The sequence below is a fragment of the Myotis daubentonii genome, chromosome 2 (genome assembly GCF_963259705.1).
Source record: "Myotis daubentonii chromosome 2, mMyoDau2.1, whole genome shotgun sequence".
In the NCBI taxonomy this organism is placed as follows: Eukaryota; Metazoa; Chordata; class Mammalia; order Chiroptera; family Vespertilionidae; genus Myotis; species Myotis daubentonii.
The window spans coordinates 70,820,291-71,071,932 of NC_081841.1; the positions used below are offsets into that span (position 1 = coordinate 70,820,291).

The window sequence follows — 251,642 nt, forward strand, 5'->3', positions numbered from 1 at the left end:
CACGGTGGAAGTAGAAAATGAGAATTGACTAGACCTGGTATTTGAGCCCAGCTAAAAGGTAATCTAATGACCATCTTATTTAACTGGGCTCAAAAGTGTATTAGAGAACATTGGTCATTACAGCCTGAGGATCCACAAGAGAAGGCGCCAGGAGAGGGAACGAATTCCCCATTGCTGAGCCACATCCCCAACTAGTCGGCACATTGAGAGCAGAAGTAAGAATAAACAGAGCGTGAGAGTGAAAAGGAAAGAAAGAGAGAAAGCAGTGTGGTTGGTTGAAGAACTGTGTGCAGACTACCTGCACTGGTGGACTTGCCCAGTCCTTCGTGTGCAGCAGGGCCGTTGCAGCCAAGCTAAAGCAGAAAATGGTGCTGTGAAGAAATCAAGTGGCGTGCCTCAAAGGAATTAGGGCTTCCAAGTGAAGGACTGAAGCCACATAGCAGGGCCCTCACTGCAAGTTTTGTGGGGTCTGGGGGCTGAGAATGCTGCCTTCCTGACCCTAGAGGGTGATATGCAACAGTCAGCAAGCCGTCCATGCTACACAGAGATCAGTCAACTCTCTTGCTCAGGACATAGGCTGGTAGAGTCAAGTGAACAACAAAGCATGTATCTATCTATATGAATCTACCTCATTCTTTTTTAAAAATATATATATATTTTATTGATTTTTTTACAGAGAGGAAGGGAGTTAGAAACATCGATGAGAGAGAAACATCGATCAGCTGCCTCCTGCACACTCCCCACTGGGGATGTGCCCGCAACCAAGGTACATGCCCTTGACCGGAATCGAACCTGGGACCCTTGAGTCCGTAGGCCGACGCTCTATCCACTGAGCCAAACCAGTCAGGGCTACCTCATTCTTTTTCTAGCCTTTTTATTTACTTTTTTATTGTTGACAGTATTACATATGTCTCCCATTTTCCCACCCTTTACCCCACCTCCACCCAGCCCCTACCCACCCCCCTGGGCCTTCACCACCCTATTGTCTGTGTTCATAGACTATGCATATAAGTATATAAGTTCTTTGGTTTACCTCTCCCAAGGTAATCTACAAATAAAGGAAAAAAGGTATGCCCAGCCAGCATGGCTCAGTGATTTAGTGTAGGCCTATGAACCAGGAGGTCACAGTTCGATTCCCAGTTGGGGCTTAATCCCCAGTGTGGGGCGTGTGGGAGGCAGCCAATCATTGATTAGCTCTCATCATTGATATTTCTATCTCTCCCTCTCCCTTCCTCTCTGAAATAAATAAAAATATTTTTAAAAGAAAAAAGGTATAATTATTTAAATATCAGAGAGAAAAAAAATGACAGAAGATAATCAATCAAGGACATCTAAATTCCATGTAATAAGAGTTCCAGAAACAGAGAAAAAGCAAAATCAAAAGAATGAAATAATAAAAGAAATTCTAGAATAAAATTTGTTAGAACTAAAAGCAGATAGATATCCTCAAATTAAAAATTCACACTGGGTATAGAGCAGGATAAATGAAATAACTCCCACACCTGGGCACATACAAAAGGTATCCAGTGGAACAAAGAAGTTACCTTAAAGGAAGCAAAAATCAGATTGGCATCACATTTCTCATCAGCCAAACTTATTGTTGCAAACTAGTGAAACAGTGCCTTCAAAGATAAAATGGGAAATTATTTTCGACTCAGAATTCTGTACTTAGCCAACTTTTCAATCAAAATGTGAAATTATAAAGACATTTTTATACAATCAGTAATTTTATTCCCTTTCTATAAAGAAAACAATTACTTGAAGATGCACTACAGTTAAATTGTAAAGGAAACACCCCCCAAAAAAGATGACATAATATACAAGAGTACCCAGAAGGCCCTCTGCGGCCGGCCTGGGACACATAGTGGCGTATGGAACAAGTAGTATAATTAAGAAACTGAATTATCTTAGGGATAAGGGTGTTTTTAAGAGGCATAAGTGCTTTCTGAAAAACACACACAACAATTAAAAACTCTAAGAAATAAAAAGACTATACAACAAATGTCTGGCCAAGGAAGAAGCATATTAAAAGGTCTTAGGCATCTGGGCAATAGGCATATGAGAAAAGAGAACTTACTAGGCTTTCATGCTCCAAACATCTTCCAAACAGTACAGATTTAGGGATTAAGATTCTATTATTTTTTTTAATTGAATCTTTATTGTTCAGATTATTACATTTGTTCCTCTTTTTTTCCCCCCCATCCTCCCAGCTCCCACCCCACCCTCCGCCCTCACTCCCCACCCACTGTCCTCATCCATAGGTGCACGATTATTGTCCAGTCTCTTTTTGCATCTCCCACACCCCTTTCCCCCCCCCAAGAATAGTCAGTCCATTCCCTTTCTATGTCCCTGATTCTATTATGATCACCAGATTATTTATTCACTTGATTCTTAGATTCACTTGTTGATAGATGCATATTTGTTGTTCATAATTGGTATCTTTACCTTTTTCTTCTTCCTCTTCTTAAAGGATACCTTTCAGCATTTCATATAATGCTGGTTTGGTGGTGATGAACTCCTTTAGCTTTTCCTTATCTGTGAAGCTCTTTATCTGACCTTCAATTCTGAATGATAGCTTTGCTGGATAAAGTAATCTTGGTTGTAGGTTCTTGGTATTCATCACTTTGAATATTTCTTGCCATTCCCTTCTGGCCTGCAAAGTTTCTGTTGAGAAATCAGCTGACAGTCGTATGGGTATTCCCTTGTAGGTAACTGGGTTTCTTTCTCTTGCTGCTTTTAAGATTCTCTCTTTGTCTTTTGCTCTTGGCATTTTAATTATGCTGTGTCTTGGTGTGGTCCTCTTTGGATTCCTTTTGTTTGGGGTTCTCTGCGCTTCCTGGACCTGTAGGTCTATTTCTTTCGCCAGGTGGGGGAAGTTTTCTGTCATTATTTCTTCAAATAGGTTTTCAATATCTTGGTCTCTCTCATCTTCTGGCACCCCTATAATTCTGATGTTGGTGCGCTTGAAGCTGTCCCAGAGGCTCCTTACACTATCTTCGTATTTTCGGATTCTTTTTTCATTTTGCTTTTCCGGTTGGGTGTTTTTTGCTTCTTCGCATTTCGAATCTTTGACTTGATTCTTGCACTCCTCTGGTCTGCTGTTGGGTGTCTGTATGATATTCTTTATTTCAGTCAGTGTATGCTTAATTTCTAGTTGGTTCTTTATCACAACATCAAGGGTCTCATTAGGTTTCTTGAGGATCTCACTACATTTATCGGCAGCTTCTAGACAGTTCTTAAGAGACCTTAAAAGTGTGGTTCTGAACTCAATATCCTCCATTGACAGTTTTGTCCTGTTTCTTTGTCTCCGCATTTTTTATACTTTCTTGGTACACCCCCAAGTGGTCTTTGTGCGCAGTCTTGTTGCCTTTAAGCCTTGATTGATGTCGGCAATACCGGGGGTGATTTGACCTCCGGGCTAACTGGCTATGAGAGTCAGCTGTGTCTGCAGTGGGAGAGCTTCTGTGCTGGATCTCTAGGGTGGTGCTAATCTAGCCTTTGCCTGAGGCTATCCGGCAAATGGTTCTGCGCTGGGCTTGGGCGGGGCGGGTCCCCGGGGATCTACAGGGCAGGCGGAGCGAGCAGTTATGGCTACTCTCAGTTCCTTCCCCAGGGGCTCTGCCTCTCAGAGTCCCAGCAATGGCTGCAAACCTCAGAGAGAAAGCTGCCTTCGAGTTCCGACCGAAGCCAGACAGTCCCGCTTCTCCCGTTTGAGACTTGGTCCCCAGAGACTCGCCCGGATCTGGAGCTCAGAGTCTGAAACTCCCTCCTGATTGAAAACAACAACCACGCCCTCCGCCGCCAGCCCGCTCCGCATGCACACTCCGCACCTGAGTATTTCACTTCAGCACTGCGCCTCCTCTGAGTCTGGGTATGATATTCTCTTTCCTCCTAGTTGTAGAATTTCCACTCAGCCAGCCTTTCTGTGGTTCTGGATGATGTCCGTTCTGTCCTTTAGTTATATCTCTGAAGTGGTTGTTCGAGGGCAGCAATCTCCGGCCTTAACCTATGCCGCCATCTTGATTTCTCAAGATTCTATTATTTTTAATCTATAGATTTTTACACATAGAAATATTTACACAATCATCACATTTTCAATGCTTCTTATTTAAATCCAATTTATAGAAATGGAAAACCTTAATTACAGCATGGAAGCCTTATTTATGAAATGGTTAATTCAAACGCTACAAAACTTAATCGTATGAGACAGTGATAAAGTTGGCAGATTTTGAAAAATAGAAGAGGAGAAGGACAGGGAGGAGGGGGACAAGTAAGCACACCAAAGTGTTCATTTTATTCAGCTGGAAGGAAAGGGAAGTGTCTAACATCCATCAGGAGTGAATAAATACAAACTTAACTAGAAAGCAAACAACTAAAGATTTAGGCATAATGTTTAACATTGTGGCAGTCATAATCAGAAAAGACAAGCCCTGAGATGGTCCAAAGTGATTTTGTCTGAGGCAGCAATTCTTCAAATATGGCCCAGGACCAATGTGAGTCCACAGATTCTTTTAGGGGACCCACAAGTTCAAAACTATCTATAATAACAAAAACATAATATGCTAATTAGACTGGACGACCTTCCAGACGACCTTCCGGATGAAACTGGGGCTTTGAGGGAAGCCCGAGTCCTGGGTGCCAGAGGGAAGCCGGTGTCGGCAGCCGGGGAAGGCAGGCCTACTCTTGCACGAATTTCATGCATCGGGCCTCTGGTGTTTATAATAATATCAAGATGTGACTTGCCTTTTACAGTCTCACATTTTCATTGTTGCACAGTGGAGTTTCCTAGAGGCGGCATGATACATAATATCACAACAGACTGAACACAGACGCAGAGATGAGAATCCCCCCATCTTGTATTAATCCAGACACCAAAAAGATTTACAAAAATACAAAACACTTTCACTCTTCTTGCTATCGTGGAAAATCTTTTTTCAATATTTTTCACTGAATGATGTTTTCAAATGTTAGCATGCAATGGGCTTATTATGGTTTTCAAGTAAATATTCTATAGTTTTCTCAGTTTGTTTCTAGTATAACTATTGATATGTTGGCAAAAGCTCTTTGGCATATTCAATTAACTTCTAAGAGTCTAAAAGGGTCCTGAGACCAAAAAAGGTTTTTCTGAGGGATAAGATGAGGGTGAGGAAAAGAAAATGTCCCATTTCCGTCCGTACATCTCTATACTGTTTTGCCTATTTGCATGCATATACATTACTGTTTTTATTGAGATATAATTGACATATAGTATTATGCTAGTTTCAGGTGCACAACATAATGATTCAATATATGGACATACTGAGGACTGATCACAATAAGTATAGTTACTTTTTAATAGCAATGTTTAATGCATACACAAATAAGACAGTGGTGTTTAGATAAGGGAGGCACAAACATAGCAGCTACTCACCAATGATGACTACAAAAGAACTAAAATTTTCAGAATGTGGAAGCAATTTTCCCACTAAAGATTACTAACGTTGAGATCAATGAACAGAGTTTACCTGCAGAAAGCCTTTAAGTGAACCCAAATAACTAATCTTCTTATAGGCGGTAGGCATATTTCCCGGCAGAGGAAAGAACTTGGCAACTCTGTGGGTTCCTTAGAGACTCCAGGATACAGTGCTCCTCAGAGTGTTAACCTGATACCCCCACGTGTTCAACAACATCTATTAAATATCATTTTTAATTTTTTTTACAGCATATTGATCAATGCCACATAAACACATATGCAGATAATAATGCTGTGTTTGTAATGCCAGTTTTCTTTCATGAAGGTCAAATTGCCTCACAAACATCACCTAAGTCTAATTTCTTATCCAAAAATTATTTTGCTCAGAGCCAGAATATACTTCTCACATGATTCTCTCTCTCTCTCTCTCTCTCTCTCTCTCTCTCTCTCTCTCTCTCTCTCTCATCTCTCTCTCTCTCTCAGGTTTAAATATAGTATTTCAGAGACTGTTCAAAACAATTCATGATTCTGTTGAAAATGTCAAAATTTCCTAAGTAAAATCTATTATACTATGCATTGCCAAAGTCAGGGAAGCCAATTAAACTGCAATTTTACTTTTGGCTTTAAGATGCCAGAAACTGTAGCCAAGATTATATTTCAGCAATCTAAATTAATTTAGGTTTAAGTGGTTGTTCAAATGGAAAGGAAAGAGGACAGTAATAGTGACTTTAGTGTGTTATCTTTGTAACCCGTATCAGGTTACAATTGTTTTTATATCATGTACGCACATTGTTTGTGCCATGGTATGGTCAAAAGACCATAGCCAAAAGGCAACAGTTGACAATGGGCATATTGAGAAATTATATAACCAACTTTGAATCATGAGATGTGTCTGCTCTTTTTCCAAAGACATGAAGGGATTGTTACATGGAAAGTTTGCTCTTCAGCTAATATTTGATATGAAGCTATCTTGGGACTGGACATGACTACTTAGTGGCTTGGAATAACTACCTAGAAACTTGGAATAACACACAGCGTTACTTGAAAACCTACTATGTGTTAGTCACTGTGTTAAGCATTTTATATTCATATCTCATAAGCCCTCACAATTATATAAAGGGCTATATTAAGGGACAGATAAGGCAGCTGATCAGAATGGGGTTTGCAGTCCAGTGAGGGAGAAAGCCATCCACACAAAACGTAGACTTATGAAGAAAAGGGCATGCGCTCTCCAAGTGCAGAGGAAGGCTTCATAGTGGATGTTTATGCAGGATCGCAAAGGCTGTATGGGATCTCTTCCTGTGAAGAATCTAGGGAAGGCCTGCAGAGCGAGAGCAGAGCACGATTAGCAGCATAGAGGAGAGGGGCACGGGGATGTCCCAGGACACAAGTGGTCTAACAGGGTTGCGTGCCTAAAGACTGAAAAGGCAAATGAGGCTACAAAGGTATTTTTGAGGCCCGATTTCAGGACAATTTCTATACCTTCATAACGAAATTAGAAATTTCTTCTGGAAAAGAAAAAAAAAGTAGTTTGTGCGAGAGGGAAATGAATTGATGACATCAGAAGCCAAGGTGGGGGGAAAAAAAGTCTAAACTGCAGGGTGACTGAGAAAAAGGTAAAGAGAATAATAGCATGACGACAGCTAGTGAGATGTGGGACTAGAAGAAGATAGCTCTTTAGATGACTAGAAACTAAAATGAGAAAAGCAGAAGAATGATATAATTGATTTGGTTTGAGACTAAATAATCTTGAGGTGCCTAAAGGAAAATCCATGCAAAGGTATCTAATAACTTGGCAATTCAGGCCTGGGAAATGGAAGAAAGGACAACTTACCGAGGCTTATGTTTTGGAATTATCATCAGCATGAAGATAGGTAGAAGAGGCTACTAGGTAGAATTTGAATGACAAGAGGACAGAGAGTAGAATTCTAGTGAACACCCATTTTTAAGGGGAAGGCCAAGGAAGAAGGGCTGGTTAAGGAAACAGGGTGGTAGACAGACATATATTTTTAATAGAAGGCAAGAAGAAGGAGCGTTCAAGAAGTAGTGAGGAATCAGTGCCATAGGCTCTTGGGAGATAAAGTAAACTGAGATGGAGAAGAGATTTAGAGCCAAGATGTCCCCAATAATCTGTATGCAGTTTCTTCTGCTCATTTTCATTTGCAAGCACCATCTGTTCTTCCTTGTTGCCTGTGGTATCATCAGAAGAGAGGTACAGTTTCACTGTTCAATAAACATGTGTTCATGTGGTGATGATGATGACATTGACTGTCTGCATAGGAAGCATTAAATCCAGGATCTGCTTCTGATTTAGATCTTAGGGGTTTAGGAAGAGATTCGTGTGGTGTGTTTTTTTTTTTCTCATTTGGGCCTTTGTTCCCATATAACTCACCATCAGATGTCTATTATAAGCAATTTGCAATTTCTCACCTGACCTTGGCATAAGTTAAAGCCAGAAGTAGATTATTTGTGCTTCTAACTTGAACAATATTTCCTTCATATAATAGAAGAGCTATATAGCGTGGGTTTGGTGTGTGTGTTTTTTTTTACTTTAAATCTAATCATTTATTCACCAACAAGCATTTATCAAGCACCTGGAGTGGATAAGGCTGTGGGCTGCAGTCATAAGCTGGACGAAGCTCCTGCCCACATGGAATTTACATTCTAGTGGCAGAGACAAATAAGTAAGGATTAATAAACACAGATGTGCAACCTCAGTCTCTATGTCATAAGTGTTTTAGTGAAAACAGTAAAGCAGATAGTATGGTCTGCAAGGCAAGGCCTCTCGGAGAAGACATTTGAGCTGAGGCTGGAATGAAGCGGGTGAAAAACCCAGTCTGAGATTTGGGGAGGAAGCATTCCTGGCAGAAGAAGAGCAAATGTAAAGTCTCTGAGGCTTAGCACAGGATCTTGGCACGTTCAAAGAATAGCAAGTGTATTTCCTTTGGATATATACCCAGAAATGAAATTACTGGATCATATGGTGGTTCTATTTTTAATTTTTTTGAAAACCTCCATATTGTTCTCCATAGTGGCTGCACCAATTTACATTCCCACCAACAGTACATAAGGTTTCCCTTTTCTCCACATCCTCACCAACACTTACCTCTTGTCTTATTGATCATAACAATTCTAATAGGTGTGAGGTGATACCTCATTGTGATTTTGATTTGCATTTTCCTAATGGTTAGTCATGTTGAGCACATTTTCATGTACCTGTTGGTAATTTACATGTCTTCTTTGGAAAAATATCTATTCAGATAGTTTGCCACTTTTAAATCAAGTTATTTGTTTTTTGCTGTTGAGTCAAATAGATTTCTTATATAATTTGGGTATTAGCCTTTTATCACATATGTTTTGCAAGTAATTTCTTCCATTCTATATGTGACTATAATTAATAATACTGTATTGTAAACTTAAAATTTGCTAAGAGAGTAGATCTTAAGTGTTCTCACCACACACACACTCACACACACACACACACACACACAATGGTAACTATGTGAGATGATGGATATGTTAACTAACGATTGTAGCAATCGTTTCACAATGTATACACATATTAATCATCACATGTAAACCTTAAAAATCATATGGTACAACCAACATATGTACAATTTTAATTTGTCGAAAAACAGCAAATTCTTTTGCAACCTCAAAGAGAAGTTGAGAAGAAGACATGCCGTCTTCTCGTTGGAACTTGCCATCACAAAGCACACCACTGGTACCACTTCCTCCAGCTTTGCTTTCATGTACTTTGCTAATTCCATTTCATCAAGATGTCCTATTCCTCAAATTTTCTTTCTCAATAGATATTCTGAAAAATGGAGATTCTTGGGGACCTCTCATGTCTAATTCATTTATCTCAATAATGTAAGAGAGAAAGATTCAGAATCCTTTCTTCTGGGCCCCACAAATACAGGATGGCTAGTTTGCTTTAGATTAAAAATCTGATGAAAAACTATTACCCTTTCCTGTGAAAGGATATGCCTGACAAAAGATGCCATTGGAAGGAGAGGCAATATTCATTTATTACTCTTTCAGACTCTCAGCCTAGTTTTACACAGCCCTGATGCCTAATTTCTCCCAGCACTGTGCATTTGGTAATAGATATTTAGCTACACACACTGTACATTCATGTCTGTCCAGAGAACAGCAAACGATTGATCACTTCAGGCTTCCTTCATGGCTCCATTTGAGAAACTGGTGACAGGTGGAATGAATAATTTAACGCATGTGATTAAGGCATAACTGCTAGAGAAAAAACTCCAGAAAATGTTCTAATTCTGAACAAAGATAATATGTGATTTACATTTCAAAGATAACTTGCTATATTTTGCTTATAACTGTAGGGAAGACTATCAGATTTTTTAAAAATTAATCTGCAAGCAAACTCTTAAGGACCATAATTAGGAAATAAAATTCACATTTCCCGTTTTGTTTTTTATCATTACCATCCAAAGAGAAAAACATAAATTTACTCTTCAAAAGGAAAAAGCAAATAACACTTGTTGTGCAGCTGTCAGATATGAGTTCTGGATAGACAACTGAATTGTTTATGTGGGAGAGTGCAGCTTGTAAATACTGCTAAAAGTTAACCCAGAGCTATTCCCTTATAGAAGATTGTCTATCTATTATCTATATATCTACCTATCTACCTATCATTCTACCTAACTATCTATTTCAGACTCAAGAAATAGATCTACAGATATAAACTGATGTCATGAAATAATTAAAATGCTTATTTTCCCATTGGAAAAACTCCTATCTAATAAAAGACAAAAAGGGTAATTGACCATACCTTCGCTATGCTTCCCACTGGCTAATCAGCAAGATATGCAAATCAACCGCCAACAAAGATGGCGACTGGCAGCCACGCAGCTGAAGCGAGTAGGAGGTTTGCTTGCTCCAGTGATGGAGGAAGCCAAGGTTCCCCGCCTGCCGCGGCCCTGCTCTAAGCTCCGAAAAAAACAAAGTTTCAATTATAGAAGCCAAACAAACCCCAGATACCTGCTTTCAGCAGGCCATGGCCACGGAGCCTGCTCTTAGCTCCAGTGACAGCAACAAAGTTTCAATTATAGAAGCTAAACAAACCCCAGATACCTGCTTTCATCAGGCCGTGGCTCCAGAGCTGCAGCGAGCAGGAGCCAGCTCTCAGCTCCAGTGACAGCAACAAAGTTTCAATTATAGAAGGTAAATAAATCCTAGAATAAAAAAGAAAAAAAGGAGAGGCTGGGAGCTTCAGTCGCCGGCCAGCCTGAAACCGGCCGTCAGCCCCTCACCCAGACTGGTCAGGCACCCCAGTGGGGACCCCCACCCTAAAGGGGGTATGGCCAGCCTGAAAACAGCCATCAGCCCCTCATCCAGGCTGGCCAGGCACCCCAATGGGGAACCCCACCCTGAAGGGTGTGTGACCAGCTGCAAACAGCCATCAGCCCCTCACCCAGGCTGGCCAGGCACCCAAGCGGGACCCCCACCCTGATCCGGGACACCCTTCAGGGCAAACCAGCCGGCCCCCACCCATGCACCAGGCCTCTATCCTATATAGTAAAAGGGTAATATGCAAACTGGCCCTAACAGCAGAAATACTGGGAATGACTGGTCACTATGACACACACTGACCACCAGGGGGCAGACGCTCAATGCAGGAGCTGCCCTCTGGTGGTCAGTGCACTCCCACATGGGGGAGCTCTGCTCAGCCACAAGCCAGGCTGATGATGCCGGTAGAGCAGTGGTGGTGGGAGCCTCTCCTGCCTCCTCAGCAGCGCTAAGGATGTCCAACTGCAGCTGAGGTCTGCTCCTCGCTGGCAAGTGGACATCCCCGAGGGCTGCCGGGCTGCCAGAGGGATGTCTGATTGCCATCTTAGGCCCAATCCCCCGGGGAGTAAGCCTAAGCCAGCAGGTGGTTATCCCCTGAGGGGTCCCAGGCTGCAAGAGGGCACAGGCCGGGCTGAGGGACCCCCCCGGAGTGCACAATTTTTGTGCACCAGGCCTCTAGTATAAATATAATATGAATATTAAAAATACTAAGTACACTAAATATAAAAATACTAAACTATTTTATGTACAATTAAATGATATTAAAATATAATTGTATATATATACAAACACATGCAAAGAGAATTAGAGAGAAAGAGATTGATTCTAGAAAGGATATACAAAGAAAAGGGTAATAGTTCTTCCTAGAAGTAGGATTTCACCTTTTACTAGACATAACATGTAGTTCTGCTCTTGGCTCTTTTTTTGATAAGGGTCTGCTCACTAGAAGATCATGGAGGGTATTCAAGGCCTTGATAATGTTGTACAGGAAGGCAAAACAACTAATGAATTACACAAGAAATAGAAAAACCAGGTACAAACAAATTCTGTCATTTATTATGGTCACCCATTGGCATCTTCTGCCATATAATATTAGAACATCCATTTCCGTAAGTTCCTAGGGAGAGGAACCAGCCAGACCTTCTATTTCCTCTTACTTCCTTCAGGAATGAAATGGGCATTCAACACATTGGTCATTCATTCCATGTCCCATTAGCAGGAATAAATGGACCAGTAAGGTGTGTCTATACAATGAAACTTTATTAGCTATAACTAGAGTGAGGTAATGTGCTTTTGTAACCTTGTTATGTTCAGTATTTTGACCCACTTTATTCCTCTAAGACCAAATTGATTCTTTTCAACACTTAAAGAAGGAAAGCCTTTCAGATACACTGTAAGAAAAGGACAGAATTTTTTCTAAAATTATTCCTTCAAGTTCAAAGTCTCCAGAATTCTGATTGGTGTATTTTGCCCCATATGTCTCACTAGAAAAAAAAGTAAAATATCCAGTATTTGGGGTAGTTCAAGCTCATTGGAGCTTTGGATTACATTTCATGGGAGGGAGCAGAGTCATCTATAAGAGAAAGCCAATACACATCAGGCCTGTTTTACAAACCAGAGCTCTGGGAAATAAAAAGGAGTGTTGACAAGAGATTTATTTTTCAGACATGTAAAACCTAAGTGTCTGATTCTGCAAAACCAGCACATTAAGAACTGTATAATCACTCTGCTCAAATCCACAGAGAGGTGGAAATATGTTTAATGACCTCTACAAGTAAATGTCTCTACATAAAAAATAAGCAACTGAAAAATAAACCATTAAAAAATATTTCTTGCCCTGGCTGGTGTGGCTCAGTTGGTTGGAGCATTGTCCTTCCTGTGCACCAGAAGGTCGTGGGTTTGTTCCTGGTCAGGGTACATACCTAGGTTGTAGGTTTGATCCCCAGTTGGGGCACGTATGGAACCAATTGAGGTAGCTCTTTCACAAAGTTGTTTCTCTTTCTGTCTTCCTCCCTCTCTAAAATCAATTAAAATAAAACACTAGTCCTCCCTTTTAAAAAAATTAAATAAATAAATTGAAAAGTTTAAAATAATAATATATTTTTAATAAAGTTCTTAGTTTTGCCCTGGCCAGTGTTGTCAGTGGTTAGAGAATCAGCCCACGCACCAAAGGGTTGCTGTTTGATTCCCATTCAAGGGCATGTACCTGGGTTACAGGTTCGGTCCCTGACCCCAGTCGGGGAGTATGAGGGAGGCAACCAACCACTTAATGTGTCTCTCTCACATCAATGTTTCTCTCTCTCTCTTTCACTCTCCCTCTTCCCTCCCACTCTCTCTAAAAATCAATAGAAAAATATTCTAAGGTGAGGATTAACACACAAAAAGTAAAATAAAGAAATAAGTCTCGGATGTGAGGGCGATCTGGCTGCGACATCTGTCACCCCATTGATCGCCAGGTTTGATTCGGCTGATCTGGCTGGCTAGGCGGGTGTCCCCCTCCTCCCTCACCGATCCATGTGCGTCCCTCCCGAAGCTGCGCGCTCGGTCGAAGAGGACGACCTTCCCCCCCGAGGAGAGGACCGGTCTTCGGTCAAGGGTATACGAGTAGCTGCGCTCCCCTGCTAGAACCTCCAAACAAGCTCTCAAGAAATAAGTCTCTTGGTCTATAAGTTCTTATGCCTTATTGAAGTAAAATTAAGGAAGCATATAGAAAGTTTTCAATAAATTCAGTATTTTGGGCAGTGAAATAAATTTTTAAAAAATTTAAGTCAGAAATATTCTTGTATCTATTAAAGTGATCAGTAATTAAACAATATTTCAAAGAATGATTTCAATCTAATGGTAATCCTAAAATACTGAAGACCTGCTCAGGATATGTATTTCATAATTATTGTTATGCTATTGGATTAGGTATTTTTCTGTAAATTTTAATGTTCACTGTTAATAATCATTAATATACACTAGGATGACTAACTGTTCCAGTTTGCAGAAAACTGTCCTGTGTCCCAGGAAACCCCTCATTCCCAAACAAACGGAGGTGACTGTCTACCAACAGCTAATCATAGAATCTCTATATGATCTCAACAATAATTTTTATAAGGCTGTATCAGAAAATCAGGTTAAACAAATATTTGGGGCCTCCATCCTTCTCATGGTAAATATATAGGCTATATCTGTGATTAGATAACAGAACTAATTTAGGTTGACAGGAGTTTAAGGTAAACTTGGAGAGTAAAGAAGATAATGCAGACAAAGGAAAATAAATTAATTTCCACAGTAACATTTTTTCCATCAGTATTCATAAACTATACTTTAAACTGAGAAAATGCTAGTCCCAGATTCTTTAGCACAGGAATCACTAGTCTTAATAATATGGAAAGAGCAATAAAATAATGGAAATTTCCATAGGAATATCAAATTTTCCTCAATCATATTGATTTATTGAAATGCTTAACAATGGACTGCTAAAATATATTCTTACCACGGATCAAGGTTATCCATTTTAAGTGAATTTGACAATAATAAACTGTTTAGTAGTTTTATGGTTAACATAGACAATAATTTCCAGAGAATTTTTGGACCTCCAACTAACAAGCATAGCCAATTTTTTGAGAAGTCTAAATAATGTGCAATTCCTTCAGTGCCTAATGCCAGTGAATCTATTATTTCTCAGTTTAAAGCCTTTGTTGTATCTGCTTTTCATTTAAGCTCAGGAGAAAACATTTTGTTTCTGGAATTGTTTCTTGGAAAAGGGAGTAAGTCATTCAATTCTTTACCAAAACCTAAGGGCTGTATTGCCTTCTCTTGCTGCAGCGCCCATACGTTGCTGCCTGAAAATACCCCACACATGTGGCCCTGTCATTTGGCAATAAGAACATCTGATCCAGCAGTGACGAAAGGTCTATGTTTGAAAGAAAGCAATCTAAGATAATTTCACTGCTAACACTTAACGAGGGTCCAAATACACTCGACAACACATCCAATATACAAAGTACACTCGCAGGGAGAAGACTCAGTACCACGGGACACGTTTCATCCAAGTACTTTTCAAAATGAGAAGCTTATGCCAGTGAAAGTAATGAACCCTTTCTTATATAGAACCAAAGGGAAATCAGGGGTTGACGTGAAGGACACTTACTCAAACGCTAAGCTGTTTTTGATTATCAATGTGTTGCTCATTCTAAGGCAAACAGACATGGCAAAACTTAGGAAGAAAAAGACTTCCAAACTTGAATTTGGTTTTTCCCAGCTAGATCATCCAAAACATTATTTGTTATGTGGGTTTTAACTAACTTTTCCTGCTTCTCTGGAGTTCTTTCTATCCTTTTTTCCAGATACTTGCTGAATGCATTTCCATATGACTATCTGGGACCCCCAGAAAACAGAATGGCTCTGGGAGCGAAAGAAGGATGAGCACACCAGTGTACCACCTTTCAACTTTCCTCATGCTCCAAAGGGTAGGAACATATGACCCAGTTTTATCATCTGTATTTAACATAAAGTCTGTGCCAAAGACTAACAATTGTAGGAAAATATATGATGTAAATACAGTCCATCTTCTGAACACCAAGTATTGACTTCCAGGAGTAGTGCTAATATTTTACATTACTTTACAAAGCACCCATATATATTATTTCATTTGATCATCACAGAATCCTTTGAAGTAAATGGAATAATATCATTACACTTATTTGATAAATGAGGCAAGTAAGGTTCATAGATCCCCTACTAGGGATACTTTTGGATACCTAATTCAACATTCATCCCACTACACATGCTACCTCTTTAACTAGAATAGGATGTATTTTCTGAGTGTTTGCCATTCACTAGGAATTGTGCCAGGAAGCTGTGAATACAGTGGTAAACAAAAAAAAATCTCAAATCCTGTCCTCAAACAAGTTTTAATTTAAATTATCATTTAAGGTAATTATCACCCCACAGCCATATCAGAATTACAACTAAACTACAAATCAGTCATCATGCAGAACTGCCTGAAATCTAGCTAAATGAAAAGTCCTTCAACTGAGGATTTAAAGATGAAGCCAAGACTGGTAAGAGGAGTAAAAATGTGGAATAGGCTGGTCTCACATCCACATGTAGCAGACAAAAATCAGGAGGGATATCTCGGCTGTGACAGTGTCCCCTGAGGAGCAAGGGGTCCCAATTGCACACTAATTTCCAAGTCCAGTGTTCCAGTACAGGGAAGAGAAGGCCCCATAATTTCCAGCTGTATAAATCAGCAGGGATTGGGGGTAACAGGAGGGCTGCTGAAGTTCCAGGTAGCTCCTCTTACAAACTTACTTGGACTCACCCCCTCTGAGTTCCAGTGCTGGGGCAGCAGATTGAAAGGCACCAGGGACATATAGGGAGGAACTGAATTTTCTGGCATCAGGGTGAGGGCTGGAGGGACAGCTTTCTGCCAGACCGAAGTGCTGGCAGAGACCATTGTTCCTTTTCTGAGAACCCCTCAAACACACACACACACACACACACACACACACACACACCCAGCAGGCAGGAATCATATCTCCATCAACCTGGTTCTCACTGTTCACCACAGCCCTGGTGATTCCCTGAGACTGTGCCCAACTTGTGGGCCCAACCCAAGTTGTTTCCAGTGGCTTTTCCATATGAAATACCTGTCTTGGCTCATGCTTCAGACTTTCTTAAAATCACTCAAACAAGCAGCCTTTGGTCTCAGTGTGCCCCATATCTCTTGCTAAGTAGCCCCAGGCCCAACACTAGCAGAAGCTGGTCTTAGTTCACAGCTTGGCCTCACCTGGACACCTCCAAGCCCAGCACAAGTAACTGCCATCTGCAGTTCACTTTGTACCTCATACCAGGTGGCTCTGGGCCAAGCACAGGCAGCAGCTGACCTTGGCCTGCACATCCTGGGAAGTCCCAGAGCCATCACACCCTGTGGACAGCTTCAATCCATGTTGAAGCATCACCCACAAGTGACATACTCATGGGGCAGACTCACCAGGCACCTGAGCCCTACTGAAGGAAGTCTTGCTCTATGAGGTGGGCTCCTGCACCGCTGATCCTCCATGGTGGTCAATGGTCATAGCCAGTCCTTGCAGCCAATCAGCCTGGGGATAAATCCCTCTCACTGATGTGTCAACAGCCATCAAGGCTTAACTTCAACAGAAAGATGTACACAGCCCAAACAGTGGGGGAAGCACATCTGGAATGGGCAGCATAGGTGATCAAGGAGGCTGTGCCACTGGATTCTATGGAACATCTATATATATAAAAGCCTAAACAACAGTTACGACTGGACGACCTGATGACCAGCCAGTAGCTATGATGCACACTGACCATCAGGGGGCAGATGCTCAAAGCAGGAGCTGCCCCCTGGTGGTCAGTGTGCTCCCACAGCCAACCTCCCATGGCTGGTCAACCTCCCATGGTTCCTCCCCATTACTGGTTGGCCTCAATCAGCCCCAATAAGCCCCAATCACTGACCAGGCCAAGGGACCTCATCCATGCATGAATTCATGCACTGGGCCTCTAGTATATACATGATGCCACTCTACCAATCAGCTCTGCCCAATACATAGAAACAAACACAGGGACAAAACAAAAAGAACAGAACAAAAGTTCAGGAAAAGAATTAAACAAAATAGAGACAAGCAATCTACTAGATGCACTCTACTGGTTATAAGGATGCTCAGTGAACATAGTGAGAACTTTAACAGCATAAAGACAATCAGTAAACTAGAGAAGGTGGAGAAAGGAAGGCAGCTCTCCTCCACACAGTCATTCATGAGTCAAAATGGCAGAAGGGCAGTCATCTTCAACAGGTGGCTCCTAGGGGTGCCCTGGACATTGGTGTCTAGTTGGCCGACTAAGGAAAAGAAAGAGTGGAGAAAAGCGAGTGGTTTCTATGGGTCTGGTTATCCATATATATTCCATTATCTGGTACTGTGTTTCATGCCAAACTTAACTTCAAGGGAGGTTGGAAAATGTAGACCAACTGTGCCCAGGATAAAAGGCAAACTGATTTTTCTCAACAACTAGCCATCACATCTGGCAACCAATTTCTAGTTGGGTAATCTAGAAGAAATTATTTCATATTCACTGTTGCCTCAGTAAAATGGAGATATTGTATTTCATTGCATCCAAAACACCTTCACTTTTTAAGCTGTGCTATTATTTTATGTGACACTAAAAAAAACCTGGCAATAAACTAGATATACACATACCATTAATTGCAAGAGATATCCTGATTTAGAGATGTTAAAATAGGGGGGAGGAGGAAAATGTGGGATTTAGAATTGATGAGATATAGTAATAGTACTTGCCTCCTTGGATTATTGGAAAATTAAAGCATTGTGCTCAATAATAGGTCACATTGCAAGATCACCACAGGGCACTAAGTTATCCATCAACTAAAAAAAAAAAGTCACGTGCTAACCCAAACTGTACAAAACCTGCATAAAAACAAATCCTGGTTTGGTAATACAGAGCAGGAATTGAGGCACTCTTGCCACTGGCAAGCAGAGTCACGACAGGTCAAACCCTGAGTGCCACCCACGCCTTCCCAATCTTTCTTATGATCATCACTCCCTACTGAACCACCCAGGCTCAAGGAGAACAGAAACCAGCAGACTGCAGCAGGCAGCAGTTCCTTTTCTTACAATGTTTATTGCAGGAATGTTCTCTTGTACAGATACAGATCTTTCAAAGTCCTAATTAGAATGGTGATGAGCTCCTCTACTTGATTATGCAATGAGGATATGTTTATACTTTGAGGCAGAATAATGTAATGGCTCAGAGAGGTTGCCTCTCAAGTGAAAGTACTCGAATTTAAATTGCAGATTATCCAAATTACCTAATTTCCCTGAATCCTCTGCTATCTTCATGCATGGAACTGGGATAATGATAAAACTCTTCTCTAGCCGTTAAATGAGATCATCTGCATGAAATCCTCAGTACTTACATAGTAAGGACTTAATAAACACAGCTGCTATTTGTACCTAGGCGTCCTGCCCTACCTTCCTGTGCCTTTAGCTCCTGTAGCTCCTTGGTTGTGAGTTATTATCCATCCAGAAATACACCGGTTTTGCAGGAGCCAGAGAAAGCTAGACCCTCTCCACAATCTTCCCCACTCCTCCCTGCACCCAGCAACTAGAACAATACTACTTCCTCTGTAGTACTGGGTCCACCAATCCTTTATCTATAGCCTTTGCCCAGAACTGCTGGAAAGAGATCCTATGTTCACCTATTTTGTCTCATCAGCATCCTAAAAAGTCATAACTATATTTTCTCATTTCTTGGACCAATGTAAAGACCTTAAAAATAACCACTAAGTAAAAAAAACAACAACAACAACAACAACAAAAAAAACAAAACAGCAACAACGACAAAAAACAAACACCCCAGGAATTACCAAACACTTGAATTTTTGTTTTCCAATTTAAAATAATTACTGATACCATTTATTAACCAAGAAGATGGATGATATAGATGTAGATGTAAATATAGATATAGATGATAGATATAGATATAGATACAGACTTCATAGACATACCAGTAGACATAGGCATAGACATAGACATAGATATAGACACAGATATATGCAGATATAATGTCAAGCAAAGTCACTACAAGGGTCCAAGTAGTCACTCAACCTAAAAAGAAAGTCATCCACCAACTAAAAGCATGCATATCTATGCACATTTTATGTCTAGAGTAATAATATACAATCTAGTGATCAGAAGATGGAATGTAGAAGGAACACATGGTAATGCAATTCTGTTGACCAATATTATTCATGTTGATCAAGAGGCACATCATTGCACAGAATATAGTTTAGCGAGATTAGGTCAGGATTCCCCAGGTAAATAAGTCCCATCCTATGATCGCTGATGATATGAACTATAAGTATTTTACTGACTAGTTTATTGGTGCTTTCATTAGTAACTAACCTCACAAGTGAACTAGTGAATTAACTAGTAAGTAACCTCACAAGTGAATTAACAAGTGAACCTCTTAATTCATCAAACTGCGAATCCTGCTTCAGGTAAAGGGAAATATCACCTGAAAATCAGAAGACCATTTCTAATTTAGATTCATTTTAATGGATTACTGTTTGATCTTATCTGGCACAACAAACAGAACGCTACAAATAGGCCAGGGAGCTATCTTCCCTCCACAGGGCAAATTCACAAATTAGTTGCTGCCAGTATTTCATTACTAGTGAACCTACCGCAAAAGAAATATTTCTTTAAAACACAGTACTGCTCTATTACAAACATTCTATCTCGATTTTTCTGATGATTAAAGGGGATTTTAATTATACAATCAATGAGGAAATAGATAGAAACCATCTGGACATTCCTCTGTTTTCTGCCAAAGAATTTTCTTTTGTTTTACATATCAATGACTTAAGCTAACAAAGGAATTTCAGTGCCAGTCATTTGTCCTTGGCAAGGCTGCATCTTTTTTATGTTATGAAAGATTTTTCAAATTTAACTGATTGAGAGTCAAATTATCCCACATGGTCAGCGAATTAACCTCAAGATTTTCCTACACATAAAACTAAGAACAAAGGGTATTTTTTAATTACTTGATCTTTAAAGCATACAAACTTTTAAATCATTTTGGGCTTCAATGTTTTTACTAATCAGGGTGGTCAAAACTGAAGAAGAAGAAAAAAACGCTTTCTCTTTTTTTGAGGTACTGATGGAAAATGCTTAACCAGTAAGGTGCTAAAAAAAAATACTATTGGTTTTGACTAAACTAAAAGAATGGATAAGATGGCATTAAAGAAACAAAGAAAGCCTTCCAGAAGTTATTTTGCTACAATGCTAGCCCACCAGTCTGAACAAAGGGAACCTTTAAGGAACTTGGGCAGAGAAGGATGCTAGGGAGAGCCTGCCTGAGAATCTAGCTCCAAGTGTGAGGAGCAAGAGTGAACTACCAGAGGGAAAAAATCACATACTAGGTCAGCAACCAATCTTCCCTTCGCCATTTGTCTGAGAACGGAAGAAAAAGTAGCATGTCGGCCATGGACCTTTGCCTAGGACTGTGCCACATTTCTCTGTTAAGCACCATGACTCTGACTTTGAAAGGTAGGTTTTGTTCCTTAAATCATTCTTTGTATGAAATGCACAAAATAGAAATAAGCTCCTTCCATGAAGGAAAAGAGGCAATAAGATTTTTGTAACATTCTACAGAGACATCTCTGTAATAAGCAGGCTTGGTTGATTTGATAGATGTGTATATAAAACCAGTAGTTTCCAGGACTTGGAAATTTAGTGGCCAAATAGCACTAAAGAATTATATTACCTTTTACGGTAGGGGGAAAGGTCACTGATATGAAACTTCGACTCGCACGAATATTTTCCTTTTTATTGAACTTCTTGGGAGGTACTGGTTAACAAAATTATACCGGTTTCAGGTATATTTGAGAGGTAATTTCCAGGATTGATACAAAATTTTTTTCAAAGGTATTTTAAAGATTTCAGTGGAAGTAAGGAAAGAACCAGAAATTGGTTTAAAATTCACTGAACTGTCAACAGCTCTGTAAAAAGGGAATTTAACCAAGAAACATTTTCCCCTTTAGCACTTCTTTCTAAAAGAAAAAACGATGATCTTTTTGGGCTAAGACCACTGGGAAAATTCAGAGGGGAAAAAAATCAAGGAGAGAAAATTACCTTTTATCTGGTATTAAATTGATATCATTTTACTACACTCATTTGTAAACAACAGCAACAACAAAAAATCTTGCCAAATTTTTTTTTTTGGTCAGATGAACTTTCTTTGATTATGCTGTTGCTTTCAAGAGGTGATTCTGCAAGTCATGACTATAAGGTAAGGGAAGACAGAATTTTAATGACTTAATATATGGGATCTAAGAAACTGATCCCAATCTAAAGATTTGTTTTTATTATATTGTAAGAATTTTTAAATAGATTCAAAATTAAATTAGTGAGCTCCTGATAAATATAATGAAATTATTTTGTCTTCACCTCAATATTTATAGATCTTTGATGATTTCCAGATTTTAAGTTGTATAGCTCCCTGCAAATTAAATACAGTGTATTAAAAGGGATGATATAGGTATTTTTAAATAAAATAAACACATTTCCAAAAAGTTATGTATTAAGGCATATTTTAGAGGTAGCTGCTGAAGGATATTAGAAACAGTGATTTTTGAAAATCATAAATAGAATAGAGGCGATGGGGCAAGGAAGGGCTGCAGCAATGTTGTGAGAAGAGCATGGCCTTTCGCCATAAACTGCTTTGCACTGGAAACCTAGCTCTGCCTCTTGCCACCTTAGGCAAGTTATTCTACAAATCTCAGTTTCCTACTTCTTAGGACTGTTTTGAGGGTTACATAAGAATATATGTGGGATACCTACCACCGTGCCAGGCACACAACACTCAGTACAGGCGAATGGTCCACCTCCTAAACTGAAGGACTGAGGTAGAAGGAAGCAATGAAGGAAAGGGATAGTGGAGATGCAAGCGGGTGATCACCTGGGACAACAGAGATGTGGTGGATGCTGTGCTGTGCCTACCACAGCCACTCTCCACAGCACCAATGGTGTTGCCTGCTGACAGCTCTCAGCTGAGTCCCCTTGAGAAACCGTCCCCCTGGCTACAGGTGTCTCTCCCAAAGTCATGCCCCGTCCCCAGAGGCAGCTGCCTTCAGTGACTGGAGGGAAAGGCATAGAAAGGCTTGGTTCAGGACAGTTCTGAAGTGGCATCTCACGTCAGAGGGCCAGGCGGGCTCTGGCTGATTTCCCAATTGCAAATCCCACTTCCAGTTTCGTGTGCCCTGAGACTTTGGGTTTTTTCTCCAAGGCAGCTTCTCAACCCCATAATCCCAGGTATTTAGCAGATGAATTATCTCTGTGTGTTCCTTCCTTTTCGTCTGCTCATCCTATTTTAAAGGCAAGCGGTATTTTATAATATAAAAATAAAATAAAAGGACATGAACTTTAGAGTCTGAGAACTGAATCTTAATCCCAGCCCTTCCATTTACTCTCTATGTGGTCTCAGAAGAATTGCTTAACCTCTCATGGTCTCTGTTTGTGAGGATGAAGTAATAATACATTGTGAACCTAAGTAATAACAGGCATCTCATATGCCCATAAGATAACCTATATAAAGCACGCAGCACAGTGGGCATTCCATATAGCCTCAACCACACATCCTCATTCTTTTCTAAAAAGCTCCCTGGTGGTACCCACTCACCCAACCACTCCATTGTCATCAAATCAAATTATAGCGAGTGAATAATTTGCCTTCCCAGACTGTCATGTCCCCTTTACAATGTGCTCATTCTCACAGTGCACATATGCGTTCCAAGGGCGATCCCCAGCCTCCCCTGGCTTTATCGGCATGCTTCTTAGCTGGGCCCCAGACATCACGTAAAACCATCTTGAATGGTTAGAACACCTAAGCCACACTCTTCTTTCCTGGGGAAATGAGGCCTCTCCGCTTTGTTTCTGCTCACCCCTGGTGCTCAGGACAAAGCATCCCACCATACCCTGGGACTTCAGGAGAACAGAAATGACTCCCACTCAGAAAAATTGTCTGGAGTCCTCTGAATTAAACTCTTAGAATTCCATGTTGGGGTTTAAACCTACAAACTCCGATTTCCAGCAAGGGGCACACCACCTCAGTTAACAATCACTGTTTGGGTAGGGAGATGTTTGCCCCACTTTATTTAGGACCTTCCATTATAATAATTAATATGCATTGAATACTACGTGCTAGACATTCTGCTAAGTGATGTACATGCATTGTGTTGTTAATCCTCATGAGAAACCTAGTTAGGTGTTATAATAATCCTGATTTTAGACAAGAAGAAAAGCAGTGTCACAGAAAGTGCCCTTCGCCCTGGTCCTCAGAGAAATGGAGAGTTGGGGCCACCCTAGTGGCTGACTCAACCAAATTGGACAGAGAGCTGAAAAATAGCTAGCAAGAGCCACCAATAAGAATAAGCCTATAAGAACAGGAGGGAGAAAAATATTTTTGTGTTTATGTACATCAACCTATATTTGTACTTCCCAACTATCTATTAAATAGTGTTCATTGTATTGTGAAGATTTTTTTTCTAGGAAAGAAACTGAATTTTTCCAACCCTGTGTCCTTTTTTAAGCAGAAGAAGAAAATGAAAAAGAGCTATATGTTTAGTCAATTGGGGTGTTCGATTTTGTTTAAAAGATAAAAATAAAAAATAAGAACTTTTAAGACAAAGCAACAGCAGGAAGTTAACTTACAGTGACAGAGCAATGAGCTCATGATGCCCAGATTGAGGGCCAAAATCCTGAAACCAGATAGTTTGCCTAATCCACTAAGCTTCATCATTTTAAACAAATTTATTCTGCTTGGACGTTATTTCCCCCCCCCCCCCCCTCTCTCTCACTCTAAACCTTTTATTATTGACTTGATTTTTCCTGGATCAAGTGAAGCCATTTGCTTGAATTGGTCATCTCCACTGACTGAAAACCAGACAATTTATGTTTCCCCAGAAATCATGTCATGAACAAGCAAAGCTAATTTAATTGAAGAAAATGAGATCTTGCATTCTTTGATGATTCAATGAAATTGAGTTGTTCATTTTCTCACTTTCCCACCCAGAACAATGCCATTAAGGCCATTTACCAAAGCCACTCTAAAATCAGATGTTAGATATTTTGCATATGTAGTAAGCTTAGCCTCTATCTGTGACACAAGGAGTACAGAAATATTGTTAGCCCCAAGTTCCTGGATCTGGAAGAATCCCAGAGTCTCTCTGCCTAGTTGGGCATAAGGGTTGGTGAGCTTCCACAGATGCACAATCATGGTAGCATGGAGGTGGTGAGGGATTTATCCCCCTACGCAGACTAAAAATTCACATCATAATAATTAATAATGTCCCACATCCTCCCGGAGACTCCTCTACTTCACAGCCCAAAGTTAGAAGCAGGTTTCTCCAAACGGTTCCTGGTTACAAGGGCAATTCTAGAGACCCTTAAACCAACAGGTAGTGACAAGAGGTGGCACTAGGCACCGTCCCTGAATTTTATCTTCCAAGATGACAGTCTTGAGTTTTCTCAACCAAAGCTTCTTGCAAGGGGATAGTGATCTGGCTGTGACATCAGTACTTCCCCTGAGCAGAAAGACTATTCTTCGAGGTGCTCCTGTGTTGGGTGCAGCCTCTTTTCTACCAGCCATTACTCTTCCCCACTTCTCAGTTTGACCCACAAAGACACCATGAGCCCAGCATCCAAAAGGGATATGCTTTAAGTTATTGGTCCTGCTATGTTGAAAAGTTTGCATTGACCAAGTCACACACTTTCAACCTGTTACCCTTATAACCAATATCATGAATCTGCCCCATAGTTCACTGACATTGATAGTTAGTCTGTGTTCATAGACCAGATAACTGTCCCACATGAAGATCTGGACTTGTTAACATGATTTTATAACTATGTGAGCTAGCCAGTAAAAGATATTTCCTACCTAATTTTAGCATATACCTATGTATGTGGCATTGTGGGTTTTTAAAAAATATTTGGGTTTGATATTTTCTGTCTTTACTTTCTCAATCCTAGACCAAGGTCAGCAAACTTTTTCTGTAAAAGGCTAGATCAGGGGTGGGCAAACTTTTTTTTTTTAATATATTTTATTGATTTTTTACAGAGAGGAAGGGAGAGAGATAGAGAGTTAGAAACATAGATGGGAGAGAAACATCGATCAGCCGCCTCCTGCACATCTCCTACTGGGGATGTGCACGTAACCCAGGTACATGCCCTTGACCAGAATCGAACCTGGGACCTTTCAGTCCGCAGGCCGACGCTCTATCCACTGAGCCAAACTGGTTTCGGCAGGGGTGGGCAAACTTTTTGACTCGAGGGCCACAATGGGTTCTTAAACTGGACCGGAGGGCCGGAACAAAAGCATGGATGGAGTGTTTGTGTGAACTAATATAAATTCAAAGTAAACATCATTACATGAAAGGGTACGATCTTTTTTTTTTTTTTTTAGTTTTATTCATTTCCAACGGGCCGGATCCGGCCCGCGGGCCGTAGTTTGCCCACGGCTGGGCTAGATAGTAACTAGTTTTGGCTTTGACGGCCATACAAGCTCTGTTACAACTACTAGCTCTGCCTTTGTAGCATGTGCACAACCCTAAGCAATATGTAAACAAATAAGCCTAACTGTGTGCTAATAAAATTTTATTAACAAAACAGGTGAGGGGCAGATTTGGCCATAGTTTGATGATCCTGATCTAGGCCAAAAGGTTGATGAGGGCAGAAAATCATCTCTTCTTGTATCCCTAGCACACAAGGATATTCAAATCTGGCTACTAAATGAATAAAAATAAATTTCAAAAGACCAAGAAACTATTCTGGATCAGTCATAATACCAAATATATAGTGTTTCACACCTGTCAATGTGGTACCAATTAACTTAGTTGAGAAGCATTTGCTGAATAATTGAAACTCAACTTTATTTCATACAAAAGATCAATCTCTGCCTTTTATTCTTGACGTGTCTACTGGGTTATCTTCTGGGCATTTATTCTTAGTTCAAAACATCATTAAATAATGCATTAAACTTAGGCTGTGGCCCTGCATATATTTGCTCCTTCAAAAAGGGCTCCAAGTGGAAACTAGGGTATTGAAGAGCTGTTTCTTTTTCACATGCTCCTGCTCACATGTTGTTTTCATTTTTTCAGTTTCATCAAGGCAGGTAGGCTGCCATCTGGTTGATTTTTGACAGCTCTCAGTAGTTTTAGCTGAAACTTTGGCAGCTTTTTGGTTTTCTTTAATGAAGGCAGCCAATGTTTTGACAAAATTCAATCCTTCATCCCTAGAGAAATTATTGCATTTTTAGAACTTGTTTTCAGACCAACTTTTCCCAGAAAGGATTCATATCTTCCCTTCTCTTTCAGGAATTCTCCCTTTGTGCAGTCAACTGTCACCGCTGATCGCTTACTGGCTCTAAAGGCGGTTTTTAACTTTCAGTATGAAATAAGTAACCTGACATTGTAAATAAGCCTCATAAAATGATAAGCATCATATTTTTAAAGGCATTTCACAATATCTGCTATCATAGATGCCCGGATGGCAAAATAAAGGAAATAAGAGTTATCATCATCAGAAATAAATGATTTCCCTCTGGTTAAATAGAGAAATGTCCATTTTAAAGTTTGTACCCACAATCTATATAGTTTTTTCCACCACTTAACTTTTCTGTGTGTTTTCTAGCTTTACTGGAGCATGATTAACAAATAAAAGTTGTAAATATTTAAGGTGAACAATGTGATGAGTTGACATAGAGATTGGGAAATTATTACCGCTATCAACCTCGTTGCTATGCCTCACCTCACAAATCCCCCTTTTTGTGGTGAGGACATAAGATCTACTCCCTTAGCAAATTTCGAGTATGTAATACCTGATTATTAACTATAATCACCATGCTGTACATTAACTCTCCAGAACTTATTCATCTTATGAATGAGAACGTATGCCTTTTGACCATTTCCTTCATGCCACCCCCCACCCTCAATCCCCAGCAACCGCTATTCTACTACTCTCTGTTCTATGAGTTTGCATGAGCAGAAGCCTATGTAGTTCTTTAACAACAAGAAGAAAATTTCAATATTCAGGTGAGAAAAAAGTGCACCTGACTTCCATTTCTTTCTCTTATGTGTCCTTTTTAAAAAGTACTACTCTAATGTCTCTTTTTCTTTAAAAAAAAAAAAAAAATTCATCTAGAGAGTTCAGAAATAAGTACTGGGAAAACTAGCATTGCCCTAAAAAAGAAATAAGTTGTAGCGACCTTATCCTACACTTGAACCCAGATATCCCAGGCTATTGAAATCACCCAGTCAGCTTGTAAAGCATTCTGAAAACTGGACCCCACTCAGGGTCAGGCTGAGGAATCTGTTGGCTTTGCCCGGGTCCTCTCCAGTGGCTCTGATGGAGTTTCAGATGGGAAATCCCTGTGACAGAAGACATTTCCCCAGCAAGATCTGCATCTGGTCAACGCTTAATGATGTTTGAAAGGCCCCAGATTCCTTTTCCCAACAGTGGGGAGATTTTCTTTTCACCCTTTTGATCGTCACTAAAAATTAGGTGCCAGCCACAAAATCTTATTTACTCTTGCTGTAAGCCCAGCATCTGTCTGAACAACCACAGACCCTCTTTCATTCTGTAGCTGTTCCAGTCTTTGAAAACAGGGGCTGATGTTCACACACGGAAGTGAACTTTTCATAAAGCCACAAAATAAAGTGACTGTTTCTAGTTCTGATGCAAGAAAAACCATGTGTCAACTTAAATATCTCCTACTTTGATTATACACATCAGTATGTGAAAATATTTACGAAACCTAAGTATGGAATTCAATGCAACATTGTGAAATTGCACCACACTTGTGAATTCTGACAGATGAGCACTAATGATTAAAAGGAAGCAAGCAACAACAAATATTTACTGAGTATTGTATGCGTTAGACAGTGAGGAGATGAACAAAAACTTGATGTAGTAATGATTGGTTTTTCTTTTCCGATTGCTGAGATTTTAAAGGTTTTTTATTGTTGCAGATTCAATAAAATTCTTAACCTGGGTTCCAGGTTGTATATAGCTGATCTTATATACCTGTGATAGTTCATTCAGGTTTCCAACAATGATAGATTTCTCTATAATAATTTCAGCGTGTGCTCTTGTTCTCCACAGGCTGCTAGGTTTGGCTGATGGGAGAGCTTATATACTAAGAGAGATCAGTTAGAAAGTTAATGTAACTTGAAACAATATCTCTCACTCTTCAACAGGCTCATCTCAAGGCAGTGGCAAGGTTTAGTGAGAAAGAATGAAAGCCCACCAGGCCTATTGAGACCTGGCTCAGGACTGGGTACTGCACTCTACCAGCCAAAGCAAGTTATAAGTCCAGCTCAGATTCAAGGAGTAGGGAAATGGACTATTAGTTAAGATGTGAACAATTTCAAAGTCATAGTAGAAATGGGTATGGAAATGGGATGGGTGGAGAACAGGGGTCATTTCTGCAATCGATGTCTCACAAATCAAAATCCAGATTTTCCTGACACAACCTGCTTCTGTTTCCTCACCGTAGAAAAAGAGAATCAGAGATCCATAACATTTGAGAGTTGAAAAGGATTGAGTGGTTATGCTCTCAACTCCTTTCACTTACCAGAATGGAACCTGAAGTACCAGAAGGTTCACTGACTCACTTCACATAGCTAAGTAGTTACAAAGCCAAGATAAAAAGGACAGGATTTCCACATTCTGGAGCTGTGCCCTTCAGTCATACCGTGCCCCCGGTCCTCCAGACTGTTCAGCCTCTTTTAGTATAATGTGCGTAATAACTTTTTGCTCAGGGTGCATTTTTAAAAAAACAGTATTTGAAAATTTGTAGTTTTTTAATGTAAATAATCAAATCTGCATTTGCAGAAAATATAAACACAAAGCAACTTTTTACAAATAACTCTTTCTAGTCATCATTTTGCAACATTATTTAGAAAGAAACATAAACATAATAGTGATTAAACACAGTGACTATAGGCTATTGAAGGAAAATTATATACATGGCTTGATTGTTACTTATAACTTTGAGTCAATGTCACTGAATTAATAATTCTTAAAAGAGTAGAACATAAGCCATTCTAATCACTTATTTAAGAAGGTTTCTAGAAATACTTTCTGACTCAAAAAAGGGTGCTTTCACACTATTTGATTTTTCCAGTTTTCTAGTCTATTTTGCTTTATTGGTAATTAAGAAACTCTTAATTAAGAGTGAAATGTAAGTTAATAGATGATGACAACTGTCAGCCTGATTTTGTTAAAAAAAATTTTTTATCTTTTTATTGATTTCAGAGAGGAAGTGAGAGGGGGAGAGAGATAGAGACATCAATGACGAGAAAGAATCATTGATTGGCTGCATTCTGCCTGCCCCACACTGGGAATCAGACCCGCAACCCAGGCATGTGCCCTTGATCAGAATCGAACTTGGGACCCTTCAGTCCACAGGCCAACGTTCTATCCACTGAGCCAAACCAGCTAGGGCTCAACCTGATTTTTCATGCATAGAAAATAACAAGAATAAAGAATTTTAGTTTTTTCTATTTGAAGTACATTTTACTATATTTCCTAATCAGCTTTTATTAACAGGGCTTGATGACAATGGAAAAAAAAAAAAACTACTCTACTAGCTTTTTTTCTAATTAAAAATGTGAAACTAACTACACTGTAAACTCAGGGAATTAAATTTAAATAAATTCTGGATCTTCCATAGAAAAGAATAACAAATCAATGATAAGTAAAAATGCTCTAAAGGTGATATTGACATGATATGGACCTGGAGAGTATTATGCTAAGAGAAATAAGCCAGTCAAGGAAAGACAAGTATCACATGATCTCACTCGTATATGGAATCTAATGAACAAAATAAACTGATGAACAAAATAGATCCAGAGACATAGAAGCTTGGAACAGATCATCGAATCTCAGAAGGAAGGTGGGGGTGGGTGGGTGGGTGGGTGGGTGGGTGGGAAGAGATCATACCGAAGAACTTGTATGCATATATGCATAACCTATGGACACAGACAATAGAGTGGTGAAGGCCTGTGTGGCAGGGGGTGAGGGGAGAGGGGACATATGTAATACTTCCAACAATAAAGATTAAAAATAAATAAAATAATCACAATAAAAAAATAAAGGTAATGTTAAAAGCAAGAAAGATAGAAAGTAAGAAAAAGAGAGAATGCATATAAACAGCATAATTCCAATTTATAAAACATCCTATCTAATAAAAGAGAAACATGGTAATTAGCCGTACCTCTGCTACCCTTCCCATTGGTTTAATCAGGGCAATATGCAAATTAACTGCCAGCCAAGATGGCGGCCGGCAGCCAGGCAGCTGAAGGGAATAGGAAGCTTGCTTGCTCCAGTGATGGAGGAAGCCAAGGTTCCCCACCTGCCGATGCCGGCCTCTGAGCTTCAACTCTAAGAAACAATGTTGCAAATATAGAAGCTAAACATTCCCCAGAAACCTGCTTTCAGCCAGCCGGGCTTCAGCCAGCAGGATCGCAACAGTGTTTCAATTATAGAACCCAAACAAACCCAGATCCCTGCTTTCAGCAGCCAAGGTCTCAGAGCTGGAGCCGAGCCGGCTCTCAGCTCCAGTGACAGCCATAGAAGGTAAATAAATCCTAGAATTTTAAAAAAAAGAAAAAAAGGAGAGGTTGGGAGCCTCAGTTGCCCACCAGCCTGAAAATAGCCATAATCCCCTCACCCAGACTGGTCAGGCACCCCAGTGGGACCCTCACCCTTAAGCAACAAGATGGCAGCTAATTTGCATACTGAAGGCGGGTGGCAGCGGGCAAGGCTGTCCGCGGTATCCAGGACCCGGATCTGTAACCCTGCCTGGTGGGGGGCAGTGCTTGAGGCTGTCCACGGGACCAAGACATGGATCTGTGACCCTGCCGGGCGGGGGGCAGTACTTGAGGCTGTCCACGTTCCGGACCCAGGTCTATGACCTGGCGGTTGGGAGGGAGTGCTTGAGGCTGTCCCTGGTCCTGGGACCCGGATCCGTGACCCTGCCGGGTGGGGGGCAGTGCTTGAGGCTGTCCACGGGACCAAGACATGGATCTGTGACCCTGCCGGGCGGGGGGCAGTACTTGAGGCTGTCCACGTTCCGGACCCAGGTCTATGACCTGGCGGGTGGGGGGGAGTGCTTGAGGCTGTCTGTGGTCCTGGGACCCGGATCTGTGACCCTGCCGGGCGGGGCGGCAGCTCACACAAGGGTGGATCAGCCGGGGTTGGGCAGGGCAGGATGCCTGGCTTCCACCCAGCCCCAGTCACTCTGGGCAGGTGAGCAGTGCAGAGAGCCTCTGGACAAGGGAGGCAGGCCGGCAGAGGTTGGCCTGTACTCCCCACATGGCGGTGGTGACAACTGTGAGCTGCCTAGCAGAGCCTGCAGGCTGAGCTGAAGTAGTGCCTGCAGGCCATCAGTGCCCAGGAGTGGCTTCGCAAGATCTACCTCTTGGCCCAGAAGGTGCAGGATCCCAGGGACAGCCACCGTGGCGGGCCAGACTGACGTCCTCCTGGCCGCACCACGGAGGTTTGCGGATCTGCAAAGCCAGAGGCCTCCGGTGTGCACAGCCCCCCCTGGCGTGCAAACATCCCCCAGCACACTGTCACCCTCCCACACCTGCAACAGTTGCAAACCAAGGCATGCACAAGTTCCCCCCACCTCTCCACCACACTTCCATCAACCCAGCATGCCTAACACCCCCACAGGATGTGCACACATCCCCTCTGATGCGCTCACGTCCTTTGGAGAGTGCCTGGGTGTTCTGGATGCTGATGTGGGCGCCTGTGAGATGACAGTGAGAGGGCGGAGTGGTGATGCCCTGTTCCCACGGAGGCCAGTGCAGCTACGAGATCACCTCTGGGGGGTAAATGCAGGTGCTGAGGCAGGAGCAGGTGCAGATAGACACACCTGGTGGGCATGGGCGGCCCTCGCTGAGGTGCCTTTGGTCAGCGTTCAAGATCAAGAACTCAGAGGCAGAGAGGAATTCTGTCCTCTCAGTGAAACAGTGGGATAGCTGGGGCGACTGTAGAGAAGGAATGTGCACTTTGGGTGCCAGCACCCATGAGCAAAGGCTGCCCTGACTGAGCCACGCTTGCTTGGGGCCTAGCGCACTCCTGCTGGGCAGCAGGTGACAGGACGTGCTTTTCCAAAGTAATGAGAGAAAACGTTGATTCTCCCATTGCCCACGAAGGTGGAAAGTGAAGTGGGGAGACATGTGGGGAGTGAGCGAGGTTCCCTGTCTGGGGGTTCCAAATCTGCTGTTGGTTTCTTTCACTGCTGACTAGAGATATACAGGGTGTCCCCCCAAAATGTATACACACTTTGAATACCTACCAATTCCAATGGTTTTAAGCATAAGAAAGAAACAACAATGGAGCTGTTATCTGTTAAAAGTGTGGGCACAAACAGGTAGTTGGACATTCCCTGAGGGGTCTCAGATTGGAGAGGGTGAAGGCCAGACTGAGGGGCCCCTTCCCCCACCCCCCTCACCCCAGTGCACGAATTTCGTGCACCGGGCTACTAGTATAAAATAAAAATACTGAAAATATCTATAACAAAATATGAACAGTATTTCTTCACCCAGTCCTTCATACACTCCTTTCACCCAGTTTCTTTCCTTGAGTGAAAGGACTATAAGATTGAATTAATTGATAATTTATGTTTTCCTTCTTTACTTATGTGTTTTTAAATCAAAATAAATAAAAATTATATTTTTTAAAAGATTATTAATTGAAAATTAAGAAAGAAAAGTAAGCCACAAGGTTAAAGTGATTACAAATATTTAAAATGCAATAAAACCTGTTAAAATAATATATGTGAGTAAAATAATTACTACACAAAAGATTTTAAATGAACATCATATATTTTACTGCTCCTGCATTCAAAATGAGTCATAAACCATAAAATTAGAATTCATGATTCAACAATCCCATTTCATAGATAAAAAGTTGATTCATTCTCAGAAAGATTAATTGAATAACTTACCCAATAATATACAGTCCACTTCAGAATCAAGACTCACAATCTGGCCATGTTCTTTCTATTTTATCATTCTGCTTCACTGTAAAGTTCTAAAAGAGAGAATAAAGTAAAATATTGTTAGTGAACATACAGTAAATATAATACCAGGTTTCTTTAATATGTGATTGTCTTGCTCACCTCTCATTTATAAATCCATCTCAAGAAAATGTAGTAGCTGTAGTAAAACATTCTTACTTTTCCAGATTTGCATATGGGAAAGATTTTTATATTTTTTTAAATGTCTCATTGTTTTATTATACTGACCTCATTTCAGACATTTTTGCTCCTAATGACAATCACAATTTGCTTCAGTAGTCTTAGATTAGAGGAGAGAGTAATACATAAAGATAAAAATTGAGACATCTATTCCTTACTTATTAGTAAATGAAAGATAGTAGCACTTTGAGAGACAAAGACTTAGTGAATTTCTAAGCCCTTGAGATAAAAAGATGCATATGACATGGGGCCTTTCAAAGAGCTTTTGGTAGAGTGAGAGAGAGAGATACAGGGTGGGGCAAAAGTAGGTTTAAGTTGTTCATATGGAAAATAATACAATAATTAATAACAAGAATAAACTCAGTGTTTCACACACAACTGTAAACCTACTTTTGCCCCACCCTATACAAGCAACTAAAAGCAATACAGGGTTGTAGTCACTATAGAAAATGTCTTTACAAGCTTACTAGATGGGTTAGTCATTTATACATTGGGGATATGAGGTAAAGCTGTTAGGAAGACCTTTCTTTATAAAGTCAAAGCTGAAGCTGAAAATTCTTCAATAAAGTTCAGGTTATTTAAACAACAAGCAGTCAAGTCAGATGACCTGACCATCCAAACTTCTGTACTGTTAAGAAAACAGCAAGAGTTATTTCATAGAAGAATGTTTGCCTCAAAAAAAACTTTCAATCATCTTATCTGATCTCCAAACTTTTGTAAACATAGATGCTTATAAATTGAAGAGAATGTGATCAGCCTTATATGAAGTATTACGGTGGGAACAAAAATTTATGAGTCATATTGTCAGCCTGCAAGGGACATGTAATATTATTATAGAGTCAATATCTGTTCACACAAAAATAGGATAATGTATTAATTAGAAAATTTTTAGCAGCTAAAACAAAAAATACCCCAAAATTCTGGTGGCCTCTCACAATAGAAGTCTATTTTGTGTTTAAGTAAAAGTCCATTGTGCATGTTCCTGGTGTGAGGTGGCTTTTCTCCCGGTGATGACTGTTGAAAGTTTAGCTAAGCTACTCCGTAACATTGCTTCCACAGCGCCCATTTTGTGGGGCTCACTGGCCTTCAGGGGCCTTGCACTGACACTGGTCTCTCTCTGTAGTCCATCTAATGGCCCAGAGAGTCGCAGTAAATGTTAGTTCCTGATAGGCTTCCCAAAACCATGCTGTGAAAACCATTCTCTGCCACTCTTTTGCTTTTATTGACGAATTGGGCTTTAGCCTGGGAACACCAAACATTCTACCCACAGACCCTAAAAAAGGCATGTGCCCCAAGTCCTGCTGCTCTCTGTACCTGAACCCTGCCTTGACCTCCCCAAAGGGCAATTGAGTGTGCCGTGGACCTTCTCCGGGACTTGTGAGTAATAAACTTCTCTAATTCTATTCTCCATGGTCTGTTGTTGAATCAGGCTCGCCATCTGACATCCCAGGGCTCTACTCAACAAATGTAAATTTAACAATGTTTCTGGAAGTCTGCAGTCCTCTGATGTCAGCTGCTGGATATGAAAGATTCCCAAAGAGAAGGCATGCCACTTCTTTCAGCCCCCCCCACCCCCAATTACAGTTTACATTCAGTATTATTATTCTGTATTGGTGTCCGGTGTACAGCATAGTGGTTAGACAATCATATGCTTTACAAAGTGGCCCCCCGATAATTCTAGAACCCACCTGGCCCCATACATAGTTAGTACAATATCACTGACTGTATTCCCTGTGCCGTAATTTACATCCCTGTAACTATTCTGTAACTTCTTAACCTCCTTAGCCCAGAAGTAAAGTCACATCTCCTATTATCCACTGGCAGAAACTAATGACATCGTCTCACCTGCACCTGGGAGGCTGGTGCAGCAGCTGCTTCCTAGCAACAACTCCACACTATGGAGGGTGGAGCTATAGTCTCTGATGGACAGCTACCCATTCCTGCCATAGATATTTTTTTTAGGGGGTGGGGGTCAGAGTGGAATTGACTTCTTTTTCTATCACATTAAAAAAATAATACCTAGTTGCAGATCTAATTGATGACCCTGAGTGTTAGAAAAACTTGGTCTTCACTAGTACCTCTCTTCAAATATTACATTTCCTACAAAGATATATATGCTTTTGAAACCAGAATCCCTCCTAGCCCAGAAATAATAAATTATTGTTACTTTTTTGTTGATGTTGTTAATCCTCACTCAAGGATATTTTTCCATTGATTTTTAGGGAAAGTGGAAGAGAGAGGGAAAGACAGAGAGAAACATCGATGTGAGAGAAATACATCAATTGGTTGCCTCCTGCGCGAGCCTTGACTAGGGCCTGGGCCAGGGAGGAGCCTACAGCCAAGGTACTTGCCCTTGACCCGAATCGAACCTGGGGCCCTTTAGTCCACAGGCTGATGCTCTATCCACTGAGCCAAACTGGCTAAGGCAATTATGGTTACATATTGTTTCTTAGAACTACTTCATAGTTGAAATCACCTTGTGTGAAACCATTTTGGCACAGGACCAAATTGACACCTTTTGGGGCTATTCACTCATTGAACAAACATTCAAAAAACATCTACCATGGCCAAGGACACACATTTACTCAGGAAACAAACACAAAAGATCTCCCAGGTCCTTAGAGGGAGGAGCTGAGCTCCATAATTAATGTAAACTGAGATTCTAGGGGGTAACTAAACAATCTGTTGCAGAATTTTAGATTTGAAGCTCAAACCCATAAAAGTTGTCTAGAATATCTAACATGGCCAAGCATAAGCTTTAGGGAGAAGAATGGCAGAGGGGGAGGTTGGTCTTAACAATGAAAGAGACAGACTTCACAGTTATTCCAGATGTAGATTTAATAAGATTCTATGAACAAAACAATGGCTCAAAGGTATCTATGATGGAAAACTTGGTGAGTGATGAAACTAGAGAAAACAAAATAGTTTGTAGAGAGGAAAAAAACCTTCATTGAGATGTGTTGAGGTTGAGATAACTGTAGCTACCCATATAAAAATTTAACATATATAAAGGAAGTTATCTACCCACAAGCAATTAAATGTATAATCTAAATTCATGTACTACTCTACTTTTCAAACTTGCTTTCTTAAATTGATGTGCAGGTGGAGAAAAGGGGAAAAAGACAAATGAAGGTAAATAATATCACTATGTCTTTATGATATTAGATTTGGCAAAACTCAATCCTCTTTTTCAGAGTTTCTAATTGTACTTTGTAAATCAAGCTAATGTTTTATAACAAAATCACCTGGCTTGGTCTTAGCACAAACATTTTTTAAAAATATATTTTTAAAATATATTTTTATTGATTTTAGAGAGGAAGGGAGAGGGAGAGAAAGATAGAAACATTAATGATAAGAGAGAATCATCAATTGGCTGCCTCCTGCATGCCCCACACTGGGAATACTAGTAGAGCCCACAACCCAGGCATGTGCCCTGACTGGGAATCGGACTGTGGCCTCCTGGTTCATAGGTCGATGCTCAACCACTGAGCCACACCAGTTGGGCCATTACACATTTTGATACACTTATCAAAAAGCATACTGTCTTATAAGGGTCACCTACTCTTTAAAATTAAGACGAACTGGGAGATCCAAGATGACGGCGAACTAGGTGGATGTTACATTTACCTTCTCTTAGGACCAAACTGGAATTACAAACAAAATACAGATCAACCTATGCCGGGGTTCAACCCCAGCAGGTCCAGGGGTTCCCAAAGGTGTGGACGGAGTCGGCGAAGAAGGAAGGACACGGAGACAGCGTTCAGTTGATCAGCAGCCTAGCCAGGATCTTGAGCCAAGTTCTGGTCTCGATCTCCAGAGAGGTCCTGGTGTTTATTGTCTTGTTACTTCCGTATTTATACCAGTTGATTTTAATCCTGTCAATTTCTATTACAAAGGCTAGGGCGTTTCTTATCTCCATTCCAGGGAGTAAAGATTATGTAGCTTAAGCATGATTGTTTGTAGTGATTAACTGCCCGCCTGGCACTTAGTTAAGGAGTTTCATCCCCTCCCTGACTTCAGGGAAAAATTCCTACCTGGGAAAACAACCTTTCTAGGAGAGGTGACCTTGGTTAAAACACACAGTGCTAAGGGGAGCAAACATATTAAGAACAGTATGCCATATATGCCAGGTCCCTTGAAACAGCAAGGATGGACCGGCTCCCGGCAAACCTAAATAACCCACTAAAGACTAGCTGAAGAGAAGTCTTATAACCAAGGATTTACAGGAGAGTCACTTGAGACTAGTAGAAAAGGTGAGATTTGAAAAGAGCTAGCCCTGCTCCCATGAGCTTGTGGCTGAGAGTCCAGAAGGATAGGAGGAAAAAGGAAAAAATAAACAAATAGGACTATATCAAACTAAAAGGTTTTTGCATGGAAAAGGAAAGCATCAACAAAATAAAAAGACACACCACTAAATGGGAGAACATATTCACCAATGATACATCTGTTAAGTGGTTAATATCTAAAATTTATAAAGAATTTCTACAACACAACACCAAAAAAACAAACAAAACAAAAAAATCCGCCGAAACCGGTTTGGCTCAGTGGATAGAGCATCGGCCTGCGGACTGAAGGGTCCCAGGTTCGATTCCGGTCAAGGGCATGTACCTGGGTTGCGGGCACATCCCCAGTAGGAGATGTGCAGGAGGCAGCTGATCGATGTTTCTCTCTCATCGATGTTTCTAACTCTCTATCTCTCTCCCTTCCTCTCTGTAAAAAATCAATAAAATATATTTTTAAAAAAATCCAATTAAAAAATGGCGAAGGACCTGAATAGACACTTCTCCCTCAGCCCAGCCTGCATCCTCTCCAATCCGGGACCCCTCGGAGGATGTCTGACTGCCGGTTTAGGCCAGATCCCAACTGGCCCCCTCTGCCAGCCTGGTCACCCCTAACTGCTGCCACCCGCTGGCCTGCTTGCCCCCAACTGCCCCCCTGCTGGCCTGGTTGCCCCCAACTGGCCCCCCTGCCAGCCTGGTCGCCCCACACAGCCTGCTGTTCAGTCATTTGGCCATTCCTCACTAACCCCTCTGCCAGCCTTGTCACCCCACACAGCCTGCTGTTCAGTTGTTACTGTGATGGCGTCCTGGACAATTTGCATATTCCTCTATTATTAGTATAGATGTTCAACATCACTAATGCAAATTAAAATCACCATAAGGTATCACCTTACACCTTTCAGAATGGCTATCATCAATAAATCAACAAACAACAAGTGTTGGGGAGGATGTGAAGAAAAGGCAACCCTTATACACTATCAGTAGGAATGAAGATTGGTGCAGCCACTGTGGAAAACAGTATAGATTTATCTCAAAATAATAAAATGGAACTGTCTTATGACCCATCAATTTCACTTCTGGGAATATATCTAAAGAAACCTGAAACATTGATTAGAAAAAATATATGCACCCCTATGTTCATTGCTAGCTTATTTCCAATAACCAAAATTTGGAAACAATTCAAGTGCCCATGAGTAGATGAGTAGATAAAAAAGCTTTGGTGCGTTTACATAATGAGATACTATGTGGCCATAAAAAAGAAAGAAATCTTATCTTCATGACAGCATGGATGAACCTGGAGAGATTATACTAAGTGAGATATGGCAGCCAGAGAAAGACAAATACCATATGATTTCATTTATATGTGGAATCTAATGAACAAAATAAGCTAACAAACAAAATAGAAACAGATTCATAGATACAGGGAACAGACTGACAGCTTAGAGAGGATGGTGGCTGGGAGGCTGGGTGGAAAACATGAAGGGATTAAGGGGGGAAAAAACCTTATAGACACAGACAATAGTATGGTGATTACCAGAGGGAAGGAGGGTAGGGAAGGTAGAAGAGGGAAAAGGGGGGAAAAATGGTGACAGAAAGAGACTTGACTTTGGGTGGTAACACCCAATTATACACCTGAAACCCATATAATTTTTATTAACCAATGTCATCCCAATAAATTCAATACAAATTTAAAAAATAAATAATAATTAATAAAATATAGTATCATAAACAAAACCAAACAAAGGTGCCAGTTGTAAGCAAACCTGGATTCATTAGGTATGAAGCTATAAATATGGTCGTTCTGCTCTATTTCATCTCCTGGAATTTACACTCTGACTTCAACTGTGCGTCGTTTTCATTTATTCAAACACACATGCCAGGATCAAACTTCAAGGTGAGGAGGGAAAAGCCTATATTTATGACATTTTAATGACCCTACTTTAAACTCTACTTAATTTAGGCAGCCGGGTTTGCCTTGTTTTATTCTGTAATCATGTAATCATTAACAATAGCAGTAAGCACCTGCACGGTGCTTACACCCTGTTAGGCACTGCCTTAAAGGTTTACACATATTAACTCATGAAACCTTCACAACAGCCCACAAGGGGAGGACTCTAATAATCAGCATGTTAAAGACAAAGAAACTAAGGCACAGAGAACTTAAGTAATTTGCAAAGGGTCCCACAGCTAGCAAGTGGCAGGGGTGGAATTTAAACCTGGGTGGTCTGGCTTTGGAACCTGTTCTCACAATTCTTAGGCTATATTGCTTGTCCACCTTAGAAATAGTATTTCACATTTGCTGTCCTTTGTACCTGAAGATTTGCTGGTACCCCTAGGGCAGTGGTGAGCAAACTCATTAGTCAACAGAGCCAAATATCAACAGTACAACAATTGAAATTTCTTTTGAGAGCCAAATTTTTTAAACTTAAACTATATAGGTAGGTACATTGTTATTAACTTAATTAGGGTACTCCTAAGGCTTAGGAAGAGCCACACTCAAGGGGCCAAAGAGACACATGTGGCTCGCGAGCCGCAGTTTGCTGACCACGGCCCTAGGGCATCACGTCCAAAACCCTTTTTTCACAGTGTATGTCAATCCAAACTACCCTGCCTACTACTCCAGATGCCAGCCAGCAGTCACCATGATCCCCTTCCTTTTCCCATCATCTAATTAAAAAATAGTGACTGCTGAGAGTTAATAGAACTCATCTCCTGGAGAGGAAGTGGAGAAGATAATGGACAGTAGGGAAGATTCCACCTCACAGCTGTTGCCTTCTTTCTTTCCTGTAGCGCTAAGGAGTTAATGACTGCCTGTCAGAGGAAGGAAAGAGGACGACTAAGGCAGGAGGGCCACGCAGGCACCATGCTGGCAGTTTCACACTGCAAGTACATAATTATCCCTTTTCACAGAGGGAAAGCTGGCTCAGAGAGGATACATAACTTGCCCAAGATAATGGGGTCAGCACCCAGGCCTGCTTGAACTCCAAAGCCCAGGCATGCTTTCCTCACTGAAGAAGCAAGCTCAGAAGGGAGAGGACAGTTCTGACATCTGTACATATCACCGATTCGTACCTTTTTTTCTGTAAAAAATGGCATAAAAAGCAATTTTAACATTGTTTCCTGATTGGTATTACTCCTATTTACTGTTCATTATTATAATTCCTAGCACGCAATATATTGAGAAGTGGCTTTATTAAGTAATCCCTAGGGAACATAAAGTAAGCAAAAAAGTAGGGTAGTTTCATTAACTGCTTACATTGACCTGAATTTGTGTTTTTCAGTTGTCTCTCAATGAGGACATATGTGTTTGATTGACAGATATTTTCATTTTAAATGGTCACTTAAAATTTAAACTAGCTATGCTATTGTCACAAGATTAATATATAATGAGAAAGAGTGGATACATTTCCTAAGAAAAAAAACAAGCAAGTGAAAAGCATCAATATTTAAATTTAACCAAAGGTCTGCATAGGGTTGTTGTGGAAATAAATAGACAATACATTTGAAGAGCATGGTGGGTTTTAAATAAGTGGTAGAGACTTTAGGAAAACGTTATAAAATTCAAATATAAAAAAACTCAAAACACTACTGATTGCCAAACTTATTGCTTTTAAAAGTGTTTTCATAATATTTTAACCCATTTCAATTATGTTTTAACTATTTCATGTCAATAGGAAACAAATAATACCTTTCCACTTATTTTTATACACACATACAAAAATTATTTTTTAAAGTTGCCTATATCTATAGAATAAGTGTTTTTTACTTGTGACTAGTATGCTAATTTACCCAGATTCTAAAAGTGATAGTAAAAAACTGGTCTTCTCAGAATAGTATGGCCTCACTTTCTACATTTTAAAAAAGTTTGCAGAGATTCCAAAAAGCATCCTTCTATTGTTTTTCCTATTCTCCAAGGATAAGAACCCTCAGAAAATGCTGGTTTTAAAAAGTAAATTTCGGAACATATTTGTAAGCAAAACTCATGCTTGTAATGCAACCATTAGAACTGTAAGCATTGCAGTGACCACACACATGCATCAAAACCATAGTGGTTTGTGGGCTGTCGAAAACGCTCTTGAAGAGAAGGGAATGAGATTCTGTTGCATTTGTGACCTCTAGAGGCCAACATGAACGTGATCTATTTTATTCAGTCAACGATGCCTCCAAGTGCAGTCTTCAGGAGTTTAAGATTTATAGGCTTTAGAAAATAGAGCAAATTCAAGGGAGGAGAGGTTTCATTTTAGGTGGATATGTTGCCTTGAACTAACAACCACAAACCACAAATTGAAGTTTAAATAATAATTTGAAAAAGCCTCAGACTCTTGGAGAACCTTCATGGAAAATGAAAACCTTGCCTACTTCGCAGTGGAGCTGTCCAAACTAATTACATATTGTGAGCAATCCTCATATTGAGGATGAACACAGTAAAATGTGTCCATGGGACCTTAGAGTCAAACCTTGATTCTAATGTTTGCTAGTTCTGTGTTCTGGAAAAATCATTAACCTCTCTGAGCTTCAATGTCCTCATTTGTAAGTTAAGCCGTCATAATAAAACCTACTTAACGGTGACTTATAGATTAAATGAGATAACATATACTCAGAATTATCTTGAAAACTGTCTAGTACTAAACCCGTAACAAATTTCATTATGATTACATCACCATTTGTTCAGATGCTTCCTGTTATCTCTAAATGATAATACATTTTCACCACAGTGATAAACCAAAATATTAGACAAGTAAAGACTTCTCTAAGATAAAAAGGTGTTTGAAGCAGAGCTGATTGCACTGTCCCCCTGAGTCTCAAAACTCTGAATAGAATCAAACGTGGAGCAGCAGTGAATCAGTTGCCCAATTAGATTTATTTACCTTTGTCTTAAAGATGGCAATTGAGAGATAACCTCTGGAATGTTAGGGCATTTCTTCACTTTTCAACATCTCCCCACAGACTCTGCTATTGTATTCCAGATCTTTCTTCAAGGGCCAAATTTCAACCTTCCTGTTGAAAAGTGTATTGTTGCATATTGGCATGTTTATACGGTCCACCTGTCATATAAGAAAGGTCAAATAGAAGATGGCTAAAGTGTTATTGCAAAGCTCACTTATCCCTTCTTTATTTCCATAAAGCATGGATATCTCTACTGTGAACCTCCTTCCATCCCACACAGCACTATAGGAGGAATTCACTTGACTAGTATAATTATGTAGTCTCTAACCTCAATGCTGCTCCTAAACCCTATTTATCAGATCTCGCTCATGCCTCACAATGATTTTTGTTAAATCTTCACTATTCACCTCAAACCTGCTCTGATAAAATCTCTTCTGCTATTTTCAACAAATAAATCTACTTCTATTTTCCAGAGAAAAATCAATGCCTTAGCACAGGAACTCATCAAACTTCTGATCATCTGCTTACAGGGGCATCTATAGCCACAGCCGTTGTTCCATCCGGCCCTCCTGCCTCAGTGAACTAGAGTCTCTCCTGTCTGATCTCCACATCATGCCCTGGCTCTGTCAGTCACACTTACGTTCAGCCTAAGTTCACCTGAAACTGAAGGAAAACACAAAATAATAGTGGCTTAAATAACATAGAAATTAAAAAAGATAATAATAATAACATGGAAATTTATTTCTTGTTTGCAAAAAGTAAGGCCTTACATAAGCAAATCAGGACTAATATAATCCCTCCACAATCATTAGCGATAGGGCTCCTTTTGACATGTTGTATCCATCATCCTCAACATATGGCTTCTGCCACATGGTCCAAGATAACCACTGGAGCTCCAGCCAATGTGTATGTCAACACACGATGCATCAACTTTCCTCCCACTGACCAGAATAGAATCCAATCACAAGGTCCACCTTGCTGCAAAGGACACTTAGAAAATGTATTCTTAACATGCAACATTATGAACCCAGCTAAAAATCAAGGGAGGCAGAGAGAGAAATAATGGATGTTAAGGGAGAAGTAACAGCCTCCCACCACAGTCTTATGCGGCCTTCTCATGATGCTCATTATGTCCACATTTCCTTTCCCTGTGTATTTTAATTTCCCCTCTCTAGTGAGTCTTTCCCTTAGCCATTCAAACACCTTCCTAAACTGTGTCTCTCTAACGTCTGCTCTGCTTCTCTCCTCTTCACCACCAATTTTTTAAAGATTTTCCACATTATCTTCCTTGCACATGCACTTCTCAGCCCACTGCAATCTGACTTCTGCCCCTGTTGTGCATTGAATTGTGTCCCCCAAAAAGATATGTTGAAATCCTAGCCCCCAGTACTTGTGACTATGATCTTATTTGGAAATAGGGTCTTTGCAGATGAACTCAAGTTAAGGTTGAGGTGAGGCCATACAGGATTAGGGTAGGCCCTAAATCCAATAACTGGTGTCCTTCTAAGAAGGCCATGTGGAGCCCCAGTGACAGTGAGACACACCCAGAGAACACCACATGAGGATGGGAGCAGGGATTAGAATGATGCAGCAATAAACCAAGGCACACCAAGGAGTGCTGGCAACCATCGAAAGCTAGGAAGAGGCAACGAAGGATCCTCTCCTCGAGTCTGCATGGCCTGCCGCTATCTCGATTTCAGACTTCTAGCTTCTAGGCTTCTGTTTGTTCCCTCCAGTGAGAGGATAAATATCTGTTGCTTTAAGCCATTAAATTTGTGGTACTTGGTTATGGCAGCCCTAGCAAACTAATGCAGCCCCAACCACTTGCCAATGTCACAGTGGTCTCTGTTGCTAAATCCAGAGGGCAATTTTCAAGACTCATTTATTTTTCTCTCAATATACAGCATTTGACAAAATTACTCCCTGCCATTAAAATCCTTTCGCCTTTGACTTTGGGGCACTACTCTTTACTGCTTTCCTTATGTTTCTCAAGCTACTCTATCTCAACTTTCCTTTCTAAACACCTTTGTTTCATGCTCTAAATATTCTTGTTACTTAGTTCAAATTTGATGTGTTAACTGAGCCAAAATATATTTAACTCCCCTCATTCTACTCCCAAATCCCCAGTGAAATGAGTAGAATAATATCACATTTAAAAATCTATCTAGGTCATTAATGTATTCAGCAAACATTAAGTGTTTATTTGGTTTCAAACACTGGGACAGTACTTGAGATACAGAGATGAACAAGTGAGACTCAGTACCTGACCTGATGGAGCTTCCATTCTTCCGGGAACATGATAACAAATAACCAAAGAAATACACGAGATGATTATAAGTATGATAACACATGGCATAAAAGAAACAAATGGGATGGTGAGATAGAACAGGAGTCAGCAAACTTTTTCTGTGAAAGGCAATACTGTGCAGGCCATATAGCCTCTGTTGCAATTTCTCAGTTCTGCTATTACAGCACAAAAACAGCCATAAGCAATACATCAATGAATGGGTATGGCTGTGTTCCAATAAAATGTTATTTTCAAAAACAGGCAGTGGGCCAGACTTAACCTGTGGAACATAGTTTGTCAACCCTTGAGAAAGAGAGAAATTGTGACAAATCATTTTAGATATAAAGGTCAACAAGGGGCCTCTTTAAAAAGGTGGCATTTGAACTGAGATTTGAAGGGGAGAAGGAGCCACACCTAATTCCCTCAGCCCACCAACCTTGGAACTAGCAATGACAACAACAACAAAAAATGTTTTATTTTTCTTTTGTTAGGATCTGAAAGATTTGAGTGACAATCCACATAATCCACAAAATTCTTAACTCCAGATGTTGGGGAAATATCACTCCCTGCATCCCCAGTGTGGGAACTTGCAAAACCAGAAAGATCACTCAACTTAAGATTGTGTTTAAGTTTTAAAGAAAGCTAGGGATCTAAAGTATTAGATAAAAATTTCTCCTTAAACAGACTTACTGAAAGAAATGGGAGAAAGCATTGCAAAATCTTTCATCTGTATTTCAAGCAAGAGTAAATATATACTGCATATCTGAATGAAAAATAATATAAAGTGTATAAATATCGTTTTATTCAAAATCATTATTGCCATAGCAGCATCAAATTTTATGATAGGTTACTATAGAAAATTGAATCAGTGAATTTGGGGTTTTTTAAAGATGCAAAAAATAACAGTTATGAAGATCATCCAAGAGATAGAATTTACTTATAAAATAGAACATATAAAGATAAAGCAATAAATTATTAGAAATCAAAATAAGTTTTTCTTTATCTGAGAATTTGTTCTTCAGCCTAAATGGATTAATTAATGCCAGGTCAAATTTATGTAGAAAGAAACAAATCTAGATATTTACTGATAAAATTATTGGATTTTAAGTCTTTAGGAAAAGAAAACTACCTACCAGAATGGGGCATGGGAGATGGAGAGAGAAGAGAAAATGCACAAAGACAAAAATGTTTAGAAACAGGTATCTCCTCTAGAACGCTAAATGCTTTAGATGGTTTTTAAAGACAACGATTGTGATTCAGGGATTCTGAATTCGTTCAAATTATCATTCACATCAAAGATCAAAAAAACCCTATGAAGATTCAGGAAGTACATCACTTCTTGAAATAATTACTCTCAGAAGTACTCCAACCAACTGAGACTTGAATCAAAGTATCCGAGGATGAAAAAAAAAGCCTAAGAAAGTGCATGAACAATTGTGACCGATTTTCATTTGTGGCCGCATTACCTCCCTTCCCACAAACTCTTCAGTAATGTAGCCTTGCTGCTTCCCAGGGAAGCAGTGCAACCTATCACTCCTTCCTTATGCATCTGGGCTTAAACCTGTGACTGCTTTGGCCAGCAGACTACTTCAAACATGACACTATGCTAGTTCCAGACACAGCCCTTTACCGGCCTGGCAGCTTCTGCTTCCTTCCTCTTAGCGCTCTAAGCTGCATGTAGGAAGAACCACCAATTCTGCTAGAGAGAGGGGGACATGCAGAGAATGAAGCACTTCTAGCCTGGTTGGGCCTCCCTATGACTCCATCCTCTCAACCTCTCTCTCACTATAAACACACAAGAGATCCCAAGTGAGAACCACCCATATGAGACCAGTCAACCAAAAAAAGCTTTGAGAGATAATAAGAAATTCATGCTTTTGTCAAGTACTAAAGTGGTTTGTTACATAGCAATTGATTTTGAAATAATTAATGTAGTGAAACATAATGTATTATCTAATCTACACTAATAAAAGAGAAAGATACAAATTGACTGTACCTTCACAACGCCCACCAGCCAATCAGGAGTGAGAATGCAAATTAACCCAACAAAGATGCCAGGTTAATTTGCATATGCAGGCACTGAGTGGCCAGGGATGGGCAGGATGCTTGCATCATCGCCATGGTGATGACACAGGCATTCCGCACTGCCCCAGCCGCTCCAGGCCTCTGGGCCATGTGGGAAGGAGGAAAAGGCGACTCCAGGATGGAGCTAAGGTGGTGCTGGCAGCCAGGAGAAGGAAGGCCCATTCTTGCACGAATCTTCCTGCATCGGGCCTCTAGTTGTTAATATTACCTTTGTTGTTAATAAAACTGTCCAATGTAAACAAAAATCTTAAAATACATGATATGATAAAGGACGCTAAAAATCCTATAAAATAAACAGGTAATATGCAAATTGGCCCTCACGCCATCACACAAGATGGCCACCCCCATGTGGTCAAAGATGGCAACCACAAGATGGCTGGCAGGGGAGGGCAGTTAGGGGCAACCTGACTGGCAGGTATGGCAGTTGGGGGTGACCAGGCCGGCAGGGGAGGGCAGTTAGGAGAAACCAGGCCAGCAGGGGAGGGCAGTTGGGGGTGACCAACCGGGCCTGCAGGAGAGGGGAGTTGGGGGCAACCAGGACGGCAGGGGAGTGTTTAGGGGGTGATCAGGCTGGCAAGCAGGTTAGCAGTTGGGAGCCAGCAGTCCTGGATTGTGAGAGGGATATTTGACTGCCAACAGTCAGACATCCCCCGAGGGGTCCCAGATTGGAAAGGGTGCAGGCTGGGCTGACGGACAACACCCCCCCCCTCCATTGCATGAATTTCATGCACCAGCCCTCTAGTATTTAATAAAAATATTCTGGTTCTAAAATTTCAGATTCTTTTGACAAAAAACTCAAAAGCGGGAAGAGGTAGAAAAGGGAATTGAAAGTATAATGCGTTTCTCAATTTACATGGAGGATAAGCATAGTTACTATTTCATTCTTGACATTGATAAAGAAATTAATATGCACTGTACTTTCAAAAGAAAAATGCAGGATGTCCCAAAATATGTATACACACTTTGAGTCATTATAAAGTCAATGTTTATTAACATACAGTTCATTTGCAAAATTGAAAAGAATCTCCAGAAATGAATATTATTTTTGTCAATGCCTGTTTTCAAAGTCATGACAGTTCTGGTCCAGGCACTGCTGCTAACACAAAGCAATGGAATTGCAAACATCAAGATTAATTTCGTCTGGTATCTGTGCACCCTCAATTCATTGACTCTTGCCAGTTTTGTACCATAAACTTTATCTTTTATGTGTCCCCCCCCCCCCAGTAGTTAGACACTGGCCTGAGCACCAAAGAGTCTCAGGTTCAATTCCCAGTTAAGGGCACATACCTGGGTTGCAGGTTCAATCCCTGGACTGTATTGGGGTGCATGTGGGAGGCAACCAATCATGTCTCTCCCACATTGATGTTTCTCTCTCTCTCCCCACCCCCACAATCTCAAATGGTGCATTTATTAGTAAAGAAATTGAAATCAATGGAACAATACTGAGGTCTCCTGGTTCCCCTGTACAAGATTTCCACTGGGGGAAATACCCAGCCACAAAATTGCTATAGCAATGGGTTTGTGCACATGCAATGTCCCTATTCCTAAACTGGTCTCCAGAATGGCTACCACCTTATTCTCCATCCAGCAGTAATGAGGGTTTTCTGATTCCCACAGCCTTGGCAGTACTTGATATTATCCAACTTTTTAATTGTTGCCATTCTCGTGTATAAAGTTTGAACTTGCAATTATCCAAGTTGAGCTTCTTTTCATATGTTCTTTAGTTATTTCACTTTTCCCCTTTTTGTGAATTGTCACTTTATTTTCTCTACTCATTCTTCCATTTGATTGCCTGGCTTCTTATTGTTGGTTTGCAGGATTTCCTTATATTTAATATTTTATTGGTTGTTCACATCTCAAGTACTTTCTCCCATGCTTTCTGTAGAAATCATTAATTTTGATGTCATCAGTTACACCATTTTTGATTTTTGTTTTCTTTATGAACTGGCTTCCCCTCTCCCGCCTCCAACTCATTTAATAAATCTTGCCCAACCAGTGTGTCTCAGTGGTTGAGCATCAACCCATTAACCAGGAGGTCACGGTTCAATTCCTGGTCAGGGCACATGCCCGGGTTGCAGGCTTAATCCCCAGTAGTGGTGTGCAGGAGGCAGCCAATCAATGATTCTCTCTCGTCATTGATGTTTCTATCTCTCCCCAATCCCTTTCTCTCTCTGAAATCAATAAAAAAAAAAATTTAAAGAAATTCTTCCCACTCTGTTGTTACAAAGACATTCTCCAACTTTACTGTATAACAGCTTTATAATTTTGTCTTTTATATCTCTATTCTAATGGGAAATTTTTTTAATACTTTGTGGTATGAATTTTGGCCCTATTTTTTCTCCAAATGTTTTGCCAATTTTCATAATTCTGTTTATTAAATAATGTACTGTTTCCTTAATGATCTACCAACAATTCACCAAGCTTCCATATACACATGGATTGGTCTTCAATTCCATTCTATGTGTAGTACCAGTATCACACAGAATTACTATATCTTGGTAACATATATTAATATCTGGTAAGATATTTCCCCATATTAATTCATTTTAAGAATTATTTTAGCTATGTGTGGATTTGTATGGGCCCATTTCACTTCTTTTCTATGTGTTTTTAATGTGTTTGTTATTTTTGTTTCTTTTAATTGAGGTATAATTGGCATATAAAATTTTATTATTTCAGGTGTACTACATGATTTGATATTTATTTATGTCTTTTATATTTTAACTACATTAAATTTGTTTTCATTTGGGAATAATTTACATCTTTACACTTTTAAATTTTCCATCCACAGTGTAGTATTTCTTTCTTCCTCGTCAAGTCTACTTTTATGTTCTTTAGTAATGTTTTAAAATATTCTCCATACTAATTTTTTCATTTTTAAGTCAGTTCCTAGAAACTTTCTTTCCTTTTGGCTATTTTACATATAATGTTATGGTTTATTACATTTTCTAACTGGCTATTGGTGTAAAAGAATTCTATTGATTTTTGCTTATTGATTTCTGCTCAAGCAACCATGCTGAACTCTTTAGCTTTGTTGATTCTCTTGGGTTTGCTGGTAAACAATTAAATCATCTACACATACTAACCATTTGTCTCTTCCCTTTAGTCTTATCCCTTATTTCTTTTAATTCTCATATGTCATTGGCCAGGACATCCAGTCCTTTGTTGAACAGAAAGGGTCATAGCAGGCATCCTTGTTCATTACTGACCTTAAAGATAAAGCTTCTAAAGTTACTCCATTAAGTGTGATGTTTGAACATTTTTACCAGATCTACCACTTAGACAATACAACCTCAAATGGTGTGTTTATTAATAAAGAAACTGAAACCCTCATTTTGAGAGACAGAATTTCTTGCCAATATAACACTAAGCTCCAAACTAAACTAAAAGTTTGAACATATTTTCCCAACTTAAAATAGCTTTAATTGTGCTTTTACCTCCCACATTTACTCATTTCCTTTTGCCAAATTTTGACCAGGGGAATAGAGTGTAACAGTATTTATCAGTAGCCATCTATAAATGAATTAAAATAATTTATGGTTTAAACTATAGATACTCAAGTTCCATACCACTGTATATGAGGTGTATAACCAGTGGAACTGTTTTTACCATCATATATTCAGTGTTTACATTCATATTTTCATGGAAGATCAGTGTTTGAATCCTATCTCTACCCAGGAACTAACTAACTATGTGACTGTAGGCAAGTTACTTAATCTCACTAAATTCACTTTCTCCTTCTGTAAAATGTGAATTATATACATGTCAGCTCCTAGGATTGTTGTCATAGGAATAATAATAATACTTAACTCATAAGAGTTTGGTGAGAACCTTATGTTCTAGTGATTACAACACTTACAGTGATGCCTAACATAAAGCTATTGCTATTATTGCACAAACATTTTATTTAAATTTCACAAAAAATCTATGAAGCAGATGGAGCCTATATGAATATGTACTTTTTTTTTACTTATTTTACAGATGAGGAAAGTGAAATTAATTATATAGACAGGGCTAAGATTCAGTGGGTATACAATGACATATTCTTATCAGATGTTAAAATTTTGAACTACTTCCATAAGGATTCATTGCCCAAGCACCCACTAATCCACCCCCAACCCTGATTCTTCAGCTTCTCCCCTGGGACCCATGTACCTCTCTGTGAGGCAGCAACTAAAAGGCTAACAGCTGGTTAGCAGAAGGGCTCGAAGACAGACTGGTTGATTACCACAAGTTCCAGATTATTAAATACTTTTAAATCATCTTTGTTTATTGTAAATGTCAAATCCAGGATTCATACCCAGGTCTTCATGACACTAAGTTTTAATTTACATAATGGACTAAATAAGCAGGAAAACAAAGGATCGTAGTTTCAATGTATAAGCTTCTCATAAGTTAAAAAAAAAGTAACAGAATCCAGAAGAAGAGACTATCAATAGCACCCTCCTACTGATAGAATTAAATAAACCAAATAATTTTTTAAATTGCAATATAGATAAGGCTGAACATGAATAAAAAATATGCATATGACATTTATTATAAGATTCCTTTATATTTTACAGCAAAATGAAATGTTTTACTTTTAATGTGACCACATTAAAATCTTCAAAATTATAGAAGAGAAAAAAATCAATTATACTTCTATTCCCTAGCACAACCATTCTGAATATCTTTCTAAAAAATAAATGTTTTATGATAAAATATGAATTTATTATTGCTTTTATAGTTCCTGTTATAGCAAAGCCTCAGAAACATCCTTGAAAGGTAGTCATGATCATAGTAACAGCCACCTGTTTAGTTGTACTTTTTAATTTTGAAAAGCATTGCATTTTTGGCATAAAATTAAGAGAAATTCTAGAATAGAAAAAAAGCTTCCAAGTCTAAAATTCCCAATATCAAATATTTTAAATATAAATTACCTGTAGAAGAAAATAGCTATAGTAAATTCAAAGACCCTGAGTTATTGCAAGACAACAGGCAGCACTGGCCAAACTCTTGTAGATTTGATGTCAATTTCACTAGGAACTATACCTTTGTATTATAGAAGTGGAATATCTCATTAAATAAAAATTCCTATTACATCATTTTAATAGAGTCTATAACAGGTAAATAAACAAAGATAATAAATATTATCTTTTATTATCTTTTATGAGCTTGAGCTTACCACCATTTTGAGTTCCAAAGTCTATGAGCTTGGAACTTATAAACTTGAATTCAGATATATTTTCCCGTTGTAATAATTTTCTATTTTGTTTTCTGTTTCCTGGCATATGTACCGTCTCCCACTTGAAATTATAAATCCTTTTAAATCTGGACCCACATCAAATTCCTGAATTTCCTCGTGGAATTTAGCACACTTTATTAGAGATGATATGCATCAACTACAAAATAAGTGAATAAATGAATTAATTCATAAACTAGCAAAAAAAATGATTAGTGATGATGAGTTTTCTTGGCCAGCCCTACTTGATTCTCCAATTAAATTCAATAAATATTTCTTAATCATCTACTCTGAGCCAGGCATTTTAACTTTATGAAAGTACAAGATCTACAATATAATACCAACTAATCTAATCAGAATTCACTATGGGTTTATTTTTTAATATATTTTGAGTTCCCACATCTTGGAACATCTTAAAAAAATCCTTGTTAATTCCTTATTTGATATTAATATTAATATTTCCATAAAAATAAGCAATTCTACACATCTCTGGAGCTACTCTTCAGAAAACACACACACACACACACACTCACCAAAAACTAAGATACCGAACAAAAAGGCACCTACTGGTTAATCATATCTAAATTTGACACTGATTAGTTTACCACTCAGGTTTTTATTTATTTGTCCATAACTCTCAATAAATAAAAAACAGTTTCCAATCATATCTAAAAATAGTGAGAAAACTCTTTCAAGAAATTTAAAGCCATCTTTCACGTGCTTCCAAAAAATAAATTTAAAATAGCAAGCATTTGTCAACCAACCCAACCAGGAGCTGTAACTATACCACAACACCACATTGTCAGCCATCTGAAATGCTGCTGACAAATCTCCCTTTAGAACAGGTTACAACGTCACCATTAGCAAGTCATCAATTAATCTGCTGAGAGTCATTTTCCATACAATTTCCTTTCTGAAGGCAGGAGGGTCACATAGTACCATTGTGTTAAACAGCTCTGAGAAATCTGAAAAATACTTAAAATGGAGAGTATGACATAGTGTATAATTTCCCACTTGCAGTTTTATACTATCAGACTAGCACACATGGTATTCTCATCATTAGCATCAGAAGTTCCATGGACGTATCATAAGTAATATAAACTTCTATGGTAGTAATTTGCTTACAGTCACATAAAGAAAAAAGAAATTTCATGGTAGCTGCCTAGTTCCAGGAGTCATTTATTCTTATTAGAAAACCAAAGTCAGCAATGACATGAGCAGAGCTGACAATTACTGCTTGGGAGAACTCAGAACTGGATGTCACTTGGCTGACTGTTAGTTGATATTTGGGTGGAAATTAGCCTGGACCTGGCTTATCCAAGGCATGAGTTTTGTCCAACTCAAGCCTAATTTTTAAGGTGATATGTAAAGGAAAACTCCCTACTTTCTCTAAAGGTTGAGGTATTTCTAAGCACAAGGTGGTTCGTTTGTGTGGAATTACAAGACTCTTTTAAAATCTTTATTTGGTGTTGTATGGATTTGAAATTTTCTTCTTGGCTCTCTAGTTCTATAATCTGTTTCCCGTGTAGCTTACCATGGCAAATTTTCTTATGAGAGAAGCTCAGTTTCATGAACTAACAAAGCTCAAGAATCAAGTTGAAGTCCAAAGTAAGCAGTCATCATAAAATAATATTGATTAATAGATCTCTAGTCATTTCAAAATTATCTGATACAATTTGTTAACCACTTTTATAATAGCCACCAGTTCACTAGTTGTATTCCTGGAAATATTATTAATGCAATTGTTCATGAAGTTTTTAAGAACCATAAACTGATTTTTATGCTAAAAAAAATAAATATTTAGCATAGTCATGTGGTACATAGAACTTCCAGATGGCTTTCAGAATAGCAATGCTACTGGTTTTCCTCTTACTTCACAGATTGCTCCTTGTCACTGTCCTTTGCTGGTTCTTCCTCAACCTCCTGGTCTCTTAACACTTAATTCAAGTGTTGCAGCACTCCGTCTTCAGACTTCTCTATATACATTGATCACGTCAACTTTCAGGGTTTTAAAGACCATCAAAATCTGAGGATGTCCAACTTTATATCACTAGTTCTAAACTCCAAAATCATATATGCAATGGCTTACTCAGCACCTCCATTTGGACATCTAATATACATCTTATGATTTACATGTCCAAAATTAAGTGTCTGATATCCTAACCTCCCCACCTCCCAACCTACTCCCCTCACAGTCTTCCCTATCTCGGTTAATAGCAACTTCTAGTTTTTCAGGCCAAAAGCCTTGGGGTTATCTTTGATTCTCCTCTTCCTCACATTCTACATCCAATTCATCAGAAATTCTTGTTGGCTTCACATTCACAATATAGCCAATGGAGCACTACTTGGCAATGAAAAAAGACACATGCATACACATGAATAGGAATACATTTTAAAATATTACTTTGAGCCAAAAAAATTAGTCACAAAAGAGTATATACAGTATAATTTCATTTATGTAAGTTCAAGAACTGACCAACCTAATTTATAGTAATAGAGGTTAACAGCCGTGGGCAAACTACGGCCCGCGGGCCGGATCTGGCCCATTTGAAATGAATACAACTAAAAAAAAAAAAAAAAAGACCGTACCCTTTTATGTAATGATGTTTACTTTGAATTTATATTAGTTCACACAAACACTCCATCCATGCTTTTGTTCCGGCCCTCCGGTCAGGTTTAAGAACCCATTGTGGCCCTCGAGTAAAAAAGTTTGCCCACCCCTGGAATAATCATTACCTCTGGGAAGTTGCTGAGGGTATTGACTGAAAAGGTACAAAGGAAAGTTAGGAGAATGAAAATGTTCTATAGTCTAATCTGGGTGGTGGTTATAAGGATGAATATACATGTGAAAATCCACCAAACTATTTCCTTAATATTTTTAATTTTATTGTATATAAGTCATACCTTGATCAAGTGTTCATATGTTTATAATATGTATTACTAGGGTCTTAAAAGAGTCAAAAGGTTGGAGTATTCATTTAAAAAAATTTTTGGAAAAGATTAAGGACGCTATCTCAATAAAAGCCAAAAACAGGGATGAGGTTATATAGGAATTCTGTCTATGAATTTGACTACTCTAGGTACCTTATGTAAGTGGAATCATGCAATATTTATTCTTTTGTGACTAGCTTTTCTCACTTAGTATAATGTGCTTAAGGTTAATCCATATTATAACATATTGAAGAATTTTCTTCCTTTTTAAGGCTGAATAGTATTCCATTGTATGTATATACCGCATTTTCTTTCTCCATTTAACCATCAAAGGATACTTGGATTGCTTCCACCTTTTAGCTATTGTGAATAATGCTGCTATAAACATGAGTGTATTTATAGTTGTTCCAGTCCCTGCCTTTATTTCTTTGGGGTATATACCCAAAAGTGGAATTTCTGGATCATATGGTAATTCTATGTTTAATTTTTTGAGGAACTGTCATGCTGTTTTGTAGGGCAGCTGTACCATTTTACATTCCCACCCACAATGCACAATTTCTCCATATTCATGCCAACAATTATTATTTCTGTGTGTTTTTTCTAATAATAGCCATCCTAACATGTAGTATCTCATTTTTATTTGCATTTCCCTAATGATTAGTGATTTTGAGTACCTTTTCGTGTGTTTTCCTGGCCATTTGCATATCTTGTTTGGAGAAATGTCAACTCAGGTCCTTTCCCACTCTTTTAATTGGTTCATTGCGTTGTTGTTGAGTTGTAGGAGTTCTTCAAATATTCTGGATTATCAGTCTCTTATCAGATATATGATTTGCAAATATTTTCTTTCATTCCATGAATTGCCTTTTCACTCTGTTGATAGTGTCCTTTGATGCACAAAAGCTTTTAATTTTAATAAAATCCAACTTACTATTTTTTCTTTTGTCTCCTGTGCCTTTGATGTTATATCTAAAAACTCGGTGCCAAATTCCATATCATGAGGTTTTTGCCCTGTGTTTTCTTCTAAGACTTTTATGTTTTTAGCAATTACGTTTAGGTGTGTGATCCATTTCAAGTTAATTTTTATGTATGGTGCAAGATAAGGGTCCAACTCTATCATTTTGCATGTGGATATCCAGTTTTCTCAGCACCGTTTGTTGAAAAGACTGTTCTTTTCCCATTGAATGGTCTTGGCGCTCTACTTAAGAGATTTTAATTAACTCACTTTATAATGAATTCTGCTATACATATTAAAAATAAAATTGCAATTTATTAATAATAAATTTGTTTCTTCCTTTGGGTACACCTCTGTGAACAGAGCAGAAAACCACTATACTTGCTGCTTCATTTCTAAATTTATTGGACTCACTTTTAAAATTATTTGACTTTAAATGGTGTAGCATTCTTCATTATATATCACCTATATCTAATAGGTATAGAAAACTTTTTAAAAACATAATAAAGCAGAACAAATACTTAAAGAAACATTCTTAAATTTAATACAGCAGAAATAAAATCTATCTGGAATAGGGAGAATAAAGAGTATTAAAAATCAATTTTTCTGAATTCTGAGATTAGACTGATTTTGTATTTTTCTTCTTAAATTTCCCTTGATACATCATTTGCCCCCATACTTTATCCTTATTATCCCCAGAGGTCTCATTAACTTTATCAATCAAAATTCAACACATTTCAGTCACTAAGTTATCTAAAGGGAAGTAGAGAACCTTATAGAACTCATAAAATAAAGCTATGGTGATGAAGCTAAACCCTCATTATTAGCAATTTTTAATTTCTATTCAATAGTTCCATGAGAGTGGTCAGAAATACAGATAAAAGTAACAATGGCAATAAAAATAGTAGTAGTAGGGGAAGCTAACATTCATTGAATGCTTACAATGTCTAAGAACTTAATATTAAATTTCATTTAGTCCACAAAATTACAGATAAGACATGTACCAGGAAGCTTCAACTTTACACCCCTAGGGAACCACTGGTCCATTCCCTGCAGATCACTAAGAAAAGAGGTTTGACCAAGGGGAAGATGGGATGCGCAGTGATGTTGGGGTGATGTAGAGAAGGTACTTGCCTGTCAGTCTAACCTAGGACCAAAGATGATTGGCTAGGGGCTGGAGTCACTGCAAGCATGCAAAATCTTGGGAGGGTAAAATGCCCAGACAACGAATTCTCTCTCTCTCTCTCTCTCTCTCTCTCTCTCTCTCTCTCTCTCCACTCACCCTTCTGTTTCTCTCTTGATCTGTGACCTGCACTTGTCGTGCACCTCCATAGCCATGTGGCCCTAGAAGCCTCACGGCCATGGCCATGTGGACCCTACCCACAATAGACTGCAGCTGGAACAGAAGCTAAGCTAGCCTGATGCTGGACTGGGATGTGCAAATATGGAACGGAGGCTCTGGGCAGGGTTTGGATCTGAGCCCTGCTGAAAACAAAAATGGTACTTTTCCCATATCAGGATGGAAAGAAACAGGACCTTGGAGATCCAGGGGTTTAATTCCACAGCAATACAGCTTTCCATGATACCTCATCCTCCCATGAGAGCCTCAGGGAATTCTTATTCGCCCAGCACCCCAAGAATCCCACTTCCACCAGCAAGTAGGGTCACAGAAAGCACCCCATGAATAACACCCTTACTAATTATGTCAATATTTCACAAGCTTTAATCCAGGTACACCTTTCACATGTTTGAGATATTTGTATACAATCTGTATTTCTGTATTATTAGTTTTTTATATTTTTCTCTAAAGTGAAATCTTCTTTTAAAAATGGGAACTTTCTTTTTAAAATTACCAAAAAAAAAAAAAAACCACAAAAAAACAAGAAAGATGTCTTTAATGCTTCATAAATACCTACTAAGATTCTAAGTATGAGACCTGCTCGCCTCTTTAAGAGAAATTCAAAGTGTTAGAAAGATGTTATATATGTCATTTATACCAAACTAAGACCTTCTTTTGAACTAATCAGAAGATATGAAAGAAAATTCAAAAGCAGTGATTTACCACTATCTGACTTAATGCTCTTTAAAGTCTGTAATCATGTCAAACAGACTAAGGAATCATTTACTGTTTGTTCATGATAACTGCCCCTTTTCTAGGGGAACCACACATTACTCTCCACTGGGCCTGGGTGTGCTACTATATCAGCAGCAAGTTAACGCTCCTACCAAACAAGTACACAAGGGCGATGTCTGCAACAGGAGGCTTCTCCCAATCCTCATGTTCACTACAAACAATAGTTAAGAAAAGAGTCTGGTGTAGTGAAGAGACACAATAACTTGCAACATCAATGATAAGAGATGGCAAATAGAGATAACAGAAGGTTCGGGCCCCTTTGAAAACAAATGGAATTATGAACAAAGGTATAATACTGTCCTATTTAATGAATGAACTTAAAAGAAAAAATAATATCTACTGTACTAGGAATCTAAAGATTTCCAAAATTATAAATATATATTTTTAAATTATGCTTTTATCTTCACAAAGTGTCCCAATTATTAACTTCACAGATACCATATCTCTATTATTCAAAATATAAAACTGTGCAGAAAATTTTAACAAAAAGAAGGTAATTTATTTTAAAACCTTACGTTTGACCTGAGAGTTCCCTTCCTCCGGTCTGACCCAGGTGCAAGGCTGAAAAAAGCATGTCTGCTCCTCATCCTGCCTGCGGCACCTCACCTCTCCCTCCACCCACAGCAGCACACCCACTTCTATTGTCTCTCTGCCTTCATCTACCCAAAGACTATGGCAAGTATATTTCTGAACCTGTAAATGGAATTAAGTCTATTATCCAGAAAACTTTGTAATTCTTGTCTATAATTTGTCTTGTTGAATTTCAACTATGAATAGTAATCAATTTCATCATTAAGTGGCATTTTTAAGCACCCAGATGTGTTGGGACATGGTAAAAAAAAAACATCTTTTTTTCAAAATTTCACTAATATCAATATAGACAAACCTAGACTTGTAGGAAAGAAAGAACAAAAAACAAACACTAGCCAATCCTAGCTTTTTTTTTCTAATCTCTATATGTAAAAGCCTAAGCAGCCAGTAGCTATGACACACAATGACCGCCAGGGGGCAGATGCTCAATGCAGGAGCTGCCCAGCAACAGCAACTTTGCAGAGTGCCCTCTCACACTCTGGGGCCCCACAGGGGATGTAGGACTGCCGGTTTTAGCCCAATCCCCACAGGCCAGACCGAGGGACCCCACTGGTGCACGAATCCTTGCACTGGGCCTCTAGTAGTTAAATAATTACAACTATTCAAAAACAAGATCAAAAGAATGAATGAAAATAATTCAATTGAACTAGATTTATAACATCAGCAGTTACCTGAAACAAATGTGCCAATGGGGAGGTGGGTACATTTAACCTAATTAGAAAGTATATTTGGTGCATGCCTGACAGGATAGGTACCTTGGGTAAAGAGGAGAAGGTCCTAAGGAACTGAGGAAGCTTATTCAGGGAGCATCTCTTAGACAAAGGAAGAACCCCAGCATAGCCACTAGGAGTCTATGACATAGAGCCTTAGCAGTAGTCAGAACACGCGCTTTTCTAAGGCCATAAATCATGGTTCTGCCTGAATTCTTAAGCCTAGTGAAGGTGTTATCCGTGGCAGTGGAGTTCTTGGGCTGTCATGAGGAAAAGAATTTCCTGAAACTCTCACAGGAGGATGAGTAATATTTGTTGGTTTGGAACTAAGCCCCTGGGTTTCCCATGTCCCACTTCCATCCATCTCCCCATGGAAGAAGTCCCACCTTGTCTTCAGCAGGACCAGAATGAAGGCCACTGCCCTTAGTTTCTGCTCCATATTAAAGTCCAGCCCAGCCCAGCATCCTGAGTGTGGAGTCCGCATGGCTACGGAGAGAGAAGGTGGCAATGCATGGACAGCATGGGCCATGGAGCAGGAGAGAACAAGAGAAGGGAAATCTTTGTCTGGGGATTTTAACCAAGAGCGTCTTCAAACTAACCAATTAAATTTCCAAGACTTCGCCAGCTTCTGATGGGGTCCACCCCCAAGCCAATCCATTGTTCCCCAGGCTAGACTGACAGGACAGCCCTTCCCCTGTGCCACCTGACTTTTACTGCCCATGTGCCCACCTCTTTCTCCTCCCCCAACAATCCAGTACCCGATGGGGGAAGGAGGTGTTAATCCCCTTGGAGGAACAGTGCTGTGTGAAGCTGTAGCTTCCTGATGAAGCTTCCCAAGTGCCTATGCTTACATGTCTGACTTCCCCTTGCTTTCTTTCCTTTATAATATTAACTAGCTAATTATGACAATAGCAAAGGCACTTGCTGTGTCCTGAAGGATGTATTCTGCAAAGTGTCCTCTAGTGTCCAAAGCTCTCACTGCATGTTAAAAACAGAAACCTTTCTCAGTTCATAAGATCAAGGATGGGTTCTCTGTTACCACAGCCTGATACTTGGTAGTCAACCTGTGATTATTAGTTTTCAGGTTTCCCCATGGTTTCCCACTTAATGGTTTTTTATTGAGGTATAACTGACATATAACATTATATTTGTTTCAGGCATAGAATGTAATGACTCAATGTATGTATTGCAAAATAATCACCACAATTAAGTCTAGTTTACATCCATTTTTCACTTAATGTTGATATCAGTAAGCAAAGCACACAATGTAATGGAACTTATCCCAACTGAGCAGCAAAGAAGGCAATAGGACAACTAAGAGAATGGTCTGCAGTATAAGAGTAAATATCCCTTGTTGTTTTACTGGCTTTTTGACCATGAACAAATGAATTAACCTTTCTGCTTCTCAGCTGACACATCTATAAAATAGGGATAATAACTTCATTACCTCATAGGATAATCAGAATAATCCTGGGAGGTAATAAATATTATTAACTAAATCTGGAGCCACCCTAACTCAAAATCTTTTTCTTATGTTATAATACATTTTCCTTATTTTTAAACCATTCTCAGTGTGCACTTTCTACTTTGAGTTGGCAGAGTTGGGAACATCTAAAACTCAATGTGCTTGACTCCTAATCCAGGGCCCTTTTAACACATAATTCATTTCATTCTTCTTCCCAATCCATAAAAATCGACGCAAATCACACTCCAAATCAGAGGGGGCAGAGAAACAACTGCTTCTTCATCACGTTTCCCAGATGTGACCGCAATTAACCACTCTTTGAAGGCAAGTAATGGATTAACAGGAGATTATAATGAAAAGATATTGGAAGAAACCCTGTGAAAGCAAAAGATGAATCAGTTCCATACACGTTTAGAAACAACATTGATGAGATTTTGAGAAACAGAAAAATATAGACAAATGGAGGAATCACTTCAGCATGTTTACTCCCTAACCAACCAATGACACTTCCTCTACCTACTTCCCTTTCCTCAGTCCAGCCCTACAATTAGGATCACTAGGCCCATTACTAGTTCTTAAGTTAGGACCTGGCTGACACTCTACCTTCCATCCAATTTACATCTAACTGTCTCTTCTGAAGTCTGCGGAGTGAGGCACAGAAGGCTGGTCTTTGCATTTGCTATTGTGAAGATCATTGGTGACTTCTGTATTGCACAGTCCACGGTTAGTTCTCAGTCCTCACGACTTCTTACAGACATTCAACATAGTGGATTGGCCACCCTCTTCCTCTTAAAACCACTTCTTCCCCTGGGTTTTCATGACTTCAATCTCCTGATCCTCCTTTCACCTTGCAGGGCCTCTGCTTGTTCCTTTCCTCCTCCTGATCGCTAAACGTTGGAATGGCTCAGGCCTCAGTTCTCAGACTGCTTCTCCTCTTATGCTCCTTCTGTAGGGGATCTTATCAACTATCACCTACATTGATGGATGACTTCCAAATTTGTCTCCAGTCCTGACTTCTTCCCTAAACTCAAAATTTTACAGCCAACTGCCTTCTTGACATCAATACATGAATGTCTGAAGTAGCAAGCATAAAACTGAGCTCTTGATTACCCTCCTCAGAGGTCTCCACCTCCGTAAACTACACCACCATTTACTCTATGATTCAAACCCCATATCTAGAGTCTCCTTCTCTTTCTTCCACATCCCATACCCAAACCACTAGCAAATTCTACTGGATTTACCTTTAAAATGCATTCCAAATCCATTCACTTCCCACTAGCTCCACAGCTACCATTCTGATCCCATCCTTCATAAACCATCGCCTTGCTATGCCACTACTATAGTTACCTGATAACCAATACTCTGCTTCCTCTCCTGTCTGTTATAGCCAAAAATCATGTCATTTCCACATTTAAATTCCCCATTCATTTTTCTCAAAATAAATGCCAACACCTTATCTTGGTTTATAAGCTCTTAATATGGCCCTTGGCTTTCTCTCAAAGCCATCTTCTTGGTCTTTCCACTCTATACTGGCCTCTGTGCTGCTACTTGAAAATGCCATACTTGCTCCCTGCTTCGGGCTTTTCCTATACAGTTTCCTCTGCTCCTCCAAGTGTTCCAATGGATGGCTCTCTCACTCACACAGTTCCAATGGCACCTGTCAGAGAAGCATTCCCTATTTTATCTAAAATAGAACCTCTGCCCTGGCCAGTGTGGCTCAGTTGGTTGGAGTGTCATCCCATACACCAAAAAAATGAGTTTGATTCCCAGTTAGGGCACATACCCAGGTTTTGGGTTTGGTCCCTGATGGGAGGCAATCAATTGATGTTTCTATCTCACATTGATCATATTCTCTCTCTCTCTCTCTCTCTCTCTCTCTCTCTCTCTCTCTCTCTCCCCTTTATTTCTCTAAAAAATCAATTAAATTTTTTAAATAATAATAAAATAAAATAGAACCCCTATCATTCTATCCCCGTATGTTGCTTTATTTTTTTCTCAAAGCATTTATTATTACCGTACATGATATTAAAAATGCATTTGTCAACTTCTTTATCTTTTGTCTCTTGTACTAGAATATAAGTTTTATGATGGCAAAAACCCTTTGTTTTGCTTGTTAATGTTTCCTCAGCTCCTGGAACAGAGTATAACACATCTTATGTACTCAATAAATATTAGTTAAAGAAGTAAACTAGTGGCTCCATATTTTACCTCTTAAGTTTTATGCAATTCCCGGTGTTTTTCAGCTTGGAAACATAATTGATGCAATGATGAATTGTTCTTAGATACCTCATCACAATTTGAGGTTCTACATCTTTTATGGCAAGGGCTGTACGATATTATAATTCAATTTCTGGATGTTAAATTGGTCTAACGATGGAAACTGATTCCTGGCCATCTCCAGTGTGCCACCATGCCTGAAATTCTACAGCAAGCCTTTGTGAAATTAGTTCAGCCCTCACAGCTTGCTGTCACCACATTTGAGATCACCTTATGGGGTAGGGATGGGAAGGACTACTGAGCCCCCACTTGTATCTGATAGTTCACATAGGTTCCTCCATTTGATTTAATTCTTACAACAACCACCCAGTAAGCCAGGTATTATCACTGACATTTTATAACTGGGGAAACAGGCTTAGAGCTATCCAGAGGTCTGCCCTCCAAGCCTCCATATCTCTCTGTAAATGTCAGTTGATAAAACAAACAAAAAAAATTAAAATTTAAATTTAAAAAAACCTGTGTATCATCCCTGAAATGTACATATGTCTTTATCTCCACTATACCTACCAGTCAAAATAACCATCATTTCTTACCTGGACTATTATAAGAGCCTCCTAACTCATTGACCTGTTTTCACACTTGCTCACCCCATTCCCCAACACAGCCAAACTGATCTTTGTAAAATATCATGATAAAACAAACTGGCCTAAAAACCCCAATCGTTTCCCATTATACTTAAAATATAATCAAAATTATTTTACCCTGTAGAGTCTAGACAAAACTCTGGATGGTCTGCCAAGAACTCTAACTTCAAGCTCCTCTTTCCTCTCTCCTCTCTCCTCTCTCTCTAACCATAAGAACCTATTTCTATTCCTAGAACACTCTACACCAGTGGTTCTCAACCTGTGGGTCGCGACCCCTTTGGGGGTCGAACGACCCTTTCACAGGGTTCACCTAAGACCATCAGAAAACACATATATAATTACATATTGTTTTGTGATTAATCACTATGTTTTAATTATGTTCAATTTGTAACAATGAAAATACATCTTGCATATCAGATATTTACATTACGATTCATAACAGTAGCAAAATTACAGTTATGAAGTAGCAACGAAAATAATTTTATGGTTGGGGGTCACCACAACATGAGGAACTGTATTAAAGGGTCGTGGCATTAGGAAGGTTGAGAACCACTGCTCTACACTGTTCCTTCTTTTGTTCTGGAACTCTTCATGCAGATCTTCACATGGGAAGTTCATTGTCATTCAGGTCTCAGCTGGATGTCACTCCTCAGATGGGTCTTTTCTCATGACAAGAAAAGCAGCCCGAGAAACCAAGATGGCGGCATAGGTTAATGCCGGAGATTGCTGCCCTCAAACAACCACTTCAGAGATATAACTAAAGGACAGAACGGACATCATCCAGAACCACAGGAAGGCTGGCTGAGTGGAAATTCTACAACTAGGAGGAAAGAGAATATCATACCCAGACTCAGAGGAGGCGCAGTGCTGAAGTGAAATACTCAGGTGCGGAGTGTGCACGCGGAGCGGGCTGGCAGTGGAGGGCGCGGTTGTTGTTTTCAATCGGGAGGGAGTTTCAGACTCTGAGCTCCAGATCCGGGCGAGTCTCTGGGGACCAAGACTCAAACGGGAGAAGCGGGACTGTCTGGCTTCGGTCGGAACTCGAAGGCAGCTTTCTCTCCGAGGTTTGCAGCCATCGCTGGGACTCTGAGAGGCAGAGCCCCTGGGGAAGGAACTGAGAGCAGCCATAACTGCTCGCTCCGCCCGCCCTGTAGATCCCCGGGGACCCGCCCAGCCCAAGCCCTGCACAGAACCATTTGCCGGATAGCCTCAGGCAAACGCTAGATTAGCACCGCCCTAGAGATCCAGCACAGAAGCCCTCCCACTGCAGACACAGCGGACTCTCATAGCCAGTTAGCCTGGAGGTCAAATCACCCCCACTATTGCCGACAACAATCAAGGCTTAACTACAACAAGACTGCGCACAAAGACCACTAGGGGGTGTACCAAGAAAGCATAAAAAATGCGGAGACAAAGAAACAGGACAAAACTGTCAATGGAGGATATTGAGTTCAGAACCACACTTTTAAGGTCTCTTAAGAACTGTCTAGAAGCTGCCGATAAACTTAGTAAGGCCCTCGAAAAGACTGGTGAGACCGCCGATAAATGTAGTGAGATCCTCAAGAAATCTAATGAGACCCTCGATGTTGTGATAAAGAACCAACTAGAAATTAAGCATACACTGACTGAAATAAAGAATATTATACAGACACCCAACAGCAGACCAGAGGAGCGCAAGAATCAAGTCAAAGATTTGAAATGCGAAGAAGCAAAAAACACCCAACTGGAAAAGCAAAATGAAAAAAGAATCCGAAAATACGAAGATAGTGTAAGGAGCCTCTGGGACAGCTTCAAGCGCACCAACATCAGAATTATAGGGGTACCAGAAGATGAGAGAGAGCAAGATATTGAAAACCTATTTGAAGAAATAATGACAGAAAACTTCCCCCACCTGGTGAAAGAAATAGACCTACAGGTCCAGGAAGCGCAGAGAACCCCAAACAAAAGGAATCCAAAGAGGACCACACCAAGACACATCATAATTAAAATGCCAAGAGCAAAAGACAAAGAGAGAATCTTAAAAGCAGCAAGAGAAAGAAACCGAGTTACCTACAAGGGAATACCCATACGACTGTCAGCTGATTTCTCAACAGAAACTTTGCAGGCCAGAAGGGAATGGCAAGAAATATTCAAAGTGATGAATGCCAAGAACCTACAACCAAGATTACTTTATCCAGCAAAGCTATCATTCAGAACGGAAGGTCAGATAAATAGCTTCACAGATAAGGAAAAGCTAAAGGAGTTCATCACCACCAAACCAGTATTATATGAAATGCTGAAAGGTATCCTTTAAGAAGAGGAAGAAGAAGAAAAAGGTAAAGATACAAATTATGAACAACAAATATGCATCTATCAACAAGTGAATCTAAGAATCAAGTGAATAAATAATCTGGTGATCATAATAGAATCAGGCACATAGAAAGGGAATGGACTGACTATTCTTGGGGGGGGAAAGGGGTGTGGGAGATGCGGAAAGAGACTGGTCAAAAATCGTGCACCTATGGATGAGGACAGTGGGTGGGGAGTGAGGGCGGAGGGTGGGGCGGGAGCTGGGAGGAGAGGAGTTATGGGGGGGGGGGGAAAGAGGAACAAATGTAATAATCTGAACAATAAAGATTTAATTAAAAAAAGAAAAAGAAAAAGAAAAGCAGCCCACTCTCATCTCCTTATCACAACTTCCAGTTTTATTTTATGACAGTACTAATTACTACTTGCTATATTCTTTTTCTCATTTATTTTTTGTTTTGTACTTCTTCCTCTCTCCTCCCACTAAAACTTTGTTAGATACCCTGCCTGTTGTATTTAGCATTGTAACTCTAGCACTTGAAACAGTGCCTGAGTACTCCATAAATGTTAGTTGAGCGTTGCCTAAATTTACACTGTTACTTCAAAGGTTAAATTCTTTTCACTATATTCTGACTTCTACTGAGTTTATCTTGGAATATAATCATTTTTATAATTTACTACTTACTTTATATACACTGACCCCTATCTACCAAATCCTTTAAATTAAAATTACATTTATTTTTCAAGGCCTGTTTTACTTTCCCCATAGTGCATTTTTTTTTTATCCCTAATTAAATCTAATCACTCCTTTTTCAGTGTTAGTATAACATCTTTATTATGTTTCATTTTTTGAAACTTAGCTTGGCATGTTTTTTTTATCTGATTCTCTCTACCTAGACTCTAAGTTGTTTGAAGGTAGAGATCATGTCTAATAGTTTCTATTTCTCCTATTGACTATCAGACTGCCTTGACCATGGAATTTTTAAATAAATTCCTTCTGAATTAAGTAATTTTATCTTCCTACAAAGATCTTGTTGCTTTCCAAAGATTTAGGGCAGTCATAATACAATAAAAAATCACTCAAGGAAGCAAAACAACCTGTTTATGGACAATAATGATACTTCCAGGAAATATATTGGAGCGACAAAGGTTCAAGGCAATATTCCACACAATCTAGAATGAATTCCATGGAGGAATAAATTGCATCTCACTGACTCAGAACCTATAAATATTTTTCAACTAATATCTACACAGAATGTTGAATTCCAAACAACTTTTAAAAACCACTAATCATTCACATTCTTGCCCAAATGTCACACAGTGTAAAACTGATGGATCTTTTGTGACCTGATGACATTTGTCTCCGTTCCTGAAGGCATTATAATGGAAATGTGGTCTTCTATCATCCTGCTACAGTCGGTAGAAATCCACTAGATACTTTTAAAAAATATTTTGGGAGCACACAGTCATGCAAACCAATATCTGCCTGTCCCAGCAGGAGATAGTAAAAGACTTTACAAACACCAGATGGGATTTAACAGCTTAGTGAAACATGAAATGCTCCAAGAGTTCCAAGGCACTTCACAAACAACTCAAAGCAAATATATTTGATTTCCATTATACATATTTTTCTTTCTTTTTTTAAATATATTTTATTGATTTTTTACAGAGAGGAAGGGAGAGAGATAGAGAGTTAGAAACATCGGTGAGAGAGAAACATCGATCAGCTGCCTCCTGCACATCTCTTACTGGGGATGTGCCCACAACCCAGATACATGCCCCTGACCGGAATCGAACCTGGGACCTTTCAGTCCACAAGCCGACGCTCTATCCACTGAGCCAAACCGGTTTCAGCCATATTTTTCTTTCTTAAAAAAATGTTTAAATTTTCCAATAAAAGTTTTATCACAGTCCTTGACATTTAATTTCTCTTAAAATTAAATTGTAATTATTTACCTTGTGGATACTATGTATATTATTATTTGTGGATATCTGAACAACTTTTGAATTTTATCACAAGACTAGAACATAAGGAGTTCTAATAAGGACTCACCTGATTTCAGTGTGTTAAATGCCTGCTTCATCATAAATCCAAACAGTCCATGTGATCTTTTATTTTTGTCATCTCTAACTTTAATCTTGCAACTATGCAGGTGTTGCTATTCTGATAAGTATTTTATAAAATAGTAGTTGCTAATCGTTTCATAAAATATGACCTACAAACACTATTATCTAATTTTATTTCAAAAGATTATTTCCTTGGATTCTTCTGGGAATATAAGATTATAATCATAAAATAGTTAATTTTTTTGTTCAAAGTGAGCAGAAGCACCAATAACCCTCCCCCCTAAAATATATTACTTATGCAATTAGATTCATATAACAAGCAGTCAGGTTGGGAGTAAGAAGAGACAGGATATCTGAAAATGTTCTTTACTCTTGTTTTACTTAGATTAACATTGAAAAATGGTGTGTTTTGCCTAACAAATTCTCAGTAAATGGTTGCAATCCAGAAGAAAGCAGTTGAAAGTCATCCCAAGATTTCATTTTAGCTACATTTAACATATTAAGTATATAATTCACAAATAATAGGCAACACAAGAAAAAATGTATTCATGTGGCCCACCTGAGGTAAGTGGGGTAGTTCAGATGCTTGGTTCCACACTCTGACCCACCCCCACTTTCCTCCGGTATGAAAACAACCCAGCGCTGGCTGGAATGGCTCAGTTGCTGTGGTTGAGTTGATTTGGCATCCTATGCACTGGAAGGTTGCCAGCTCGATTCTCAGGGCACATGCGTGGGTTGTGGGCTCAATCCCTTATAGAGGTTGTGCAGGAGGCAGCAGATCGATGTTTCACTCTCACATAGATATTTCTCTATTTCTCTCTCTCTCCTTCCACTATTCTCTCTCTCTCTCTCTCTCTCTCTCTCTCTCTCTCTCTCTCTCTCTCAACATCAATTTTAAAAAAAAAAAAAAAAAAAAACAGAAAAGAAAAGAAAACAATTCAGGGCAGTAAGAGGCTATAACAAAAATCAGAACAGCCAGAGTCAAATACTTGTTAGCTCATTTGATGACAGTTCCAAAACCAAAGAGGTCAAGGTCATGGATTTGCTCTAGTGTGGGTTCAAGAAAGTCACAGTTAGTATCTTTAATCTCAGAGAGTGAATGTCACAAGAAGCAAATCTAATTATGTCCCTCTCCTACTTAACACTCTTCAATAGCTCCCCTCTGACCTAAGTAGAAAGTTCAGGCTTTCTCAAATGCCATTCAAGGCCCTTTAGGAATGGGCTTGCTTTTTTCTCCAGCATGTCCCTCAACATTGCCTCTCCCAGCCTTGGCAGATATTCAATAACGCAACGCTCCAAGAACAAGTTGATCCTTCAATCTAGCACACCCTGCCCTTGCTTTCTCCTGCCTTGTTCCCATCCGTATGCCAGGCTTCCGCCTAGAGACAGCGCCCCCGGAAGCCCTGCATCCCCAAAGTCCTGGGAGAGCAGAAAGTCCTCCTGTGAGCTGCTCCCAGTGCTCTCCATCCACATCTCACTGTATTCACATTGCAGGGTTGTGTGTCTCTGCTCCTCACAAAAACTAATGAGGCCTTACTGTGCCTTCTTACAGATTAAGAAAACATGACTCAGAGATAACCTGAGGTCAATTAATTAGTGGTGGGAGAGGAACCAAAACACGGTACCTCCCCTGAACCATCACAATAGGCAGCCATCCAGGCTGCGGGCATTAATCCAAACATATATAGAAAATGTGATACATACTCTGTGTTCAATAAATATTAGCCATCATCATCATTAGCATTAACATTATTACTGTTTAGTCAGAGATCATCTCTTTCAAGACAGACCTCCAGGAATCCTGCCAAATCCAGGATCCTTTCAAACAATGAGATCCACCTCTGGAGATAGTTTTCTCAAACTACTTCCCCTCCTTTCTTTCCTCAGGAATCTTTAATACCAACCTGTATTATGCTTCCGAAAAGTCAAAATGGGATTGCTCTCAAACACAATCCCTTTTCACATCCACCCACCAGCAATTATCCCTTGGTTATTGAGGGCTACATTAAAGAGTCTAAAAAAGGAAGTGTCTCACATCTTCTGTGTTGTTATTCTATCACTGTTTTAGCATGATATCCATCTTGATCCTTTTGGCTTGACTCGGGCCCATTATATGTGAGGCTGAGGTAGAATGAATTTTTACAAAACTCTTTATTTCTTCAGGGAAGTGAAACTGAACCGTGTCCCAATGGCGGCAGCATCTATTTAAAGACAATCTGATTTTGTAGAAACTTAGAATGAAAACAGGAACTGTCTGCTATTAAATATGTTTCCTGTAACCCAAGCTCAGTAAATTGAGTCTCTTGGTTTTGCTGTTGTTCCACCTCTGGGAACTCTGTTTGAATCAACAGGGTTTTGTGAGTCCAGAGCAATGGCAGGATTTTCGGTTTCACAGAGAAACAAAGCTTTCCAGGAGAAAGAATCAGCCAGTGCACAGCAAGCACAGTGTCTCAACTGCAATACACTTCAGAGCTCTGAAGAACTGCGTGAGTCCATTGAACCTGAGATTCATTCTTCCACATTGAAAACTAAGTGCACAATTTAACATACTTGGCATTTTCTTTTTAAGGGCGATCCAAACTTTGAAATGCCTCCTGCATCACAGGTCCAAAGAGCCCTCATGAAAAAATAAAATCTTTGGTTATCATTTCATTCACAGTAGCAGTTAGAGCTGCAGTTTATAACTTTCCATTTCCTGAGAGTAAATTTAGCCATAAAAAAGATTCCAATTCATAAATGACTATACAGTCTTTTCTCTCAGCTCCCATATTGGAGATTCAGCTTCTTAGAATTTACAGTTTCATTTTAAAATTAGGTAAAAGAGTTGGCCACACCTTTTGGAGAACAACACTAGACCGTGACAGCAATCAGAACTAGATATAGGATCGGTAGGTCTCACATCATACAGTCTGGGAAAAGCGGAGGGTGGAGGGGGGAAAGTAAGCAGAGAAGAAGTAAGCAGGTAATAGAGTGGTGGTCAGAGAGAAGGGAGGGACAGAGGGGAAATCTGGAGGTATCATCCTCATCTGTGAACATCTACATAAAAATCTAAAAGTGTCTTCATTCCCTAACTAATCTCACTACCATATTGCAACTTGTAGATATAAGATAGGAACTCCTCAGCCAACAAGGAAGGAACCTCAACGACTAGATAGGCCTCTCCACCTCATCTGTCTTCATTTCCCAGGGAACCTGACGGAGCCCCAAGATCTGGGAGAAGATTTTGGACCACGCACAGATCCTGAGGCTCTGGGACCCTCAGAGGGGACCACAGTCCTCCCCGCAGTGTTGCCTCCCGCATCTATTCCAGAATGGGGGCAAGGCCATCACGTTCTCCATTCTACGTCCTAGCTTCCCTGTACAAAATGCTCAGGGTTTTCACAAACACAGGCCTGGTATCCTCATAGTTGAGCTCAAGAATCTTTACCTTTTTGGGAGCCAAGCCTTGTTTTCTGAGCATCATTTTCTTTTTGTCTCTTTTGTGCCAAGAACTTAAAACCCATACTATCTTTCCCTAAATTCCATGAGTATAATCTTTTTTAAAAACTGTGAGGGGAAAAAATGAATTGACCATTTTAATAATTTAAGCACAGTGATTAACGTGCATTTTTTCTGAGTTTTCTGAGAATGAGAGTAAAAATATTTGAAGTAAAAACAAAGAATTTCAGAATGCCTGAAGGGGGATTACATAAATAAATAATCCTTCATTCTTGTGCAGCACTCATTAACATGAACTTCCACAGCCTTCACTGCATTTGTACATAAGTACCCTGAAAGTTTATGCAAATTTTGGGTATATACACATAAAAACATTTTATGTAGACAGGTGCCCTGGCTTTTATGAGATTTTAAATAGTGTAAATGACCTTCACAAAAGGTTCAGGGGAGTTAATTAATAAGAAATTCAAAATCTTTATTTTATTCTATTTTCAGCCCTTTAATGCCACAAAATTTTTGCCAAGGTTGAGCACTTTGCTTCTAAAGATAGAGGTATAGATTGAAGTTTCTGCATATGTGGACATCAGTGCAATCTTTTCCTCTTCCTGCTTATTTAATGAAGTCCCGTCCTCATCCAGGAGCTATATCTACAGACCTATTTATAGTTCCACTGCCAGGTAGATGCATCAAAATATTTGATATTTACTGAGTGCTCCCTATGTATGTACCGGGCACCGTGTGAAGCACTTTGCCTCATTTAGTCCCCATAACAACCCCATTAGATTACTGCTATTATTATTCATACATGAGACTTCAAAACTTAAGTCCTTGCCCAAGGTTATGCAATGAAAAAGTAGTGGACCAAGGATCTAAACCCAGATAGTCTAGTCCAGTGATGGCGAACCTATGACACGCGTGTCAGAGGTGACACGCGAACTCATTTTTTTGGTTGAATTTTCTTTGTTAAATGGCATTTAAATATATAAAATAAATATTAAAAATATAAGTCTTTGTTTTACTATGGTTTCAAATATCAAAAAATTTCTGTATGTGACATGGCACCAGAGTTAAGTTAGGGTTTTTCAAAATGCTGACACGCCGAGCTCAAAAGGTTCGCCATCACTGGTCTAGTCTGACGCCAGAGGCAGTACTCTAAGCCATTATGATATACTTCTCTAGAAGGAATTTTACAGCAATGTCAGTGAGGAAGCTAACAATCAAGACAGTACCTGGTGGTGTGTGTGTGTGTGTGTGTGTGTGTGTGTGTGTGTGTGTGGTGTGTTTTTTTATTTTAATGTAATATTTTTGTGGTGAGTGGAAGCTTGGACATAATCTCATCTTCAATCTTTACATGGGTGGAAACTAGAGAGATTTCACAGTAGTTCTAGAGAAGGAGTGATAGATTGAACAAAAGTAAAAAAGTAAATGGAGGCAATGTAAAAGTACTTAAGTAAAATAGAAGAATAAGGACATTTATTAAATGTATGTACTTTTTCTTTTAAGTACTACTTTTAAAATCTCTCCAGAAGAACATGTGTGTAAGAATGTGAAATGGTACACCCCTTTGGAAAACAATTTGGCAATTCCTCAAAATGTTACACATAGATATGACCCAACAACACCACTTTTAAGTATATACCCAAGATAACTGAAAGCACATATTCACATAAAAACTTAGACACTTATGTTCATAGTGCCAAAAAGTAGAAACAACAACCAAAAAAAGGAACAACAACCCAAATACCCATCAATTAATGAATAGATAAATAAGATGCAGTGTGTCTATAAACAATGGAATATTATTCAGCAATAAAAGGCCATGAAATATTGGTACATGTTACAATATGGGGGCAGCTCAAAAACAGTATGCTAAGTGTAATAAGGCAGTCACATATTGGCCACATATTGTATAATCCCAATTATACAAAATGTCCAAAATAGGTAAATCTATAGCGACAAGAAGATTAGTGGTTGCCACTAATGGTGGTGGCTGTGCAACTCTATAAATATATCAAAAATTATTGAATTGTAAACTTTAAAGAGAGGAACGTTATGGCATGTAAATCATATCTCAATATGGCTGTTGAAAATTGTTAACAAAAAAAAAAATGCATGTGCTTCCTACCTTTTACCACAGGGAATGGGCAGCAATGGTCAAGGACTTTGTTTCATCCCTGTCAGTCAGCAACACTTGTTCTCGCATCCTGTCTTCTGCTAAAAGCATCACTCACCACCAGCAGAGGGAGCTCAAATGATAGCTTTACCCACTCCTGGCACCCAGCTGTGCATCCCATGAGGACAGAAAAAAATATCTTCAGAAAAGAGTATCTTTAGAAAAAGAGTATTTCTTGAGAGAAAATAAAGGATAGTTGAGTTTTATCCTTTCTTATCCCTACCCAAAGGATTGAAAAGTTGATATGAATATTCATCTCTTTGAGGATTAAAAAGTTGATATGAATATTCATCTCTTTAAATAAAGCTACATTGATCCACTTACACATCTCCACTTCTCAGTTCTATGACCATGGCACAGGGTCTGAGCCCCTTTCCTGGCAGGCTCCAGGATCTGTGTTCACTCTAGGTCTCTACCAACAGCAATCCCAGCTACATCCTCCAAAAGGACCAATAACTATCAAAAGCATAACCAAACAAAAGTAATGCTGCTTTTCCCTCTCTGAGGGTATATAGAGCCAATCGAATAGAGGGGGTGGGGATTAACTCATAGGCATGTTTCCCAGAGAAAAGATGTCTAATTTAAAAAATGTGTACGTGCTTCCTAAAATTGCAGGCCCCTGTTGCACCAGCTGTTAGAGTTACAATGGTGCATCAAATGAGGGTAATCAATTTTACACAGATGAGGAAAGATGTAATATTTCCAGCTGAGCTTTGGAATTAACTAAATTTATATGCATGTTGTTGTGGAAAGAGCGTGGAATGTAATTTCAGAGGATACAGGGGTCAATCCTTACTCCACCACTTAACAAGCCCAGTGACTTTAGGCGATTTACTCAACTTCTCCAAGCCTCTGGCTCCCCGCATGTAAAATGTAGATGATGATAATGTCCACCTCACAGAGAGGCCGTAGACATGAAGTAAGCATGTTCAATGCTCAATGGCTTCTCATATGGTTATTTTAAGAATGCACTTCCAAAGATTTAATCTACTTCCTCAAAATAAACCTCTATGAAAAAGACAGAAATCATTCTAGAAAATTACATTCTCTTTACTTACATTTTAACGTGATTGACCACGTCAATCTATTCAGTGAATTGAAATATTTTGGGTAATTGTCCACATCAAAAAAGCAAATAATTATTAAAGCAATTAAATTATAACATTTTGATGTTGTAGAAGTGCTGGAAAAATAAAGACATATGACATAAACAGGATGACCAAAATTATTTAGTTTCTAAAGAAAGAGACAACTAATTTCCAAAAACAATAACTACACCTTGGAAGCAAAATGATTTTTCAGGTTAAGAGTATTACGAAAATACTTCCCACACCTCAGCTTTCCCACTTACTTGTTACATGACTTTAGAGAAGCCCTTTCAACAATGCAAACTTCACCTTCCTCACTTTTAAAATGAAGATCACAGCACCTAATTCATAGATTTATTGTGAGAGTCAGATAAAATCAGGCATCTAAAGCACTTGCACAGCGCCTGGCACAAGTAGGTGCTGAATACTTCCACTGTTTTTTGTCTCAGTATCTGAAAGTGTGTTTTAAGTCTTTGCATACAGAATATTTTTGAGTGTTTTGTCTCAGATATTTTCAAACAGATTAGATTATTTCTGTGTCTATTTCAAATAGATTAATTGAATTCATTCCAAGTACACTCTGTTCCCATCACTTCATCAAAATTGTTCTTGTAAAGATTAGTAATGACCTGCATGGGCTAAACCCAATAGACAATTCTCTCTCTACATCTTAAGTCAATTAGAAGCATATTTTACTGTTGGTCACTCATTCCCACTTGAAACATTTCCTCCCATCGTTTCCAGAACACCACTCTCCTGATTTTCCTCCTGCCTCGTTGGCCTACCTCACTTCGCTGCAAATGTGTTCCAGGGCCCATGCTCTACACAGCGATTTTCAGCTGGTGTGCCGTGACACACTGGTGTGCCGTGACACACTGGTGGGCCATGACACACTGGTGGGCCGTGACACACTGGTGTGCCGTGACACACTGGTGGGCCGTGACACACTGGTGTGCTACAAGAGCTTTAAAACATGCAATACCTGACTATTTAGTCAGAGGCACTGACCTCTTTTCCCTTTGACTGTCAGATACAAAAAGTGACTACAGCCAACACAACAATACCTGTCTGGTGTGAATGAATCAAAATTATACCTGTTTTTTGTCAGATTAGCAAAAAAAAAAAAATTTTTTTGGTGTGGCACAGAATTTTAGAAATTACTTTCTGTGTGCAATGGGATGAAAAGCGTTGGAAATCATTGGTCTACAAGGGAGCTTTTGTAGGGCAGTCTTCAGAGCTCTTCGGGCTCAGCCTTTGGATCTCTTCTCTTTTCTGTCTGTACTCAGTCTCTTCATGATCTCAAAATGTCTTATGGCTTTTAATACTTCCTACATCCTAACACTTACCAAATTTTCATTTCCAGCCTGGAGCTCTCTTCTGAGCCCCAGACATGTATATTCAACTACATTTTCAGTGTTTCCATTCAAACATATACTATGCCCTCAAAATTAACATGTCCAGTTCCAACCTTCTTCTCTTCCCCCCTCCCCTCCCACCAAACCTTTTCTTCCCACAGGCTTCCCCTCTCAATGAATGGCAGCTTCAATCCTTCCAGTTGCTCAGGTCAAAAACCTTGAATTCTTCCCTGATTGCTCCCTCCTTCTCACAAACCCCACATCCATCCATCAGCAAATTCTGTCAGCTTTATTCTCAGCACAAATCCAGAATCCAATCCCTAATCCAGCCACTTGTCCCCTCCACTGCCACCTTGGCCAAGCCACGCTTGGATTACAGTAGCCTGGCCCTTTCACTTAGCCCCGTCATAATTCATCTCTTCCCCACCTCGCAGACAGAGTCATTCTTCTAAATGACAATTAGACCAACTTGCTCCTCTGCTCAAACCTTCCAGTGGCTCCCCATCTCCCTCAAAGTAACATCTGAGCCCCTTACAATGACCACTCTGAGGCCCTCGTCTCTCCCCAGTGCCCTTGAGCTGCCCTGGCATCCTTGCTGTCCCTCCAACATGGCAGGCCTGCTCCTGCCCACTCAGGGGCCTTTACATTTGTCATTTCTTCTGCCTGGAAAACTCCTCTCAGCAGATGCCTGCCCATCCCACTCTCCACCTTTCTTCAGGTCTTCGCTCCATGTCACCTCTCAGTGAACCCTCTTCGGGACATTCTACCCATGACTCATTCACCCTCACTGCCCATCTCTGCTTTATTTTAGCTAGTTGTCACATGACATTCTATATGTTTTAGTTATCTATTTGTTAATTGTCTGCTTCTCTAGAATGTAAACTCTCTCTGGAATGTAAAGGGAAAGAATTTTTGTCTGTTTTGTTTACCTGCTATGTCTCCAGAACCAAGAACAGCATCTTGCCCTAGCAGGCACACAATAACTATTTGTTGAGTAAGTGAAAAGGATGAAGAGATTGTTTTGCTAGGCCAAGAATAGATGTTAATTAACCTCCTAAATATAATTAAAACCTTGAGGCTTTTGGCACTTAAATAGATCAATTTTAAATTTTAAATACTTGTTTATGAAACAAAATCTATTATAGCAGACAAAACAGTTGGTCTCTTAGCATCCAATACTCTCTCTCTCTCTCTCTCTCTCTCTCTCTATATATATATATATATATATATATATATATATATATATATATATATATATATATATATATATGCGCTGAGTGGCCAGATTATTATGACCACCTGACATTTGTAGGCAAATTAGCTATAATTTCGCACTGAAGTTGCTAGAGGGTCAGACCATTATTAATAGGGAAGCAGGTTGTTTACCACGACAATAAAAGTGATTTTTTTTCTGAAGATATAGGTAAATGATGTGATTTAACAGCCTTTGAACGTGGGATATATTTGAACGTGAGTGGCCAGATTATTATGACCACCCCATCAGTACTTCATTGGGCCACCTTTTGCCTTCAATACTGAGGCAATTCTTCTTGGCATTGACTCCACAAGATGTTGAAAGGTGATGGCGAGGAATCTGACACCATGCCTGATGGATAGCACTGTCCAGTTCTGTGAGATTTGATGGCTGTGGAACCAGCTGCCTGATGGCTCTTTTAACTTCGTCCTACAAATGCTCAATTGCACTGAGATCTGGTGATTGTGGTAAAGTCTCCCTCATGTTCTTGAAACCACTCCTGCACAATACGAGCACCATGGCATGGCTCATTGTCTTGTTGGAAGAAGCCATCTCCATTGGGATACGCCATCAACATGGTAGGATGAATTTGATCAGCAATGATACTTAGGTATGTTGTGCTATTCAGGCGTTGTTCCACACGAATTAAAGGGCCCAAATCATGCCAGGAAAACATGCCCCAAACCATAACACTGCCCCCACCAACTTGAAGGGTTGTACTCATGCATGTGGGGTGCATGCTTTCATGCTGTTTCCGCCAAATACTCACTCTGCCATCTGCATGATGCAACTGGAAACGTGATTCATCGGACCACATGACTTTTTTCCAATGCTCGACTGTCCAAACCTTGTGTTCCTGTGCGAATTGGAGACTTTTTATGTTGGTAACTAGACAGCAAGGGTGTTTGAACAGGCCTTCGGCTTCCATATCCCATACGATGCAGTGTACGGCTAATTTGCCTACAAACATCAGGTGGTCATAATAATCTGGTTCTGGCCACTCAGTGTAAATAACCCATTAGTCAAACATTTCTTTTATAGTGCCTCACTAAGTTTAGTTTATACATCAAACTAAAATTTAAACCACAGAAACATGCTGCTCTTTTTCTCTCAAGTATTTCCATTCTTGCTTCTCTTTGGGGATATGTGTGATATACATAATGCAAAAACAGTGGGGGTTTTTTATTATAGTTAATATATATAAGAATTGAAATTACAAATCAGGGAACAGCTCCCATTTTTTCATAAGAGTTTTCTATAGAATTAAAACAATCCATTTCTTCATCCTAGAACCTATGTGAAATAGCCTATAGTGAAATAAATTACAGGAACATGTGAAATTTCACCAAAATTTTTTGGCACCACTTTTTTGGATTTTAGTGTTTGGTTTTTTGGTGTTTTTTATTTGTTTGTTGTGTTCTTTTGTTTTGTTTTTTACTATCCTCTAGGACAGTGGTCGGCAAACCACGGCTCGCGAGCCACTTGCGGCTCTTTGGCCCCTTACGTGTGGCTCTTCCACAAAATACCACGTGCGGGTGCGCACGTACAGAGAACGTTGTGGAGTGAAAGAAGATGTAGTGTCGAGGCTTGAGAAAGGTATTTTGAGATGGTTTGGACATATAGAGAGGATGAACGAAAGGAGATAGACGAAACAAGTATACAAGATGAGTGTGGATGGGAGAGTTGGAAGGGGTCGACCTCAGCGAACGTACCTCAATCAGATTGAGGACATTTTTAGCAAAGGCCAGCTTAGGAGTACCCTAATTAAGTTAATAACAATGTACCTACCTATATAGTTTAAGTTTAAAAAATTTGGCTCTCAAAAGAAATTTCAATCGTACTGTTGATATTTGGCTCTGTTGACTAATGAGTTTGCCGACCACTGCTCTAGGACTTCAAGAAATTTGATTCTTACACAAAGCCATCCTATACCTCTGGTCAGTAAGTGGGCATAAGAACTATGTTCTAACCAGAGATAGTAACTAAATATTATTTTTTAACTATTCTAAATTTACTACCTAATGAATTACTCTCTAATATATGTGTGTGTGTGTGTGTGTGTGTGTGTGTGTGTGTGTGTGTGTGTGTGTGTGTGTAATTTTAGAGAGCGAAAGGAGAGGGACAGAGAGATAGAAATGTTAATGAGAAACATAGATCTGTTGCCTCTTGCTTTCCCCCTACTGGGGATTGAGCCCACAATCAGGGTATGTACCCTGACCGGGAATCAAAACTTGACCTCCTGGTTCATGGGCCAATGCAAAACCACCGAGCCACTGGCTGGCTGAATTACTTTTTTCAATACTCTTCTGTCATAGACATTTTTTACTTCTTTTGTTTCTTTTGTCTTGCCCACAGCATGTAAAATAAGCCAAAACTTTACATTTTAAATGGTTTTTAGTGAAAAAAAAGTTGCCTATCTCAACATTTTCTAAGGAAAATTAATTAATTTTAGAAATTATATGTATTTTCCACTTACACCTCAGAATAAACTAGGTTGTTTATTTTTCTTTGCACAATGGTCTCTCCTTTTAAATTTTTCTCCATTTCCAACGTCTGTGATATTCACTCTTTCTTCCTATGTAACTAATACACCTTTTCCTCTGAAAAAGACCGGCCAGATTTCTGCCACATGTTCTGTCCTGGGTTATGGCACGGGCTCTCAGTGTGAAGGTTGAAAAGCATTTGGAAATGAAATAAAAAGCAAGTTGTCAAATGTTTTCAATTTCACAGAAAAACAGAACCTCTTCTGACATTTCATATATAGACAAACCCACAGTACAAACCAACATTAGAAGTCAACGTTAGTGTCAATTGACAACTTGACTGTCCACAATGACTTGGCACTGGAGTGGTCACTCAGGAGATTTTTTTAACACTGCAGAAAACATCGATCTTGCTCTTAAAAGATTTCAAACTAAAAAGTATCTAAGGCAAGCTCCTCTATTTTATATATCCACCTAGCCCAGTGATGGAGACTGCACACACACCATTCATAACACTCAAAACACTCAAATCAGCCTTGAAATGGAGGTGTTTAAACCTCGTTTATTAATACAATTTGATGCTCTGTTTTATTTGTCTCCTTGCCATTATAATAAATCTACAATCAACAGGCCAGCATCACAGTTATAGAGTTTTACATGCAAAGGAGGTGGGCGGAGAGAGAGAGAGAGAGAGAGAGAGAGAGAGAGAGAGAGAAGGAGGAGGAGGAGGAGGAGGAGGAGGAGGAGGAGGAGGAGGAGGAGGAGGAGGAGGAGGAGAGGAAGAAGAAGAAGGAGAAAAGGCAGATAAAAAGTAAAACTATTTCCATTAATTTAAAAGGATAAAAATTTATGTACTCTGGTTTCTCTTCAGATCGTATAAATCTTCCGCCTTTTACTAAAAGGATAATAATTTTATTAGTGTTTGGAATAGTGTTTATTTTATCTATGAAAAGAGCTATTGCTAAACAAATTACCGCTATAAAAACCATTCTAAGAAACATAGCTTATTTTTGCATGCCATTTTTATTTTATTCCTTCATTGGTAAATCTTACCCCAAAAGATCATTCATGGCACTCAGATCCATTTAAAACAAATTTTTTTTAATTGGGTCCGTCTGTTTTTAATCAATGTCTGTCACACCCACTGGCCAGAAGCTCCAGGAAGCCAGGGACCATTATACCCTCAGTGCCAAACACAGTGCCAAGCCAGAATAAATTCTCAATAAATATTTATTCAACAAATAAATAAATGTCCCTTTTTATAGCACTCTCTGTGCCTGGCATAGCTTAAATCTATAATAGTGGTCAATAAATTTTTATTAAATTGCATTGAGAGTAGAGTCTTGAGGGAAGTGGTTTTGGAATTACAAATTTATTCATTAAACCACTGAAATAATAATTATAAGATATTTGTAACTATTCTTCCAAGCACTTGCTTAATTTGACATAATTTTGTTAACCCAGTTGCAGTTGCAGTGTTCTTTCTTGCTCACACTCTAAATTAGCAAACATATTTCTTTTCAGAAAAACGCATATGAGCCAGACTTTTCTTTCCCTCAGATGAATTATTCCCCCAGCTATTCCAAATTATTAGAGGGTGTGCTTATATCAAATTTCCATTGATTACTGATTAATCTTGGTGCTAAAAAAAAAAAAAAACTAAGAATATTTAAGTGTAGATACAGACTATTATCAACCAATCAGGTCTTAGTGTGGTTTTTTTTAAGATATATTTTTTTATTGATCTCACAGAGAAGAAGGGAGAGGGAGAGAGATAGAAACATCAATGATGAGAGAGAATCTTTGATTCACTGCCTCCTGCACGCCCCCTACTGGAGATCAAGCGTGAAACCTGGGAATGTGCCCTGGCTGGGAATTGAACCATGACCTCCTGGTTCATAGGTCAATGCTTAACCACTGACCCACACCAGCTGGGTAGTACTAGTTTCTTAATAACCATATTTCTTCTGAATATTCTTCCTGGCTAAATAACTAAACAAAAACTTGTTTCAAATTATGTAAATGCAGCCTTGGTGTTCTACTGATACCTGCTTCATATCAACAATGATGTTTCTTTCAGCAGACATAAAATGTCTGTAGTATTTGATGCTATGCCTACCTATCCTCCTGGCCACAGCCTCTCTGGGCTTCTTTCTAATGCTCTCCCTAACTGTTCCTTTTTACTCTCTGCTAACTCCTTCCTGGTTTCTCCTCTAAGTGTTGATATTTCTCAGATTTGTCTTCTCTCCCTCTCTTGTCTGAAAAGTAGGATAAGTAGGGCCTAACAGCATAGGTTTAGAGTCAGCCTGCTTGAGGTCAAATCCCAAACCTAATCTAATGCTTTCTAGCTGTGTGATCTTAGATCTAAATTTCTTCATCTATAATACCTAGGTACCTATAATAGTATCTATCATGAGGATTAGTATCTAAATGAGATAATAGCTGTAAAATGCTTAGAACAGTGCTTAATGGGTAGTTAGAGCTGAAAAAAATGCAAGATATTTATCTACAATCACATCCTCCACAATTTCATCAATTCCTATACTTATATCCACCACCTCTCAATATCAATATCAACCATGACCCCTCATCTACCAAATTTCCCAAACATAAGGACATCTACTCCTGCCCTCTCTCCAAAGCACCCCGCTAAAGACCTACCTGAGTGCAGGGCCACTCACACTTAGCACATTCAAATCTAGACCCTTCTTTCCCAAATCTCTCATTTGTAGCACCATCTTTCTCCCAACCAGTCAGATTAGAAACGATCTGTTGTATTCTAACTGGAACATCCACACATCACAATAAGTATACACTGAATCAGACCTTTCTGTCACCTTTTCCCTTCACTCAGCCCCGGCCTTGCTTCCAGAGTAAGCTTCCTAAGACTTAGTTCCTTTCCTACTCATCCATCTACAAAGCATCTGAACTTTAATTCTCCTAATCTTGAATTGTATAGCATTACTCCTCACCAGAACTCCTGAAAGACCCAAAAGTCAACAAAATTAAATTGATAATGATTTCCCAAATAGGTTCTCAGCTTGTCTGCCCTCATTCCTTTGCTCATACTGTCCCCTGCTTGTAAATGTTTTTCTCCAAGGTCAAATTACTGCCCATCCTTTAAGACCCATCTCATATACAACCTGCTCCATAAAACCTTCCATGATTCCACCTGCCTCCAAACTCCTATAGCCCTTTGAACTTCTCCCAAAGAATTTTCCATATGCTACACTCTAGTATGGTCACTTGTTTAAACTTTGAATCTTCCTTGCCAAATTGAGAGGTCACATAGTGTATTAGACAGAGTCAAATTTGCTACATATTTAGGGAAGTTTTCAAGTTTCTCTAAGCCTCAATTTCCTAATCTGTAGGATGGGGAAAATAAACTACCATGAAGACATTAAAACTGCTGTTTACAAAGATGTTTAATGATAAGGGATATTATTCCTCATTACAAGTGAAAAATTATAACAATCAGGTAAAAATATATGCACACTGAAAAGACTGAAAGGAAACAGATAAAATTTCAACAGTTATTATCTTTAAGCAGTGTGCATGATTTTTGTTTTGTTCTTTACTTATTTATTTTCCAATGTTACTACAGCTGGCTTTTATTCCTCTTGTACCTGACTCATAAAACAAATATTTATAGAATGCCATCAAAAACTATATTGTGAAGTGATGATACAAAAGGTATTGAGAAAAAAAGTTAATAAAAGGACAATTCTTTAATTACTAGGGTACTATCTGAATCTCAGTACCATAAAATAAAATGGGAAGAGACACTTATGCTTTCAAAATGCATCAGATTTCAGCCATAATGTGACTGAAAAAAGATCAAGGAGAATGAAGAACCTTATGAATCACTTTCCAAAACTATTTGCCCTCATAATTGGTTAGGCCACTGGCACAGTTTCTGAGTTTGGGTGTTTAGAGCCCTGCGCCCTGGTGTAACATGGGGAGAGAGCAACACAAACAAAGAGGCCATTGCATGGAGCCTGTGATCAAGAATTTATGTCTGGCTCAAGTCAAAGCATCCGCATCAAGAAAGATTGAAGCTACAAAGGTACATGTTATAGTCAGCACCCTTTACGATTTTAGAAACCTCTCAACTGCAAACTGGACACTTCCAATGTTAAATGTACCATCTCCTTTTCACAGACTGCTTCCTTTTCGGGGTTTAAAAACATGGCTTTGAAGTCTAGTAGACCACATATTCAATGTCAGCTCTGCCAATATGTGGAAAATGGACTTCAGAAATGTTATTTAATTTCTCTGAGCCTTATTTTCCTTATTTGTAAAAAGATTTTTATCCTACAGGTTATTGATAGGAATGTATTTTAGTCCTCACCCAAGGATATGTTTTTATTGATTTTCTTTTTTTATTTTTTTTAGAGAGAGAGGAGAAAGGAGAGAGACAGAGAGAGAGGGAGAGAGAGAGAGAGACATCAATTTGAGAAACATCCATCAGTTGCCTCCCACATGTGCCCCGAATGAGGATCAAACCTGCAACCTAGGTATGTGCCCTTAACAGAATCAAACCCATAACCCTTTGGTGCATGGGACAACACTCCAACCAACCGAGCCACCAGCCGGGGCAAGGAATAAATTTATTTTTAAATGTGTTTAAATCACCTAGCACAGTGATGGCGAACCTTTTGAGCTCGGCGTGTCAGCATTTTGAAAAACCCTAATTTAACTCTGGTGCCGTGTCACATATAGAAATTTTTTGATATTTGCAACCATAGTAAAACAAAGACTTATATTTTTGATATTTATTTTATATATTTAAATGTCATTTAACCAAGAAAAATCAACCAAAAAAATGAGTTCACTTGTCACCTCTGACACAGGTGTCATAGGCTCGCCATCACTGACCTAGCACAACACCTGATACACATGAGAACTTCAAAATGATAACAATATTTTTGTAGTTAAATAATCACCCTCTACCTAGTATCGCAAGCCAGAGCAATAGAGTCATAACAGCCACCCAGTCCATCCCCAGGAGCTACCACGGTCTCCAAATTCTGCCAATTCTGCCCCCAGAAATATCTCAGGAATCTAACACTCCCCACCTCCCCATGTCCACTGCTACTTACCGATTTGTGGTTTGTCCTCCCCTCTTGCTCAATCTGCATATTCAAATTAGTGCTAACTCCTAACTCCTGCTCTCACCACTCACCTCTTCCTTCCCCAACAGGATCCCATGCTGACACTAATGCCAATGTCATTGCCCTGCACCCTGTCGCATCCCTGATCAAGCCTCAGCTTAGTAACAGAGCACACAACACCACCTTCACAACCCCCCCGCCTCTCCAGCTTCCCCTTATGCCAGTGGCCCAAGCCTCACACACGTTCACCCTAAGCCAGAGCCAAGCGGGCCATTGTCTAAAAATTGCATTCTGTCCCTATCTAACTGCCAGGATGTCCTTCCACTCCTCTTCACTCAACAAACTCCTGCCGAGTCTTCAAGAATTCCTCCAAACACCACCTTTTCTGTGAAGCCTTTCTCTCAGACAGTGGCTCCGTCCTTTTTTATCTTCGCAGCATGTTTTTCATCCCTGCATTTTATATACTGCCTTTTTGTTATCTATCTTCCATGTCTGTCTTCTCAACTCAACAATTAATTACCTGGAAGCAGGTCCCGTATTGTCACCTAACCTATACATGCAGCCTAGCGGGTAACGCAGCACAGATTAGCCTTTGTTTAGAGTTTATAACTTTGTCTCAATGAGCCTGTAACCCCTCTAAAACAAGCATGTCAGACCCGCGGCCCGCAGGCTGCCTACAGCCCACAACAAATATCTTTGTGGCCCAGCCAATATAACGGTATGGAAGAGACGTTTTAATAAAAATTTCATAACTTAATTTCTACAATATCCTGTTATATATAATTATTAATAGCAAACTACAACGTTTGCTAATGACTGATTACTGTAATCATGTTGCATTCATTTCCCTTACACGCCTTACCCGCAGGAGCAGCATTTCTCTCCACTAACACCAGCTGCGAATATTTTAGCAGCCGATGGCCACGTCCTTAGTCTTGGACTGACCTGCTTGGTGTGTCAACAGGGAATATGTCACTTTCGGAGAACAAGAAAAATAGGGTTATTTGCATTATGCTTATTAATTTCTGCAGTTGTTCAGTGTCTGGTAAGTTAATGTTCAAGAAAAAAGATTACTTTTTATTAAAGTGTTCTATTATTTTATGTTAACGATGACACATTTATTTCAGCCCTTTGTATTCAGCATGTCTCTATTGAAATAAACCTACGTTTTTGTGAAAATGGAAGCTTTTGTGTTTTTGCTGCCCACATAGACTTAAACCTTGTTTATTTGGCCCGTGTTGGCCCTTGAGTTTGACATGCTTGCTCTAAAATGTATAAGGTTGTGTAATGTTGATTTGTAATTTGTTGAAAGTCTCGCAGAAGGACCAAGACCTAGACAGAGGTTTATCTATGTCTACGCTCCCCCTGACCTTGATGCTAGAACTGTTTTTCGGGAACAGACCCAGGATGCTTTGCAGGACCAGGGGATGACCCACTGGAATCCCCTGAGGGCTGAGACCTCCTGGGACAGAAGGACTCTCCAATGATGTCCTCATGAGCTTTCCTTGTTATACCGTCATTATAATACTGAAATCTCCACCAAGAAGCAGAGATTTTATGCCATTTTTTAACATGCGATGCATGTATAGCCATGTTTTCTGAATGTCTCTGACGCACAGAAATGTTCCCACCTACACATGCAATGACAAAGTCTACCTCTGTTTATGCATAATTTCCCCCAATAAAGATAGGTTAGATGCTTTGCTCAGGGACACACTCCTCTGGCAATGATCCCTGCCCGGTGTGTCTTTGATTGCTGGCTTAAAATGAAGTTCCTACTCATAAAATCATTTCAGAGTTGTCTTTTGGCTGGCAGCTACTGAGCATGCAGCCCAGTCCAGTCTGGTAACAACTTGTATTTATCACCCGCATTCCCCATGGTTGGCTTCTATTGGATGTGCAGTAAGTGCCTTTGAATAAATATATTCTAATAAAAACTGGGAATGGAGGCTATACTAAAACTGGAAACTGAGGCCTCCTAAATGTAACTCAGACTGTTTCACTAGCAAATGTTCCCAACCAAGGTGATCTCAGAATTTTATGACACATTCTATTTTCATGTGAAACCACAATAAATGTTCAAAGTACCCATGTCATTAGCAAATGAAAAACAAGTGAACCGTTGCCGTTCCAGTTCTCCTATCTCTATAGAGTTGAATAGACTGTTCAAGAAAAAATACTCTAAAACAGAATGGATGATAGTGTGGTGAAGGCCTTGGAGGAGTGGGTGCGGGGTGGAGAGGGCCAATGGGAAAAAAAACCGGGGGGGAGGGGAGGGGGTGTGCGGGAGGGACATCTGTAACACTTTCAACAATAAAAATAAATGTTAAAAAAAACTGATGAGAGATTGGTTAGGTATTCTAAAAGGTTGGTTAAATGGGAATATTGTAATTCAACACACCTATATTAAACTTTTAATAAAAAAATAAATGCAAAAAGAAAAAGAAATAGAAAGTCCCCTCATTGCCCACTGCGCGCACACACACACACAAACACACACACAGTTCTTACTAAAATAACCCTAGAACATATTAGCTCTCCTTCTAACAGTTTTGTAAACTTGGTACAATTATCTCACCTTGCAAATAAAGAAACTGGGCCTCAGAAATGAAGTTGCTCCAAGTACCACAGCTTGTAAATGAGAGAGCAGAGATTTGAACCCTGGTCTATGAGAGCTCGAGATTATACTATACTGCTATGTCATGTTGCCCTTCTCACAGGTGACCAGCCACCTTCATGCCATTCCACTTACTCCCAGCAATACTAGTGGGAAGTTAGGGAGAAAGCAGGAGGGGGAAAAAACAGAGAGAATGTGAAAAAAAAAAAAAAAAGGTAAAGGTTCATAAGGAAATGAAGGGCATTGTCTCTTAGAAAATGTATTTAGAATGTTGTGTTTTTTTTGAAGCTTCAAAGAGATTTCTTTCTGCCAACTACCAATCCAAAATCTATGCAAAAGAAAAAAAAATCTATGAAACTTCAAATCAAAATGTTAGTCCTATTAAAGAAAAATTAAAACAAACAGGCTCATTTTATTAATCCACAAACCTAACAACACTCAACAAAAGGTTTCTGTAAATTTTAATTGCAGCAATCTGGACAATGTTTTATTATGACTCATTGACTTGAGGCACAATGTTTGTGCAATATATTTTGCCCTGCTTTATGAGATTGTAATTGCAGTGAAATGCTACTATGCATACTCAACTAAAATACACCGGACTTATCAAAATAAAGCATTTTGGGAAATAGTGTGCTCTCTGTTTATTTTGCTTTATAAATTCTGTATATCCAAGGCATAAAATCCATAAATTTGTTCTTCTAGGTGAGCTGTACAATTCCTTCTTACTTTTACTATTTCTGCTCAGTACCTCTGTTTTTCCTTTTCTGAAAAGTGCTTCCAATTGTTATTTGTTTTCTGGTGTGTGGGAGAGCTAATTCCTAACACATAGAATGTTTTCTCCTGGCCATTTCACAAACACGTAGTCAGAATAAGAGTCAGGATGTTCTATTCTGTACTCTGCAACGAGGCACATGTCCAGTGACAGCACTTACTCGCCTGAGTCAACCATTTATTTTATCCTCCCTCTGGTTTTGCTCTCGATGGTACTTCCACTCTTTCCTTACTTAATGAGTTCTAACGCTTCTTTATTCTGTCTTTCTCTTTCTTCTGAATATTGTTTATGAGGTAAATACTCCAAGGTTTGTTGATGTTTACAGGTCATAATCCATTTGCCAAAAACATTAGAGTCACAGATGTTGCAGAATGAAGAAGTCTGGAGAACTTGAAAAATAGAACATATTGAGAATGCTATGCCATATATTATATAAAACCCCCAATGGTGTCAGGGGAAGTACCCAACAATTAAACACATCAACATTGCTGCAGCAAAATGAGAGAATATTAACATGAAATGAGAGAAAGACTATAAATAGAATCATATCTGTTCAGTTCTGATTGGACCACCAAATTTGTTTTACAAAACCTTCTCAGAGCTCTTAGGATCGCAGAAGAGGGATGTGGGCCTGTATATACACTAAAGACAGGCATGAGGGAAGCAACCCTGCAAACAGGAACCTGTTAGCCCCTCATCATTTGGGGGCAAGGTTCATGCTTTGTCTAAGCTCTGACATTTAAATGTGAGCATGTGGCCATGGCTGATGGTTAAAAATTCTGAGTCTATTTCTAAAGAGACCACAAAAAGATCCATCACAGTGGGCATATGGAAGAGTTTGTCTGGATACTAAGACAATATTTGGCAGAATTAAATAAAGCATGTGAATAAAGAGAAAGATCATTTAATTTCAAGTACTTTATTATTGTTTTTCTCATTAATTTTATCCCTAGTTTGAAAAGAAAACCTATAACTGGTTTACATATGAGTCTGATTGGACGCATGTTCTCAGGAAGCAAGCTGCATGCCAGTAGAACCAGGTTTGTTATCATACATGAAATAAGACAAGGGGATCAAAATGAGCTAAAGAATTGATAATATCATGTACCACTATCCTTTCTTTTAGCATGCTTTGAGCATATGGATACATTTAAAGATTTCCTTTATGTTGAATAATATAAAAGACAGATCCAATTGATTTTATATAATAGGCTATTTCAAAGTAATGAATTAGCTGAACTAATGCTTCCTTGCAAAATAAATAATTCTGAAAGAAAATAGATCTTTATTCTTAAATCCTCCTCCCTTCTCAATTAATTAGACTTTGTTGGTGAAAGGAAGTTAAGAAATTCAGTATAAGTCTGATTATATCATGAATGTAAAATGAGCAGGGCAAATAATGGGCTCTATACTCTTTTAAACAAGTTAAATACGTCCATAATAGCCCACCAGTTGTGTAAACACTATTTCACTATCCTTGTAAAAGAAATATTGACTTACCTGTTAACTAAAATTATCCTGGCATGCTTCAACTAAGCTTATTAGTAATTCCTGTGGTGTACATGAATGTTTTTAGATTTGGACTTTTATCAAAGATTAAAATATTAGGAAATCATCCGTTTAGCAAGCCCAAAAAAATAGACACGTACCAGACTGCCCTTTATAAGAATCGATTTTAGGAACTTGCAAACTAAAAGTCTAAGAAGTAAAAAGTGATTTAAATCCTGGCATGAGATACTCCATTACACAATAGCTCATTAACACTGAGATACCTTCCAAAATCATAAATAAGAATATATCAACTAGACAAAATACTAAATAAATATACTTTTTAGCTTTTTAATCTTACTATCCCATATAAGGGGGTTGTTTCCCTCTGACACTTTAGTATATAATCTTGTGAGTAACTGGTTGCTGAGAGAAACTAGAAATATAGATAATTAAGGGCAAAAAAAGTCTCAATATATGCACACTTGACCCTATTGTTCACATTTTAAAAAAATCACTATTCTTTCCCCAACTGGTTCCAATGCACTCCAAAAATACTACACTTTTCTTTACCAAAAATATGTGAATTTCTCAATAATAATAGTAAGCCCAAGATCCTATTCAGTTAAGTCTATACATGCTTAGAATTCCCAAGAGATTTAGAAAAGGGCACAGAACTTAAAGTTAGAAGATTCAGGTTAGAATATTGGTTCCATCACTTACTTATTGGTCACCATTAGGAAAACCACTTGCATTTTTATTCTTCAACTTGAGGTTAGAATAATACCTGCCTTCTAAGATTGTTATGAGGACCCAGTGAGAGCATGTGAATGTATAAAGGGCTGAACCAGTGCTGATGGTCATTGTCATGCAATTTGAGAATTTGATCTTTTCAATTAAATGGTATTTGCTACAAAACAGAAAGATCACTACTCAGTGCCTTACTAGAATATTCTTCCTCTTCTTCTATTTTTTTTTAATCCTCACCCGAGGATATTTTTCCAATGTTTTATAGTGTGGAAGAGAGAGGGAAAGACAAAAATATCAATGTGAAAGAAACGTATAGATTGGTTGCCTCCTACAAGCGCCCCACCCAGGGCCCAGGCCAGGGAGGATCCTGCAACCGAGGTACGTGCTCTTGACCTGAATTGAACTTGGGACCCTTCAATCTGCAAGCCAACACTCCATCCACTGAGTAAAACCAGTTAGGGCTAGAATATTCTTTCTGTGTGTGTGTGTGTGTGTGTGTGTGCGCGCGCGCGCGTTCAAGGAATCAGGTTTACTGTATTTTCATCTTTGTCAGCTAAAATAAAGTGATTAACATACATGCCTTCAGGTAATAAAATCACCATTAGCTGAACCATTCTTATATTCACCCCATGGTTTTCTATGTTTTAAGGTCTAAAAGACCTTGAGTTTTCAAGCTTCTTAAGTTTTCAGGTTTTTACTGAGTATTTTTGACTGCCAATGATCACCACTAAGTCCTCACTCACTACCTCAAGCAACAAAACAAAACTGATTGGTTCATCCAATTGGGAGATAATGGAGTGGAAATGGCTTTAGCTCCGGGTGCTTAAAAGATGACCTTGAGATTTTACTTCTCTCATTCTAATGCTAACTTTCCATATCTGTGAAGCTTTCTCCACAAGGCAGAAAGGCAGGGCCCCTGAGCTCTAAATTTCCTTGTCCTAGAGCTCATAGAAGCCAGAGGAGATCTTCTCACCCCAGGGTCCATCCCCCAGACAGATTCAGACTGCTCTACTTGGGTCATGTAGGTATCTACCCAGAGGTAGGGAGGCGGGGCCACAGGAATGTTGCCCTACCAGAATCACCTAAGGTTTGGGAGATAGTTTCCCAAAGAAAAATGAGGCGTACTCTTACCAAAAGGAGAGAGGAGAAATGTTGGGCATGCAATTAAAAATAAAGTTCATTTCACCTGGCTTCCCCCATTTAATTGAATCAGAAATCCTTCTGCTTTGCATGAGTTTATTAACAGGCTTTAATTTCTAAAAGGAAAGGCACCAACAGAGGTTGAAAATCTCCTCTGCTATAGTCCAAGTTCCAGACATGTTAATATTTAGAACCATGTTGATGACGAATACCTGCCTTTGACAGGGATGGTAGCTAGGACTTAGATAGGCTTATTCTGTGCCTCTCATCCAACAGCCTCAAACTGGCAGAACCCGGATTCAAAGCTAGCTCTGCCGGATTCATTCCACTACCAAAGTGCTAAGATCTTTTTAGCAACCCTGCAGTCAAAGAAAAGTCCTTATATGGTAGACATAATCATATTTGGATGCCTGTGTTGATAAATCAATCAGTCAATAAGTATTTGTTCATTTCCCACTACTATGAGCTTATAGTATATAATATGGTATATAGTAGAATAGTATGCAGGTAAAGACAGCTGGCCTAGTCCCGGCCTCCAAAATGGTCAACAAAGTTGCCAAAACAAAACAAATATGCAATGGAGAAAACTTTAGAGCTAAACTATGTGGTATTTATAACATACCCTTCAGTGAGATTCATTCTGTAAGTGTGAAAAGAATGGCTGGGAGAAGCAAGAATAATGTGAGGATAAGCAAAGGAATGGTAGTGGGTGTGGGATGCCCAAGGAAAAGTGAAGGAACAGGCTAGCATTGGGCACTGCACTGATATCCAACGAACAGGGTTAACTCACAGTTTTCAGCAGCTACTGTCAAATTTTCCAAACTCTCTGGGCCAGGGTTCCTTTATTTGCAAAATGAGGAGGATGGAGTCTATAAATCTTAGCTACTCTCTCTCTCTCTCCATCTAATCCAGAGAATCACAAACTTACTAATTATGGGATTCACCCAAGAAAAGAGCATGTTTAGCGTACAAATGTAGGTCCAGGAATCTTTTTTATAATTTCCACAAGTGATCAGCCAGCTTTGAGAGTCACTTCTTAAATGAATGAGGTTAAATATACCTCACACAGAAGGAGGGAGGGAAATCTTCCCAACTGTAAAACTCAGAAGCTCATATGGGAAAGTCATCAGAACAGGCTAAATGGAAGGTTATGAGCGACCTTGAAAGCCAAAAGGGCTCTCTGCTTTCATGAAGCAAGGAGGCATTGTGCCCCGGAGTGAAAATTGTGCATTTTTGTGAGTTGATGTGGCAGGCTTGGGCCCTCACCTCTTTCAGCCACTCCCTCAGGTCTGGAAACACTGACTTGTTTCTCCCTGAGGCCTTCTCTCCCAGGAAGCCCTGAGTCCTCTTCCTCCTTTCGCCTGCAGGCTGGATGTGGGACACACGTGTGTAGGAGCAGGCTGGATGTGGGACACACGTGTGTAGGAGCATGCATGTTGCAGTGATTCTGGAGCCCAGCGCCTCTCACCTGGGTGGGACTGCACTTAGGGAACTCAGGGACACTTAGGATGAAGAGGCCTCAGACAAAAGCAAACAGCTATCTCTCTGTCTCTCCCGCAAGGTTTTAGAAAAGGTGACTTCCAAAGGATCCTCAAACGCTGAGAATACAGTCACTTTGAAGACGGTTCACCAAGGAGTTAGGAAGGCAGCATTGGGCGGGCTTGCTGCTTACAAGTTCCATTTACTAGCATGTAGCCACTACCCCAGCACCTTGATTTTAGGGCAAACGCGAGCCAGTGGGGCATGAGGTAAGACCAACCCCTGGGGACGCCTCCTCCTTCTGGGTTGGATTTTTATCTTTTTTTTTTTTTTAAAGCACTCCACGTATTTCATCCTTTATTTGAAGTGGGCTTGGAGGAAGCGTGTGGCATCCTTTGGTCCCGCGCGTCCATCTGTGTCCCTCTGAAGCAGGTCTTTTCGGGCTCTCAGATCTGGGTGGCCAGGATGCGAGAAGAAAGAAGGGTGGGAGCCCCCTGCGTCTCACCCCATGCTACCCGCGGGAGTCCGCCCCCCGGAGGCAAAGTCGGAGCGCAGAGAACCGCCTGCTCCGCGCGCCGCCAGCTGCCTCCGGCCCCAGGCTCGGGAGAGGAGGGAGGGAGCCGGAGGAGGGAAAGCGGGGCCGGGCGGGGGGTGCCTGGGAAGCCGGGCTGCGCTGACGTCACTGGGCGCGCAATTCGGGCTGGAGCGCTTTAAAAAACGAGCGTGCGAGCGGAGATGCTGCTCCACACCGAGCAGGCCGCCGGCAGCAGCACCGCTCCCCGTCCCCACAGCGGCGGCAGCCAGGGCCGCTCCGGAGGTCCGCGTGGCTGCAGCGGGCACGGGCCGGCCCCGCGGCGCTTCTCCTCCGCGCCCCCCGGGGGTTAGGAGCGCGCCGGCTGAGCCGCAGACGCCCGCGGACCCGCGTCCCGCGCGCCCCGACCCGCAGCCACCCAGACGCTGCCCGGCGACCGCGTCCCGCTCGCGACCCTCTTGCCCGGGCACCATGGACACCTCCTCGGTCCGCGCGCTCCTGACCTTGCCGGTCCTGCTGCAGCTGGCGGCCGGGAGTGGCTCGCCCAGACCCGGCGCGCTGCTGCGGGGGTGCCCCGCGCACTGTCAGTGCGAGCCCGACGGCAGGATGCTGCTCAGGGTGGACTGCTCGGACCTGGGGCTCTCGGAGCTGCCCGCCAACCTCAGCGTCTTCACCTCCTACCTGTAAGTGCGCCCCCACTGCACTCCGAGATGGGGGGACATGAGGGGACGGGAGGCTACCTGAAAACCAGGCGGGGGGCTCCACGGCGTCTGGGGCCCCGGGGAAACGCACGTGTCTCCGCCCGGAGTACGACCGCACTTTCTGGGCCCCCGGAGAAGCGGCTCGGGCGCAATCCCGGGAACGCGCTGGTGCGCCGCAGCCTCCCGGTCCAGCCCCAGGGAAGTGGCAGAGCGAACTGCTCCGAGTGTAGGCATTTGCCGGCAGTGTGGGCATTTGTGCCGCTGAGCCTGGAACCCAAGGGCGGGCTGCCGGGTGGGTCCGTGCCCCAGCCTCTCCTTCCCTCCCTTCCCCTCCGTGTTTAGTCACGCTCCGCGGAGAGATGGGCTGCAAAAAGTTCCCCCAAAGGAAACCGCCAGCTAGCCCAGCTCTGAAGGAACTTACTCTGCATCCCTTGCACGGTCGCGTAATGTAACATTTTTCTTACTTTCTTTTATCCTTTTTTTTTTTTATGAAGTGATTAAAATGTGGCAACCACAGACCCGATTAGAGCTGCCAGAACGTTATCTTTACCTTTGGCTGCCCGAGCCGCCCTTTGAAGTGCCGGCCGCCACGGTGTAATCTTTAACCATCTCCTCCTCCCGGGAGGGGAAGGGAAGTGGGCTGAAGGCGGCGGGGCGGGTAAACAGCGGCGCGGACACGCGAGAGGAGACCTGGAATTCTCCGCCGTCCCTTGTAGATCCTCACACCCCTTCTGTCCCCAAACACAACCCCTGAAGCCCATTCCGCGGAGATGAGGCAGCGGTACATTTCATAATCTCGTCTCTGGAAAACCCAGGCCCGGAGGGTAACAGGTGGTTGGGTGGTTGGGGCGGATCCGGAGAGACCAAGGCCACCGCTCTCCCTCCCCCTAAGGAGACGCTGGGGCTCGGTGCCTTGGGGCTGAGAGACAGGGGTCGAGGCTACTCTGCTGACGACAAGGTGACACATTGAGGCTTTGATTGGAGCCCACCCCAAGCCCACGCAATGTTAGTTTCAGCTTCTCTCGTGTACCTTGGCAGGAGCTAGTTGGGATGTTTGTGAACTCATTCTTTCCTCATTTTAGTTGTTTTCTGGAGGGAAGAAGCATGAAAAGGCTTGCACAACGCCTTCCACGAAATAGTGATTCTTTTTCTGGAGACAGACTGTTTTCTGGAGGGAAGAAAAATAATTTTTTTTTACTTGTTTAATTTGCATTTAAAGAAATGGACCATCCTGCTAGATTTTGGTATTAGTAGATGGCGATCCCCTCCTCATCTGCCAGAAAACGGTTTTAACTTCTTTACCCAAAAGGGTTATACAATTACCTATGTCCCCACCAGGCTTCCCTTCAATGGCGCTCATTGCCTGTGGCAGAGATGTTTTCACAATGATAGAAATCTCCCCTAAGTGACCATTCTCTGAGAATTCACATTTCCGCCCCCAAACAGCTGTCTGTGCTACAGAGTGAAATGCTCATCCCCAATCTCTCTGCTTTAACTGCGGAACTCCGCGTTTCAAGAATCATGTGTTCTCTGCATAGTGGATTTCTGAGAGCGAAGCAGCAATTTCATGTTGGAGCACAGGACTATTCTTTGCCCTCACCCCGAAGAAATTGACTATCGGCAAGAGAAGTGTGCAATCCCTCCCCCCCCCCCCAAAACGCTTAGCTATTGAAACCATACACTCATGTAAAACATGTTTAAGAATACAGAAAATAAAATCATGAATAGTGTCAGGATGCTTTCTTCCCGCTTGAAAGAAGGAACATTTGTTAGGCTTCTGTTGCTAAAATTTGGCATGAAGTGTTGCCTCAGATCGTTTCCCACATACTGCAGATGCATTTCAGTGCATCCTCCACGTGCTCGGGAGTTCACCACCTATCGTTACAGACAACCCCTCATAGAGTTAAGACACCGTTAGGAAATTGTCATCTTCTCACACTTTGTGATGACAGCCTGTAGCTTGGCCTAAGGGGAAATGTTCTTAAACTCGGAGTGTCTGTGAAAGTGTTATGGTGAATGTTAAATACTTGCTTCTAATGGTTAACATTTCAGGGACCATGCGTGCACAATGTAGAAATCAGTCCTGAAGTAAATAACCAAACTGATTTTCTTCTTAATACTCGATTTCAGAATTTGCTCTCCTATAGAAAACAAAATGCCAAGGCCTATGGAATGCCCTTCCCTCGTGGGTAGAAGAAGGTTTGGGGGGTTTTGGTATTTTTGTTTTTTACAACCATGGGAAATCTGTGCAGACATTCAGGGTAAATGGCGCCCTCTTTTGGTTACACCTAGAATTACCTAAACATTTCTACCTTCCCTTATGCACTCATAACCTAAAAGAATTTTTATTTACTCATATTCAAATAAACAAGCATGTATCTTACTGTTTTTCTTGTTTAAAGAAATAACTGTCTTTGATTTGAAAGGAAACAGTAAGTTACAGCCCCATGCCACTGGGGCCTGGCGGTAATTAAGCTTTGATGAGAAAGTTGCAGTGTGTAAAGACTCCTGGGTAAAAGGCCAGACTTTACTGTCTTTTTTTGTTTGTAGTAGGTTATCACCATTTATTTGAGTCAAAATGTTATCTCTTAATCTTCCTCCCTTCCCCACAAAAGAACAAGCATTTCATTTTCTTCAAACAGATTAATGATGGCAAGTTCCAGCTGCACACATTTGGCAAATAGATTTTACCACAATCTGAGAGCTGACTAGTCAGACTCTTAGGTGAAGAAAGTTTCCTAACTCTCTTCATAAGACGCTAGAGCTCTTTAAGTGCATTTTTATAGCCTTTCTTTCTTCCCCAGAAAAGCTAAATCTTCAGCCAACATTAATAGTAACTCTCTTCTCTTTCTGAACTGCATTGCACAGTAGATCTGTAGTTGGACCACAGAACATGGTGGAAACTAACTCTCTCTTCTCTCTCTCTCTCTCTCTCTCTCTCTCTCTCTCTCTCTCTCTCCTCTCTCTCTCTCTCCTCGGTGGCTATGGGCTCTGATTTTATAAAAGGGGCTAATAAAGCTGACTCAGCAGAAAGTAAGAAAACCACCAAGGTTGAGACATTAAAGTAAACAATAATTGTTGACAATGTTAAATGCATCTCAATTTACCAGTCATGATTTATCAGAAATAAAGTAGTTCTAGCTTATAATCTCATTATAGGTGAGTTGTCTTAATGTACAAAATGTGAACATTTTGAAAATACATTCAAATAAGCTCTTGAAAATAAGCTCCTCTATGCTACTTTGATATGTCTTTCATACAGTTAATGTGGCATCCAAGTAGAAAACTAAATTCTAATGAACATCCTAATATAGCAAATATACTTTTCTTGATCTACAACAGCCATTTTATCTTTAAATGAAAACAGAGTTTTTTCTTGCTGTTGCTGAAGGACATGAACATTTCATCCACAAGCAAATTTATGTCACATGAACCAAAGGAACCAAAGAAGAATTTGTTTTTAATTTAATGTATGTAGTTTGGTTACTTTTCCATATGTAGCTTTGGAACAAAATTTAATTTTACATGTAATTAGTAAAATTGGTATTAATAAGAACCTATCAAAAACCTGTTAGTAAAATTAAGGACAGCCCTGGTGTCATACATGTGTTTTAAGTATTTAAAATGCAGTTTCAATATTTAAAAACATTTTTTAATCTTTAGAATGGTTTTCTATATATTTGCCTCCCTTCAAGAAAGAAATGTATATTAATAAAGGAAGATGTTTGTCCTTTAGTAATGATTACAAAAGCCTTAACTGTTATAGCAGTCTTAAAATTTACATCAATTCCAAAATTATAGTTTGCTCTACAACCTACTTTTAAAATTAATTTAAAATATAATGATCCCAGTGACTTTTCTGCATTTTAATCAAGTTCTTTCTTTTACTCCGGAATTCTCAAGGTCTTTATTATTATTATTATTATTATTATTATTATTGAGTTATCATTATGGAGGCAATTAAAGTAGTGGCTCTGAGTCAAACAATTTTTAGTGTAGATTTAAAATAAATATTTTATTGAATATGTTCATCATATACATGACAGAGTTTGTGTGACAAGAATGAATTTTTAGATACAGTTAAACATGATCTTCAATCTTTTTCCTTCTTATTCATTGTCTTCAAAGTAAAAGAGTTCTGGTAAGCAACAACAGGTAGCCATCACAAATGAGTTAGAAGATTGGAATAAAAAAAAGAAAAAAATTTAATTTAATTTAAAAATTTTAATTAATAAAAAGAAGATTGGGATAAAAAATAACCTTTGTAGCTTAAATAAAGCTATTTTTTAAATAATGGAACCATTCCCGCTGTATTTAAAGGAGTTCAGAAACACGAAACCGGTCTGTGATTTGTCATGGTTAAGTTTTATTAATTAGAATTATTTGATTGTTTTTTATTTCTATGACAGATAGCTGTCACCTGGCTGGTGTGGTTCAGCGGTTGAGCATCAACCTATGAACCAGGAGGTCACAATTCAATTCCCAGTCAGGGCACATGCCCGGGTTGCATGCTCTATCCCCAGTGGGGGCATGAAGAAGGCAGCTCATCAATGATTCTCTCTCATCATTAATGTTTCTCTCCCTCTCCCTTCCTCTCTGAAATCAATAAAAATATATTTTAAAAAATAAAACATATAGCTGTCAAAAGCATAGGAGTGATAAGCAAATAAGCAATTAACCCAATAAACCTATCATTTAAAAATTAAAGACATTGCAGAATGTTTATGCTTTTATAACTGATACCTAATATCTACCTACTTTAATAAAAACATGTTTATATTTCTTCTATTAAACTCATACATTTAAGTCATTTTAGCCATAAGTTTAAGTATGTTTCCCATTAATCCAGATCATATGCCATAGATAGAAATGAAAAACAGCAATGACCCTGGCCAGGTGGCTCAGTTAGTTGGAGCATCCTCCTGTACACCAGAAGCTTGTGGATTTGATTCCAGCCTGGTCAACACATATACTTAGGTCTTGGGTTTGATCCCTGGTCAGAGAGTGTATGGGAGACAGCCTATCAATATTTCTCTCTTATATCTATTTCTCTCTCTCTCTCTCTCTCTCTCTCTCTCTCTCTCTCTCTCTCTCTCTCTCTCTTTCTCTCTCATCAATTTTTTAAAAAGGAAAGAAAAAACAATAGTGAACTCTATTGAGCAATTTTTTGAAATTTTTTTTGGTTTGGTTTGGTTATTTATATAAGTTTAGAATAATGCTAAATGGTACTTTTACTTGTAAACACCCCACAAATGGTTATTTCTGGTAAATTGAATTTTTCTTGAGAAGGCAAATTCCTTTCTTTGAGACTCAATCTCCTCACTCCTGTTGTAATGTTTTTCTTTATAGAACCTTGTAGTAGAAAGAGATATCATTAGAGCCACAACTGATATATTACCTACCAAAGAAAGAAAGCTGATTATCTAGTCCTGTTGCTATTTTTGCTGTACTTTAGTAAAATTTTATTTGTTAAATCTGCTTATGAATTCAAACCAACTAGAACTCTTATTCCCAGATCTGTCAGCTTTAATCCACATTTTTATTCAGTTATTATAGATAACAACCACATGCTCAATTTCACCGGTGGAATTCATTATCTATGGGAAAAGGAAACATTTCACAGGCTATAAAACAGAATATTTCATAGAAATGTTCATAATTCAAAATTAGTTTTGTTCTCCAATAGGTTACATGGTAGGAAGCAGGCCCATTCTTGAAATCCCTGGCATTTTCTCCTACCTCCCCCAGATAAATTTTTGTTTTGTTTTGTTACATTGAGCCCAATGGATATGCCTTATTTGAAACTGGCAGGTAGAACATTAGTCATTTGCTTTCAAGTTACCTTGTGATAATGCTAGAAGACTGTTAGTAGGGTGTTAGCATTACTAATTTAAAAAAGGCTCTGTAAGCAGGAGTCCATCGTCATGCCCTCATCTATTACCTATTCTTTCTCAGTGCTTAAATCTGGGGTTGGAGAAGCTGAAATTTACTTTGAGAGCATGTGAAGGAGCCAACCCATGTCCACAAAATCATCTTCCTTAAAGTCAGATGGAATAATGCTCCAGGCTGTGATGATGGGCTCTCTCTCTTTCCTTCAGGGTTTATCCTCCTCCCTAGACTGTGAGCTCTTCTGCAGGAGGAAATTTCCACTTTCTATCCCAGTGCCCACATCAGTGTCTGACATTTAAGGGATATTTAATAAATATTTGTAATGCCGAACTGAATAGAATTGGCTGAACTGGCTGCTGAAATACCAGTGGCTAAAAGAGGTCAGAGAAAAATAAAGGACTACTTATCTGCAAAGTAACAGAACAACTCAAGGCTACTGGGGTCCCACAATTATGGCCCAGCGCCATTTGAACTACAATTAAATTGTGTTCAGCTTAAATGATGCAATGAGTTGTTTATTTTAACAAATACACCAGAATTTACATATCTAAAGTACCTTATTAGTTTAATCACAATAATAATAAGAGCTGACATTTATATTGTTCTTCTTGAGTTTCAGGCATTATGCTAAGTCATTTACTGGATCATATATCCCACAACAACCTTATAATACAGGTACTATTTTCATCCCTAACTTGGATATCCCAAGGATATTTCCATTGCTCAAAATATTTTTTAACTTCTTTGAAGTTATCTTCAGGACCAGCTTACCAGAAACATAAGAAAACCAGCCTTCTAATTTATGGTTATGCCTCAAAGTAAATGTAATTGGTGCTGAAATATTTCAGCACATTTTTCCTTTCAGGAACACAATTTATGAAGCTCTGGGAAATGTGGTTTTTAATTTTCAATAAAAGGAGAATTATATTATATAGCTTAAGGCCAAGATTTTAAATTTAGTAAATACCTTTTCACTTTTTCTTGTCTCCAAGCCAAAGATAAATTGTGGTAGCCCTGGTATTATGAAGAGTGATCAATTGACTGATAACTTCCAAGTAAAGAATAAAACTAACTTTTTTTCTTTGGTCAGGTCCATGTGTCAAGTGAAGTAGTTGCATTCTTTGGAATTATTTCTCCATTCAGAGAGACATGAACTTTCTGAACAGGCCAATGTTATTTGAGTTTGTATTCACCTTTATGCATAGTTTATTGATTATGGTAGTGATAGAGAAGAAACTTTTCTTAACTATTCATTTAATTTTTTCAGTCCTTCAATTCATTTACTGAAATAAACCTAACATGTGCTAAATATTTATTATATTACAAAGTTACCATGAAAAACAAATAGGTGGCTAATTAATTACAAATTATATTCAATATAAATAGCCCCTCATCAAGTAAGTAGTAATGTTTAGAAAATTTATGAATCATTGAAATATAATCTCTAAAATTTCTTAACACAATGCCCTTAAATCTTGTTTTCTATTGTTATCAATAATAATTTAAAATTGTTCAGCAATCCTTAATTTTCAAGTGTCTCACTTTTTAATGCATGCACATTATTTTCATATTCATTTTATCCTTCTTGCCTTCAGAAGGAGTTTTGTTTCATCTTCTAAGAAGGACTGGTGGTCAAGGGGGAAGAAAGCGAATTCATGCACACACTAACACACACCCTGACACCCCAATAGGAAGCTATTTCCTTTGTGCTACTTGCTCGGTGGAAATGATATATAACATTGACATGGCTTGACAGTGGAGAGCCAACCCTTTTGAGGAGCGAGACTGAGCTGGCTGTGTGAAGGCACCTTCAGTCAGTTCAGAAGCTGAAATGCAGAAGACAATTGTCCTGGCAAAGGGAGCCCAACTCCAGCTGAGAACGCGTGCACCGAGCTGACCTTCCCCGCCCGCCTGCCAGCTGAGATTAAGGCTTCCTCAAGTGGTCCCTTGTTAGCCTAGCCTTTTCCCCCGGCATTGCTCATCTTTCACAACTGGAAGCCAAATGTTTTAAACTGTTACTCAATTTTGCAGCCAAATTCCTTTATTTCCTCTTTCTACCTCTTTTTCTCACTCCCTCACTAATACACACACACACACACACACACACACACACAACTGATGGCTAACCTTACATGCATACCTTCCTTCCCAAAGTCTACACTAAGAACCTAAGAATTTTTGAGTTTTACTAAAAAATTAGTAAATATTTTTGTACTTTTTTTTTCTTGAAACTTTGATTACGTAGAACAGGAACTTCTACAAAAGATATCTATTTGCAAAAATAACCTTCCTTTGATCAAAAAGCCACAAAAGTGTAGCTCTCAAGAAAGTAGAAAACCACACATGATCTCAAGTGGAAAAAATATAAAGAATTTGCTGAATTTTTAACCTTAGCACATAACAAAGATATTTTAAACTGGGTTGGTTAATGTGGGCTGTGTTAGACTTTCATTGTGTTGTGTTTGGGTTTACCCAGTGTTATTTTAATGAGTTTATTGGTCCAACACACAAAGCACCACATGGCACTTGAAGTTCTTAGGTTATAAATTTTCTTATGAGGCACTTGAAGAAACTCTATTACATAATCAATGGTCTTTAAATCTACCAGCATAAAAATAAGCTTTCACTTTTTGCATATGCAGTGAGGATTATTTAGTTATAAAAAATAAAATAAAAGTTCCCATGGAAGGAGTTACATTCCTTGATCATCTATTTTGTACTTATATTGAGACTTCTGCCATAATCATTTATTTCACAATGAATCTATAGAATGAGTTTGGAGTCTTCTAGTAAAGACTGAGGTAAGAAGTCTTCCTCTTTATTCTTTCTTCATCCTTTCTGTTTTGACGGGACCGTTAGCAGACATGCCTGCATTTGGCAATAGCTCTACTCTATCATTGTTAGAGTGCCAGCTGCCCAATAGTAAAACCTAATCATCACCCCCTCTACCCCACCCCCCAAAAAAAGAATGGCAAGAGAGGTGATAAAGCAAACCAAGGGGATCTGCTACCCAAGGAACAGTGCAGGCAGAACTGAGAGGCTGAGATCTCCACTGGGCACCTAGTCCCAGATGGCTCACTTCTCCTTTTCCCTCTTAATCCTTCTTCATCCCCGGATTCTAGATAGCATCAGAGGAGAACTGGGAGGATGCATTTTTCTTATCTAAGACACTTTCTCCCCAGGGCTTCAAACTACAAGATGAAGGTAAGTTTAGAAAGAAGAATCTTTGGGATTAAAGTATCAACTCTAAGTGCACCGAAATTGGGGTCTTTGATTTTAGCTCTGGGAAGCCACATCACTGTCCTTGTGGTGGGAGACCTTAACTCACCGCAGCCCCCGCTCCCTAGCAGCTGTTGTTCTCTGGGGCTCAGGGCACCAGAGTACAGGAGGAAGTTCAAGATCTTTTCTCATTGAGTCTTCAAGCTCGGGTAGCAAAAGGAAATCCTAGTTAAACCAGATTCTCCCAGGGTGTAAGCATATCTCAGTTGAAGATCTCAAAAGTTTTAGCAGCATGATTAACAGACAGCAAGTTTCCACCTTCCACCTTCCAGCTGCTGGCCTTCCAGATTAAAGTTTACTTCCCAGGCTCTTATAATTGTGAGAAGTGTTGGGTGAATATGGACGGGTCCCAAATGACTATTATATAGTAATTTGAAGCTCCTTTACCTTAGCTGTAGATACTCCTCAGAATATAGTTCATAATATATTGAGAAGGAAAAGCTAATTTTGGTAGATTTATATTAATTATAAAAAAAAATTCAGAGCTTGAGGTCATAGCTAACTACATTTGAAGTAAGTTCTACTGTAAAGGACTCAAAGGATAATCTTTTATCCACAAATCAGAATGACTAAACTGTATGCCTAAATTCACATTACACAGTGCAAGACTGAAATTTAATCATCATTGCTAGAGCATTGTCCTAATTGCCCAAATAAACAGAATTAAAATCACTTAAAGGTATTGCAGAGGCTTTTGATGGGTCAAATGCACTGTCTACCCATGCATGGGACTTGGAATGGAAAAGACCTTGGAAGTCACCTAATCCAGCATCTTCTTTCATAGATGATGAAAATCATATTCTTAAGAGGTTAATGACATTCTCAAAATCACATAGCTGGCAAAAATGAAATTGGAACCGAAGTGTCCTAAAAACCCCAGTCAAGAGCTCCTTCCTATCAACTTTTTGCTCCAATGCCAGATACTCAAATGAATTCTAAAACTCTGTTACTTTTCTAGATGTTTCCAAACATCCTGTTGCTTTCACATGTTATATATGCTTATATCTAAGTCTGTGTCTGAATGTTAACCTTGTCACCGTTTTTGACCAGTTGTAGACACAGATAAAGGGCACTTGGAATTGCCTAAAATTCTATAGAGCAGAAAGGAACAATCAAACTTAGAGGGAGAAATTATTTCCCAAATTTTTATTCATATTAGGTTAGCATGCCCTTAATGTAATGTAAATATTGTGATGTTAATTTGACTAAATTTAGGTCTCATAAATGTCTCTTGTATCTGTCCCCTTTCTCTTCTGGCACTGAGATTGCATAAGTTCAGACAATTTCACTTTTCTGCTGTGTAACTGTGAGTCTTCTGTCTCAGTTGGCATAGACCCCCAACACACACACACACACTCCCTACCACCCCACTAGTTTGTCCAAGATGCAACTTTGGTCATGTCTCTCTTATATAGTCAATCCCTTAGTGGTTTCCTATGGCTTTCATAATACAATTTACCTCCTCAGTTTAACCCACAAAGCCAACTTCTCTTGCCTCATCCCCAGTTGCAAACTTTGCTGCCGTTTCCCCCTTCTTAGCTCCCCAGGCTCTCCCTTCTCCAGCCATACCCAACTACCTCCTGCAATTTCCGTGTTTCGTGCCTCCACGTAGTCACATGTGTTAGTCTCTGCCTGAAATGCTTTTCCTCTTTTTCATTTTGCTGACTTCTATGAGTCTTTCTGTATTCAACTCAAACATCACAGAACGCTTTCTGTGTCTCACCATTTTAGAAAACTGCCTTCACTGCGCCCATACCATGCTGAACTCACTTGTCACAGCATTCACACTTGATGATCATACTTAATTTACTCTGTTTCTACTACTGGACTATAATATATCCCTTGAATGATCAATTTTCTTGGGCCAAAGAAGGAAGGAGTCTCCCTTGGATTTAGAACACAAACTCCTTGTGTATTAATCAGGTCTTTCATTGTATTTTATGATGCTTTGCTGCCTTGGGACCTTGCTGACCTAGGGGAGACTGCCCCTCCCGGGGTTAGCTAATTCCTAGAGATAGCAAGGACTCCTCTCAAGCACACCTTTCATATGCAAACCAACCAGCCAAAGTCTACACTGCCACGCACTTTCTTTATCAGGCTCTTGCAGGGCTCTTACCCTCTGGGTCAACATTCCCTGTTCTAATCACCCCGGGACCAGGTATCAGACAACTTGAGACAGCCCTTACACCCCACAGCCCGCTATGATTCAAGCTAGCTGATTCTAAGCCTGCTTACCCTGTCCATTTCTTCCCATGGAGACCACAATAAAGGCTCTTGCCCCTGAGTTTCTCCCATTCCTTCTGACTCCTGACCCCATGTGGCCCTGCAAACTGATGTGTCCCCTACTCTAGAGAACTGTGAGTAACAAACTATCTTTTCAGTAGCAGTTTCCTCCTGATCTATTGGTCATACCATACCTGAATAATAGCAAAATCTACATTTTAAAATGATCTGTGCCCATACATGTGTACAAAACTTCAAAAGAGGATATGGTCAAGGCACATTTGAGGGAGAATCAGCACCATTTACTCTCTCTAGGAGGCACTCTTATGTTTCCCTAAACTCTGTGTAAAACTCATACTTAGTCCTAAGATAGAAGGTGCCTTTTTTCTGGCCACCAAATGTGTAACAGAGTAGATGAGCTAATATAATTGTTTATATAATCTTATAATGTGGTGATAAAGAGGTCCTTCTGTCTAAATTTGGCAGACTGCATTGTTTGTAATCTCACATGACAAAAAAAAAAACAATTCTAATAGTGCTTTTAGTCAGTTTCTCATTTGACCTTTATAACAAACAGTACAATAGTTATCACTATCCCCACTTTGGGGATAAGAAGACTTCTTGACAATGATCACGAAGATCTTGAGAGATCTTGGCAGTTACTGTGTGCCTTTGTTTTCTCATCTGTAAAATAGCAATAACGACACCGACCTCACTGGGTTGTTGTGCTGATGGGTAGGATAATGTACATAAAACACTTTGCACAGGGCCGCATATGTGGAGCAAAAACTGTTCGGTGCTATTGTGGTTTTGGTGACTATGTTACAGTTGCTTTAACACTAAACCCACACTTTTCAAATACACAGTGTTGGCTTTTATTGTTATTTCCCAAAATGCTTAAATTAACTTTCCTGAAATTTTATAAGTGTAAACATAGTTTTCATGAAACAAGATTTTTAAACATTAAAAACAACTTAGGGAACAGCAGAGAGATGCCTACTTGATAAAAGAATAGGGGAAGCAAATGGCAAATTCAAATGAGTAGGGCATCACCAAGCATCTGTTTAAGTAAAAATATTCTTTCATCTCTGATCCTTGGATCAAATAGATAGAAGATTCTGTGTATTGAAAGAAGTTTTAGATTTTCATCTGGGTATATAATGTCATGTAGACACTGCACCGACCTCCAGGGTGGCTGACTACTGAGTGAATGCTTTGTCACAGATTGTGGGTAGGTGGCCCAGGGTTAGGAGTCCATTCCTCAGACACGATTTAATGAATAGCCCACAATTTATGGTCCTGGATTTAAATTGTTTTTATTCTTCCATTTTTCATCCCACCAATGTCTATTATTTTTCCTGAGTATAGAGGAAATATTCAGTCTGGTAACTTCTTGGGTTCTTAGAAGCTCCAATCTCAGCAGTTGACTTGCTACATATAGCAGCAAGAGAGAAATGATGTATTTAGAGGGATTGAGAAGATATTGGAATTTCAACCTTTTCTCAGAGGCAAAGACATTCAGGAAAAAAAAGAATTTTTAACACAAAAAAATATGTATTTGGTTATTTTTTTATATTAACTAAAAAAATAAATAATTCTACTCTAAAGGAAAAAATTGATTTAAAGAATAAGCCTATGTCTACCTGAAAATACAATAAAAAGAGTTGAATTTTCATGAGGAATTTCTTTTAGCTGTCCTTGATAAAGAAGCAGTTGGGAAGTTCAAGATGGCGACATAGCCTCCCACAGCCACATCAAAATTTACAACAAAAATACAAAACAACCATCACTCAGAACCACCTGAAATCTAGTTGAATGTAAGTTAGAGAAATAAATAAGAAGCACATGGAGACTGGTAGGAGGAGCAGAGACAGGGGGCAGAATTGCAGAACCAGCTGGTCCTACACCCACATGTGGTGGTTTAAAATCAGGAGGGCTATCTTGACTGTGGAGGTTTCCCTGAGGAGTAAGGGGTCCCTGCCCCACACCAGGCCCCAAGCCCAGAGTTCCAGTGCTGGGAAGAGAGGTCCCCATAACTTTGGGCTGTAAAAACCAGCAGGGATTGTGGCTGAGTTACACAGAGGCTGTGGGAGTCCTAGGCAGTTCCTCTTAAAGGGCCCACACACAGAATTACTCAGACTCACTCCCTCTGAGCTCCAGCTCTGGGGCAGCAGCTTAAAAGGAACCTGGGACATTCGGGGATGAACTAACTTGTCTGGAATCAGAGCAAGAGCTAGAGGGGCAGCTTTCTCCCAAAGAGAAGGGCTGGCAGAGGCCAGTGTTCCTTTGCTGAGTCCTCCCCGCCACAGAGCCAATAGTCAGTAGCCATACTGACTCTCCATCAACCTAGCTCACACTTTTTTCCCTGTCCTGAGGTCCTGCCCCTACCTACTTGCAGGCTCATCCAAGCCATCCCCAGTGGCTTTTCCATACAATTGACCTCTCTTGATTCATGCTTCAGACTTTCCTAAAATATCTCAAATAGCCAACAGCTGGTCTCAGCATGCTCCATACCTCTTAATATGTGGCCTCAGGCCCAACACTAGCAGCAGTCCACCCTGGTTCACAGCTTCGCATCTCCTGGGCACCTCCAATCAACATAAGGAGTAGCCATCTGCAGATTGCTTTGTAGCTCAGGCTGGGTGGCCCCTGGCAGAGCACAGACAGAGGTTAACTTTGCACCTCCTGGGAGGCCCCAGAGCTAGTGCACCAAGTGGTCAGCTTTGACCACACCAACTTAGAACCCTACCACTTGCACAAGTGACACATTCAAGGGGCAGACTCGGTGAGCACCAAAGCCTCACTAAAGCAAGTCCTGCTCCATAGGGTCAGCTCTTGCACAGCAGCTCTTCCACTGTAGTCACAGCTGATCCTTGCAACCAACTGGCCCAGGGTCAATCCCTCCCAGTGATGCCAACATCAATTAGAGCTCAACTACAGTAGGACAGGGCACACAGCTCACACAGGGGCACACCTGGAGTGCCCAGCTCAGATGACTGGAGAGGCTGAGCCATTGAGCCCTACAGGAAACCTACACAACAAGGCCACTTTACCAAGTCTGGGAGACATAGTAGATCTACTTAATACACAGAAACAAACACTGGGAAGCAGCCAAAATGCAGAGACAAAGAAGCATGTCACAAATGAAAGAATAAGAGAAATCTCTAGACAAAGAACTAAATGAAATGGAAGCAATAAAACTACCAGATACAGAGTTCAAAACAATGATTATAAGGATGCTTAACTAACTTAATGAGAATTTCAAGGAACTTAGTGATAACTTCAAGGAACTTAATGAGAACATCAACAACATAATAAAGGACCAGTCAGAAATGAAGGATATACTAACTGAAATAAAGACTAATTTACAGGGGATCAACAGTAGAAGATGCTAAGAATTTGGAAGATAAAGAAGAAAAAAACACCAAATCATAACAGAAAAGGGAATCCAAAAATATGAAGATAGTGTAAGGAGCCTCTAGGACAACTTCAAGCATACCAAGATTAACATCATGGAGATGCCAAAAGGAGAAGAGAGGGAGCAAGAAATTAAAAACCTATTTGAAAAAATAATGACAGCCTTAGCTGGTTTGACTCAGTGGATAGAGCATCAGCCTGTGGACTGAACGGTTCTGGGTTCCATTCTGGTCAAGGGCACATACCTCAGTTGCAGATTCCTGGCCCTAGTCAGGGTACATGCAGGAGGCAACCAATCAATGTGTCTCTCTCACATTGATATTTCTCTCTCTCTCCCTCTCCCTTCCACTCTCTCTAAAAATCAATGAAAAAATAATCTCAGGTAAGGATATAACAATAATAATAATAACAGAAAACTTCCCTTACCTGGTGAAAAAAATAGACATACAAGTCTAAGAAGCACAGAGAGTCCCAAACAAGATGAATCCAAAAAGGCCCACATTAAGACACATCATAATTGAAATGCCAAAGGTTAAAGACAAAGAGAGAAAAGCAGTTACCTACAAGAGAGTACCCATATGACTGTCAGCTGATTTCTCAGCAGAAACTTTACAGACCAGAAGGGAGTGTCAAGAAGCAAGAACCTACAACCAAGATACTTTATCCAGCAAAGCTATGATTTAGAATTGAAGGTCAGATAAAAAGCTTCCCAGACAAGGAAAAGCTAAAGTAGAAGAAGGAGAAAGAGAAGGAGAAGGAGAAGGAGAAGGAGAAGGAGAAGGAGAAGGAGAAGGAGAAGGAGAAGGAGAAGGAGAAGGAGAAGGAGAAGGAGAAGGAGAAGAAGAAAACATAAACAATAAATGGCAATAAATATGTATCTATCAACAATTGAATCTAAAATTCAAAATAAACAATCAGAACAGAAACAGACTCAGAGATACAGAGAATATTTTGATGATTGCCAGATGGGAGGTGGATGGGTGAAAAGGGGGAAAGGATTTAGAAGTACTAATTAGTAGTTACAGTGTAGTCATGGGGGTATAAAGTACAGCATAGAGAATATGGTAGCATCAATACTATGAGCTTTTTTAGGATGATCACTTAATAAGTTTTATGATGTCTAATCGCTGGGTATACACCTTTAATGTAATATTGTATATCGACTGTAGCTGAAAAAATAAAAAGTGATTTTTAAAAAGAAGAAGAAGCAGTTGGTTCAACACAATTACCTAAAGAATCTTTGCAGTCAGTGACAATAACAAGGTTAAAATTATTTCCTGGGGAATAATAGGTACCAGTAACTTAACTCTGTGAGGGGAGGGGATTCAAAGTTATATAGGGGGTCAAAGTACTACTTGGGCTTGTTTTTGAGCAGGGACCTTGGGAATTAGGCCCACTGATCCTCAGCAGAGAAGAGAGATGGATGGGTGATCCTTGGACTGGACAGCCTTTTAACCCTGTGGATGAGCCTTGTGTCACCTTCTCCACAAATCCTCCACAACCTTCTATAACAGAGGCCAGCTGTACTCCCTATCACCAATGAAATCAAGAGAGCAGGTCTGAAAAGGACAAGGGAAATATCCCCTGTCGCAGCACTTTTGTGTCTTACTACATGTGAAAATATGATTCTGGAATTCTCAAGTGCCCACTGAATTACTAAAGTAGGAAGCTGATGTATTTTACAGCCCTAACAAAGGCCGAAGAACTCTCAGGGAGCCCCCTCTTATGTGTTATCCAGCAGCACAGATTGGAAAAGTGTTGTCTATCAGCCTAGCTTTATTAAGCAGCCTAAATAACCACTAAACCAAGAAGGACCAGAGGCAGCAAAAGTTGAATGGTTTCAAATAAAGGTCAGAAGGTCCTCTCTCGGGCAAAGCCAATTCTTCAGGTGGAGAAGGGGTAAGAGGAAAGTGACAGCACAGAGAAGACAGTGGCAAATAAGAAAAGAATTAGAAAGCGTCAAGAAGGACTCACAGGTAAGGTGAACTTCAAGACAAAGAGTGAGGCAAGAGGACAAACTGTCAAGCGTGGCACAGCCTGGCTACTCTCTATTGTCTCTGTGTGGGATTGGCTCACCCAGTGGGTAGGGTTCAGTCCTTCAAGTGGTCTACACACACACACACACACACACACACACACACACACACAGGCACATCTCTGCATTTACATATGGAAGAAAAGAAACTCATTTTGGAAACAACCTCAAAATACATACATCTACCTACACTAACCATAGGATGATAAGGCAATGGGCACACTCCTAGGAACTAGGAAGGAACTAACATTATGGTGGCGGCGGGGGGGGGGGGGGGCGGGGGGGTGGGGAGCGTTCACAGGAGAGGTGGGCTAGAAGTCTGGATCCATGGTTCTCAAACTTGTCTGCACATTAGCTCCAACTGGAACCTAATGTTAACCATCTCAAGGCCTTGATCACACACCAAACCAACTGAATCAAAAGTCTCTAGGGGAAGAATGTAGGCATCTGAATGGTGTTTTCACTCCTCAAGGCAAATTCAATGTGCAGTCAAGTTTTGAGAACCTCTAAGCTAGATCTAGCTACCCCACCAACCAGCCATAGACTCTCTGGCAAGACACATACCCTCCCTGCCTCAGCTTTTGCATCTGTATATAACCAGTGAGCACATGCTTTGAGGTCCCTCCTAATTCTATCGTTCTATCAATCTATCTGCTTGACATTTGCGGTATTGTAACAGGGCAGGTGTAGCAAAAAAGGAGGTATCTACACACCCACACTATTTTGTGCAGCCAATGTGGGAGCATTGTTTACTCTCCTGCAGTGAGCATTACTTAAAATGACTTTATTTGTTTAACAGTTTAGAGGGCCTCTGCAGGTAGCCTCAGGAGCCCATTCATTTCATTAACATTAAATCAACAAGCAGACCTTCTTTCTGCCTCTCTCTAGCAGGATTAATGGATTTTGGCATGATTTGTGCATCTAGCAGCAAAACCTCGTGCTGAGAAAGCTAGCAGGCTTGACTAATTCCCAGCAGTGCTAACTTCATAAACTTACTTTAAGCTTTTAACTTTGACTGAAGATTAAAGGTAATGACTTCACGCTGTTAAGTTTGAATGCATGATACTTGAGGTATAAAAAAAAACTATACAAAAATGACATACTATTTGATAAATTAATATTATATATAGATGTTTATGTGTGTGTATGTGATTTTATGCTTATGAAAATACTCAATTCTGTGCATCTAAAAAAGGATCCTCTAAAACACAGATTTATGTAATTAATAATCATTACCCTAAATAGAGTATTGGCAGCTGCATATGTAAAGTGCAAGCATGAGAACCTATGGTTAGAATGTCGTATATATGCTAAAAGAAGACCAGTTTTATGTGAAGCTATAATGTAACGGTCTGTTGAATATAAATAATTTTCTAAGAAGCAAAATTATTCTACTCAGAAAAATTATTCTACTCAATGAGACCAGTTATCACCTATAAAGAATCCTCCATATGACTATGCTTGTGCTTTTTCTTCTAGTCTTAAGTTAAATTCAGAATTCAGAGAAGTCCGCATGAAGAAGGGAGAGAAAAGGGGAAAATACAATATTTCCAGCCCATCTGACAAGACTACATAAAAGCTTTTGATCAAAGGGTCTTAAGTACACTTTACTGGTGTGACAAACAACATTTTTATCCCTTTATTAGATTTATTTTTCTTCTGAAAACTGCAGTGACCAGAGTATGGTTTGTGAAAGAAAGCTGGCAGGGTTGTGTTCTTTGATTCCTAATTAACACCTTCAGTCTCAAAAGAGAACCAACAGAAATACCATAAAATGTTGCAGCTGCATTGTGATTCCGCTTGGTTGGTTTGTTAAAAGTCGGCTGGGCATTGGCAGCTGCAATAAAGGGAACGCTCAATGGATGTTTTGTATTGTGTCCACTGAAGTGAAAGAAGGCAACCATTTTATTTTTCAAATGGGCAGCTGCAGAGGGAGGTTTAAATGGAGCTAAATACAAGATTTACTGTTAACTTATGGTAAATATAAAGAAAATAAAACCTAAATCTTGAGTTTTTACAGTCACTAAACAGAAATTTTAGCAAGAAATTACTAAGGACAATCATTTTGAAGCATTTGAGCAAGTGACTTGGGGAATTTGGCAACAAGGAATAGCATTCATTATTTAAATCAAAATAGCCTTTTGAAAGAGCTGACTAAGCCAAAGCGTTAGAAATTGACATTTCCACTTTGAAAGGTAAAGGTATATCTTTCCTGTCCTTGGTAATGGGACTCCCCCCGCCCACTTATTGAAACCCTAAAATTTGTTCAGATTGGAACTGAGTAAGATTCCATACACCCCTACCTCACTTTTTTTAAAAGAGCGTGGAGTTGAATTTTGCCTTGGGTAGGGGAATAAAGGAGGCATTTAACTCTGGTCAGATAAATCTCACCCACATTCAAAAATGCAATTAAGGAAATATGTAAATCTAGATGTTTCATCAAATGCTAGCTAAGGGGTTACTAGTTCTTTTTGAACACAATGACTGAACTAAAGAACTTTAGTGTCTGTGTAAGAACCATTGTCCAAGCCACAGTCCCTGTTGGAAACAGAGTCCGGCCTGGCCGTGGGAAATACCTACATATTTGACACAGGCCCTATTTCTGAGAGAAAGGGGATGGAAAAGAAAGTATGGCGATTTTACTGTTGCATTCTAATCAGCCATGATCTGCCTAATTTGCTTTGATCAGGAAGATAAACTAATTTTTCTATGGGCTGGATAAAAGTAATTAGCAAGCCAAAGCTTTCATGTTATTTCAAAAGAGCTAAAGTAAAGAGGATCAGAAATTGTAATGGTGGGAGTTAAATACATCTTTTCGGCTCATCTGAGAGCATTGTTAGTTCAAAATAGGATACTGACACAGAAGAGGAACTCCAGTTAAAGATAGTTTCATGGGCTGCACCAACCATTGTAAATTCTGAGACCCACAAAGCTATGTAACTAAACAGGATTACCAAAGGGAGGTTTATAATTGGTGTCTGTGTCATGCAGCCCCGTTCTTTTGTGGGGACACCTTTACCTTCCTGTGAAAAGGTAACGATTATTGCCTAGTTTTTGAACACTGTTGGTTTTTCCAGAAGCTCTGCATTTCATTTGTTATGTTTAAGTTGTTGGGGTAGTTGGATGTGTTTCCTTGAACCCTGAGCCACTGCTCCCTAAAGCAGACAGACACAGCCAGCTTGGGATTCTCCAACCCTGGATATACTGGAGTAGGATCTGAGATCAAACTGCAAAAGCTAATCAGGAACTTGACTCCACAGATGCTTAAATTTCACAGCCTGGTTCACTGGGTTTTGTGCCAGTTACCAACTTCAATCATGCCGCGTCCTCCTGTCTTTTTTTTTTTTTTTTTTTCTAAACACATGTAGTTATTAGATGAGAAGGAAAGATTTTGGAATATGGGATTTTGTTTCTTAAAAAAAAAAATCTGTTTAGTGTTAACGTTTTTTCTTGTTGATATGACCTTTGTGTTACTTCCCATTCCAGGCTGTTGTACTAGATACGGTATCTGTAACCCTACTGTAAACTTAATTGCTTTTTTGGCTACTAATCTCCTTTGCTGGGTTCTTAGATACCAAAGTGTGCATTTCATGTCAGACTCAATGTGTCTTTCAAATACATGGATCTTTTTAAAAGGATCTCTCTGTGAGGTTGGAGCTCACTAAGTTTCAAGGTTATATAGAAACTATTAATCCCAAAGGAAACTAGAAAATATGATTTTCAGGCCACTATTTTATCTTGTTTGTTAAATTGTTTAAAATAATTTGATTTACCTTTTCTCATGTTTTTCTACTCTTTTGAGGAATCTGCAGTAACTCTTTTATCATTGTTTGAAAAGTTCTTAGTAATAGCAGTGTTCAAAATTGCAAATAAGCCTGTTTTCATTTTCTTGTTATCTGCCAAAGGTTTAGAAAAGATCGATTCTTGAGACTAAGAATGCAATCTATGGCCATGGGGGAGATCTTTAACAGTGTGAACTTCATGTTCCTGCATATTCATTCATTCATTCATTCATTCACATCATTAATGTTTATTGATTGCCTACTTTGTGCTAGATGCTGAGGATATAGCAGTACACAAGGTGGACAAAATCCAGTCTTTGCAGGGAAGACAGACCTTAAGCAGATGCTCATTTTAAAGTATATTAAAATTCTGAAAGGGCTCTGACGGAGAACGGGAGTGCACCAAAAGAGAACCTGCCTGGTCTTGGTGGTCAGGGAAGACTTCCTTTAGGAAGTGACATTTAATCTGAAACTTGGAGGTCAGTTGGAGTTGGCCAGAAAAGGAGAGGAAAGGAGGGTTTTAGACAGACTTCCATTCAAGTCTGAGCACTGGTTGAATTTTCCTCTATGCATTCTGCAGCTGTAATATACAGGGTGATGCTGAGGACTCCTTAAGTACCTTGTACTGAGGGAGGGAGGTCTTAACACGGTTATCCCTAGGGGGCAGGATCCTCCTTTGAGACCTGACCTATCCTTATTAAGAATTCTCTTAGTAAGGAACTGCAAGGGGCTCTGCAGTTTCTGGTCTCATTAAGTGTCTCCTCTGCTTGGCTAGCTTATAATTTTACTGGGCACACCAAATTCATTTTCAGTCCTTCCAAAACATTATTGTGAACTTATTTATTTGCACCCCTAATGATAATCTGAAAAGTAGAGGCAGTAACCGTGTTATATGTGGACCTGTATGTTTTCCCTGGGTTAGACAGGAAAGAAGTAGAAGGCAAGATTTTCCATTTGTCCTCTCATTCACAGGAGACCCTGCCATTGCCTGTTCCCAGGGAAAGCTGGTCAGACCTGAGGGTGCACATTTATTCATTCTTTTAATTATACCTAACATTTATTTGGTAATTACTATCAGGCAGGTTCTCAACTAAGCCCAAGAAACAAAGATGAATCAAGGAACAGCCTCTGCTCTCTGATGTTCACGATTTAGTTAAGAAAGAGAGACAAGTAAACCAAAGCAGTGTTGTGATTAAGTCTCATTCTAGAACGAGATCAGACACTCTTCGTTGGAATCCTGGCACTGCCATCTACTACCTTGGGCAAAAAATTTAACTCCTCTGTGGCTTCAGTTTCCTCATCTGTAAAACGACATTTCTCACAGGGTTTCTCATGAGGGTTGTTACTTGAGAGCACTTAGAACTGCCTGGCAGATAGTAAATACAAGGTGAGGGCAGCTATTATCAGTAGAGGTTGGTATTAAGTCTATGGGAGCATAGACCTGGAGCATTCATTCCACCTGGAGTTGAAATGCTTCTCAAAGAGGGGTTGTGTTTGCTCTTAGCTGTTGGGGCAGATTTCCTCGCGTGGGTGGGGCACGTCCTTCAGCAGGAACCACCACACCAGCAGAGGCTCAGGAATGTGAGCGCACGTGGAAGGAAATGTTCACATTTGCTGACTGTGAGACAACAATGACTGGAAGTGAGAGACCTTGAAGAAAGAGAATATAAAACTCATCTGAATGGCCACAAGAACTCATGAGAAGAGACTGAGAGTTTAGGGTGGAGAACCTTCCTAAAGTGCAATTCATATCCTGACTGACACCTGCCAAGTAAAGTCTCAGACCTTTATTTAGGTTTTTCTTCAAATGCCTGGGCCCTCGACAATACACCAAGCCCTCCACAGTGACTGGGCCCTCCACAGTGACTGGGCCCTCCACAGTGACTGGGACCCTCCACAGTACACCAAGCCCTCCACAGTGACTGGGCCCTCCACAGTACACCAAGCCCTCCACAGTGACTGGGACCCTCCACAGTACACCAAGCCCTCCACAGTGACTGGGCCCTCCACAGTGACTGGGCCCTCCACAGTGACTGGGACCCTCCACAGTACACCAAGCCCTCCACAGTGACTGGGACCCTCCACAGTGACTGGGCCCTCCACAGTGACTGGGACCCTCCACAGTACACCAAGCCCTCCACAGTGACTGGGACCCTCCACAGTGACTGGGACCCTCCACAGTGACTGGGCCCTCCACAGTACACCAAGCCCTCCACAGTGACTGGGACCCTCCACAGTGACTGGGCCCTCCACAGTGACTGGGACCCTCCACAGTGACTGGGACCCTCCACAGTGACTGGGACCCTCCACAGTACACCAAGCCCTCCACAGTGACTGGGCTCTCCACAGTGACTGGGCCCTCCACAGTGACTGGGCCCTCCACAGTACACCAAGCCCTCCACAGTGACTGGGCCCTCCACAGTGACTGGGACCCTCCACAGTGACTGGGACCCTCCACAGTGACTGGGGCCCTCCACAGTACACCAAGCCCTCCACAGTGACTGGGCCCTCCACAGTGACTGGGCCCTCCACAGTGACTGGGACCCTCCACAGTGACTGGGACCCTCCACAGTGACTGGGCCCTCCACAGTACACCAAGCCCTCCACAGTGACTGGGACCCTCCACAGTGACTGGGACCCTCCACAGTGACTGGGCCCTCCACAGTGACTGGGACCCTCCACAGTGACTGGGACCCTCCACAGTGACTGGGCCCTCCACAGTGACTGGGACCCTCCACAGTGACTGGGACCCTCCACAGTGACTGGGCCCTCCACAGTACACCAAGCCCTCCACAGTGACTGGGACCCTCCACAGTGACTGGGACCCTCCACAGTGACTGGGCCCTCCACAGTGACTGGGACCCTCCACAGTGACTGGGACCCTCCACAGTGACTGGGCCCTCCACAGTACACCAAGCCCTCCACAGTGACTGGGCCCTCCACAGTGACTGGGACCCTCCACAGTACACCAAGCCCTCCACAGTGACTGGGCCCTCCACAGTACACCAAGCCCTCCACAGTGACTGGGACCCTCCACAGTGACTGGGACCCTCCACAGTACACCAAGCCCTCCACAGTGACTGGGACCCTCCACAGTGACTGGGCCCTCCACAGTACACCAAGCCCTCCACAGTGACTGGGACCCTCCACAGTGACTGGGACCCTCCACAGTGACTGGGACCCTCCACAGTGACTGGGGCCCTCCACAGTACACCAAGCCCTCCACAGTGACTGGGCCCTCCACAGTGACTGGGACCCTCCACAGTGACTGGGACCCTCCACAGTGACTGGGCCCTCCACAGTGACTGGGCCCTCCACAGTGACTGGGACCCTCCACAGTGACTGGGACCCTCCACAGTGACTGGGACCCTCCACAGTGACTGGGCCCTCCACAGTGACTGGGACCCTCCACAGTGACTGGGCCCTCCACAGTGACTGGGCCCTCCACAGTACACCAAGCCCTCCACAGTACACCAAGCCCTCCACAGTGACTGGGACCCTCCGCAGTGACTGGGCCCTCCACAGTGACTGGGCCCTCCACAGTACACCAAGCCCTCCACAGTGACTGGGCCCTCCACAGTGACTGGGCCCTCCACAGTGACTGGGCCCTCCACAGTACACCAAGCCCTCCACAGTGACTGGGCCCTCCACAGTGACTGGGCCCTCCACAGTACACCAAGCCCTCCACAGTGACTGGGCCCTCCACAGTGACTGGGACCCTCCATAGTACACCAAGCCCTCCACGGTGACTGGGCTCTCCACGGTATACCAAGGCTCTGAGGCCCAGGGTTTTAACCTTGCCCTGCAATTGATTAATTATATGATTCAAAGGTACCATGTACCCTTTCTGATCTGATTTGTCATCTGCTAAATGAAGGAATCCATCCAGTGTCCATTTTAGTGCAAATGCCACCCTGGATTAACTTTATATACAGCAAGGAATGCTTAACATGCAAATTAATGCCTCTAAGCATGTCTAATGCACAGGCATTTCATATCCATGTGCCAGTGGGAAAGTGGAAGTGGAATCAGATTGGAGGTATCCTCCATAACCAGCTTCTTTTTTTAAATATGTTTCTATTAATTTTAGAGAGAAAGGAAGGGAGAGGGATAGAGACAGAAACATCGGTCAGTTGCCTCCTCTATGCCCTTACTGGGGAACGAGCAGGAAACCCAGGCATGTTCCCTGACCAGGAATCTAACCGGTGACCTCTCGGTTCATGTGTCAATGCTCAACCACTGAGCCACACCGGCCAGGCATAACCAGCTTCTTTTATCAGGAGTCAGCCAGCTTCAATTCTTCCTCCTCCCTGACATAGCGCTTCCATTCCAACCTACCTGAGACTTCAGTTCCATTTCCAATTGTAAAACAGGATTAATTTTCTTTTTTCTCTGCATCCTTTCCCATCCCCCAAAATAAGCATAAATGAGTGGGTGGTTTCTGGATGGCACCCTCAACTCCACTGTATCTTGAAACTCAATCCCGCTGACTTCTGAGGGCCTGCACTGGGCATTGTCTCTGCTGAAATCAGAGCCGTGACAGATCTTCCCCAGGAATCGTTTCTTATCCGTTCTCATTGCCGGAGTCTCTCCCATTTGGGGCCATAATCTCAACTCTTGCACCTTTTCTGGTCGTAAACACGGCAGTGTTTACAGAATCCAGTTCAGCTTTATCTAGATGGCCAGGCTCCTGATGACCTCTGAGTCCTCCCCACCCCACACCCCTTCCCTCACCTCTCAGAAGGCACATGTCCTGCCTCTTTCTCAAAGCTATCCCCCATCCCGGATTTCCCTTTTATCGCCTGGGACCCACGTTTTATTCATTCAGCAAACTGTTACTCAGAGTGTGCAAGGTGCTATGGGAAGACACAAAATGAAGACAATATCAGTTCATTTTCTTCTGAAAGTTCGAAATCTAAAAGGTTAGGATCATTACATACTGTATTAAATGTGGTAACCTGGTATGTGACCTGATAAAGAGATTTCTACTTAAATATAGCTATCACGTTGACATCCTCTATTTCGCCCTCTTTAGTCTATATATAAGCATGTTACCCACTACCTGGCACATATAAATAGTAGTATTTTCTATAGGTGGAATGAGGAGTCCTCTCTCTGTTCTGTAATTTCCTCACACTTTTCCCTTCTCTCTCCCCCCTGTCACTGCCAAAATTCTTGAAAGAGAAGGCTATATTCACTGCCACAATTTCATTACCACCCACTCACTCTTTCATGCCTTTTGAAATCAGCCTGCCACCCCCACCATTCAACTAGCATCACTCTCTTAACCACCACCAATGACCTCCTACTGCCAAATCCAAATGGTCTCTTCTCTGCCCTCTACCATCCCAGACCACTCTGCAGCGCGAGGCTCTGCCAACCACCCCCTCCTCCACCCTAAGCAGAGTGAGTGCGTCACGGCTCCTGCCTCAAAATGCACACGTTTTGGAATCTGCCAGACCTGGGTTTGGCCACAGTCCAAAGCTCAGTCTCCTTATCTATGAAATGGGGCTAATAAAGTCTATTATCTGTGTCTGGCACACACACGGTCAGCCTCCTAATTGCTCTCCTTACCTCACTCTCACCTCACACATGAGCCGCTGCCAAATTAATCTTTCTAAGCTTCATAATGATCATGTCACTTCCCTGGTCAGAACGCTTCAGCAACACCCAGGGGCTGGAGAGCTCCGAACCTATTGCCCTGCACACGACGTCTCCCGTCTCCACCGTCAGCTCCAGTCGTGCCCAGCTGTGCTCCACCAGTAGGAGCCCTGCAGGACTGAGCATCTGGAGACAGTCCCCTGGTGTCCGCGTGGCCTCTGACTAGTTGTCATTCAATATCTCTTCATCTCTAGTGTCTGCAAGTTGAAATAACAGATTCATTTAAAGCTAAAGCTCCTCTTAGCTCTTAAATTCTATGATTTCACCTTTTGGACTTATTTTTCCACACTTTTCCTTCAAGTTTTCTATTCTTCGGGCCAATTGCCTGGACCCCATTTTCCTAACTTGCTCCTTGCTTTCCTGCCTTGGTACCTCTGCTCTTACTAGTCCTTTCCCATCCACACGTGTGAAAGTCCTTCCTCAGGCTCTTCCCTTCCATGGCCAGGAGGAATTGTCCCACCCAGTGGATGCCAAGCACCCTCTTGAGTGGTACACTTACATCAGATAAGCCCTGTTAGGACCACTGCAATCTTCTCCTCTTTCCCCTGCCGCACTGGCTTACCTTTGCACGTGGGCGATTCTGTCTTCCCGTTGTCAGCTTTCACTTTGCTGCCTCGTTCTTTAAGATCCACCGTGTCTTAACATAGCCTAGTGCCTCAAATCTAACATCTTTACCCAAGGCTTCAAAACCCTTACCAAAATGTCCCAGATTACGGTAATTCTCTCACCTGTCAACCACCCTTCAGGGCAAACGTAAGCTAAGGTAGCTGAGTTCATTCATGGAGGTCGTGGGATGTAAGAGCCTTGAATTTTTAAAAAAAATATATTTTATTGATTTTTTTACAGAGAGGAAGGGAGAGGGATAGAGAGTTAGAAACATCGATGAGAGAAACATCGATCAGCTGCCTCCTGCACACTCCCCACTGGGGATGTGCCCGCAACCAAGGTACATGCCCTTGACCGGAATTGAACCTGGGACCCTTGAGTCCATAGGCCGACGCTGTATCCACTGAGCCAAACCAGACAGGGCGAGCCTTGAATTTTTAATATTGATTTGTCATAGACTAGGTCAGTGGTTGGCAAACTGCGGCTCGCGAGCCACATGCAGCTCTTTGGCCCCTTGAGTGTGGCTCTTCCACAAAATACTGACTTCTGCGCATGGGCCAAGAAGTTTCAATCGCACTGTACATGCGCGCCCACACGTGGTATTTTGTTGAAGAGCCACACTCAAGGGTCCAAAGAGCTGCATGTGACTCGCAAGCCACAGTTTGCCGACCACTAGACTAGGGTAATGCATTTACAGGTTAGTATAAAATCAGCAGGTAAGCAAAAGTGTACTTAAAAAATTTCAACTGTTATATGTTACATACTGTATCTTATTTAAAATCTGGTTATAGTATTATGGTTATAGCACATTTAGCCACTCAACAGTAGATTAGGTAAAATTTCATAAATATTTTAATGCACTTATGCATTAAATAGTTCATAACTGGAGCAAAAATCAGAATGACTCATGGAGAATTATATTGAAGTCCACACTCCTAGATATCATCCCAGAGATTCTGATTTGGTAGATCTGGAAATTAAAGTGGGCATCTGTTTTTGAATAGTGCCACATGTTATCAAGATCACTGGATCACTGCCCAGCTGGTGTGGATCAGTTGGTTGGGCATCCTCCCATGCAATAGTCTCTTTCATCAATGTTTCTCTCTCTCTCCCTCTCCCTTCCTCTCTCTGAAACCAATAAAAACATATGAAAAAAATCACTGAATCACACAACTTGAGAAATTGTGCAGTGCACAGCTGCACAGCTGGATCTAGGCAGCGATCTAGAGTAAATTCTGATTGCATATTCTCTTTACCAGACCTTAGCATCAGAAACATTTGGGTTAGGATCTTAGCTTTGTCACTTATTAGATGTGTGACTTTGAGCATCTGTAAAATGGGACAATGATAGTACTCACTGTGGAGGATAAAATTAGATGGACTCTACAAAATACTCCAAGTTAATCCAAGTTAAGAAAAATCACAATTATATCATAGAAGCTACAATCATAGCCCTTGAGTAGATAGAAGGAAAAGTCCTTATTAGAGTAAGTTTTAACAGGCTAGATGGTGTGATTTAATTAAGCACATTCAACATCATAATTATTTTTATTTATTCCAATAGTGATACTTAATTTGAACATTAAAAATTGGCATGAGATTTTTATGTTTAGAAAACAGAAATGTAAGTTAGAAAAGAAAAGTTATCCTGGGCAGAAGGTTCAGAGTTGGAGATTTGAGTACATTAACCCCCACCCCTCACTTATCCATGAAGGATATGTTCCAAGATCCCCAATGAATACCTGAAACCACGGATAATCCAAACCTTATATAGCATTTTTTTCCTGTACATACCTATGATAAAGTTGAATTTATAAAGTGGGCAATTTCATGGATAGAAGATTTGTTTTTACCCTAGATGGTAGCAACCTCTGCATACAATTTTTCTTCCCCTAAGTCGAGAACTTTCACCATTTCACTAAAGGAAGCACCTTATGAGTTCTCTTTGGTATATCCAAATTGCAAGCATCATTACTCTTGGGCTTTGAAGCCATTATTAAGTAAAATAAGGGTTACTTGAACATATACATGCATTGCAATACCAGGACAATGGATGGGGTAACCTAGATGGCTACTAGTGACTAAGTCTGGGGAGCATATACAGAGTGGAGACATTGTACAAAGGGATGGTTCACCTTTCCAGTAGGATGGAACAGGACATGCGAAATTTCATCATACATGTCAGAATAGCACGTGATTTAAAATTTATGAATTGTTTCTTTTGGAATTTTCCATTTAATATTTTTGGACCTCGGTTGACTGTGAGTAACTGAAACCAAAGAAAGTAAAACCACAGATAAGGGGGTATGTCTGTATAGAAAGTTTGGGGGGGCAGATCCCCAGGATCAGACCTGTAGGGAGAGAGGGGAGGCAGGACTGGGCAGAGGGAGAAGGTTGCAACAAAGTCCTCAGCCAATCTCATAGGGAACCCTAATATCGGGGTGGTCCTTCAGAAGTGTCATGCCTCACAATGGCCAGTTATTGGATGTAGGTCTCCTCTTTCTAATCCCCCCACCCCAGTGTGACCTTGAGCAAGGAGGTTCACTTTAACTGCTCCACATGATGACTCAGCTGGAGCCCCAGCTGGCTGTGGGAATGAGCAATTCAGCCCAGAAGTGGGGCATCTGGGCAGCATACCATAGCATCCCCTACAATTTAGTCTGGAAGAGGGAGGAACAGGTAGGAAAGTAATCGAGTTGACTTGCCAAAATGAAGCAATGCTACTCTGAGAATGACCAACCCTCAGTAGGATCCTGAAAATTATCTCAAACTCTAAACCTCCTCCTCCTCCTCCTCCTCCTCCTCCTCCTCCTTCTCCTCCTCCTCCTCCTCTTCCTTCTCCTCCACTTTTTTTCTTCTGTACCACGGGCGCCTTTAGCTTTCGAGCCAGTTCCTTTTCTATCTTAATCATATGTATATATGTGTGTGCATTTCTTCTGTCCCAAAGAATTTTTATGCTCTTTGGCTTTCCTCCATGTCTTTTAAACAAAACTGTCTCCTGGGATTCCTCAGGGAGTTACAGAAAAGCCTCCAAATAATACCATGGTAGCTCACTTCATCTCCCAACCAGCTGCATAAACTCCCTCTCTTACTACATTTATACTCTCCTGGTCCATTGGGTAAGCCTCCCGCCATTTAACACCGGGTACAAGTATGTTTCTCAATTGTTCTTAGAAACTTACCTCAAAACTCACTCTTCAGGTAACATAAACTGATCGGAAATGAGAAAACAAGCAGTCTCATAATCCACAGCACAAAGGTTATCAAATGGCCACTTCCTGGACACTCGGAAAAGCTAAATAAAAATAATGCAGTGAAACAACAGCAGCAAAGATGTTTTGTTGGTCTTCAACTATGAACTTCTGAAAGGCAGTAACTGCACCTGCTCTGTGCTGCTTTCCATTGCACAATGTCTAGCACACGGTTAGAACTCAATAGAATGAGATAATTTTTTGTGCAGCCCTGCACCTGGGAAGACTGGCAGGCTGCCACCAACTAGATGGCTGGTGTACTTGAATGATTCCTGTGCCTTTACATGGAAGTAGAAAGCCATGAATTAAAGCTTCTCTAGACAGACCGCTATGAGGATTATCTATTGACTATAACAGTGTTTTGTTTGTATTTTTAATGAGGACAAAATATACTGCTATAATCCTTATTTATGAAACAAGAGGAGAATTGAAGGAGCAAGGCAGATTATGAAATTATGTTACTTCTGTATCATCAACCTTGAAAGGGCTTAACATTCCTTCATTTCATTTTAGCAAAGGTTTTAATTTATTGAGTAGAATTTTTAAAAATGTCTTTGTTCTTACTAAGCTTGCAGTAATTCAGGACTTCTTGCTCAGTAAAGTATTAGATCAGGGAGGGGTCCTCAAACTTTTTAAACAGGGGGCCAGTTCACTGTCCCTCAGACCGTTGGAGGGCCAGACTATAGTTTAAAAAAAAAAAACTATGAACAAATTCCTATGTACACAGCGGCGGCAAAAACACCCGGCGGGCCGGATAAATGTTTTCGGCGGGCCGCATGTGGCCTGTGGGCCGTAGTTTGAGGACCCCTGTATTAGATAGTATGAATATAAGGGTACCATGAAGAGAAAACTCCTCTTGCATTGACACCTTTAAACTGAATGGGGAGATAATGAAGAAATGCAAAGTAAATGTAGCAGATTAGATACAATTTATTTTATTTGGGGTATAAAAAGAAAGCAATACAAAAAGATGTTCTGCAGGATGATGCTCTATGATTTTTCATGATGATACTATTTTGCATTTGGGTTACCTCTGCCAAAACAAAAACAAAATGGATGCTACATGTGATTAATATTTCCCTCTGCCTGCTCTGACCTTTTATGAGTAGTGTCTAGGAAGGATCTGGCAAATGATAAGGAACTGAAAAATTGAAAGGCTTTCTTGGGTATCTAGGTCTGGTTGCCATTCTCAGACTTTCCAAATCTAAGGAAACCGGGGAGATAGGAACATAACTATGGCTCTGTGGGGAGCTCTTATTTAATGAAACTGGCAACGTGTCCTTCTTGAAAATAAGGAGAATGCAGCTGATGTTAACATTGCAGTGAACCGGGGGCGATAATGAGTGCTACCGAAATAGTTATTTGAGGCAGGGTCTGCATACTTGGAGTATGAGGAAGGCAGAAAGGAAAATAATGTAGACCAGGTTTTGTTGTTGTCTTTTATTTTTATTTTTTAAACAAAAATAGTCACCACGTATAATGTGCCAGACTTCCCATATGTTACCTTATTTAGTCCGGATATCAAACCAGTGAGTTTTGTCATTTCTATTCCATAAATAAAGAATATCAGAGACATTAAGGAATGGTCCAAGGTCACAAACCTACTAAATTATGTAGAGAGGCGACTTGAAAAGATGTCTGTCTGATTTCAAGGCCTATGCTTTCCCCAGGACTCCAAGACGAATCTCCAAATGTGAACTTTGCCTGAATATCAGCTGGGATGACTGTTTTAACTTGCTTTCAGAAGGATGAAGATCGAATTAATAAAAAGTTACATTCAAAGGAGGTGAAGATAATTGTACATTTGAGAGAGAATTGTTTAAGTTTTCACGGGTTTAGAGTGAATTTGACCTGAAGAACCGGGGACACAATAAATGCCAGAGGACTCAATACTGAAGATCCTAGACAGTCCCCATTTGTGTTTATTTTTAACATCTGTCATTTCAACTGTGTCTCTGATTACCATGATCTGTCTCTCTTGGGGTAATCAAAGTGGTTTTGTTTGTTTGATTGTTTGCCAGTTCATAGTGTTACTTCCCAAGGAGAGAATAATTTGCATGCAACTTCAGTGATAATTAGTAACAACAACAAAATATCTTGGAATGATGGCAGAGATCAAAACTGATATTTTTTGTTGGACCTGAAAGACTAGAATAAATTGATGCCAGTTTGGCAGGTTGCATGAAAATGACATGGACAGTAATTTTAGTTGTCATAATTCTGAATATTGTGCCTAGAAATTACTTGTTCTGTTCATGTCATTTTCTACAAAATGCTGTAAGGACTAGCAATGAGCCAGAGGTGAAATGCTTTAACCTCATGAAAATCCAAAGAAGTATTTTATTGTTTTAAATTGTATAGCATCACTACATCCAAAGATTTCTCAGGGAGCTTTATCTGAATTCTTATTAATTCTCAGAGTATTTCTTTAAAGTTGAGATAAATGCTTTCAAAAATATTAGCTAAACCAAGGAATGTTATGTAATATTAATACATGATAAACAGATTAATTTCTCTACCTACACATTGTAAAAGTTAAAAATGGCAATCCAATATTTTTAATGTATTTTTATTGATTTCAGAGAGGAAGGGAGAGGGACAGAGAGAGAGAGAAACATCAACAATGAGAGAGAATCATTGATTGGCTGCCTCCAACATGCCCCCCACTGGGGACCAAGCCTGCCCTTGACCGGAATCGAACCTGGGACCTTCAGTCTGCAGGCTGACGCTCTATCCACTGAGCCCAACCTGCTAGGGCAATCCAATATTTTTAATGCCTTAGCCTGGTGTCTATGCCTGAGTGCCAGAAGCTGCACTGTAAGTAAGACAGTACCCAGGACAGGTACATGTTGTTTGATCAGGACTACTGGTACACTTGGAAAAATAAAATACGATCTCTGTTTTAAATAGTAACAATTGCAAAGTTGTCAGTTGAAGGCTCCTATTTGAACTGATTACACTTGATAAAAAATAACAAGCTGTGACAAATAGAAGGGCAAGATTTCAGTAATTCACTAAAGAATGTCCCTATCAAAGCTTTGTGGCAAAAAAGAAAAAAAAAATGTCTTGTTTGGGTCACAATTGCAGAGTTGAAATAACAGCCCATGAATACCCTGGAGAAATGACTGTGTACCCAAGGTGAATGCTAAAGCCTTCCCTTTTGAATGAACCTTTTAATCAAGGCTTTCTCTGGGCCCTGAAAAAAAGTCTACAGTGGTCCCACCTAAAGATTAATGGGAAAAGCCGAAACTGAGTTGGCCTATTTGCAGAAACAATTTTAAAGATTTACTGATGGTTGACAAATGCCATTTAAGCTTTCAAAGCCAGCCATATGCTTTTGAAAAGGATTTAAAGGAAATCCTCCCACTAAAGAAGACAACTTTGAAGGATCTCTGTAGTAGCCTCTGGTTTTGAGGTATGTGGACGTGTTGTTGAGTTTTCTCTTTCCTGCCTGCTCCGAACCCCCTCCCCACCCCCCATATTTTGCTGAATTTCTAAAACATTTGACTCAGAAAAAGACCATAAGCCTTTCTCTACTGGATTTCTGTGTTCAGAAGGTACCTGTATCCTTTTTTTGGCCAGTGAGAATTAAAACAACTCTCGTCAGACAATTGTACATATAGAGTATGGTATGTTTCTCAGTTACCTTTCTATGAGTACAGGGGCTAATAGTGCAACATTATTGAAAGTTTAGTGCAACATTGTTCAAAGATGCAATTAATGTTTTTTAAAGGTGTTCGGGTTTTTAGATTTTTTGTCAATACATAGTTGATCTTAGGCTTCCGGAATATCACAGTCACAGATACATTCTAAATCAGATTTCAATGAACATGGGCACCATTTCCTTCCACATTCATTCTCCCGTGCACCTGGCCATTGGTTTTTGGCTCAGGTGAACCTGATTCAGCCTGGAGAGTAGCACGTAGCCAGAGAGATTACATTCAAACCATGTCTTCAGAGGGCAAAAATCCGAATGCCATTTAAAAACATTATCCAGTCACATGGGGATTAGAATTGGCCCCACTTGATACTTTGTCATCCGTCTTCCACCCACTCCAGTGAAATCTGTGGGTGATTTCGTAAGCAGGAGGCCTCCTCCTGTCTTCTTGATCCCCACAGAGCTAGATGAGTCACTGTGTGCGGGGCGCGCCTGTCAGACCCTCGCTGCCCTGTGGCTGCCCTGTGGCTGCCCCGGGCGCCAGTGGGTTCAGGAGCAGCATGGGCTGGTCCCCCATTTCCCTGGGTCCCTGACAGTGATCCGACAGACAGTGACACTGACACAAAGCAGCCGAGAGGGGCAGGCGTTGGGGGTGAGGTCAGAGCAGAGAAACTGAGAAAACCCAGTGAAGTGGAAGCTGAGAGGATGAGGCTGAGAGCTGGTTTCTCGGCTCCCTTCAGGCGGCCACACCTCCCCCAAGCCCAGGAAGAAACGCTGCCTCTTCGCTGCCTTGGGAACAATGAAAGGCCAGAAGGAAGGGTTTGGACACGTGAGCCTCAAATCCCTCTCGGCAGCAGCCCGAAAGCCTCAGAGTTACTCTCCTGCTTTTTCTTTTAAAAGTTAGCACCTAACGAAAGCTCACCCATAGCCAGAGTGGCATTGCACGACACCCGTGCCAGCAAAGACGGCCACCGCCGGTCCTCCTTTGTCACCTGGGTTATTGGCATGGTCCCTCTCGGCTGCCTGGCCTCCAGTTCGTCCTCCAGTTTATCACCAGTGCAATCTCTCTAGAGATGTCCTCCTAACGCCATACGTGTTTCTGCCAAAGAACCTTCTGTGACTCCTGGGGTGCCCGTACCACCCGCAGGAGCTGAGTACTGGTGCTTGGTCATGGAAGCTGAAACATCTCATCACAGAGTAGGACGGTTCCTCCCTTTTCAGTTCCCTCCCAGCCCTCTGGTTTCGTCAGCCAGAGTTTCCGTGAGGGCCACTTTGTCTTCAGCCCCTCCCTGATCCCCACTAAACTCCCTCCCAGAGGGAAGGCAGGCTTCAGGCTCAGTTTGACCTGGCAGATCTAACTAGGAGTCTAACTAGAATTTAATAACAGCATTTGGTTTTCATTGTATATACTTTAACGGTTTCCTACTGACAGCTGATAAACTAGTTTTCTACTTAGAGGTAACTAGAGGCCCAATGCACGAAATTCAAGCAAGAGTAGGCCTTCCTTCCCCTGGCTGCCAGCTCCGGCTTCTCTCTGGCACCCGGGACCTGGGCTTCCCTCACAGCCCCGGTTTCGCCCGGAAGGTCGTCTGGAAGGATGTCAGAAGGACATCCAGTCTAATTGGCATATTATGCTTTTATTATTATCGATGATATAAATTTTCCATTCTGATTGTAAGTTCAATCTTACCTAGGTAATTTGAGTTAATATATACCACCTACATTTGTATATATGCAGAGTTCAGCCACTATTATTATAAGGCAAAATAAGGAGTAGTTTGGGAAGCACAGAGCTTTGAAATAAAATCCAAACTGCTTACATGGCCTATAAATCTCACTACAATCTTTCTTCCACTCCTATCTCCAGGCGGGTTCAGCTCCCTCCTTGTGACAAACTATAGCAAGCCCTGCATAGCACACGCTGGGCTCCCTTGTAGAATGTGCGCTGCCACTATTGCCTAGGTTGTCTTCCTCAGTCTTCTCCAACTAAATCACTTCTATTCATCCCTCAAGTTTCAGCACTAAGCCACCCCTCAAAAAAGCCTTCTGTCCCGCTATTTACCTCCCCTTTCCATGCTCCCATTGGCTGAGTTAGGATCCCTCCATTGAGGTCTCATAGAATCTTGGCTACATCTTTATTAGTGTTCTAATCACTTCTGCACTTCTGCACTTCTCGAATTGCTTGTCTCTCTTCCTAGTCTATCAACTCCATGAGGACAGGAGCTTTGTTTAGGTCTCTGCCACACCTGTCTGGAATACAGTATTTGTTCAATGAATGTTTGATGAAACAATACATTCTTTTTACCTGGAAGGCAAACAAGCAGGATAGCTAACGACCAAAACCTTGAAATAGCACAGTAGCTGATTTATCAATAATGCAGTCTACATTAACTGATAAAACTGGGGGCTCTACCAAAATATGAAAACAACCCCAATATCCATTAGATAAATATAGAGTGGCATAGCCACACAATGGAATATTATTTGGCAATAAAAAGGAATGGAGTACTGATACATAATACAACACAAGTAAACCTTGTGCATGAAATGCCCAGAATAGGCAAATTTATAGAGACAGAAGGTAGGTTAGGGTTGCTTAGGGGTAAGAGGGTGGGAGGGTATCGGTTAGTGACTGCTAATGGGCACAGGGTTTCTGTTCTGAGTGATGAAAATGTTATAAAATTAGATTTTGGTGATAGTTGTACAACTGTGGGTATACTAAAAATCACTGCATTGTACACTTTAAATGGGTGAATTGTATGGTATGTGCAGTAAATATCGATAGCTGTTTTTAAAAAAAAAAAAAAAAAAAAGAGTGAAAGTTCTAAGTCAGATTGCCTGACTTTGAATCCTGCACAATTTACCAGCTAGTAATCATGGGCAAGGTATTTAGTTTCTCTGTGACTCAGTTTCTCTTCCGTAAAACAAAGGTAATAACAGTGCCCACCACAAAAGATCACTGTGAAGATCCACTATGCCTACCTACCACAGTGCCTGTGAAATAGTAGCACCCCAAAAATATTAGCTGTCATTATTGCTAAAGTTTATGTAGTATATTTGCGATCATGAGGAAAAATATGACATTTTAATGTGCGTATAATATTAACTGTCTTAGTTCTTTCACAAATGGTGATATGCCTGTACCACGTATAATATTTTTTGTTAAGAGGCCATCCCGTATATACTATGGACAACTCACAACAAATTCATGCACATACACACATTATGTTGCATTTTAATTCTCAGAACAACCCTATTCTATTAGTATCCCTATTTTATAGACAAAAAAGAAATGGATACACAGCATGGGTACATTACTCAAGTTTCTCCATGCCTTATCAGTGGCAGAATGGAAGGCATCTGACCCCCAGCTCAGTGCCCTTGCTGGTACAGCAGGCTCTCTATGTGCAAGTGGGCCCACATATACATACTCAACTAATAGGGTAACCACCCAAGGAGACAACTGCCTGAGTGGAGGCAGTGGGGTCCACATTGCTCTCCTTATTTAAACACATCTCCCACATCAAACTGTCACAACAGGCCCTCCTGTCTTGTCTGAGATTTCACCATAAGAAATATTCTTTTGAAATGGAAACTAGGCAGAGCCTTTGTCTCAAGAATGCTGTTAAAAAAATATAACCTCAGAAAGGATAGGCCTGGGGGGTCTGTACCACAAGGGTGTGATCCTTGTCTCTCAACACCAGCATTATGACATTATTAAAAATACTGGCTAAACGAATGCGTATAACATCTGACTTCAATCATTGTAGTCAGTAGCAAAAAATGTGTTACACATGGCATATGCATACCACAGCACGAGTTGATTGTATGAGGCACATCCTATGATCAAAAAGGACAACGCAAAACTAATCCTGAGTGGATAGCAGAACTCACTTGGAACATCTGGGAACAAACATCATAGTTTCAGGTTAAATTCTCTGCTAGAGCATTCAATGAATCCATAGGTCGAAGCTTCAGCCCACATATACTATATTATAAATAACTCATAGATGAGCATAATCATATTTGAGTACTTAAATATCACTAAGTCTCCGCCTTCAAAGGGATTATAATGTAGTCTGAAAGACTTTAAGTCTCCATGTCTTGGATTTTGCATTCCAGGCACTTTTCATGGGTCTGGCACATAGAAGGTTCTCGATAAATGTCGGTTGTCAATGAATGAGTGAATGAGGGAGTGTATTATAATTTGAAGGGAAATTAAATAACTTGTAACAAGTTAACCTTTATTCAAAATGTTCATTATTCATTTATTGAATGATGAACAAATGGACTCTAAATGAATCAATATGACAAGCTGAGTTTTCAGGAAAAAACTGAAAAATGAATGAGATTTTTATTAACTTTAATTGCCCTACCTGCTTAACTTATTTAAAAATGTTTTTTAAGATTTGATTTAAAAAGAAGGGTCAATTGGGGGTGATAACTAAGTCATTCTTAATTTTCAGAAAATGATTACTTAATGTAACAGGGTACTGGTGTTATAATATGAAACAAATGAAATTACAAAAAAGTTAGAGCCTGGCTGGTGTGGCTCAGTGGTTGTGCATCGACCTATGAATCAGGAGGTCGAGATTCCGTTCCCAGTCAGGGCACATGCCTGGGCTGCAAACTCAATCCCCAGTGGGGGGCGTGCAGGAAGCAGCTGATCAGTGATTCTCATCACTGATATTTCTCTCTCTCTCTCCCTCTTCCTTCATCTCCGAAACCATTAAAGATATATTTTTTAAATAAAATAAAAGAGTTAGATATATCTTCAGATCTGAAACAATACACCTGGTGTTCATCTGCAACCATTAGAGAGTCAGTGTCATACCTGGCACATGAGTAGTGCCTCACTTTTGCTGGAGTCAGTCTTCTAGCAACTCTTAAAACAGAGCCAAGAAATGTAATAGGACTCTACGTGTTAAATATTACTGTACAAATCCCATACACTAAAGCCTCTTTAAAAAGAAGCCTTTGACTCTCACATCCTATTTGTTTTCTTTTATATACAATCTTGATAAACTTGATTATTAAGCTTCTGAATGCACTTTGAATCTAAACTGCAATTGCATAAAAGCTACACACTAAGTCTTTTACTTTTTCATTAACTGCAGGATTTATGAACTGATAGCCCAAGCATTGCAAAGGATAGATAGTTCCCAAATTAAACCCAAAATAAAATAAATATGTCTTCTTTTGGTGTGCAGATGAGGAAACCTACAGATCTTACTCAGTAGTTTCAAAAGATGTTCCAGTGCAGGCACTGGTGTTTTTATAATGGCAGCCATGAATAACCAAGAAAAATTTAAATTCTTTTTAAGAAGACATTAAAGTATAGCATAAACTTTAAAAAATATTTCTGTATGAAATTTTAACATTGAAAAAATGTAGGCATTTTAAAGATAAGATAGAATTTAGGTGGGAAATCTATTCTAAAATAGATGCAGTAAATGGGGAGAAATTGTTTTTGTGTTTAAGATATGTAAATGAGTGGTTTGCTGCCAAAGTTTTGTAAAACACTAGATTCGTAAAAATATTACAACATGTGTTTACTAGACTCGAAAGTATGTCCTTGTTTATGTACAGTTTCACATGACAGTATGTGGAAAAATCAATTTTCTTAACTTTAAGCTTGTAAGGTTTCTTTTAGATGATGTTAAAAACTGTAAACAACGTGGCAACTGACCATCTACAAGAATGAGGCTGATAAAAAGTGAATTATATAATGCTTGAACTTGGAAAAGGAGGAAAAATACATCATAGCATAGAGTTACTTTAAAGCTTTAATGTTGGCCAAGGGAGATTAAATTGCCTTTGGGGTGTACAGATGCAGAAGATTCCGTTGGTGTGCTTTTCAAAGCAGAGACAGATGATATTAGGAAATAAAGCATGAGGGCTTCTGCTTTAATCTGTCCACATTATTGTTTTGATCTATGACTAATTGGAATTGCAAGAGGGTTCAGGAAGATTCTTCTAGCCAGTCTGAGGCGAGCAGACATGTAAGTCTCCTAAAAATGCATCTAGGAAGATTGCTTGACCACAAAAGAAAGGACGTGTGAAGAATTGTTCTAATTTAAGCCTTTTAGTGTGTCTAATTCAAAATGCAAAAAAAAAAAAAAGACGAAAAATCCAATGCTTGTTACCAAGAAAGAAATAAAATGAACTAAAATATACTACACAATCTCCAAAAATAATACACCACTCCCTTTTTCTGTCTTTAAATAAAAGAAAAAGAACTAACACCCAAGAGATTTACTAAATCCAAAGATGATGTCATATCTCTGCTTAAAATCCTGCAGTGGCTCTCAGAGCCTCCAGGGTAGTCTGAGCTTCTCAACATGACATACGCGACCAGCTTGGTCTGGTTCTGGCCCTAGATGTGTTTCCGGCCTTGTGTTGGGTTGTGTTGCAACACAGGCAATTCCCATTCAACTATGCCAACCTATTTGTAGTTTCTGGAGAACAGCCTGCTCTCTTATGCCCTGATGCTTTTATGCATGCTGTTCTCCTACCAGAAATGCTCTTCCCTCTTTCACCCTTCCTTTACCTGAGCCAACACATCTCTCTAAGGCTCAGTTTAAGTGGTAGACAGCTCTCAGAACACCGTGATAGTAGAAACGTTGTGACTGACTATTTAATATAAGTAAAAAGAGTGTTCTTTGAAAGTTTGGTGGAGGAAGAGATTAATTCCCAACTAGCTAAGATCTGGTAAGGATTTTATGGGAAGATTGGCCTTATATTAGATCTCATAGGACTAAGAAATGCTTACCATTTTTATCTTAGTTAGAAAATGAAGACTTTTATTTTGTACATCTCATTTCCTCTTTGGTCATTTTATTCCCACCTGGGGATCTGGAGAGTTAGCTTGGAGGTGTGAATAGGATAGAAAAATCATCAGCATGTCTGTGATTGAAACAGTGTTGTTTTACTTAGGAAAGTTGTTCTCTTTGAGCACCAGGTCAGATGGGATTGACATCTTAATGAGGAAATAATAGGCCACTGTCACTAGCCAGATCAGTAGGTGGGCAGCAAAATTACCCAAGCCCACCAGCTGGAACTCTCAATCACTCCCTCTGAACACCCACCTTTCCTTACTATTCTTTTGACACTAAAAAGAGCTACTGAAATCTCAACTCCTTCAAAATGTCCTCCTCCACAAATGGAAATGTGTTGACATCTTTCTGTATATGCAGTATTTAAAGACATGTTCTTTGGAGACATACAGACATGTAAGTGGGACCACTCTGGGTATCCGGTACCCAGGCTGACTCTACTCTGGGATTCCAGCATGACTGAGGAAGGGTTTATTTACATGGAGGAACCAGAACCCTCCTAAGAAGTATCTAAAGTGACCAACTGCAACATTGGGGTCCAGAGCAGTTGGTATTGGTAATGGTGGAGGCATTGGTGATGGTGGTACCAATGGAGCACTGGATACTTGTTAGTCTCAGATGGAAAATGCCTGGGTTGAGCACCTGGGGCATCACTGACTGATCATTGATAGCATTTAACACGTCACCACAGCAAGTCAACAGTAGAAAGAGGTCAACAGCAGATACCATACTATGGTCAAAAAATCTAGTTCTTGGCATACAGATGAATCATCCAAGCCAAGGCTAGAACTTCCAGAATAATTTGGGAAGGAAATTAATTGGGGACTATAGTTCCTCAGTGTGACTGGGAACTATGCCATGTAAACAAATCATTTGCTATTTTTAATCAGGCTGGTATGGATTGGAAAAACAAAACATTAAACCTAAAACAAGTAGATATTTGAATAATTAGTATTGTGGTTTCAACTTAAGAAAAATATCAGAAACATGTATCAGATTAAACACGTGTTTATCTTAAGTGGCAGAAAAGTAATTTAAAAAGCAGAAAAAATACAAAGACAGAGAATACGAGAGACAATTTTAATAGATAGGATGTGTTAACAAATTTGTGAAATGACTTAGCAGAGAAATTGTGTGGAGTAAGTGAAGAAGCAAGCCAATTGCTATGTAACTCCCTAGAAAGGGGTACTTTTGAAGGCCCAAGTATTGTTGAAAATAAGGAGTCATTGAAAGTCTTAATAATAAGCCGTTAAACATTTCCCTTAGCTTATACAGCCAGATAACTGTCACCTCACCATCCAAAAGACTAGAAAGTTACAGTCTAAAGAAAGTGACCCCTGAGAGAGGTGCAAATCATTGCCTCTGAGAAGTAGAAGTCAGAGACGGGAGAGAAGGATAAGGGCTTGGAGACTGTTTTGATTTTGTATTAACTTTTTTAATTATAAAGTTTACTAGGGGCCCAGTGCATGAATTTGTGCACCTTGAAAGGAACTGTGTGGGCCTCAAGGCTGTGGTAGGCACAGCCCATTCTCCATGCTCCTGCCCACCCCCTCCTGCCACCGCCCTGGTCCCATGTCTGCCAAGCAATTGGGATCAACACCAGCAGTGGGTGCAAGTGGGGCTGGCACAGTCAAAAGCAGAGGGAGGTGGAGAAACCCTCAGGGGAGATCAGGGCCAGCAACCCCCGCTCACACCCACTCAAGGTGCCAAGACATCAGGACCAGCACCCAGTGCCAGCAGCGGGTGTGAGCGTTGGGCAGGACCATGGCATGCAGGAGCAAAGAATTTTCAGTAACCACCAGAGGCTCGCCCCGATGACAGTGACTGGCGCCCCGCCTTGGTCTGGTGTCCCCACTCACCTGCTCCACCATCCCACCGTGGCCGACACCCACATGTGCCACGCTCTGCTGCCTGCTGCTGACACCTGAGATGGTCCACATATGCCCCCTGGTGGTCAGCACACATCATAGTAACTGGTTGTTCAGTTGTTCCACTGTTCAGTCTATTTGCACATTAGGGTTTTATATATATAGACTAGAGGCTCAGTGCAAGAAATTCATGCACTCGGGGAGGGCGTCCCTCAGCCCGGCCTGCACCCTCTTGCAAACCAGGAGCCAGTAGTCGGACATCCTTAGCACAGCAGCAGAGGCAGGAGAGGCTCCCGCCACCGCCACTGCGCTCTCCAGCTGTGAGCCTGGCTTCTGGCTGAGTGATGCTTTCCCTGTGGGAGCACACTGACCAACAGCGGGCAGCTCCTACATTGAGTGTCTGCCCCCTCGTGGTCAGTGCACATCATAGCAACTGGTCATTCCACGGTTCAGTGGATGTGCATATTAGCCTTTTATTATATAGGCTAGTTATTTAAACTATATATGTATATATAATGTAGATAATATATTATGTATATAAGTACAAATATAAATATATACATATGTAATCATTTTGACTTAAAATTTAATTTTAATTTTTAAAAGTAAAATAAAAGAATGCCCTAGTTGGTTTTTCTCAGTGGGTAGAGCATCAGCCTGCAGACTGAAGGGTCTTGGGTTTGATTCCAATCAAGAGCACATGCCCAGGTTGCAGGCTCGATCCCCAGTAGGGAGCGTGCAGTAGGCAGCCGATCAATGATTCTCTCTCATCATTGATGTTTCTGTCTCTCTCTGTCTCTTTTCCTCTCTGAAATCAATTAAAGTATATATTTTTTTAAAGAATAAGTTTCATATTCATGAAAACACATTAAAAACTACCCACTATTGTATTAGTGGATAAAATCCTTATCACCGATAATTAATTCAACTAGCTCTCATGGGAATTTTTTTGTAATAATGGCCTCCTTTCATGACACTAAACTGCTAAGAACACAGCAAGTAGGACTGCCACATATAGTCACATCAGCTATAAATGCCCAACTCCAGGGCAGCTGGAATTGGCAATGTGACGACTAAAGGAAGTTTCCATGAATGTCAGAGCTTTATTTCTTGCTGTTTAATTTGTAGTAAGATTTGTAAACTCACTTCCTCATGGCTGGTCCAACTCCTTGCCTTTGTTACTCTTTTAGCTTAATCATCAGCATGCACTTGTTGAGTTCCCACACACGACTCAGTTCCTTAACAAGATTCATTGCAAAGACACCAGCATGAGCTTTCCCTTTTTGAGGTTCCCCATTTCTTTTTCTCTTCCATCATTTCTCAGTTAATAATTATACATTTGATGTAGCTTACACTGACATTTCGAATTTCTGATTCTACATGTAGTCAGACTTGGTCTAAATGACTAAATGAATACTTTTTTGCATTTCCTTAAGCTTTGTAACTCATTAACCAATAACAATGAATGATTACTCCTCTGGTTGTTTTTAAAAGTTCATCAGTGACTTATTGGCTCAAGGCACTCATAATTATATAAATGAATGTTTCTTAGCAGATGTTAAGGCAAGGCGGGCAAATGCCTTGGTGACAGCAATAATTTGGAAGATAAATAGTAAGCCATGTTATTGGTAGCTAAAATGTTGTATTTCTCAAACCAGTTCAGCATTTGGTCTCTTCACTGTTGAAATGTCCGAGTTTTTAAAATCTCTCTGTAATTGTTGACTCTGCTCCCTCTACTGGAATCTTGGTTAAATTGAATGGGGATACAGTTTATCTGAAATTGAATAGTATCTCTTTAGAATTGGTCTGTCAGCCCCAGAGTGAAGTGAGGACAAACTTTAAGCTGGAAAATTATTTTCATAGCATATCTGAAAAGTGCCACTGCAACATGGAGAAATTTTACGTCTCTCATCTTTCCAATGCCAGCCAGTGTTCATGGGATTATTTTAGTTTAAAGGAAAGGATGTTTACATCAAACTCTTGAGTAACTGAATTCAAGTCAGGGTCTATCTGTAGCATTTTGTTCTTTTAGATAAGTACATTTCTGTTTTCACTACTATGTTTTGAGTTCAAAATGCTTAAAAGCATTGCAAAAATAACAAGAGCTCATTAAGTATATTGTAGGCACTTCAAAGGATCTCAGAATATGCTTTATAAATAGTGCATTCGCATACCCCATACCACTGAGGTAAGAACAGTAAAGATACTTCCATTAAGTGGGAGGGAAAAATTGATTTATGTATCTAAGCAGACCACATACTATTCAATAACAAAATAGGAATAGAATTCAGGCCCTCTCTATTTAATTTTGAAATACAATCATGTTTCTACATCTTCCATATTCAACTAGAAACTAACTCAAAAATTATCAGTGAGATTTATTGGGTTCTCTTTTCTTTTTTTCTATCCATTAATATCTTTTTGATAGATTAGCATTCATAGTAGAGTTATTTTTAAAGTACATTTTAGCCAACTGTCTAAAGGAAATACAAGGAAGACACTGTATTCTTTAATCTGCTTTGTATACTATCCTTCAAGACCCACAAAAACATACTTAGTAAAAATAATCCTCCTAGAAATAAGAGAAGAAGGGAATAATGTCGGATAATGTAGCATTCACTCAGCAGGTAGGTCACTCAACGAAAGTATATATTGATTGTCTACCATGTGCCAGATGCTGTGCAGAGAGTTGGTGATTTCACACACCCCTGCCCTCATGGCATTCAAGAAAGGAAGACAGGCCCTAGCTGGTTTGGCTCAGTGGATAGAGCGTTGGCCTGCGGACTGAAGGGTCCCAGGTTTGATTCCAGTCAAGGGCAAATGCCCGGGTTGCAGGCTTCATTCCCAGTAGGGGTTATGCAGGAGGCAGCCAATCAATGATTCTCTCATCATTGATGTTTCTATCTCTCTCTCTCTCCCTCTCTCTTCTTCTCTAAAATCAATAAGAATATATTTAATTAAAAAGAAAAAGAAAGGAAGCCAAAACCGGTTTGGCTCAGTGGATAGAGCGTCAGCCTGCGGACTCAAGGGTCACAGGTTCGATTCCGGTCAAGGGTATGTACCTGGGTTGCGGGCACATCCCCAGTAGGAGGTGTGCAGGAGGCAGCTGATAGATGTTTCTCTCTCATCGATGTTTCTAACTCTCTATCTCTCTCCCTTCCTCTCTGTAAAAAATCAATAAAATATATTTTAAAAAAAAACTTTAAAAAAAAAAGAAAGAAAGGAAGATAGGACAGTAAATGAAAATGTGGCCACAGACTGTTCTAAATGAAAAGAATGTTGGTGGGAAGTTGGGGTGGGGAGTGTGGAGGAAAGTGGGGTGTAGGAAGAAGAGCAAGGAAAGGTGGGAAAAGACCTATTCTGGAGTCAAGAGAACTTACTGAAAAAGCTATATTTAATAATAAAGAACCTAAACAATTTGGCTCAGTGGCTAGGGTGTTGGCCTGAGGACTGAAGGGTCCCAGGTTGGATTCATGTACCTCACTTGCAGAGTCAATCCCTGGCCCTGGTCGGGGCGCATGGGGGAGGCAGCCAATCAGTGTGTCTCTCTCACATAGATAATTATCTCTCTCTATCTTTCCTCCTCCCTCCCACTCTCTCTAAAATATCAATGGAAAAATATCCTCAGGTGAGGAACAACAACAAAAAAAGAATAAAGAGGAGCCAGCCTTTGGAAGGGAGGGTGAAATGCAGTGAACCGCCAAGGGCATAGGTCAGTGCACAGAAAAGGCCGGAGGAGGGAAAGCACTTGGGGTGTAGGAGGAACTGCATGGCCACGGGTATCACCTGTGAGCGAGGGGACAGTGAGTCAGGGTGAGGATGGAGGGTTAGCAGGAGCCTGATCAGTCAGGGACCGTCAGCCACACGGAGGCATTTGGATTTAATCTAGGAGCAAACAGGAATCTGTTGGAGGATTTCAGGCAGTGCTAGGGAATTATCTAATTCTGTTTTGGAAAGCTACGTTTGGCTGCCATGTGGAGCATTGATGGAGGGGGCCAGGAGTGGAAGCAGGAAGTGGGAGAGCCTGAGGAATGAGGAATGAGGGGGATCTGGGCAGGCAGATGTGACCAGGAGCAGATGATGACTGCTTCCTCTGGCCGCGGCCCTGTGCCAGGCACTTGACGTGCAGTTTCACTAGTCTGCACGGCTCTAGCAAAGCCGGGAGCAGGAAACCACAGGACAGGCTCCCCCACATCCCTCCCCTTAAACACCACGTTCATTGGAAATCTGCGTCCTGTGTCCATCTCAAAGGCAAAACCTCAGGACACATTGGAGAATCAAAGGCAGTTGGTTGTGACTGGAAGATTGACTATTTGGAAAGGTTTGAGGCGAGGTAAACCTAATCCAGGGAATTATGAGTGGACCATGGGAACTTCAGCAGGCAACTGGTAAAGCCCTTTCCAGTGTCAGACACTGAGTTAAGGGCATGCACCTATATTATTTCATTTCATCCTCACTATGGCAGCATGAAATAGGTGTGACAGTACAGCCTTAGCAAGTTCAGGCCACAAAAGCATAATAGTGAAAAATTCTAACAGCAGTGTAGTTACTGAACTGTCATTTGAGACCCTGGCCTCTTTTCCAAATCTATAACCTATTTCCCTTTCCTCATCCCTCAGCTAGATAACAAGATGTAGGCTCCATTCTGCAGGTGATGAGCAACCAGCAATGGCTTTTAGAACCCATGGGACAGGGTAGGATGATGGATCAGATTCACCTTTTTTAATAATAGCGCAGTGCCTTTGCGTGTGCACCCAGATATTAGCTGGAACATGGATGGGAAAGATTTCAACCTGCTGGCATGAAAGGGTCCCATAGTCACACCATGTTGACTGCAAGATATTTCAATATTGCTTATTGCACAGGGCAGGGAAAACAATGGGAATTTCTGCCTGAGTGAAATAAAATAGATCTAGTTCCTTTAATGAAATCTTTTGGAAGATTTTCTTTGAAATATTGCCTTGGAGGTCTTTTCTGGGTAATTATCGTGGAGCCATTAAGCGCAACCACAGGCCTGGAATTATTTAAGAGACTCAGTGACACAGTGCCAGAGTCACTCCCTGGAATGTATAAGCACTATATCTTACAGTCTTTAGCTCTGCCTTTTATTTTATATTTTCATTGTCCAATATTAAGGTAATGAAATGATCTGCTAAAAGGTATTTATGGTGTGAAAGAGGAGTGTGGAGTGAAGGTCCTTCTTAATTCCCTCTTTTGAAGAAAAAAAAACATTGGAAACTTACTTTTTCTGTCATCACAAAAAGCAAAATTAATAGTTTCCTATGTGTATGTAATTCATGGGTACTAGCTAAGTGATTCTCAACCAGGGGCGATTTGACCCTACGGGACATTTATTTGGCAATGTCTGGGCACTAGTTTGCCATAACAAAGCACCACAGAACGGGTGGCTTAAATAACAGGCACTTCTCATAGTCCTGGAGGCTAGCCTTCCAAGGTCCAGGTGTCAGCACAGTTGGTTTTGCCGAAGCCTCTGTCCTAGGTTTGTAGAGTTTTCCTTCTTCCTGTGTCTTTCATGGTCTTCTCTCTGTCCCTGTCTGTACAAATTTCCTCTTCATATAAGGGTACCAGTCATATCAGAAAAGGGCCCACTCTAATGAACTCATTCTAACTTAATTGCCTCTTTAAAGACCTTGTCTCCAAATATAATCACATTCTGAGTTCTTGAGGGTTAAGACTTCAACATAGAGTTCAGCCCGTAACAGTTTAGAAAAGTCCTTAATTGTCACTGGGTGGAGAGAGGGGCTACTGGCACCTGGTGGGGAAAGCCAGGTATGCTGCTCAACACCTACAATCCACAGGACAGCCCCACAGCAAGGAATCATCCGGCCCCAAATGCCAGTAGGGTCAAGGTTAAGAAACCCTATTCTAGTTCCAAAGCCAGTTGTTTTGGTTTTTTTAAGCATAAAAAAAAACAGAATATGTTACTCAAGTGAACAATAGTATTGTGAATTATAGCATGGTCTTAGGACTCTGCAAATATCCATGTTCAAATATCGCACACAGAATAAAAAATTTAATTGGTTTCAAAGCAACTTTTTGGAAATATAGTGTAAATTGTGCTCCAACATTTCTGCATTTCTAAGACAAATTAGGAAGAATTTGTGGGTATAAAGTGTTTTTGTAAACTCTAAAGTTCTAGACAAAAAAAGGAATTATTGTTAAATGAAAGAAAGGAAGCACAATTAAAATATTAGTTCTTTAATACTTTAGGCAAAAAAAAAATAAGATAACTTGAGAGGGACTGGGAAAGAGGAGAGAATGGAGAATGAAGGCGGAGAGGACTATTAAGAACTCATTGCAGCAATAAGACTGTCAAATCTCAGAGGGAAAGTAGGGGAGGGTGGGGATAAGGGGGAGAGATCAACCAAAGGACTTGTATGCATGCATATAAGCCCAACCAGTGGACACAGACAACAGGGGCGAGGGCATGAGTGGGGGGAGGGCTTACGGGGGGAATGAGGTCACATATGTAATACCTTAATCAATAAAGAAATTAAAGATTGAAAAATAAATAAAATAAATTTAAATAGTTTAAAAAAAGAGAACTCATTGCAAAAAGCAAAAAGGAACTCATTACAATGACTTGATCTTCCCTTTGAGATAAGTGGGAAGCCCAGGGTTTCAGCTGGAATTCTGGAATCCGAGTGGGAGGAGAGATAGACCAGGGACTGTAGACCATGGAGCTAAGCAGGACCCAAAGGATGATGTCCAAAGGCAAAGGAAGTAGAACAGATGGTCCAGAGAGGTGGTCTGAATAGGAGCATTTGAAGGGACTGGCCAAGAGGTGAGAGCTGCCAGAGATGCCACAAAGGTGTGAGCAGGTGCAGAGAAGTAGAGAGACTTGCCCTGAGGCATCCCTCTACATGCATGTACTTCTTAGGAGTGAAAACTCCTAAGGCCAAGCAAATATTAAGGCCTAAATTTAAGCTATGGACACAAAAACTGGAAATTAAAGCATGGATTCTAGTATACAGTGTAGCTGCAAGTGGCTGATTCCATTAACTTAGGAGTCAGACAGACCTGGTTCAGACCCTGGCTCTGCCACTTACTGCTAGTGTCACCCTGGGAAAGCTAAAGTTTTATGTGCCTCTGTTTCTTCATCTTTAAAATGGGTTCTTAGCTGAAGATTCATTAGATTCTGTTGGGGTGTGTGTGTGTGTGTGTGTGTGTGTGTGTGTGTGTGTGTGTGAGTCCCAGATAAATCTTAGTATTATTTGACACAAATAAATGTTAGTTATTATTATTCCAGAAACATTTCAGAGATATAACCAACAGGACTAATGATCATTTAGAGGAGAGTGAAGATGAATGGTAAGAGAATGTAAAAACATAAATAAATAAACTCTAAGTTTCTAGCTTGGTTGCTTTAAAGAATGCGTTAATCAAGATGAGAAGACAAAAGAGAAAAGCTGGTTTGGGGAAAAGAGAAAATGAGTTCAGTTTATAATGCGTTACATTTTAGGTAACTGGTTGATTAATCACATGGAGAAGTTATAAAAGAAAGCTGTTAGAAATATAGATCTGTTGCACAGGTACAAGTTCAAGGCTAGAAATTGTTCACAGAAAATAGAGAAAGGAAGAAGAGATGGAACCTTATGGTATTCCTAAATACCTAAACTTTCAGATGATTTTTGGTTATTGGATAGTCCTCTAGAATGTATAAAGTTCTACTTTATCTTGGAGGGGTAATTGATTCCAAATTGGTTGAAAGCTTTTGAAATATCTATAACAATGACACTGAATGATCAAAGACCTGTGCATTTTATGATGATGATATTGTTATTAATTATTATTATTGTAATTCTTACATCTGCATTCCCACATCATTACCAGCTTTGTTGAGCCTGCCTCCCACTGCTATGGATTTCATGTTGCTATGGATTTCAAAACAAAACAAAACACCAAGATTGCCTAAATAAAAAATAGTTCACTTCTGATCGGGACCTTTTCCTTTGAGAAAAGTGCATAAACATCCATGATTAACTTCATGGGCTTTTGATTCTGACTGTCCCAAAAGGGTTTGGTTTGCTTTAGTTATTGTTTGTTTGGTTTTGTTGTCTTCTTGCTTATTTCTCTATTTTGGGGTGTGTTCTAAGCACATTAGGTTTTTTTTTTTATTAAATCTTTATTGTTCAGATTATTACATTTGTTCCTCTTTCCCCCCCCCCATAACTCCCCTCCTCCCAGTTCCCGCCCCACCCTCCGCCCTCACTCCCCACCCACTGTCCTCATCCATAGGTGCACGATTTTTGTCCAGTCTCTTCCCGCATCTCCCACACCCCTTTGCCCCCCAAGAATAGTCAGTCCATTCCCTTTCTATGTCCCTGATTCTATTATGATCACCAGATTATTTATTCACTTGATTCTTAGATTCACTTGTTGATAGATGCATGTTTGTTGTTCATAATTTGTATCTTTACCTTTTTCTTCTTCTTCCTCTTCTTAAAGGATACCTTTCAGCATTTCATATAATACTGGTTTGGTGGTGATGAACTCCTTTAGCTTTTCCTTATCTGTGAAGCTCTTTATCTGACCTTCCGTTCTGAATGATAGCTTTGCTGGATAAAGTAATCTTGGTTGTAGGTTCTTGATATTCATCACTTTGAATATTTCTTGCCACTCCCTTCTGGCCTGCAAAGTTTCTGTTGAGAAATCAGCTGACAGTCGTATGGGTATTCCCTTGTAGGTAACTGAGTTTCTTTCTCTTGCTGCTTTTAAGATTCTCTCTTTGTCTTTTGCTCTTGGCATTTTAATTATGATGTGTCTTGGTGTGGTCCTCTTTGGATTCCTTTTGTTTGGGGTTCTCTGCACTTCCTGGACCTGTAAGTCTATTTCTTTCACCAGGTGGGGGAAGTTTTCTGTCATTATTTCTTCAAATAGGTTTTCAGTATCTTGCTCTCTCTCATCTTCTGGCACCCCTATAATTCTGATGTTGGTACGCTTGAAGCTGTCCTAGAGGCTCCTTACACTATCTTCATATTTTCGGATTCTTTTTTCATTTTGCTTTTCTGGTTGGGTGTTTTTTGCTTCTTCGCATTTCAAATCTTTGCCTTGATTCTTGCGCTCCTCTGGTCTGCTGTTGGGAGTCTGTATAGTATTCGTTATTTCAGTCCGTGTATGCTTAATTTCTAGTTGGTTCTTTATCATAACATCGAGGGTCTTATTAGATTTCTTGAGGATCTCACTACATTTATCGGCAGCTTCTAGACAGATCTTAAGAGACCTTAAAAGTGTGGTTCTGAACTCTATATCCTCCATTGACAGTTTTGTCCTGTTTCTTTGTCTCCGCATTTTTTATGCTTTCTTGGTGCACCCCCTAGTGGCCTTTGTGCGCAGTCTTGTTGTAGTTAAGCCTTGATTGTTGTCGGCAATACCGGGGGTGATTTGACCTCCAGGCTAACTGGCTATGAGAGTCTGCTGTGTCTGCAGTGGGAGAGCTTCTGTGCTGGATCTCTAGGGCGGTGCTAATCTAGTGTTTGCCCGAGGCTATCCGGCAAATGGCTCTGCGCAGGGATTGGGCGGGGCGGGTCCCTGGGGATCTACAGGGCAGGCCGGAGCGAGCAGTTATGGCTGCTCTCAGTTCCGTCCCTAGGGGCTCTGCCTCACAGAGTCCCAGCAACCGCTGCAAACCTCGGAGAGAGAGCTGCCTTGAGTTCCGACTGAAACCAGACAGTCCCACTTCTCCCGTTTGAGTCTGGGTCCCTAGAGACTCGCCCGGATCTGGAGCTCAGAGTCTGAAACTCCCTCCCGATTGAAAACAACAACCCCGCCCTCCGCCTCCAGCCCACTCCGCGTGCACTCCGCACCTCAGTATTTCACTTCAGCACTGCGCCTCCCCTGAGTCAGGGTATGATATTCTCTTTCCTCCTAGTTGTAGAATTTCCACTCAGCCAGCCTTCCTTTGGTTCGAGATGATGTCCGTTCCGTCTTTTAGTTGTTTTTTGAAGTGGTTGTTCGAGGCAGCAATCTCTGGCGTTAACCTATGCCGCCATCTTGGTTTCCAGATTAATATACTTGCCGAAACCTCTGGAAGAATAATTACATGAGAAGAAGAATGAGATTATTAGCTTGTCCTTTACATATCAATGTATAGTTCCACTTTTAACAAGTAAGTTTTGCTTTTAATATGAAGTTCATCAAATAAGACAAAATATTCTTCTGACACTTTGTAAAAATTCATATCCTGATGGACAAAAGTTGTATGAAAAGATATGCAACTCTCCTAGATACAAGGGAAATGCAAATTAAAACCACAGTGAGACATCATGGTAATTTAACCAAAATGACTAAAATTTAAAAGAAAAATAATACCAATTTTGGTAATAACAAAAGGAAACAATTGGATGTCAAACAATTAGAATTCTCTTACAATGCTGGTAGAAGTATGAATCAATCAAACCACTTTAGAGAACTATTTGACAGGATTCTAATAGTAAAGTTTAACATATATACATCAAGACCCAATAATTTCACTCCTAGATATATACCCAACAGAAATGAACATATATAATATTTTCAATAAAAGACATATTTAAGAATGTTTATAGCAGCACTATTCATAATAGCCACAAACTAAAAAGAACCCAAATATTCAACCCAACAGTTTTTATAATAATAAAAATGAGATGATATATTGCATTTAAAAGAAAAAAACTATTGCTATGAACCACACATGTAAAAATCTCATAAACATAATGAGCAAGAAAAAACCCAACTATGTTCTGTATTACTAAGTGAAAGGAAACAAAACAATCACAAAAGGCTACATATGGTATGATTCCAAGTATATGGCATTCTGGAAAAAGGCAAGACTATGGAGGCAGTAAAAAGTTCAGTGATTGCCAAGAGTGGTAGTAGGAGAGGGGAGGGATGAGTAGACAGAGCACAGAGGGTTTTTAGTGCAGTGAAAATACTCTGTATGATACTATTATAGTGAATACATGACATTATACATTTGCCCAAACCTATAGAATGTACAACACCAAGAGTAAATGCTAATGTAAACTGCAGACTTTGGGTGGTTGTGTGTCAATAGGTTCATCAGTTGTAACAAATGTACCATTCTGGTAGGCCATGCTGATAATGGGGGAGGCTGTGCACATGTGGGTTTGGGAGCATATGGGAAATCTCTGTAGTTGCCTCTCAATTTTCCTGTGAACCTAAAACTGCCCTAACAATAAAATCTTTAAAAAAAAAACCACACAACTATGCACTGTATGATTCCATTTATAGAGAGATCAAAACCAAGCAAAACCTAATATAAAATATTACTAGTAAAAGTGAGCAGACTCGCTCCTTGGGAACATGAGGGAACTTGTGAGGAGATGGCAATGTTCTCTTTCTCAAGTACCAGGGTGTGTGCACACTGAAAACCCATTAGGTTGGACACTTAAGATTTATTCATTTTCCCATATATGCTTTACTTCAGTAAAAAATCATTTTCAAAGGTACATCGTTTTAGAGTTAAAAGCAATATCATAGCTCTGGCCGGTGCGCTCAGTGGTTAGAGCATCGGCCTGCACACCAGAGAGTCTTGGGTTCAATTCCCGGTGGGGGGCATGTACCTGGGTTGTAGGGTCGATCCCTGCCCCAGGTAGGTCGGGATGCATGTGGAAGGGAACCAATCAATGTGTTTCTCTCACATCAATGTTTCTTTCTCTCTTCCCCTCCCCTCTGCCTTCCACTCTCAAAAAAAAAAAAAAAAAATCAATGGAAAAAATATCCTCACTCCTCAGGGTGAGGATGAAAAAAAAAAAGAACAATAACATGAAAAAAGTACGTGGAAATAACATTATTCATATTATCATAAAATGCTATGCAAGCCTGCACCTTTCCTTTTGAAGTTCATGGCTTATCTTCAGAGGCATATTTGAAAAGTGATCAATTAAAAAGTGCTGGAACAGCTCCAGCCTGGATCCATTGTTAACAAAGGTTTCTGGCAGAAAGCTAAAAGCTACTGGATCTCCCAAGACAAGTTTTAAATGGTTGTACTTAGAAGAAATGGGAATTGCACCATGCTGCTAAAGAAGAAAATATTTGTCTTCAAGTGGGGCAGAGATTAAAGAATCATGTTTTGTTGTTGTTTTCTTAATTTGTTTAATAGTCACACTATAAGAAACAGCCTCTTTGTTCACTGATTTATGTACTAAGTCTTAAATATTGACAGTGTGGCTGGATTTTAAGATGGCAGACTAAGTACCTACTGCAGTCATCCTTCCCACAACAAATCCATAGTAATGATAGGAAAGATATTTTAGCAGGAGAAGGAGGAGAAAAAGAAACATAGAAGGAAAGAGGAGGTGAAAGCAAAAGAAGGAGGAGGAGGAAGAGGAAGGGGAAGGATAGAGGGAGGAGGGGGGAAGAGCAGTAGCAGCAGCATAACGGTGCTTGAACATGGGGGCAGAAGGGGAATGAGAATTTTTCAGGAATTCCTGGGACAGAAAGCAAATATGATTGACTCAAAAGAGAAAACATAATTGTAATTCTGAGCAAAAACCATTGTGGAAGGTAGATGCAACACAAAGTGGGTTTTGTTTCCAAAAGTGTTTTATACCAGAAGGGTTATATACTTTACACTTAGGAGCAGTGTAACCATATGATGAGAAGCATGGAATTTTTTTTTTAAAATGGGTAAGATTGGCCTACCCGGTATTGCTCAGTGGTTGAGCATCAACCTATGAACCAGGAGGTCACGGTTTGATTCCCAGTTAGGGTACATGCCCAGGTTGTGGGCTTTGATCCCCAGTAGGGGGCGTGCAGAAGGCAGCCAATCAATGACTCTTATCATTGATGGTTCTATGTTTCGTTCCCTCTCCCTTTCTCTCTGAAATATATATATATGTAATATATACATGTAATTTTTTTAATGGGTAAGATCATTTGCTCACTCACAGGAAGGAGGAAGTAGAAGAGGATTCAGTTCAATGTTCACTGAATATCTTCTACATGGCCAGGCTTGGCTAAACACTACAAGTACTGTGATTGGAAAAAAAAAAAAAGAAAAGAAAAAGGCCACTGATCCTGAATACAGCCTACTGTGTGCAATGAAGCAGGAGGACAGAGAGCAAATCACTTACACTAACCTTAGAGGTCAGAGAAGGTTTCCTGGAGATGACACCCGACCACAGGTCTTGAAGGCTGAATTAGAATCCATGTGCCAGAATGGTGAAAGGCTGTGTGCTATACAATGGAGCTCGTGTGTAATACTAACAAATGTGGATTTCATTTGGAAAGGTTTTAAGTAAGATGGTGCTTTGTCTAATTCTGAATTTTTTTATAGATCATTCTCATTGCCATTTGGAAGATGGGTCTAAAGCAGTGGTTCTCAACCTTCTGGCCCTTTAAATACAGTTCCTCATGTTGTGACTCAACCATAAAATTATTTTCATTGCTACTTCATAACTGTAATGTTGCTACTGTTATGAATCGTAATGTAAATATCTGATATTAGGCGACCCCTGTGAAAGGGTCGTTCGACCTGCCAAAGGGGTCGCGACCCACAGGTTGAGAACCGCTGGTCTAAAGGGCTAAGACTGGTAGCAGCCAGCCACAGAATTGGAAGGCAATTTCAGGTGCCTGGGTCAGAAGTGGTTAGGGCCTGCAACAGGGCAAAGTAAGGAGAGAGAAAAAGGAATAGGCAGAGCTGATGAAAAAAAGGGAAGAAGGCTTGGAGAGTATCCAAGAATTGGGTTTTTTAAACTGGAAGACAGTTGTGGCATTAACTAAAAACTAGCTCTAAGAAGAACAAACAAGTTTGGAATAGAAAAAAAAATGTTTTCTCCCATTTTTGACATGTGCATTCCTGTAAGATTGCTAAGTGGACACATCCAAAAGTGAGTTAGTTATATGATTCTGAAACTTAGAAGAAAGATTAAGACTAGGAATATGGATTTGGAAGGTTATGGGTTTTTAAGTGATACTTAAACCCCTGCGAGTAAGTAATAGCCTCCAAGAAAGAGGGTAGAGATTGAAGAGCTCTAGGCCAAGGGCACAACTCCAGAGAACACTGACATGTAAGGAGTAGATACAAGAAAATTCCACAAAGGACTCTATAAAGTGGAAAGATTGGGAAAGTATGAAAAGAGTCCTGAGAGAATGATGACTTGGAAACAATGGAGCGTAATTTCCAGAAAGAGCACATCTAATGCAAGAGAGAGGCCCAGTAAGTCATGTGTTCATTAGATTTGACAGTATGGAGGTCACTGTTTCTTCGGCAAGAGCAGTTTTATTGGAGTGTAGGGATGGAAGTTTATGTGTTATGGTCAGAAAGGAAATGGGAAGTGGAGAGTATAATTGTAAACCAGAAACAACCCCAAAGGGAATGAGAAAGATTGAGTAACAGGTAGAGGAAGACATGGGATTGAGAGATCCTGTTTTCCTTTTGTTTCAGTCATGGAAAAGAATTAACTATATCTACACAGTGAATGGGAAGGAGAAGAGGATAAAAACTACAGGAAATCAAAGGAATTATTCATGGAGTGCTGTGCTGTAGCATCAGAGAGGGAATGGGATTCAGGAGCAAGACTGAACCAGGAGAAAAGTATGGGTATAGTAAGCAGGTGATAAAAGAGAACAAGGATTTGGCCAATAACATGTTTGGTGGTCTGAAGAATTCCATTTATTTCCATGAAGTACAGGGAAGGTATCCCATAATGGGGGTGGTTGTTGATTAAGAGGTTTGAGGCAAGTGGTAAAGGTTGGCAACAGTCCCTGTGGGAGTAAATTGAGCAATAACAAATAACAGGATTGTGCAGCAGTGTTGAGAACCCACAAAGACCATGAATTTATAGTCACTAATCTGCACATTTGTGAGTTTTTATTTTCTAGTATCACTCAGTACCCTGGGATAGTAACAGAGAAAAAGAATTATGGTGTTTTTCCAGAGCTGGGGTTTTGCCAGGAGAGTGAAACAGAAGATGGGGACTAGGGAGTTGAGTATGTTAGTGAGATACTGATCCGGGTGATCAATGCACAATCTAAGCTAGGCTCTTAGGCTAAAACAAGGCTTTGATACTGGAAATATCAAAGGACTAAAAGTTAAAATAGAGAACAACTAAACTAGAAAGATAAGAGGTTGTGTCAGAAACACAGGGTCTGTTAAGCTAGATTGTAAATGGGGGGAGGGAAGCGAGAGAACACTGGAGTGGTAATTTGGAAATACAGAGACTCCTGTATTCTGGAAAAAGAGAATCAGATGTGTAAAGACAGAGACATACACAGAGGAACAGCAAGAGTTTCAGTGTAACCAGCGCACATATTGCACAGAGACAAGTGACATCAAATCAAGGTGGAAACGAATATTAGGCCAGATGGTGTAAAGCCTAAAAAATGCGGGCATTAGCTCCCCGAAGAGGCCTGGAGCCAGCAAAAGTTCTCAGACAGGGGAGTCCCATATGGCTACAGCTGAGCGGGGGCTCCTCCATGGGGGCTGAGCTCCAGGCCAAGCTCTGCTTGCCAAGGCATTCACCCCACTCTGTGGCCCCTTCAGTGGGAGAAAGATCTTTTCTGTAATGTACAGACTAGTCCACCTGCAGAGGAGGAGCCCTTTTCCAAATCATCCACCTAAGGGGATGTCTGTGCTATTGGCTTACAGTGGGTTTGAGTGGAGTGACCATCAGATGAACTTTTCAGGGTGACCTCTCTGGCCATGGTATAGGAGGTGACCTAGAATAAAGACACACAGTGAGCAGTTATCAAGAAGAAAGAGAAGCCAGACCCAAAAGCAAGATCTGTAGTAGAAGTAACACTGGGTGCCTTATGGACATAGGGACAGTGGAAAAAGGAAAAGTTGACGATGACTTGGATTCATTCTCCACTTAAAGGGGATCGAGCCGGCAACCCAGCATGTGCTCTAACCAGGAATCGAACTGTGATCTGGTTCATAGGTCGGCACTCAACCACTGAGTCACACCAGCCAGGCCATGGCTGTGTTTTTACTGACTCACAACCGATAAGAATTTGAAAGTAGCCCTAGCCAGTTTTGCTCAGTGGATAGCGGATAGCGCATCGGCCTGCGGACTGAAGGGTCCCAGGTTCGATTCCTGTCAAGGGCACATGCCTGATTTGTGGGCTCAATCCTCTGTGTGGAGCGTGCAGGAGGCAGCCAATCAATGATTCTTTCTCATCATTGATGTTTCTATCTCTTTCTCCCTCTCCCTTTCTCCCTGAAATCAATAAAAAAAATTTTTTTTTAAAGAATTTGAGAGTAAAGGTTTAGGAACTTTTATAGTAATTAAATAATCTCTATTGAATTACGTAACAAAATATTGAGGCTTCTATTTTGTATATCTTTGTGTTTTTATTTTACTTTTTTATAATTAATTTTTATTATATTTTATAACAATATAAGTCCACAGCAAATTAGAAATTTTAAAAACTTGGTCCTTTACTCACAGAGAAGGAAAAAGTGAATAAAAACAGATTACATTTTACCTTACCCACTTTGAATTTATATTTTAAAGGCCTATTTCATTTCACATTAGATTGTCATTTTAAAAAATTATTTCTGCTTTAGGCTTATATGCATTGCTGGAAACTCTTTTATCAAAAACCTTATCAAACTCTTTTATTTGAAACCTTATCAAAAACAGGTGATAAGGTTTGGGTTTAGCAATACTAGCTCATTTTCTAAGAGGAACCACATGGCAGGTAACACAGAGAAGTTCTTAATTCCTGTTGGAAAGGGAGGTACTCTCCCTTTTAAGAAGAAAATTAAGTCACTCTCTTCTCATTGGAAACAGTTAATCATAGGGTTTCAAACTATTAATGTAGAGACACCTTTTTTAAATATGAGGAAGCCTGCACAGGGAGGTTAATTTTCCAAGATCATACAGCTAGTGAACGGAGAGGTCTGAATTCAAACCCGAGACACTGAACCTGACACTCCACCCTGACAACGCCTGCACTCTTTCTGCTGCTCCACCCTCAACGTGCTCCAGTGGGGACCCTGAGAGGGAAGGCTTATATAAGCTTCTCTTCCAGGTACCTGAAATCCGGTAATAAATAATGCAGAGTGCTTATGAATCTCCTTAATGTGTAAATTTCCTTGTTCTGCTTAGAGCTTTCTGCACGTAGACAAGATTAATGCTTGTCCCAAACTGATTTGCACATTACTCAGGAATATTCGGGGAGAGGAAAGTCAACACTCTCCACGCCAGCTGTCTTGATGCTGAGACTGGTTCAATCTAGGTGGCCAATCAACATGCTCCACAAGCAAACCACCTTGATCCCCTTCAGGGAGTAAGTGGTATAGCAGTTAGCAAACAAGTGAGTATCCCTGAGAAATAGCAAATCTTTGAAGAGATCCCATAGTCACTGTGAGGAATCCAGAAACTGCATTAATTAATTGAATCCATGTCTGCTCAGGGAACTAAACAACTTTACTACTTCAGAGAAATATCTGCACACAAAAAAAACTGAAAATGCTAATCAGTTATTTGGCTCTCTTATCTAGATAATGCCAGAAAAATGCAGATTTTTGGCATGGTTTAGTTTTAAGTTGAGAACATCGCATTTAACTCAGCTATATTATTGTTCACCAAACATCAAAATTAACAATTCAGCTTTTTTACCACACTCTAGTCTAAAACATTTAGCAGAGTATTTTATCTTCCTTGTACACATTGGTGACTTTCATTTTTATAAGAGTTCATTTGGCCCAAATCTGAGGACAATTGCTGGGAAGCAAGATCTAAAGTGCTCCCACTAGTGACTTTTTAAAGTCAGAAAGTGAATGATTCCTCAGTTCTTAGCCTCAATGAAATCAGCTGGTTGTGTGCAATGGATGTGGCCCCTTCGATAACAGAAAAATCCAGGGTTTTTTTTTCAATAAAGCTAATGGGTGAAATGGGTGAAGGTTGGCAAAAGACATAAACTTCCAGTTATAAGATAAATAATTCATGGGAATGTAATGTACAGCATAGTGACTCTTATTAACAATACTGTATTGTGGATTTGAAAGTTGCTGTGAGATAAATCTTACAAGGTCTCGTCATGAGAAAACAAGTTTTGTCAATATGAATGGTGATGGATGCTAACCTAACTTGTGGTAATCACTTCACAATATGTACATATATCAAATTATGTTGTACGCCTAATACAATGTTCTATGCCAATGAAATCAATATGGAAATAATAAATATGAAGCTCATTGTGCATCGCAAGATAAACTTTAAGCATGTAGACCTGGTCTGAGATTTCAATGGCATTAGATCGGAATCTTCGGGTGTGAGCAACGAGTGTTTTTTGAAGTCAACCTTCAGCTGACTGTTACATAAAGTCTTAGTTGGTCTTGATTAGAATCTGTCTAGCCATCTTTGGGGAGCTGAGATACAGATGGCATATACCAGTGGTGCTGTAGGATTATGTGGGACACAGTAAAAAAAAAAAAAAAATGTTTTAACCAGAAAAATAAAACAGAATAAAATCTAATTACATGGAGTTTCTCTTAAAACAAAAATTGATTGAGTTCTGCCCAAAGTGGCTTGTTGTTTCCTGTGCCAGGAACTACTGTGCAGGCCCAGCAGGAAGTGTGCTCCAGAGCAGGATCGCATTACACCCTTGTTTTATGGTTCATTTCACTTATTTAATGCAATCCGAGAACCTGTAAAAGGAACATGTTAGAAGGAGGGAATAGGCTTTTTGTCTTGTTTGGTTTTGTTTTGTTTTTTTAAGTTTCTTTGAATCAAAACATTTGTTTTTACAAGGTGCTTATAGCCCCAGAGAGGCAGGACTTCCAGCGTTGCATGGTGAAGACATTTCTCTTTGTCACAAAATGTAACGCAAGACACGGCGTTGAGTTATGTCTAGCACTGAGTTATGCCTTTCCTTGCCGTCCTAATCACGTAGTCTTAAACCTGAAGCATTACAACCATGCCCATGAATGGTCTAAGTCGTTTTGAATCCATATAAGCTCCTCCTAGGGTCTCTAACTGGATAGAGAGCCCCTGGTGGTGGGGGGTGGGGAGGGGTAGGATAGAAATATGTTTAAGGTGCACAATCGCGATGTATTTGTCAAGCAAAAGAATGAGTTCATTTGGCTCTACTGCTTGAAGATGTGTGAGCTGAACAGCTGGGTTCCCTTGCGGTGGCAGACGCCGCTCCTCACACGCTGTCTGTTTTCCTCTCCAGAGACCTCAGCATGAACAACATCAGCCAGCTGCCCCCGAGTCCTCTGCACAGTCTCCGCTTCCTAGAGGAGCTGTAAGTATCACTGTGGCCACGGCGCGTCCAGTCAACGCTGGACACATTCTTGTGTTTGTCTCTCGGACTTACTGTGGGAACCAGATAAAACAAGGCAGGAAAGCTGTCAGCACCAACAATTTTGGCACATGAGGAAGCACTTAGTTGGGAGGGGGAAATAGAAGAATTGCTTGTGATTCTGGAAATCAACTTATAAAAGAGTTTACCATGAGGCTACGGCATTCTAAGGTGAGACTGGGCCAAACAAATTAAAATTTTAAAACAAAAGGCCATTTAAAAGGGCTGGATGGCTCTTTGGAAATAGTTAAGCAGCAGGATATTAAAAGTTTGAATGCTGGTTCATGTTTATTAAAATAGTAAGAAAAGCTATAATCAAAACCAAAAACTGCTGCTTGGTTCGGCTTGGGTCAGGGAGTCCACATTTCATAGCACCAAAGCTTTTTGTCCTCATCACTTTTAATTACTATTTTCCTACTTTTCAATTTAGCTTCCCTCAAGGCTTGAACAGAAAAGCATGAAATCCACCATAGACTTAGAACCATGCTCTCCCAAACTCACTGGGGGGGGGGGGGGGGGGGCGGGAGATTAAATTAAAAACAAGGAAGCTAAATTGGCTAATGATACACAGAGGAATCTTGATTAAGTCTAGTAATCAATTTCCAGAAGATGAAAAAGAACTGTGTAAACCAAAAATCTGCATTTAAAAATTAATTTGATCCTCTTACCCTTTTGAGTGATGGGGACTAAGGAAGTGAAGTACCATGGTAGTCTTCATGAAGAAAGTTTGGCACCATCCGTTGAGTAAATCCTCTGATTTCTGATTAAAGGAATTGTTTAGGCAATGACCTCTTTTTAAAATACTTGTTTTTTATAAATCCTGAAAGTCAGGGTCCCATTTGGGGAGTAATTTAAATTGTTGATGCACCACACAATCCACTTTGGGAGGTGGAAAGAATGTTCCATCATAATCAAATGACATTACATCAATCTCTTTTTTCCCCAACAGGATAATATTCAAATTCTCCCCTTTAGTTTATATTTACTTTGGTAGCATTATATTTTTAACAAATGCTATTGTTTTAATACATACATCAGCTGAATGTACCTACATTGTTATGGAGGGGTTTGCTGGGGAGGCTTAGATCACTGGACTGTATAGTAGGTTTTACTCATTCAATGAATGGATTTTCACTGTGGGTTATCCAGGAGCCTCTTTTTTTTTTCTTTTATCTCTGGACATTTTTTTTGTTTTGTTAATCCTCACCTGAAGATATTTTTCCATTGTGTTTTTTTTGTGTGTGTTTTTTTTAGAGAGAGAGTGGAAAGGAGGGGGTGGTACAGAGAAACATCATTGTGAGAGAGACACATCGATTGGTTGCCTCCCGCATGCACCTGCAACCGAGGTTCGTTCCCTTGACTGGAATCAAACCTGCAACCCTTCAGTCCACGGCCGATGTTCTATCCACTGAGCCAAACCAGCGAGGGCTATCTCTGGCCCTTCTTGTGACTAACATTTAACCTTCATCAAGGTTGGCATCATGTCTGTCTTCATCACAGCTGGTATGCAATACATAATAAATTTTTGATGAATGAAAGAATGAACTAATAAAAAAAGAAAAATGTGTAAAAGGAGCTTCTTATAGAAGTTAGCTGCCTTAGATAAAAGTAACAGATTAGTTGACATTAGCCAATATTTTTAAAGATTAATTTTAGTAAATTTCAAACATCAGGGTTATTTTCTTATTTACATCCTTATCCTCCCACCCTCACCATAATTAATATACACTACTTAGTCCTCTTTATCCTCATATTTTTAAGGCATTCATTTCCTATCCTTTTCTCTTTAATTTCCTTATAATATGTAATGGAAGAAGGACACCCCAACTTAATACCACAAACTGAATCAACAATAATTCACCTCCCCGAGGACTTTAGTTAATAGAATTCCTCCCTCAATGACCCAACTTATTCAAAATAACTCCTTTCTTCATGAGGTGAATGTTCATTCTCTTCCAAGGCCAGTTTTTCAAAAGACAATTGAGAAAAATCAGGGAGAAAGAGAGGGAGGGAACTACTATTTGAAAATGCTGTTTTTCTGAATTGTCTTTTTTTGTATCTCTGGAAACTCCATCAAGTATCTTGACCATGGAATCAGAATTTCAGAAATAGAGGACACCTTTTTAAGACTGTTAATTCCATTTTCTCATTCTGTCCTTGAGTTCCCTCTGCTGAGCTGGCCAACTTGCTGGATTTAAAGACCACTTTCCCATATATAATTCTGTGTTGCATCTAACGTGTTTTGAAGACATCATTATTTATTTAGTGGCAAAAGGGGATAGTATTTATAGAACCTGGAAAAATGATCAGTGCTGCTTGGTTTATGACTTTATTCCCCAGGCTAAATTTATGGGTTGCCTTTGTTATGTTGTTAATTGTTTCTATTAGATTTGCCTATGTTTAAGTCTATGTTCTCCTCTAAAATATAAAATCCTCAAAATAATATAATTCTAATGACAACAATAATAGTTTACATTATGCAAAATATTTTACCCATACTATCGCATTGAATCCTCTTACTAACCCCATAAAGTTAGGTATTATTTCCAGTTCACAGATTTTTTGAAAATATATTTTTATTGATTTCAGAGAAGAAGGGAGAGGGAGAGATAGAAACATCAATGATGAGAAAGAATCATTGATCGGCTGCCTCCTGCATGCCCCATGCTGGGGATCAAGCCCACAGCCCGGGTATGTGCCGTCACCGGGAATTGAATCATGACCTCCGAGTTCATAGGTCAACACTCAACCACTGAGTCACACTGGCCAGGCCAGTTCACAATTTTTCTTTTTTTACAAAACTAAAGTACAGAGAAATAAGGAACTTACCAAGACAATGAAGTCAGAATGTGCCAGAGCTAAGATCCAAACTCACTCTCAGAGCCAGACTCAGAAAATAGAAAGAAGTTTAGAAATTGCGTATTTAATCTGTGCTTTTCTTTCCCTCGACAGTGCCTAGCACAGTAGTTTACACAGTGGAACACTTTGTTTTTATATATATACTAGAGGCCCAATGCACGAAGTTCATGCAAAGAGGGCCTTCCTTCCCCTAGCTGCCGGCACCGGCTTCCTTCTGGCACCCAGGACCCAGGCTTCCCTCCGGTACCAGGGACCCGGGCTTCCCCCGCAGCCTGGGCATCCTCGGCAGCCCCAGCTTTGTCTGGAAGGATGTCCAGTCTAATTAGCATATTATGCTTTTATTATTATAGATATATTTTTATTGATTTCAGAGAGGGAGAGAGAGATAGAAACATCAATGATGAGAGAGAATCATTGATCAGCTGCCTCCTGCACGCCCCCCACTGGGGATCGAACCGGCAACCCAGGCATGTGCCCTTGACCGGAATCAAACCTGGGACCCCTTCAGTCCGCAGGCTGATGCTCTATCCATTAGCCAAACCAGCTAAGGTTACACAGTGGAACACTTAAAGTGTTGTTTAAACTGAGTTTCGTAATAATAGTGTGTCTGTCTGTGTGTATATGTGAGGGAGTGAAAAAGAAGGCATGAGAGAGAAAGCAACCAAGAGCTATCTACCTAGCAGGTAGGGGTTGGATATCCAGGTTATTCATTCACTAGCATTACATATTGGCTATGAGAAAAGTGTCATCAGAATTTCCAGGTGTAGAATTTCATCAATTTAGCATTGCTCAACAGATACAAAATCTTAATTAATGTTGTTCCATATCTGTGCATATAATTAAGCAGCGTATTTCATATAGGATTCTAACTGAACTAACAAATGACCAAACATACAGCTAGATACAGACATTTAGATAGCTGTCATTGTGTGTGTGTGTGTGTGTGTGTGTGTGTGAATATGTACTTTTGTTATGACAATTAAAGCATTGTTCTGAAAGTATTCTTTCATTTAGTTTATGCTACTCATCTCTGTGCTTTATCTCTTTATCTATTAAATAAAACTCTCACCCCAAAACTCAACTTTTAAAAATCACAGTTAATAAATCCAAGTTACCACTCTTCCCCTTACTGTTCATTTCCCAATACAGGGTGGGGTGAAAGTAAGTTTACATTATGTTCGTATGGAAAATAATACAATCATTAACAAATAATGATACAGTAAACTCTGTGTTTTGCCTACTCACAACTGTAAACCTACTTTTGCCCCACCCTGTATATCATATCCCTAGTTTAATTTATTTAACTATGTTTTAAACCCTGTAGACAGCCATGGTTCATTCCTCATTCATCACTGGAACTTATCAACAGTGCCATAGTTTAAAAACTTATGGACACAATCAACAGTGTGATGATTGCCAGGGGAAGGGGCATTAAGCAAGGTGAAGGAGGGTACAGACAGGTAAATGGTAATGGACGGAGGCTTGACTTGGGATGGTGAACACACAATGCAGTGTACAGATGATGTGTTGTAAAATTCTGCACCTGAAACCTGTATAATTTTGTTAATCAGTATCACCCAATAAATTCAATAAAAAGGGAAAAAATAACATTTGTTTTGAGTCTTTAAAAAAATAATAAAGTAGCCCTGGCCAGTTTGGCCCAGTGGATAGAGGTCGGCCTGTGGACTGAAGGGTTCGTGGTTCGATTCTGGTCAGGGGCACATGCCTGGGTGGCAGGCTCCATCCCCAGTAAGGGATGTGCAGGAGGCAGCCAATCAATGATTCTCTCTCATTATTGATGTTTCTATCTCGCTCTCCCTCTCCCTTCCTCTCTGAAATCAATAAAGATATATTTTTAAAAATAATAATAAAGTAAAATAAAATCTTCCAAGAATCAGTAAAGCCCTAGAGGCATTCACTGCCTTAATATTTAAAAAAAAAATGCATTGTAACCCTAGAGAGAATGACAACCTGGAGCAAATAGAATAAAAGCCAGAATAAAGAAAAAGAAGAACCATCACAGTTCATTGCCTCTTTCTCCCTCTCCTGACATTCTGGAATACTTAACTACCTGTGCCACAAGTTTGGGCACATTCAGGTCTCATTTATTTATTTTTTATAAATCTACAAGGCGACCGGACATGCACAGGTCAAATATCCTGGTGGTGCGATGTGAGACGGAGAACTTAATAAAAAATAAAAAATAAAAAGCCATATCTGACTTGAGTGTGGAGGCTGCTGCTGTGTAGAGGCAGAAGCCCCGGACTCCTGTGCTGTCCTGACTCCGCCACTTACCAACTAATCATCCACTTGACCTCCATGGGCCTTGGGGGATAATGGTGAGAGCTGCTGCTTCCTGCCTGTGTCTTGAGATGTTTCTGAGGACCAGATGAAGTGCTGATGAAAGGACTTTGATAAACTAATTTACGTATTTGGTTGTATTAGTAAAATGAAAACACTTTAAAGAAGCTTGTAACTTCCTCTTTTCCTAGTTCATGAGCTTGATTTTGCAGTAATCCCAGGTATCCAGGATTTGAAGGAAAAGCTATTTCCAACTATGAGCTTTAATAGATACAGACAACAAATGCAGACAGTTCTTTACCCAATTTTAACATCCTGGGCAATAGTTGCATTTCTCTCCAACAGCATCCACCCAGTTCAGTTATTCAGTTCCACGAGGGCTGTCATGTTAACGATTGCTATTTGGACACATACAAGATTCTACGCTTGGTCCATTAGAGTGAGGTGCAGATGTTGGGAGCTGTCACCAATGCTGACAGCTACCAGTTCCATTAGACTTAGGGTGGTAGTCTGATTAAACCAGAGGGAAAATGAGCCGTTGCCATTTTAAACAGTCTACGTTTTTTATTTCCAAGCAGTATTTAACAATATTCCCAGATTCTAATGCTTTTGGAATCAAGTGCTTGATTTAAGAAGGGAACATGAGAAGCTCTAGGGAGGTCAGTTTCTGAGTTACTATTGTTCCCTGGCCTTGTTTGCTCATATTATGGTTGGCCTTGAAGAATCTTTATATAAATAGTAGGTATCTGTGGTTGCAAATGAAATTTGTAAGGAAAGATACCACCAAACTTCCTGAAAGCACAATCTACGCTTGCTACTTCTACTTCCTCATCATGTTGCTGAAAATGGTGAGAGCTGTCCTGCCTGTCTTTTGAGATTTTTTTCCCGAGGATTAAATGAAAGCATGATGAAAAAACTTTAGTAAACTGTAATTTACATACTGGATTGTGTTCGTAAAATGAAAACACCTTTATGCCCATGAATAACCTTCCTGCCCCTGGGCTTTGGCAATGCTCAATCTCTAGTCATCATAGATCTGGTAATTGATTATGAATGCTGCTTCTTTGAAATTATTTTTTTCTCTAGTGTTATGTCATGGAAATTGTTTTGCTTCTCTTCCAAAAGCCTATCTATACAGAATACAGGCATTTAGATATCTGTGTTTGTGTATGCATGTGTGTATATGTGTATGTGTGTGCATGAATATGTATGTATTTATATGTATGCATGTGTGTATGTATATAAATTCTGTAATATATACACATTTTTGTTATGATAATTAGGGCACTATTCTGAAAGTGTCCTACCTCTCTGCCTTCTCTTCTTTTTCCCTTTAGCGTTCCTTTCTTCTTCACTCCCAGCTCTTATAAAATGTAGACATTCCCCTAATTTCTGCACTTAGTTTTATTGTATCCTTTCTGAGTACTTTTCAGTTAATTCATTCAACACATATTTATTGAGCCACTGGGAACATAAGAGTGAATAGGACTCGCCCTAGCTGGTTTGGCTCAGTGGATAGAGCATCAGCCTGTGGACTGAAGGGTCCCAGGTTCAATTCTGGTCAAGGGCACATGCCTGGGTTGTGGTTCAGTCCCCAGTGTGGGGCATGCAGGAAGCAGCTGATCAATGATTCGCTCTCATCATTGATGTTTCTATCTCTCTCTCCCTCTCCCTTCCTCTCTGAAATCAATTAAAATATTTTTTTTTTAAAAAAAAAGAGGGAATAGGACTTAACTATGGTTCATTCATTCATTCAAGAAATGCCCACCCAGGGGGAGCTTACCGTCTAGTGGGGGAGACAGATAATAAGCAAGGAGACACGCACATATGATGTTTGATTATGACAAGAATGATGAAGAGCACAAACACGGGTAGGTAGAGAATAATTAGCAAGGGATGACAGGAGAAAAGTCTCTCTAAGAAGCTAACATCTAAACTGAGATCAGGAGGATGAGGACGAGTTGGTGGTCCTACGAGCAGGGGTGGAGTGGTTCTGGTGGGAATAATGTGAGCAGAGTCCCTGAGATGGGGAAGAATGTGGCATGTTTGTGGATCTGAAAGGAGATCCGTGTGGCTGAAGCAGCATGAGAGGGAGGGACAGTGACATGGGAGGGGTTGGAGAAGAGGCCCAGAACAATCAGACAATGTATAGGATTCAAATAAGAGCAATGGGAAGCCACTGGTTGGTTGTATGCAACTTATTAAAACAATACAATTTACGATTTTTAAAAAATGTTCTGATTTCTGTATGCAAAATATATTGGGGAAATATTGAAGCAAAGAAACCCATGAGGAGGCTGAAGACCAGTCAGCAGATAATTGCAGTTATTTGAGCAGGAAACCCAAAATTTGAATGATTTCTGCTACATGGATGAGCCCCCCAAATCAACATTCCTAGTTCAGACCTCTTTTGTCTTTGCGTGCTAGATAGGCCAGTAAATCTCAAAATATGGTCCCTGGACCAGCAGCCTTGTCACCACCTGTGAGCTTCTTAGGACGGTAAATTCTGTGCCCCACCCCAACCTAGTGAATCAGAAACTTGGAATTGAGCTCAGGAACCTGTAATCAAAAATATATTAAAATACGTATTTTTAAAAATATATATATATATCTCCAGGTGAGCTTTCCTCCTGCCTTTCCTGCTTTCTGATTATCCAAACTTGCAATTACTATGTCTGTCATTCTTTCTCTCCTGCCCTCTATATCAGCCAATTTCAAAGTCCTAAAGCTAGTCATCCCACATTGTCTTTCCATTTGTTTACTCTATTTTATCACCACCTAGTCCGGGTTCTTATTGTCTCTTCTGGATAACTGTAAAAATCCATTAACTATCCCTGGCCTCCTGGCTTAGTGGTGAGAGTGTTAGTCTGAGTACCAAAGGGTCGCTGGTTCGATTCCCGGTCAAGGGCACGTACCTGGGTTGCAGGTTTGATCTCTGGCCCTGGTCAGGATGTAGGAGGCAACCAAATGACGTGCCTTTCTAACATCCATGTTTCTCTCTCTTTCTCTGTCTTCTTCCCTCTTCTTTCCACTCTCTCTAAAAATCAATGGAAAGGATATCCTCGGGTGAGGATTAACAAAAAATAAAATAAAAATAAAATCCATTAACTAATCACCTCTCCTAATTAATGAGCGAATCATTGTCTCTGGGGATGGTTAACTTATCAATATTAGATTATGTGAGGACCAGTTCAGAGTTTCCCACCTTGAATGTACATTGGACTCACCTGGAGCGTTTTTAAAATTAACTAATCACCAGGGCTTATTCCCAGAGCTTCTGATTTAATGGGTCTCAGTGGGGACCAGGACATCATTTGTTAAAGTCTACAGGGTTGGCCGTTGCTGAGACCCACTGGGATCTATGGAAGCATCACATCAGAGGAAGAGAGTCAGGGACTCATCAATTGATTGAACATAGGCACTGAAAGAGAACTCTGAAAGTGAGGGTGACGCTGAGTAAGGTTTTGAGAATAGATGCCAGGACACTGATAAGGCACAGTCAGTAGAAACAGGAAATTCGAGGGGAACAATTGGTATTTTGAAGACAAGAGGAGGCCTGGTTCCGGATATAATAAGTGTCAGGTGCCAGCAGGACATCCAACTGCAAATGTCAATAACAGAGAGAATGTGAGTCCGGAGCATGATGAGCCTGCTCTAGAGATAAAGATGGAGAATCTCACAAAGAGGTGATTGTGGAAGGTGTTGGGGCAGATGAGGACTGTGAGAGAGGGTATGGACTCTGTGTTCCCAGTGTGTTTCTCTATCCAGATTAAAACCACCTGAGCTGCTTATTTAAAAATGTATTTTTATTCATTTCAGAGAAGAAGACAGAGGGAGAGAGAGATAGCAACATCAATGATAAGAGGGAATCTTTGATCAGCTGTCTCCTGCATGCTCCACACTGGTAATCAAGCCCGAAACCAAGTATGTGCCCTGAGACCCGGAATTGAACTGTGACCTCCTGGGTCATAGGTCGACACTCAACAACTGAGCCAGGCTGGGCTGCTTAGTTAAAATGCAGATTCCCAAATCCTTCCCCCAAGAAACTCGGATTCACTAAATCTGGGTTGGGGGTCTGGGGCTCATAATTTTTTATGGTTCCTAAAGCAATGGTAATACACACTAAAATTTAAACACCACTAAACAGAGAAAAAAAGAAAAGGTGTGAGGGCAGACACTTAAGAATCATCTACTAGTATGTTTGGAGGATGAGAACTTAAAAAGGGGCTAGCAAGAAAAAGAAAACAACCAGTCAGTGGTAAGAGCAGTAAGGTTGTACGGGATCTGGAACCCAACGGGAGGAGGACTTTGAAAAAGAAGCAGTGAGCATCCCAGCCAGCATGACTCAGTAGTTGAGCCATGACCTATGAACCAGGAGGTCACGGTTCAACCCTGGTCAAGGGCACATGCCTAGGTTGCAGACTTGATCCCTAGTAGGGGGCTTGCAGGAGGCAGCCCATCATAGATTCTCTCTCATCATTGATGTTTCTATCTCTCTCTCCCTTTCCCTTCCTCTCTGAAATCAATTTTTAAAAAAAATTTTTAAGAAGCAGTGAGCGCCGAAACCGGTTTGGCTCAGTGGATGGAGCGTCGGCCTGCGGACTGAAGGGTCTTAGGTTCGATTCCGGTCAAGGGCATGTACCTGGGTTGCGGGCACGTCCCCAGTGGTGGGTGTGCAGGAGGCGGCTGATCGATGTTTCTCTCTCATCGATGTTTCTGACTCTCTCTCTCCCTTCCTCTCTGTAAAAAAATCAATAAAATATATTTAAAAAACAAAAAAAAAAGAAGCAGTGAGCAACAGCTTTCTTATGGATAATAAATGATGCAGCCATTCATGTTCTTGTGTTATTCCTCTTTTAGACCAACCCAAGCTCCAAACCAGCCTACTTTTAAGCAAAGTTATGTTTAAAAACCCAAAATTTAGAACCAAAATGCTACGTTGAACTAAATTCTCTTGTGTAAACTTTTTTATGTAAGCATGAGCAAATAACTTGACCTCTCTTAGGCTCACTTTCCCATTTGTAAAAGGGAAATAGTCATGTCACTTCTTAATGTGATTATAATAATTAAATATCACAATGTTTATAAAGTACACTAGGGGCCCGGTGCACGAAATTCGTGCACTGGGTGTGTGGGGGTGGGGGGGAGTGTCCCTCAGCCCAGCCTGCCCCCTCTCACATACTGGGAGCCCTCAGGCGTTGACCCCCATCAACCTCCAATCACAGGATCGGCCCCTTGCCCAGGCCTGACGCCTCTGACAGAGGCGTCAGGCCTGCGCAGGGGACCCTCATTTCCCCCCATCACTGGTTCTGCCCCCAGCCCAGGCCTGATGCCTCGGCCAGAGGCGTAGACCCCCATCACCCTCCAATCGCCTGATCGGCCCCTTGCCCAGGCCTGACGCCTCCACCAGAGGTGTCAGGCTTGGACAGGGGACCCCCATCTCCCCCTTATCACTGGCTCTGGCCCCCACCCAGGCCTGAGGCCTCTGGCCCAGGAATCATGCCTGGGCAGGGGACCCCCATCTCCCTCTGATCGCTTGCTCCACCCCCCGCCCAAGCCTGACGCCTCTGACCCAGGCTTCAGGCCTGGGCAAGGGGACCATCATATCCCCCCAATCCCCGGCTCCGCCCCCAACCCAGGCCTGATGCCTCGGCCAGAGGAGTTGACCCTCATCACCCTCTGATCACCAATCACCGGATCGGCCCCTTGACCAGGCCTGAGGCCTCCGGCAGAGGTGTCAGGCCTGGGCAGGGGACCCCCAGCTCCCCGTGGTTGCAGGCTCCGCCCCTGCCCAGGCCTAACACCTCTGGCCTAGGCGTCCGGCCCGGGCAGCGGGGACCCACAGCTGCAGTGGCCCCGCGATCGTGGGCTCCGCTTTAGGCCCAGGCAAGGGACCCCTAGCTCCCGGGACTGCCAGCTTCGACCGTGCCCAGCTCCCATCGCTGGCTCCACCCCTACTTCCTGCTATCACTGGCCAGGGCAGCAAAGTCGCCTGATTCTCCTTGGCAGGGGGCTTCTTCCTGCTTTCCCTTTCGCCTCCCTGCATTGTGCCTACATATGCAAATTAACCGCCATCTTGTTGGCAGTTAACTGCTGATCTTAGTTGGCAGTTAATTTGCATATAGCCCTGATTAGCCAATGAAAAGGGTATCGTCGTACGCCAATTACCATTTTTCTCTTTTATTAGATAGGATAACATTGTGACTAGGACTTATGCATTGTTTAATAAAAGGTAGGCACTATTTGTATGCTCAAAAGCACTGTGCGTGGCTTTTGAAAGTGCTCAGAGAAATCAATGGATTTAAATTTGGTAAGTAATGAAGAAGGGGTGTTCTTCAGCTGCTCCTGATCTGGGTATGTAATGACTGGCAACCATCTTGGAATAGTTATGCCAGACCTGAAGCAACTGTAGCACTACCGCCAACTGTCTTTGGAAATAAGAGAAAGTGGTCAATCAATCAATATTGATTCAGCTTCTTGCTCTGGGCAGGCAGTAAGATTCTTGACCTTAGAAGGCTATCATCAAATCAGGTAGAATATAAAATTAACCTTTATAGACAGCCTTGTATAAGATAATTACTACAGGAAAGTTGACTGTGGACTCAGGTAATTAAGGAAGACTTCAGAAAGGAGTTGAAAATTGAACTTCATTAGTCTTGTGGTTAAAAATACCATAGGTCATATGCCCACAAAAGGATCCCCCTTTTGTCCTGAGGAGTTCATTTATTCAGTCCAGTGGGCCTTAGCCCTCAAATCTCAAAATCTGATTTTTTTAATCCTATCTAATAATGAAAACAAATGGACAACTCATAAATATACTGTTTAAGAAAATGAGATTTTTGGCTGGATTTGAGCAATTAAATATGCTTAACTCACTGATGGGAGGGAGGGGACATAACATGGTCTTTGAAAATTATAATTTCTTGAGACATATTAGGAAAGACACTTTCCCCCCCAATGGGAAGGAAAGCAGTTGATGGAATGTCATGGTCTTTGTATCCAAAAGGCTTCAGCAAATCTTACAAAGATGAACTCCAGAGGGCTAAACTTTAAGTATGTGGGCCCTTGTGACTAGCATGGACATCTTATAAAGGAAAACCTACCACAGGTGGGCTTGGTCAACTTCAACAATGATACATTACTGCCAGCACAGGCAAGATTAATAGATTACAGTTGACTTGAGTTCATCCTATTTGTGTCTAACTCTGATGACCCAGACACTTGGCTTCCGTCTGCATAGACCCAAAGCCAAACCTGGTACATGTGGTGGCCCCAGAAACAACAAGAACACTTAATCAATTGAATAGAATCATGAATAGTCTATCTCAATTGACTATTATATTTGGTTTCATTTTTTTAACTTTATTGTCTTTTGAAAGTCCCTAATTATAATATCATTAATTACAAATTAATTTAGCATATCTAGAATATGTGCTCTCCAGGTCTCGTGCACTTTGTAAATGTTGGAAAATAAAGCAGTAACTTCTAGGAGCCAGAATGAATTTGCTAAGTAATCTGAAACATCTCCTTTTAAATCATAAGGATACCATATTCAAGTTCATTCTGCTAATTACTTAAGTAGCACTGTTGTTACATAGCTTCATGCTCCATAAGAAAAGGCTAGATTAAGTTTACATGAAATCGGAAAGCAACCGTTTTTCATTTTACATTAAACCTTTCTGAGCTTTGATATCTTTGTCTACAAAGTGAGAATAAGAAAAACCTCTGATCTACCTCCTGGTATAAAGTGTGACAAAGTACTTTTGAAATGTTAGTGACATGCAATAAAGAAACCTTACTCTTAGCAAAAAGAAAAAAGCAGGGTGGAGGGAGGAGGTGAGAGAAAAGAATAAGGATAAGCAGAACAATGAACGTGGGACAAAATCAGTTTTAGGGCAGAAAAGAAACCTTAGCGGAAGAACCCCACTTCTTTTTAAATACAGAAAATGACATCCAGGGAAGTAAAGTGACTGTGTTAAGTCTCACAGCAAATTCATGGTGAGAAGAAAGGAAACCAAAAATGGAAAGGAAAGAAAAGCACACAAAACAACTAAGAGTTAGAAGTCAACAGAGTTCTCCCAAGAACAGACCTGGGAGGGCTGGTAGCATTGGCCTGGCCCTCTGCTTAGCTCTGAAAATGCTGCTCTGCCTTTGGAACCTGGCCGAGGTGACCCATGTTGGACCACTATTTCTTGCTCAATAATTTTCCCAAGGGTGCCAATCAGAAAGCAGTCAGGCACCCCCCTCTGCTCTCAGTGCTCACCCCATTTTATCCACACAGGCTTCTTTCTCTCCAGGCCAATGTCCAGAGAGGAGGAATCAGGGCCACATCTGATTCATTTGCTCTTGTCCCTCTATTTTACAAAATCAAGCTAACCCTTCTCCCACCCACTCCCCCAAAAAAACCTCTATGTTACTCTACTTTAGAGATCCAAATTAGTGTAAAGTTTCAAAGAAACATACGTTCTCAAACATATTTTCATAGGTTGTTACAGCACTAAAGCATCTAATTACTTTTTTCATTTGAAGAATATATCTACTTTTTTTTTCTTTTTAATGGCAGTTAAGTCAGTAAAACTAATAATAGTGGTACAATATGGATCTTATGTATGGAGCAGGATCTTGTTCATATGATAGAAAAATTTCTTCTTATGAATTTGTATCTCACTGTAGAAATGAAGATAATGAAAGAGATATCCCCATGAAATAATTTTAGAAACAGAGAGAAAAACAACTTCTCAGCCAATTTGGTTCTAGGTCTCTAGGGTCGGAATGCAGTAGCCCAGAGATTTGTTGTTTCAAATTGTCACAGGAAAGATTTGTGTGCAGATCTCGCTGTTTGTGTATTCATCTGAACGTCTCTTTTTCCTATAGTTTGAAATTACTAAAACCATCCCTTGTGGCAAAGAAATAAGAGGGGAAGGAGGCAATGATTTCCTTAAATTGTTATTTTTGTCAATGAGATAGATCTTCCATCGGCCCAGCAAGTAGCCAATAACACATCATAAATTCCTTTGCTTGAAGACAAACTCCCCCGATAACACAGGTCAGTGGTTCCCAAATTAGTTCTGAACACAGACGTAGGATTCTCAAAGTCCATGCCCAGAGAAGAAAAACAATTCGTGTGAAGTGAGTTATGTTTCAGGAAATGTAACGGGAAGGTTTTTACCCTAACAGTAATTTAAACTAATAAAATAAATACATCCTTTTCTCTCTCTCTTTTTCCTTTCCAAAGTCAAGGTCTCAGAAACCATCAAGCTGCTTGATACCGTAAGCAGCAGTAAGAGTGAAGCCCCATCTCAAGGCTCTGTTCTAGAACTCAGAGATGTGCTACCGAAGTCAAGGCTGTGAACAGGAGAGTTAGGGACATTTTCGCTGTCCCTGAACAGCTACTAGTCAGTTTAGTCTGATCAGTTAAGCCATCTGTGATCATCAACCAAGTCTGAGCCTTTCTGTGACAATAAACAATTCTTTGACTAGTATGTCACGATCATACACAATTCATTACTCCAGTATTGTGTATAGTACTTGGGATAACCGATCAAATGCATGTGGCTTGTCTATAATGTACCCATAAATATAAAATGTTACTATTTTTTGACGGCCTACATTTCCCCTTGGTGCTGGTGGTTTGCCGGTTGGATTTTTCTTTCTTCCACATCAAGTCCCACCCTTCTCTCCTCCTCCACCACAGCTGTGTTGCACCAGCATCTCCGTGTGAACTCCCTTTGTGTCTGTTTCCACTCTTGCTCTAGTCTCCCCTCTACAAAGCTCCCATCTTTGTAAAGTATGATTATCTAACCGCTATGCTGTACACCTGAAACTAATACAGAATAATATTGAATGTGAACTGTAATAGAAAATTAAAATAAATGTTAAATTTTTTTAAATAAACAAGAAAGAAAAGGTCCCATCAGAAGGACCCTTTTATTTCTCTTTATTTATTTACTAGAGGCCCGGTGCATGAAATTCGTGCACTGGCGGGTAGGGGTGTTCCTCAGCCTGGCCTGCACCCTCTCCAGTCCAGGAGCACTCAGGGGATGTCTAACTGGTGGCGTAGGCCCGCTCCCCACGGGAGCACTCAGGGGATGTCCCACCATCTTACCTGTAATAATAAGCCCATCACCCTGGCAACTGTCCCCCACTGCTCTCTATCCCTTTGCCTAGCTTTTGTATTAAAAAAAAATTGTTAAAGGAGAGTTATATATAGTGTAGGTAAGCTATTAAATGACTTCTGTAAAATAGGTAATTTATTATATTTCTTCTTAGGCACTTCTTTTGCCAGCTTTTTTATTAGAAATTTACAGAAAATTTTCACAAACTATAACGAAACAAGTTGTTGTTTTTTTACCATTGTTTTTGGCATTTGTGGTTTGAACATAATTGTATTGTGCGTTTTTTTAACAACTAAATGAATTCCACATGAAGAGAACTGTGCTCACTCTCTCTCCTCTCCCTTCAAACCCACAGACGTCTTGCCGGAAACGCTTTGACATACATTCCCAAGGGAGCCTTTGCTGGCCTCTACAGTCTTAAAGTTCTGTAAGTAAACCAGGTGTGACCTGGTACATTTCTGACTTTAGCAGCAAGTGAATGCTAATTAACTTGTAAAGACTGAGTTCCTCAAATAACCTATTTGGAGCATTTGGGATAATTCATCTAAATTCAAGTCTGCCTTCATTGGTACCCCATAGAGCAATATTATACCTGGCTGGATTTGTGTGAAAAAAATTCACCTCTCTTTTTCTAACTTTAATATCTAAAATTGTTTGCCTCTAAATAACCAACTTATCAACTCAAACTTTTTAAAAAAAGTATTTCATTTCCTTTTGTGTTATGATGTTGGCGAGATTTCTTGAATCATTTTGATCACCAAGTGAATAAATCACCATGATGCTAACATAATGAGATCACATCTTCAAACCATTTGCAAAGTTTGTTTTCTTATGATTAAAGATCTGCTTTAAAAAATCAAGTTTATGTTACAATTGTGAATAGATGTGAAAAAGCCTAGTAATTGTAGATACAATGAGTAACTATTTGATAAATATTAATTCATTGAGACTTGTAAAAGTGGGTTTTCATATTATTTAATGTCCAGCTTCCCAATTTGTTTATAAGAAGACTCATTATTATTGACTACCTCCTTATTCTAGTACCCATTGTTTAATTTATTTCAGTTTATTCTGTGTAGGGGGGAAAAAGCACCTAGGTAGAGATAGGTAACTCAAATTGAAACTCATAATGGGAAAATTTTATCTCTGAGAAAATACCCTGACTTTATTTTCTTTCTTTGAGATAAAAGTTATAAACAATAAAAGGGCATTTGATTTATTCCTGCTTAACGGAAACTGCATTTTATTCACCTCAGGGATACATAGGCTATTTAAAAAGTAATTTAGTTTAAATATATTTGTTAAATATTAGTTAAAGGTCAAATTCAACAGCAGAACCATTTTTGGTCTGCTTAGATCATTGGGTTTGGTCCCCTCAGCTTTGAATTATTTTTGCTTTGAGGCAGAAATATTTTTAAATTGTCACATTGCCAAATGCTAATGTTAATTCATTATGTGGTAGGATTCTGAGTTATAGCATCAACTTTAGTACACCTATGTGCCCATGAACACAGCAAAATATTTGGAACCCTTCTAAATACATCACATAAATCAAGTTTGGATAAGACAAATAAGGGAATATATTCCCTTTGTTGACCTATGTACCCTTAAGCATTTTGGATACGTGTTAAATTGATTATACTGGAACTGATCATCTTAATTCACTTAACAAAATGTAAATCAGATATACTGAGCTAGAGTGTATGTGTGTCTGCATATCCGTGTCTGTGTGTAATAAATGTATCATTAGCCATCATAATTATATGTAAATTGTGATTATATAATGTTAATACATATAAATTATGTAATAAGAATATCTAGGGATTAGATATAGACTAGATATGATCGTTAGAATTATAATATTACATTTTTGAATTTTCATATTTGAATTACTTAATTTTAGTATAATCTTCTGATAAGATTTTTTAATTTTCTAATTATATATTTCTAATTTTAATCATACTGCACTAAATGTCCATGAAACTGGAGATGTTGTCTGTGTTGGCTACTGGTCTATCCCCAGCTTCTAGAACAGCCGTGGGCAAACTACGGCCTGCAGGCCGGATCTGGCCCATTTGAAATGAATAAAACTAAAAAAAAAAAAAGACCGTACCCTTTTATGTAATGATGTTTACTTTGAATTTATATTAGTTCACACAAACACTCCATCCATGCCTTTGTTCAGGCCCTCCGGTCCAGTTTAAGAACCCATTGTGTCCCTCAACTCAAAAAGTTTTCCCACCCCTGTTCTAGAACATGCCTGAATCATAGTAGACACTCAGGAAATACTGGTGGAATAAATGATCCAGATGGATGATACGGAGAGGACAAGGGGTTTCTAGACTTGTCAGCTCTTCTTCATTTTGTATGATGTAGACCTAATGCCATATGTCTATTAATGGATTATCAGTTGCATTCTCAACAATGTGGGCTTCTCCCTGTCAGCAGGTGTTATTTACCCAGAGTACTTTTGACACTTTTGCTGATTCTTACAGTGTATTTTGCCTAAACACTTCAGAGAGCGTTGGATTAATCTGACTTAAAAATGAAAATCACAGGTTATCTCTCATGCTTGTCATTTTTATATGTACCTCTTCTACCAGAATGGAATGTGGTGTTTAGTTAGACTCTCTCATCTATCCTCTCCTAACTAATCAATGTCTCCTGTCTTCTATACAGTCAGGGGCTCAGCAAAGCCTGGTAAGTGTGAGACTCAAAGTGGCATTGAATGCATTACTGCTGCAAATACAATGATCCATAAGTGTGGTCATGCTCTGAAGAGCTTATAATCTAGTGGTAGATTGTGGGATCAAGACAAATAGATCACCTATAATTCTTTTTTTTTTCACCTGTAATTCTTAAAGTGTCTAGAACTGTGTGTAGGGCACTGTGGAACTACAGAGCTTGAGAAGAATTTAGTCCCATCTGATGGTTAAGGTTCAGCTTCCTAGAAAAGATGTTTCCCCAAAGAGATGACCTAGGATCTGAATCTTGAGAGGACAATATGCACAGAGACACAGTGGCAAGGAGTACCTGGCATGCAGGCAGCCCAAGCAGGTTGGGGCTCAGGCATTTAGGAGGAGGTGGAGAGTATCTGGAAAAGAGCCTGGAAAAGTAGAAAGAGTCCTGGTCACAGGAATCCCATATATTCTGTCAAAAAAACATGGACATTATTATGTGGTAGGCATAATGAGGAGCAAAGGAAGAGATGAAAGCAAGGGAGTGGCATGTTCAGACTGTTCAGTTTACCTAGATCACTGTCAAGGTGAGGAGGATTCAAGAGGAGCAAGACTCCTGCCAGGAATTGTATGCACTCTTCCCTTTACTTTGCTACTTAAGGATTAATATCTAAGGAGCAAATTCAATTGTCAAATATTTTGAAAGTATTTCAGTGTTAAAGCAATGGTTCCCAACCACAGTGGTTCTTCCTGCCATAGAGTGCTTTGGAAATTTGTGAGGGTGTCCTGTTTTTCCAGATGGTATACTTGTAGTAAGCTGTCTTGTCATGCGCAGAACAGCCCAGCATAAAGATTCTACCTACCACTTCATACTTGACTGTTCCTCTACACCAAATGTAAATCAAGAATACTTTCATACCTAATAATACTGAAAAGTTTTTTAAGAAGTTCTGATAAGACTAATACTTTGTACAGGAAAAATTACATGGAATAAACATATTCTCTCAAAATTATTGAATAATTAATTCAGCTTTTGTATCCTGTCTGTTCTAGGTATTATATGATTTCTAACCACATATTTAGTTAAAAACACTGTTAGTGCAGTAGAACAAGTACCCCAAACACCACAAAACAATTAAAGATATATAACCATGGCAATGTAAAACTTCTTACAAACAATTATCATTAAATAGCAGGGAAACATGAAATACAGACCTCGGAGGAGAACCAAGATGGCGGCATAGGTTAACGCTGGAGTTTGCTGCTTTGAACAACTACTTCAAAAGTGAAACCAAAAAACGGAAGGGACATCACCCAGAACCACAGGAACGCTGGCTGAGTGGAAGTCCTACAACTAGGAGGAAAGAGAAACGCATAAGGACACTCAGAGGAGGCGCAGTGCTGAAGTCAAATTCTGAGGTGCGGAGTGCGCGGAGCGGGCTGGCGGCGGAGGGCGCGGTTGTTGTTTTCAATCGGGAGGGAGTCGCAGACTCTGAGCACCAGATCCGGGCGAGTCTTTAGGGACCCAGACTCAAACGGGAGAAGCGGGACCGTCTGGCTTCGGTCAGAGCGAGTGCAGCTTTCTCTCCGAGCTTTCCAGCGGGTGCTGGGACTCAGAGAGGCAGAGCCCCTGGGGACAGGACTGAGAGCTGCCATAACTGCTCTCTCCGGCCCACCCTGTTGATCCTGTGCGACCCGCCCCGCCCAAGCCCAGCGCAGAACCATTTGCCGGATAGCCTCAGGCAAAGGCTAGATTAGCACCTCCCTAGAGGACAGAAGTTCTCTCACTGCTGACACAGCTGATTCTCATAGCCACTTGGCCTGGAGGTCAAACCCTCCCTGGAATTAGCTACAACAATCAAGATTTATCTATAAGACTGCGAACAAAGACCACTAGGGGGTGCACCAAGGAAGCATAACAAAATGCGGAGACAAAGAAACAGGACAAAATTGTCAATGGAAGAAATAGAGTTCAGAACCACACTTTTAAGGTCTCTCAAGAACTGTTTAGAAGCTGCCGATAAACTTAATGAGCTCTACACGAAAACTAATAAGACCCTCGATCTTATATTGGGGAACCAACTAGAAATTAAGCACACACGGACTGAAATAACGAATATTATACAGACACCCGACAGCAGACCAGAGGAGCGCAAGAATCAAGTCAATGATTTGAAATGCGAGGAAGCAAAGAACATCCAACCGGAAAAGCAAAATGAAAAAAGAATCCAAAAATACGAAGATAGTGTAAGGAGCCTCTGGGACAGCTTCAAGCGTACCAACATCAGAATTATAGGGGTGCCAGAAGATGAGAGAGAGCAAGATTTTGAAAACCTATTTGAAGAAATAATGACAGAAAACTTCCCCCACCTGGTGAAAGAAATGGACTTACAGGTCCAAGAAGTGCGGAGAACCCCAAACAAAAGGAATCCAAAGAGGACCACACCAAGACACATCATAATTAAAATGCCAAGAGCAAAAGACAAAGAGAGAATCTTAAAAGCAGCAAGAGAAAGTAACTCAGTTACCTACAAGGGAATACCCATACGACTGTCAGCTGATTTCTCAACAGAAACTTTGCAGGCCAGAAGGGAGTGGCAAGAAATATTCAAAGTGATGAATACCAAGAACCTACAACCAAGATTACTTTATCCAGCAAAGCTATCATTCAGAATTGAAGGTCAGATAAAGAGCTTCACAGATAAGGAAAAGCTAAAGGAGTTCATCACCACCAAACCAGGATTATATGAAATGCTGAAAGGTACCCTTTAAGAAGAGGAAGAGGAAGAAAAAAGGTAAAGATACAAATTATGAACAACAAATATGCATCTATCAACAAGTGAATCTAAGAATCAAGTGAATAAATAATCTGATGAACAGAATGAACTGTTGATTATAATAGAATCAGGGACATAGAAAGGGAATGGACTGACTATTCTTGGGGGGGAAAGGGGTGTGGGAGATGTGGGAAGAGATTGGACAAAAATCGTGCACCTATGGATGAGGACAGTGGGTGGGGAGTGAGGGTGGAGGGTGGGGCGGGAACTGGGAGGAGGGGAGTTATGGGGGGGAAAAAAAAGGAACAAATGTAATAATCTGAACAATAAAGATTTAATTAAAAAACAAAAACAAAAACAAAAAAAAAAAAGAAATACAGACCTCATCCTCATGTAAACTCTCAATTGTTTTATAAAGTCCAAAAGTCATAAGAAGAAAGAAATAACTGATTGCACTGTAGCATGGTAAGAAAGATAATATAAAAGTAATATTTATCTGGGACCCTGACGAGTATAAGGAGGGCATATTGTAAAAAGATACTATCGGTGCAATCCACTGAGATGCACAATGAAGACAGCAATAGCCGCCCTTGGCTGGGATTGTTTTATATCCAAACTTGTTACTATGAGCTCTAGAAGATCACTAATGTTTAAGATTATTACCCCTGTAAATATTGACCTTCATAAAAAATAAGTTATTGGTTCTGTATTCCAAAATACCCAGTCCAGTGGGATTCTGAACCAGGCTGTCCTCAACAAAGGTACATTGTCTTATGTAGGCCATTCAGTCAAAGAATGACTCATTTCCTGCCACCCGCTACCAGAACCAAAGCCACATAGAGGGGATGGGTAAAACTAACCATAGAAAGGTCACAATTAGCCAAACTGTTCTCATTCCCACATAGGCCCAGAATAGAGCCTTAATAGCTACTTGATACCTAAACACAGGACAATTGGGTAGAGGGAATACCTAAGGACCAAGCCATCGATTGTTACAAAGTCCCCGTTCAACATATTATCTCTTCATCTCCCTCTGATTCACTCACTGTTCATATTCTTATTTAGTCCTGTTGGCAAAAAAGATAACCAAAATATTGTGCTGTTGAGTAGCATGGGGATGTTGTATGGAGTAGTGAGTATTTTAAAGCTCCTCCGGGAAAGAAATTAAAAAACTATGAAGTCATCCTTTGTCTCTAGAGAAAGTGTTTCATTTTCTTTTCTTCCCCATATGTGAATGAAAAAAAAAGAATGAGGTTATAAGTGGCTAAACCCATATTCTGTTCATGCACATTCTGCTTATATTCAATATATTCAATAAAAGAGCATTTGCAAAAGAAATCAGCAGTCGTGTTGGGAATGCTTTCTGTTTTAATTGCACTCCATGGTGCTGTAAACCCTTTAATTGTTTCTTCTCCCTCTGGAATATCTTAAACAAAAATAGAATTTTCTAATTAACTCACTGGAGACTTATAAGGATGTAATGGAGATAACTTGCTCTTGTTTTGTCATTTGAAAGTAATTAAGCAAAAGTTCTTTATTTAGGGAAAGATCAGGATTTAAATTGTGGGTTTTTTAAATTATATTTTTGGTGTTTTACTGGTATAAGTTGAAAAATTAAATTGTTAGGGGGTAAGTCAAGAGTAGCTTTAAAAGTTATCATTAATAAAGCTTGTTAAATTCCATTTTCTGAGGCCAGGAATATAAAGTTACTGAGAAAGTTTGCAACTATTCAACGAAGGAAAACCATCTAAATATCTCCTGTCCTCTACTCCAATTTTACGATATTTTAGGAAGACCACATTTTAATAGTTTCACTTTTTGGTTAGCAAAGCATAGGAGAACAATTAATATACACTTTGTACCAGTATATACTACCTACAACGTTTAGACATTGATGATCATGTATCTTATCATGATTAATCACTCAACAATTAATGACTTAGAAAACATTTCTGCCGAACCGGTTTGGCTCAGTGGATAGAGCGTCAGCCTGCGGACTCAAGGGTCCCAGGTTCGATTCCGGTCAAGGGCATGTACCTTGGTTGCGGGCACATCCCCAGTGGGGGGCGTGCAGGAGGCAGCTAATCTATGTTTCTCTCTCGTCGATGTTTCTAACTCTCTATCCCTCTCCCTTCTTCTCTGTAAAAAAATCAATAAAATATATTTAAAAAAAAAAGAAAAAGAAAACATTTCTATGAAATTAAAATTATATACCATATTTAAACTGCTTGGAAAAGTGTAAAATAACATAGAAATGTGAGCTTTTAATGTTCAGGTAAATTATGCAGCATACAGAATTCAACCTACAATTTTTGAGACTCCCAAACTGGTCAGTGAAGTGTGAGATCTCCCTAAAACTTGACTTGGTCTGTAAAGAATTAACATATTTTTTGAGACTCTTGATTTATGAAATGTTAGTTGAATTCAAGTTTAACATAATGAAATTATTTGAGTAAAATTTTGGAATACAAGTAACACAAGTATATTCCTTAGAAAACAGAATCTCAGTCATGGTGAGAAAAGCATAAATTTTATGACCTCCAAAGACCTTTCACATATTATTTGTATATGAATTTGTATTTGCATATATGAAAGTATAATAAACACCTTTAAATTTTAATTGTCAAACACCTTGTTAATCAGATGTTATTCTATTCCCATTATACAGATGAAAAATCAAGGGTCAGTTAGGTTGAATGATTTGCTTCCCAAGACTTAAACCTTAGGACTTATCTCCAAGCTCAGTGTAGCCTCAAGTTCATCTGAAAATATTGTATCAGAAATACTTAGCATAGCATAGGGTGGGTCTCAGTCTGTGGTGCCTTGCCCAGAGCACAGACAACAGTGCAAATTCTCTGGTCCCGACCCCAACCTAATGAACTGAAAACTTTGGGGGTGGGGCCAGCAGACTATGACTTAGCAAGCCTTTCAGTGGATTTTGCTAAACCCTAAAGTTTGAGAACCAACCTCTGGCACAGGTTTTGTTGTTGTAGCTATTGTTGCTGCTGATTTTGTTTTCTCAATTAAACTGTTGCAGTCAGTACCATCTCACTGTATTGTTAGTTTTGAGAAGTGGTTCATCAATTCATACAAAAGGGTCAACTTTTATTGAATGCTTACTATGTGGCAGGTATTGTTCTATATACTTTCACTCATTGGATGGTCACAATGACCTTGCGGGGGAGTATGATTACTGGTCCTGAGACATGGAAAGATTAGGTGATTTGGCTCAGACCACATGGCTAGTGGCAGGGAAGAGGTATTCAAATTCAAGAACCCATGCTCTTCACTACACCTTAATCATACCAGACACCATTCAACTTGAGAATTTGTACATTCAGCAAATATCCCTCAAGAGTTAGACATACAGGGAGCTGAATCCCAGTTAGTCATCTAATGAAAAGAAACTTCAATTGTGGTGATGAGGGAACCAGGCAAATTGTTTCTGAAATCCAAATATAAGTTTGTTACCTAATAAGCAGAAAATTTTCTGTAAAATGTCTACTCTCCTAAAACAGTCTTCTGCCTCTAGCTTACATGGACCATGCAATACTCAGAGGGATGGGAGTGGCTGCAAAATTATTGTGTTATTTTATGAATAAGGTAGCAAAATATAAGGAATCTAATGGGAATTTTTCCGTGCTATTTTCCCATTTGCAATAGTATGTTTTTATCTCATTGTTTCCATTCTGTAGTCTCTATGTTCTGAAAAGAATTGTTGAACCTAGGTGAGCAAAAATGCAACTACTTCACAGAAAGAATGTAATTTATATCAAAATATGACCATGAGCAAGAAAAGAGATCTTTAATAGACTCCTATGATACCCTTATTTTCATTTTGTCTAATCTAATTAGTCACCACAGTGATCCTTTAAAAACAAGTACGATCACATCATTTCCCACTTAAACCCTTCAACGAGAATTTCTTATCACATTTAAAATAAAGCTTTACTATGGCCCGAAAGTGCTCCATGAGATGGCCTCAGGTTCTCTCACCCAATCTCTTCCTCTCACTCATTCCTCCTCAGTCACAATTGATCCTTTGCTGCTCTTTTAACAAGTCAAGCAAGCTCCAACCTCAGGACCTTTGCACTTGCTCTTCCCAGTTCCTCAGTAGCTCCTCCCAGATATTCACATGATCTGCTCCCTGACTCCATTCTGGTCTCTACTCAAATATCAGCTCCTAAGAGAGACCTTCCATTCCTTTAAAATAAAAATCTCACTCTTTGTTACTATCTATCCCAAATCTATGTTTTGTATTATATTCGTAGTACTTATCACTTGGCTCATAGGGTGAAATTCATTACTTTTAATTACCTGTCACTTCCCACTGGAGTTTAAGCTCCCCAGGGGCCAAGGGTTTGTCTGATGTTCTGCTGTTTCCCTGACATCTAGAACAGTGCCTGACACAGCTATGGCCAGTTATGGTTAATTATTGTTGGCTTTCTTTAATATTTTTCTTTATTTGTTTTAATGTGCAGTATGCTGCAGAATAACCATCTAAGGCAGGTACCCACAGAAGCGCTGCAGAATTTGCGGAGCCTTCAATCCCTGTAAGTATCGTTGAAATTGCAAAATGTCCTCAGGATCAATTTGGGAAGGAGCATTGAAATGTCCAGGTGACCACTTCAGTAAATTCCTTGGTTGGAGGTCCTACCTAAATAAGTTGGGAAAGAGAGTTTCCATTAGAGCAGCAGTTCTTTGCTTCCTCATTAAACAATATGTGTGGGAGGGACTCGTGTTGGATTTGGGGGTTTCAGGGCAGAGGCCTAATCATAACAACTCCAGCCAAAGCCTCTTATATACACTGGTATCTCAGGACAAAACATATACTTCCAGGATCTTTTCCTACATTCCCTTGTAATTTGAAATTTCTGATTTTGAATCAGGAATGTTACTTTCTCCTTTTTTTTTTTTTACATATATTTTTTATTGATTTCAGAGAGAAAGGGAGAGGGAGAGAGAGATAGAAACGTCAGTGATGAGAGAGTCATTGATCTGCTGCCTCCTGCATGCCCCTACTGGGGATCGAGCTGCAACCCAGACATGTGCCCTGACCAGGAACCAAAGGGTGACCTCTTGGTTCATAGGTCAACATTCAACCACTGAGCCACACCAGCAGGGCTATTTTCTCCTTTTATCTGGAAAAATGGGTGTCACAATCCAGACACCTTGGCATCTTCAATTTATTCTGTTTTTAGATGAGCTGAGCTGCCTTGTAATGAAATTTGCTGAGTCAAAGAAAGACTTAATTTTTTAAAGTTTTGTATGTACATCAGGGGTTCTCAAATCAATAAGCTAAGCTCTAATAGTCTATTTTCAAGTCTTACTGCACAGGTCTACAAACCAAGAGCTTCCCCATCACCACACACAGACACAAGCAATCCCCCACACACACCTCAGATTCACACATCATACAGACAGGCACAAACACACACACCACACACAGACACATAAACACAAACATACATAGCAGTGGTGGTGGTGTTTCCTACTGTGCATCCACAACTTTTCCATCAGGAGTTTCCACCCTCCACTGATTTAAAATCTCTGAATAAATAAAAATTAGCTATCAGATGTGTTGGAGCTTGGATTGTAAGCAGTTGTTGACAGTAATTAGTTGCCAAGACCTTGCCACGAGTACTTATTTGGTCGGTAAATCTTTACCTCATCAGCATGCGTAAGTGCTTACAATATATTGCATGATCTCCAGTATACACCTATGTGATATATGTTCTCATCTGACTCACACTGGAGGTCCCCCTCTCTCAAACAAAATATGGCTTCTGGTCTACAATGATGAGGGAGATAAATGCATAAGAAAGGCAAATAAATATTGCAGATTCTAGTTGAAAATCACTGTAAAAAGCCCACCAGTTAGTTAATCATTACCTGCAGTGTGCTTAATGCCTTTTGTTGAGGTGACACGAAAGAAGGAGGAACGTGAGATTTGGAGATGATACTTTCCTCCTTTGATCTTTTTTTTTTTTTTTAATGAAAGCAAATCTGGGCTTGAGACCATTTCAAGCTTTTCACTGCAGTCAAACAAAGTGACTTCCTAGGTTTTCACCATCCTATAGATAAACAAGCCCACAAGGGCGCCTTTGTGGCCTGGGACAGGTCTGCGGCATTTTCAGGAGCTCCTTAATGACATAACAGTATCGCTCCTCCTTTGTTGCACGAGCCTTTTCCTGAAGGGAAGAAGCCGTCAGAGAAGCAAGCCGCTCTCCAGTGGGTTGTCTGTGTAAGGGCACGGGGTCCCGTGGCTGGATTGAAAGCGAGATAATGGCGGTGGCCAATAGGAACTTTAAACAGCTGTGAGGCAGGCAGAAGATAGAAGGATAAGAGTGTGTAACCAAAAGCCACTATCAGCTGAAAGAAGATCACAACCAGAACACACACAGAAGTGAACTCTTTGAGAAAGAGAAAACCATGAATCTTTTGTTCACTCGAACTGGGTGGTGCCTCTCTGATAAAGGTGTTCAGATTTAGTTTCTTACTGTCTAGATATTTACTATTCACCAGGTGTCTCTTGCATTTGGTTTCTGGTTCGCAAAAACAATTGCCTTTGAAACTTTATAAGTATGTGTTCCCTGTAAAAAAGAAAAAAAAAAGCCAGGGGTTAACTTTCTAGTACGACGCTGATCGCATCCAACAGAGGCATCTGGATAGACACTCGGCCCTGGTACTCGCTGGACTGTATCGGCTGGGTATGTCATGCTCGTCCGGGGTCCCTTCGCCTGGCGCAGACAGACCCTTGTGAGGTGCTAAATGTTGGCCATTTGCGCTGCCCTGCCACTTTTTCTCACTTACATTTCTTTGTGCTGCTTTGATACAAGAGTTAAGACTTGACCAAAAAAAAAGCAAAGACTTAACCGCCAAGTACACAGATGCCGAATTGTACCAACCGAAGGAGCCCCATACCCGGTTTGCAAGTTTGGGCAACAGTGAGCCCCTTTAAAATTTTACTATTGCCCCAGAATCAAGGTATTCAATAGTATTTCTCCTGCTTCCTTTAGGCATTGGTTTTGAGTCTAATGCTCATTCCAAACATGCATTCAGTATCCATTCTACATTCATTTGCCATGCCACCCCTGAGCCTCCGTGAGACGCCTGCGTCAGGATGAGTAACAGGGTGAGAGCAGCCTCATCCGGGCTGCCAACACCGGGGAGACCTCCGTGCAGTTCCTGAAAGGCCTGCTGCAACCCTTAGACCGTCACCCTTTACCCAATGGTTCCTCTTTTGTTCTCTCTCTTGAGTGCACTCTATCTTTCTTGATATTTTTATTTTCTTTTTATTATACATGCACTCTCCAAGGAGCACGGGGCCGTGGCGACAGCACCCTGAATACTTGCCTGGCTCTGTAACTTGTAGGGGGGCTTCTCAGCCCTGGCTGCCCAGAAGAATCATCCAGGCTGCACCCCAAAACGATTTAACCCGAATGTTAGTGTTTTCTAACTGGTTTCATTATGTAGTGAAGAGCTTCTTAAGTGAAGACCGGGAGAACGAGTGTCCTGCAGCATTCTTTCAGTTGATATGTAGATATCTCCGGAACTCTTTTTAAACATGAAATAATAACAAAATCCATACTTTGCATTCCAGTGTGAATTACAAATGTACGTGGACTATGACGTAAAAGTCGGGGTTGCCTTGTTTGTAATTACCTGAAACAGCTCACCTCTGCCTATTAATTCTACTGACAACCTGGGCAGGTCATGTTCAGAGGCCGCCTGCTGCCTGACCCAGCAGCAGTGGCACCTCCTAAGATATGCAGAACCTTGGGCCTCGTCTCTGTCTCACTGAGTTAGCAGCTTTGCTTTAACGATCTTCTCGGGTGATTTGTGTGGCCAATGCACTTGAGAAACCAATGTTTTTTAGTGTCCTGTGCTACTAACAAAGTGGCCTAACAAACCAAAACCGCTTGAGGACTACTGACACAGGTCACTGGATACTTTGCTCCACTGCTATGGACTTGGCTTCATTGAGGAAAGTTTAAGAAACTTGATATATTGAAATTGGTAGCACTGCGGTGAGGAAGAAACAGATTGGACTCGTGTTTCAAGAGATGTAATTTTCCATTTATTCTGCATAAACAAAAGACATTTTTGCTTTGTTCATAATGAAAACAGATAGGTACCTTCATGTTCTTTTAACTCTCTCGTGATGCTTACACATTGCTCAGCTAAAGAATAAGAGGGCAAGTCCATGCGCTAGAGCCGCATGGCCCGGGGCCGGCCCCAGTACAATGTGCACACTTGGTTTCTGACTGGTCATGATTGCCCAGACACCAATTGGATCCTTTGTAATGTAATCAAACATAACCTAATTTCCTTTCTGTTTTCTGGAAAGGAATCGGAAATGTAATCACAATTCACAGCGAGTTGTATTTCACCAACAAACGTTTCACGTTATAGTCATTTCAAGACTAGGGTCAGATTACAGTGATTTGATGGAAACTCAAAACTTAACCCTCCCATCCCCTCACACCTTGTATTAATAGTTAAGAAATTGATCTATTTTAAAAAAAATCTTTGCTTCATTTGCATAGTGGTTAATGATGTTCAAGCATGTCATTAGCGAAGCACGAGATGATCAAAGGAAATGACGTATCCCGTTCATCAGAGAATGATTTAATACATGTCGGGTTTTATTCCAAGTCTACACTGCCAAAGCTAACTGGGGGGGTATGCACAATCACAAAAATAATAGTTTGGTAAATAGAAAATGGAAGGAGAATGAGGCATATCTTTAGTACTATCTCTATTCTCCAATTAGCTAATATTCACCTCAGACTATATTCTAAAATCTAAGAGGAATGTGTAATTCCTGCCTGGAGCGTGATCTGCCCAGGCTGCTTATTGTGATCCCATTTCAGGACCACAGACCCCACCCGTGGACCCTGCGAAACGCCAGTTAGTTCACCCAGACTCTTCATAGTAAGGTAATGAGGATAATAGTCAAAAAAGACAGTGAGCAAGAGGAATGGGTGACGAGGAGGCAGTGGGACTCGCAGGGCTGAGTAGAAAGGAGGCAAGCCTAGAACCAGCAGCCGCTTTCTTCTGTTAATCCCCAGGAGCCTATTGGGTTTCCGAGGATAAAGGATGGGAAGGAAGTAACACAAGACAAAGAGGTGTGAGCAGACAGAGAGCAAGGTGAGGTAGCCAAGAGGATAAGATTAAAGGATCAAAGGGGTTTTTTAAAAAAAGTAATGGTTTTAGTATTAGTGACATTATTCCTTCCACTAAAATACTCTCCAGAAAGAGAAATTACAAGCCTACTTAATAAAAACATACCATGGTTTTTATTTTGTTTTCTCACAAAAGCGCCAGCATATTTTGTGGGATGAAGGTGGACTTGGAAGTTCTAGGGGCCGAGGGTTTTGTCTTTTACACCGAGAGTTCGCTTCATGGAACCAAGCACAAACCAGCACCCAGTGAATGGTGATGAAGAAGGGAAGTTTTGCCTTGTCCCCCCACCTCATTTGAACATTAGAAGATAATTATTTTCAGAGACAAAGCCCTTTCTATGCAATGCTTACAAGGAGAGCTCACATTAGAGCGTTGTCCTCAGAATCATATTGGGCGGGGGGCGGGGGGGGGGGGGCGGGATGGGAATACTTCATGTAAGGCCTCATGCGTGCAAGCTCCTTACATCAAGTTGTCTGCCAGAGCTCTGACAAATCACATACATGACAGTCATACCGGATAAACAAATACCTAAAAGGGAACATGGATGTTGTGGAATGAGAAGTAAAATAAACTTCTTTTAGTCTCATCAGGTGAAATTGAAGGTTGACTTTGGAAAGTAAATTAAACTCTTTGGGGAACCTAAGGGGTGACTGCTATGGGAAGGCAAATCATGAAAGGGCAGCATTTCCCCCCTTTCAGGACAGATGAGGCCTGTAATGAACTGTGAAAAGGCACATCAAAAAGCAGCAGAGAATGGGAACATTGCAAAAACAAAATCAGAATGTGGAGGTTATTAAATGCCATGGCTATGAAAGCAGCAGCCACCAGTATTTATTAAGCACCTTTACCTGCATCATCCCCTTTCATCCTCGCAGAAACCTTAGCGATGAGTAAGCGAAAAACTCAGATAGATTACTTAACCTTCTCAATGTCATGTGGCTTGTGATGGAGTCAGGCTAATGAGTCTGGAATAAGAGTTCTGGTCTTTCTGACTCCAAGATCTGCCATTCTCCACCACACTCTCTTGCCGCCCTCAGGGAACCCCTTGCAGCGAACAGGCACTACAGCCTGGGAAAGGAAGGAGCTTGACAGAAACACGTGCTACTCCAGACATGCTTGAAGGTTTACAAAAAGAAAGAACAGTTGTAATGCTGCAGGACAGAAATGAAGACATTGAAGAAGAAAAGGCAACAATATTTTTATAGTGTGGCCAGACATTTATTTTTAGTGTTTCCTTATGTATTTGGTTGTCTGATCCCTCATTTCCTGTGAGGTGGAACTTGACTCCACTTTCCTGATGAAGAAACTGCAGGTGAGAAAGGGTATCTTTTCTCTATTGCAAAGGTAAAAAGTTGATTAGACAAAGACAAGAGGGACAAGCATTCCAGTCAGAGGGAACTATAGGTGCAAAAACTTATAGTGGGGTAGGGGCGGGGGTGGGGGATGGGAAAAGTTGGCACATCAGGAAACAGAAGGAAGGTCAGTGTAGCTGAATCAGGAAGAGTGAGGTGGAGAGAAGTGAAAAAAGAGCCTAGTGAGGCAGGTGGAGTCCAGTTCCTTTGAAAGCCGTTAGGAACACATCAAGACTTTGCGTCTTTATTGTCAAAGCAATAGGAATCCACTGGAGGATTTTAGGCAGGAAAGGGCACGGGCAGATCTGAAATTGTCTAAGAGAGAAAGGAAAACTTTGTCAGGATGGGGGCAATGGAGATGTAAAAAGGGAGATGGATTTGAGAACTATTTAGATGAAATTACTAATATTTGGCAATGAATTAGCTATGAAGAATGAAGGAGGAAGAGGTATCAAGGATGATTCCTGAGAGTCTGGTTTATATAACCATATGATTAATGAAGCCCATCACTGAGATAAGAGACCCTGGTAGAGGACTACATTTGGGGAGGATGGGGTGGGAGATACTGAGTTTGATCTTAAACACATGTGTTTGAAGAGAAACAACTAAGTAGATTACACATAGACCATTTTAAATTCAGATCTGGATCTCGAAGAAAAATGAAATTCAGGTTAGGTCTTCCTACCATGCATTTCCCTTCACCGAACACTTCATCGTAATGACTTGGTTATCTGACTAACCTGTATAAAACATGTCCCATACAGGTTGGGACCATGACCGCCTGGTTTACTGCTAGATCTCCAGCACCAGGTGCAGCACCTTGGCAAAGAAATAATTGCTGAACTGAAGCCTTAATCTCTAAGTGATGTTCTAAACTGCTGCTCTGGACCAGCTAATCTCCCCCAGTTTGACTGAACCTGTATTCACTGATTTCTGGCTGCAAACTCTTATCTTTATACCATAGTTTTTCCCACCTGCCATTCTGGAGCTGAGCGTTGGACCCTAGTAGTTTCTTTAGGGAGTTAGGGATTGCTCTATCTACAAGAATTATCTTTCCCATTGTCTTAGCTGAGGACTTTTCTACTTCAAAAGAACCGTAATAGTAAGTTGATGCGGTTTAGATAGGTGGGAGGTAGGGATGCTCATGAACACATTCCCAGAAGAGCTGTGGGAAGGACTTGACTGGGACAGAGAGATAAGAGAGAAGTTTGGCTAGATGAAGTGGGTGGAGAGATCTGAATATTAGAATGAGAAGTTTCTGTAAAAGGAGTGGTAATGTGGAAGAACTAAGGATTCTTAGCAAGGAAATTACCTAAAGCACAATTTTAGGGAGATTAACCTAGCAGCAGCCTAGAGGGTTAATTGAAGAGATAAGAGATCAAAGCCAAAAGGACCAGCTCAGAAGCTGTTGCAATATCACAGGTGTGAAGAGATAAGAGGCTGACCTAGACAATGGAAATGGAGTTTCTGTGATAAAGATAAATGGAGAGAACTTGGTGAATGATTGGCTAGAAAGCAATAGGAATATTCGAAAATGACCCCCAGGTTTCAAACCCTGATGGTACCTGGGAGAGTAATGGTGCCCCTGATGAAAAGATGGTCTTTGTTTTCTATGGAGAAATATGAAACTGAAGAAGTTAATTCTCATGTTACTTTGGCTATAGATCATCTACATTATAAAATTCACAGTAGTGGTGACCTCTGGGAAATTGACTTCAAAATATTTCTGTAAATTGTAAATTGACTTTACAAAATATTTCTCACTGGAATCTTGCATTCCCCAATGATTCCAGAGAGACAGAAGTTCGGTTCAGTTGACACTTCATCTGGCTGCTGGCCAAGTCAGGTGACTAGTCTCAAAATTACTGTATTTTATCTCTCCCCAACTTTGAGAAGTGGGAGGAAAAAACTTTTTTAACTTTTCAGAGGTAAACATAAAGCAATCATTTTTCTTCCTGGTTTACATTAAATTTACCAACAAATAAGATGGAGAACGTTAGAAAAAACAAAAGCAGAAATTCCCTTGTAAGCAATCATGGTGTTTATGTATATTCATATGTTTAATATCGTCCAAGGAGATGGGTGGGAAATTTCATTAAAATTTCACATTGTGGGCACTCCCTCAATATTAAAAAAAAAAAAGTACTAATAATAAAAGTGACTCATATTATAATGAAGACTATATATATATATATATATATATATATATATATATTCAATCTATAAGAGTTCAGATAGATAAAATTCTATCCTGAGAGTATTATACTGATCTCCTGACAAATTCAACTCCAATGATCAACTCCAATGTTTTCCAATGCAATAAAATTTCACCATAGCAAAGAGTTAAGGTACCTTGTAAAATTGTATTTTTTAATCATTTTTTTATTTTTCAATCACATTAACATACATTATTATATTAGTTTCAGGTGTATACCCAGTGATTAGACATTGTATAACTTACTAAATGATTATCCCAATAAATCTTGTACCTATCTGACACCATACATAGTTATTAGAATGTTATTATCTTCCTCATGATAGTTCCCATGACTATTCTGCAACAACAAATTTGTACTTCTCAATCCCTTTACCTTTTGCATCCACCCCCTCAAACTCCCTCTCATCTAGCAACCTTCAAAATATTCTTTGTATCTATGAGTCTGTTTCTGTTCTGCTTGTTCATTTATTTTATTTTTTAGATTCGTGTTGATAGATATGCATTTCTTGCCATTTTATTCATATGTTTATCTTTTCTTCTTCTTCTTCTTCTTAAAGAAGATCCTTTAACATTTTATATCATAGTGGTTTGGTGGTGATGAACTCCTCTAGCTTTTTCTTGTCTAGGAAGCTCTTTATATGTCCTTTGATTCTAAATGATAGCTTTGCTGGGTAGAGTAGTCTTGCTTTTCATCACTTTGAACCCTTCTGGCCTACAAAGTTTCTGTGGAGGAATCAGGTGCCAGTCTTATGGGAACTCCCTTGTAGGTAACTAATTGCTTTTCTCTTGCTGCTTTTAAGATTCTCTCTCTCGGTCTTTAACCTTTGGCATTTTAATTATGATGCATCTTGGTGTGGGCCTCTTTGGGTTCATCTTGTTTTTGGACTCTTTGTGCTACTTGGACTTGTATGTTTATTTCCTTCACCAAGTTAGTGAAGTTTTCTGCCATTATTTTTTCAAATAGATATTCAATTTCTCTCTCTCTCTCTCTCTCTCTCTCTCTCTCTCTCTCTCTCTCTCTCCCCTCCTCCACCTCCTCCTCCTTTCATCACCCCCACTATGTGAATGTTGGTACACTTGAAGTTGTCCCAGAGGCTCCTTATACTGTCCTCATATATTTTTATTCTTTTTGCTGTTCTGATTGGGTGTTTTTTGCTCCCTTATATTCCAAATCGCTGATTGATTCTTGGCTTCATCTACTCTACTGTTGATTCCCTGTAAATTATTCTTCATGTCAATTAGTGTATCTCTCATTTCTGATTGGTCCTTTTTAATGATCTTGGGGTTCTAAGTTCAGAGACCATCCTTATAACTAGTGTTTTGAATTCTACATCTAGTAGATTGCTTCTCTCCATTTAGTTCTGTTTCTCAAGTTTGGTCTGTTCTTTCACTTGGAACATGTGTTTTTGTCTCTTCATTTTGGCAACCTCCTGAGTTTGTTTCTCTATATCAGGTAGAGCTGCTATGTCTCCCAGGCTTGGTAGAGTAGCCTAATGTAGTTGGTGTTCGGTAGAGTCCAGTGGCACAGCCTCCCTTTTCACCCAAGCTGGGCACCTGAGGTGAATCCCCTCATGTGGGCTGAATACATCCTCCTTTTGTAGTTGAGCCTCAATTGCTGCTGGCACATCATTGGAAGGGATTTACCCTCAGCCTGATCAGCTGCAAGGACTGGCTGCAACCACTAACCTCTGGCCATCATGGAAGATCAGCTGTGCAGTCCCCCCACGCTCTAGAGCAAGACTTACTTCAGTGGGGCTTTGGTGCCTGCTGAGTCTTCCCCTTGAATGTGTCATTTGGATGATGTTTTGATGTGGTCTGAGGCTGTCCCCCAGTACGCTGGCTCTGTGGTCTCTCAGGAGGTACAGGCCAAGGTCAGCCACCACCTGTGTTCTGCCTGGAGCCACCCAGCATGAGCTACAAAGTGATCTGCAGGTGGCTGCTTCTTACGCTAGGCTTGGATGTGCCCAGGTGAGGCCAAGCTTTGAACCAAGACCAGCTTCTGCTAGTTCTGAGCCTGGGGCCACTTAGCAAGAAGTATGGGGCATGCTGAGGCCAGATGTTGCTTGTTTGAGAGATTTTAGGAAAATCTGAAGCATGAGCCAAGACAGAAGATTCAATGGGAAAGTCATTGGAAACAGCTTGGGTGGATCCAAAAGTTGGGGGGGGGGGAGGGGAGCCTCAGGAATCACCAGAGCAAGGCAAACAGTGTGAACCAGGTTGATGAAGTCTCACATATGGCACCCACCTGCCTGCGCTGTCAGGGAAGGGCTTATCAAAGAATCAATGGCCTATGTCTGGTAGAAAGCTGCACACACACATACGCACACACACATGCACACACACACGCACGTGCGCACACACAAGCTTTCGCCCTGATGCCAGATAAATCAATTCCTCCCCATATGTCTCTGGTGCCTTTCAAGCTGCTGCCCAGCGCTGGAGCTCAGAAGGAGTTAGTCTGAGTAAGTCCATACATGGGTCCTGTAAGAGGAGCTGCCAGGAACTCCAGCAGCCTCTGTCTCCCTCAGCCTCAATCCCTGCTGGGTTTTTATAGTCAGAAGCTATGAGGACTTCTCTTCCTGGCACTGGAAACCTGGGCTGGGGCCTGGTGTGGGCTGTGAACCCTCACTCCTCAAGGGGGACCTCTGCAACCAAGATATCCCTCCTGGTTTTTATCTGCCTCACATGGGTGTGTGACCAGCCAATTCTGCATCTCCAACCCTCCTACCAGTCTTGATGTGGATTATTCTTTAATTCCCTAGTTGTAGGACTTCCATTCTGCCAGATTTTAGGTGGTTCTGAATGATGGTAGTTCTGTTGTTGTCATTTTGATGTGGTTATGAGAGGAGGTAAGTATGGCATTTACCTTACGTAGGCCACCATCTTGACTGAAAGTTTCAAATTGTATTACACACAAGCTTGAAACTACATGATCTCATTTCATTGCAACAGTAAGTTAACTGAAAATGGTTTTATTTCTTAAGATTTTATAAATGATCTCAATCACTGTGGTCTTTTGACTATTTGTGAATTGTTCATAATGGTCTCATTAAATCTACAAATGTATGTACAAGAGAGTTGGTCATTTCTTTAAAATGTATGGAAAAAAAATGCTCATCCAAATATGAAATAGCAATGTCAGCCATGAAGATGCCATGATTCACAATGAAAAAGAACCCTCATTTATTGAAAGAACTCTCATTTATTGAATGCTATTATGCCTGCAGCTGCAGCATTCTTCACACTTAAGCTTTTTTTCCCTCAAGTCATCCATGTTAATAATTGACATTATTACAGTAATCTCAGATATGAAATTAGCCCAGATGAATGGCTTATCTTTTGACTAACTCTTTCTTATAGTTAACTAGAGGCCTTGTGCATGAAATTTGTATACTGGGAGGGGGGGGTCCCTCTCAGCCCAGCCTGCACCCTCTCCAATCCAGGACCCCTCGGGGGATATCTGACTGCCAGTTTAGGCCTGATCCGCAATCCAGGACCGCTGGCTCCTAACCACTCACCTGCCTGTCTGCCTGATTACCCCTAACCACCCTGCCCACCTGCCTGATCACCCCTAACCCCTCTTTCTGCCTGCCTGATTGCCCCTAACCACTCTGCCTGCCTGCCTGATTGCCCCTAACCACTCTGCCTGCCTGCCTGATTATCCCTAACCGCCTCTGCCTCGGCCCTGCCACCGTGGCTTTGTACGGAAGATGTCCAGTCTATCCGGTCTAATTAGCATATTACCTTTTTATTAATATAGATGGCTCATCAAAGACATTCTCAAACTAAGACATAAGTTTGTGTGATACATTGGCAAAGTATCATTTAAAGATATATATATATATGTAAAGGACTATTTTTCTGAACAACAATAGCAAGAATGAGCTCATAGATTCTCTTATCCCTACAATAATACAATTTAGAAATCAAAAATTCCTTCCAGAGGCACAGAGTAAATTGGCAAAATGTTTCTTTAAAAAAATACAATTTGTACAATTAACCTTTTATGCATGAAAACATTATGGAAAATATTTCATAAGAGGGTAAGAAAATTAGCACCTTTTATTTGTCACTGTCTGACATAAAAGATTGATTTTTTTTTCTTTGCCTGTTACCTTCCTAGTTTTTCATCACTAGGTTACATTGATATTAAAGAACTATATTCACAGTGAACATGCAGTTCTGTTTTATTTTTAGTTTATATAATTCTGGGTAACATTCATCCCTGCTCTTATATGGGCTCCATTCACCCACTTGCCCAGGATGGCACATGGAGTCATCATAACTTCCTTACTTCCTCTGGCCACATCTGGCGAGTCCCTCATTCTGTCAGGCTCACTTACTTAGCATCTCTCATATCAGACTTTCCTCTCCATTTCCATACTTCCTTCAGGCACTCATCTTATCTCTCCCTGATCACTGCCGCTGCCTGCCTGCCTGATCACCCCTAACTGCCTCTGCCTTGACCCTTCCACCGTGGCTTTCCCACCCATTCCTCCCGTACAGTGCTATCAGCGTGATTTTTCTACAGCCACTCCCATTGCTAAAGAGTTTTATTTTACCACATCTAACTGCATGCAGGTTTTGTGACACCTCTATCACATTATCGATAGATACAAACTTAAATGCCAACATCATTGCTAGGAACTTTCTCTGAGAATGTGACATCTTCCACATGTCACCACTTCTTCTTTGCCTTTAGAAAGAAGATGGTATATTCAACAATGTATCAGGAACAAAACACACATACACACATAATGATAATACTGAAGGATAACAAATAAGGGTGACTTCTCTTAATTATAATTACAGACACTTCTTCATAAATTCTCTTAAGAGAGGTGAAAAAAGTTGTCTGTGTTTCTCAAACAAATTCACTGGCAACCTAGCATTTGTTTTAACTAAATTTTGACTAAGGCAAAATTTGAGTTTACCTTTTTCATTTTGGGAATTGTTTTGATGATCAAAAAACACCAACTGTTAACCTTGCAATAATTTAAGATCATTAAGATGCATTATGGTTTATAAAACTCCATTGTATTATTTTCTTTAATCATAAGCAACCCTATAAAACAGAAAGGTGTTGTCCCCATGTTACAGAAAACTGAGTCCATTGACCTGGCCATGGTCACAAAGCTGCTATACTGACTTGGGTCCAAGATTTCTCATTCCAAATCTCTGCACTAATTCACAGATTCTGAGCTGCTTACACACACACACACACACACACACACACACACACACACACACACACACCTTGTGATTTGCATGAAACAGAATAACAAAGAAACACTTAAAATGAAGCTATATAATGTAGTTATTTTTATTGCTCCTGATAATGTTATAGAACCACCTTTTTACCTATTTTCATGTCCTGTCTAGTGTCGTTTTTCTTATGCCTCACTGCTTAAATGTTGCATTTTCCAAGCATATGAATAGAAAATGTCCAGCAGCCCAAAAAGAGCAAATTGATATAATACGAGCTCTTTGTTTGCTCACAGAATAGGCACAAGTTGTGCCCTGCCAGCTGCTTTGTCCACAGTCTGAACCTTGTTCTGTAGGAACCACCTGTATGACTGGCTGTATAATTAATTCCATACTCCGGTTTAGCCTGGGGATCTTCTATTAATATTAAATCAGATACTGCTTCTGAATGTGAACAACATGCCACTCTCTGAATTAGATTTGGACCACTGAGGCCAGGTGGACATGGACCTCAAAACACTGCATTTAGGAGGAGTATCATTTATTGGAAGCTTCTTATATGAAACTGTTCTGGCAGAGAAACGTTTTAGTGCTGCACTCAGGATACCCAAGTATTGAATTCACGAGTATTAGTACTCAGAGTGTTAAGACTTAAAGAATTGCCCTGTCTCACTCATTTCATTTCAGATAGCAAATTGCTCTAAGATGACAGTGTAGAGGCCAGATTACATCCCTTTTTCTTGGGGGGGGAGCGGGGGAGGACAGTGGGGGAGAGGAGTGATTCATAAAAGACATCTATCCAGAAAAATGGACTTATTAACATTGGAAACTGATCCCAGGGTCACTTCAAGATCCAGCAGAAACTTTGGTAGTGCCTAAGAGATCAAAGAAGACAAGCCTATGACTCAGTGCTGAGAGTCTTTTGTATCTAGTAAATGTAGCCCGAGGTTTGCGCTCAACTTTAAGGACAGTCATTTTCAGGACTCTTAGAAGCCACTAGGCATTTATTTCAATGCTTAACAACTGGCAATAATCAGACAATACGTCAACTAAAACTTGGAAGCTCATATTATTTAAATAAAGTCTTCATTCTTTAATCAGCACAGTCATTAAGAGGAGTTTACATATGTGCTTTCCTTCTAGTCAAACAATAATAATCACCTCCTCGTCCCCTGATGAAATTACACCTTATTTGAACATGGGCTGAGCATGTTGTTGCAGGAGAAAGAGGAAGAGACAGTGTTGAGTTTTCCTAAACATTTCCAGCTCCATCTGTTGACAGAACCTTGAGATATTTGGAAGCTGGGCTTCTGCTGCCTACAGTAACAGTTGTTCCACGGGAAATGTAATTGTGAGTGGGGTATGACACCGGACTGTTAAACTGCGTTCCAAGTGACCTTATCTCCATTACTTACTATCAACACTTGGCTCACGACCTTGAAGACATCACTTGTTCCCACTCAGTCAGAAGTAGCAGCCAGAGGACGAGCAACGCCACGCTGTGACCGAAAGTGAGGGAGCCGCTTTCCATCGCTCCCTACCGCAGAGCATTCTGTTTCTAAATTGTTTAAATTTGGTGTGCAGGGGATTGCTTCCTGACCCTGGTGTGCTTCCTACATCTGTTTAGTCTTAAGTGCTTCCTAAAATATTTTTCAAAACCCACTCGTGATTTCCTAATCCTTCTTAATACATGGACTGCTTAACATGCAACTCTTCCTCTTTTAAATCCCAGCTTTGAAAAATGCAAACAAATGGGTGAGCCTTAAGAACGGATAGGGGGAAAGATGAGTGGGGGCCGTTAGAAGCCTAGCAGAGCGATGGCAGTTCTATTGTTCATGCACCTTACAGAAATTTTTCATTATTTGTGTGTCTGGTCACTTCAACAAGAAAAGTTAAGACATTGTCATTACAGCTGTTTGTGTTGGATTGGGGAAAATAAATGTATTGCACTCCCTCTGCTGGCTCTGAAGTTGCAACACCTCATTAACCAGATCTATATTTAGATGTCTTTTCCCATTTGAGGAAAAGAAAAAAAATGGTGTGTGGAAAAAAGGAAGCAAAAGCTGGGAATGTTGTTAATTTTATTATTCATTTAAAATGTCAGGAAAAACAAACATCTGCCCAGTGCCAACGGTTAGGGTGAGCAAGAAAGCCAGCAGTTTTTAGGCCTTCCAGCGCTGGAACAGCCTTTACAAATCACTCCGTTCCTTTCAAATACTGAAACAATCTTTTCCCAGAGCTTAATAAACAAACCAGTGGATTAGCATGCTCAGTATGTTCAAAACAGTCTGAGGGACAAACACAAAGGCATGTATTTGGCTTGGGGCAAGAGGGAGAGTAGAGGGTGTCTTTTCACTTGGTGTCAGAAAGGAAAACTAAAAGATCCTCACCTGAATCTTTATACCTCTGGGGAGGCCACTTCGGGCATGAAAGCATGCTACCCACAAGCCTGGAAGAGAACCAAGCACCATGGAATTTTACAGCCGAGGGGACCTAAGAAGCAATGGCTCTCCTCTTGAGTGAGAAAGAGAGCTTAGCAAGAGAGCAAAATGCTCCAGGAATCTGAGGACCATGAGGGCCCCGGCCCGTTTTACTCATGTTAATCAGCATACAGAGGGTTTTCTTGCAAGGCCCGTGTTTGCCTGGGCTCTGCTCTCTTCTCCATTCTTGCTTGCTCTCTTCCCCAGGCGGCTGGATGCCAACCACATCAGCTACGTTCCCCCCAGCTGTTTCAGTGGCCTGCATTCGCTGAGGCACCTGTGGCTGGATGACAACGCTCTGACGGAAATCCCTGTCCAGGCTTTCAGAAGTTTATCAGCACTGCAGGCCATGACCTTGGCCCTGAACAAAATACACCACATACCAGACTATGCCTTTGGAAACCTCTCCAGCTTGGTGGTTCTGTAAGTTCTATTGATTTTTTTCTCTCTCTCTCTCCCTTTTAACAATTTCTAAATTCACTCTAAGACCTTGACCTTAAAATGCTGGCCCGTCAAACCTTGAATAGGGACATTTTAAGGGTGGAAAACCCCCTGAATCCCTCCCCAAAATGACTCATAAGTGTTCTAATTGTATAAAAGAATGAAACAACATTTATGGAACACCTGCTAAGTGCCAAGTACTGTTGGGCATTCAAAGATAATAAAATATGACCTCTCCCCATTGTATATTGTACAAGTAACCACCACACTGTACAATTAGTAAAAATGCCTTATTTCTGATAATAACTTATAATTCAGGTCAAATTGAAATATGCCATTCTTATCTATATATATAAAAGCATAAGCAATGGTTAGGACCAAATGACTGGAACAACCGGAACAACCAGCAGACCAGTTGCTATGACACACACTGACCACCAGGGGGCAGACGCTCAATGCAGGAGCTGCCCCCTGGTGGTCAGTGCACTCCCACAGCCAACCTCCCGCAGGCCCTCCCCCTGGCTGGCTAGCCCCCCAAATCAACCCTGAGAGGGGTGCTGGCTGGCCCACCTCCTGGGGTCCCCACCCCCAGCCGGTTGCCTCCCCCCCTCATAGACCTCAATTGCTGGCCAGGCTGAGGACCCCACCCGTGCACAAATTCATGCACCGGGCCTCTAGTTATTTAATAAATATTCTTGGCGTAGCTGGTTTGGCTTAATGGATAGAGCATCAGCCCATGGACTGAAGGGTATGGGTTCAATTCCAGTCAAGGACATGTATCTTAGTTGCAGGCTCGATCCCCAGCCCTGGTTGGGGCACATGTGGGAGGCAAACCAATCAATGTCTCTCTCACATGAATGTTTCTCTATATATATATCTCTCCCCCTCCCTTCCACTCTCTCTAAAAATCAATGGGAAAATATCCTCGAGTGAGGATTAACAAATAAATAAATACTCCGGAATCCCTACCAAGGAAAGAGAAGCAAGAATGCACCTGAGAGTGAGCTATGCATGTCTATACCTCCCCACCCATAGGTCTAGGTTCCATTGTTTTAGTAAATCAAAATGACTCTCAAGTAATAGTTTGAAAAATAACCAGTCTTCTGTAAGAGTGTAGAAATATGCCCCATGTATATAAAATATCAGTTGATGCTGATAGAGGAAAATAGCAGCTGCTTGCAAGGCTGTAAGATCAGTTCGTGGAAGAACCTGGACCAAGGTCTCTTCTGCACTATTTCTCCCTTCGCTTCTCACCCATCCACCCGCCCACCACTGCCTCCAATCATTTCACTTTACTTGACAGCATGTCTGTCTTTTGCATTGTATACTACTTTGAGAGCTCACCAGCTTTTTATTCATGTTTTTAGGTTCCCCTCAATCCCTTTCCCCATGTGTTGCATGTAGAAGATCCTCAATAAATATTACATATATCTCAAATGAACCCAACGCATATATCCTATCTAATAATAGACAAAGATTGAAATTGACCATACCTTCGCTACACCTACCATTGGCTAATCAGAGCAATATGCAAATTAACCCGCCAACAAAGATGGTGGTTAATTTGCATACGTAGGCGTGAAGCGGAGGAGCGAAGACTGAAGGCAGCTCCAGCCGGAGCAAAGGCCTGGGTCCCGGGTGCCAGAGGAAAACCAGTGCCAGCAGCCAGGGGAAGGGAAGGCCTATTGCACGAATCTTTTTGTGCAACAGGCCTCTAGTATTAGAATAAGAACCTTAGCCTGAAAGAATAACAAATTTTGGGTGATATTAACATCTTTCTAAACTGAATTTTACTTACAAACATGGTGCTATGGACATGCCAGAAGCTGGGTAGGTGCTTTGTTTTCTCTTCCACTAGAACAGTGGTTTTCAACCTTTTTCAGCTCCTGTCACACATAAACTAATTACTAAAATTTTGGGCCACACCAAAAATTATATTTTTGCCAATCTGACCAAAAAAATGTATAATTTTCATTTACTCACACTGACGGCTGTTGCTGTGTTTGCTATTGTCATTTTATTATTTGACAATCTAAATAAAAACTCATTAGTGCCCCTGACTAAATAGTCAGGTATTGCATGTTTTAAAACTTCTTGCAGCACACCGGTTGAAAATCACTGCACTAGAGAGAATAGATTTACAGAGAGCCAGCTATTCTTTTTCACGCTGTCTTCCTTAAGCTCAGTTTCCAAAATCTCTTTGGGACTTGATCCAGTTTTCAGTTATGCGCACAATTGCTCTCATTGGCCTTGACCTCACTGACTTACCATTGAACCAGTGGCGATAATTATACACACTAATAGTGCGTCAAGATAACTAATCTCCTTGGGCAGCCAAAATATATGATCATCATTTTCTGCAGTCAAGATTGCTGTTTTCTCTTACCCTGCGGCCCTACCCTGGGAATGTAGTCATCATAAGCCATCAGCTTCAACAAAAAATGTGCTGATACACCGGGACCTTTCCTCCACCCTCCATTTGTCCATGAGGGTCAGTATCTTTCTTATCTCCTACCTCCAAAAGCCATGCTAATTAACCCATGTGGGAAAATATGCTGAACAACCACACTGAACAACCTGGATTTGTTTTTATCAATCATGTTGCTCATACCTGATATCTCAACCTAAAAGGTAAAACTGTGACTGCCTATTAAATTCTAGGGCAGCGGTTCTCAACCTGTGGGTCCCGACCCCTTTGGGGGTCGACCGGCCCTTTCACAGGGGTAGCCTAAGACCATCGGAAAACACATATATAATTACATATTGTTTACAGTAGCAAAATTACAGTTATGAAGTAGCAACAAAAATAATTTTATGGTTGGGGGTTACCACAACATGAGGAACTGTATTAAAGGGTTGCGGCATTAGGAAGGTTGAGAACCACTGCTCTAAGGTATAAAATCATCTATGGCATGAGTGAATGGAGCATATAACCTTTTTACAAAACGTTAAACACAGCATTTCTTGTATGTAATTAGTGCATTCTTTAGTATAAGTTTCTTTGGATTTAAGCGATTGAAATGTGCCTAAGTTTCTATGTGCAGTGTGCCTTGCTGACTGTCAGTAATGTTCTCCTGCAGGCATCTCCATAACAATAGAATCCACTCTCTGGGAAAGAAATGCTTTGATGGGCTCCACAGCCTAGAGACTTTGTGAGTTGACCTTTTATTTGTTTCCCTTTTTTCAGTGTTTTCCTGAGTATTCTGAAGGAATCAAAACAGCCTTAAAGTCGAGATTGCTGTTTGGTTTGGTTAATGAGCTTTACACAGATATTCACTGCGGCTTTATCTTACACACAAACACACACCTGGCAAAGCTAAACAAGATTTTATCTTGATCTAACAAGAGTGATAAATTAGTTAGAATCATTAGAAGCTAAAGGAGATGCTTTCCACTGAGCAGAGACGATGTGTTTGGGAATGAGAGATATCTGTAATCCTATCAACAATAAAAATACACTTTAAAAAGAAGAATAAATTCTATCTTGTCCAGGATGCAGACCAGGCTGCACTCTGAGATGAACAGGTGTCTCATTAGGAAACAGCAGAGTTCATGCTAAAAGCAAATCTAAAGACTAACAAGTTATGGTGGCTACCATGCATTGAGTATATATCCATGGTCAAATATGGCACTGGACATTTGTCACACTTTCAATTAATCCTACAACTATCCTATGAAAGCAGACATTACTTTCCCGTCTTAGGCCCAGTGCTATTAAGGATTTTGCCAACATTACAGTTATTCAATAGCATAACTGGGATTTGGTTCCTTCTCTAGTTCAACTTCAAAATGCACGTTCACTGCTACATTCTACTTCCAAAGAAGAAGTCAAAAATTTAGTTTTGCGTTGTTACCTGTAATGAAACTAGAGCCCGGCCAGCTGACCTGACCGTAGCCTAGAGTGTATCCCAAAGCCACTTGGAGAAGGGCTTCCTATGGGCCACACACCCTGGCTGAGCCCTTCCCTGTGGAGTGGGAGAGCCGTAGTGAGGGCGGGGTGACAGGCAGAGCAGGCTCTGAGTGTGCCGGGGGAGGAGGTTGGTTCCAGCTGTGCCCCAACTCCAACCTTCATGTTTTTACTACTCAAGCACAAGAAACCACACAGGGCCACTGAATCGACGATGCTGGCTGTGACAGGACTGCAGAGGGGATACCCAGAGACCACCTCTGCTGTGGCCTTGGAGCCCCTTATTCATTTGCATACAGAGCTTAACAATTTGCACAGGATCAATTTAACTTCCAACTGGCTCTGCATCCACCGATTTCCTTCCAGACCATCTATTGTTCGTGGTCTTCCTGAGGCCAATCAGCACTAACAGCTCTCCTTCCTGGGTTACTTAAGTCACTCTGTGTTTCCTCCTCGAAGGGAGGAATCGTCCTCATAAGGAGATGCCAAAGATGAACTTGTCCAGGCAGGACTTGGATGTCAACTCAGTGGCATAGGCAAGCAGTTTCCATGGTGCTAGGAAAAATTAGAACTTCTTCCTTATCTACACAGAGCTGGGTGGGGGATCTTAGCAATGGAAAGCACCTTCGGTCCTTTTCAACTCAACAGGAACAAAAACAAGATGCGCGCTGATGGGTATTTCCGTAAATAGTCTCCCTCCACCCCCTAACCCCTCATGTTTAGCTAAGGACCCAGGATTGCATATAAATACCATAGAATAAAACATTTTAGGAGAAACTCCTGCGAGTCTTATTGAACCCCCTCCCCGCCCCTTGCCCATAGCTGAGGATCAGTCAATTGGTTACTCCCAATGTCCTCCTTTCTCTCACTAGAAATCCAAGTAATTTATAAGGACCCAATACTTTTTTAATCAGAACAGAGCATCTGGAGAGATTTACAAACAGGAAGAAAATTTATGTCCACAAAAGACCCAAGTTTCCTGCCTGCAGTATAGCTTAACGATGGTTTGTGTCAGACAAGTAGGAATCTTGATTCATGTCTAACTCAGTTAAATTATCTCTCTCTTAAAATTAAATAGCAGCTCTTTTCCACAGAGGAAGATCTAACCACATCTGATTGCCCGACCAAAAGGTTTTTCTGTGTCATCTGGGAAATCTGCCATTCCCAGAGACCAGGAGGCAATTACTTTTTCATACAAAGATGTAGCTATAAGGTGGAGTAAATCTATAAAGCTCGTCTGAGTAATGGAATTGAAAAGCCATTTGTGTCATAACAAATAGGGAAATTAATGATTTGAGATTGTTTGGCTATCCCATCTATGTGCATGAAAAATAATACAGAGCTTTGCCTCACATCATACTCCTGATCTGAATCACTATTTGTGTCCCTGAGAAAATTCTAGACCTAATGTGCTTCCTGAGAGGACCCTGCACATATAAACCTCTCCAGAAGCAGGTTGTCATGCGGACCTCAGGCTGTGAGGGACACAGGCACTCCACGGGAGCCAGGGACAGAGCAGCTCTCCAAGAGGGCCTCTCAGGAGAGACTCTAAAAAACAGGGGGAAGAAGAGAAGGGAGGAGGGAACAAGAAAGGGCATGTGACTCAGGAGCCCAGAGTAGTGCCCGTACAATCTGGCAGCTGAGTGAGCTAGGCTCAGGTGAAGAGCCACATTAGCAAGCTTTTAACACTTGGCCGAGCATCCCTCCTACTTGGACACTGACACGGCTCCATGTGCCCTCCCTTTTTTGAAATGCCCCTGTGCCATTGAGACTTGACTCTTTGAAATGTCTCATGATCAATCTAATGGCCATTTTAATGCGGAGACTTGTGGAATGGTGGTGATCAGCACGCCAGACAAACCTCTCTCCGTGAAGAGAAGGAATGCGCCCTGGTTGGTGCTGCTCAGTGGTAGGAGCGTTAGCATAGGAACCTAAGGGGTCTCAGGTTTGATTCCAGGCAAGGGCATGTAACTGAGGTGTGGGTTCACTCCCCGTCCTGGTTGGGGCACCTGCAAGAGGCAACCAATTGATGTGTCTCTCATGTCGATAACTCTCTCTCTCTCTCTCTCCCTCCCTCCCTTCCTCCCTCCCTCCCTCCCTCCCTCCCTCAATCCCTCCATTTGACTTCTCTGAAAAAGCAATAGAAAAAATATCCTCTGGTAAAGATTAAATAGAGAAGGAATGAGAATTTTCATCACTGATACTGCTCCATTGAAATAACATGTTAACTTTCCTAGTAAATGTAATATATATGAATCTGAAAATGAAAAACTAAAAATACTGTTTACTTACTTTCAGAGATTTAAATTATAATAACCTTGATGAATTCCCCACTGCAATCAGGACACTCTCCAACCTTAAAGAACTGTAAGTATTTAGGACAGACTTAATGGGAGATTCTATTCTTGGTTAATTTATTTTTTTTTAAATGTGACTTATAGGAAAAATACTTTAATTCATCTAAATGACAGTTAAGTACACTTGAAATATACTGCAATTGATTCTATCATCAGCAAATATCAAATAATCTTTTAAAATTTATAATGGATTTCTCTAATATATGTATATTAGAAAAAATAAATATATATGTATTTCTCTAATCCATACTTCTTTCCTAAGACATATTTCCCAAATATTTATACACTTTATAGATTCGTGCAGAACTGTAATGGAATTCAGTTATTTGATGAGCATTTTGAAAAACATTTCTAGGTTGCATGGCAACCTAAAATAAATGCATGTGCCTAGTGCAGTGCTAGATGCTGTCACATACATTATTTCACATTCTTTAAATACTTCATGACTCTTATTTAATTTAAGAAAAACACAATTTTACTAAAGTAGAGCTAACCTTCAGCTATTAGGTTGTGTATATTCTTTTACATACTATATTTAGTTTTTCTCTGTACCTAAAAAAAGCTATGCAAGCAATGTGCTAACACTTGGAAAGGAAAATAAGCCTAGAACCCATTTTCTGGCAGAGAGAAATAAGACACACAGCTAAAGGAGGTAGACAGCAGGGCTTGTTTATTAAAAAAAACAACAACCAGCCTTCAGGAGGTCCTGCCTTGGGAAAACCCACTGTGGCCTAACTGGGAAGTCATCGTTGTCGATGGCGAGGCAGACCAACCACTGCCACTCATCTCGTCCACAGGTCCGCATGGGACCCAAAGACTGCGCCCCTCTGCCACTCAGACAACATTAGCATCAACAGATGAGAATCAATTCGTTATTACAGACTCACTAAGCACCTTCCTTCAGCTCAGGAAATCCTGTTCTCATAAGGAGATTATTTAAATCTCCACCTCACTGCAGCTTAAGTCCATTTTCTCTTCTCCTATTTCAAATGGGGTCATGGCCTGTCTCCAAAGATGGTTCCCTCTGTCTCAAGTTGTTATACACAGTGCTCTATCAGATATTAACAGATGAATTTTCTTTAATAACACTAGATTGTAAGTTTCCATAAAGCACACTTATTATTTTCAGATTCTTTATTTTTCTTTCAAGATGACAGCCTGTGATTTCTTTTTCTCCTAGAGAGTGAGGGCATGTAAGTTTCAAAATGCATAGAGGAATTTAACCTGAGCTTCTAGTTACTAACGGTGCTGGTAACTGCCATGGGGAGAGAAGGTGAGGACTAATAACTAAATTTATCCCACACAGTATTTCCTATAAATTTTTTTTCTTCTCTTTCTAGAGGATTTCACAGCAACAATATCAAGTCAATACCTGAGAAAGCATTTGTAGGCAACCCTTCTCTTATTACAATGTAAGTGGCCATGGTTCTTTTTTATTTTTCCATCCTGAAATAGAGCATGCATTGTTTTTTTAAATATAATACAATAAATGGTCTATATGTGCCCAAGTTTTTTCTCAGTCAATGTAAGACTTAATACAGAGAAATATGTAGAGAGATGTTTTACTGGGTTTTAGCTAAATGCTGAAATAATATAAAAGATTTGTTTTTCTAAGACCTTCAACATGCATTGCATTATGCTTCATATCTTCAGATGCCTTTTCTCACTTCGTGATAATCATGTGAAATGCTTTGCTTCTCTCTATTTTATAAGGAATAAAACTGATTTTTAAAATGAATCCAAGTGTACTAGAAATGAAAATTGTTATATACAAACTAGAGGCCTGGTGCACGAAATTGATGCACAGGGGGTGGGGGTGGGGGGTTCTCTCAGCCCAGCCTGCACCCTCTCCAATCCAGGACCCCTTGGGGGATGGCCAACTTCCCTCTCACAATCCAGGAACGCTGGCTCCTAACTGCTCACCTGCCTGCCTGCCTGATTGCCCCTAACTGCCCTCCCTGGCAGCCTGCCCCCTCTGCTGGCCTGTTGGCCCCAACTGCCCCCCCCCCTCCGCCAGCCTGGTCACTCCTAACTTCCCCCCCACAGGCCTAGTCGCCCCTCGCAGCCTGCTGCTCAGTTGTTTAGTCGTCCCTCACTAACCCCCCTGCCGGCCTGGTCACCCCATGCAGCCTGCTTGTTCAGTCATTTGGTGATCTCTCACTAACTTCCCTGCCAGCCTTGTAGCCCCATGCAGCCTACTGGTTGTTACTGTTACTGTGATGGCATCCTGGACAATTTGCATATTCCTCTATTAGATAGAAGTCCTTAACAACAATAAACTCCAGCCTAAGTTGATGGTGGAGAATGAGAATACTGTTTTATGCTGTCTATATATATCCACTGATTGTCAAGCCAACCATGAGTCACATTTATACAATTACAAGCTAAGTTGTAATTCTAGAAATATACATATGTTTTAGAAAGGTGTATATGAGGATTTAGGTACCATAAAAGCACAAAATACTTACAGCTTTAACAAATAATTAATTCTACGTTTCACATTTAGCACAGACATAAGATTGATCATATGTAGATATACAAGAAGATGAAAATATGTTAGTATTGGGCTGGCTCTTAGTTAAAAGATACCTGGCAGATTTGGGACATAGGATTGGACTGAGGTCATGGGTGAAGGTGAAACCAAAATGTGGTGTTCGGAGTCCGAGTTCGTTGTCTCACAGAACCAAAGAATAGATTCACGGTCAAAAACGATTAGCAGAGGCAAAGTTCATTGAGGGATAGACGGACTTCCTGCCGCAGGGGGCAGCAAGAAGGGGACCCAAAGCAGGTTACTGGTGAAGCTTCTTTGTCTCAGGTTCCAAAGTCCCATGCCCCTTAAACGGGTCCTGGAAAAGGTGCAGCTGGTATTCCAAAAGCAGGCCAGTGTCCAGAGCTTCTGTTCCATGTTGCAGCTGGGTGTAGCTCAGCATCTAAGCTAACTAAAGTCTATTAGTCCATGTGTGCAGTCCTATATGGCCACAAGCCACATGGGCGCAGGGGAGTATATCCCCTGTGATAGGAGCCCAGTGTGCCAGAGAGAGAGAAGAGAGTGTGTGCTTCTTTGTCCAGGGGTAAATTCATGCTTGCTAGTTCCTGATTGGTCCTTTCAAAAAATTCTGCCTTAGCAACATCCTTGGGATTGATTATACACCTCACTGCCTTGTGATTGGCTATCTGCAAGTTGTCTGTCTTAGTAGCATCTACACATTTTAAAGCTCAGGTCTCCCTCACACACCCTTCTTTCCCCACCTTGCTGGGTTCCCCGGTTCTAGGTCCTTTTGTTTTTTCTGAGGTGCGGTCAGCAAGCTGTATCCTGTTCACATCTGCAAGGTCCTGTTATTCTAGGACTTCCCACTCTCCCCCTTCTCCCCACATCCCGTCCCAAGGTCCCGTCCCTGACTGCCTAGTCCTCCTGTCTCCTCAAGGCGTCTTGAATTTGGAGGAAGAGAGTAAGGACAACTGTTGAACATGACTCTAGGGGCACTTCTTGGCAGAAATCCATCCTGTGCCAACTTGATTGAGAGGCATTCTGGGACTGCATACCATTTGTCACAAATGAGCTGGAGTCCCAATTAGCCCTGACAACCAAGAAAAAAAAATACCATTCATCATTCCTGAAATGTTCTGACAGTATGTTGGAAAACTAAGGGTTTTAAAGTTTATTGCCAATAAACATTAGTCCTCATTAGAGAGTATTTACATAGTTAAGAGGTTGGCAACTTGCATTGCCTTTGCTTCTTTTTCCTAGCAGCTGCAGGACAGGGTATGTGTTTTTTAATCACTCTCTTGATATGCTGATACCACTTAAAGGGGACTAACAGTCCCCCAAATTATTAGTGCTCCTATCCAAAACTTGATGTTGACTTAATCCCTCCTCTCCTTGCTTCTGCTTCTGTTTCCATCTCTTGTCATTGCCATCCCCACCCACGACCCTTCCCGGATTCCCACTTTCTGTGAAGGCAAAGACTTCCTGTATCTATTGGCTACTCAGGCCTTATTTCTACCTCTGCAGTCCCATCCTATGCCTAACTTCCCATCCAGCTGCCCATCAGCCTCTCTGCTAGCAATTACCTCTAGAAGTGCATCAGTTTAGGCTCATCTCCCTGTCTACCCCACTGGTAGGGTCATCTCTCTTGAAACACAGCACCCATATTGTCACTCTCTTGCTGTGAAACATGCAGAAACTCAGGATTTTCTATTTACATTAAATGCACACTCCTTACCCTGGCTTTCACAGCCTTCCACGTGGCTCGGGCCAACCCTCCTGATCAGTTCCCCAAAGCTCTACTCAGTTACCCTACACATAGTCCAGACCAACTCAGCTAAATTCATAAAATGAACTTTCCCTTGTTTCCTTTGCTCCTATGATGCTATCTCTTCACTATACTTACTGAAATTTTGTTTTCCAAGGTTTATTTCAAGTGACATTTCCATGAAATTTTTCCAGGTCTCCTGAGGGAACTCCCGTCTGAGAACTCTATAGTTCCTTATTTGTGTCAGTGATAACTCTGCTAGGTATACAAGCGTGTGTATCATATCTGCCCAAGGTACACATATATGAATAAATAAGCACATAGTGCAGATAAAGGATAATATAATATTATGAGGCAAATTCCATTTTTTAGTCCCTTTTATGTTATGATAAGATTTGACCAGAGGATAGACTCTTCATGTAACATATAAAACTTCACCTTTATTTAATTAACTAGGGGCCCGGTGCACGAAATTCGTGCACTGGGTGTGTATGTGGGGGGGGGGGGAGTGTCCCTCAGTCCAGCCTGCCCCCTCTCACATACTGGGAGCCCTCAGGCATTGACCCCCATCACCCTCCAATCACAGGATCGGCCCCTTGCCCAGGCCTTATGCCTCTGGCCTAGGTGTCCGGCCCGGGCAGCAGGGACCCACAGCTGCAGCGGCCCCGCGATCGTGGGCTTCGCTTTAGGCCCAGGCAAGGGACCCCTAGCTCCTGGGACTGCCAGCTTCGACCATGCCCAGCTCCCATCGCTGGCTCCACCCCTACTTCCTGCTATCACTGGCCAGGGCGGAAAAGGCACCTGATTCTCCGATCATGGCTGGGGGGCAGGGCAAAGGCGGCCCCAGGGCCACCTTTGCCCTGCCCCCCAGCTCTTAGCTCCCCCTTGGGTTTCCGATCACTGTCAGTGGCAGGGGGCTTCTTCCTGCTTTCCCTTTCGCCTCCCTGCATTGTGCCTACATATGCAAATTAACCGCCATCTTGTTGACAGTTAACTGCCAATCTTAGTTGGCAGTTAACTGCCAATCTTAGTTGGCAGTTAACTGCCAATCTTAGTTGGCAGTTAATTTGCATATAGCCCTGATTAGCCAATGAAAAGGGTATCGTCGTACGCCAATTACCATTTTTCTCTTTTATTAGTGTTGATGCTACGCTTGCCAGCACCCTGAATTACCTTTCTGCCACTCACTAGAATCCACAGATGTTGGAGGCACAGGGAAATTTTTAAGTAATAACGACAGTCAGTTCACTTGCTTTTCTCCTTTGTAGCTATCATTCATATCTGCTGTCAGAAATTTTCTATCTTAAATAGTATGGATTTCTTACCAAAAGTCTCATCATATGAGTTAAAACACTTTTGAGGTTGCCTGAAACCACGTGATTGGGAATGTTATATAATACTAGAGGTCTGGTGCAGGGATTCATGCACTGGTGGGGTCCCTCAGCCTGACCTGCACCCTCACACAATCAAGGACCCGTCGGGGGATGTCTGCTTTGAGCATCTGCCCCCTGGTGGTCAGTGCCCATCATAGTGGCCGGTCAAATGGTTGTTCGGTCGTTTGGTCATTCAGTTGCTTAGGCTTTTATATATAGAGATAGTATAATCGAAATTACATAAAAACATTGAATGTACTGGTTGAAATTTGCCATTCAAGTTTTATACTAAGACATTGGTGCTTGGATTTTTTTTTTGCAGACATTTCTATGATAACCCAATCCAGCTTGTTGGAAGATCCGCTTTTCAGCATTTACCTGAACTAAGAACACTGTAAGTTTTTCTCTGACATATCACTTTCCCCTTGTAGGGTTGCTGTAAAAACCAAATGTATATTATAAGTTGAAGTGCTTTGACAAAGGGAATAAAAATTACCCATTTTTGCCTGGCCAGCATGGCTCAGTGGTTGACCATTGACCTATAAGCCAAGAGGTCACGGTTCGATTCACGGTCCGGTCATATGCCCAAGTTGCGGGCTCAATCCCCAAGGTGGGGCGTGCAGGAGGCAGCTGATCAATGCTTTCTCTCATCATTGATGTTTCTATCTCTCTCCCTCTCCTTTACTCTTTGAAATCAATAAAAATATATATTTTAAAAAGATATATTTAAAATTTTTTAATTATCCATTTTTATCTTCTCCCAATAATTCTCATGTATCCCTCCTTCTAGGACTTTGAACGGTGCCTCACAAATCACTGAGTTTCCTGATTTGAGTGGAACCGGGAGCCTGGAGAGCCTGTGAGTACTTGAGAAGGCTCTTGACTTTGACCAGAACAGGCACTGCTTTTAAAGCCAAACCAGTCTGAATGCCAGTGAATCAAAATATGTCCGTGTGATGCCTGAATAAAAGAGCTATATCTGGTTTTATGTTTCAACAGGACTTTAACTGGAGCACAGATCTCATCTCTTCCTCAAACCGTGTGTGATCAGTTACCTAATCTCCAAATGCTGTGCGTATCAGTAAGGCAATAACGCTCTGTGAACAGGCAGCTGCCATCTAGGGGTGAAGTGGCAGGCATTATTTCAAAAATCCTTTAAAAGAAGAGAAAGTTCTTTCCTTGCCCTTCTCCAGGAGGTCAGGCCTCCTTTCCCCCCTGTGGGCCAGGGAAGCGGCTCTCTGACGGGACCCTGGTAATGATGGCAGTACACCCTGTTTCCAAACCCCAAACGTCTCCCACTGGAGTCCAACTGGCACACATTTCCTTTAAGAAAATGGATATGAACAAGCCCAAATAACTTCCTTTCCCCCTCTAAAGGCTTTTCAGAGCAGAAAAAAATAGATTAAAAACCCACTATGGATGCCAAAATAAAAAATTAAGCTATTGGATGCACACAGACCTTGATAAAGGCAACCAAACATTCTTCCGGTATAGTTGTGGGTGCCATGTTCTAATGTTTCCTCTAATGGTTAAACTGTTTGCATATGTTATTTCTGTTGGCTTGGAGCTTTTTGCTCTGCCTTTCTTATGTTTTATGAAAAGTCGTTTATAGGAACTTGAAGAGCTTTGTTTTGACCTTCCATTCTCAGCCTTCTCCCTCAAATCCCACTCAACCCTATTATCGTCCTCTCAAGCATTGTTGGGACTTAGTGAAAGGGCCCTTCATCTTTTGCCATGGTTCTGTTCTCACGCAGTAGACATCTGCGGCCATTGAATGCCTGTAATTCCACCATAGGCTTTGCCTAGTAGCAGCGCTACAAGCAGCACTACAGATGTTAAGTGGAGGAATGGGAATGTCTGCCGTGGTGGTTCTGCCTTCCCCCATTCCCAGCCTGCATGTCACTCCAGGCCACGGTTGCTCAATGGATGGAGTTGCAATAACACCATGTGATAGCCTTGGAGTCGGGCAGTTATGTTTGAAGGAAAGGGACAGAGCTGATCTCCGCTTATTCACCCCACATTGCCCTAGAGAGATAAAAGTGAGAAAACTGAGAATTAGGAAACTTAAGTACAAGAAAGTAGCAGAGTCCAAATTTTAAACACAAGCAGTTTCATTGAATAACTAGGCAAAAGTGTATGTACAGTAGGTGGTGGAAATCATGGAGCCATCTTAGAATTCTCCCTACCACCTACAGAATAGGTATAATTATCCTCATTTCTTGAGGAAACTGGATCAATACCATGACAAGAATTTCACATCCTATAATTAATAAGTTGGGAGCCAGTATTTAAATTTCATCTGTTGCCTGGCTGGTGTTGCTCAGTGGTTGAGTGTTGACCTATGAATCAGGAGGTCACAGTTCCATTCTGGGCCAGGCCACATGCCTGGGTTGCAGGCTCAATCCCCAGTAGGGGGTGTGCAGGAGGCACCAGATCAATGATTCTCTCTCATCGTTGATGTTTCTATTTTTCCCGCTCCCTTCTTCTTTGAAATCAATAAAAATATACTTTAAAATATTAATAATAATAAAAATAATAATAAATTGCATCTGTCTCCACTATATCACACAGTAAATAGTAAACCACCCAGGTCTAGAACTGCATAAATGGAGGCTGACTGACAAATTGGTTATGCACAAAGACTCTGGGGTCTGTTTTTCTGGTTCAAGTCCAGTCTCTCTCTATACCAGCACAGTATCTTGAACAACTTGTTTATTCCTTCTCAGTTCTGTTTCCTAATCTATAAAGTAGAGGTGTAATTACTTTCTTCAGAGGATCATCATGAGGATTAAATACCAGCCCCGGGAATATTGCAAACTCTCAGGCAGTGTTAACTCATCATCTTGTTTCTCACTTCCATTATTCTTTCCTCAAGCTGAAACTAGAAAGGCTTGAAAATACACAAATACCTTAATAGCAGTATCTTGCCATTTTCAAAGCACTTCAACCTACAATATTGATTTGTTCTTCCCAACAACTCTGCAATATCAGCAAAGCAGGCATCTTCTCACTTAAGGAGAGAACTGAGAAAGATATCAATGCTTTGGCCAGTGTATCAACCAAGTAGAATGAGTTGAAGTTGAGAACAGAGTTCAGAGTCCTGACCTCTACTACAGTCAACTTTAGGTTCTAGAAGCAGAGGTTTGAGAGCAACCCCCTTAGGCTGGATCATCCATGGGTCCTTGTTACATGAGGAAATTTAACTGCACTTGCGTGGTTTTGCCCCCAACTTGTTTCACCTCCAAGGGAATTACTTGGTTGTGTGTGGCCTTCCCTACTTAGTAGCTGGTGATCTTAAGCAAGTCATTTCACATTGTTTGGGGATCATCAGTGTCTCCCTCATAGAGTGACCACAGAATTAAAAGAAAAAGTTCAGGTAGAGCTGTAAACATGGTATCTACATGTAAGAAATGCTTGGTCAATGTTAACCATGAAAATCATTAAGTAGAAGTTAGGTAGGAGATGATACTGTGTCTTTTATGTAGAAGAGGATTTTATGCACCCTCTACCAAGAGGTACACAGGAAGGATTTGTCCCCTTGAAGTCTGTGAAGATTAGTGAACCAAATTACTATCAGCTTTGATAACACATGTGTCCATTTTATTTCACTCACTTTTCAAAATTACATACCCTACTGTTAGTCAGGTATACTTGTATATAGGTGGGAAGTATGGTTTTGCTATTTTGTTTTTGATTCAGGTTGATCTTTGAAACCTCTACTATAAACTACAAATTTGTGTTTGCAAACAGCTTTATCTAAACTATTTATGTGTAGGAAATGAATTGTATTTCTATATAAATTACATTTATCCAATAAACGTAGAATAAAGTGATCAATTAAAGAATAAAATAACTTAAGAGCCTCTTAGTTTTAGTTGCATAGTGGGGATCTAGGTTTAAGAATTAAAATCAGGCATAAAAACGTGTTAGCTGATTAGCTGATAACTTCTAAAATATGAGACAAAATTTTTTACATATATATCTATGTTACTTTATCTACCAGATTTCTTTTTCTAAGCTTTCTGCAAATTACCATGGCTTGTTTTAGATTAGTTATATTTTACTCTAAATATATCCAGATGGTTTTGTTATTCTGTAATTTGTTGAGTTTTGGCTGAAGACTTTCTTAGATTTCCACCTCTCCCTTTCTCGTAGTGATTGATTTCCAAGTTAATGCTATGTTTTGAATTGTTGTTGGGGTTTTATTTTAGTTAATTAGAAAAGAACCAACAGTGATTCTTTTAGCTGTAGATAGCAGCTCTTAGAAACAGAGGCACAATTATTTAATTTGATTTGTACTCATTTCAGTAAGATAATAGCTAAAACATTGTAGATCATCACTAACAAAATATAAATATATTCATTAAGTAAATTATTTAAGTCAATTAAAGAAGTATAACAGTTACATTTTAGTAAACATTTGAATCTTCTGCTTAATCCAATAATGGTGGCTACCTGCTCCATGTCAGACTGGAGAAATGTTCAGTGTCGGCCTTTAGGAGATATATCATCTCAAAGGGGAAAGGGGAATGTTTCCTTACAATGAATATGTAACAGATTTTTTTCCCTTTTCTACCTTCTGTTTTTCAGAGATCTATCTTACAACCTGTTGGAGGATTTACCCAGTTTTTCAGTCTGCCAAAAGCTTCAGAAAATGTACGTCTATAGAGTCTCTAAGTCACCTAGCCAAAAATAAGAACCCAAACTCACATACCCAGGACTCATTGATTTGCTTGGGTCACTGGAGAGACATTTCATATGTGTTCCCTTCTTACACACACAACATGACTGTATGAGATAGCTATAAAGTTTGGAAATACAGATAATACTATTTTACCATGCATTGTATGGTAAGTAAACTATTTATTATTTCCTTTCCCCTCCCTCCCCTGCCCCCATGAACTTGATATAATAATGAAGTCCGTTTGTTTGAGCTTTGGCATTTTGCTAAACTTACATATTCAATAAGTGGTATGTGTTTTTTTTTTTTAATATGGGGGGCTTGAGTTTGTTGATATGTTTGTTTCACAATAGTCAGCTTTAGGGGAGGTGCCATATTTGTCATATTTGAGGTGCCACTGGTGCTACTTACACATGAAACATTTTAGAAGTCCTTTCTTAAAATTGCCACCTCCATAAAACATCAGCCTATTGCTTTATACTCATACTTTGGTTTTGATCAAAATAATATTAACCATCTATCCTTTCCCACTTAATTTTCCTCTGAAAGCCTTTGGAAAATTAGGGGAGAAAGAAATAATCTATGTTTGAAAGGCAGATTTGAAACTCCCGAAGACCCTAAAATACAAGAAAGGCTCAGAAGGCAGAGCCAGGAGAGCCATTCTTAAAGTATTTAAAGAAGATGGCATTTGGGATGTAGTTTTATGTTCACCCAAAAGAACTAGCTGCTTTGAAAGAGAGACAAACAATACTTCTTTAAGTGTATAAATTACAATGTTCTTTTTTAACCAAAAAAAATTTTTTAAGTCACTTGATAGTCAATTTCATGTGTTTCTTTGATTGAGGGCAGGTATTCCCTCTGTAAATGTTCTCAGAAGACTAGTCTTTGAAACCAGTGACTTTGAAATCAATCTTTGGACCTCTGTCATTTCAGAGACCTGCGACATAACGAAATCTATGAAATTAAGGTTGAAACTTTCCAGCAGTTGCTTAGCCTCCGATCTCTGTGAGTATTGCCTCCCAGCACCTTCCCCATCATAGAACACTTTCTTTCTTTCTTGGGTCTTTCTTTAATAATTTATTTTCCCTTTATATGCATATTGTGGGCATATATTTGCTATGAAAAGGCAAATATTTTGCTAGTCATCATTTCCAGAATTCAAAAGTCGTAAATTTGCAGTCTGCTTTCTGCCAGTCAGCAGATCTGCAACTTTGGTAAAGAGGAAGGAGGCTGCTCTGTGAATAACTGACAAAATGTGTTTCTGTTTATGGCCTGGAATTGTCAGGGATTGTTTTGTATACAAAGATGAAATGACCACACAATTCTTCCTGCCCATTTATTCTTTGGTCGTTAAACAGTTTTTCTTTCTTTCTTTTTTTAATTATATTTTTATTTTGCAATTACAGTCGACATACATTATTATATTAGTTTCAAGTGTACACCCCAGTGAGTAGACACTATAAAACTTACTAAGTGATTATCCTGATAAATGTCATACCCATCTGACACCATACATACTTATTACAATATTATTGACTATATTATATTCCCTGTGCTGTACGTTACTTCCATGGCTATTCTGTAACAACCAATTTGTACTTAATTCCTTCACCTTTTTCAACCACTCTCTCAAGTGCCTGCCCATCGAGCAACTGTCAAAATGTTCTTGTATCTATGAGTCCTTTTCTGTTCTGCTTGTTCATTTATTTTGTTTTTAAGATTCAATTGTTGATAGATATGTATTTATTGCCATTTTATTGTTCATATTCTTTATTGGTTTTTCTTCTTCTTAAAAAAGACCCTTTAACATTTCATGTAATATTGGTTTGGTGGTGATGAACTCCTGTAGCTTTTTCCTGCCTGGGAAGCTCTTTATCTGTCCTTCGATTCTAAACGATAGCTTTGCTGGGTAGAGTAATCTTGGGTGTAGGTCCTTGCTTTTTTCATCATTTTGAATATTTCTTGCCACTCCCTTCTAGCCTGCAAAGTTTCTCTTGAGAAACCAGCTGACAGTCATATGGGTGCTCCCTTGTAGGTAACTGCTTTTCTCTTGCTGATTTTAAGATTCTCTCTTTGTTTTTAACCTTTGGCATTTTAATTATGATGTGTCTTGTTGTGGGCCTATTTTTTTTATCTAAATAAAATGTTCTCTTTCTTTTTTTAATTCTTTATTGTTTGAAGTATAACATATAGTATTACATATGTCTTCTTTTCCCCCCATTGAGCTCTCCCCAGCCACCCTCAACCCCCAGCACATGCCCTCACCCCCCTAGTGTCTGTGTCCATTGGTTATGCTTATACGCATGCATACAAGTCCTTTGGTTGATCTCTTACCCCGCCCACCCCACTGCCTTCCCTCTGAAGTTTGACAGTCTGTTGATGCTTCTCGGCCTCTGGATTTTTTATGTTCATCAGTTTATGTTGTTCATTATATTCCGGTGTGGGCCTCTTTGGGTTCATCTTATTTGGGACTGTACACTTCCTGGACTTGTATGTCTATTTCATTCACCAAGTTGGGGAAGTTTTCTGCCATTATTTTTTCAAATAGGTATTCAAGTTCTTTCTCTCTCTATTCTCCTTACAACACTCTCATGATACAAATGTTGTTTTTCTTGAAGCCCCAGAGGCTCCTATATTATCTTCACTTTTTTAATTCTTTTTTTCTTTTTACTGTTCCGATTGGGTATTTTTTGCTTCTTCATATTTCAAAACACTGATTTGATTCTCAGTTTCATCTACACTGCTATTGATTGCCTATGAATTATTTTTCATTTTAGTGTATCCTTCATTTCTCACTGGCCCTTTTTTTATGGTTTCTTTTTTATAGTCCTTTTTGTGCTGTTGAGTTCTCACTAAATTCCTTGACTTTCTCACTAAGTTCCTTGAGCATCCTTATAGCCATTGTTTTGAACTCTGCATGTGGTAGTTTGCTTGCCTCCATTTCATTTAGTTATTTTTTTTTATTTTATTTTATTGATGACTGCTCTTTCATTTGGGACCTGTTTCTTTGTCTCTACATTTTGTCTGCTTTCCTGTGTCTGTTTCTGTTCATTGTGAAGAGTTGATACATCTCCTGGAATTGGTAGAGTGGCTTTGTGTAGTAGGTGTCCTGTAGAAGGTAAGAAATGGCCTCAGGCTTTGCTGACAAATTGAATGAGTCAAGGATGCCTCCATGGTTTTTGTTCTGAAAGAGGCAGACTCTTTGTTAACAGTATAGCAAGCCATCACCTGGGCTAGCCACTCAGGGTGCACGCACACCTGTGTAGGCTATGTGTACTGACCTGTTGTAGTTGAGCCTTGATTGCTGTTGGAGTCACTGGGTGGGACTGTCCCCAGGCTGATCAACTTCAAGGGTCAGCAGCGACTACAGTGGATAAGCTGCTATATAGGATTCTATCCTACAGAGCAGGGTAGAAGCAGAAAAGTAACATGATTCCATTTCTACTCAAGAAAGAATCTCTAGTTTGAAGAATGAGATGAATGGGTAGAGAATGGTGGTGGAAAGATTGTTTAGGAGGATTATATGACATCCAGGTGAATGATTCCATGGGCCTGTGGTAGAAGAGTAGATGAAATGGAACTGGCAGAGTTTAGTGAATAACTGGAGGTGAGGTCTAAGGGGCAGGAGGAATTCGGGGGACTCAAACATGCAGCCTTTAGAGTCTGTGTCACATTCTTTTGGCATCTTTGAGAGGCAGTTGGGTAGTGGAGTGCTAAATTGCATTCTATGCAAATAGAGGAGAGTGTATTAAGTTGGTGCTTATATAGTATAAAGAAAAATTGCAAAACAGATATATAAAGGAGAACTTGGTGAGACTTATTGTCTAAGCCATGAAATTGGAATGATTGACTTTTTTCTCATTTTTACACTTTCTTATACTCTCTGGTGAGATAATTATGTGACCCAATCTAACTCAACTTTAATAAAATAAGCCCTTTAATAAATTAAATCAGCTTTTGTTTGGGGATGGAGAGATACCTCTATTTTAATATATCTTTCCCCGGGGACCTTCAGAAGTGGACCCAATTTTCAGTTTCTTATCTTCCCTCTTTAGGTTTCCCAGGAGCCTTGGCATGGTTAGAATTCTAGCCTTGACTTGTGTCTTGTTAACTATGTGGCATTTTGAGCTCCAGAGTCTTTATCAGTAACTTGAGTGGAATGTAGAAATGAATGTGAAAGCTCAGGGAAAGCTGAAAATCACATGTGAACTATGCATTATTAGTATTTGGGGCGGGCGGGGGGGGGGGATGTCATCAGATTGGAAGCCATGGAAATAATAATAAGATCAGAAAGCTCTGGATATGGAAAGATAATGATGATATTCTATTAAAAGCTGATTGAGACCATAAAAACCTAAATTGTGATTTAGTTAGTTAGTTTGACGTTTATTCATCCATTTACTTATTTAACAAATAATTACCAAATATCTTAAATGGGCATGGAGCTCTGCTGGATGCTGGGGGTTAGAGAGCAAATATGCACACAATCTTCGTCCTTGTACAGTTTATACGAGTGATAAAAAATAATCAAAGAATCAAACTAATAAGTGTAAATTCATAACTATGATAGATACTTTGAAGGAAAGGACTATATTATTATAAGAGTACATAAGAAAGGATTGGAGTGTTTGACCTGTTGAACAAGATCAGGGTCAAGGAAGTGGTAGTTTCTGTTGGATTTGAAGTATAGGAGTTAGCAAGATACATAGAAGAGGAAGTAAGAGTATTGCAGGCCAAAGGATGACCATCAGCAAAAGTCCTAAGGCAGAGGAAGAATGACATGTTCAAAGACCTTAAAGAAGTCTAGAATATCCAGAAGGCAGGGTGCAAAGAGAACGTGGGACATCAGATGAGGCTGAGAGACATGTAGGGTCCCATGGTCAAACTTCTGGCCTTCATCCCAAGGACAGTGGGGAAGCCATTGAAGGGCAAAGATATAATAATGAGGATACTATATCCCAGCGATCAGGTGATATTTGGGCAGAGTTAGTCTTCATCATGCTTCAGATCAGCAAGTTGAATCCTCTATTTTCTATCATTATGTTTACAGAAAAGACTAACTTAATGTAAACTTTTCAATACAAAGAAGAAAATCTAAGTTTATGCCTAGAAGTGCGTTAACAAAATGGCACTGTATATCATTCCAGGTAGCGTTTTAAAAAATCATCAGGCTATGTCCATTTACTCAGTCAACAATGGTGGCTATTTTGCAGAAGTCATTAGGATAAAAATGAGCCAAATTTGGCTTTGTATTACACCCACTAAATACTCATTTAAAAAATATATTGGTAAATCGAAGCAATTAAATTCCTACCTCAATTGAGAAGATAAATTTCAGTAAAATCCTAAAAGAACAAAAGAGAAAGCCTTATAGGTATCTAGAGAATATGTTTTGTGCAGTAGGGCCAGGAAAAGCAAAGGCCTGAGGTAGGAGTAGGCACAGGTGTTCAAGGAGCAGCAAAAAGGCCCGTATGGCTGGAGCAGAGTACGTGAGCGGAAAACAGGCAGGAAATGTAGGAAGAAAGATAAGTGGGGAAGATGTAACAATCCTCCTAGGATATCGTGAGGAATTTGACATTGACTCTGAGATAAGAGAACAGCAGAGGGTTTTGCACAGAGAAATAATATCATCTGACTTTTATTCTAATAGGCTCCCTCTGGCAGCTGTGTTGAAAATAGACTGAAGAGAGACAAGATTGAAAGCAGAGAGATAGTTAGGAGGCCATTGCAATGGTCTGGGCAGGGAATGAGCAGGACCTGGGCCATGGTAGAAGCAGTGAAGGTGAGAAATGGCCTCAGGCTTTGCTGACGAATTGAATGAATCAAGGATGTCTTCATGGTTTTTGTTCTGAAAACTAGAAGCATATAATGACTATTTCTGAAAGAGGGAAGACTGTGGGAGAGAAATCTCGATTTTGAACATGTTGAGTTTGAAATGTCTGCTAGTCTCCACTGTGGAAAACTTTTTTAAAACTAAATATTGCCTGTCTCTCTTAACAACAAAAAAACCTGATTGCTATACTGTTAGCAAAGAGTCTGCCTCTTTCCTTGGTCTTAGCAAAGATTCTGACCATGCAGTCAGATTAAGTCATTCTCCTACTCAAAACTATCGGATAGCTTTCCACTGAATTTAGAATAAAATCTAATTCCTAATCTCCAAGACCCTTCCATGCATCTTACCTGCCCAACTTACCTGATAACATCCTCCTCTTCGTTCATTATACTTCTATAGGGGCCTTATTTCTGTGTCTTGCACATGCCAAGATCATTTTGTCTTAGGGACTTGCTGTTTGCTGTTGCCTCTTTCTGGAGTACTCTCCCCACTTTGTTTTCTGTGTATCAGAGACTGGGTGTGATCATTCAGATTGCAGCCCAGGTGTTATCCCCTCAGAAAGTTCTTTTGTGCCCTAGCTGGTTTTGCTCAGTGGATAGAGCGTTGGCCTGTGGACTAAAGGGTCCCGAGTTCGATTCCAGTCAAGGGCACATGCCTGGGTTGCGGGCTCGGTCCCCAGTAGGGGGCATGCAGGAGGCAGCCAATCAATGATTCTCTTTCATCATTGATGTTTCTATCTCTCTCTCCCTCTCCCTTCATCTCTGAAATCAATAAAACATATATTTTTTTAAAAAGGTTCTTTTGTAATTGTTATCATTATCTTCATAGTCCTCTCATCATCTGAAATCATTCATTCATTTATTTACACATTCACTCATTGTGTCCCTGCTCCTTCCCCAACAAGGTATCTTATCTGACCAGTTTGTCACTGTATTCTCAGCATTTAATACAGTGTCTGGCACACTTTAGGCACTTAGTAAATATTTGTTAAATAATTGAATAGAGGTAGGAGGAAAAGGGTGAGCTGAGAAGGAAAACCCTATTCTGTCTTATAATCAAATACTAGAGGCCCAGTGCATGGGATTTGTGCACTGGTGGGGGGCATGGCCTGCAGGGACCAGCCTGCTGTGGGAGCACCTCTCATCCTGGTCAGTCAAGTGGCTGTGGACCCACTCTCTGAGCAGCTGCTCACTGATCCAGCATCTTCTGTTGCCGGGGTCCAACCCCAGCAGGTCCAGGGGTTCCCAAAGGTGTAGACGGAGTCGGCGAAGAAGGAAGGACACGGAGACAGTGTTCAGTTGATCAGCAGCCTAGTCAGGATCTCTAGCCAGGATCTCCAGCCAAGTTCTGGTCTGGATCTCCAGCGAAGTTCTGCTTCAGATCTCCAGCGAGGTTCTGTAGCCATGTTCCCTCGCTAGGTTCTCCAGCCAGGTTCTGTCCAGGTTCTCCAGCCAGGTTCAGTCACCAGGTTCTAGTCAGGTTCTCTTGCCAATTTCTGTAGTCAGGTTCAGTCCAGGATCTTTTGCCATGTTCTCTCCAGGGAAGTTCTTCTGTCTGTAGGTTCTGTGTAGGTTCTGTCTTCTTGGTTCTCTTCTAAGTTCTGTCTCTCTCTGTCTTGTTACATCTGTATTTATACCAGTTGATTCAATCCTATCAATCTCTATTACAAAGGTTAGGGCGTTTCTTATCTCCATTCCAGGGAGTAAAGATTATGCAGCTTAAGCATGATTGTTTGTAGTTAAAGTGATTAATTACCTGCCTGGCACTTAGTTAAGGGGTTTTATTCCCTCCCTAACTTCAGGGGAAAATCCCTACCTGGGGAAACAACCTTTCTCAGAGACCTTGGTTAAAACACATAGTGCCAAGAAGGTGAGCAAACATATTAAGAACAGTATGCCATATATGCCAGGTCCCTTGAAACAGCAAGCATGGACCGGCTCTCGGCATTCTGTGGAGCCGGAGCACTCACCTCTCCAGGGGACCTGGTTGGGGCCAGGCCCAGAGACAATAGCACTGAAAAGCAGTAGAGTAGGCCTCAGTCCCACTGCAGCCACAAACCCGCCTTCCAGCCTCCAGGGTCAGCTCTGAGAGCCTAGTGGCAGCTCTGCACAGCCTGTGGGTGTCTAGAGGAGGCAGCAGGGAGCAAGAAGGAGGAGCCTGGGGCAAGGAGGCAATGTTCGCAGCCCAAGTTCCTGCACATTGGCCCAGGGCTTGCAGCAGGAGCAGCCACTCATCCTGGTCAGCCGAGTGGAGCTCCCACTGTGGTGGTGCACTGACCACCAGGGGGCAGCTCCTGCATTGAGTGTCTGCCCCCTGGTGGTCAGTGCAAGTCACAGCGACTGGTCAAATGGTCGTTCTGGTCATTCCGCTGTTCGGTTGCTGGGCTTTTATTATATAGGATGTCATTATGTTGGCTACAATTTTGCCTCTGTTGACGAATGCATTTTATGTTGTAGACCTTACAGATTTCAAAATATTTCATGTGGGATTTTTGTATTGCTTGTATTGATATGCAAACCATCCCCATTTTTCATATGAACATGATGCTCATAGAGACCAGATAACTTCCTTGTGCTTACTCTGCTTTCAAGTGACAGTCTGACCTGACCTTGCATCCATATCTCCTGACTTTGAATCTGGTAGTTAGTTCTCTGTGATACCACAGGCACTGATAATTTTTCACAAAGCAGCATGTAATCAAATGGGTTAGATAAAATTAAAAGTGGTTTCAAGTTTTGCTGACTGTGTCTTTGTCCATTTTTAGAACCAATATCAGGTTTGTTAATATCTTCTGTCTCTGGTATCTATATATATAAAAGCCTAAGCAACCACCCAACTGTTTGACCATCCAACCAGTAGCCATGATGCGCAATGACCACCAGGGGGCAGATGCTCAATGCAGGAGCTGCCGAGCGACAACAACTTTGCAGAGTGCCCTCTCGCACTCCGGGACCCCTCGGGGGATGTCGGACTGCTGGTTTTGGCCCAATCCCCATAGGCCAGGCTGAGGAATCCCACCTGCCAGAGGAACCCCAACCCCACTTACTCCAGAGATGCCCTTCGGCCCCAGTGCCATCCCAGGTGCAGCTAGCCAGGGAGGGACCAAGGTTGGCTCCAGGGTATGTCTGGCCCATCCCACCCAGTCCCACTCTGCTGGCCATCTTCTAATTCATTTCCTTTCAATGTGCATGAATCTGTGCACTGGGCCTCTAGTGTTTAAATAATTGTCTTTATTTTAAATACATATTCCTCAGACTGACTACTCACAATTAAATAGGAATAAAAGAAATCTCCCAGGGAATATGCTCCTTTTAAAAATGTTACCTAGTTTGACAGCCTCTGGGGGCTTTATAATCTCTGAGAAGCCTGAATTAATGTCAGTTGCAATGTGTTCACAAACCACAGATACTTTACAAACAGCATTCAGAGCAAGGTGAGGGATTGTGAGCCATTTCCACCTGAGATCCGGCAGAGCTACACAGAGGAGGACCCCACACACACTGGCTCTTTCTGCAAGTCTGCTCCCCCTCAATCTACCCATGGGCAAAAATAGTGCACAGTTATCATAGGTAGTGCTTCAAGGAGGTGGGAGAAGGGTGCTCCTCCCAGGTGTTCAAGACTTCTCAGAAGCCTTAACTAATATAACATTGTATGTCAACTGTAATTGAAAAATAAAAAATTACTTAAAAAAACAACAACACTTCCCGGAAGCCTTAAAATTGACATTTTACTTTAGAATTCTTTGCTTTTACTTAGTCACTTCCACAAACATTCTACTCAAAACTGTGTGTGTGTTGGCGGGGGAGTGGGGGGGGGGGATTTGAGGTGTTCAGAGATGCAAAATCTAGCCTTTGGTCCTAGCAGTGTACAGCGTAGCAGGAGGTATGAAACTAACTCTCAAACAACTATAATGTAAATTAGAATTTGGAACAGATGTAGCCTAGAATGTATGGCTAACAGCTGGCTCCTTGGAGTCAGACAGAGTTAGAGTTTGGGCTATGACTCTACTGCTTATTAGTTGTTTTAGACAAGATACTTAACTTCCCTAAGACTTGGTTTCCTCCTCTGTAACATCAGGATGACGCTACCTGTACGTATTATTACACATAATTGCACTCATGATATAATTATGTAAATAGAGTAACATAGTTTTTGGTATATAGTAATTGTTCAATAAATGTTTGTCACTTCTTAATAAGTGACTGCGTTTTACATTGAGGCAATACCATTTGTAAAATCGTAACGTGAAGAAAGCTCAGGACGTACGGGGAAGGGGCCAGCCTCATTTTGTCCAGAGTCTGGGATCCGTGTGGAGAAGTCTTGAAACATAAGAGATAAATCTGAAAGGGTCAAGTAAGCTGAAGCTTGAAGAGTTTGAGTGGTAAACCAAGGAATCGATATTTAAATCAACCTGTACCAGTATGCCCAGGTAGTGAGGGATGGTGTGCTGTTTAAAAAAAAAATGGGAGCTCTTGAGCCAAACACCCCAGCCTCGCTGTTGACTGCTGCACAACACTGGGCAGATTACATAATGTCTCTGCCTCGGCTTCCTCATGTGTAATAATATAACCAACATCATCGGCTTATTGTGAGTATTAGGAGATATTACATGTTCATTTTTAGCTGAGAGCCTGGCAAAACATTACATAAATGGGAGTTATTATTATTATGATCATTGCAGAACTGAGTAGTTAATTAGCCCCCAAGCAAAGGACAGTTTTTTCAGTGTAACTGTATAATTAAAATAAGCGTGACAGTAAATTTCAAGTAAGAGAGCCATTAAAAGTGACATTTTAAACCTCTTCTCCAACTCCCAAAGATTTAGTCTTTCTCCAAGTTTCCTAATCACTTATGCAGCCAGCTCTGGCTGGAGGTGACTTTAAGACTTTCTATATAAAGTGGCCTGTGCAGGTGCAATTTACATAAGCAAACATGCCATTGTTGGCTGGTAGTTTGTGATATATCAATATAGTGTATGTAGTAACTCTGTTCCTGAAAGATTGACTTTACATTACTTTATATAAATTGAGTGTTTTAAGCAAAAAAGAAAAGTGTTTCTTCAGAGAAATGCTGTCATTTTTTAAAATGTAAAAGAGACCACCACCCCATTTATCATCATATCCAACTGCTCATTAATTTGGGCGGGCAAAAGCTGCATAAATTCTGTCAGCTAAATAGCATGAAAGAGAGGGCTATCAAAAGGCAAATCAGAGTCCATCTTGGGATTTTTTTTTCTTCCTGCTTTTTTATAAAATCTACAAATATTTCAACCTGCCATTATGCATTTTCAATGTGTCCGTTTTCTGTAGGTGCAAACATTGGACGAGTAATCAATAGAAATGTCACTTCCCTAGAAAAACTCAGAGCCAAAGTGTTCACCTTTGATTAGCACAGGCGAGGGTGACAGTTGGCATCTTGCAGTCTCATAGGTGACTTTTTCTCTCAAAAGGGTCCAACCAGATCACAAAGAATCATCCCACTGAGTTCTTTGGATTTCAGGGAGAAAATGAGTCTCATGTCAGAAAACCTTAGTGGAACATTTTGTGGAAGAGATGCGCTAGAATAGATCCTGCTGCGTTAGGCACGTCTGCACAGAGACCGAGCATCAGGGAGGCTCCATCCACCTCTCACTCTCTCTGATGCAGCGATTGGAGCGTGGCTATCACAGCCTAAAGCGGGTTCTTTCTTCTCACCTTGTTTTGTCTTGTTTTTTCTCCTCCTCTCTCTCTGTTTTTCCCCTCGCTCTCTTTTCCTTCCTCACTATGAGTTGATGTTTCTATTAGGAGCACATTTGGTCAGTGGCCAGCAGGAACTCACCAGGTTGTTCCTATGACCTATTATTTAAAGCCAGACCTACTTGAAGCAATTGCTGATTCTCTTGATAAAGTGGGTAGAGTTGAGGGTATTATAATTCAGATAGATGTATCCATTTGGGAAGGGATCACCAGCTACATTCAGGGAAGTTTCTGCTTGAAGATCCATGGTCATGTCACCAAGTCCCTTTTTATTGTCATTTTATCCCAAGCCAGCATGTTTTCTTCTCCCACCCCACCACTTGCAGGTAGATCCATACCTACCAATATTACATATTCATGTAATATAGAATTTTATATCATGGGTTGATATCCCATATGTCCATTTTCTTCTAGGCATGTAATATTGGAATCTGGTTATCAGTAAATATTCTTATTATGATAATCCTCAAACATACATAAAAATAGTGAGGGTACTATAAAAACACCCTATCAGAGACTGTGATAGTTCATGTATTATTGCAGCTTCATGAGCCCTGGAATTGTGAGGAGCACAAAACAGGTACTTTATACAAGTTTGTTCATCAAGATAATTGCCTATGCAGCAAATGTGTTTCCTCCTTCAGAAATAAGAAACAACTTTGTATAATTTCACTGTTTTGAACCCCTCTTTACTCCTCACCCCCCCCTTTTTTGTTCAAAAGTGAACTTGTTTCACATCTGTGGCTATAGAAATAACAATCTTCTTTTTTTTTTTTAAGAGAACTGTTTGAGCATTTTTTGTAGTTTTCTAAAAATGTTATATTAGTTGAGTGGAGAGGGACTTATAACAAGATTTTCCTCTACTAAAAATGTGTCTTTTTAAAAAATCTTTATTGTTGAAGGTATTACACATGTCCCCTTTTACCCCATTGACCCCTTCTAGCCCGCTCCCGGCCCCAGCCCCAAGCCTATGTCTGTGTCCATGAGTTATGCATATATGCATACAAGTTATTTAAAAGTGTGTCTTTTATTACAGTTTGAGATCCTGGCTGTTTGAAAGTACTTGACCTTAGAGATTAAATGCCTCTAAACTGGGGGAGGAGGAGGAGGTAAAATACATATATCAAAACCAAATTAAATGCTAATGAAACTGAGAAGCATGTTTTATATTTACACCTTTAAAAAACAACAGTTTTAAAAAGAAAACAGTTTTTTCATATGAAAGTTACTGGGGTCTTTTCAGGAATTAAAAAGGGAGGCAGTTGTTATCTGCTGTGCTTTTACTAGACCACATCACATTGTCACCATCACATCGGTTCCCACGTGGGACTTGGGAAAGGAGGAGGCAGCCGGTTATGGGCATCTCTGGGGTAACAAGCTATTGTCTCCTGACCTGTGCATCTAAGGCCTGGGAAGGCCTCTGGAGAAAACCAGTCTGGTTGGTGATGACCTATCCTAACACTCACTACGTTATCTGGAAACCACTTTCCTTGAGACTGAGCGTACTCTGGCAACCAACCAGAAGACCTTCTTCCTCTTTTAATGTACTGACTCTGGCCCCAACAAATTCCTGATAGTGAGTGAAGCGGCCAAATCACCTTTAACTTTGGGGGGAAATGTAGTACCTAGCTCTCAGAGTTCAATTCTAAAATCACTTGATTTTGCTTCAGACCATTGAGGGATATGAAAAACTACCAACATTTACCACGATTTTGAGCAAATAGAGTCTCTACAGAATGTCAGATTCTTTAAAAAATGATAAAATGGAAACCTGTATAAATCAGTGACTAGGTTAAGGTCACCCAGATACTTACCGGCAGAAGTAGATCTCTAGAAGCCGTTTCCTGCCTCGTACACCACCATGCAGAGAGATACTAATACCACAAATGCCAGGCCAGTGCTGCATCCATTCCGTTACTCCCACAAATTGTAGTGGGGTGCTTTCAAGCCTTCATTGGATAAAGTGGCCTTTATGTTGCTGTTATCAGGGTTTTAATCCAGATGGTTCAAATCTAGATGCCTCCTTTCTTAAACTCCACTTGGATTCTTCACTGATCAGGAATTGTCTATGGACATAGGTCCAACATCATTTGGACAAAAAAAGAAAAAGTACAATGATAGTTCTTTGCAAGGATACTAACATCACAGTCTACATTCTATTCCTACTACATATAGTCTAAGCCAAAGAAACTCTTTAATTACTCTAAACATTGTGCCCTCAGCCAAAACAATTGACTTCCTTGGGCCACTTTTCTTTTCTTTTGCTCTTTCTTCCTTCCTTTCTTTCTTTTTTCATTTGAAAGAAGCACAAATGATCGATGAGATTGCAAAGTCTGGTATTCACAGAAAAATTATCATGACATCTGTTTGAGGTGAACCTGTTTAAGGTTCTGCAAACAGAATCATCCATATGTTAGCCTTTACGGACAGAAAAGAAATTGACATCCCCAAGTTCATTATTCCCTGTGCTGCATTTGGAAGAACAATATCAGGAAAGGCTAGAAGCTGAGGTCTCCAAAAAGTCTCCAGGGAGTCTTTTAATAGAGATGGGCTGTCTGCTTGACTTCCCCTGGGGATAGACGAAGAAGAGGGCCTTCTTAGCAGCACTACAAAGGCAACATGAAGTCCTGCGAGGTCTAAAGACCAAAATGAGAAGTTATGGGGTCATTCATCACGTTGCTAGAGGACAATCATTATTCATTAGAAACGCCAGTATTTTAATACTATTGACAAATAGGAGCCATCAGTGGAATTATATATGTTAGCTAAAATAGAGGCTCAGATAATAGATGTGATGAACATCTTCCATGCAGAACTTAAGAAGGTGTTTGTGATACCTTAAAACAGCGGTTCTCAACCTGTGGGTCGCAACCCCTTTGGGGGTCGAACGACCCTTTCACAGGGGTCGCCTAAGACCATCCTGCATATCAGATATTTACATTACGATTCATAACAGTAGCAACATTACAGTTATGAAGCAGCAACGAAAATAATGTTATGGTTGGGTCACAACATGAGGAACTGTATTTAAAGGGCCAGAAGGTTGAGAACCACTGCCTTAGGCTGATGCGGTATGGAAAAGAGTGCCCGACCCAGGAAAGATGGTGTCAGTGTGTGGTGGGGATGAGGATTCACCTAAAGGGACCAGAGCAGCTGTACCTTTAGCCGTCTTCCTGAAGCTACAAACCTTCTTAGTCACCTTCTCTCTGCCAGAGCCCATGGTGAGTGGCTACAGATGAGATTTTGTGCACTGGTCCTTTAGGAGGGTCCCTGGTTTTCTAGCAGATTCTTGTCTCTTCCAGATTTTCACAGCCACATAGTGTGTGGGCTCCTCTTTCCAGCTCTGGTGCTCCAGCCTGGGGAGACTGGCATGGGGTTGAGACCATTCCTCTGAAGGGGGAAGCCCCCGCAACTGAGATATCCTTCCAGACTCTCAGCTGCCACCAGTGGCAGTGGGGCCAGCCCTTTTCATGTCTCCCTCCTCCCTACCGGTCTCAATGTGGAGTCTTCTGTAAATCCTTGGTTCTAAGATGTCTGTTCAGCTAGTCTTCAGTTGGTTATTCAGGTTGATTGTTCTATCATTTAGTTGTAATTTCAGTTTGGTCCTGGGAGGAGGTGCCATCTTGGATCTCTGATAACTTTCAATTTATTCAAATGTCTACACTTTTGTTACCTTTTTAGTTAGGCATTTAAAAAAATACAAAATTCAGGTTCATTGCTCCTCTTTTTAAATGTGGGCATAATTTCTTATTCCTGTGAAATTATACACACACACACACACACACACACACATATGTCTGTGGAGGGGAGGAGTGAGGGAATTTTATTTCTCTATAAATTGTAGATTTTCTTTGTTAACAAAGGATTTTACTTCCAGCATATGCAGGCCCTCTCTTATTCATTCCCCAGCTAAGAATTTAAATGTCTGTTTCCTTTACTGGGAATTTTTTTCAAAGAATCTCTGTTTCTCTTAAGGCCTGGAATACATGGGCAATGTAGACAAATTCTTGTTGAATTTCATTACATACCCAGGGGCATTTTTTAACTTAAAATGTACCTGCTTGTCAAAGGAAGTACCTTTGTGTCTTCCCACTCTCCTACCCCCACTAATCCTAGAAATGCTCTAATAAAATTTGCAACCATGTTAAAGTCAATTTTTTTGCAAGAAGAGAGAGAAAACTGAAATATCCACCCGAATAATTTTTCTTGATTAATTTAAACAAGGTTGCTTTAAAGTTCTCTCTTTAAGCATTTTATACTATTAATATCTTTATCTGAAGGATGATTTTATACGTTAATTATTCCTGTCCTGAATGAAAATTAATTTTTGTTAGACTAAGTATACATGGTAAAACTTCACAAGGTCATCTTTTTTTTTTTTTATGTAATCCTCTCACTTTTTCTTTTAAATAGGAATTTAGCTTGGAACAAAATTGCCATTATTCACCCCAGTGCATTTTCTACTTTGCCATCTCTAAGAAAGCTGTGAGTATTTTATTACTTGTTTATGGCTGGTCTCTTCATAATCAGGGGCCGTCTAACCCTGCAGTGCACAGATTGCCCACCCTCAGTGTTTCCCACACTAGAGCTCTATCAGACCAGAGAGGAGCCCCCTACCCCTCCAAGGCCATGTAGGCCATTATGTGCATAACTGAAGGTCTGGGTGACAGCTGTTCTCATTACTGAGGTGAAATTTTCCATTTTTGCTGAGCGATCAGGAGGAATGGAATAGCAATCAACTCAGTTCTAAAGGGCTTTGGTTTTATAGTTGGCCATCTTGACTAATAAAAAACCTTTGTCTCTTTTTCTCCCTCCCACCCCCCTTTCCTCCTCTCGCTCTTTCCTCCCTCCGCCTCCCTTCTCTAATAGAGAAAGGAGGAATTGGTCAGACAGAAGTTAAGAGGAGAAGGAGGAAAATACATACCCAACAACATTATCCCCCTCATCCCTAACGTAATCCCGTCAGCATCACTTTTCAAATTAGATGCAGCACCTGCCACTTCATCTGGTATATCCCCCTCTATAGCAAACCTAAGCTGAATATAGAAATTCCAATTTGGATGTGATTAAAACATTCCCCCCTGCAACTCTGACTGTAAAAAGTAACCAAAATGGTTAATTTTACCATTACAAGTGAGAACCCTTCTTAGAAGTTTTTATGGAACAGTGTAATAATCCTTAGGTTGCTTTTTGACGTAAAACGTTTTATGCTAACCACGGACTAAAAGCCCATTGTTGTTTGATGTTTTGCAGGGACCTATCGTCCAACCGCCTGTCGTCTTTTCCTGTAACTGGGTTACATGGTTTAACTCACTTAAAATTAACAGGAAATCATGCCTTACAGAGCTTGATATCATCTGAAAACTTTCCAGAACTCAAGTGAGTTTGTCATTAAAACTAATAAGATACATTTGTGGTCATGTGAAATAACAGGCGTGTTACAGTGGTTTTCAAAATTTATGAGGTCATGGGACACTATTGAATTGCATTTCATGCCCTCCAGGCCCTAACCCTGGGGCTGTCAGGACAAGCCCCAAGGTGGGAGAACGGGTCTTCCTGACCACATTTCCTGTTTCCCAAAGGCGCCTCCCAGAATCATTGAGGTCATGGAAAGATTTGAAAACCATTGATCCATGGGATATAAACTTGGACATATAATTCAATAACATTATAGCATTATGTACTCCTGTTTACATTTTAAATACCTCTAGCTTGTGTATGTGTCCTAACAAAATTTATGAAGTTAATATTTTCTTGAGGAAGTAATGCTCTTTAAAACCTGTTATGCTTATTATCGATAAAGAGGTCCCTTGAAAGATTATTTATATACATGTATTTTTTTAATCAAAGTACTTTTTATATACTTTTAAAATCAGAACACCAAAAGAGAGTTTGGAAACTGAAAGAGGGGGAAAAAATATAACAGTGCCCCCTAAACAGCTTTTTATGTTATTTCCTCCTAGACTCTGTTTCCAATGTATTTTTAATTGTTAGAATCATAGTAAATATACAAACTTTTATGTTTTCATCACTTAATATATTTTCATACCATAAGCACCTTTAAAAAAAAAACACATATTTTTATTGATTTCACAGAGGAAAGGAGAGGGAGAGAGAGATAAAAACATCAATGATGAGAGAAAATCACTGATTGGCTGCCTCCTGCACACCCCCTACTGGGGATTGAGCCCACAACCAGGAGATATACCCTGACCAGAATTCAAACTGTGACCTCCTGGTTCATAGGTTGACACTCAACCACTGAGCCACCATGGTCAGGCCCATAAGCACCTTTTAATGGTGCTACAATTTTCCTAACAGTAATTTTTTAACCTTTTTATTATGGAAGTTTTTAAACACAAAAATAGAGAAAATAATATACCTGTCATTCAACCTCAGCAATTATTAACATTTCATAGCGATAATTTTAATAACTCCATTGTTATTATAAATAACACTGTAATAAAACCTCTTTGCACATAGTTAATACTTTAGATTATTTATTAAGGCTAAAACCCAAAATCAAGAGTTATTGAGTGAAAGAAGACGAACACTATTTTACAATTCACCTCTTTAAGTGTATGTTTTTTTCTTTGGTTTTATTCAGAGTTATAGAAATGCCTTATGCTTACCAGTGCTGTGCATTTGGAGTGTGTGAAAATGTTTATAAAATTTCTAATCAATGGAATAAAGGTGACAACAGCAGTACAGATGATCTTCATAAGAAAGATGCTGGAATGTTTCAAGTTCAAGGTAAGACCAGCTGTTCCGGTGATGAAATTGTGTCTGGAAGGGTCTTGAAAAGTCATCAGACAGATCTTCTAAACTCCAGGCACTTCCCTATGTAATCACCCCAGCAAGTTGGGAGTCCATCCCACTTTTAGAGACTTCCAGAGAAAGAGAAAGGTCCTTGGGTATTCATTCTAAAACTTCATCTTTTCTGTACGTGAATTTTTTCAAGTATATTTTATTGATTTTTTACAGAGAGGAAGGGAGAGTGATAGAGAGTTAGAAACATTGATCAGCTGCTTCCTGCACACCCGCTACTGGGGATGTGCCTGCAACCAAGGTACATGCCCTTGACCAGAATCGAACCTGGGTCCCTTTAGTCCCCAGGCCGACACTCTATCCAGTGAGCCAAACCAGCTAGGGCTGTACGTGAATTTTTAATTCTTATGCTTATTACATCTTCCTTAGCATATATTGTATAAATTGGGGTAATTATTAATATTCATATTGATATTTCCATAAACTTTTAAAAGGGCTTCATCTTTGTGGATATGTTTCTCAAGCATGCTTCTGGGCTCTTTTCTCTAGAAGATAGAATCTGTTTTCATTCTTATGTGGAGGATATGGGCATTTTAGATGCCTCCATATTTCGGCAGAAAGGGCTTAAGAACCCAACCTCTTATCTAATTAATTTCAAAACATTCTCCCCTGCTCCCCCCACAGGGGTATTTGTCAGGAAGGTGAAATGAGATCATGTCTGTGAAGCACTTGGCTTTCCTTGAAGACCTTACTTAAAGAGGCAACAATGCACCTCAAACCACACCTGTGGTAATGAGGAGGCGCTCTGGGCAGCCCCAATTTTCCTTCCCCTGCCAACTTTGCATGTTTGCACAGATTCTAAACAGACTGGCTTTTCTTCCTCTGGGCCTGAATGATTTGTTGATTCCACGCAAGTATGATTCAGTCTGTCTGCACAAAGCCCTCACATTTCCTCCTGCTCATCGGTTTAAGGAGCCGATATCTTGCCCCTCCGCCTTTTTGTTTTAGGCCACAGTTTGTGTCTTGCACTTGTCCTTGCTTTAGTTTTTGCTCTTAAAAAAACAAAGTAAAACAATTAGAGTGCCTACTATGTGCCAGGCCATGTTCTAGGCCCTAGATGTACACAATGAGCAAGAGGCACAAGGTTCTTCATGGAGTTTATTTTCAAAGAAGTGATTCTCAACCCTGGGCCAGGAATCACATGGAGGCTTTTTTAAAACACTCACGGCCGCCCTCGCCAGATCAATGAAATCGGCCTCTTTGGGGAAGTGTGTTAGATCACAGAATTCCTGTGTCGTGGCTACCTAAACCAAGCGCCATCAGAGAGCACAGCCCAGAACATGTGCACTATAGCTATCGAAGTGTTAGAAAATTGGATAAAGTGGTTCTTCCACTGGAAAGGTCCAATTTTATGAAAGCTATTTGGTTAAAACAAATACTTGTTTATACATATAAATAAAAAATATCTGTCTAATTTAGGTCTGTGCAATGTGGGGACATCATGAGCTCCAGGAACAAGAACAAAATGAGAGAGCTCAGATGTTATGACCGGGAGCCTGAGGTTATTTCCCTCCCCCCAGTTTTGCTGGAATACTATATCACATAGCAGCTTGAGGAAAACATCCACAGGCAACTTTATCGTTGACTCTTAAGGAAGCCAGAGCCCAGAAAAGAGCAGGATGTCTGACCTCCCGTCTCCTTTGTGACACAGCATGTTCAAGGGCAATCCTCCCTGGTATTTGGTCCCCTGGAAAGAGAGAGAGGACTAATCACTCCAGGACTTCTCATTCCTGCAGATGAGCGTGATCTTGAAGATTTGCTGCTTGACTTTGAGGAAGACCTGAAAGCCCTCCATTCGGTGCAATGCTCACCTTCCCCAGGTGAGAAAGAGGCCAGAGCGGCCTTAGCAGCAATCCCCACCATTGACTCTGGGGCCGGCAATAACATGTGGCTACACTGCAAAGCAAGATCTGTGCCACGTCCGCACCTCCTCAGTGTCCCTCCCCACGGATTGGAGTTGGTCTCCATTCATAAACAAGATTTTTGTGGGAGACTTCTGATTCAAGTTAATGGAAACTGTAGCGAGAAGCGCATGTAACTTTTAACATGATATTATCAGTTTAGCCTAAACTAGTATGCGACCGTCTTGCTTCCTGTAATCATTGATTTTTTTAAAGGGGTTTCTTTTAAGTCTTCCCTAAGTAGCTATTTGGTTAAAACAAATAATGGCTTATACATACAAGTAAAAAATATCTGTATATGTGGGCTTCATAAATGGTCCCATTCCCAGAAACAGGATGGACCAGTTGGAAAAAAGATAGCTGGGAAGGTTAACATTTTATTTTCACCAGTTAGAATGTCCCTTGCTCTCAAACATCAAATGCCGTTCTAAACCCAAGACGAGATGTTCAAGAAACATGCCTTCGTATTATTCATACTTCCTCTTCTAATATTATGGAGTATTTCCCCCGGGTTCCCCTCTCTGCTTACAGAATCTTCTGGAAGCATTCTGGAAAGGCGGCTGGATGCGGGGGGGAGGGGAGGAGACACCATAATGAAAAGCCCAGGAGACCTGGCTTTTTACCTGGCCAACACTGCCGTATTCGGGGGACCTTAATGAAAGTGATTTCAATTCCCCATCCGCATGTCTGTGTGTAGTTTGAAAACATGAGCACTTGGTGTGCTGACGCCCTGGGTGCCGCAGAAGGCGGTAATGGCAGTGGTTGAAGAACGTGCAACAAGGAAACAGGGTGTTACTGTGGCTGCTGTTGGCCACTCTCTTTGGTGTCCTAATAAGAGAAACAAAGAGGTGATTTGGCAAAAGTTACAAGCTGTCGTTTGATACCCAGTCTTTTCCTTCCTTGGACGTGCAGGCCCCTTCAAACTCTGTGAGTACCTGTTCGGGAGCTGGCTGATCAGAATTGGAGTGTGGACCATTGCGGTGCTGGCCCTCACTTGCAACGCCTTGGTGACGTCCACCGTGTTCCGAGCCCCCCTGTACATTTCCTCCATAAAACTGCTCATCGGGTTGATAGCGGCGGTGAACATGCTCATGGGCGTCGCCAGCGCCGTGCTGGCCGGCGTGGACGCGGTCACCTTCGGCAGCTTCGCGCGGCACGGCGCGTGGTGGGAGCAGGGGGTGGGTTGCCAGGTCGTCGGGTTCTTGTCCATTTTTGCTTCGGAGTCGTCCGTGTTCCTGCTGACTCTGGCAGCCCTGGAGCGTGGGTTCTCGGTGAAATGCTCTGCCAAATTCGAACCGAAAGCTTTTTCCAGCCTGAAAGCCATCATCCTGCTGTGCGCGGTGCTGGCGCTGACCATCGCCACGGTGCCCCTGCTGGGCGGCAGCGAGTACAGCGCCTCCCCGCTCTGCCTGCCGCTGCCCTTCGGGGAGCCCAGCACCACGGGCTACATGGTGGCGCTGGTCCTGCTCAACTCCCTTTGCTTCCTCGTGATGACCGTCGCCTACACCAAGCTCTACTGCAACCTGGAGAAGGGAGACCTGGAGAACATCTGGGACTGCTCGATGGTGAAGCACATCGCCCTGCTGCTCTTCACCAACTGCATCCTTTACTGCCCCGTGGCCTTCCTGTCCTTTTCCTCCCTGCTGAACCTCACCTTCATCGGTCCCGAGGTCATCAAGTTCATCCTCCTGGTGATTGGCCCGCTCCCTGCCTGCCTCAACCCCCTTCTCTACATCCTCTTCAACCCCCACTTTAAGGAGGACCTGGGGAGCCTGGGGAAGCAAGCCCACTTCTGGGCGAGGTCCAAGCACTCGAGCCTGATGTCCATCAACTCTGACGATGTTGAGAAGCAGTCCTGCGACTCGACCCAAGCCTTGGTGACGTTCACCAGCGCCAGCATCGCCTACGACCTGCCTTCCAACGCGGGGTCGCCATCCACTTACCCGAAGACCGAAAGCTGTCATCTTTCATCTGTGGCATTTGTCCCATGTCTCTAATGAAATGTGAGAGAAAAAGTTTCCAAAAATTGAAAACCCCAAAATGTGAGGTCGGGTATATCTGAGCGGTAACTAAACAGAGTTGAAACTTGTTTTAAAAAATATATGTATCTCAGTGGAAAAAAGGTGGAAATCTACTGAGACTGGAGTGAAAAATAAGTCTAAATGCTGCTTATATAATTTGTTCAGCAAAGAGATAGGTCAGTCACACTATTTAGGGAAGCCCCTATTTTTTTTAAGCAGATGGAAATATTCAAAAGAGATTCTCCATTATTTCAATTGAATTCTTTTTAAAATCACCACTCTAAGGGGTGGGGGGAGACCCTTACTCACAAAAAAGGTTTTCAACCCCCCAACTCCTCAAAAGATGAAAAGATGGTTGGGGAGTATTAGGAAAATAAGGGTTTTAAGTGGCCTATGGTACCAAGTAAAGTGGAAACCAACAGGATTTCACTTTAATGACCACGTGGAGATGTTTTAGTCCTCCTTTGCCTTTCCTCAAAAAGGATCCTTCCATGTCACCCATTTCCCTCAACCCAGTGAATGGATAATATAAGGCATTATTAATTTGCTCGCATTCACATCATTTTTAGACATGCCGGATTTTATTTATCAGCACTAGATGGTTCCATCCTCAGTGGAATAAAACTGCTTACAAATATTTTGAGAGGAAGATGAACTAAAATTCTTAAATTGCCATGAAGGTAACCCTCTCCAGGTGAGGAATGCCTTGTTGAATTCATTTTAACTCCTTGGTGCCCAAAACTCAGAAGAAAAAGTCCGTTGCCGGCAATGGACATACCTAGTGAATACGGTAAGCAGCCTAGGATTTCTTTTTTCTTTCTCCTGGGCGAGCACACATCTTTCGAAAGAGGTTTTATCAGTTGACTCAAACTGATGTGTATCTTAAGGTAATGATCAAATGCAGACATGACATAAATTAAATCCACCAACATAACTTCTCACACATGCATCTCCAGTAGCTCTAGCAACAATGTCTGAAATCACTTTGGACTCAACAGAGACTTGGTAACATATTATCCTGTTTATTTAGCTTGGTTTTAGCTGTGTTGTCTTTGGATCAACTCATTTGATGTCAGGAACATGACTTCTCTGCTTATTCCATATTTAATACATGTGTTAGGTATTTTAAGAGGCAAGATTATTAAATACTAAAGGTCAAAGGATTAATTTGTAACTTTATTATACTACATTAGCTTCAATACATTCAAACCAAAAGACTGTTAGGTAGATTTATTTTTATATAAGCATGTTTATTTTGATCAGATGTTTTAACTTGGAAGTGAAAGAAATACATTTATGAGATGTTTTATAATATGTGTAAATATAGAACTGTATTTATTACTACGGTAAAGATTCAGTAATACAAAAGACCATGATAATAAACCATGTACAGTGGCATATTCTTCCATATATATTGTTTCTCTGCCCATTTTCTTTAAATTCATTAACTGTATATAATATATGTAAGTGTATAGTACTTGTAAATAGATTCCAAACTTGCTTTTCTATTGGGTACAAAATAAAGAAATTTGTAATAAAATGTGTGACTATAAAAGAAAATATTTTTAAATCTTTTATTGAGCCCATAAGCAAATATATGGTCTCCTAAATGTTTTTGAGTTTTGATGTGTAAGTACACTTTCTAAGTATTTACACCTCAATATGTTAGATATTTTGGACTTACCTTAAGAAGTAAATCTTTCACAAGAACGAAAAAAAATGTCTTAACCAAATCCTGGACTGTTTTAACTGTGATTGCTAAGCCATTTGTCATGACAAATGACTCGGTGAAGCTGATTGTCCCAGGGATAGTTTGGATTTCATAGCCAGAACCTATTTTTTGTGCAATGTGAAAAGAAAAAAATAGAAATATATAAATACCAAATCAAACATAAATTATTTAATATGAACATGGTTTTTCTATAAAATTTTCCTTTAAAGAAAACATATTGCTTTTTTTCTCTTATTCTCCAGTGAGGTGACAGCAGACCCACCTTGGATCACTTCTTTCCTATAACGTTTCTAGAGAGCCAAAGCAGCCTCACCTAGGTCTCCTGTTGCTCCTTCTACCCTAAGCCCTTCCTTTGTTTCACTGTCCCCAGCTTTAATAAGCGTACTCACAAAATAAAAAAGTTAAAATTATATATTATATCCTATATAATAAAAGAGTAATATGCAAATTGACCCTAACGGTGGAATGACTGGTCTCTGTGACACACAGTGACCACCAGGGGGCAGACACTCAATACAGCAGCAGCGCTAAGAATGTCCATCTAAGGATGTCCGATTAACAACTTAGGCCTGCTCCCCAGTGGTCCTAAGCTGTTAGTCAGACATCCCCCCAGGGCTCCTGGGCTGCCAAAGGGATGTCTGACTGCCAGGTTAGGCCTGATCCCCCAAGGAGCAGGCCTAACCCAGCAGGTGGACATCCCCCAAGGGGTCCCAGACTGCAAAAGGGCACAGGCCGGGCTGAGGGACTGCTCTCCCCACTCCATCCCCCGCCAAGTGCACAAATTTTCATTCACTGGGCCTCGAGTATATATATAACTACAGATGATGTATTATAGAATTTTATACTTGAAACCTATATAATTTTATTAACCAATGTCATCCCAATAAATTCAATAAAAATTAAAATAAATTTTAAAAATATTATTTATGTAATACTGTCAACAATAAAGATTTTAAAAAAGAAAAAAAAGAAAGCTATTATTCAGCACCAAAAAACAAAAAACACACCATATTTCATGACCATGGCAAGGTCAAAACATAAGGACATGAAACTCCCAGGACATAAGGAAATACACTGTTCCCCTTTGGTTTCTATTCCCCAAAACGTAAGATATGAAATGATTTTTATAAACACTTTGGGCCAGACCCTCCCAGTTTCAGCAGGGTTTTTCCTGATCTCCCCTTACAGATTAGAAAATGAAACCATTAAGTACTGTTGGAGGCCCAGCATTATTATTAAGATCAACCCATATTTACTAAGGTCCCTCAGGGTAACTAGCACTGAGTTTCCCACCATCTATCAGATACTAGTATAACCACATGCTTCAATCTAACCTAGTTAACAGGCATCCAATGGAGTCCTACTGTACAGTCGACACTTTGTCTTCAGCTGAAACAAGGACTAGAACACACTCTCATTCCTCTTAATCTAACTCCTCTTAGCCCACGTAGCAAATATAAAAGTTGTCTCCAGAGCAATGGATTTCAGTTTTTCCTCTCAACATATTTGCTTTTGGGTGCCCAAAGTTAGGAACATATCCTGGAAGTCCACCCCTTTCTCTCACACTCAAGAAAAGAAGTTAGTTAAATACTTTTCTAGCCCGGCTGGTGTGGCTCAGTTGTTGAGCATCAACCTATGAACCAGGAGGTCACGGCTCTGGGCAAATGCCTGGGCTGTGGGCTCTATCCCCAGTAGGGGGCATGCAGGAGGCAGCCAATCAATGATTCTCTCTCATCATTGATGTTTCTATCTCTCCCTCTCCCATCTTCTCTGAAATTAATAAAAATATTTTAAAATAATGTTTAAAGGGGAAAATAATCCACTCAAATTTATTTATTTAAAAATCCTGGGAGGAACCAAGATGGCGGCATAGGTTAACGCCAGAGTTTGCTGCTTTGAACAACTACTTCAAAAGTGAAACCAAAAAACGGAAGGGACATCACCCAGAACCACAGGAACACTGGCTGAGTGGAAGTCCTACAACTAGGAGGAAAGAGAAACGCACACAGACACTCAGAGGAGGCGCAGTGCTGAAGTCAAATTCTGAGGTGCGGAGTGCGCGGAGCGGGCTGGCGGCGGAGGGCGCGGTTGGCGTTTTCAATCGGGAGGGAGTCGCAGACTCTGAGCTCCAGATCCGGGCGAGTCTTTAGGGACCCAGACTCAAACGGGAGAAGCGGGACTGTCTGGCTTCGGTCAGAGCGAGTGCAGCTTTCTCTCCGAGCTTTGCAGCGGGTGCTGGGACTCAGAGAGGCAGAGCCCCTGGGGACAGGACTGAGAGCCGCCATAACTGCTCTCTCCGGCCCACCCTGTTGATCCTGTGCGACCCGCCCCGCCCAAGCCCTGCACAGAGGCATTTGCCAGATAGCCTCAGGCAAAGGCTAGATTAGCACCTCCCTAGAGGACAGAAGTTCTCTCACTGCTGACACAGCTGATTCTCATAGCCACTTGGCCTGGAGGTCAAACCCTCCCTGGAATTAGCTACAACAATCAAGATTTAACTATAAGACTGTGAACAAAGACCACTAGGGGGTGCACCAAGGAAGCATAACAAAATGTGGAGACAAAGAAACAGGACAAAATTGTCAATGGAAGATATAGAGTTCAGAACCACACTTTTAAGGTCTCTCAAGAACTGTTTAGAAGCTGCCGATAAACTTAATGAGATCTACACGAAAACTAATAAGACCCTCGATCTTATATTGGGGAACCAACTAGAAATTAAGCATACACGGACTGAAATAACGAATATTATACAGACGCCCGACAGCAGACCAGAGGAGCGCAAGAATCAAGTCAATGATTTGAAATGCGAGGAAGCAAAAAACATCCAACCGGAAAAGCAAAATGAAAAAAGAATCCAAAAATGCGAGGATAGTGTAAGGAGCCTCTGGGACAGCTTCAAGCGTACCAACATCAGAATTATAGGGGTGCCAGAAGATGAGAGAGAGCAAGATATTGAAAACCTATTTGAAGAAATAATGACAGAAAACTTCCCCCACCTGGTGAAAGAAATGGACTTACAGGTCCAAGAAGCGCGGAGAACCCCAAACAAAAGGAATCCAAAGAGGACCACACCAAGACACATCATCATTAAAATGCCAAGAGCAAAAGATAAAGAGAGAATCTTAAAAACAGCAAGAGAAAGAAACTCAGTTACCTACAAGGGAATACCCATACGACTGTCAGCTGATTTCTCAACAGAAACTTTGCAGGCCAGAAGGGAGTGGCAAGAAATATTCAAAGTGATGAATACCAAGAACCTACAACCAAGATTACTTTATCCAGCAAAGCTATCATTCAGAATTGAAGGTCAGATAAAGAGCTTCACAGATAAGGAAAAGCTAAAGGAGTTCATCACCACCAAACCAGGATTATATGAAATGCTGAAAGGTATCCTTTAAGAAGTGGAAGAGGAAGAAAAAGGTAAAGATACAAATTATGAACAACAAATATGCATCTATCAACAAGTGAATCTAAGAGTCAAGTGAATAAATAATCTGATGAACAGAATGAACTGTTGATTATAATAGAATCAGGGACATAGAAAGGGAATGGACTGACTATTCTTGGGGGGGAAAGGGGTGTGGGAGATGTGGGAAGAGACTGGACAAAAATCGTGCACCTATGGATGAGGACAGTGGGTGGGGAGTGAGGGCGGAGGGTGGGGCGGGAACTGGGAGGAGGGGAGTTATGGGGGGGGAAAAAAGAGGAACAAATGTAATAATCTGAACAATAAAGATTTAATTAAAAAAAATAAAAATAAAAATCCTGAGTTACATCAGGTTGGAGATCAGGTGAAGACACTCATATTGTTGGTTGGAGAGCAAGGCGGTTGTGGGAAACGGGGGCAAAGGCAAACACCCCTCCTGCCCATCTGGGAGAACCTTCCTGAGAGCAAGCAACCAGCCTGGACTTGAAAGAGATAAAGTACTAAATATGGGATACATTTGGAGTTTGAAGTTAAATACACATGGGTGGCCAAAATCCTGCTCCTGCTCCAAAAGCCTGCTCCTGTATCCCATTTGTTTACTTTCTCCTTAGTCTCTCTTGTCCTATGTCTGTGTCTGTAAAGATATTGCTAGAACATATGTCTGCAATTTTGCTGCCTATGGAGTCTTGTAGGGTTTTTCTGGTTTCCCGTCTTACATTCAAGTCCTTTAGCCATTTTGAGTTTGTTTTTGTGTATGGTGTAAGTTGCTGATCTGGTTTCATTTTTCCCCAGCACCATTTATTAAAGAGGCTGTAATAAAAGAAAAAGAAAAAATAAAAATCCTTAAACTCTATTGCTTCATTAGGAAAATCTAGCTATACTACACCTCACACCAAACACTGCTCTATTAAGTGTCTACTAAAGGCTCTCCACTACAATACAGAAAATCAGAATGACTGGAATTACACCCACAAATAAATAAATCTACAGTGAAAAGGAGAAAAGATCCTATCTAATAAAAGAGAAACATGGTAATTGGCGAACGACCGCTACCCTTCCCATTGGCTAATCAGGGCGATATGCAAATTAACTGTCAGCCAAGATGGCGGCCAGCAGCCAGGTAGCTTGAAACTAACGTGAGGCTTGCTTGCTTCAGTGACGGAGGACTGCAACGTTCCCCGCCTGCCACTGCAGGCCTCTGAGCTGCAAGCAACTATGTAACAAACATAGAAGCTAAACAAAACCCCAGAAACCTGCCGGGCTTCAGCCAGCAGAATCGCAACATTGTAAGCAAAGGCCAGAAACCTACTTTCAGCAGCTGAGGCCTAAGAGCTGGAGCCAAGCCTCAAAGCTAAAGCTGGCCCAGAATAAAAAAAAAGAAAAAAAGGAGCGGTTGGGAGCTTCAGTCATCCCCCAGCCTGAAAACAGCCCTCAGCCCCTCACCCAGACTGGCCAGGCACCCCAGTGGGGACCCCCACCCTGAAGGGTGTGTGACCAGCTGCAAACAGCCATCATCCCCTCACCCAGGCTGGCCAGGCACCCCAGTGGGGACCCCGACCCTAATCCAGGACACCCTTCAGGGAAAACCAGCCAGCACCCACCCATGCACCAGGCCTCTACCCTATATAGTAAAAGGGTAATATGCCTCCCAGCACCGGGATCAGCGTGACAGGGGTAGCGCCCAAACCCCCTAATCGCCCTGCGGCTCTGTGTGTGACAGGGTGCGGCGCCCCAACCCCCTGATCGGACCTGCTCTGTGTGTGACAGGGTGCGGCGCCCAACCCTCCACCCCCCCACCCCCCCACGGGCCCTGCTCTGTGTGTGATGGGGTAGAGCCATAACCTCCCCATCAGCCCTGCCCTGAGTGTGAGAGTGGTGGCACCTCAACCCCCTGATCGGCCCTGCTCTGTGGGTGATAGAGGGCAGCGCCCCAACCCCCTGATGGGCCCTGCTCTGTGCATGACAGGGGGCTGTGTCCCAACCCCCTGATTGGCCCTGCTCTGTGAGTGACAGGGGGAAATGCCCCAACCCCCTGATTGGCCTTGCTCTGTGCATGACAGGGGGTGGCGCCGCAACCTCCCCATCGACCCTGCCTTGAGTGTGACAGGGGATAGTGCCCTAACCCCCCAATCGGCCCTACCCTGAGCGTGACTGAGGGTGGAATTACAACCTCCCAATCGCCCTGCTCTGTGTATGACAGGGGGCGGCACCCCAACTCCCCAATCGGCCCTGCTCTGAGCCCGACCAGGGGCTGCAGCTAGGGATTGGGCCTGCCCTCTGGCACCCGGGACCAGGCCTAAGCCAGCAGGTCATTATCTCCCAAGGGGTCCCAGACTGCAAGAGGGCACAGGCAGGGCTGAGGGACCCTCCTCCCTCCCAAGTGCACAAATTTTTGTGCACCGGGCCTCTAGTATATAATAAACATTGACTGACTTATGAGCAGCAAAAACAAAAATACAAAAACAAATCTAAAGAACATAAACTGGTGGGCTAGCCTAGAATAAGTGGTTAATAATTTTTATGCTTTCAAAAATGGACTCATTCAGTCAACACCATGACTATCATGAGCAGTGTTCTCTGCACATGGGATAACAAGACAAGGTCTGGAATTTGCATTCCAGTGGATGAGAGATAGACAATAAGCAAATATAAATAATGAAATTCTGAAGGAAAGATGAAGAAAATGAATCTGAATGGCATGACCGTGATAGGGATGTTACTTTAGATACAGACATCAAGAAAGATCTCTCAGGAAAGGCACCTGCTAAACTAAGATCTTATTCAAAAAGGAGCTACCTTTGCTTTAGCATTCAACCAGTTCCATCAATAAAACTCACCATTTTTAGCCCCTCTATTCATATGTCACCTACAACAAACTGTTTTGAGTGGCATTTTAACGTACAAATATATTAAGTGGGTATAACACACGTTTTTTTTCTCACAAGTTTTACTGGGGAAAACCATTCTTATGCGAAATAGAAAATATCTTCTCATTTTGTTTTGGCCAAAAATAGAAAAGCATGGCAGTAAAAGGTAATAAAATTAGCAAAACCCTGTTCATTTAGAACTAAAAAAGCTCTAACGTCTGAAAAAATGACAGTCTTGTGTTTTTTGTTAATCTGCTCATTATTTGTAGCTCAGGGGCCTGTTAGCTTTGATGGGGCTCACTGGGCTCATTCTAGCTCCATTCGTGCTCTTTAGAATTTAGAAATTTTATATTACAGTCAACTTTGTCAGGAAAAGAGACTATCTCCCTCCAAGCCACTAAACACCAACAAGTTTCTCCCTTAGGCTACAGAGACCCTAAAGTACAGTTAGGTTACGGTAGCGTTTCCCTGTAAGTGAAGGGGTTAGGGGATCTGTAATCACACCCCTGCTTCAATGTCCTTTTTGTGAACATTTCTGAAGATATTGAACTCAGATTCTACACTGACTCATTCGACTCAAACACACATTCATGTTTGGCCCTTGAAGCCAATTGGGTGAGAGAATAACAAAGCTTTAGCTTATCTGGATTCAGAAACTGGTGGAAAATAGATGTGATGAGCCGGGAAACATGGAATATGGGTTTCTCCAGCTCTAGTCACCTGAGGACATGACTTCTGTTCTGGTTACTACATTTTAAGTGGGACATGAAAAACATTTCTCTCCATGAGGACAATGAGTCTAATGATATTGGGTAGGGAAATAATAACTCACCAAAAAATAATTGAGAAAAACCAAAATGTTTCACCTGAAGAAAAACAATCTAAAGCAGTGGTTCTCAACCTTCTGGCCCTTTAAATACAGTTTCTCATGTTGTGACCCAGCCATAAAATTATTTTCGTTGCTACTTCATAACTGTAATGTTGCTACTGTTATGAATCATAATGTAAATATCTGATATGCAGGATGGTCTTAGGCGACCCCTGTGAAAGGGTCATTCCACCGCCAAAGGGGTCGCGACCCACAGGTTGAGAACCGCTGGTCTAAAGGGAAATATTTGAATAATTGAAATTTACTTAGTGCCTTCTTAAATACCAGTCCATAGCAGACCAAAGAGTAAAATGGTTAAGCCCAAGGGTTTGCTACCAGACAGACCTGCGTTCAAATCCTGGTTTTATTACCGCCTTACTACCTACTACCTACCCAGCCTCAACTGTCTCCCATGTGAAAATGCCACCAGTCTCATAGGGATGGGAGTATTAATAACTCAGTGTGTATAAAGTTCTCATCACAGCACCTGGAACACAGTAAATATTTAATAAATGGTTTCTGGTTTTGCCGTTTCTCAACAACCCTATGACATGAGCAAAGCAGGACTTGCCATTTTGCAGATGAAGAAATTGAGAGTGAAAGTAATAGGTGACATCTAAGGTCAAAGATGAGGAGCTAGGATTAAAACTTGGGTTTTATTTCATCGAACTTGAAAGGCAGTCATGGAATAAGCTGAATTACTCTTTCAGTGAACAAGAACTAGTTGGCAAACGATTCAGAAAGACAGAGGTGAGCTTAATCTAAGTAAGATTCATTCATCAGATGAATGAATTACTATGTTAGTCTTCCTGAAGGGTATGATATTGTGATTGATAATAAGAAATATATATTTGGTTTTGGTCCCCCTTCATGGCACAGAGCTCCTACAATCCTTTGAATTTCCCAAGTGATGAGAGCCTGGAAGGTGTCTCTTGTTATGATAATGAGGTGAATTTTGGGAAGTCCCAAGGTCACCTAAGGATTTCCAGGGAACCACCATGTGATTAGAGGTTGGAACTTTCAGTCCCACCCCCTCCTCCATCCATCCCATCCCACCTCCAACCTCCAGGAAGGGGAGAGGAGCTGGAGATTGAGTTTAATCACTGTTAGCCAAGCTTTAACCTTTCATGCCTGTGTAATGAAGCCTCCATAAAAAACTAAAGCAGAGAGTTCGGAGAGCTTCCTGGTTGGTGAACATGTGGAGATGAGAGAAGTGACACGCTTGGAGAGGGCATGGAAGCTCCCTGCCCTTTCCCCATACTTTGCCTTATGCATCTCTTCCTTCGGTTTGTTTCTGAGCTATATCCTTTTTATAATAACGTGGTAATCTAGTAAGTAAAATGTTTCTCTGAGTTCTGTGAGCCACTCTAGCAAATTAATTGAACTCAAGGAGGGAGTCTTTGGAACACCCACCTACATCCACCTTGTCAGATGCACAGGTAACAACCTGGGATTTGCAATTGGCATCTGAAGGGGTGGTAGGAGGAACCACACATTGGAATTAGTGTCAGAATTATAGGAGAAATTTTAGAAATTTAGTAAATTGCTGAGAAAGGCAGTAAAATCTTTTTTTAAAAAAATATTGGCCAAGTTTTGTTTTGTTTTTATTGATTTCAGAGAGGAAGGGAGAGGGAGAGAGAGAAACATCGATAAGAGAATCATTGATCAGTTGCCTCCCCTAATGGGGACCAAGCCCAAAATCCAGACATGTGTCCTGACTGGAATCAAACTGTGACCTCCTGGTTCATGGGTTGATGCTCAACCACTGAGCCACACCAGCTGGGCAAAGGCAATAAAATCTTAAATCAACATCATGAAAACTAGAGCACATAGCTGTGTGTCATGATGGGCATTCAGTCAGTCCATTCAGTGATGATGAAAGATAAAGACTTGTGCCTTAAGTTTGCCCCTTCTTAGAGACTTTAGCTGTTGACCACCTCTGACTCTTCCCTAAAGGTTTTGAAGAAACACTATCAGCTCTCCAAGGTTATATTGTTACTGGCAGGGTTGGCAGTGAAATTGGACTTTGGTTCTTGAGTTCAGCAAAAAGAATTCAGAGGCAAGAACTCAAACTATAAAGGAAAGTTTAGCTAGCAGTTGTGGCTCAGTTGTGAACATTGACTTATGAACCAGGAGGTCACAGTTCGATTCTCGGTTAGGGCACATGCTCTGGTTGTGGGTTTGATCACCAGCAGGCAGCCAGTTAATGCTTGTCTCTCATCATTGATGTTTCTATCTTAGCCCTGGCTGGTTTGGCTCAGTGGATAGAATGTTGGCCTGTGGACTGAAGGGTCCCGGGTTTGATTTCTGATCAAGGGCACATGCCCGGGTTGTGGGCTTAATCCCCAGTGTGGGATGTGCAGGAGGCAGCCAATCAATGATCCTCTCTCATTATTGATGTTTCTATCTCTCTCTGCCTCTCCCTTCCTCTCTGAAATCAATAAAAATATATATTTAAAAAATAAAACAACACCCTTTTAAAAAAGAAAGAGAGAGAGAGGGAGAAAGTTTACTTAGAAAGTTATAGAGGTTGTGGAAGTGAGCCAGCCAGGTTGGGTGGGCTCAGGAAACAAGTTACAGAAGCAAAAGAAGGGCCATTGGAGTTTAGGAGAGAGAAAGGCAAAGGTAATTCACCTGGAAGAAGTAGAAGGAAAAGGTGAGGGCTTGCTCCTAAGATGGAACATGCATGCACTGGGTCTTTCACCTTAAGGGTTTTAAAAACTGGGAGTTAGGAAGGTATTAGGGGAGAATCTCAATAAAATATTCATCAGCTTTATGCTGATGCACCAAAATGAGATTTAGTCCCCTAACTTAATTTGTCATTGGGTGTGGTTGGTACAAATGCCACTAATTGGAATTCTGGTTTCTATCTTCCGGAGTAGGGCAATTTAAGCTATTTATTTACCCTCTGGTTGGAGAGAAGTGTCCTTAGTTAGGGAAGATAGGATTTTTTTAATTTATTACATGGCTGTAAACTGCTTGGCTATTTAACTATCTGTCTCAGTTTCCCTATTCCACTTGTCCTGGCTTACTAGTATGTCTCAATAGTGGGTTTAAAGTCTATTCTTTCTATTGCTATCTCTCCCTAGGTAGTGAGAGGGGAAGATAAAGGCCAAGGAAGCTCAGGAGTCACAGCATAAAGTCACAGAATGTACCAGCTCAAAGATCATGGATAGCCAAGTTGACAAGTCATTTGTCACTTTTTCTCTTTAGCTGTTTTTAAGTCCTTATTCGTCTGCCTCTCACTCCACCTTTTGTCTTTCCTCATCCCCCCCTTTTGAATTCCAGGCTATAGATATTAGAATACTGAGGTGACATATTCAGTAACTGATTAGTTAGGCTTCCTTGATCATAAGTAATGAAGGAGAGTGAAGAGTAATTAATTGGAAAGGCACACGTGGCAATAAGAACAAGAGTCTCAGGGGAACATGGGGATAGGACAATTGACCTAGGGACCTTACTGAGGTGTGAGAAGTGGAAGGCTCTCTAGGAATGGAGTGTTTAATTTATGGATCTCTCACCCCTCGAGTGACCCAGTTTTTCTTTGTTTTTGCTTCAACCATTTCTATTGCTATCAATGACCATCTCTATTCTGTAACTTTTCTCTAACTCATAGCTTTATAACTTGGTATTATTCATGACTTCAGCCCGCTGTCCCCTCAAAGGGACCAAACCTCCCCGAGGTTTCACTTTAGGACCCTCACGTACTACTATTGCCTTGCCTTTTTGTGTAGCTTCCACTCCAACTCTAGAAGGGAAAGAATTAGATTGTTCATTGTCCCTGTGGGGCAAGGCTTTGGGGGATAGGCCATCTCAGGTCAATGCCCAATGGATAGGCTATCCCTTGGTCACATGACTCCATCTGATTCATTTACTGATGGTGGTAAGAGGGAGAAGTCAGGGTCACATGGTCAAAACCCTGACCATCTATGCTTAAGGAACCAACCAGGGTCACCTCCCTCTCAGGCAGCCATGGGCTCTTGAATTGGCCTGTTCTGTATATGTGACTAATTTTGATTTTCCTTATCAAGGGAGACAGATTGGAGGTACGTACTTGTCCAGCCCAGTCACGTCCCATATTTGTAATTGTTTCCCAGCCACAACTCCTGTTAAATTCTCCTTGGCTTAAACCAGATCAATCAGATACTCTTGCCAAAGGATTTGGAATTAGGACACTAAAACAGTCTAAGTCAGATGATGATGGGATGGGTGCTTAAACTGAAAGATCAAACGGAATTTTGGCTAGCACTGACACCATGAAAAGCCAAAATTTTATGTACATTTAAGTTTTGAGAGGGCCTGGCCAGATAGCTCAGTTGATTAGAGCATCATCAGGGCACATAAAAAAATCAACCAATGAATGCATAAATATGTGGAACAACAAATCAAGAAATCTCTCTGTGTGTGTGTGTGTGTGTGTGTGTGTGTGTATTTCTCTCTAAAATCAACCAAAAAATTTTAAAAGCATCTACCAGGTTTTTGTTTTTTTTTAAGTTTTGGGAAGCATAAATAGCCACACTGTAGAGAAAAACAAAAGATGTAGGAAGCAGAAAGGAGGCAAGCAATTCCATGAGAAATGGACTTTCTGCAAAGTTCTATTTCCTAGGTGGCCTGGTCATGCTTTTTGTCTTGTTCTTAGAGATCTCCATGTTGATTGTTATATGTCTTCAACTGACCCCCTTTTTCACTCAAGCTAGTGCGAAGGGCTTTTTGTTGAGGTTATTGTCACTCACAAGCAAGCCCTTTCTAACTAAAATGCCTACCTCCACTGTCCAAAATTCTATTAAGATAGGTCATTTATCCTCTCCACAGGAAATCACTGCGAGGATGGAATGCTCCCAGGAGTTTAACTATAATAGAAAGAAACATCAGGAGGGGGAACATGATTTCTCCCCATATTCTTCACTATGTTTTCTTCTTTTAATTCAGTTCTTCAGGTTTAACCAGAAGGGCTGTGAGCAACCAGAAATATGGCTGTCCCCTCAGGGAAGGATATTAGCTGAGTATCTAGGCAGTTTTATTCCCATCTTCACACAGCACTCTCCCGCCCCAGCCCCCCAAATCACAGTTCCTTCCTGGGAACACTGGGGACAGGAGATTTGATCTCTAGAAGGCTCTGTGATGCCATGTATTCTAAGAGACCTGCTCTTTTCTCAGCTTTTAAACACAGACTTGCTTAATACCAGTGTAGTCTGTATAAAAACATGCATTCATCTGCGGACACAGCCTCTATAATCCTCAGTAATCTGCCAAGGTCAAAATACAACATTGCTGAAAGCTCAAACCACCTATTGGATTTGAAAGGTTCCAATAAACAGCACCTTTTCTCTTGGCCTGAATTCTAAATAAGTGAGAAAAAAAGTAAGGCAGAGATGATCAACCTAGCATATTTTCTAATCATAAACTTAACATTGCAGACTGTGGTTTAAATACCTCAGCACGCGAGCTTTCCAGGGTTAGCCATATGCTTTTCTAAGGCACCGCAGCACTGGATGACCACAGCCTCCCCACACGGAGACCAAGCTCTCTATAGTTACTCCATGGAGCAGCAGAATTGGTTCCTAGTTCCAAAATTTTTTTTTAAAGCTTTATTTTTTTAAAAAATATATTTTTATTGATTGCAGAGAGGAAGGGAGAGGAAGAGAGAGAGAGAAACATCAATGATGAGGGAGAATCATTGATTGGCTGCCTCCAGCACACCCCCCACTGGGGATCAAGCTGGTACCCAGTCATGTGCCCTGATCA

The 251,642-nt window shown here is 40.7% G+C and overlaps 1 protein-coding gene across 1 annotated transcript; it reads left to right on the forward strand.

The window, feature by feature from the left end:
* The first annotated feature begins 94,181 nt into the window (after nucleotides 1–94,181).
* Nucleotides 94,182–238,560, forward strand: LGR5 (leucine rich repeat containing G protein-coupled receptor 5). The gene is made up of 18 exons (XM_059683647.1): nucleotides 94,182–94,695; nucleotides 156,368–156,439; nucleotides 172,127–172,198; nucleotides 181,708–181,779; nucleotides 197,878–198,093; nucleotides 201,192–201,263; nucleotides 204,317–204,385; nucleotides 205,716–205,787; nucleotides 210,324–210,395; nucleotides 210,792–210,860; nucleotides 211,001–211,072; nucleotides 214,592–214,657; nucleotides 215,616–215,687; nucleotides 230,664–230,735; nucleotides 231,504–231,629; nucleotides 232,858–233,003; nucleotides 234,815–234,898; nucleotides 235,892–238,560. Exons 1-18 carry the CDS (start codon nucleotides 94,484–94,486, stop codon nucleotides 236,974–236,976), a joined length of 2,721 nt encoding a protein of 906 aa, XP_059539630.1. The 5' UTR covers nucleotides 94,182–94,483; the 3' UTR covers nucleotides 236,977–238,560.
* The last annotated feature ends 13,082 nt before the right edge of the window (nucleotides 238,561–251,642 follow it).

Bases quoted from the DNA above. Each gene is read 5' to 3' on its own strand.
- LGR5 (XM_059683647.1), top strand. From the start codon at position 94,484: ATGGACACCTCCTCGGTCCGCGCGCTCCTGACCTTGCCGGTCCTGCTG. The intron at 156,440-172,126 runs GTAAGTATCACT...TCAAACCCACAG, and splicing joins CTCCGCTTCCTAGAGGAGCT to ACGTCTTGCCGGAAACGCTT. The intron at 204,386-205,715 runs GTAAGTATTTAG...TTCTCTTTCTAG, and splicing joins CTCTCCAACCTTAAAGAACT to AGGATTTCACAGCAACAATA.